The following is a 288,358-nucleotide window of genomic DNA, read 5'->3' on the forward strand; positions in this document are numbered from 1 at the left end:
TTCTGGGAAGTGTCGATTTGATACCAAAAATTGCTATTATCAGTACTTTCTCCTTGCCTGATGTCATGATGGGTACTTGTGGAGGGTTTTCGTTTCAGCCAGCAGTACTATGTGTGTGTGTGGAAAGGGGGGGGGGGTTATTAAGTTAATAAAGGACACAGAAAATGCAGAAATATCATTCAAACGAATACTTTTTCCCCCAATATTTTGCACACGCCCCTTGTTCTTACTCGTAGCTGAAGCCGAGAGAAAATTCTAATTACTTCCCGCTACTTTGACTTCGGGTCGTTAATCAGATGAAAGAATGTGAAATTTGTTCTTTTTATTACGTGAATATTACTTTATCAAGTCTTGAGCAAAATAATATCTGCTGTCTACATTTTCACTGCAAACAAATTTTATAATGCAGTTCTACCAAATTTCAGAGAGCGCTGAGCACCCCTGGCCCTTGCCTGACTACGGCCCTGTTTCACTTTCTAAGCAGGCACGTTCTATGTTTTCTGAGGCGACCTTTCATCCCTCTGACGTCAAACTTTACAGCTCTATCCATTTCCAAAAAGGGACTTTATAAACAGACCTCTCAAGGCAGGCGGTGAGCAGGTCAACGGGCCTTGATTCGGCATGTTCGCCCGCAGATGAATAGAAATAAAGATCTGGAGATATTTTATTTTTATTTCCTCACAAACCCTTCCAGAGAAGGGGCGTTTGCAGATTTTGCCAGATTCTACAACTATGCCTAAGTCCCAACAAGTGTCAAGTTCAGCCACAGGCTGAACTTCGCCCATGAATAAAGAAATTCTAAATTCTAAATCATTCTCTACCTTCCTTGTCATTCTTGTTTGAGACAGTAGTGCGCGCGGATATTTAGAATCGCGAATGTGAGAAATGAAATGTTTTGGGAACAAGACAGATTTCGTAAATTTTAATCAGGATTCGAAAAGGCTATAAAAAAGGAAAGAATGGGGGACGCATTTTTAAAAAGTCAGAAGGGTGACTTCGAAAAAATGTTACTACCTCTAAATACCGTTTGCTTCAAATTCCGCCACGATGGATAAACGGAAATAATGGCAAAATTCTGGGGTTTAGTGTTAGCGTTGTTTTTGATGATTAGTCGCAGCCCAGAGTGCCAGTGGAAGTGGTGATCTTAAATTTAACTCTTCTGTGAGCCAGGTGGCAATGTAGGAACAAATTGCGAGGAAGAGTGTATTTCATCTTCTGCACCAGATGATAGATTAGTTCTGCTTCTGCTTCTAGACTCAGGTGAGTGACCGTCGGTTTTAAATAATAAATTTGCAGCACATGGCTGCAAACACAAAGGATATTTATTCTAGGGGTTATAGCGCAGTAACGAGGTCTCAATCAGCAAAAGTAATTAAGAAAAGTTGTTTGCCTTGATGACACCTTCCTCTACAGGGTGTCAAATTTTAGATTTCATTGGTGGTAAAAGGGGATACGAGGAACACGCATGTGGGTATAACAATAGATAATAATTACATAATACTAATAATCATTTGCTTTAGCGTAGAATTTTACGAAAAACGGATGATGTCGATATTTTCACTTTTCATAATACAGGGGTCTAGAGGATATAGTTCGCACAGTGCCTCGCGTTCCCTAACGGCGGCCCTGCTTGTATTGGAAAAAACATATTGAAATGAATCCCGATGACTTTGAGAAATCTCATGAACTCATGTCTTCACAACCAGTCTTGTGCTACGATCAAAACAGCATGTGTAGTGCTCCTAGGTGTCCACTGATGTCGAGAGAACTCGAGGAGTGAGCACATATGTTCTGGATATTCCCTTTTGCTCTTGAAGAAGCTTGTAGAATTCGGTGGTTGCATCCGAACTTACACCAACCACTGTGGTTGAGTGGTTAGCATAGCATGCTACGAAGCCATGGATCCCAAGTTTGTATCTCGGTCTGGGCATGGGTGTTCATTGTGAGTGTCCCTTCATCAATTTCATCATATCATCACTCATCCTCATCTTTGCAATTAGCCAAAAGTGAAGTAAAATAAACCAAATCCATCAATAAAGCAAGAATCCAGACTTCTGCACTGACAAAGTTCATAGAGTTAGATCACAGGCAGACATTATTTACTGGCGTGCATAAAATGTATGAACAGCTAAGATCACATAAGATGTTCTCTCTGGTTGTCCCTGTTGCTGGTCTCAAACAGCTTGTGGAGTAACCAGTCGCAATGAAATGTTTGCTGATCTTATGATTTTTTTTAGAATGAGAAGACTCTTAATGTGTTTCAGGATGACCCGGGATTTGTAAGTTTGCATCAGAATCAGTTTCCCTGGTCCCTAGCAAACAGTCATTTCATGAAGAACAGAATTATGACATCAATACTGTCCCTGTATTGGGAAGATCACATTAATCTGTTTTGCGATGATCTTGAGGAAGCTTGTAGGCTGGAGCATTCCCTTCCAATGCTTTCTATCTGTCTTGATACAAGTAGTGGATTGATTGGAAAAGGGTGTTCATCTCTGACATTCTTAGAGCTCTATAACAGTGAAGATTGAATACAGAAATTCTTAGTTGACAGTGAGAAAGATGAATTTCAATTTCGATGCATACTTATTGAGGGAATCTGTAAGTGAGTGTGTGTGTGTGTGCATTCGTTTGTTCTCTAATTCCACATGCACCGCACATTATAACACTCCTTTTACCCCAAGAACATTGAAAAGGAAGTGGAATGAGAGATATGACCACCTATGGAATATGATTATTCACGTTTTCATTTCCTTACAGAAAGCAGACCCAAGGGCCAAAGCCCAGCAAATACTGTATTTTACCTACCCATACCTACTCGGTAATTCAAACAGGTTTTCCTGCTGCTGATCCAACTCCAAGTTGACCATCTTTACTTGGTTTACCTTGTTCCAGCATTGGCATGCTTTTGAAAAATTCCTCACCATGTTGAGAGGTGCAGCTGGTGTTGTCAATTATTGTTCTCTTACATGCCCCATAAATCACGAAATGCTCAAAAGAGCTCTTTTCGAAAAATCGCTATGATATTTCAAAATCTGAAAAATTACGTTTGCTTGGATTTCCTTCCAGAACATTCACTTGAATCTTCATATGGCTTGCTTCCGAAGTTGTCTAGATATTATAAATGGTTTAATAGGTTTACATAGACTATATAGGCAACAGTGGAAGCAAACCACATGAACATTCACGTGAATGCTCTAAAAGGAATTCCAAATACATGTAATTTTTCAGATTTTGAAATATCATCGTGGTGTTTCGAAAGGAGTGCAAAATTCAAAAACAGCTGCTCTGGCATCAGCCAAAGATCCAGCCGAGCCTTAAGCAAGCTATATAGCCAGGAACATGGAAAAATTCCACTCAAACAAATTCAAGAAATGCAGTGGAACCCCAATTTTAGATTTCTGGATTTTACTCGTTCCTGCATTATGCATTCAATCTTGGTGGTTCCAACATAGCCAAATGTTAAGAATTTTCTCTTGATTTTACGTTTTCCCACATTTTAAGCTTTTTCAACTTGGTGCCCTGAAAAACGTAAAATCGAGGTTCCACTGTAAATGTTTATAATTTACGAAAATGCAAATCCCTTTCTTCACTCTATGCATATGAACCATTGTCAACAAACATTAAAAAGTTAAAATCCAATATGTATTACCCTGTTCCATCTATCTATGGAGCATGCAAACAAAAACAAGTCTCTGCACAAGCAGTGATGTGAGATGGCTCCACCAACGAACACATGAGAGGGAACAGGATTGCGTGGAGGGGAGAAAGCATCTGCTGTTACCAGTCTTTGCAGCAGCATGTACTGCTTTACTCTGCCCCCCTCAATTTCCTCTCCTTCTCTGATGCTATATATGGCCTTGCTCCAGAGATACAAAGGGCAGGGTATAGGCTTTGTGGTATGAAAATTTGTGAATGGAAAGGCTAGTTTGCAGAGCATGAAGACTGGGAGGGATTGCTCAACATTGCATAGTATCGACTAGCCATGTAAATGTCCCTACTCAGTTTTGGAGTGAGAAGGAAGTTGAAATATCACATCAGACTGTCCAATTATTATTATTATTATTATTATTATTATATTTATTATTTATTTATTTATTATTTATAATTATTATTATTCCGAAACTCCTTCAGCACATGCCATAAGCATAGACACATTTTATCAAAATGTTTCTGACAAACAGCAAATAGCCTGGGGTTGTTTAAAGATATATATTTTGATATTGGGATTTTATTAGACATCAGCCAAGTTCTTGTTTTTTAAGAATCTTGTTGGATTATAGGCAGCTCACAACAAGTTGAGCTATGTGCATGGACGTCCGCAGGATTTTTTACAAGGAGGGGCAAGGAAGGTATTTTTTCAAGGGGGCCAAACAAGGCACATTTTCCCCAAAAATAGTGTTGTTCCCTAAAAGAACATTGCTTAAATTTTAATTTATGGTGTTCATGCAAAAATTAACACATATTGTGTTTAAAAAAAATGAAATTATATGTGTGAAATACATAATTTTTGGCTTACTTTCATATTCCAAGGTGGGGGGCCACACCCTCCCCCCCCCCCTTCTGGATGCCTATGGCTATGGGAGAAAGTATTGGAATTGACCACAGCATGAATGACAACCATCATGAGGATCTTCATCCTAAAGCAATGTTTGCAACCACATTAATTTCATACTATTTCCAATAAATGTTGCCATAATGCCTAGCCCCACATTCAGATAACCAAGTGCATACATGTATGTAAGCAGTATGTTGTTTTGATTTACCAAAAAGTGTATCAGTATCCATCCTACCAGAGAATGTACGCTTGAAGAACCCAAATATAGATTTTTGGATGGCAAGCATGTGATTAACTTTTCTAGATAATATCATGGGTATATCAGGTCACTTACTCTGAGAATAATGAATGTCAATGTGCCCAAATGTGCAGGTTAAAGAGATTGTTTATTAACAATTATAATAGCACTGAGACTATTTGCACCCTTCTCTTAATGCAAAACACAAGCTCTTTAGCAAAAACACAGTAACTTAAAAAAAAGAACAGTGCAATAAATGAACTACTTATCAATAAAAAACACAGCCAAAGAAAACTAGAATTAGTACCCTACTGATAAAAACTTTACATCCATATAAAATCACACCCAAGAATTAAAATCAGTATCACATTCATTGCTCAGGCACTAAGCACACAGGTGGACAAGAGAAAGGACAACGTACACTACCCCATGGAAAGTTATACTGGCTGTGGGTGCAGGTATCAGAGCCTCAAGAATGCACTTACTGGGAGTACTACATGAAGAGAGGTTGACTTCTGGGTGTGTCATCCATTACACCTTGGGATCAAAAATATAAAACCATACAATACAAGAACTCAAAATGATAAACAAGACCCTAACTTGAGCAATGAATGACTATGATATGAAGGATAAGATACAGACGTGCATGAGGATGATTGCCATTCGCACTACTAAGCTAGTAAATATATCACTTTTGAAAGAATCTCTTACAATGTTTTGGTAACAAAAATCATGGCTGCACTCTTGGTACAACCAATATAAAAAAATGGAACTTATGAATATTTCTCCATCTTAAAATGTTTTGTTAATTTCAATCACAGCTTCACTTTGTAGAACTCACAAATGTCACACATGGCATATTCACTTATAATACAATAAATCTTCATCTACTTCCCAGTGTGTCCCAATAGTTCCGTAGCTACTTTTCTTTGTGTCTATTGCAAAAAACACCTGAAATAATTATAAAAATATTTTAAAAACTTCATCATAGAAATACATTAAGGGCAGATTTTTCAATGCATGATGAAAGTTTAAGTTAGCACATAACTGTAAGTTTGTGAAAATTACGCTTTTTTAATGTACAATTAGTTGTCCTACACCATGGTCGTGTGGCTTAAGGCATGCTTTTGCGCTCCATTTGCAGGATGTACATATGCACGTCTCCTGAGGAGGAGGAGGAAGGTAGGGGGGGATAACAACTTCTTCAAAGATTTCGGACTGTGAATGGGACCAGTGGTCCCCCCCCCCCCCATTGTGAAAAAATTGGGGAGCTACAAAGGAGTAGCATCATAGAGGTAAGATAATCACCACCAAACTTGTAATTACAAGCTAACTGCACATTAATAATATACAGGTTGTTTCAAAATGTTCTGAATTATAAAAACATGGTCCATGAGCAATACAACATAATCACAGTTCGAATATGCCGTGAAATACATTCAAACACACCCTTAAGTTTCTTTTTTTGGAATGTTGCCAGTAGTTCTAAATTCTGCTGGCAAACTGACCAGTTGTAAAATTGCTGCCAGTGGTGAGGAGGAAGCATATTGCAAGAGTAGGTCGGTCGTGAGCAACATTAGTTTTGTGCACAATTTCACAAAAATCCACCAGCAAATAACTCTATTAGATCCACCGCATTAGCGCTGCAGTGCAAATTATGGATGAGAACATTCTGAAACATGGTGAAACGTGTCTGGATGGAGTTAGATTATGGCATTGGCATGTGCAAAGTGCAGAGTAATGAAGGGTGTTCACAGTGAGCATTTATGACTTAACTTCGTGATAACCATTGGCACTTAAACTTGGACAGTTATATTACATATGAAGGGCTCGGGAGTAAAACATGGTAAGTGACATTTTGGTTACTTTTTAGTAACAAGGTAAAATGTGCTATCCTTCAATTTTCGAGTGAAATTGCCATGTCATACAATTTGCATTGGACTCAGTGAAGCCTTCTGAAATTGGTAAACACAACATGAAAACAATTTATCTACAGTATAGCTTCTAATAGCCTTTCTTTAATGAACTCAGAAATGACCACAATGTCACTTACTATGTTTTACACTTGAGCCCTTCATATGTGTGAAGTTGTATCTCATTTTGACAATTTATGAATAAATTATAATGGATTGAAATCGTTTACATCATTTTGAAACACTGTGTATAGAGTATAAAATAACCTGTGGCCCAACAGCCGTGAGGGCCAGAGCCTACCTATGGACTGCCAGCCTCATTCCCACCTGCCAAGTTACGAGGTGATGTGTGGTTATCACGACAAATCCCCAGTCACTGTTGTAAGTTTCTGTGATCATGTTACGCTATTCATTTGTACTTCACCCATGATAGTGGGTGGCCACTGGCCCTGTACATAGGTTGAAATCTCAGGAGAAAAGTTGTTACACTTCCCACAGGAGACTCAAACCAGCTGGAGCCCAAAGCATGATGCCTTAGATCGCATAGCCATGGTGTGGGACATAAAGAAGTAAACAACAAGAAGAACATTCATGCTTATCAGTGATCAAACCATTATAGTAATTTTTAAGAACTCGAAATACAGATGAAATTACATGCTTGGCCACTTTAGAGCTCAATGCAAGAAACTTTTATTGATACTTACATTCATATAGTATGTTGTTAACACTGAATTTTCATGTAAATTGTAAAACCAATCATGGTAACACTGATGATTTAGCTGTTAATAAAAGTAAGTAGTTCAAAGAAAATTTTGTTATGAGAATTCATGAGTTAACAAAGGAACTACTAATTTCAAGTAGATCCCAATATTCCTACCATTTACTAAAACATGAAAGCTTAGAGACACGCATATTTCTTTTTTGAGCAAAACTCAAAATGTGAAGTAACACATTGTAATGTTCATTTTTCATGTTTTGAAAGGTGTGAGGTACATTTTTCCTTGCAAGTTTTGTCATAAAATGATGCAAAATGAACTGCAAAGTGTGGGAAAAATCATAAAATTTAGCGTTTTTTTTTTTTTTTTACTGATATAACACTTTCTGAACTCTAAAATTATTTTGTTAGTTATGCAAAATTCTGCTATAAAAATTTGAGAGGCAAAAATGGACTCTTTTACACAGGCATAAACTTAATATGCTGATAACTATATAAATATTTTATTACAAAGAACATGTTTATTTTGTGTAATAAGTATAGTTGTTATTCAAATTTAGGATTATATTCACCATTTTAAGACTCAAATATCATTTTATATACAACTTTTGATACTAAATGTGCCCAGTTTTTTATCAACATTTTGATCCTCCATTCACCATAAATATTTGACCCTAATGATAGCACTTAAAAAAGTAAAATCAAATCAATTAATACACTCCAAAAAATGCATATGTTAACAGTAGTACTTCAAATCCACTCAATGTGCTTAAGGCAAATTAAGTTGGTAAACTAACAATATTCATGCAGGTATGTAATCATATGCACAGATTTTATCAACAATTATGGTTTCACTTTTTTGGAAAGTTTAAACACTCCACTTGGGCATATGTCAAAGGTACAAAGGCTTTTGAAATGTTCTGACATTTTTTTCCATTGGCACCTTATTTAGCATACAACAGAAGAAAGAAGCAATATTTGAAATTGTTGTTTGCCTTGTCACATCACAAAATACAATTTATGAGAAAATTATGAAAATGATGATAACTACTCAAATGAATTTCCAATTTGCCTATGTAGGAGCCTATGTTAAATCAGAGCACAAATATTAACTCTTTCACTGCGGTCGTCGCATTTATGCACAGCACGCCAGGTGCCTTGCTCCACACAAGTTGCATTATTGCGAGTTCATACTTCTACTTGCTGCGGGTGTCGCATTTCTGCAGTACGTCGCTTTTAGTAGCCTTCTGACATCTGTTGATAGTATTTGGAACTATTTGAACTTGTAGTTTTGTTTTTATCCATATGATGTTGCTGATTACACCTCCGTTTAGAATTATTTGACATACAAGCGTTGAGTGCTCTGACATGTCAGTTTCAAATGCATGTTCGAATGTAAACAACATGACTTTGTCAAGTCGTCAACACTTGTCTGATAATGATGTAACTCAACTGTTATTTGCCGACTCAGAATCAGAAGGTGAATTAAGTTGTGACGATAATAGCGACAGTTTTTATGAGACTTCAAGTGGTGACAGTGATTGTGTAGTGTCTGATGAAGAATTTGTACCGCCGTCCGTAACATCATGTAGCAGATGTTTTTGTTCTTTTTCAAAATTTCAAAAAATTTCAAAATATCATACCACCAGGGACTACAGAAGGGTTTTCAAGTAAAAGGAATTACTTTTGTAAGTTCTCTCTCATATATAATGCAATGTAATTGTGAAAACTATTTGTTTATAAAAAAATTATATTTTCAAATTTAATTATGCAGCCAAGGGATATTGTGTGCCAGATAATTCCGCAGTGAAAGAGTTAATAGTGTAAATCTGCCCAGTGATAAAATGGGGACTAACTGCACACTTACCTCCCCACATGTAAGGTGAATCCCAACACTGTTGTCAAAGTCAGATTTTGTGGCACCTAATTTTAAACTAAGTGCAAATCCCAGAGTTATTTTACCTGCATTTGGAGAAATTAGATGGAAACCAATGACCTTTTCCTGAAAGAAATATAAATATTATAACATACCATCAACAAATATACACTCAAGTTAAAGGTTTTGAAGGAGATGCTATTCAGGTGTGTGAACATTTGAAAATTACATGAGATGAAATAAATTCAAACTTGAGACCCCTTGAATTGCAAAGTTATGTTCTCAACAACCAATAATTTTACCAATCTGATATGTCCTTTCCAGAGCTAAAATTGCCATCAACAATATACTCACACATATAAAGGAGGTGAATGAGGATCATTCAGGTCAGTGGTCAAAGTGAAGGGAGATGCAGGAAGATGCAGGGAGATGATATCCCAACCAGCTAGAAAAGTTTCACAAAACATCCCAGTTATCTCAGTGTCATCATGTTTATCCAGAGGAGCATCCCCCTCCCCTCCCAGCTAAACCCAAGGCTCGACCAAACATCCAAACAGCTAACTTGAGGCACTGGTGAAAACTTGGATATTTTATATTTAATTGGTGCACCTAATAGGGTTGAAGAGTTTAAGAATGTGCTGATCAGATTGATTGATTGATTGATTGATTTGCTTTATTTCACTTTGCTTTTTGTGCCACTTTTGGCTAATTTGTGAAGATGAAGATGAGTTATGATGTGATGAAATTGATGAATGGACACTCACAAACATCCATGCCCAGGCTGGGATTTGAACCTACGACCCCTGGCATCGTAGCACGATGTGGCTTCAATAACCACACAGCCTCTACCCAAAACTCCGACTTCACTGTCGCCACCCACACCAACAGCCACAATACCACCTTCAACAACTGTTTTAATGTAGCCATAATACGTCTATTACCCCAGCACACTGACACCTCCACCCACAGGTGATGGGAAAGGGCCTACATATCAAGCATTCATGCCAACATACCCCCCGGACTCAACCAAGCCACCCAATAAGCATTTCTCCATTCCCTACCTATCTGCACCCACCCACCATCCATCCCGCAATAAACACTGGTGAAAGGATCTGCTCGCAAAACCCGTGTTCTATCACTTGTTTCTGGCACCACTGTGCGGATGCTGGCATCAGTATTCTGTGCCTCTACACTTTTGTTTACTTCCATTCTTTCTACCTACATGTGACAATGAGGCTATGGCCTCGAAATATCAGACTTTTCTTCAATTGTGGTAAGTGTTTACTGTCTCCTATGCAATTTTTTTTATCCACTCTTCTGGCACTCTTTCTCATTCTGTCCCTTAAATATCTTAGCCCTTTCAACTTTTTTCAAGGTTTTCAACATGAGTTATGTTTTTCCACCAATGCCACCCTGCAAAGTATAGTGGCTGTGTACACGGATGGCTCGGAACTCTTCAGTTATGTTTGGCCTGATTCCTTTCCCTTTTTTTATATGGAATTTTTAGCAGCCCTGGTATGTTTATTTGTTCTTCATGAATATAAAGTGTTACTTTACTGTGACAACATGGCGGTTGTCCATTGTTTATCTCTCTGTGTTTTTCACATTCCTGATATCTTGTTTCTTGCTCATGTAGTGTATAAGCATTGTGTCTTTGATTGTAAATGTGTATACCCTGAAATAAATAAAGCTGATGCGGCCAGTCGCCACCATCTGATTCGAGAACCACAGCCACACAACAAAAAAATGTACTGAATAGATTGTTAAATTAAAGCAAATATTGGGCAGTTAACAATAATTCAGATACTTACGTTCTGAGACTTCACGCACACTAGTTTGGCAAGACACTCGATCTTTTCCCTGGATGGCAGTGCAGTTTCCAAAGGCATGAAACACTTCCGGTACACTTCAATGTCATCTTGACCATATTTAACTTTAGCGTCTTCTTCTGACAAACCAACGCAGCCATATTCTAGTGGAGTGAACATCACACTCGGAATGTTTATATAGTTCATGACATGTTCACTGTTTGCAAAGAGCCTCTGAAATAATGGCATAGATTACAAATACTTGTGCATTCTTGTAGATTCAATACAAATATTAAACATATATAAAAATATATCAAATCAAAAAACTTCTATAACAGTGCATGGTGAGATTGTTGCAAATGCAATAACACATAAATAACTAACAACTATAAACAACATATATTGCTGGTAATCTGTTACAATATTCTCAATTAAGTAAACAAAAGCTGCATTTGCACAAGGTATAGAAGAAAAGGAATATAATAGTAACCTTAATTACAACTGCATTTAAAAAGCTCCTCCCTGATTTAGGACCTCCCTGATGGCATAGTGGTAATGTCATTGCCTTGAAAACAAGGGCCACAGGTTTGTTACCTAGTGAAGGCACAATGTGGTTTGGATCCCACTTTAAACAATAGACCCAGTCACAATTAGCCTATCTGTGCATAAAAGTGAATTTAAAACTGAATCAAACAAGTAAATATTAAACATGCTCAGCTTTAAACAAATTGAATTTTAAATACATTGTGAATTTTCAGACAAGAATCACATGAACATTACATTAAAAAAGTATATCTTAAGAAAACAGAACTTACATTTCGTTTAATGAAATGCATGTAACTTTAGTATTTATTTGTTGTATCATGAACTACAAAAGCTACAAGTACTATGCTGATCACTTTATGTTTGCTCTTGAGAATACAGAATTCTACAAGAAATGTATTGGTAATTAAACACATACTTTTCAATAACAACACATGAATACAAAATCAGCTCAACAATAAGTATTGATAAAGTAGTAATATTTCAACCCAATTAACATTAACAAATGTTAACAATGATCCATACTAAATCAGAAATGGAATGAAAGTTTCTATTTTATATACATATAAGAGCTGATGCTTTCTAAATTTTCCAACAGTAATTAATGTACCCACTCATGCACACACAAAAATATTCAAGATATTTGGTTAAGTATATTTCCTGACATTTCAAGTTTTTCAAGCAATTGAAAAATACATTTCCAGACCATTCGGTGGTATTTTAACATGATATCAACTATATTCGTGTTTTAAGTGTTAAACTGCACATGATGTTCAACTATATTTTCCCTTACTCATTTAGGTTTTTGGATATGTTATCAAAATTCCCTGACTTTTCCAATACCTTTACATTCAAATACATTTCCCTGATTTTTCCATGTATTCCAGATCGGTGGAAACCCTGTGATGTTACTCATGTGACACTACTTTTACCGTTATATATCTAACAGAATGAGCACACATTTAAGAGGGGGAAAGTGGGTAAATATATCACAAACAGTTATGGAATAGCTCAAAATGTATTAGCAGTTACGAGTTTACTCATACTTCTTACTATACTTCATATAGTAGCAGGCCTTACATACAGCATGCACATACACTACTCAGTTAAAAAACGGCAACCCTACATGAGGATCATATAACCAAAAAACAGTATGTTGCCATGTATTTTCTATGGGCAAAAATAGGAAAGGATATTAAAAAAAATGTTCTGTTGAAAAATGAGAAGTTGCATTGCCTAACACATTGTACATACATCTAGGTAAAAAAATTATCCTAAGGTCACTAAAAAGTCATAGATGAAGACTAAGCTAGTCATATCTTGTTACAGACTGTGACAAACAACTGTGAGGAGGATGGAGAAGATGATTCAAACTAACAACATTATGTTGTTCTCATGGTTGAACTTGGTTGATCTCTGATCATGTGAATTACCAGTGAGTGTTCACAGAACTGATTCGGACCTGATATGAGTGCTAGTTGATTTTTTGAGCCAACTTTATGTATATATAAGCTAATCAGTACTGGACATACAATTTAAAGTGGGATCTGAAACACTGTGTGCCTCCACTGGATATCGAATCTGGAACCCTTTGATTACAAGGTGAGAATGTTATCACTAAGCCATCAAGGTGGCCCAGAACTGAAATGAGCTGAATGAGAAAGACATTACAACAAAAATGTCTATGCTGCAGGATTCAAGTTACAGACACAATAAAGTGTACCAATGTTGATGGAAATTGTGTGAGGAAATAAATGTTTTCAGGTTCCTACCTCACATAGTATGCTTTCAGTAATCATTTGTAACATATTTATTGACTTTTCAACACACTACCTTTTTCCACTCTAATATAATTAGCTATACATACCCTGGCTAGTAGCTTTCCTGCTTGGATTGCACTGGGAGTTAATTCCGGTTTACCATCACTCACATCACCAAGAGCAAAAATATTATTGACAGAAGTCTGGTCCTCTTCATTACAGACTATTTTCATGTTCCTGTAAAAGCAAAAGGAAAATATGTCAACCATTAATGTCTAGATTAGCATAATCTAAGTAAGAACACAGTATCAGATGCTTACAAGAAAACTAAATTTGAGTACAGTAATTGTTCACAATAATTTTCTGTGATTTACATCAAGCTACACACATATGATGTAACATATGAAAGATAAATTTCCAGTGCTAGAGAAATTTCCAGGGCTTATGTTTAAATTAACTCTTAAACACTGAGGCTTATTTTATGCAACAAAACCTGAACACCAAACCGAGCATGTGTTCAGGATGAAATTTAAATTTGCACAAGGTTTTAAATAAAAAAATATATCTTGGTAACTACGAATGCAAGAATTACAAATTATAGCTAATTTTTTAGTAAGGTAGGTGAGCCAAAGGTGGCTATAGTTAAGCTTCTAGGGCAATTCCAACTCTCCAATGAGAGATAAATTTATGAAATTTTAAGAAATAACTCTTATAACTAATTAACAACATGTATCATATAAATATTTTGTAAAATTGCTTGTAGCTTTTTTTTAAAAAAATAATAATTACAAAACCATTACATCTGTTCCCAAGGTGGCCCACTGCTTATAGTTTCATAGAAAATGTTGCTTGTGCTCAAGATTAGGTAATCTTTAATAATAAAATGTATTTTAATGTGAAAAAAGGTGTAAATTCCAGAGGCAAGTGTAACCTGTTCCCAAGGTGGCCTGCCATGGCCCACCTTAGGAACTTGCCTCTGGACTACATTTTTCAACAAAAATAGGTATCATTCCTTTGACACAAAAATCATTTTTACTATGTAACTATGTGATCAAAAATGATTAAACGAGCTTTCAAAATATGTATAAAATATTAGCATTCGTTAATTTCAAGGACATACACACACATGCTTGATCCCTAACATAATAACTTACATAAAATGGATGTTGGCATCCCGAGACAGTTTGTTTTCTGCATAGTGCACCAGAGGGGACTGGGTACATTGATGTAATGTCATTTGTTAACTTCGTTAAATACTAATATGATTTTCGTGAAGTGGGCCACCTTGGGAATTATGGCCACCTTTGGCTCACTTACCTTACAATCTATGCTACATGCCTATGTCAGAAAAACTCAATTTTCATTTACAAAATAGAAGAAAAAGAAGAAGAAAGTAGAAAAATTACGAAATTTTAATATTGTTGGGTATCCATGTAGGCAATGCCAGGACATGAGGGTTCAAAATCATATCTGTGCACTTGTTGCTGATATTTTCAGAGAAAAACATATTTACTAAAGCATGCTTTCTTTTGGTGGTAAAATTTAAAATTCTGCAAGATTTTCAATAAACGTATATCTTGGTAACCACAAATGGTACAGTCACAAATTATAGCTTATTTTGCTCAGTACAGTCTAGGATAGAAGCCCATGTAAAAAAAATATTAATTTACCAAACAGAAGAAGAAGAAGAAAGAAAAATCTTATTTTTTAAAGAAATTTGAACTCCATTTGCACTTATGGTGCTCATTATGTCAAGTCGACAAATGGGCAAGATTGGGAACACAACACCCCTCAACACCCCTCAATTCTTTTACAGCATGCTGCAATGGGAAGGGAGTAGCTTAACCTTTACCCAAACTAAATTACCCATCTACGCTTGTCCCTAGGCTAGCCCTACAACTGTTGTTCCACACAGGTAAAACAGCAGCAGCTAAAATTCAGGTGAAGCCAGGCTGGCTCAGTAGCTCAGTGGTAGAGAAATAGCTGGTATGCCAGAGACCTGGATTTCAGTTCCCAATATACCTCACCAATCTGACAGTGGATTTCAGCTGCTGACACATTGTGCATTCAAATATTGAATCGCAGACTGCACTTCACATGTGGAAGGCATTTCGATTAGAACATAATCACAACCCACAATGAAGCATCTGCACTACTAACTATCTCCAACTGATGTCTGTGCTGTCAACCAACTCAGTATACATGTGCATCCTTGCAATCAGAGCTTTGCTACTGCACAAACTGCAAATGGAACTTACTTTTCAGACATACTATATATTTTAATATTAAAGTCATATGACTCCAAATTTTATTACTTTAGTGTGAACACTGGTTTGCATTATCTGGAAAGGTGAATAGGTTCCATGCAAATATTCTTTCATTCCCTCCATTACCTGAAACCTATGTCAATTCAGGGTGGACTGGGGGAGGGAAAAATCGCAACTATGGAGAATTAGCATTCATAACAAAGTCAAATAAATGGTTTGAAAAGACAATGAGCAAATTTTCATGTTAATTGTTATCAAATTTCACTGATGTTTACTTCTTCACAAATTGCATCATCAGGAATTTTCTCAATGATTGTCATCCTCAGTATAAGTATACAGGGGGATTATAACACACCTGCAAGGCTCTCTACATTTGGAGTTCCTCTTATATTGATGTTCTAACAGTTTTATTATTATACCACTCCTAATCTTACTTACTTATGAATCAAAATTATAGTAACAACAAAAACAACAGAGAAAAATGTAGTTAAGACAAGTAATGAATCACTATTAATTTTACTTTCTACAAGGCCAAGTCAACTGAACATAAGCCCCTGGATCAAATGGTTTTGTCCAGTCACATAGAATTAGGTGGGCATTCTGTAGTGGTTCCTGTGCTTCCATTCTGGGCATGGTCACATGGCAAGGCATAGTGGGTTTGGAGTTGTTAAAGCCTGGTCCAACATGCAGTGGAGGCTTCAAAATAGGAACAGTGAATATGACAATGAAAACTAGAGAAATTCTGATGGGGAACCATACAGCACCCACCATACATCCCCGATCTTTAACCATGCCATTTTAATGTGTTTGGTGTACTGAAGAAGAAGCTGAAAGGTCACCAATTTGTTTTGGATGAGGACGTCCAGGAGGCTGTCACAGACATTCTCACCCAGCTACCAAGGGAGTTCTATGAGTCCAGCATTACCACGTTCATTCAACAATGGAATGAGTATCTCAATGCTGGAGGTGCATATGTCTAAATATTGTATGTATGTTTCTGCATGTGTATGGTTTTCTTTGTGCTTCTTTGGCTTGGCTCACATTCATTTGATTCACCCTTATCTAATTTCCTGGTGGAATTGTTGTGTGAATTATAAAATTTTGTGCTCTAAAAATTTTGACTGCTTCCTCAGAAAACCTGACTTCTTTAGTTCATAAATCATAACTTCATAATGAGGAAGTGCATATTACTCACTATCAAATATAAAATTATAAATACGTTAGATAGTATAAAAAATTCACAACTTACATGAGTGAGTATAAATTTATCCAAACAACGTTTCCGTGGTCAATACTTCCTCCTTCTTCAGGTCCACATTAGTGGATAAATTTATACTCACTCACGTAAGTTGTGAATTTTTAATACTATCTATCATATTTATATTTTTATACCATAACTTACTTTGGATTCAGTCTCACTCCAATCTTTTTTAGTCCCATTTCTGTTGTGCATGGAGTTTTATTAACAGCAACAATTACTGTGTTGTAAAACCCAACAACTTGTTCAAAGAGTTTTGTTGAAGTTACCTAAAGAGAAAGAAAAGGAACTTAGGTTTCCATCAAAAGTCTATCAATCAATCAATCGATTCTCTACGTATTCTCAACAAAAGGCAACAGCTATAAGGTTCTACCTCTGCACACTGGACCCAAATTCCACAAGATTCAAAATACACCTGTAATCAGGAAAATTTTTGAACCGTGCATGTTGTAAACCAGGAATTCAGTCCAAGACCTCATTGTGATGTGACAGAAGATGATCCTAGGCAAGCATTAATTTTATTTAAAAAATGAAAAAAATAAAAATAAAATAAAATAAAGGGTATCACAAAAAATTAGGAAATTCTAAAATAGGGATACAGCAGTGGCATATGCTGATTTTAACTAATTGGTAATCTCTGACACTTGATTCATCTATCCACTCCTGAAGTTTCCCTGCAAATTTACCTCAGAATTCGCATCAAATTTATGAATATTGTGTGGAAAATTTTATCTTATTTTTGCGACCACTATCAATTAATTCTTGTGATTACAGTTAATCTACATGTAGAATTTCAAATAAAAAACAAGAAAGTATAACAAAGCTATAAAAAAGAGAACCAATAAAATATAATATGAAAGGCATGTATTAGTGAAATAAAATCTCTCGGTATTAATCAAGTTACATAAGTACCCAGAGTCTCGAGCATTCCCAATTTTTATTTTTATAAGTTCAAGACCTGTGGATCAAGAGATGGCCTACATGCATTAGCGGTTTGGAATTTCTCCAGAAAAAGATCTCATTCAAAATAGTTTCACACACAAATCTTCTATTATATCCATTGTCTTTAATTTAAGTAAACACAGCACTAGCTACTAAACCACTAACACCTTAACAAATATTAAATTTTTGAATCGCCAAGTACAGCATGCATTCAATTTCTCCGGCCTGGCTCAGAATGAAATGGCAACAAATGCTAACAAATTCCCTCTCCCAGCTTGAAATTCTTTGCAATAGCCAAGGCTCTATAAGTTAGAATCATTATGTTTGTTCTTTATATATTTTCCTTTATTCATCGTTCATCTTCATCATTACTATTAATCTACAGGGAGGGTGGGAAGCAACGTAAATAAACTAATATATACAAAATTTATATCTGATAGCTTTCCCCTTCAAAAATTCAATTCCGTGAAAGCAGTACTCTCACTGCTTTTGAAGACTACAGAGAGAAAATAATCATGCATTTTTAAATACAAAAATGAAAAAAAGTCAGCATATAAACTAGGGCTAAGCCGATACCAATACCAGGGGTATATTTTTGGACTTATACTAGCCGATACCATTGTTTTTGAGTCGCTAGAGACATGGCCTAAATCAATTGTCTTTTTACATTTCAAAGTTTCATTCACTTTTTCCAACTTACCTTTAGTTAACAAAAAAAAAAAAAATTGAAACAGTTCTGCATTTGTTAAATTAACCTGTACTCAAGTTTCCAGGAGCAGCAAGTGTGTGACACAGATAAGACTCGCGGCCAAGTAGCTTGCAAATCAAGAGTTACGTAAAATTATCCCCATAAGAGTTCGCTGCTTCTGTTTAGTTCTCTTCAAAGTCTACCAGGCTTTGTTCGTACAGATGTTGTCTCATGTAACAATAACCCCAATAAGGTCCTGAAAGCCAACGATGCACATGTTGGTAATCCTTCCACTTTCTTTGGTGTTTGTGGACATCCCTCTCTTTAGTGACTTCCCGCAGTCAAAAAAGTCATCACCCATGAAAGTGGTGGACGTGTCTCAGACATAGTATAGTACATAGCATTTTCCCGGAAATTCAAATACCTGGGCTAATTTCTCTTTTCTTTTCCAACTTTAGACTTTTGTTTGTCTGGACTAGGTTTCAGCAGGCATGTTTCGGCACAAGGAAAGCAGCAGGGGAATAATTTTCATTGAACGACATATGACAGCAGTTAGTTTCTGGAAAGTGTAGAGATGGGTTTGGATTTCCTCCCATGCCAAGCGATAGAACTATGCATTTAATTTTTGTTAGAAATCATTTGCCAAAAGTATATCAAAAGCAAAGTCACTTCGGAATATCACTGTACTGAATTCAATTGCCTGATATAGAAGCAAGAAACTGGTAAGTTTTTATTCTCCACTTACATTTTGTTTACTAATTATTATTCTCTTTGTTAAAGGCCAAAAAAGAGATGAGATTGGTTTCACATTTCAGCTTAACTGTTAGTTTTAGTCACCGTGTCCAGTGCTGATAAATCGCCAATTATTCTCATGTTCACGGGTGATTTAATGTTAGTTTGAGAAGAGTGATCCCTTTAGTTTTAGAGGAGGTTGAAGAGGCATGATCTCATTTTTCAACATTGGGGGAGAGGAGGATGACGACCACATGATTGTCTTGCTCTTAGTTTCACTTAATATTTCTCTAATATTTGAAACATCTGATCGATTGTCACTTTAAAAAAAAATGTAAAGTTGAGATGCATCGTTGCAACAGAGCATCATTTGGTTGGTTAATTTATTCATCCCCCTCATCAGAAAGGCATATGTATAAAATGTAATAATAATAATTACACAGATGCACACATATAATTTATTTATATATTTTATTATATATATAATACAAGTATCGGTGAGAGTATCGGTATTGGTTGACAGTGGTATCAGTTCTGCCCTAATATAAATAGTGTAATTACTTCATTGATCGATTGGCTGAATTAGGTTATTTTACTTCGCCTTTCTTCCGTTTTTAGCTAATCGTGATGATGGAGATGAGGGGTGATGTGATGAAATTGATGAAGGGACACTCACGAACACCCATGCCTGTATTCTAACCCAGGACTTCTGGTGTCGAAGGAAGTTGTGCTAAGCACACCACCACAGAAGTTGGCTTTAATTACTTGAGATCGTCATCTTCAATGCTTAACATTTTTCCCTTTGAGAAATTTCGGTTCAAACAGCAGAAATCAGGAAGACAGAAACAAATGTGAAATGAAAATCATCATAGAATTGGTTTACTCATTTTGTTCAGATTTCCCTGTTTCTCGCACACTTTCAGGTGTATTTTCCTTACTTCCCCTTCCAGAAACTTCACCATGCCTGAGAAGCAGTGTTTCCTCCCCCTCTCCCCACCCTCCCATCAAGTTAAAGGGTGCCAGTGGAATCTCATGCTGCCAAGATTCCTCCAGCTGGAGAAAGCTTCTCAGACATTCAGCAGCAAACGGTTGGGATCATTTGCATGCTGGAAGCGAAGAAATGTGTGAATTGAACATTGATTCCAAAGAATATCATGAAGAAATAAAAAAAAAACTTTTTTTTAAAATTATAGCTGGATCATCTACGATTACCTAGATAACCCAGAGTATACAGTACTCAGATACAGAGAAGAAAACAAATAGTTGCAAGAGATTTAATCATGAAAATGAATATTGCACAGGATGACATTACATACTGTTGAACCCTACCAATGGGTAGGGTTATGTCTTAAAGATGATGTCTAGTAAATAAAGGCCATTCCCAAGCAAACATTCCTGTAGTCATTGAAGGACATCCTGTGTAGCTCAATATAGCATGTCCACAGAAATCTGAGTGACTTCCTCATGTAACCATTCTTTTATGTTCTTTAGTTGTAGCAGGTCGAGTACGGTATACTTTGCTTTTAACATTGTCACAAGAAAAAATCACAGTTGGTCAAGTCAGTGGATCTTGGGGACATGGCATGTCACTGGATAGGGAAATTACTCAGTGGACAGACACCTGTTGTAGAGCTGCCATGGAGATATGTGCAGTATTGAACGTTGCCCATCTTTTTGAAACTAGACATTGTCATGGATATGCGGAAAGTGATTCAGTTCCTGTGCAACAAATGTGTCCAGCATAATAGCATAGTGATCAGCAGTTATGATCAGCATGTGTAGCTTGGTAAACCCAATAACGAAAATTTTGCTTATTGCCAAAGCCCTTGACATGTCAATGGAACATTGTTTTCACTGGGCTTTGTCTGGCATCCACAGCCTGTTCATGAGATCGTCATCCTCATTCACCTTGGCCATCAGTCATGCAGACATTGTCTACACTGTGCATGATCATTGTGTTTCAGCTGCTGGACTTTCTGAAACTTTTATGAAAGGAATTTTAAATCCTGCATCAATATTCATTGCATACTGATGGATACAGTCGTAGAGATGCAAACTGGCATCGAACAAAATGCTATGGGTTTCTTCAGATGGCCTCGATATTCTCTTGTATGCAGGCACTACAATGTTGTCCTGAAAATGTTTTCTTCATAGTCAAACCAGTATCCTCCAAATTACATACCCATGCGGTTATTACATGGGCCAATGGAATGTATTCATGCAGTGCTAGATTAAAATGCTATTGAAATTTGCGACAAATAGCCACCACACAATCATTGTTCTTATCTACAAAGAACATGATACACGCCACTCCATTGCATGACAACTAACTGATAACCTGTCTCTCACAAGGTTTTGTATGTAGGTGCAGTGCCATCTACCTCACGGTGTTGCCAGTTCATGGTTTAAAATTTCCCTGTCTGTTAAGGTTACATTTAATATTTCATTAACCCTTAACCCTATCAGACACTGTTGCTTATATATTTTGTCACATACTCCAAACGATATTTCCTGCAAACATGATATTTTTCTTTTACTTTGTTTGTTTCTCTCATGTTTTTTTCATTTAACAATATTTGACTTTGTTTGATAAACAAGGTCAGGCATAAAAAACTATTTTCCATTTCACTTACGTAAACAGGCAAGCAGTGTCGGTCGGACACAGTGTACATGATATGTAAAGAAGTCTACTTGAATACGTATTAACAAATGTTTAATAAAAAATAAAGTATTTAACAAGACATCACATAAAAATATTATTAACGCTAATATAGAAAAAATGAAAAAATATATGAGCAAATAAAACTGTTTCCTCACGCTACCTTCCAGCCTAACATGTTTCATATACTATGCTGCAAAAAATACAATAACATGCAACTACGATGATGATGATGATGAATACAAGAATTATGGACATAACAATGATGATTAGGTTACATATCATGTCACTCGCTTGTTTCCACAGTGATGAAACATAAAAATCTCGCATTAGAAGGGCAAAATCCATTTAAAACAATGCAGTGTCTGACAGACACTGCTTGCCCGGACACGTTACAAAAATAGCTTGCCCAGATAAGGGTTAATCACTTTTAAAAATGGAAAACATCAAAGTTGAAATTACAACAGCAAAATACCCAGAGCACAGTTAAAGACAGTAATTTAAGGGGAAAATCATTTTGCAAAATCACTGATTGGCATATTACATAATCAATAGCAAACTAACCTTAAATAAGCCTGGCTCCCCATCCAGAATTTTATCAATTAACACTGGACAATGTTCACGGAAAAATCTTACACCACGCCGTTCCAAATGTTTTGCTATTTTGTTTGTCATTTCTTCGTCAAATCCTCGCAGCAGGATGGATCTAGTCTGGAGAAGGAAGAATTTAACTTTAGAATGAAATTTTACATTAAATCATTTAACTATTTCAAAATGTTTCAAATATACTTTTATTCTGCAGCAAGGGAGAAAGGAATGAGGATGGTGTGTTCTGCTGCAGCTTCTGAAAGAGCATAAGCTGCATATTTTCATTATTTGGAGATCAACAAGTGACACGTGCAGCTTGTCATATCACTTGTTGGCTGACACTTAGGTCTAAAAGCTCCCTTACTGGTTATGAAACTTTGCTTGATTGTAGAAGTATGGTTTTACAAGCATGTGATAATTTGGAAGTGAGTAAGGAATTAAAAATTTATTTATTTCCTTTTCCCAAAAATTCCAACAAAGTAATATTTTCCAGGAAATTCAAGTACCCCATCACTGCAAGAGATTTTTGGAAATCCTTTTTCAACAGCTGGCTATCCTGCTTTTTTAGTATTACATACATAATACAATTCAATTTTTCCCCACGATGTACATCTTAGAATTTCCCTATTCTCTTTAGTTTATTGTGTGGGAAGGGGGAGGGGCACAGAAGATTCATGATGTATTTCTGAAATGTATTTTTATGTATCTCTTTTTATTCAAACTGTGCTTCCATTAGAATCAGATCCCCTCTCTTAAAAATTCTACTGCAAACTAATCATTATATGATTTTATTTTATATCACTGCACAGAAGAGGCTTACAAGCATATAAATGTTCCAGTGGCTAGAAGTCAAAAATTATTTTGCTTCTTGTTCTTCTAAAACCATATTTTTACAAGAGAAAAGTTACATAATAAAAACAAAAAAAGCACATACAATCATGGACACTTCTGGGTTGTAACAGCCTAATAGACTTTCATGGATCATTTCAATACAAAAACGTTCATGACTGTACAGGAAAGAAACTTAGGCTTTTGCCTCTTGCACACACATATGCACAATATCTCTCTCTCTCTCTCTCTCTCTCTCTCTCTCTCTCTCAGCAGAACACTGACTATGAGTGTACATGTTTCAGATACATATACTTAACTGTAAAATTTAAAATATAGGATAATTTTAAAACATATTGCTTTATTTTGAGCCAAGAAGGTTAAGTGTTTAATCCAAATGAAATTAGCAAAATTACTATTTCACTGTAAAAACAAAGTAAAGTGCTCCCCTGTGTTTTGCACAATGCCATGAAGGCATATAGGGGGGTGTCGATTCTTGATCACGCCTGAAGGTGGGAGTGATGTGATCAGCACCATGCCCCTGACTGCCTTTACCCCCCCCCAGACCCCCATCCAGTTACCCACTTTATACTTTATACGACGCTGGGTGGGTGCCAGAACCACTTGAACAGGTGGAGGAAATCCAGTTCTCCCCTGCTGGGGATTGAACCCAGGTCTCTTGCATGGTAGTCAGATGCCCTAACGACTGAGCTACCATGGCTATTCACTATTTCACTGTATTTGGATTTATATCTAATCTTAACTTCTTCACAACTTATATTCTCACCATTAGTGTTACTTTGATCCCAAGGCCAAGGAGAAAACCTGCACATTCCAGTGCACTTGGTGATTCCCCAATAACCAAAGTCTTCTTAGGGGAATGTGAAAGAGAAACTAGGTCATCAGACGATATACAATATTCAATGCCTGGAAATTGTGGATAGTCTTCATGACCACCAACATCAATGATGATTTTATCAGATGTAACATGTTCTACAATTCCATTCTCAACTCTCACCTGAAATAGAGCAAAACCAGAGTTAGTTAAATAATCTATATTAAAAACATATTACAACGAATTGTGCTGAGACCCATTAACTCTTTAAAATAGTGGGTTTGGAGGGTAAAAATCATGGAACACTGAGCAACTGGAGTGCACATTATATGTTTTTTTTTTTTTTACTATCAACTTTCTTGACTTCAATTACTATATTATCTAATTCACTACTAATATTGTTCCATTCTATATGATTTTATTCCTATTGTATTTTATTGTACTTTCTTGATTAATTTCTTTGTAATCTTGAATTTTATTTTAATTTTTATTTGAATCTGTTCTATTGTATGAGATTTCATTCCATTTGTATTTTATTGTACTTCCTTGTGCAATTTCTTTGTAATCTTGAATTTTATTTAATTTTTATTTTAATCTGTACTTTTTGGAGTTAGTTGGTAGACCAGCAACAGCTGACTGAACCTCACCCAGCAATAAAGTCAATTCAATTCAATTCAATTCAATACTCGAATACTTTTTCTGAGTACATGGAAAGCAAAAATGTTGAAGAAATTGTTTTAAACATTTCATTATGATGAGAATAGAAAGTGGATATAAGTAAAGAAATCTAAATACAGAACAAAATATGTCGGTTGCTGTTAAAGGTAACATTCTGGAACCTACACAATGATACTGTGGCAAGAACAATGAAAAAAAATATATAGAATATTCTCTCCAACAATTCCTACAAGATTAAATTGTACCATTTAGCTAGCTCATGCAATAAATTTGTATCTGATTCATTTGTTTGCAAAATGTGTAACTGCCAAACTAATACTTGCAACAAAAGAAGCTTGAAAAAATTTGAACATGCATAAAAACTACACTTACTTTTACTGTGTGATTGTCTACAAACTCAACAAATGAGTTGTGATAAACAATTCCCTTTTCCCTCAGTATGCATCTATATCCCCAATTAAGAGACCTTATGTACTCTTGGATTTTCTTCACCATTTCAACCCATTCATGCCAAACTGGAAAAACAATGAAACAGAAGACCATACTTTATACCAAGCATCATTACACAATTGTATATTAAGACTCAAACACTTGATTCTTATGCTAAAAACAATGTTTAACCGATATCAACCTATTTACTTCAAAGGCCTGCTGCTTCATTATATACATTATGTATCCAGAAAAAAATCCAGCCACTGTTAATATAATGAGAATGGTTTGTAAAAATGAGTGGCTGACTGTTGTATACCAGTAATCAGCAAAACTGACAAATTGTATTATTGCTATTGATATGCATTACTCATGCACAGCCTCAATATTAGCCTGGCAGCCTAGGAAAGTGAACTTTAATGTACATGAATATACAATTGAATTCACTGGACAAGTAAGCTGAACACTAAATATCATTGAGTGAGCATGTGTACTGTGTGACCATCACGTTCACAATAACTGAGTGGGTAGAAGAGTGAATCTCCATCACTTGCATTAAGCTTGAGCATTCATCAATGGAAAGTACAGTATTTGGATGATTCTGAAGGACAATGCAATGAATGCAGTGCAAATAAAAGTGTGGTGCAAAAGCATCAAAGATGGCAGGGAACACTTTGAAAGTGATCTATGTTAAGCATCGGCGACTAATGGCGTGAGAACTAGATGATGATCTGTGGATTCCAAAAACCACTGTGTCGGAGGTTTTGAAGCAGGATCTTTGCAAGAAACACATCATGGCAAAATTCGTTCAGCAGGTTCTGGTACCAGAGCACAAGGAACACTATGCTGCAGTTGCTAATTAATTGCTTCAAACTGCTTCCAATGAAAAACATTTCCTCAAAAACGTAATAACCAGAGATGAATCGTGAGTCAACGGCAATGAACTGGAAATGAAGGCTCAGTCATCCCAATGGAAATCACCTGGTTCTCCACACCCGAAGAAGTCATGGCAGAGTTGCAGCAAAGTCAATACATTCTTTACTGCATTATTTGATTGGAAAGGTGTTGTCTACTCTGAGCACACTCCTCCAGAACAAACAATTAGTAAGGAGAACTACTTCAATGTTCTTTACTGGTTGAGAGATACAATATCATGAAAACGGCCACTGCCCTGATTTATCACCGTGTGACTTCTAGCTTTCTGCAACTAAAATAACCTTGATTTCAGACCATCTATGATATTTAGGAAAATAGGATGAGGCAGCTTATGTCTATTCCAGAGAACTTGGCAGAGTGTTTTGAGCAGTGGAAGGAAGAGATGCGGGGAAAAGTGTGTGAGGTCCAAAAGTGCATTCTTAGAAGGGGACTGGGTGTCATTTTTCTACATATGATATTTCTTATCTTCTTCAATAAATATTTTCTTTTCATGGTTGAATACTTCCCACACAGATCATGTATATGATCAACGTGGTACACAGGCCCTTCTGGGTTGTAACGATACCATTGAGAATCAATAGTGTAATTACAAGCCAGAAGTACCTGTGACTGTACAACTTTGCCCTTTTTTTGGAGTTAGTCCCATATTTTCTCAGGAAGATTGGATCAATAGGGAAGGTATAATCCCCACCAACACTTCTGGTGTAACAGGATTGATTGATTTGGTTTACTTTACTTTGTTTTTCTGCCACTTTGGGCTAATCACAAAGATGAGGATGAGTGATGATTAGGGTGACCATAATATTTTGACCCCAAAACGGGACATCCCAAGAATGTCAGTTACTTCCACGTTTGGCTAATTTGCAAAGATGGGGATGAGTGATGAAATTAATGAATGGACACTCACAAACATCCATGCCCAAGCCGGGATTCAACCCCGGGACCAACAACATTATTATTATTATTAATAGTAGTAGTAGTGGTAGTTTTAATATCAAAGATGTTATTAGCCTTGTAAATTATGCAAAAAGGGAGCAGAAGTTGGTGCTAAAGCATTTGTGTTTGAACAAAGGATTTGAATTATTTTTTCAATACCTTCAATTTGACATTAATAATTGAAATTAAGCACAAAAACTATTTTTGAAAGACAGAAAATACTTGATACATATGCATTCCAAATATAATTTTCTTTTACATTAACATGTATAACTTTCAGGCACGATATATGTTTCACTTATATGCAACATGGAGCAATGTAGACACTAAATTGTGTATGTATTGAAAGTTTCTTTAATGCATATTATATACAACATATATTATTTAAATACATTACACAACCAATTCATCCATCTCACAATAAACCAAAAGCAAAAATTACATAAATTGTCTCTCAAATGTGCATGCTCACTTTCCTCAAAACAATTGTTTATGCATTTAAAACAAAATAAGTGAAGACAAGTCTTATTTCTCTGTCTGGTAATTTACAATGTATTACGAGAAGAAAGCTAAATTGTGAGTGAAGCAAGCAAGAAAATTTTTGGATCCAATTTTTCGCAGGCTGAAATCAATATTGATTTAATAGGGTGCAAATAATTTCAAAGGACGCTAATGGATATTCTCTCTTAAAACTTTTGTGCCTCCCCGATGGTGTAATGGTAACATCATCCCCTTGTGATCAAGGGGTCCCGGATTCAATACCCAGTGGAGGCACATGGCACAGTGGTTCGGATCTGACTTTAAACTGTAGGTCCAGTCCCAATTAGTCTTTCTGTGCGTAAAGTCAATGTTTGCCCCCGTTTGCCCCCCTAGAACTCATTTCTGTTCAAGGTTGAGGGGCCATGCCCCCCCTGTCGTTATGTCACTGATTCCAGATGTTTTCCCACTCTGTTGTCCAGACACTAGTTTAAAAATTCCATCAACATTATTTTTTAGCATGAAGTGTTATGTCTCTCAAATTTAGATTTGATTTTCAAGCTAATTCCTAGATTTTTATAAAATGGGGCAAATAGTGTTTTTTAATAATATCGACAGGATGACCGGAACACAACTCTGAAAGAGAACTGTCTCAGTCAGAATGGGACGTATGGTCACCCTAGTGATGATAGGATGGAATTGAAAAAGGGACACTCACAAATAACACCCATGCTCAGGCTGGGATTCAAACCTGGGACCTCTGATGTCATAGCATGCATGCTGTGGAGTAACAGAGTTTTGGGCATTATTGTCAGAATAGTTATATCACTCAGTTTAACAGACATAGAAACATGGAAATTTTATCAGATTTTTCAAAGTTTAACGGCTAAAAAGAAAAATCAACAAGGATTATGTATTTGTATAATTTACACCATTCTTCTGCTCTTCTGCAACACTCCTTTTTTAGCTGTGCAGCATGTGGTGTGTGATACGGAGTGTCCCACATAAAAGCACTATGCCTCTATTAAATGATACATACGATGCATGCCAGTTTCATGTGGGACACACTGTATATTTATTTTCATTACAAAACTCACTCTCTGAAAGATTATTTACACTAGTCCCATTTCTTGTGCCAACTGGAATTCTACACTAGTATGCCTTTCCAATTGTCTTGATGCTGGGTCAACATCCAAATTTCAGAATCCGTCTAAGTATTCGAATCCAAGACCACTCACATAAAAGGCAAGCACTAAACGTTAGATTATAAGGGATCTCTGTTGGATCTCAATCAATTATATCACACTCCTCATGCTACACTTTAGGCTTAAGACTAATAGTACAGTTTGAAAATTAACTGCACCAGGTAAAATAGCACTGGCAACAAAAATATGATTGATATTAAATATAAAATTGTTTACTGCATCTGACATCCTTGGAATGTCACACGTGAGTGAGTCTTTCTCTGTAATTGTTCCACAGATTTTGTAGACTAGCCTGAAACTACTATGATGAACATACATTATGCTGATACATGTTTCATTATTGATTGATTGATTGATTTAGTTTATTTTACATCACATTTATGAAAATTTTGGCTAATCGTGAAGATGAGAATGATTCATGATATGATGAAATTGATGAAGGAATATACAAAGAACACCCATTCTCATGCTGGGATTTGAACCTGGGACTCTGGCGTTGTAGCACAGTGTGCTAACAATTTTGCCATGGAGGCTGGTGCTTGTTTCATTGTATGAAATCTCACTGCACCTAGCTTTTCACATTCATAACTCACAGGAATTCATGTTTATTTCCCAGAAGTCAAGAAATTCCCAGTCAGAAGATATCCTCCATTTACCTTGAAATTTGGGTACCAAGCATCACTTTCAAATGCAGTCAGTATATATTATGCATCTTCAGCAATGCAACGTAAGCACTATCTGAATGTACACAATGCATTGCCATGCTTTGATTACATTCAATAAAAATTCTTCACAGATGGAGAAAATGTAATGCAACAAACCTTCAATAGGCGATATATGCCAACCATAGTGGCTGGCATCACACACTGAAATTCCCAAGAGCAAAGCTCTCTGCATCAGTATTTTTGCAGTGGTCCCCATGTCAACAAAAGCTCCTTTGAGGCTGTGGGAAGATTCTATTTTACAAATCCCAACGTTCTTATTTTGGGAATTGGCCTCCTAAAATAGAAAGAATGCTATGTAAACCCTTACAAAAATGCATGCAGAAATATACATTTCAGAGTAGAATCCAAACCAATGTACAATGTGCCACAACTGAGTATCGAACACACGACCCCTTCATTACAAGGTGTCAATATTACCACTGCGCCATTGGGGAGACTCAAATAATCATGACAACAAATTATTAACATGAATGTGTGCATGCGTGTGATTCAAACAATATATAAAGGTCAAATTTCATAGGTTGCTAATATATTATGCATGATACCTGTAGCCAGGGTTGTTAAAAGGTTCAGGAATTTTAAGTAAATTCAATTCTGGCAAGCGTAAATGGGTTCTGGACCATAAAGAACCTTTTTATCTGTAAAGTATTTCAATTCGGTCCAGGAACCTTTTTTCTGAATGAATTTAAATATGGTCCAGGAACCTTTTTTTCAAACCAATTTAAATTCGGTCCAGGAAGCTTTATTCCAGAATCAATTTAAATCTTTTTTTTTTTTCCGAATCAGTTTAAATAGGGCCCAAGTTCCATATTGAAATGAAACAATATGCAATTTGTATCGAATACGGACCTGGCGATAAACAATTATCCACTTATGAGTATGAAAGACTAATCCAAGTGCTGGCTGTCTCGAGAATCTAAGGTACAAGGTAGAAATGGGCGAAACTCAAATGCTGCAGTCACATTGCCTCTTTCCATGTAGCCCCATTCTCTCACATGTATTCCTTCACTTGGTTGTAGCAGCACTGCCTGTCCCTGTTGTGATAGCTGCTGGGAACACAGCAGCCTCATGTTAGCTCATCGACGGCTCCTGTTGGCTGCGGTTCCTGGATCAGATGCCAGAGCAACACGTGACAGATTTGTTTGAACTCAATGTGATGCCACACTAATATAGTCCATTGCGTTATGTACAGTAACTCTTCGACAAGGGAGTTTTTGAATCTGGCCCATGAGAGAACAACAGCATTTTGATTTATTCCCTGTGCTACATTTTCTACAACCGCAGTGTGACATTATAATGTAAAACGTACTCGTGGACATTGTTAGAAGGCAACTTTTGATCAGTCAACCCCGGTCCAGGAATTGTAAATAAATTCAATCCCAGATTGGAAGAGAGAATCAGCAAATGTAAATAAGTTCTAGACAGTGTATAACCTTTTCATATTTACATCATTTCAATTCGGTCCAGGAACCTTTATCCGGATCAATTTAAATACGGTCCAGAAACTTTTTTTTCCAGATGAATTTCAATTCGGTCCAGGAACCTTTTTTCTGGAAGAATTTCAATTCGGTCCAGGAACCTTTTCTCCCCACATCAATTTAAAAATGGTCCAAAAACCTTTTACAGGAACAATTAAAATATGATTCAGGAACCTTTTTTCAATGTAACAATATGCAACTTGGACCGAATTTAAATTGTGAGAGAAAAAATGTTCTGGTCCTGCAGCAGAACCCAATAGAACCCATTAGATTTTATGGGTTCCTGGACCTTGAACAACCCTGCCTGTAGCATTTAATGCTAAGTGCATGTAATATGAATTATTATTATTAAATATAAATGCATGAGTTACATCAATTATTTTAAACATTGTGCACTTTGTTTCAATTTCTTTACACTACTAACCAAATTTTAACTACCACTAACTTTCATACAACAACAAGCTTCTTTTAACATTTAGCAGATGGGAATTTCTCGTGTGTGTTAACTTCTCTGGATGGGAACTTTTCATGCATAAACTTTACAAACATGCCGCAAGGTACAAAAAAAATCTTAGCAAGAGAACTGATTGTCGCAGGAGAGGTAAAATCATTATCTTTTTTTTTCAATACAACAAGACTCTTGGCAGAGGTGACATGTTGTACCTCACAATAATGAAAGTTAATGGATGAACAAAATCAAAATTTTACACAAAAATTTGTATTTGGAACTCACCTGTGGCCACCACAGTAGACCAAAATGAATTAAAAAGTGTAATATGTAACAGTGGTACTTTATCCTAACCATGCAAAGTTGCATTGAAAATAGGCTGATATTTCTTGGGGGGAGGGGGAAATAAAAATGTATAAAAAGAGCAGTGTTGCAAGCTTAAAGAATAATTGCTTCTGACATCAGCCCCATGGATGCCGAATAAACTGAATTTGCAGGAAATCACAACAAAAATCCATGTCCCCCTTTTCTAAAAAATAAATGAAAAATATGCAATTTTTTAAAAATCATAATTTTCAGATAATTTTGGAAATTAGACATCTCCCACTGGATTCCTAATTAACACACATTGTGAACAAGGTTTGTTCTCTTTGTTATCATTATTGCATGCCAAAGTAAAACATATCAGCAAAAAGTGGTGTTTAAAGGATAACATACCATTCATATCTTATCCCATAATGTTCTGAAGAAAAAATCAACATTTTCAAATTACATTTGTTAAAATAATAAACAATAAACATATTGCTTTGTCATTCCAGTATGTCATACCTTCATTTGTATACCAGGTGTGCCGGTTAATAATTCTTAATTGATCCGAAAGAAAACAAGTGTATCTGGGGAGAAAGGTAACAAATGCTTTATTCAAAGTATGTGCAATCACTATTTATACATTGTGCCCATCTGTCCATCAAATTGTTCACATTTTGAGGTGATTCAGTCAGCAAGCCATTGTTCGACATCTTCGTAATTGTTGAAGTGTTGCTGGGAAAGTGAGTGAGACATCGATGAAAACAAGTTGTAGTCCAAAGGGGCTAAGTCTGGTGCGTATGGCAGGTGTGGCAAAAATTCCCAGCCAAGTGCAGAAATGGTGTCTCTGACGCCTTTGGCTGTGTGTGATGAGGCGTTGTCGTGCTACAAAATCACTTTTCCATGTCTTGTCACCCAATCTGGGCACTTTTTGATCAATGCATGGTTCAAATTGATGAGTTGCTGATGGTAGCAAATGACATTCTCTGTTTCACCTGGTTTCAGAAGCTCATGCTACACCAAACCCTTCTGATCCCACCAAATGCACAGCATTGTCTTCCTTCCGAAGTGATTCGGTTTTGCAGTCGATGTTGAAGGTTGTCCTGGGTCAACCCATGACTTTTTGCACTTTGGGTTCTCGAAATAGATCTATTTTTCGTCCCTAGTCACTATCCGATGCAAGAAAGACTTTCTTTCATGCCGAAAAAGCAACACTTCACACACTGTTTTTTGCTTTTCCATTTGTCTGTCATTCAGATGATGTGGGGCCCATTTTCCTGCCTTCTGATTCTTTCCCATGGCATGAAGACGATCAGATATGGTTTGGCAACCAACATTTAACTTCTCTGCCAGTTGTTGTTGCATTTGCATATCGTCTTCATCCAACAGTGCTTGCAATTTGGCATCTTGGAATTTTTTTGGCTGGGCCGGGACGTAACAGTTGAAACTGTACACCAACCCTTGCTTCCAGCACCATCCAGCGACGAAATTTAGAATTATTAACCGACACACCTGGTATAAATTAACATATAAGAACTGAATTAGCATCTGCAGAAATGATGTGTTAATGGTTGCCATATGGAGGTACTTTCATTTGAAACCAGCCAACCGTAAGCATATAATTTAGGTGGTTTCACTCAAAGCTAGCCATCTGCTAAAGATTAAGCACTCAAAAACACAAATAATATGCTACATATTTCCTCTCAATACCACATATGAACTTACAAGTGAAGCTGCAATGCCACCAGGACCTCCTCCAATTACAATCAAATCGTACATGTACGTTGGCTCTGGTGGGGCTTTACCTTTGACTGAGGGTTGCAAAGTTTGTGCACCTTTCTTTCCTTGTCCATTGCCTGTTTAAATAAAGAAGAGTTTTTAACATTTCCAAGCAAACAAGCATGTACACAAATAAAGCAATATTTAGGGAAATGCTAACCCTGGCAGAAAAAAATGTACATCTCTTTGAGAAATTATTTGATCTCACTGTCTCCAGACTATATTTTTCATAGATTTATACAATATTAATTTATTTGAAATTAAATTCAGTCAATACTACTGAATGCTAGTGTCACTATATGTAATAAAATTCTTCACAATTGTCAGTTTTATCACAGTCATTACTAATTTGTAAAAATGAAATTTGAGCAACATATCTTATTGTGGTATGTTATATCTAACATTTCAAACATATAAACATAGGTCTTCTTCAGCAAGCAGCAGATCATTCTTCATATAAAATCATGTGGTATTAAATGTTAAAATGTTCAAGTTGAAAAGGTAAGAATGATAAAAGTTGAATTTCATTTGGAGTGAACAGAATAAAGTGTGGTAGACAGTGATGTGCACTGTGGAGTAGCGAGTCTAGCAGTGATAGATCAATGATCTCATGCATCTAATTATTTTCAAATCACAATATTCATTGTCTTCTTGAAGCTACCATTCATATGAATCACTTTTCTTCACATGTTTCTCACCCCCTTGGTACGATCATCAGGACAGATGGAAGGAGCTGCTCTAGCAGGCTATTCGACCACCAGATCAGTTTCAGGTAGAGGCCGCCATGGAAAGGAAACAGGAATACTTCTGTGTTTACTCTCCCACCCCCCTTGCCTCGAACCCTCTGACTTGTGCAATGGCGAAAAGCCCATGATTTCAGGTGCTCCAGTATGTCACCTATATAGAGTGATAGAGGATTGGTTTTCCCCAATTCCCCTTTCTTTTAACCAGAGAACCTCGGCAGAGCAATGTCATTATCTCTGGCCCAAAAAATAAGTGCAGCTGATTCATCAGTTCCTCTTCCTCAGCTGCATACATCATCTCCTCCCTTCTTGCATTGTTTGTTTTTGTCATGCTTAAATGTTACTTTACTTTATGATCTGGCCTACACAGGAGTTGTAGTATACAGAAAATAGTGACAGGGAAAAATAGTTTGTAAAGCAATGACATGGTATGCTACAGAACCAGGTTCAAGTCCTGGTCGAGCCTGCATTTTTAACAGAGATTTAATATAACTGTCCTGAAGAAAATTCCTGGTGTTTCAGTTTGAAAACATGATTTCTTCTTACACTTTTAACCTACATGGGTTCAATCCATATCTTTTAATTAAGTTCTGAAGAAGGCGATAACATGGACAGTTGTGAAGAACTTTATTTCTAATTGAAATGTGAAACATTATCAAAATCTCTATACGTAACCAGAAAAAAAAGAACTTGTGGAAAGAGTAGTAGGAAGCAAAGCCATAAGCAATTTACACAAAATAAATTTCAAGCTGATTATAAAATTGAGTGATAAGACACACTCTCTCTCTCTCTCTCTCTCTCTCTCTCTCTCTCTCTCTCTCTCACACACACACACACACACACACACATCAACTACCATACAACACAAACAAATTGTAAAGGGTTCATTAGTAACAATTTGAAAGAAGTATATTCAAACCATATTTGCAATTACATTTACTTCAATTTTGACAATGTGACACGTGTTTATTATGTTAATTACACTAATATCATCTAGGAAAGACATGAAAATGGAGTAGAAATTATAAAGAATATAGTGCATGCTTTGAAACACAATAGTATTAATAGTTTGTGAATTGTTGGCGTACTCTTATGTAAAACTGTAATGCTAATATAGTATAACTGCGGATTGCAAGAAGAAAATTAAATAAGTTCATGTTCATTGCCCATTTTCATGTATTTCTTTTTAATTTAGGGTGCCTTTTAAGTGCCTATTTTAGAGCCTTTTCTTATTTTATAGTGCATTTTAAGTGCCTATTTCAATTATTTTTGTTGTCATTGCATAAATGAATGGGTCTTTTGGCAGGCTCCAGAATTCTTCAGTCTGCAATACTGAGTAGTTTTGGATTTGATGCAAGGCTACCAGAAGTCCCAATTTAGTTGGGACAATGCATTCATTTTAATCCCTGCCCAGATTTTACTTGAAGCAGCCGTCATGCTAAAATGAATGGTTTCTATTTTTTTGTTATTTCACATTTAGACATGTTCTCTATATAAATTAAATGATGTGTATTAGCAATTATTATTATTATTACTCATCCTCATCCTTGCGATTAAACTTGGCAGAAAAGTGACATAAAATATCCTAATTCAATCAACCTCACAGCACTTCAGATCTTCTCTTTGTTCCACATTTTTTATTTTGATAATGAATATATACTGCTATATCTCTATTCTTCACCTTATTTTTACCTATTCATAAAATAATAACAATACAGTATTAATTAATTTAATAGACCTATAAATTATATTAATACATTAATTTAAACATATATTATTATTATTTAAATTTTCTTATTATTATTATTTTCTCTGATACTCTTGTTCGAACCCCAATAAATACGTATATTTATATATACATACACCTGGTCCCTCACTCAAAAAATCCTGGGTATGGGCCTGATTTGCCCATAATAACAAAGATTATACAACTATCTACTTACTTTCATGGTTCAGATTCCTACCAAAGCATCGAACATCTGGCTCAGTAAACAAAGTCTTTCCCTAAAAGAGAGACAATACAGGGTGTTCAAACAGTCATGAAACTGAGATTTTGAATTCATATAACTTTTGTACAAAAATTGATAGAGACATAAACCTTACAGTGGGTATTAACTTTGTGTACATGGATGTTTTTTGGACATTAAACAAGAAAATTATTTTCTACATGAGCATTCAGTGTGGGGGAATAATTACTAAGATGTAAAAAAAAATGTACAAAGTAAAAACAAACATGAATAAAGGACAGTTGTGGAGTAGCTTGCAATATTTTTTTATGTGTAATCAATGATCTCGGAGGGTATTTATCATATTGATGAAAGAACGATAAATTATTACATGGTTCATGAATTACAGGATAATTTAAGGGGTTAATTATGACATATTCATAAAAAATGTGTATTTCCTCAAAATTACGAGGTGTACTGCCAACATTGATTGTGTTAGAGGATAGTACAAGGTGTGCCAGACATGCTATGATATTCAATAGATGCCCAGATGAAATAAAAGTTTAAAATTTATTACATATAAGGATATTTTCCAACAACTATCCAAGCGCTTCAAACAACAAAGTTGAGACACTGAGAGGGTTAATCACTCCTTCCTTTCTTGTCAATATCGCACTATTCTTTACTTTCACATACATACTCAATTAATCAATCAATCTTTCTGTATATTTCTCTCCGATGGCATAATGCTGATGCCTCATAATGGACAGATCCTGGATTCTATCCCCATTGGAAGTACAATGTACACTGGTTTGAACTCCACTTTAAACTTTAGGTCTAGTCCAAATTAACCTACCTGAGCATAAAAGTGAGCTTAAAATATGATATGATGAAACTGATAAAGAAATTCTCACAATGAACACCCATGACAAGTTCGGGATTCAAACCCAACACGTCTGGTGTCTGCACTACAACCCTTTGAATGTGGGGTTAGGTGAAGGAAGGGGTCTACATAACATCTGATAAAACAGGATCTCCAGGATGTGCTATGTCACATCACAGCTGCCATATGATTTGCTGTGTCAGATATAGAGTGAAATGGACTTGGGATAGATGTGTGCCATCTGACACATTGAACATTTGTAAGATGTGAAATCATAATTCGGTAAATGCGTCTTTCATTTTAATATTTGATTGCATGTGTATATCTCACTCTAAAAAAAACAACCATTTATATAATATTTCACGGACTTTGTGAATATATCACTGCAAATAGCCCTCCAGTGACACGGCAGGAAAGAATTAATAGGGAGGAAGAGTAAGGGGATTATTTTCTGAGTGAGCGGTCATATTTAGTATCACTCAAGGTCCGTTAACTTGTTTGCCACCTGCTTTGGAAGGTCCGTTCATAACACCTCTTTTGAGCAAGCCGAGGTGGTTGTAAAACTGTGAAGTCATAGGGATGATAGCTTGCTGGGGAAAGTTTGGTATCTGCTAGTTTTAGCAAGGGAAATGTGTTTCTGTGTTCTTTCCTTGCTCTTGTATTCATGTATTTCCAGTTATTCTTTTATGCAATTCATATCGTAGTGTCTGAGTGACAATAAATAATGTCTCACTGTGCTGAAAGCACATGAATATCTCAAGAAAATGAAAAATTCAGATATTGTTTACCGTATATTTACATTCGGTGAGAAGTTCCGAAAGAGCAAATGCTATTGAAAAGACAAATTTCAGGTTGGTATTTTTCTTCTTATACCAGAATGCTACGAATGTTATTTAAAACCCGAAATAGTAGGAATTACACTACAATGATAATCACAGTTACACTAGCTTAGTGATGATAACAGTGATCTTGCAAGACATGTGAAGTTGGGATTGGATTGGAAAGATTTTATAAAATGTATCATTAACATATTTTCTGTTCAATGGTGTTATTGTCTATTTGATGCCTACTTCATTAAGTTAGTACCGATTTTCTGAAGCCAGGTGCAGATCCATGGGGATGGTGACAAAACTGTGCCTTCCCAACTGCTAGCACTAGTCCTTACTTTATGACATTATTATGCCTAATAGGGGCCTCCTTGATGGTGCAGTGGTAGCATCGTCACCTTGTAATCAAGGGGTCCTGGGTTTGATACCCACTGGAGGCACATAGTGGTTCGGATCCCATTTTAAACTGTAGTTTCAGTCCCCATTAGCCTTACTGTGCATAAAGTGGACTTAAAACACCAAATCAATCAACAAATATATTGAGCCCAATATTTTTTTAAAGACTAAAATATTCTGTCTGATAAACCAGTTTAACATGCTAGATAATATTTCTTAAAGCTTGTTTTAAGCCAAATTTGTGCTCATAGTAGGCTAATTTGAACTGGACCTACAGTTTAAATTTGGATCTGAACTAGTGTCTAATATGCCTCAAAAGTGGATCAAATTTGAGACCCCTTGAGATAATATATTTTTGTTTTCTTTGTTTAATCACTTAGTAATTCTCATCATTCATTATATTATATATAATATAAATATTTTTAATCAATCAGTTTAGCATGGTAATGGAAGAAGTTATGAAAATGACATAGAATTGCCAGTACCCGGGCCATATTTTTGCAAAACAATACAGTATGGAAGTTAGATTGGTTCCTCTATACAGTACTACATAATCTATATATATAAAAATGTATGTATGTATCTGTGTGTGTGTGGTAAGACCCCCTGGCACCCCTAGGGGTGGGGTGGGAAGGGGTGACATGTAAAAATAATCGAGAACCACCGATATTAAATTCAGCACAAACAGACATCCATGACTCTATGCAATACGCACAACGATAATATTTCTCAGGTTGCCTAACATTCAGGCTATGTTGCGAATGGAATCCATAGTTTTCGTGACACTCCCAATGGGGTTCAACTCCAAGTTCATCACCTATCGACATGGGAGGGGAGGGGGTGAGAGGGAGTGAAAAATAAAATGCCACAAATGACCTACATTAGTGTCAAATCCATGTTTTTCGGAGTTGCTAAGCTAATTGGTGACATTCACGATCACATTTAAAATTAGTTACATTTTACATTATAGTTAGAATTCATTATTTTCCTGTCTAATAAAAGATTGGGATAAATAAATACCCGGGCAATGCAAGGTAATCACCTAGTGTTTACATAAAACAGTCCAAATGTAAATTAGAATAACTGTGAGGGGGGTACTAGAGTTAAATGAGGACTAAAAGTGGTAAACATTGTAAGTGCCAAAAGCAAAAGTGTTGTTAAATCGCATCGTTCAGCACATCAGCCCGTAAGAATGTGTACAGTCAGAGAAAGTAGTTCTTGGGCCACGAGACCTACGATATCGTAACATCTTATAGCCAGCCTGTTGTCTATGCAACCCAAGTAACAAAATTGTCGCTTAGGTTTGCCTGGCGGACCTGGATTCTTGGGAACGATTGAGTATTGGCAGCAGCGCGAGTCATACCCCCAGGACCAGCCATAACAAACAACAGCTGGGTGCTGTGAGACCACCAGAAAAAGTTTCAGGAATTGGTTTCTTAACAACAGCTACTTGTAAGGAAATGTTCTCTTTACTGATATTAGAGTCATTGTCAAGAAAGTTCACTGAAATGGTGGTTTTCATGGAATCATCATCACGCAACACACATGCTGTCAACCCAGAAGTCTTTGAAAAAGATTGGAGTTAAAAACAACTACTTAACAAATGATAAGACGAATCGATATTCATTAGTCCCAACTTAGAATTTTGTGTAAGGAATGGATCATCATGTCCTATCATCCATTTCATAGCTTCATTAATCATCCTTATCGCCTATGTTGACGCAAGTGGTAGAAAAGCTATATAAAATTAGCAAAATTAAGAAATTAATAAATTACATTTTCAGCGATTTCACGCAGCGACTCAGTTGCATGTAGACAAAGTTTCATTAATCAGGAACCAAGGGCCCACTCGTTCTGCTTCATTGTCATTTTCCCTCCACTTTGCCTGTCGCGATTAACCTGATGTTGATTAAAGCAACATTAATTAAAACAACCAGCCAACGAAACAATCCACAAAGTGCACCAAAGCGGCGCATATTATGAATAGGTAAACTATGTGATATTATGCTAATTTAGAATTTAATAATAAAAATGGGAATTTTGGAGGGTTCAGTTAAGTGGCTGCACATCCATTATGTAATCGTGATATCATCAAATTGTACTAAGTGTGTCTACACCTACGTAAAGTGTCAGTCCCCTGATGGAATATGTAGCGCAAAGCCAGGGCTTTAAGATCAAATTTGTTTTGTTAATGTTTTTATTAGTAATTACCTCAGTTTTCTTCCTCTGAAGTTAAATTATTCATGACGATGATTTATGATTACATTAAAGACATGAATGAACATACACAATGAACCCATTTTGGTCGAAACTCGAACTCGGAACCTTGTTCGGCAAGAAATACAGATATCCGTAAGGCATGAGTGTTTCATTGGAGATGTTCCTCTACTTCCGTCATTTTATCACTAATATATTTTTTTATAATATAATAAATCACAACTACCTAAAAATAAATATTATTTTACATTTTCACATAAAGGTAAAAAAGGTAAAGTGCTCCCCTGTGCTTAGCACCACGCCATGAAGGCGTATAGGGGGTGTGGGGGCAATGCCCCACACTTTCTTCATCTGGTCATGACTGGGGGTGATGTGATCAGCATCATGCCCCTGACTGCCTTAACCCCGCAGGGTTTCCCCCGGGTACCCACGTCATTCTATGCTGGGTGGGCACCGGGGCCACTTCCAACGATAGAAAAGTTCCTGGATTTGACATGCATTTTGACATTTTCACAGGCACATGTTTTTCTTATGGTTAGAGTGTGAACTGGCACCTGTTTATTTAGATTGTTCTTTATGTTGTGTGTGTGTAGTTAAAGATAGGAAAATGGTTGTGGAACGATTAGGGCTATAAGAATTCCATATGTGACAGAGTGGTTAGCACAGTGTGCTATGATGTCTGATGTCCTGGGTTTGAATCCCATCGTGCATATGGGTGTTCTTTATGAGTGCCCCTTCATCAATTTCATCATATCACTTATCCTCGTCATCGTGATTAGCAAAAGGTGAAAGAAAAATGATGCTAAATAAGAAAATAAAAAGAGGTTATAAAAATCATTCTTATTTCCGGATGTGTCCTAGATTTTATAGTTGTGTCTGGCCTCTGGAAGGAATTTGAAAGAAATCACAAATGTCTTATACATATTTTGGGTATCACGCAACTTCAAATTAGATGGAGAAACAGAAAATCTGAGGGGAGTCTGAGATAACGTGGTTCCTTGGAGAAGTATGCTTAAATCAAAGAGTGTGCATGGTTGCTACTGGATGTTTGGAAAAACAATTACAATCCCAGCTCAGAAATTACTTAACGATTTTCTAGATCCTGAAAAGTCCGGATATATGTATAAAAATGCTTACTTGTGAAGTTTTATCGATACTATAAGTGTCGGTAATTTGTTCAGAGTAACAAGTTTCATTCCAGAAATTACATAAGAGAAATAAGGCACACAATTCTGTTTTTCCCAGTGTCTAGTAGTTTTTTACATTTCAATAAACAAGAACTTCCAGACTTTGTTTACGAAATTGTAAACTTTTTTCTTCCCGAATTCATGGATTGTTTTCTCTTCCTGGCCCCATCTCGTCGAAAAACGTTCTGTCTTGTCTACACAAGTTGAAATCACATATGGCCGTGCTATTAATTAGCAGCTGAAAAATTTTGAACTCAACCGTTCACTTCAACATTAATTTTTGAGCTGAAGATGTCATATTCTCGTTATATGCTAAGATGTCCTAGTAACCTATTATATTTACTGCAAATGCGTTAATGCCCAACATTTTGAGACAATTAGTCCTACTTTCTGCTGAAGAGTGATATGATAGCCCTATGTGTGATGAGAACTGTTTTTACTCAATTTCTGATATATTTATTCCAGCATTTCCTTCAACTTCTATTACCTTGTTATTGCCTCCAATGCTTACACAACTTTACCTTCGTGCTCGACCTTTGGGCTCAGAAATGTTTACAACACCCCCATCTCCCGCGTGTAAATAGTAGGCAACAACACTATGGAAGACCATAATGTATACAACTTGTTTACAACATATTTTATGAAAATATTAGAATGTTAGATTGATATAACTGTGGATTGGAACGAATGAAATAAAATACCGGTTTTATACACACACTGGAACGAGTGCAGGCCTGCAGTGAGACTCTGGCAGTGAAGGTCACTGATCGAAGCAGTTGGTGCTTGCTTGCTACAAGCAGGCACCTTATCTTTGATCAAGGAAACACTGAAATCTTTGTTACATTTTGTTTCGCCAGACTAATGGTGAACATTTACAGGAACATAAGGAGTAGTATCGTATTCTATTAGAATTAGATTTCGTGACGTTTAAAAGATATCATAACAATATGAAAATCTCTTTTGTGACCTACACTGAACTTATGTTAAAGTTTCATTGACATGTGAAAGTGGAAATTTAGAGATCCTTCTTCCTTACGATTTCTAAACAACCGAAGAGTGTGGTGAAAGTGAAACTACTTATTGTTCGCAACGATGATATGTATTATACAAATGGTCTCTAATCAAAAACCCTATTACATCACAGGAAGTGATTTTTAAGCCAATTCTACCACGTATCCAATGTAACCAATATTCAGATTGATTCCAAACTTCTCTTTTGGTTATTTTGTGTCACATTTTTACCTCTTGTGATAATCGCGATGATGAAGATGGGTAATGATACGAACGCAATGCTACATCTAAGCCTGAACAGGTTTTGAACCTGCATCCTCTGGCTTTGTAGAGAGTTACGGTGATTTTGATTTTTACAATGCTGGGTGGGCACAGGAGCAGCTTGAACAGGTCGGTGATCTAACCCAGATCTCTCGTATGGTAATAAAACACCCTAACGACTGAGCTACTGCGGCACATATAGTATAGTAGCCTATGTAATTAAGGCAAAAGATTGTTTTAGCATTTCGTTCAACGTTTTTAGGCAAATCATTTTTGGAGATATAACATGTAGCTCTCGTCGGTTCTGCAACCTGGCTTGAGAAAAGGCAATTTTCTGACGAATAACATTCCACCTGAAAAGTCACGTAACTTTCCTACATTTCCTGTGCCTGTTGGCTTTTGCATGAAAGAAGAGTTGCTCTTGAGACAGACAGAATCACCCGATCACCTAATGGTGCAATGTGTGTTGCCTACCCTTAAGGCATTATTTACTGCCATTAAAGTCTTATGGGGAAGAACTTTTTTCCATCACTGTACACTAGTGACCTCTTTACATTCCCTTTGAACTACTTAGAGGGCTACCAGCCACATTTCATGTTTAGCACATTATAAAGCATGGCACATTTCACAGTTTAACGTGGAAAACGGTGTTTGAATTATTGTGGCACTTACAGCATTTACCAATTTTAGTCTTCAATTTGCCCCTCTAAACTGTAATTTCTGGATCCACCACTGTCTGAAGCACAAAAAGCTACAATCTTTTACTGCTCCATACTGTTGTGATTTGGAAAGTTCAGAGTCAGAGTTAAAGTTGATGCCAAAAGTAATGGCACACCATAAGGCAGAAAGAAAACTCAAAATTAGGACCCTTCAGCAGCTGCTTGAAATGGTTGAAACATTGTGTTACTGAAATATGCATACTCGCACCTGCACTTGATTGCAGCAAACCAAGTGTTACCTTTGAAATCACATTGGAAATGAGGTTGAGTGCTCCATCTGTTCCGTCCCTTGAGAAAAATATTGCAAAAATCTTTGGATTTAAACAGGGCTGTATACAATTTCTTCTAAGATCAGCTGTAATTTTCTGCTGCACTCTCTAAATTATGTAATATTATAAAGTTAATGTCAATTGCATGATTGGGAGTCATTCCACCCCCAATCACCTAAATACGTAGTAATACTAGAAGTGCCATATTCACATTCTGTCATGTGGTCACTTTCATGTTCACTTTCATCACTAACACATGTCTGTCTCTCCTCCCCTTCATTAACCCATGCGGGTTCAATACCCGGTGGAGGCACATAGCGGTTTGGATCCCAATTTAAACTGTAGGCCCAGTCCCGATTAGGCTTACTGTGCATAAAGTGGACTTAAAACACCAAATCAATCAAACTCAACCCACTTCCGAATAACATCTGAATCTGCTGGGTGCTCTGTCTTTCTTGCTTTGATATTTTTAAATATATGTAAACCAGTTACTAAGTTTTTCCACGAGACTTACTGTTAAAGGTTCTATTCATTTCAGTGGCCCCTGCTACTATCCACTTGGGAACTTTCTTCACTGTTGGGCTGGTTTCGGGCTCCTGTCGTTTTTTTGTGTGCAACTAGTATGAGCGCTGGTGTACCCAGTTTATCTGATATGTTTTCTGCGAGTGCTTGGTTTCAGTTGCTGCAGTAGCAGGAGCCAAATGGGATGTACCTGGCCACTGTCAATGTTTAGTTAATTTAGTTAGTTAAGTTCATAATTACATGTCTCTCTTTGATTTTGGTGTCAATTAGCGAGTGTGGTGTATGCCTGACAAATTTAATTTGACCGAGTGTTTGTTGCACAGGTGTGTCAACAGACCTTTTCTTTTTCAAAATACACAGCATAAGAAATATGCAATTTAAGAGATTCTGTCAATTGGCTTATATTATACTGCAACTTTTGTTACTTGTAATTTTCTTGAGAATAAATATACAGGATGCTGCCACACAACATTGTAAACTTTCACACAGTGTAGACAACAAGGTGAACAACTCTTTTTGGTGACGCTTGGCACATTGAGGACTCATTTCAGTGCTAAAAGTCATCAAAAAATGGCTCTTCTCATTTTGAATGTATGGAACCCATGATAGCTTCTTGGTTGCCACTGACATTTACTTTTATAGTTAGATAAGATTCTAAAAAGCATGGTATGGAAACAGTATCATGTAAGCATAGATATTGTCAGTGTGAAGTCACTTATCCTAACATTTTCCTTCAGAAAATGCATTTATCACTACACACACATAAATACACACATATATACATATATTCCTATTTGACATGTTTTCATAAAAGAAAGAATTTGTAGGATTTGTAAGGGACATTTACACCAAAGAACATGCATAATCCATCCGAATAGTAGTACCAATTCACTATCCAACACAATAATAAATGTCGACCGACAACGGTAAATCCTTGTCATGTGGTTGCATACATACAGGATAGCAAATTTCATTTTTCAAAGATTCGTAGAATTAAAAATGAGCAAAATGAGAAGTCAAAAATTGTTTGTTAAAGCCTGTTTTAAGTCCACTTTATATGCAGATAGGCTAACCTTAGCACCATAGCTGACCTTACAGTTTCAAGTGGTATCTGAACCATTGTGCAATGATAATCCATGGGATTGAACCTGGGACTATTAAATTACAAGGCGAGAGCTATCAGGGAGGCCCAAAATAAGCAAAACAAAATGTGTACGTCTTCATGTCCTTCTAAGCATTCACGTGGATCTTCGTGTGGTTTGCTTTCGCTGTTGTCAATAGTTTAATAGACCTATGTAGAAATGAAACTATTGATAACATCTAGACAACTGGGAAATCAAACCACATAAAGAATGCTCTAGAAGAAATTCTAAGCATACGAAATTTTTCAGATTTAGGAATATACTAGTGGTTTTTCAAAAGACAAGGAAAATTCTAAAAGCGTTGCCCTGGCACTGGCCAAAGGTCCAGCGTTAATGCACAGTTGGTTGCTGCGGATCTGTTGTCAGAGTAGGGATGCCTTTGACAGCAATGGGTTGCTTCTTTCACATGGTAATTACTGTAGCCAACTTGATTTTGTAAAACCACACCTGGTCCCTCCTCATCCGACTTGTAACTTAAAATTGTGAAATACTCCATATAATTGTACATGGTTAGGTTTGGGACTGATATTTATTTTTAACATGCTAGTTTGCTATTTGCGTGTGCATAAAAATTGTTTTTACTAATAAAAGTGGTGAAAGTACTCAGAAATAGCAGGTTTTTACTTACGCTGAACATACTTTGTGATCAAATATCTGTTACTAGTTTTCCGCATACTGGAACCAAATTTATATTACATAACACATTGAAATATGTCGATTAAATATTCAACATAATTCTCAAGGAGGAAGGGTACAGTGGGTTAAAGGCCCCTAGCTCTTTTGCATTAATGTGGTTTGGCAACACTGCATAACCTGTCTTGTGAGAGTTTGTTTTGTGTGGAAGTTGTATTCTAAATTGATTCTTAAGTCTTCTTATGTGGAAGATGTATTCTAAATTGATTCTTAAGTCTCTTTATGTTCTGAAATGTCCTGCTCAGATCGGCTTATGTGAATACCTCACAAAGTAAATACGATACGAAGGTGTCTCATGAGCCAACAAGAAACTATCCATGTTATTGACAAAGATATGTGTACAGGAAAGTGTGGCAGATCAAGTTTTAAGTATAAATGGGGAATAAAAAATATTTGGCTGGACATAGCAAACTTCATGTGTTCACAGGACAAATGTTAGCTGCCTGTAAAGCACATCTCTGGCATACGTTTTTGCATATATTCATCCAGAATTCATCCACATGTACATGCACTGTACCCTTCTCTCTCTATCCAGACCTTGTACAGCCCTAATTTGTGATTTCTAACACTGAATTCCACAGTTCAAAACAGTGGGCCAATTTCAGGCATTTGCAGGTGCCTGTCCAACACTTGACTGTAACGTGAACTTTATTTCACTAGGGTAGCCATGAAATGTCCTATTTAGATCTGGAGCAAGAAACTACTGATTAGAAAAGGGGGTAGGGTCAGAAAAAGAAGTACCATATTTACACGTGTATAGTGCACAACATAGTGTTTGATGGGTAAATGTGACAAAAAATTATATCTCTTATATAATGCGCAATACAATCCAGGTTCAAGAAATGGCTTTCTTAGTTGTAGGTCGTAAAGCTTTTGCTATGCTGATCAAGAGTGAGTGACATCACACTTATTTAATGAGTCACCTGTTGCTATGTGGAGCAAGAGGAAAATATCCTGTGTGAACAATAAGTCTCCAACTGATGCCACCTCCCCCTCTCCCTCCATTGTGTTTAGCATCCCAAAGTTTTCACTCTTTAACCACCTTATTTATTCTGTAATGGTACAATTACATTATAGTAGTAAGCAGCACAAGATTTCTTCCATTAAGGAATTTACACACTCCATGTATGTCATATTATTTGGCCAGTAATACATTTTAATTTTTATTATAATTTTCCTTGTTTTATTTCATCCGAAGTACCATAAAAATCAGAACGTTCCTTCATTTTGTGATGAACTTATTTCAATCGCATTTCACATTAGTGCCATTATCTTAAATGGAATACTGTTTCCATATTCAGAAACGGAAGGATCTAAGCTTTACAACAATATATATAACATGACAGGGTTCCTTAAACATGAAAAATCAATGCAAGTGTCCCAAAATCATGGAACGACCCTGAACAGTTTCATGTTGGCTGTCTGAATTATTCTGTGCATAATGCGCACCAGTTTTGGGGGCAAAAAAATTTGGAAAAAAGTGTGCATTATAGATGAGTAAATACGGTAATAAGAATCTTGTTGGACTAGAGACCGCACACATGTTGAGCTCTCTGAGAAAGTATTAGATTAACCACAGCATCAATATGACAACAATCATGTGGATCGCCATCCTTCAAAAGCAATGTTTGTAACCACAATAATTTCATACTATTTTGTAATAAATTTTACCATAATGCCTAGCCCCACATTCAAATAATGAAGCACACTTAATATATGTAAGCAGTGTTCTAGTTTCAAGGCTCGAGGGTAAAATATTGTGCGAGATATTTTTGTCATTGCCTTTATGACGGTCCTAAGAATGTAAGTTACCCCAAGCATCATATTTGTTAAGGCACGGAATCTCATCATTGTACTTACATTCTGGTTTTGGAAGTCAAGTAGAAAAATTGCTGACATTCTGTATTGGCCTTAAGAAATACACATGCTTGCCAAATAACCGTCAAGTAACGCAAAGTGCTGCATTGACCTCTGACTAAAATGAAATATTTAACATAGTACTTTTTCTTGGTGCAACTAGACAAAAGAATTTCTTGTTGACTGAATCACTACATTTGGATATAATAAACAATATGAAATGTAATATTTTATTAATGACTAAACCTCAAATCAAGAACTTGATTGACGCACTAATATTTACGTCCTAATATTTGTATCCGAAAACTTAGTTATAACTCAAATACATAATGGTCATATGTAAATTGAAGATTAAAGTTTACCATTTAATTACTTAAATTTTCACTATATACACTGCTCTCCATAAATTAAGCAACAAAAGGTGATCATCCAATAGAAACAAACACAAGGCCGGAGGGTGTACATATTTTATTTGTAACGAAAGTGACCGTTGTCTGACACTAATAAGGGATATGATCCCTAACGCATTCGTTGCTTTCTTTCAGCATGCCCACCTCTCTTCTTCTCTTTTCTCCAACTGTTTTCTCTTTTACCTCACATTTTCTTGTTGCTTAATTTCTGGAGGGCAGCGTATATTAGGATCCTTAACCCTTAATATTTAGCTCTCGCCAGTAACTTTAAAAAAGTTATGTTTTCAGTAAATAAAATATTACATGCTCTTTACAGGGTAGCAGTAAGTATATTCTTGTATATTGATGAAAATTAAATCTTCTTTTGCTTTGCATTAATGTCTTTAGTTCAAATGAGATATTCGGAAGAATTGATTTCAAAAGTATTACTATTATCTGTAGCTTGATGTTCTTTTATATCTTGAAATTCCTTGAAGTTCTATCCATGGTACTAATGAGACCATGTAAGTAATGATTTCCTACTATCTTCATAACAAAATAAAAGTGTGCTTACCTCGCAGACAGTACATCAATGCTTACCACATCCAATTCGTGAACACTCATTTTCCAAAGAGAACTTCTCACCCTTCAATAAATTAGATCAACGTTCCCTGAAGAAATCACAATTCCAGCACACTTATGGTAAAAATGGTCGCTTCAAATGTGGAAACACTATCAAAGTAATGTTCGAATCACCTGTCACTTATGACAATTAATTATGCGAGACACTAACTCTTTTACGCGAGGTTAATCCTGTCCCTATCTAGACCTTCCCCCCAAAAGCAAGGCCTCTTGTCTCCACTGCCTCTTGCTCAAAACTGCTCGCCACAAGCTCCAGAATCCTTTCTGAATCTTTTTTATTCTTTTTTTTTTCGTAACACAAAACACTTCGATTATTAAAAAACCAAGTTTACTATTCCCTTTCAATATAATACTCTGCAACAAGTTGAAAAAGAAACATTGCACTGCGATACAATCTTTGTGCAAAACATATGCCACCATTGTTAGAACTCTTAAATTGTTTAGGATGGGGACAATACATTTTTCAGAACTTCAATATGAAAACACTGAACGAGTGTTTCCGAATATGAGCTATACTGGTACACAAATACTTGAACACATACTCTTGCACTGAGAAACCGAGTACAGCCAAAACTACTGCTTTCTCAATAACAATAATAATCCTTATATATGATATCGCCTGAATTTTGCATTCGGTGAAACCTTTATTATGTAGAAAAGTAATTTGAAGGTACACTGTGGATGAATTGTTTTAGTGTTGTGTTTACCAATTTCTGAAGCCTTCTATGAATCAAAGGCAAATTCCATAATATGGCAATTACACACAAAAATTTAAGCATGGCTCCTTTTACTTTGAAGAGCCACTGTAGCTCAGTGGGTTGAACATCTGGCCACAGCACAGATGACACCGGTTCGAATCCTGGGGCAGGTGATCTGGAGCAGGAAATTTTCCAGTTATTTCCCTCTTTCTGCATGGCTGAGGGCCACCCAGCCTTGTAGAATGGAGTACCTGGGGGTAAAGGCATGATGCTGATCACATCATCCCAACTATGGCAGAGATCAAGAATATGTGGAGCTCTTACCTCCACATCACCCCATATGCCTTCATGACATGTGCACACATGCACAGGGGTACCTTTACCCATTTGAAACTCCTTTTTACTTTTTAATTCAATAATGACAAAAATGTCACCAGAGCCCTTTAATTTACAGAAAAGTATCCACTATTTATCATGCCATTCAGAGTTTATTTAATGTTGAATGGGCCCAAATATAAATTTTTGGATGACAAGCATAATAGAGGGGGATTAACTTTTTTCCAGCATTGATATGGGCATATATCTACAGTATATATAAAAAAAGCTTCATCTAACAACCATAAATGATAATACCTCCTGCCTTTGTTTCATAAAATTAAACAATCAACCTCCTAGTGTCTTAAACTAACAATAAATGTTAATGTAAGTAGTGGTTGAGCAGGTTTGTTTATTAAAGAATTATGGCACTGAGGCTACTTGCACCCTTCTCTTAATCCTAGCTTACCCGAGGGGGGCTGTCAGGCCCACCACATTTAGTACTTTGATTTTTCACTGAAAATTTATATTAAAAAATTGAAAATAATTTACACTGTTCCGTAGGTTTTTCACAATATTTTTGTATTCCTTTTGTTAAAAAAAATATATAATGTACATAAGGAGGCAAAATTCATATGCAGACCTATCTAGCACCTCCACTGGACAAGATATTCAAGACACTAATGCCAGAGTGACAGTGTACAATTGGTTGGTAATGATAAGTTTTGTAATTATTATAATTAATATATAGCTGCACCTATATGAACAAAAATGCATAGATGAAAAAATAATATGGTATTGAGACTTTTAGTGAATGATAAAATGTGTGTGTGACTCTTGCAATAATTGTCTTATTTATATTAGTGATGGCAATTTATGTAATTATTATAATTAATAAATAACTGCACTTGTGTAAACAACAAACAATAACAAAATTGTTTCTTGAATTTTAGTGAGAAAAAAAAATGTGGGCATGTGAGGCCCCACACTCAGGTAAGTAAGTTTCTTATACAGCACAGGTAAACCAGGGTTAATATGGGGCCATAAGTTCTTTAAACAAAAATAAAGTAATTTCAAAGACAGTGAAATAAAAAATATTTTGGAGATGAATGCCTTATTAAGAACAAAATACAGTAGAAAACAAAAATTAGTATTCTATTAATAAAAACTAAAATCCAAGCACATTTGAGAATTAAAATCAGTATGCCACTGATAGAAACCGAAGTTATAAATGAAACTCGCAATGTTCTCACAGTGGTCTCCACATCATGGGAGGAAGGAAAGCGCCAGCTATTTAAATATGCAGCAATCAGGCAGATATGACTGTCAATCACAGAAAACTCTTTGTTACAAGTTTTGAGAAATTCACTTTCTTGTCTGGTACTTTTTTCAAATAGCAGTGCCTATTCTGACAATACTGAAATAAATTCATACCTGATGCGAAACTGTCACTCTTCACCATAATCTTCACACTTGATCTCAAAACTCAGAAGTTGGGTCAGACCTATAGCACTTTTTACAAGAAAATACATTTAACTCAGGGATACGGAACGGAAAAAATGCCACTTATGCAGATTAGGCTTATAGGGTTCAATGACCAACATAAATTCAATACTGTATTTACCGATGTATAATGTGAATACGTGTATAATGTGAATACGTGTATAATGCACACCCTGGTTTTTAAAGTGCATGCTCAGATTCCAAAAGAACAGTGCCGCTTTTCTTGATGCCTCAAAATACTGATACAAAGTGAAGAATCATTGGAAATAGCCATTTTAATTTTACAGAGTTTTGTTTTTCTTATTATTATCATTAAAGAAATCCAACTTGGTAATTTGTATTTGAACCTGTTGACATACACACATGGTGACAGTGAACACATACATAGTTTCATGTTGCCTGTCCAAATTATTCCATCATAATATGCATCACAGTTTTTGGGGTACATATTTTGGGAAAAAGTATGCATTATACATGAGTAAATACAGTGTTTTATACTTTTACAGAAATAATGTACACACTATAATTTTATATATGTATTTATTGAATAAAAATGGAACTAACAACTCAATTTCTCTCTCCATGAAATCCTGCCACAATCAAAAACCATGGTTGCAGTACTGCTACAACCCCACACATGGCAATATTTTTCATGTGCAATAGTTTGGATAATTCAGAGTGAACCTTAACTTTGAACTTTTAAAACCTTCAATATTAACTTTGAAAATCAAGTATTTTATAGTTCTTTTTAATAGAAAAAAAATTAAAAACAGAATTATTGTATAGAAATGGAACTTTTTAACAACTTAAAAAATTACAACTAGAGATCTTTATTTATTATCTATATTTTATCTTTATTTTGGAAATCGTGAGTACATGCTCATGTAATTATAACACTAACAATTTTTCTCATCATGAAATCTTGCTGTAATCAAAAACAATGGTTGCACTACCGCTACAACCAACACATGGCTTTAGACAATTTGGTGTGAACCAAATATTTTATATGATGCTTAACGAAAGAAAAGTTATATTGAGAGCTTATATTAAAAATTGGTTATTAAGCACAAAATGAAATGCAAGATCTCACATTAACTAAACTAAAGCCTCAAACGTAACCTTCAAATATAACGTGAAAATTTAGACCTTCAAATATTATATTAAAATTTAGGCCTTCAAATATTATATTAAAATTTAGGCCTTCAAATATTATATTAAAATTTTAACCTTCAAATGCAGCATCAACATTAAGAGCCGCAAATATAACAAGAAAATTAAATGTTCAAAATACTAGTGTTGACAATGACAATGTTAGGTTAATTCATCCGGCATTGCTCTCCCAAATTTTGGGTTTGAAACAAGCCATCATACATGCCTAGATGGAACTGCACAAAAACCATTAACTGCCATCAGCACTGCTGTCAATATAAATAAGCTCCATGTCTTACCAGGCTGAAATTTGAGATTTTTAAAAAAATATCTATTTCTGCAAATAATTAGGGAAGAGACGATGAATCAACCCAGCAGACAATTAAGCTATTTACAAATTAACAGCAGACCTTAACCTCAGCATGATTCCAGGGCTGCAGAAGCACCTGATGACTTTGTAACATCCATTATGGTAAAAGCCTGAAACAATAAAAATGTTTTAAAAACTTCATCACAGCAAAACATTAACTTGTAAGTAAATACACATTTAAATGAGGGCCATTCCATGTCAAATCAATCGAGGAAGGGCCCCTTTTCAACCTCACATATTTTGATTCATTTGAAATTTGGCATTCTGAAAGGGCCACCTGAGGTAGAAAACTATGTGAATTTGGAGATCCATATTTTTTGTATTTCCGAAATTACAGGGGTGCAAAATGTGTGATCTTGACCATTTTTTTCAACATCTTGTTAATTTTAAATTGCAATATTTCAGCAATCAAAACACTTGTAGAACTGATTCAGACGTCATTGGAAGACTCATGAAAGGATCTTTCACACAACATGCGTATGTCAGGGTAAAATACAATTGAAAGTGGTGTGAAGAAAATTTTGGAAGCCATTTCCTTAAAAATGGGTCTTTTAATTAAAAAAAAGTGTAATACATACACTATTACTAAATAACTAAAAAAAAATGTAAATGGGATCCAGAGTTATGTTAGGGTAGAGAATGGTAGGTTAGGTAAATTGATAACACACTTTGATAGACAAATTCCCATAATTCAAAAGTAAAGGTCTAAACAATATAAACAATATTGCTTGAATTAATGTACATGAAGCTGATGTTTAAGTTTCCAGTTATTAGTAATCAAGGATGATTCAAAAGTGTGGTCCCATACACATAGCAAAAAATATAAAGAGGGGCAAGTTCTTGAAAATACAACAATTTACAATAGTGGTAGTAAAACCATGGTGTTTTTCTATCTAAAGTGCTTGAATTTTCAAATGAATCAAGGTTGACTACCTTGTTGATTTGACATCGAATGACCCATGAATTACCAAAATTCCATTTAGGATTTCCTTTAGCAAGTTGCTACATTCAATATATCCAACATGACAACTTGCTTTCAGCAATAGGTTTGACGGATATATCCTTCTTCCATCTTCTCTGGTTCATATCTTCTGTGTATGACGAGCTAAAAACCTGCTTCACTCATTTCCATGAGATGCCACTCTTCAGAATCTTCATTTAACTTGGGACAATCACCACAAGATTAAGAGTTCTTCTTGATTGAATTAGATTGAGTTTGTCACTTTCGGCAAATAGTGACGACGAGGATGAGAAATATGAAATTGGTAGGAATCGAAACCACTCGCTTCTTGCATATTGAAGTGTTACGTTTTTCTACGATGGCTCAAAGTAGCAAAAGGAGTCGGTATCGGCCAATATAGGCATATCAGTGTATTCGTTTATCAGTATCATTACAGATTATTTTACTAATCCGATACTACTATAAATATCTTATAATTTAGTGCAAAATTCTGCCATTTTGTTATAATTTTTATGGATAATCTCAAAGTCTTACTTTACAAAAAAAATAAATGTCTAAATATACAACTTCTTTTGCACTGCAGCATCCTCAAAACAGACATTTATTAAGCAAGTCAATGAACTATTCAGGTTCTACATGTAACATTTGGGATTGTATATCAGATCGGTCGAATATCGGTAAATTTTATATTGGTATTGGCCAAAAATTGCATATTAACCCATCCCTAAATTTTTCTTACCTTAATATTTGGCCATTCACCACAGTTCTCTCGCATTTTTAAATTTGTTCATATTTTCCAGCCTTTCAACACAAAATAAATAACTGTTGGAATTGTATATTGGGTGGGCCATAAGTCAGTTGTCACTAGCAATCGTTAGACTTTGTTTTGCATAGTGTAGTGGAAGTCAGTTGTGAACTTGACTAGTGCGTATTACCCATAAGTCAGTCGACACTAGCAGTTATTGGAGTCCCGTGTGAGGTTCTCTGTGACATTGATTGTTTGTTGTGTGGTGTTTATTGTTATTGCACCAAATGCATTTTTGACAACTGACTTATGGCCCACCTGGTATATGTAAAGGCACATATTTATGGTGAATAAAACAAGATTTTGGTACAAAAACTGGGCACATTGCAGTATCAAAAGCGGTATAAAAAATTTGTTGTTAAAATGGTGAATAAAACCATAAATTTCATTTAAAAACTACATTTATTGCACAGAAGAAACATTTCCCTCATAATGGAATATTTATGTATTTATCCGAGTAATTAGTTTATTCCTGTGTAAAATAGTCCATTTTTGCTTCTCGAATATTCACAGCACAATTAATAAATTTTCCATGATTTAAAACTCGCATGATAACTTCAAAAGTGTTGTGTCGGTTAATAAACTCTAAATTTTGTGTTAAAGGGTTTATTTTGCATTTTGCAATTCAATTCACATCATTTCATTACAGAACATGGCAGGAAAATGCACATCAAACCTTTCAAACTGTGCAATTTCACATTTCGGGTTTTCATCAAAAACTAAATATGTATACCTCTATACATTAGGAATATATACTGAAATACCAGGTGTGTATATTCTAGGCAATGAGTATGTTCTTTTTTAATTTTTCCAAGGAATTCTGGCAAGGATAAGGTTCTCTCAGAGTGGTCTTTTGTGGTATTCACGTACCTAATTTTCATAATGCCAATTCTGTAACCAACTTTTGGTTAGTGGCAACACTACTGCCTTAGTATTGCTATCTTTAATAAACACTCAAAATGCTGAGCAAGGCAGAATTTATTGTACAATAACACACTATAAACGTAACATTTTTACCCTCTTATAGGGTCTTCTTCAGACAAATATTTACACTAAAATGCTTTTAATGCTTTTAGTGTGAATCTTTGTCCGAAGAAGACCCTATTAGAGGGTGAAAACTTTACATTTATAGTGTGTTATTTTACAATAAATTCTGCCTTGGTAAGCATTTTGAGTTTTATTAAAAATGGAAACAAGGCTTAATAGTGTTGCTATTTTTATTTTGTGAATTATCCAAGTACTTGTAACATGACTTTCTACAATGGTTATTTAGCATACAACAGAAGAAAGCAGCAATATTCAAAATTGTTACGTGCCTTGCACAATATAAAGTTTGAGTAAATTATGAAAGGGCTGACAACAACTTGAATTTTTATTTTCAGAACCAGGAGCTTAGGTTCAATCTGAGGACAAATATTAATAGCGTAAATCTGCCCAGTAGTATAATGGGGAGTAACTGCACACTTACCTCCGCACATGTAGGATGAATGCCAACAGTATTGTCGAAGTCAGCTTTTGTGGCTCCTAATTTGACACCAAGTGCAAATCCCTGAGTAATTTCACCTGCATTGGGGCCAAGTACATGGAAACCAACAACCTTTTCCTGAAAGAAAGAAATATTCTATTGTACCATCCACAAATATACACTCAAAAGGTTTTGAAGCAGATGCTATTCAGGTGTGTGAACAAGAGCTGGGAAATTAAGTGACACACATTGCCTCCACCTCGTCTGTCACTTTGATCTGAAAGCTCCCTAAAGAAAAACATTCATTACGCATGCTCGAACAGACTAAGTTGACTCCATTCACAGTCTGAGCAGCAGGTAATATGGAGATTTCACACCAAAGCGACATGGGTTCCTTCAGTCTAAAGCAAAACATTCACTGGCCATGCACAAATAACAGACCGAGGTGACACAATGCACCATATTTAGAAAATAGAAAAGTCCAAGCAACATACAAGCGACACATGCAACTTCGGTTCGAAGGTTGCATTGATTACTGAGGTTCACAGTGACACATCTGTCTCCTCGTTTGTCGCTTCAGACTGAAATCTACCTATCATGCACTTTTTGTGTTGTTTTTTAAAGTTGGAGAATGACAATTCAGTTGGGTACATGGTTTTCCCTTCTGTACACAAAGATGAAAGGTAGGGTTAACGTGATTAGCTCAGCTTGCTTTTCCTTAGAATTGTTAACTGCATGGAATTATACAAGAAATAAATGAGAAGTTATGCAATTAGAGCTTATGTGTAACATAGTAGTTGGTGGTCTCCACTGTGGTGCAAGCAGTTTAAGGTTAGATTCCTGGGGGGGTGGGGGGGGGGCATTCAAAATCTCAGCATTGACCTAGCATTGTGAGGACAATTGGATGTTACTTGAAATAACATCAGACTCGGACCTCAAAAACCAGAAAACTGCATTGATATGACTCAATGTTCTGGCCAAAAGAAAACTTGCTTGGCAGGTCTTGGTGCTCCATTGGCTTTTTGCAACAAAATATTGGTGTATCCAGATTTCAACTGTAATTGCTCTTAATTGGTTAAAAATTGATTAATTTGACTTAACCACACTTGTGAGTTTTGCTGTGGATATATATATCTTTGATCGCATCCTTCACATTCACCTGACAGTGGCAACAATTGCAATTCGTAAGAAAGGTGTTTGCACAGACTTCCAATAGAAAGGTAAAGCACATCACCCTAAATGTCCAAGGAAAAATTGCATAGACATGTCAGCTGCCACGACAGTGCCAGGAAAGTGTATTGTTTACAACTGTCCAATTGCAATGTAGCTGACTTAAGAAGACAAGACAGAGCCACAGGGTTCCTTTAGATTTTGGGTGTGCGATTCATTCTCCAAGGTCTTCTTATCTTGCTGTGCAGGAACAGACTAATCTCAAAATCATTGTTTAATGTAACTGACAGCTGTGAAGAAATTACAAGGATAAAATAAATGCTGCTAGACAGGCATGGCAATGAGCTAAGTTTCCGCAACAAGACTATGAACATGAGAAATCACACTTATGTGCATGAGAAATCACAATTTGAGGTGTCTTCCTGATGTGATCGAAGATTGAATGTCTTTCAACAGCAAATGGTAGATACCTTTAGGCAAATGTTTTATCACAAATTGGTAGTGCAAACATGCAGCCTCGACTGCCAGTTTTTGCATGATTCCTACTTAATTTGATGATATTTTGCATCAATTCACCAAAAGGCACTTACTTCGTGGAAAAGCACACATTTTGCATTACGTTATGAATAAAACTCATGTATATTTCATCATTGGGGATGTAATTATTTGCAGAACATTAAAAATTGCACCGTTTCTTCACAATTTCATGCACCACAATCTTTAATCATTAATATAGTAAGAAGGCAGATAGGCATCAGACAATTTGCAAGCAGAACTAAAGGTGGCATTCCTCAGGGTCACCGAATACCTATGCATTCCAGCATTTCAGTAAACTACACAACAGAATAAAATTTCACTTGTGACTACTCATCATCTAACCAACACTCATACGTGTCACTGTTGTAAACTTCTTCACTAGTCCATATTTCAACACCAATTACAGTGTTATGGAGTACACAAGCAAGTAATTGGTTACATGTGTCTGGTGTAATCAGGTCCATGGCCACGGATACAACCCTATAGTTAAGCAAACTTTACCTTCTGTAAATAAGAATGAAACCACACAATGTCTATAGTAAAATGTAGAGGGTATAGCTTTAAGTTTTTATGAATCTGAGAATCAAAATACATTATTTATTCTAAGTATTCTTTGGTGTATACATGAAGTTCGGGTGATCATCTTCTCATTGTGTAAGTCTGATGGAAGAGGTATCTGTTGAGCTGAGAAGTAGCCATAGTGGAGAATTAGCAGAGCTGCGAGTCCATGCAACAGCAATAATCTCTCAAAGATATCAAATGCAACTTGAGTCCACATGCAATTGCATTGATATTTACTGCTTGTCCATTAAATTAAACTAGTTGTGCATTTACAGTTTTTGAATTTTCACTTTCTACTAAGTATTGCCACTGTGCTATTTTGTTTAAATTGAAACTTGTGAAAACAAAGGTATAGCTGATGTCACTATAACTTATACATGCTAGATATATCCACACAGTAATGCACTATAAATTCTATTTTATCAAAAATTTCAAATTGAATGCACTCTACACAATTAAACATCAAATTAACAATATTTTCCCCCATATGTTAGTGGCCCACATATTCAGTTCTCTTGTGTGTAAATTCAAACATTGGCTACAACTAAGATATCCCGTATGTTGACATTTTCAAGAGAAGAATATTTAGACATCATTTGCTTTCTTTGTGTGTTTCAATTTCTTGTTATTTTGCATTCCTTATCTATCTATACCTTGGGTTACTTGTGATGAGGATGAATTGTGATATGACAGGAAAAACAATACTACAGCCATGTCAAAACCAGGATTCAAATCTGAGACTTCTTTCTAGTCCCATATTGGCAACACTATTCATTATTTCAAGTATGTATATTTTGCAAATACAATGTCCATATTTAAACAAAAGATAACCTATACAATATATTTTCCTCATTGGACTTATTTTGTTTACTACACTTAAAAGAACAAAAAAAAAATTGAATACATTGTTAAATTAATGCAAATTCTGGGCAGTTAACAATAAATCAGATACTTACGTTCTGAGACTTCAAGCACACTAGTTTAGCGAAGCACTTATTTTTCTCCCTGGCAGGTAGTTCAAATTCCAGTGGCATAAAATACTTATGGTATACTTCAACATTATCTTCCCCATATCTTTCTATTGCAGTATCTTCCGATAAACCAACACAGCCATACTCTAGTGGAGTGAATATCGTAGTGGGAACATTTTCATAGTCCATGAGAAGCTCACTGTTTCCATAAAGCCTCTGAAATAATGGCATGTAAAATAAATAAGCATGTGCAATCTTGTAGATTCAGTACAATAACTAGAATATGTGGCCACTGTAGGACCAAGAAAAAATTCAAGGTTATAAACAGATGTTTTCTCTATGTGAACCATATGTATTACTACCTCACCACACACACAAATATATTAACAATACAAAGGGTCTGTGTGATTTCAATGTATCCAAAAATTGTAATTAAACGGTATATGTAGGGGCATGCATATTTTGTTCACAAATGTGAAATAACACATTGTAGTATTAATTTTTCATGTTTTTGAAAGGTTTCAGATGCATTTTGCTACCATGTTTTGTTACGAAATGATGCGAAATGAACTGCAAAATGTGAAATAAACTCTTAAACATTAAAATTTAGGTTTATTTACCGATGCGATACCTTCTGAGGTCTGAATTATCCTGAGAGTTATGCAAATCATGGAAAATTGATAAATTCCACTAAATATTTTAGAAGCAAACATTTACTCTCTTATACAGAAATAAACTTAATACTCTGATAACTATATAAATGTGCTATTAGAAGTGAAATATTAATTTTGTGTAACAAACAGTTTTGAAATTAATTTAGGGTTTTATTCACCATTTTAACACTGATATGCCATTTTATATATCGCTTTTAATCCTGAAATACTCCAGTTTTTGTACTGATAGCTTGATCTTTTATTTACAGTAAATATGTGGCTTTAGGTATATATATTTAAAATATTTAATTTAAGGTGCAGAGTTTACATATGCCATTTCATATACTGAGACTCAAATTACATCTACAAACACAAGTCACAAATGTTACGGGCTATACTAATTACAAAAAAATGTTAATTGTATTAAGAATTCCAAACTCAAAATTAACTAATCAATTTCAAGATATCTTGCAATAATATTCAGTCTGCAGATAGATTGTTCTGCAAAGTACAATAACAAAGTAAATAGTTGAGAGAATTCGGTTTAATTTTCCACACAGCTTTATATTCCTTCCTCGATAAATATGAAAGCTAAACTGTGAAAAACATGCCTCAGGGCATTTATAAATATATACAAATTCAATGAGACTTGGATTAATAAAAGCTGCAATTTTTCATGTCTACAGAGAAAATTCCTGGAGCCTATAATTCATGTGGAATTCCTGGAATTCCCAGCGAGTAGCCACCCTGGTATTACACATGTAAGCAACTAAAATATGAACATGTATTGCTGGTAATCCATTACAATATTGTCAATTATGTGAACAAAAACAATATTTGTACACTGTTTACAAGAAAAGGAATATTATAGCAGCCTTAATTACAATGGCAGTTAAACATGTATGTGTGTCAATGATAATTGAAATTGTGTGAGGGAATACATGTTCCCAGGTTCCTACCTCACATAGTATGCTTTCAGTAATAATTTGTAACCTATTTACTGACATTCCCCTTATACATTTCAACACACTACCTTTTTCTACTCTAATATAATTAGTTATACATACCCTGGCTAGTAGCTTTCCTGCTTGGATTGCACTGGGAGTTAATTCCGGTTTACCATCACTCACATCGCCAAGAGCAAAAATATTATTGACAGAAGTTTGATCCTTTTCATCACAGACTATTTTCATATTACTGTAAAAGCAAAAGGCATGTGTGTCAGCCATTAATGTCCAGATAACAATCTAAATAAGAACACAGCATCAGAGTCTTACAAGAAAACTATGTTTGGGTACAGTAATTTTTCATAATAATTTTGTGCAATTTACATCAACTTATGTGCATGTGATGTAGCATTTTTTTTCATAAAAGAAATCTCCAGGAATTATGTTAACATTAAGCTATGTTAACCAAATCAAAAAAGAACCACAGTGAGTCAGTAAGGCATCTGATTGCTAAGTGGAAGATCAAGCTTGATTTCTGGGGTGGGTAGGAATCTTTTCAGCAATTTACCTGCATGTAGCAGCCCTGGAGTTCATCCAGCCTCTAATAAATACACCTGTGGGGTAAGGGGAGCCAGATCATGGTGCTTATAACATCACCTCCACAAATGACCAAGAGTAGGATTGTGAGAAAACCTCTCCCCTCCCCCCCTTTCAAATGCCTTCATGGCATGTTGTAATAATGGAGAGAAGGTACCCAATCTAAATGACCCATCTATGCTTTCAGATCCTCAAGATTGGTCTAGGGAAAGACACAGCTGAACTAGCTACATGAAACTGCTTATGGTGTGCAAGCAATACATGCCAACCACATGACAAATTTTCCAAGAGTCCAGTCCACGTTTAGCTTCTAGATCCCAAAAAGTTATTTTAGTTTAACTTACATTTTTGTGTCTGTTTGCTCTGGCAACTGGGAGCACCAGGTCAATTGTGTCCAATTCTCCAACTTAATTTTTACCTCACGAGTGTGTGCTAAACACTGCATAGGCTCTGAACAGGAAACTTATTTAGTTTCAAAATTTCTTAACCATTTTACTAATTTGTTTAGGACTTATGGCTATACACTGTTCAAACAAGTTCAATGCACTACTTTTTTTAAAAAAACAGAGATACAAAGACAATGTCATTGTGTCATACAAGAACATGTTCCAGGTATTTAAATAAGTTATGTCACTTCAGTGGTTAACCATCCATGACACTTTCAAACAAATGAATTCTCAATAATCACACATTAGAAGTCTTTCTTTCATGTGTATTAAGTTCTCACAAATTACAGTTATCATATCAAGTAGTTCGCCCATGGGAACAGTAAACATGGGTCAAAAAGTTTGTACAAGTCTGTTAAAGAAAAGACATGAAAAATTATCAAGCAACATTTATTTATAATTGACTAAAACTATTCAACTACATACACTTCACTGTGTTAAAAAACTATTCTGCTTTGTTCCCTTCAGAGTAGCCCTTTCCACTGTTCATGCACTACTCTCCACTTTTCTCCTTTTCCCTCCCAAAATGCAATGCCAGGATGTGATATACCAGGTTGAGTCAAAAGTTCATTTGTTTTTTCACGTCGGAAACAGTGAAGCTGGAGAAAAAACCTGGAAAGCCAAGCGAGCACCTTGGGCCATGGAAAGAAGCAATGCTACTTGTTCAAAGGGGGATGGTTTGAAAGAAAGGTCATGTGCATATGGTGGAATATTGATGGTCCAGTGTTCTGGGAACTCTTACCAGACTGTCGTGCTGTCAATGGGAACCTTTATCCTGTACAACTGCAGCAGGTCCATGATGCTATGCTCCAGAAATACTCAACATTGATGTCAGAATTGATAACACCCCATGTCACCTGTCACAAATTGTTACCCAGAAACTGCAGGACTTGGAGGTAATTGAAGTGTTGCCTCATCCCCCTGTACATCCCTGATCTCGCACCATCCGAATACCATTTGTTTCACTCTTGCACATTTCCTGCAAGGATGACAGTTCAACACATTGGATGCTGTGGAAATGCATGCAAGAGTTGTTGGCTCGAAACCAGCCAAATGATATGGTCGTGGGATCATGGCTCTCACGGAACGTTGGTAGAAGACCATACAACAGAATGGCCTATACTTTGCCTAATAAGTCCAATGGCATGCCTTGTCTCCAGTTTCATTGTCCATGTGCAAAAACGAATGAACTTTTTGACTCACCCTGGTATACATGTAAAATTTTCTTTAAACTTTTGGAACAAACTGACTCCAGTAATGTTTTAGACATGTTTTGAGTGCAAAATGAGCCTTGAGGCATCCTGGTAGTAAAGTTTAATTTGAGTCTGGGTACATTTATGGGGTGGAGGAGATATCCCGCTGAAAAAAGCATGGTTTCTACATAAGATTAATTTTCCTGCAAAAGTATCAGCAACAAGTGCAAAATTCTTGCCATGAGAATGGAACACGTATCAGGCAATATGTAGGTACCATTTTGAACCCCCACGTCCCAACATTGCCCACATGGGGGTCTGACAAATTTCAAATTTAGAAAATAAATAAATAAATAAATAAAATAAGATTTTAAAAATGTTGTCTTCTTCTTCTACTTGATAAATGAAAATTGAGTATCTTCAACCATAGGCTTGTAGACTAACTTGCACAGAAAAAAATTATCTAAAATTTGTAACTCTAGCATTCGAAGTTACAGAGATCGAAATCTCTATATATAAAAAAATGTGCGTGTATATGTGTGTGTGTGTTTGTTCAGCAATAACTCGAATGCCTGGAGCAATTTCAACCAAACTTGGTACACGTATAACTTGCAATCTGGAAATAAATACTGTGGGGTAAGACACACCTGGCACCACTAGAGGCGGGGTGGGAAGGGGTGACATGTAAAAATAATCGAGAACCACCAACATTAAATTCTGCACAAACAGACATCCGTGACTCTATGCAATAAGCACACCGATAGTGATTCTCAGGTTGTCTAACATTCAGGCTGTGTTGCGAATGGAATCCAGAGTTTTCGTGACACTCCCAATGCAGCTCAACTCCAAGTTCATCTGCTATTGGCATGGGGGGGTGAAAAATAAAATGCCACAAATGACCTAGATTAGTGTCGAATCCATAGTTTTCGGAGTCGCTAAGCTAATTGGTGACATTCACGATCACATTTAAAATTAGTTACATTTTACACTATAGTTAGAATTCATTAGTTTCCTCTCTAATACAAGATTTGGATAAATAAATACCCAGGCAATGCGGGTAATCAGCTAGTTGTTATATAAAATCTTACCTAATTTTAAAGTTTGTGCTGAAAACATGCATAACATTGTAACCTACATTGGGTAAAGTCAACTGCGGCATTTAAGATTTTAAAGGTGGATTGAGGAGAAAAAAATAACTGTAGAGAATTATCAGGCATTCCTAACGAGCAAGTGGTTAAAAAGAAAAACAGTATTTTGTTTAATTACATAAGATTTCATTGATATTTACTTATTCACAAATCACATCATCATGAATTCTCTCAATATGATTGCCATCCACAGTACAGTGTGTCCGTAAAGTCATGGTGCACTTTTGACCGGTCACAGGAAAGCAACAAAACAAGATAGAAATGTGAAATCTTCACCAAATAAAAGGAAAACTCTCCAAGTTTCCGTACTATGATGCGCAAGTGTATGCGCACACAGGTGATGACGCAACACCACGAACTGCGCAGCAGCGGATCAGCCCTCGCCCACACCAGTCTAGATGTGGACTGTACAGAGGCGCTTCGTTGTACACGCGACGATATTCACGTTGCACTTTGCTCACGGATTCGAACTTCGCAAGCCACAGAACACACTGGACTTTCCTCTGTACTGTCCACATCTCGACTGGTGTGGGCGAGGGCTGATCCGCCGCTGTGCAGTTCGTGGTGTTGCGTCATCACCTGTGTGCGCACACGCTTGCGCATCATAGTACGGAAACTTGGAGAGTTTTCCTTTTATTTGGTGAAGATTTCACATTTCTATCTTGTTTTGTTGCTTTCCTGTGACCGGTAAAAAGTGCACCATGACTTTACGGACACACTGTATAAGTATATAGGGGGATTATAACAGACCTGCAAGGTTCATATTTATTCTGTTTTATTATTATACCACACCTAGCACAGTGCATGACAAGATAAATCCCACAGAACTTGTTTCAACATACAAACTTTGTAATTGTTTAACTTTAAAACATTTCATGAAGCTTCAACATCCAACAGGAGCTGCAGTGGTCTAGTGAGTAGGGCTTTGATTGCCATGCAGTAGACCTATGTTTCATTCCATGAATGAGTGATATTAGAGAGGAATTTTCCATTGATGTTCTGGCAGCTCTGGGGTTTATCCAGCCACATCAGCAGATACTGGGGGGTTAAGGTGGGTTGCAATATCACCTCTATTATGACAAGAGATGAAATATGTGTGGAGCCCCAGCTCTACACACTCCAAGCATCTTCATGGTACAGTGCAATGCACAGGGGAGAGGGTAACTATTTTCAGGTTCTACTATTTTTGATATCCTACTACTTCCAAGTGTCAAAATAATAGTAACAATAATAGAGAAGAAAATTGTGGTTAAGAGAAGTAATGAATCACTATTAATTTTACCTTTTATTATTACATCTAATTTACTGATGGTATTGTTGTGAATTATAATAATTGTTTTTCTCAAATTTCTGACAGGTTCCTCAGCAAACCTAACTTATTTAGTTCATAAATCATAACTTACTTTGGATTCAGTGTCACTCCAATGTTTTTTAGTCCCATTTCTGTTGTGCATGGCGTTCGACCAACAGCAAATATAACTGTGTTGTAATCTCCAACAACCTTCTCATCTCCATTGCGTGCTTTTCCAGTAACCTATACAGAAATAAAAGAAGCTAAGTTTCCATCAAAAGTAAATGTAATCAATCAAATTTCTATGTATTCTCAACAAAAGACACCAGAAACAAGGTTTTACCTCTGCACACTGGTCACAAATGCCTCAAGATCTGATACACATACAAATTGGTTCACTGGTGCACTTTTTAACTGTCAAGGTTACAAACCAGGAATTCAGTCCAGGACATCTTCATGATGACGACAAGAGATGGTCCTGAACAAGCATTAATTCCACTTAAAAATAAAAAAATAAAAATAAAATGAAAACACTTGATAAATAACCACTTTCAGAAACCTCAACAATTGAAATTAAAAAAGTAAAATGCCCAGTTAAAGACAGTAACTTAAAGGGAAAATCACACTGCAGTATCAGTGACAGGCATATTATATAATCCATAGCAAACTAACCCTTAATAGGCCTGGTTTCCCATCCACAATCTTGTCAATTCTCACGGGAACATGTTCACGAATAAATTTAACACCATTATCCTCCATGTTCTTCCCGATTTTGTTCGCCATTTCCTGGTCGAAACCTCGCAGCAAGATGGATCTAACCTGGAGAAGGAAGAATTTAAAGTTTAGATAGAAAAATTTGCATTAGATCATTAAAGTATATAAACATGTTTCAAATATATGTTTATTCTGAAGAACTTTTTCTTTCAACACAATCAGTACTTCAACGAACAAAATTGTCAAAGCAAGAATAAGTGAATCGATGAATATTTCAAGAAAAACTTGATATGTAATGCTGCAATCTAATGATTTTGTATCTATTTTGAATTAAAATTTCAACAGTATCCTTCAAATATTTAGCATGTGTAACCTCAATGCTGTTCCGTAGCTGAAAATGACATATTTTCCCATTCTACAAGCAAGAATTCAACAACAGACTGAAGTGACATGATAAACACCACTAATGAAACAGCCTAGTTCGAGCAACAAATGACACGTTCAGTTTGTAACCCATTGCTTTGGTTTGAAAGCTCTCTTACTGGTTATTTTGCTCCATTACAGATATGTGGTTTTACTTGGCATGTGATAATTTTTGAAAGAAATGTATTTTAATTTCTTTGTTATTTATTTTCTTTTCCAAAAAATTCCAACAAAGTAATCATTTCCTCACAGAATGGTCTCTTGTAGTCATCTTCCTGGAAATTCAAGTACTCAAACACTGCAATAGATATTTTGGGAATCCACTGTCAGTGGTTACCCTGCATTCTTGATTTCCTCCAATACACTACTAAACAAATTTGAACACAATATTGCATGATTGTAGATTCATAACACTGTTACATCTTAGAATTTTTCTATTCCCCTTCATAACCATCATGGGATATGGTCAAATTTAAATGGTATTTCATAGCAAAAAAATTGGCATTTAAATGGTATGCGGATGGGTTAAATAAAAGTTCTAAGTGAAGTGGAAAGAGGTGTCATGAAGATAAGTTTGTGTGTTAATACAGTGTAATTACTTAAACATGTTTTCCATTTACTGATAGCTTAATTATTACTGTGAGAGGAATTGTTTCTGGCTTTCACTATAGGACCACACACAAAAGGTCTACTGCATGTTAATTATTTTTGTTTATACTGTTGTACAGTACTTTGTTTCACTGATTTTAATTAATAATGTATGGTTTTGTTAATTCGAATTTTGAAAAATTCAAACTTTCTCATGTCTCTTTAGAGATAAAATTAAGAATAGTCCACTGTATATGGTAACTGGAATCCCCCTTCAGAATGGAAGTATTGGAGGTAGTAATTCTAAGTTTGAAAGAGTGAATAGCTTTGTCTACATGGATTCTTTGCTAACAAACACATACAATACCACTTCTGAAATTACACAACACATAGCAGCAGCAGCAAATAACTCTTGTTTTGGACCGAAGGAGCATTTTAGATCTCATGCTCTTACTCTTATTACAAAAATAACATTATATAAGGCATTAGCTCACTCTGTCTTGCCATATGCTGTGGAGACGTGGACTATGTCAAAAACAGATGAAAACATGCTCAATGTCTTTCAGAGAAAAGTTTGGCATAGGATATTTGACCCTGTACAGGATGGGGAGCAATAGAGAGCAAGGTTTTAACTTACAGTACTCAAAAAAATTGTTTCATATTTTGAAAGCATGATACATACAGCTTGCATTGCTGATGACTAGGGTGCGGATTTTTGCCCATTTTATTATTTTGTAGTAAAACATAGGCTCTAATGTTAAAAGTTAGTTTCATGGTGTTTCTAGTCTAAAAACTCATTTTTATAGTGCCTATAAATGCCTATTTTGAGGGTTAGCATCTATTTTGCTTAAGCATGTCTAAAAATGACTATTCTGCATTTTTTGCTTACTACAGCTTTTTTTATGCACCTTTGGCTTTCCCTACGCCTTTGTTGATGTTGAACTGACTGAAATCTAGTATTCCCCAGATTTGAGTGTCACAAGGGATTGGAAATACCAAATGTCCCTTGATCAGGGTAATCACACTGTACAACCTGTTGGCGACTCATACTTGGACAAAATGATGCCAAACCACCCCTTCTTATTTTCCAGTTGAAAGTTTGTAGTAGGTGTCAATCAGTACTTATTTACTTTATTGTGTGGGTGTGAAAGGAAGTAGATAGTTATCTGTGGAGATATCGTATTTATGTGTTTAAAAATGTCAAAGCACAAGACAGCCAGATGTGTATTAATTAAAAAATGAAAGAACACCCATGCCCAGGCTGAGATTCAAACCAGAGACCCCTGGCATCATAGCCATGCTGTAACCACTCCCCTCCAGACAGAAAAGTAATTTTCTGTTAAGCTTGTGTTAAATTACTTTACAAATAAATATTTCCTTCTGACATGTACATATAGACATATCATTTTTAACAAAGCTATTATCTAGAACTAACAGCTGCTGATGTGATTTACGGCTCCTCTGAAAATGTTTTCTACCTCTCGCATTATTTGTAAACAAGAATAAATGGTGAGCAATGCACACTGACGAGCCATCATCTTACATTACCCGAGTTGTGAATAGAACAATGCTAAGTCATGTGAAAACTTAGTGTATTGACCTTGTGCTGCATACAGAGATATACGCTAAATGAAACGATGCTATTTATTCTAAAATTTAATGCCACACAGATTAATAGCTCGCATACTTGTGCAAAAGAAATGCAATAGCTTTAAAGTAACCAGGTTGTGTTATCCTAGCCTTCCTGCAAATGAGAATTTGATTCAAACTATTGTCAATTGTGCACAATCAGCAGAAGTTCATTTTTTCAGAGAAATTTTAACTGGAATATCTATTAATTTTTTTTTGTGTTAAAAGGGTGCAAATTGGTTTTTCATCACTTGTAAAAAATTGAGCATGAAACTGGAACATTTGTTCAAATTGGCACATTACATGAATAGGAGCCTAGTCCTCAGGATTAGGGATGGGACATTAATCTGTACTCCTATCGGCATCAGCCAATATAGGCATATCAGTATATCGGTAAAATTACGGATTATTTTACCGATCAATTTATCTACAAATATCTTATAATTTAGTGCAAAATTCTGCCATTTTGTAACATTTTTATGGATAATCTCCATGCCCTACTTTTTAAAAAAGTGAATGTCTATATATGCAACTTCTTTCGCACTGCAGTCACCTGGAAACAAACATTTATTAATGAGGTTCCTGAACCATTCAGGTTCTTCAAGGACCATTTTGAATTTTATATATCGGATCAATATCAGTAAATTTTATATCTATACTTTATCGTTATCAGCCTAAATTTCATATTGGCGAATCCCAACTCAGGATACACTGAACAACCATGTTGAGTTGAAAGGTGCACACGTGCTCATGAAGATCAGGAATGACATCTTTAGCAATGGCCATTGGGAATGCCGGCACTCATTATGCACCTAGGTTTTTGTTTACTTTGCAACAGTGCTACAGTATATTTACCCCTCTTGTTTCATGTAAACACTTGACCTTTGCTTTCGCATAAAGGTATTTGCTTTCTGCCTCACTTCCTGGCATATCCCATTTCATTCAATACCTATATTACATTCCATTCTGTAAATATCAAATTATGCAACAATTGTTATGAGCGCTGTAGAATTGTACAGCCTCTATAAAGACATATTGTAAAATATATAAAAATATTAAGGCTAAAATGGGCAGTACATGATAGGGGGATTGCAGATGAGATTCTCAAAAATGTATATACTCACCATTACAGTGCAATCAAATCCGAGACCATGCAGGAAACCAGCACACTCCAGTGCTATGTATGAGGCACCAATTAGAAGGGTCTTCTGAGGAGAGTATGGCAGGGAGAACAGGTCATCAGACGATATACAGTGTTCAATACCTGGAATTGGTAGGTAGCGTGGACGACCACCAACAGCAATTATGAATTTATCTGCAGTAATGTGTTCAATTTTGCCTTTTTTGTCAGTGAGCTGAAATAGAGCAAAGCCAGAGTTAATTAAATAATATATATTGAAAAACATGTTACAACAAACTGTGTAGAAATCCTAACTCATCAAAATCATGAGACCAGAGGTTAAAAATCATGGAACACTGACCAGTTGACTGCACATTATACAGGGTGGCTCAATAAGTCAGTACAAGGCCACTGCGGCATGGAATTTGAAATTGGCGATGACCAATCGTTATCTGGCCAAGGGGGAACCACATTGACGCCACCCACATGGTCGGCGGCCATCTTGATGTCCGCCATCTTGAATTTAACTTCAGAATTTTAAATGGGAAGGGGGTCGTGCGACATATCAAAATGGGCTAGAATTTCACGAGAAATGCAATGGTGAAGGTTTTTTCAACGTATCTTTAACCAGTAAAACGTTATGACTGAATTCTTGTACGAATTTCCTCCTTTTCGAGGTGTTAGAAAAATGCCTTAAAATTTGTTTAGCGCTTCGGTAATGCATCGAGATCAAAGTGACGTCTATGGAGAGACATTCGCATGTCATTGCACATTATTTTAATCTGATACATCCATGAAGAGCTGTGCATTATGAATGGTTGTCGCGAACAATTTACAGTGTGACACTTCCATTGAATTAAAAGTCCTTCACAGTGACAAGGCTAATGTTTATGTTCATAAGGAAGTTCATAAACAGAATATTCGATGATTTTTATCTGATAACTAACTTTGGACAAAAACTGGTTCATAACGTTCCCATAAGTGTTCTGGTGTTCTTCCCTATTGAAAAAACTCTGTAAAAAGTACCTTCTTCCATAAGCAAGGATGAAAAAACCTGTTTATTTAACAAATCCAAGTAGCCCTAAGCATTTAAGGTTCCGTTGATGGAAAATTGACTAACCGATCTTGTTCCACACAGCACGCCACACCATTAACTTACCAACACTAACCATTCAGCTTTGATCTGTCGAAAATGGGTTATCAGATAAAAATCATCGAATATTCTGTTTATGAACTTCCTTATGAACATAAACATTAGCCTTGTCACTGTGGAGGACTTTTAATTCAATGGAAGCATCACACTGTAAATTGTTCGCGACAACCATTCATAATGCACAGCTCTTCATGGATGTATCAGATTAAAATAATGTGCAATGGCATGCGAACGTCTCTCCATAGACGTCACTTTGATCTCGATGCATTACCGAAGCGCTAAACAAATTTCAAGGCATTTTTCTAACACCTCGAAAAGGAGGAAATTGGTACAAGAATTCAGTCATAACTTTTTACTGGTTAAAGATACGTTGAAAAAACCTTCACCATTGCATTTCTCGTGAAATTCTAGCCCATTTTGATATGTCACACGACCTCCTTCCTATTTAAAATTCTGAAGTTGAATTCAAGATGGCGGACATCAAGATGGCCACCGACCATGTGGGTGGCGTCAATGTGGTTCCCCCTTGGCCAGATAACGATTGGTCATCGCCAATTTCAAATTCCATGCCGCAGTGGCCTTGTACTGAGGGTGTTAAGTGACTTATTGAGCCACCCTGTACATTGCTCTAATACATTCTTCTGAGTACATGGGAAGCAATCATTCTGAAGAAATTGTTTTAAACATTTTATTATGGTGACAATAGAAAGTCGATACAAGTCAAGAAATCTAAATATAGAACAAGATATGTCAGTCACTGTTAATGGTAACGTTCTGGTATCTACACAAAGATAATGATAAAATCTATGGAAGAAACAAATTTAAAACATTCAAACAATTCTAACTACATTATATTGTACCATTTAACTAGCTCATGCAGTAAATTTGTGTCTGCTTCATTTGCTTTGCAAAAGGCATAACTGCCAAACTAATCCTGGCAACAAAAGATACATGAAAAAATATGAATGTGCATAAAAATTGCACTTACCTTTACTGTGTGATTGTCTACAAACTCAACAAACGAATTATGATAAACAATTCCCTTTTCCCTCAATATGGATCTATATCCCCAATTAAGAGACTTTATGTATTCCTGGATCTTCTCCACAACTTGACCCCAATCATGAGGAACTGGAAAATGAATGAAGCAGAAAACCATACTTTATGCCAGGCATCATTACAGTTCCAAATAAAGACACGAACCCTTGATTCTTATGCTATAAATAATGTTTAACTGATTTCAACCTATTTATTTCAAAGAACTTCTGTGATACATGGGCCCTTCTGTGTTGTAACAATACCATTGAGAATCAATAGTGTAGATACAAGTCAGAAGTGTTCGTGAATGTACAACTTCCATCCGACACACCTCAGACAATTAATGCAGTAAGGCCTCTGAAATTGATACGTTAAAATCAATTCAAACAAGCAACACAGGTACAGTGTTCTTAGTGTAATTTTTAACAGTTATAACATAATAATCTTTATTATTAGTTCCAATTTGCAAATAATTATTGTATAATAAAATTAAACAAGGGATATTTCTATTGCTCTGGCAGTGGGTGTCTGCAAACGTGATCTGTTTGCCACCACCAAAATGGGAAGAAATGCATGCCCAACACCTGTCTTAAAACTGTTTGGCCCACCCTTCTGTCCCACCGTCAGTACTCAGTGTGGTAATCTTGAGCACAGGCATATTCAGTGACCAGAAGGTCATCCAGAAACAGTATACACATATAGGATGAGACAAACAGGCTAATATTGTTGAAACATAATATGCTCTAATTTTCAATGTAAATGCTAGAAGATGTACAGAGCAAGAAAAAAGTATTGTGTTTTCAACACTTTATGTTCCCACCTAAGATAATGCACAGGGACTATCTTGGAAATTTAAATGGGAAGTGGGTTGAGTGGCATCTCATCATCAACAGCCTTATTAATTTCAAATAACTTTTGTAAGAAACATGTTACGGTTTGAGCCACCATTTTTGAATGAGCTCCCAAAAACTGTTCTTCAGTTTTATTGAGCCTGTATATTTTTAACATGCCAGTATTATACAGGGTGCACATCAGTGAATTAGGCAAATTTGCAACACTGTTTTAGATGGATGTACTTGGGTGGTGAGGAGATAACTACAACCAAATTGCAGCTCACTTTAAAGCAGTTAGTTGCAATGGTGTCATGGACTTGCTCTTGCTGAAATTTAATTTTACAAAAACCACAAGTGTCATGTGATTGCAAGTATGAATTTAGTTTGACAAAGAGTTTTGGAATCATTGCAAGAATGATGTTACATTGCCCATGCTTTCAAGACATGTACTCTGGACTGTGAGGCTAATGGATCTCCATTAGAGAGAAATGTGGCAGTGTGGAAACAATACATACACCAGAGAATGTATTGAAAGTGAGGGGCAATTAAAGGGAGCCACAGCAATCTGCATGCTGCTGTATCACTTATGATTTATGGCAGCAGTGTTCAGGGAATGTTACACCAAGTTTTGCACTTGCATCTCTATAGATTCTAGAAACTCGTGGTCTACATGGGTAAAACATGAAAACTGACTTGAGTTTTGCCAGACGTTAAAGTTCAGAAGATGGGAACTATTTACATATGGAAGACTCTTGTGATGGGGGTTTTCCAAGCAGGTGCATTCCAAATGCATAAATTCTGGAATTTTGGTGACAAAAGAAATGGCAATACATAGAGCCATGCATATTTAGTTTCTGATGAAAACCCGAAATGTGAAATAACACATTGAAATGTTAATTTTCCATGTATCTGAAAGGTGTGAGGTGCATTTTCCTGCCCGGTTTTGTCACAAAAATAAGTGAAATAAACTGCTATGCGAAATAGATTCTTAAACACTAAATTCAGTGTTTATTTACAGACATTACACTTTCTGAACTTTGAATTATCCTGAGTGTTAAGCAATTCATGCAAAATTGATTAATTCTGCTGTAAATATTTGAGAAAAAAAAACTGACCACTTTATACAGGAATGAACTGAATACTCTGATAACTACATAAATGTGCTATTAGAAGGGATATGTTTATTTTGTGTAATAAGTGCAGTTTTTAAATCAAATTTAGGATTATTCTCACAAATTTAAAACCAAAATATCATTTCATATACTGCTTTGATCTGAAATTTACAGAAATGCAGAAATTTAATTTTCTTTACCACTTTTGAACCCGAAACTGACTGTTTTTGTACCGAAATTTTGCTTTTATTTACCAAAAATATGTGCCTCTAACATTGAACCATCTCACACTTCACTTTGTTCACCAGGGACATTTAGACTAAAAACAACATGACTGTTTTCCCTTACTGCTCTATTTACCTGACTTGACCCTTGGACTGATCTACTTGAAAGGTTGCCACTGACAACAGAGATGATCCAAGCAGAAATGCAGACAGTGCTGTACACCCTCGCAGAACACAACTTCCAAGATGAATTTTAAAAATCGCAGAATCATTGGGACCAGTCTATACATGCAGAAAGTTGATGGTGGCCAATAGGCCTTCGGCGAGTTTTTGACCAGGTGGTACCTTTAGTCTCAAAGATTTTGGATAACACCTTGTGTAGCCACAACAGCAAATCAAATTGCTCAAACCTAACAGCTCATATATCAATACAAATATGATTATCTGAAAGATTACATATACTAGTCATATTGCTTGTGACAACTGGAATTCTACACTAATGTGCATCTCCAATTGCCCTCATGATCAAAATTTTAGACTTGTATAAGTAATTGAATCCAAGAACACTTATCGGTCAAAGACAAGCACTAAATGTTAGATTATATAGGATCCCTGTTGGATCCCAACCAATTATATCACACTTCTCATACTGTACTTTAGGCATTGGACAAATAGTACAGTTGAAAATTATCTGCACAGGGTAAAATAGCACTGGCAACAATAATATGTTAGATCTTGAATATAAAATTGTTTATGTATGATATTACATCCTTGTGTACTGCATCTGACATCCTTGGAATGTCACATGCAAGCGAGTTTCTCTACAGATTTTAAATACTAATCTGAATCTACTATGATGAACATACATTATGCTGCCACATGTTTTGTTGTAGCTGTTAAGAATGAAGTCTGAGTGCACCTAGCTTTTCACATTCATAGCTCACAGAGAATCCATGTTTAATTCCCACAAATGAAGAAAATCCCAGTCAGAACATATCCTCTATCACTTTGAAATTTGGGTATGAAGCATGACTTCCATGCATCTCCAGCAATACAACATAAGCACATGCAGATATTCATTAGTTGTGAGAAACAAGTATTTCATCAGGCTTTTACATCTGAATGTACAAAATGCATTGCCACGCTTTGTTTACATTCAATAAAAATTCTTCAAAAATAGAGATTATGTAATGCAACAAACCTTTATCTGGCATCTGCCACCCGTAGTGACTAGCATCTTTCAAATCTTGTCCGAGAAGTGCAGCCTTGTGCAGGAGTTTCTTAGGAATGCACCCCACATTAACGCAAGTCCCACCAAGGCCCCAGGAGGTTCCACATGGAGAAGGCTTTACAAAGTCACAAAGTGCCACCTTCTTGTATCTCTCTTTTACAGATTCCTGAAATACAAAGAATGCTACATTAAGCTGTAAAACTTACCCCTGCAGATAATACTTTTCAATTAATTAAACTTTTGTGAACTTCAAACATGAAAGTTCATTAACACATGCTACAACTACATTTATAATACTTTGGAGAGTATTCAATGATTGCAATGAGGAGCCAAGCATATCTACAATGACAACATGCAGTTTCAAAGCATATTACACTGGCAGACTATCGAAATATGATGATCAGTTTGCATCACATGAACATAAGCAATCCATCTGATATACAAGTAAACTATAATTTACATTATTTTTAATAGTTTGCACATTTTAATAATACTACATTGAATGATTTAAGAATGGAATAAATTAATGGGCTGAGGGGTTGAGGCTGGACATTACTACACTTTGTGCCAGTCTCCTACAGTGGAAACTTCACTGTTGGCCAATTGCCAAGATGCAGGGCCACCTAATAGAGCACTCTCAATGGTGGCAACATGGTTTCTCTTAAGGTAGGTGCAGTTTGAAATAGTCACCACAGATCGGAAACAACCTCTGTATTACATTTTTTCAGGCAGCATTTGCTACTTGCAACTCATGGAAGTTATCCTGATGTCTGTTGTGAAGTTACCAAAGTAAAGAAACAATGATCTTCATTTGTCAATCGTTACTACACAGTGAAAATTGAATTATATGTTATTTTACAGGACAGAAGGGAAAAAACGTATAACTGAGAAAACGAATCATTGAAAGACAATTCAAATGCTAAAATTAGGTACACATGCAAAGAGAAAGAGTACCACTGTACTTATGAGTGTATAATGTGCAGCCTCATTTTGATGGGAAAAAAACAAAACATATATATGGAATATACAGCACAATTAAGGTTCAAGAAAAGTCTCTCTATCGAAATATGATGATCAGTTTGCATCACATGAACATAAGCAATCCATCTGATATACAAGTAAACTATAATTTACATTATTTTTAATAGTTTGCACATTTTAATAATACTACATTGAATGATTTAAGAATGGAATAAATTAATTGGCTGATAATGCCAAATTACTTGGTGTTTGTGGAAGTGTGTGGATAAATCACTGAGAGAGATATTTCCAAAATAAAATATTTTATTAAATTTACAGAGGTTGTTTCCGATCTATGGTGATGAAGTTGCACACCAAGCAGGAAGAGAACGAAGCTGCCAGTCATGTGGCCACGTTGGACCATTGACTGTGCATGACAGGTGTGGTCATTGCACATCTGGAAGAATATTGCTGAAAATCATTGCATATTGGGAGGGTTACATAACCATTTTTCAACGTAAACTACAGTTATAGTGCCTTTATAAAACTGTGCAAGGAGAGTGCAAAAAATGGCATATCACAGGTTTTGAAAGGGGCATGTAAGGCATGGGATGGGATGATTCCTGTGGGGCAGAAACAGGCCAACCCCCAGCCTGCCACTAGCTGCACACCACCTACAATTCACGATGTCAGGGTGCTGGTCACCAGGGAGAATCCAGCCACACAGAGAAGTATCGCAAACTGGCTACAAATATCACTGAAGACAGTGCACACCATACTTCACTGCAATTTGGGTTTGGAAAAGCAACGCAAGGGGCATATTCATAAGCTCTTGCCAAAACACATCCAGGAACGTTGCACCAACTGTCCAAAGCTATATGAGCTGAAAAGTAGAAGTTCGTTGTTACATTGGACGAGGGATATGTTTATCTTGATGACTGTCACAAACCATTTGCAATTTTTTATTGATAAGACAGGTGCAAGGGACTTTCAAAGATGGTTCACTGAATGTAAGGAAAGTTTTGGCAAAGGTTTCATGATCATGGCTGGATACTCGTACAATGGCAAGCTGACCAGCCATCATGTTGCCAAAAATACGAAGGTTGATTCCAATTATTATCAGGCTAACGTTCTGAAACCCGTTTATTGCCATTACATTCCCCATCTCTACGGGAGGGACCAGAATCATGTGTGGATGCATCAAGCCAAGTTGTCAAGTCATACATCTCGCTCAACCCACCTCTTCTTCCAACAAATGGCAGAAGAAACTGGAATTCATGCCATTCCTTTCACAGACATTCAAGTGAAGTCACATGATGCTTCACAGATGGACTTTTGCACCTTCAGCCTACTGAAACGAGCCTTGTCTCCCAGGAAACCCGGCACCATCGAAGGGCTACAGAAAGCCTATTCGGAAGAGGGGTTGAGGCTGGACATTACTACACTTTGTGCCAGTCTCCTACAGTGGAAACTTCACTGTTGGCCAATTGCCAAGATGCAGGGCCACCTAATAGAGCACTCTCAATGGTGGCAACATGGTTTCTCTTAAGGTAGGTGCAGTTTGAAATAGTCACCACAGATCGGAAACAACCTCTGTATTACATTTTTTCAGGCAGCATTTGCTACTTGCAACTCATGGAAGTTATCCTGATGTCTGTTGTGAAGTTACCAAAGTAAAGAAACAATGATCTTCATTTGTCAATCGTTACTACACAGTGAAAATTGAATTATATGTTATTTTACAGGACAGAAGGGAAAAAACGTATAACTGAGAAAACGAATCATTGAAAGACAATTCAAATGCTAAAATTAGGTACACATGGAAAGAGAAAGAGTACTACTGTACTTATGAGTGTATAATGCGCAGCCTCATTTTCATGGGAAAAAAACAAAAAAAATATATGGAATATACAGCACAATTAAGGTTCAAGAAAAGGCTCTCTTAGTTGTAGGTCAAAGTTTACTATGTCCATCAAGAATGAAACACATGCCTAATACCACCACTACAATGGCGCCTCTTTGCTTGGAAGTGCAAAATGCTCCAATAGAAGGGAGAACAACATGAGAAGCAGTAATTTTACTTGTATATGTTATTTTTTAAAAAATTATTAATGCTAAAGAAATCCAACCTGAATGCCTAACCTATCATACACGTGCAAGAATAAAAATGAAGGTAGAAAAACTTGAGAGTAAATGTTTTACATTGTGGAAGCCATTTTTAATGAAGATGTTTATGTTGTTTCCCTGCAAACATTAAAAAACCTGTGGATGTTATTTGTAGTTACACCTGTTGGTAATACATGTTACATGCAGTGAGCAGGAATCACTAGCATCTGTTCATCATTGCTATCATCCGCACATGACAACTTTCTAACGTGGAGAAGTCTTTTGAGGTTCTAGCACAAAAAATACCAATGATTTTGCTCCCATGTTACAGGAGTTGCACACTTGATCACGACAAGAATGGTGCAGCTTTTCTCAGTCATGAAAAACATACCAATAGAAAGCAAAAAAATACCACAGAAGCAATTTTAAATGACATTGTATACAATATTTTCCTGCAAACGTTGACAAACTTGTGTGCGTACACACGTGTGATTTAATGTTATCTGTCAGAATTATTCCACGTATAATATTCTCTACAGATTTGTGGGTAAAAAATTTTGGGAAAAGTGCAAAAGTAGCCAGAGAACTAAGAACAATAAAAGAATGCTAAGCAACAGTTCAACAAGTTCCAAAGAGGATGGTGGCAGTGGCTACTGAAAATAATAAAACTATGAAAAAACAGTTTTGCAGTAAAAGTGAGTATTAGTTACTCTCTATTTATTCGTTCTTGTCGCAAGCCATCACAACGTGACTCAAGTCAAATGTTTCGTTCAGTGTGCAGCTGCCCATAAGAGCCCCATGTTCCTAGTCTGTTTGCAACAAAAACGACTCGTCACATTGCGTCATGTCGGATTGGGTGTGCGGCTGGCCTAACTTGGTAGAGAAAGCACTCAAAACACAAGCATTATGCTATATACTTCCTCTGATAATATACATGAACTTACCTTAGCAGCTGCAATGCCGCCAGAACCACCACCTATCACAATCAAATCATACAAATACTTCGGCTCTGGCACGGCTTCACCTCTGATGAAGAGTAGCAAAGTTCCCTTCTCATGTGCATTCACACAATCATCACAGCCACCTACATGTCGTCCACGTATGAATACGTTAGGCACAGTTTTCTGGTTAGTTTTCTTTATCAGAGCTTCTTTGATCTGCTGACCATTGGCTATTAATACAATAAAGAATTTTCACATTTCTAAGTAAACAACACTGTACAAATGTAAAGCACAATTTAGAAAAAAATAACTCTACACAACAAAGTTATAAAGCATTGGATCTCACTGTCTCCATACTACAATTTTCAAAGATTTCTACAATATTAATTTACTACACATTGCATTCAGTCAAATATTACACATTTACAATTAAATGCTAGTGATACCACATGTGAACAATTCTTTACAATTGTCAGTTTTACCACTTTCATCACAAATATGCAAAAATGAAATTTAAACACACCATACTCTGATGTGTGATATATTAAAAAAAATGTTTCAACCAAATAAACATTGGCCTTCAGGAAGCAGCAGATGATTATTCATGCAAAACCACATGGTAGTTAAAGGTTAAAATGTTGAAGTTGAAAAGGTAAAAAAGATAAAACTAGAACTTGATGTGCCAGCATCATTTGGAGTGAACCAAAGTAAAGCATCATAATATACCATGCAGCAAAGAATATTACCAAATTCCAATTCATGTCTTTATTGAAAGACAATCTTGCATGAATATTAGCCACAATTTTTGCCATTACAAGGGTTATCTGCCAGTAAAGGGAATAAACTGAAGGGATTTCAGGATCTTTTTTGAACATTTCCATAACAAGTTTGTCTTGACTGTGCCAATGTGTGGATGATACAAATATAAATGTCTGTCTCCATGATGGAAGAAAAACCATTAGAAATAAATTTTGCTTAAGGCCAATGCTTCATTCAAATATAAGTTTGCTCGTATAATACATTTGTTGACAATAGGGTAAATGTTCTCTACAATCAAAGTTGAAGATTCTTTTTCCTTACTTCAGGACAGTCTCTGTGGAGCATTAGATAATGTTAAGATACAAAGTTGACTATGGTGGCTGTCGAGTCAGCATATGGCCAAAGTGGATTTTTTTTTTTTAGTTGGGTCCAATAAACAGAGTTTCTGATAAAGCTTATAGTTTTCTATAGCTAGGAGAAGTAAAAATCATGCTCCTTTGACACACTAGCCCCATCTAGTTCACTGCACTTTCTGAAACTGATTTTTTCTTATATTTTTTAAGCTCTACAAGTACAATTTATATTTTTCAGATACATTGTTCTGAAGATGTGGTAATGTGGACAATTGTGAAGAACTTTATGTCTGATAGAAAGGTGAAACAATATCACAATCTCTATACCTGACCAGAAAAAATGAACACTGAAAAAGTATTAGGAAACAAAGATGTAAACAAGATCTTATCTTGCAACAATCTACCAGTGTCATATAGATTGTTCTGCAATAGACACTAACAAAGTAAACAGATTGAGAGAAATCTGTTTTATTTTCCACTTATATTTATTTTACTTCTTCGATAAAAGTAAAATCAGGGTGGCTACCCTGATAAAAATCAAGTATAATTCCTGGTTTTCAAGGCAAATTTTCCAAACATTCAAGGATACAAGCAGATATTTTCTCTATTTCAACCTTACTTATTACCGCCTCTCAACACTCACACACAAAAACATACAAATATAGTACGATATAAAGGGTCTGTGTGATTCCAATGTATTCAAAAATTCTTATGAAATTCAATTAAACTGTGTATTTATAACATTTAATTTGAGGTCCGTAGTTTACATTTGCCATTTCACATACTCAGTCTCGAAATACATCCACAAATGTTACGGCACATATTCTAATCCTATGAAAAATTGTTAATTGTGTAAGAATTTCAAACTCAAATCTACCTAATAATCTTAAAGATATCTTGCAATAATCTTCCATCTGTCAGATTGCTCTACAAAGGACACTAACAAAGTAAGTGGAACCAGAAAATTCTGTTTTATTTTTTACACAGCATTCTTTTCCTTCATAGACAAAAATAAAAGTTAAATCGTGAAAAACCCACCTCAGGGCATTTATAAATATGTATAAATTCAATAGGATTTGGATTAATAAAAGTTGCAATTTTTCATGTCTACATAGAAAAATTCAAGCATAATTCCCAATAATAAAGATGTTAACATTGTTATTTAACATTATGTGATTTGCCCATAATGGCACAGATTATACAAGATTCTACTTACATGCATGGTCCAGTTCCAATGCAAAGTATTCAACTCCTAGCTCTGAGAACAACGCCTTTACCTAAAATAAGAGATAATTATAAGTACATACAACATGGAAATACAAAAGTTCAACCCAATATCACATTCAAGATGCTTGCATGCCAATTACACTAAACTCAACACTTATCTGCATACAGAAATATAATTTTTTAACAAGTAGTTTCCAGAAAAAAAATAGTAACAAATATGATATTTGCATTCTATTCTTTCCATGACTGAGCCGATACCGAAGGCGATACCAGTGGTATCAGTATTGGAAAGTAATGGTTGGAATTTATTTACAGATACCCGCCCATACTTTTCTGGCATTTTGGTCTTCCCAAAAATGTCACGTGACATTTTCGCTGTATATTTTTCCTCAAAATTACTACAAATTCAAAAGTTTCTAATTATTTTTCACTATTGTGTAAAAACACTGAATTTTGTGATAACATGTAATTTAATTAACTGATGTAATAATAATAATAAACCTTGAAGGGCCTTGGCCTATCTCCTGACCGCCAATCTCCCTCCCACAATCCTACCTAGAGGTGTGGAGTTCTTCAACCAGTAATGGGGTGATGTGGGGTCAGCACATCGAACTCTCAGCCATTATAGGAGATTTCTGAGACCGGGTTACCATACTCGTAACTCCCAAATTTTCTCACGATGACAGGTTGTCACTGGTCCTATACACAGGCTGAAAACCCAGAGACTGAACCCAGGAAGACTCAAACCCATGCTGTCCCGCACTCTGTCCAAAGCACAGAGCCTTAGACCGCACGGCCACAGAGGACAATTAACTGATGTAGTTCTTGAATATTTTGAAGTAAGAATCTTGGTATAGATGCATATAATTTGTGTAGAACATTACATTAACATTAATCAATATTTTGAACTTGTAATTATTACAATTTTCAAGCATCAGTATCACTGGGAATCTGTGAGAGTATTGATATCGGCTCAGCCCTAATACTTTTACCTCCCCTTCTCACAAAGATAGGAAACCAGGAAAAATTTACACATCTTATTGTATAATATTTTTCTTCAACCCTTAAGCATCGAGACATGATGTGTGTCACATTTAGGTGAGGTCAATAGCAGCAAGATGTGACATGTATGTTACATTTGTTTTCTTGACTTTTGGAACATACTGTGATTTGGATAATGTTCATCGATACATGCTTCCAACTAAAAACAATGATGGGTTTTATATTATAATAATTCTTTTCACCCAAAGAAATTCTTGCCACAAGAATGGAACATCAGGCAATATGAAAGTACTGTTTTGAACGTTTACGTCCTAGCGTTGCCTGCATCGGTGGTCCAAAGAAGTTCAAATTTCATTAAAAAAAGTAATTTTTTTACATGCAGAATTTTAAATTTCCTGCCAAAAAAGAAGCACAGCTTCAAGATTATTTTGTCATATAGTATAAGCAGCAAGTGAGCAATTCTTTCCAAGAGAATGGAATACACATTAGGCAATATGCAGGCTCAGTCTTGAACCAAGCTTGCCCATTCTACTTGATAAAATATTTTTTTTCAACCTTAGGCTTGTAGCCTTGATTTTTCTGTACTATACTGCAAAAAACCAGCTAAAATTTGCAACCCTAGCATTCATAGTTACCGAGATACAAATTTTTATTTAAAACCTTGAGAAATTTTAAACTTCCTGCCGAAAACATACTTTGCATAGAGCTCTATATGGGAAAATCAGCCTCTGCGAATAACTGTTAACCTCATCTCTGACTGCATGTCCTTCAATTACATGCCATTACAGGGAACATATTGTGAAAAAAATAACTACATGAAAAGGCAACACAATGAAACATGCAAAACTTTACAAAATTAGAGCAAGATATGGTCTGTAAAGACATGCAAATCCCTTTACTGTGCTCAGGATTGAGACAGACTAATCAGTAGTCTATTTGCATTACTGACAGGTATTTTGCTGTAAAGCTCTAGCAGCATCAGAATGAGTGGTCAACTCGCAACACTGTCCCACATATTCAAGATTTGTACATCCACCTGAGGAAGGGGCAGTTCTTAATATTATTACAAAATTACCATTCATTATCATCACAATTAACCTAGAGAGAGAGAGAAACTAGCTGCAGTTCCCGTTGATAATTTCTTGGGGGGGGGGGGGGGGTGTTACCTTTCAGTTCTTCCACAGTGTGTGGATTTGACTTGCATACAGAGCATGGATTGTTTGATGACATGGAACATTTACACCCAGGAATCTTGTTTGAACTTCAAGTGCTGATTAAGTTAACACATATGAATCATTAATAGATACACGCTGTGCAGTAGAAAACATACAGTGGCCGGGTGTGATACAGATCACATTATCCATATAGCTGAGATCAACCATATGTGGAGCTCTACCTCCACATCACCCTGTATGCCTTCATATGTGTGCACCTTCACCTTACATTCCTATATTGGGCACAAGTCTACAACATTCTTCTACTTACATGTCATACTGTATTGACTAACCTTTGCACAAAAGGGGCAATCACTTCTGCTGAACACCATAACATTGTGTTTGTTGATAAGTTGATCTACATCCAACTCAACTGGCGCCATCCTTGAACCTGAAATGAAGATAACCCAAATAAGGACCCAATTTTTATGTAGATAAAACATGCAAAATATGTGCATAAATATGTAGGAAAAAATAGCTGAAATAAGTAAAAATATACAGAAATGCACTGAAATATGTAAAAATATGTAACTATGCTACATAAATTTCTCAATAACATTATAAAAAGGTAACTTGAAATAAAGAAATTGTAATGTGCTAAATTACATTGAAAAATTCATAAACTCAAAACATGATCGACGGAAGTTTTAACGTGAATGACAGTGTGCCAAGATACACTCTGTAAAAAAAAAATAGCATCACTGTATTCTTATTACGGATGTTGACAATTTTGAGTTTCACATGAGGCATCTTTCCTGCACAACTTGAAATCAATTGATTGAAGCATTGGTCTGGTATCACTGCGTAGTGTAGTGTTATTCTTTTGTTGATTTAGTGTTTGGAGTGTCTGCTAGAGGGTGTTGCAATCAGTTACTTCTGCAAGGCTTTGTAATCAATTGTCAGGAATCTGTAAAAAGATTGTTAGTAGTGCAACTTGTGACGTGTTTTATGTTGCAAACTACATGTTCATTATTGACAGTTTGTATACGTTATCATATTTGTGATGTGTTCTGGTGGTGTGTAGTGTATTTGAGCATGTTTTCTCGAAAAAAAAATGGGCAGAAAGTGTGACATTTCACCACGTAAGCAAGCAATGGTTCTTGCTTTGCATATGGATGGTCATTCTCAGAGAGAAATTGGTCGACAACTTCAAATGCATCAATCCACAGTTAGCCGCTGCCTGCAAAAGCAACAAGAACATGGAAAATCATCACTGAGAAGTCAGTGTGGCAGAAAGAAGAAGACATCACCTCAACTGGATCGTATGATAAAGGACATGGCACTGAAGAACAGAGGAATGAGTTCACGCCAAATTGCACATAAACTTCAAAATGAGGTGGACGTTAATCTTACTCATGCTACTGTAGTATCCCGACTAAAGAAACAGGGTGTTTCTAAACACGTCCCACGTAAAAAACCCAGACTAACTGATGCACGTGCAAAAGCTAGACGTGAGTTTGTCACACGTTATGGCGCATGGAATGATACAGATTGGGAACATGTGATATTTTCTGATGAAAAACGATTTAAATTGCTGGGGAATGACAGCTCATATAACTGTGGATGCGGAAGGGAGAAGAACTTGCAAAATCTTGTATTTTAGAAACTCAAAAGTTCTGTGGCAGTGTTATGATTTGGGCATGATTCTCTGCAAAAGGGATTGGCAGGATGCATATTTGCACAGGGACCCTTAAGGCTGATCAATATCTGGAAATCCTGAATCGGAAAGTTCTGCAAACTGCAGGATATCATTTTTCTGGACAGAATTTGGACTGCTTTATTTTTCAAGACGATAATGCAACCTGTCACCGTGCTCAGGTGGTGAATAACTGGTTTCATCATATGAATATTGAAATACTTTGGTGGCCGCCCAACTCTCCAGACATGAATCCTATAGAAAACCTGTGGGCTATGATGTGCAAAAAACTTGGTAATCAGACGTACAGGTCAAAAGAGGAACTTGTGGCAGCCATTGTACATGTTTGGAATGAAATTGAGGTCGAATATTGTCAAAATCTCATTCATAGCATGCCTCGAAGGTTGGAAGCACTTAGGAAGGCCAGGGGTGGCCACACTAAGTACTAGTCAATGTATTTACTTACTATCATTACAAATTGACATATCATGATGCATTTAAATCCTTTGTTTAATCTTTATACTTGTAAAAATTGTCTTTGTGCGAAAATGTTCCACAAGCTATATTTGCAATAATTTTGTTATTAGTTCTGTAAAGTGCATTATGTACGTAACTATGACTTAAATAATAAAAATATATTGTACAGATATAGTGTTTTATATATTTGTTAGGAGAACAAATCGACAAGTTGAATTAAATCAATAAAACAACTGATAATTCACGAGCGAAAGCTGACGACCAAAAGTAATGAAGTGATGCTAATTTTTTTTTACAGAGTGTATTTTTCACTGCAAGAAATGAATACATTTCTACAATGTAGAAGAATATTCACATTGAATGTACAAAATGGTTTGTCAGGCAAAAAATAAAATGTACATTTAATGTAACAATACATTATTTTCTTCAGTTCATGCTCCTCAATGTGATGCATAGTAAAGCATTAAATGCATTTTGAGATTTTTTTTATTTTTGTTGTTTGGTATTTGGAAAAATCAAGTTTGAATGTTTGTCCCACAATTATAGCTGCTTCCTCAATGAAAAACCAGAAAGATAGCCCAAATATGGCATTTAATGGGAAAAAAATTATGTTAACGGAAAATATGTAATTACCTCAAAATATGTAATGTGTATGTTCCGATTTATTTTTCCTATTTTACATCACTTTTCTGCTTGTTTAGACAAATCAGGACTAGTATAATAACAAAATACTGATACACCTTTAACACATTTAACAATTTCTTATGCATGCTGATTGATATTAATTTATTTCTAACTTTCATTCAAGAAAATGTTTACTGGCATTTGCATTTCCTTGGATCTGGTATAAATAGGAGTAGAGAATTTGATACACAGAGATGTTAGCAATTTTAACTGCACGGATAAAATATGGAAAAAAAAACTTGCAATTTATCCTCAAAGACTTGCAAGAAACAGAGATTATGATCACATTGTGAGGCAACCACCAGTTTAGTATTTCTTTTTCAATAATTATATACATATTATTTTTTTTTGTATGTGTTTCGTGTGTAGTTTGCGCTCTTCTCTGGAGTGTAAGTGATCCAGTCAAGGAGGACTCTGGCGAGAAGGTGCGGGTAGAAATTTTGTATTTTAATTATATATTTTTTCTTGGGTTTATATTAAATATTAATCTATTCCTATTCTCCTGGGATATTTGGGTTATATTTAGGGATTAGTTGAGGTCCAGTACTACCAGTGTACCCTCATATACGGTCCATAACAGATTACGGGCAGCTAGATGTGGAATTTTAACATGTAGTGTAACAAAATACGCAAGAGGGCAGCACCTCGTGTGACTGACCAAAAAGGACTCTTGTTGGACACCCCCTCTGCCGGTCAGTCCAAGAACCACCCCAGGAGGGAGAAGGGGGAAGTTTTTTTTTATGTTGTTTTTTTTCTCTCTTCGAGGAGAGAGGCCACAAAAAGACAACAAAGATATAATATGGCGGAGTAGAAGGACATAGTAAAACAGCCTGTAGAGAGTGTGCGAGTGTGCATTGTGCAAATAGTGCGGATAAGGATTTGTTGACATGTGTAATATCGAAGCAAGGATCTTAGGAAAGGATTGGACACAGTGAAAGAATGAAGCCGCAGAAAGAAAGTGTGTAAAGAAGAGGACTGGACTAGCTTAGAAGGAGTATGCAGGTGAGAGTGCAGTGAATAAGGGCCCCAACGAAAGGCGCCGGGACTTAGTTAGTGTGTGTGCATGGGGTAAACAAAACAAATAGTAGAGGCCTCTAATAACTAAGACGGAACTGTAAATACAACAAGAAGCAAAAGTATATACTTATAATGTTCACAATCATTTAATCATATTCTTTCAACAACGCAGAAATAATAAATTCAATATTTGTATAAATATTATTGTACTAATTGTTTTTTTTTTTAACATCTTATTGTGCTCACGGCGTCGAGGTGGGGAAAGGGTTAACACCTACGTAAACTTTCATAAAGAGTCTCATGCCATCCCTTTCGCCTCTCCCCGTTGTGCGTCACATGGCGCCCAATAGCGTGGCGCGAATCCACGTAAGCTGTAGAAAAAGTGAAAAGAAGGAAACAATAGATCAGTAACACAGTTTTAAATCTGAAAGGATGAAAATCAAAATGCCAGTTCCGTTGTATCTGCCATGGATCGTATACTGTAGTGTAGAATAGAAAGTAAATTTTATAGATAATTTTAAATCTTTATTTCAGGACTTAAGCAATTTTATATTTTTGTGGGGTATTTCTAAATTTGTGTTGTTGTTAGTGTTTTATTTAAAGTGAGAAAAGGAATAGATTCATGACTAGCATTATGGGGAGGCGTACGCGAGATAATGTCACGTCTAGTTTTATTCCTTCTCCAAAGGGTCCTCCTAAGGACGCCACTGTGGAGGGAACGCTGGGTCCAGAGAGGAGTGCTAACTGCACAGGGGCGGTTCATAAATCTATCGGTGGTAATTGCTTGGGGGGAGGTCAGATAACTAATGAAGAAATTTTTGCCTTACTCCAAAATGTCCAAGGTACCCTGGAGGAAATGAAAAAAGATCAGCAGGAAACACGGAAGAGGTTAGAAAAAAATCATGAAGAGCTCCAGAAAAATCATAATTTAAAAGATGATGTAAAACGCTTGGAAAAAGGTCACCAAGAACTAAAAGGGGAAGTGAAGAAAAATGTTAAAGATTTGTCCCAATCCAATAGGGTTGTTGAGGAAAGGATGGGTCAGCTTGAGAGCGAATTCATTGAGATTAATCAGATCACTGGCTCCAGAATAGATTGCGTAAGCGATAGGGCAAATAAATTAGAGGAAAGGGTCACCACTCTCCACAATAATATAACGGAGGATATACGCATCCACACAGGAGGTGACTGCGAGAAAACTGCAGAAAATGTAATACAAGCAGCGATGGCAGAATTCAACAACGCACTGCAGCAACAGTATGACGCATTCCATCAAGAGGTTGCTTTGTTGAGAGAAGAAGTGTCGGGCCTTAAAAGGGACATCGCATCTGTAAGAAAGGATACAGAATCGGCTATCTCCGCGGTCACTCGGCAGTTAGATACTTTCATAGATAAAGGTGAGAGGCCAAGCTCAGTTACGCCCTCTAACAATGGCAATAATGCATACTTACATAGAGATTTGAAATTGCCCACCTATCACGGAACAGAGGATGAATTAAAAACGCACAATTACATGCAAGAAATGAGGACATATTTAGCGTTGTCTCAGGTACCATATGAGCAACAAGCCCAGGTCGCGGGGCTGTCGTTGAGAAACGCGGCTGCTAATTGGTTTACTATCCACAAAGGCAATATTACGGATTACAAGGGGTTTGAAAGTTGTTTTTTCTCAAGAGTACCTGAGTGAAGAGAGACTCCTGAGACTGCGTGCTGAGCTCTTTACTTCTCGATACAATCCAGCCGACGGGAAATCTTTATGTGAATATGTTATGACCCTTGTCCAGAAGAACGCAATATTACCTTCGCCGCTCGATGACAGGATGTTAGCTAAAATGGCTATAAAGCAATTGCCTGCGTACGCTCAGAGGTGCCTCATTGGGTCGCCGGTCGACACCTCTAAGCAGCTAATTAACCTTCTTAAGGAAATCCAAGAAACGTCGCATGCTGCAACTTTTCAACCAAACAATAGAGCGAGGATGAGACAGGTAAATTCGGTGCGTGGCGGAGAAACTGATAGAGACAGACGGAACAATTATGTCAGCCCAAGTCCCAGTTATTCTCGCGACAATGAGAGGAATGTCAACAGGTTCGAGAGGCAACCGCCTCAGGGCCCCAGACCCTTCACGCAGCAAGGCCGAGGAGGGGGGAGCTACGGCAGACGTAATGGTGGCAACCACGGGTCTAGGGGGGAGGAAGAGGCGAGTCGCGGACAACAGAGCTCGCGGTTCTTTTCTGCCAACAGTGTATCAGTGGCAAGGCAAAATGAGGAAGACTGTCCCTCCAATAATGAAGCATGACAAAAGGGAAATATCCGAAATGCGGAAAGACACTTAGGAAACCGGACTGCGATAAATGAATCTTTTGATTTATCTGGGGAAGAAAATACAAATTGTGAGGATGAAATGGAAGAATATGAAACTAAAGTAATGCAAGTTCATACAAGAGATGCAGTAAATATTAACCACAATAACAATGGAAATGGAGACGTTGTTTGTTCGATATTTGACCAGCTCATTCAGAATGAAAATGAAGTTTCGAAAAGCGAGGTGCTAAGAATGCCTATTATTTCAGTTGGTATAGGTGGAAGCCATTATCAAGCATTGGCCGACTCAGGGGCTATGGTCACTTGTTTATCAGAAGAAGTGTGGTTGGAAATAGTAAAATGGAAGCCTGATATCCCTCAGTTAAGCGTAGGGAGCATCAAAGTAATATCAGCCTTCGGCAACAAAGCATCAAAGGTGGTGACGCAAGCATACGTTCCGCTGTCATTTGGGGAAGTGACCACTAATGTCGTGTGTCTCGTAATTCGAAATCTAGTGAAACCAATTCTATTAGGATCAGATTTCTTGAAGGCATGTCGAGCTGTCATTGATTATGATCGAAGCATTGTAGCGATGACAATAGAGCAACAATGTGTTGAAATTAAATTCTTGTCGCAGGAAGAGATGCAAATAGCCGACGGGGTGCCGACCCTTTTTCTATCTTATGAATGCAAGGAGCCTATATGTTGTGACGAGGCTGAGATAAAATCGTTAAGGGGTTATGTAAATGATAGTTTGAAGAAAAACATGAACTGTAAGGAAGCTAAACCTCAAGTGACTAAGGCTGACGTGTATGTGTGCACAATGGAAAATAATAGCACAAAAGCATCTCCGTATGAAATATTTTTCAACCGGAAACCTGATCAGGATCTCATGAAGCTGTTTCGCTTGCCTCAGCTGAACGCTTCCCCTCCATATGAGTATAAACTTCTCAAAGTTAAAGGGAACATACAACTAGAAGCAGAGAGAAGAAAGAGAATATATGACAAACATCATACAATATCCTACAAACCTGGTGATCTAGTTCTCCGCAAGACCAACGTGTCCTCGGAGGTTGCAAAAGGGGTCTTTAAGAAGTTCGCCCAGCTGTACGAAGGGCCCTTTTCGGTCAGAAATGTTGTAAGAGTTAATTCCTATCAGCTGTGGGACATAAAAAACGACAAAGACGGCGGGGTTTATAACAGCAGCCATTTAAAGCCCTACGTCACGGCCCAGGAAACAGCCGGAGAAAGCCAAGGAGGGTCGAAGTGAGAAGAGCTGGTCATACAAGGGACCGTATTGTGCCGCTGGCATTGGAAAAAGAAAAAGAAAAAAAAAGGAGAAACAAAATAAAGTTCACAATTTTAAAGAATATTAGTGTTATAATCTTGTTCATGTGTGTAATATAATGTTGTAATATCAATTTACATCTATATTTCTAATTAGTTATTATGGCGTAGTCTTATAGGTAGCAGGGGCTATGTCCCCCTAAAAAAAATAATAATAACATTAGCATTTATTAAATTACAAGGAGTACGAAATCATACTGTAGAGGGCTTGCCCTACTGTATGATTACGTAGGGGGGATGTGAGGCAACCACCAGTTTAGTATTTCTTTTTCAATAATTATATACATATTATTTTTTTTTGTATGTGTTTCGTGTGTAGTTTGCGCTCTTCTCTGGAGTGTAAGTGATCCAGTCAAGGAGGACTCTGGCGAGAAGGTGCGGGTAGAAATTTTGTATTTTAATTATATATTTTTTCTTGGGTTTATATTAAATATTAATCTATTCCTATTCTCCTGGGATATTTGGGTTATAGTTAGGGATTAGTTGAGGTCCAGTACTACCAGTGTACCCTCATATACGGTCCATAACAGATTACGGGCAGCTAGATGTGGAATTTTAACATGTAGTGTAACAAAATACGCAAGAGGGCAGCACCTCGTGTGACTGACCAAAAAGGACTCTTGTTGGACACCCCCTCTGCCGGTCAGTCCAAGAACCACCCCAGGAGGGAGAAGGGGGAAGTTTTTTTTTATGTTGTTTTTTTTCTCTCTTCGAGGAGAGAGGCCACAAAAAGACAACAAAGATATAATATGGCGGAGTAGAAGGACATAGTAAAACAGCCTGTAGAGAGTGTGCGAGTGTGCATTGTGCAAATAGTGCGGATAAGGATTTGTTGACATGTGTAATATCGAAGCAAGGATCTTAGGAAAGGATTGGACACAGTGAAAGAATGAAGCCGCAGAAAGAAAGTGTGTAAAGAAGAGGACTGGACTAGCTTAGAAGGAGTATGCAGGTGAGAGTGCAGTGAATAAGGGCCCCAACGAAAGGCGCCGGGACTTAGTTAGTGTGTGTGCATGGGGTAAACAAAACAAATAGTAGAGGCCTCTAATAACTAAGACGGAACTGTAAATACAACAAGAAGCAAAAGTATATACTTATAATGTTCACAATCATTTAATCATATTCTTTCAACAACGCAGAAATAATAAATTCAATATTTGTATAAATATTATTGTACTAATTGTTTTTTTTTTTAACATCTTATTGTGCTCACGGCGTCGAGGTGGGGAAAGGGTTAACACCTACGTAAACTTTCATAAAGAGTCTCATGCCATCCCTTTCGCCTCTCCCCGTTGTGCGTCACACACATGGTAAGTATTATAGTAAATATACCAGATGCATAAGCTTAAATCTGCTGTTTGTTCATAGATGGTGTTAGTGAGCATATGAAGCTACCATGGGCACGCCATACCTGGTGTTTGTATGAGTTGGACATCTGCCAACACGAATCAGTGCACATCGTCAGCACGTGCAGACAACAACAGACAGTGATCCTGTGGTAAGCATGTCTAGTTTTGTGCCAGAAAAAGGGCATATGCGGTAAGCTCTGCTTTTCTGCTTCCATTTGAAGAAATTGGCTGCCGAATTGCATTGAATGCTTGTGGAGGCCTATGGTGACAGTGCTGTATCGGATTGGTTTTGTCGGTTCAAAGACTGCAATTTTGACCTGAGCGACAATAAGCGTGAAAATCGGCCCAGGAAGGTTGAGGACCATCAATTGCAGGCTCTTTTGGAAGAGGACGATAACCAAACGCAAAAGATGCTTGCCGAGCAATTGGGTGTTACTCAAGCAGTCATTTCCATGCGTCTACGTGCCATGGGAAAGGTTCAAAAGATCTGAAAATGGGTGCCGCATGAATTGACCGATCGGCAGCTGGAGAGATGCCAAAACACATGCGAAATCTTGCTTGCCAGACAAAAAAGAAATTCTTTCCTGCATCGGATTGTGACTGGCGATGAAAAGTGGATACATTTCGAGAATCCTATATGCAAGATATCATGGGTTGATCCTGGCCAACCATCAACATCTTCCTCAAGACCAAATCGCTTCGGCCGGAAGATGATGCTGTGTGTTTGGTGGGATCAACAGGGTATCGTCTACTTTGAGCTGTTGAAACCTGGTGAAACTGTCACTGCCCACCGCTACCACCAACAACTGATCAAATTGCATCGTGCTCTGTGTGACAAAAGGCCGGATTATCAACAAAGACATGACAAGCTGATTTTCCTCCATGACAACGCCCCATCGAACACATCAAGACTGGTCCAAAACTACTTGGAGACACGCAACTAGGAGGTGCTACAACATCCAGCCTATTCACCAGACTACCATCTGTCTTCGTCGATGGGCCACACCCTCGCTGAGCAGCACTTCGATTCATATGCAGACGTCCAAAAATTGCTCGAGTTGTTTGCCTCGAAAGAGAAGGACTTTCATAAATCATAAATTTTCTCTTGTGCACCTGGCATTTGTATTAATTAGAATGGACCACATGCATAGGTGTCAGTTCTTCAGCTCAGCAAATAGACAAATCGTACAACCATATCAAAGAGGTATGTACACATAATGGTGTATCTACATAAAGAAAATGGTGTCTGAGAGTACAGATGACTCCTCAACTGCCTTAAGGAGATCATGAAATTACAGATTGTTCATTCTACGGACCTCTTGAAGTAATTATTAGAACCTTGTGGGCAAAACGGCAGGTGCTTTTAAGTGCATTAGCTTTCAAATTTCTGTTAGCAAATCTTTGAGTAAATAAGCATGTTTAAAACTAGATTGTTACATATTTGGGTGTCATTTTACATTATATGCACTGAATCTATGCATGTGCAATAGTGCCAAACTAAGTAAATTAAAAATATTTGAAAATTTATATTACTGGATATTATAGATTCACAGAATAAAGGATAATGAAAAGTTAATGCCATCAGGATTTATTAAAAAATGTATCTTCACTTTTGCTCAACAAGTTTTAAAGATTAAATTATTCAATAACAACAATTTCAAAAATCTAATGATACAACACACTCCAATGTTTGAAAGAGTAAGGACAATTATATGTTAAAGAATTCATAGTCTCTCAACTGTTAACCTTAAAGCAATAGCAATTTTGCAATTATCAGAACAAATACTTCATGTTACTATATCAAAAATATCCATTTAATGTACACCTTCTTCTGTCATGTTCACTAGAATTAATAAAACTGGCCACCCACAACTTGAGATGTTTCAAGGAATGATAAAACGTTGTGAAATACTGATATACGCATGTATGACACCTGTAAACCTGTTCTTGTCAGTGCAGTAATTTTTGTTGGCCACAAAAATTACAGGGTGCCAAAAACTAGAATAGCAGATAAAAAAGCATATGTTCAAGAGCATAAAAATTATGCTTGCACTTTATGTATGGTAATACATGTGAAATAACACCAAATATTTTAGAAACACCAATAATAAAACAGATAATTTTGCCAAGAAATATCAGTGTAGATTAATTCACACAAATAAAAATATACAGTGCCTTTCACAGCCGAGGTGGCCATGGAGAGGCAGCTTTTATGCCAGAAAGTAAGAGCACATCTGTTGACATTTAGACCTGTAGCTGTAGGCTGACCTTGGCACTGGACACATCAGTGCTTCAGTATCCAGATAGCTGATGTCTAGTTTGCATGTGTTTGTGAAGTGTTAAGGTGCTAACAAGTGTTTTAGGTTGTGCAAGTTTATGTATTACTGGTGCTTCTCTGCAATCTAATAATGCCACGCTACACATACAATTTAAAACAATGAATTTGTATGTATGATTCTTACATCATTACGAATTCTTGTAGGAAAATTAGAACGCATTTTACAGCAGACATCCCAGATGTTACCGTTTCACAAAGAGGCAGTGTTCAGCTAAGTGTGAAGAAATTTAGGGAATCAGTGTTTTCTTGACAAGAAACAAAGGGTAAAATGGAGTGTGCTTACTAAGGAGAAACCAGACTATGTTGGACAATGGTTGGAACATATACTCCTCAAACATCTGTCTTGCGCCTTGCCCAAAAAACAAACATTTTCATGATGTCTGTGTGGCGAGCTACCAAACTTTTAAACCTGAAGCCATACATTAAGAATTGATAGAAAATATCAGGAGAGGAACTGAAGCAATTTCAGCAGAGGAATTGATGTGTTAGTGAAAATTTCCTTATAAATATGCCGTAAATGTGTGGAAGCAGAACAGCATTTCCAACACCTCTTGTAACAAAGTACGTGCTAATTTCAAATGTAACTTTCAATGTAATTCTATGAGCTTATTCCATGACATAGCTAGCTGTTAAAGTTACGCAGATGTTGCATCCAGTTTGCCAGCAGACGCAACCTTACTTGCCAGCGCACTAGCTGCCGTTCTGCAGCCAAGAAAGGCACTGTAATACCAATACTCAAAGACCTGCAAGTTGTGTCCAAAGAGGTACATTTTCTTAAAATGTATTATTTTCCTTGCGAAATATGGCATATATTAACATTTTAGTACATAAAAAAATGAATAAAAAATCATGCAGATACTCCTATATAATTCATATTAGCACAAAAATAAGACCGAATTATTAATTTTTGAACTAATTTTTACCAATCCATTTCTTGGTGAAACTTGGTTTCCAGTATTTTGGTAATTTCCAGCGTTCTTGATGGAAATGCACTGTGCGAAACACATTTTGCGTCAAACGCAGCATTCCTCTATTCATATGGTTCATCACATAAAACTAAAAGAGGAAAAGGAAACAGTTTTACCACACTGATAAAGGTATCTATTTCAATGAGCAGCTCTCCCCTCATATTTAGCTAATATTTTTACATTGACAGGTTACAGAGCAGTACTGTAGGCTTTATTGTGAATGAAAATTATTATGTGTAAACAACACTATGCACAACAAACTGATATTATTTTCCTCACAATAATACTCCCAACAAGTCAACGTTCTCCAAGGTGGAGCCACCCAATTAAACTAAAAAAAAAGAAGTAAAACTGTGTACCAAAATAAAAAAACTAAAAAAAAGTATGAAAGAATTTCCCCAAATTTCATTGAATATCTTGCTCTACAGTTGTATGATCAGTATTACGAAATTACTACATAATCCCAATTAGTCCTTCATAAGTGGGTACTCTATTTCCTTTTCTACATTGAAAACTATTCTGTGCCCAATGGTACAGTACACATACCAACAATATTGTTGCAAGTGAATGCATTTATGTATGCATGCACTTGCAGCAATTACTCAGGAAAGTGGTCATGATAACTAGTTCTACCATATGAACATGTTACATTCAGGATCAATTTTATGCAGCAAATGCAGAGGTGGCCGGTGGCAACTATGATGGGTAGTGCCAACATGATCAAGAAATCAAAGAGCGAAAAAAAAAAAAAAAAAAAATTACACAATCCCCCCCATCCCCTCCTTGTGGTTGCCACACTGGGCAAGATGTTTAACTTTTCATTTATCCTCGATTGGAAATGTGGAAAATGGTGTATGTAATAAGTCACTAATCAGATTCATCTTCAAACATTATCCTATCTTTTATACACTATACGATGCTTCCCTAAGAACACAACAATTACAGATGACAAGCCAAACACAGAATTAATGCTTAGCTTTGTTTTTAATTCCTTCACACCAACAACCAGTGTTACAAACACCTTAAAAATGATTAATACTAAAACTAGAGTAGCATCTGCTAAATCAAATGTGGATCTAAAAATTGCAAAATGTAATTTAAGAAATTGGTTCCTATCTCCAAGTAAAATTCATACATGTATAATTATAAATTTTCTGCATATTTTTTTATAAATATAAAAGTAAAATATCCTATGGTGATGCGAGTTTCCTATGACATTTCGACAATTTCTTTTACAACAAATGTCCAAGATATTTTCGACGTCCGGTTGGAATACCTTTGCATGTGTGTGCATCGGGGAGGAAAAGGTGAGAGGAAGGAATATATCATACCTTAAAGAACAAATCGATAACAAAAAAGTCTTGGCCCTTTAGACGCATCTATCTTATATCTAAATGTTCATTTAACCTTGGAAGGATTATACGTTCCTTTATCCAAAAGTAGGCAGAAAAGCAGATAGTATCTTTCTCATGAATTACTTCCCTAATGGGTCTTACAGATCAGTCATATTTAGTGACTTATCTCTAAAGGTGGCAACTATGTCAATGCATCTAACAAAATGCAAAATGAATTCTAGATATTAACCCGACAGGATGCAAGTTTCTTTGCTAGAACATATAGATGCATGATGGATAAATCTTACAAGTAAAATTGCTTCGTAAATCCAAATTATAATTTTTTATAGCATGCAATAATAATACCATCATTGATTCAAGTAATGTAACTGATTTTGAAGCACACAATATATATATATATATATATATATATACACACACACACACACACACACACACACACACACACACATACGGGAGTAGAAAATCACAAGGTGACATGTCCCCATGATACTTGAAAATGTTCAGCCGGTGCCTGAATATTCAAATTCAGTTCTAAAAAAATATATATCTAATTTATACGTATCAAGTTCGCTTATGGAAATTTCCATTATCTTTTTTTATAAATAATGAGAACACTATGGGTTTAAGGTATGTGTGTTTTCAGTATCATGTGTATCAATAAATCAGACAAATGAGCATGCCATTATAAATTAATGCAGTCTTGATAGCCGAAATTTAAAATGTGTGATATGGTAGAGTCAGTCATATATTATAATGAATACTTTAGTTATTCATTCCATTAGAAGTATATTTTTATTTAAATTTATTAATTAATGACTTTTATTAACATGCAATACATCTCATACCACTTTTGTATTAATCAATGTTGCAAGAACAAATTTCAAAATGTGTAGCTTTATGCTTGTATTTGCCAATAAAAAAAAGGTTGGCTCCTGAATTATTTAACCTTTTGAATCCCAAGGCCATTTTCACATGTAACCCCATTGGTCCCAAGCTGATTTTGAGCAAAATGCAGTTTCAATTAAATGAGTGTAGATCTGAGGCTAATTGCCCTAGAGAGAGGAGTGATATACCGTTGTACGCGGAATGAACCAGAGATTCAGACTATATGAAATTTAAGCAAATTCGGCGTATATGTGTTGGTGGGGAGGGGGCTAACTCTCAAAATTCCAAAATTTCGGGGGAAAAAATGGGGTCCCCCTCCCCCCCAAGAAAAATATACATGACAGTGTCGACATGCACATGGAAATGATCGCTGACATGTAAGGAACACATAAATATTTGCATTATCATCATATGACCAATGTAACGTGAGTTGTACCCCCAAAAGGAATGGTCCGCACGCCACTGATTCAAGCTTCAAAATGCAGTAGTACCTTGAAATGGCTTTAGCTCAGAGACTATTTGCCCTGGAGATATGAACAATATACCGTTGTACGCAGAATGAATCACAGATTCAGACAATATATAATTTATGCACATTCGGCGTACATATGGAGTGGGAAAGGGGGAAAATGCCCTGAAAAATAAATTTCTTGAAAGAAAATAAGGGGTTTCTCCCCTGGCCTCAAGCCAAACTGAATGCACTATACAATTCCCAATTCATAGCAAAACATTAAGTGGTGGTTGTATGTGATTGCCATGATGTGCAACATGCTCAACTGATAAAACTGCCTAATAATTTATCAACAAAGCAAATCAAATCACACCAACTCTTTTCTTTTTGATCAAGTATAGTATTTCACAGCATAATCATCACAATATTGGTTTATCACCTGACATGCCGATGCAAAGATTACATGCAAGATTATATATAAACTTGTGGACTGAAGAAAACAAAGTGCAATGCTTACACAAGGCAATAATTATACAGTGAAATACGGTTGTTACAGAACAAATACTTTTGAAACAGACTATGTTGATAAACAGTAACATAAGAAAAATAGTGTTGAAGTACTACAGATGACAAAAAATATGGTTAGACTGGTATACAAGTAAAAGGTGCAACTATAGAACATAAAAAGTGCACAATTTCTTAGTATACACAACTAAAATAATGCTCTAACATACCAGCACCCATCAGCATTCGTGATGCAGGATGACAACCCATTCCAATAGTTCATATCAAATAATGAAACAAAACTGCATGAATAGCAAGAAACATGAAATTAATGGAATGCATGAACAAAACCATGAATAAATTATATACCACAAAAAAGCAGTGTGGCTGCATTTTTTTATTATTCTTATATTTTTTTTTACATCTCCCAATCACTAATATCCATGCACATCATCTTGGGAAAAGTAAAGCAGAAAATGAAGGATATAGGTCCATAACTGTGTAGATATCAGCTTTTGGAAAAAAATAATCCTAAATAGGACAGCAATGAAATAAATCCATTAAACGCACAAAGATTAGTCAGTAGGGCTTCTGACTACCAAGCCGGAGACTCAAGTTTGATTCCCGGAGCGCGTGATCTAAGGTTGGAATTGTTCCAGCCTTGTCCCTGCATAAAGCAACTCTGGGGCTCACCAAGTCTTAAATCGATGGGAACCCAGAGTAAAGGCAACCAGAACATGGTGTTGATTACATCACCTCCAACATGACCGAGATCGATAATGTGTGGGGCCCTACCCCCACATCCTTCATGACACGGTGTTATATGCACATGGAACTTTACATAATAAAAAGCATGTTAGTTATTAATAAACTATAACATATTGTTAATGCTAAGTATGTTCTAAGAGGCAGAAGACACTTTATGCTAGTGCTTTACTGTGTACTACTGCATACTTCAAACAAAAAAACTGTGTGGCAATTTCATGAAAATGTGTGCATAAAAATAGCTTTCATTCAATTATCCTTAAATTCAATTTGTATTTCATTAAATCAACTGGTACAAGTTACAGGAGAGACTACATATAAATAAGTCAAACTGTAGTAACAAGAATATACACTTGTCATCATTAGCCAAAACTGGTAGAAAAGCAACATAAATTTATGTAATTCAATCAATTAATACACAAGAGTATACAATAATGCCATATCATCATTTTTATGCCATAAAATGGTATCATTACAGTAAAATTTATGGCTGCCACCCTGGTCTGAAAATGAATGTTGCAAATAGACTATTCACTGTAGTAGCAAATACCATGTGGATGGTTACATGCATATTGCAGGTGCACCTGCCCCTAGAAATTAGACTTTTTCTCATGAACTACATGGGAAATAATGGGACTAAGTGAGCCTCTGTCAATGGTGCTTCACTGCATGTGAAGACAGAGTACTGGACAGGGATGGAAATTTCCTTTAACACATTCTCTGCCAGGGTGGTTTTACCATTTTTTCTTCCCCGTGCCAAAATGATTATTGTACTTTATTTTCCAAATTTCACTTCTTTCCTATAAAAAATAGAAGCAAAACACTTTTATGTGCACTCGACTCCACACATCTTGTCGGTCAAGCCCTATGTGCATTATTGTTATACTCGTGACCAACGGTGCACTAGGGATAAAGTCACAAGACATGTTTCGGTCATAATGACCAACATGACGTGATTGGTGTGTGTCAGTTTCAGTCTTGTGACCAATGTGGCAGAGAACGTGTTAATTATGGTAAGATTTAGAATTTCAGTTCCATTGCCCTAAATGCTGTTTCACGAAATTAAAATAAAATCTGTAAATAGACTAATATGTGAAGTATGACCTCATAGGATGCTTCACCACTACTCACACTCGTGTACAATTTACTTCCAAATATGGTAGGAAAAAACAGGAGTTCGACACCTTATCAGTGATCACAATAAAATTAAATAAATTCAGGAATAGCTCAACACCCAAACTTCAGATTTTGTCCATCAAAAAAGTCATGGTTCAGACCATGGAATGATTTCACAAGTTGCACAGAAGGATAAGTGTGTTTAGAATACTGGATATAATTCTCAAAGCAATTCAGAAGTTCAGAGAAACTAATTTGTGAGATTTACCTTGCAGAAAGCATTTTTATGAGGAACTATGCTAAATACGTTGATCAAGCTCATGAATCACCACTGCTTGGTGCATTCTTCTTGCATTAAAAGTGCATGTGCAATCATATGTTGCAATCAAACCTAAAATCCTTAGGTGTTGGCATAGTTCATAATAATCACAAAATGATTGTTGACTAGGAACTGAAGGAACCGGCAGAACTATTAAACATCTTGTAAAGCCATTTTGGCAAATGTTCCAGCTGAAGCTGGATGAAATGATGAACCTCACTTCCATTCATCAGGCTGGGTCAAAATGCAATTTATTTTTAATATTCCACAGAAAATCTTCGACAACTCCATGAACATTATCTCCACAGTGGTTTTTACTGAAACAAATAGCTGCCAAGACTCATGTTTGCAGAGTAATGATTTTCTTTATATATATATATATCAATTTGTATAAAGCTTCTCTGCCACTCTTGGCCAACTGCAAAGACTAAGATAAGTGATATAGTGAAATTGATGAGAGAACACCCACAAAGTAATCCATGCCCAGGCTGGAATGTGAACCTGGGACCCCTGGCATTGTAGGACACTGTGATAACGAATTTGGCATGGAGGCCAGCTATTGATGCCTTGCATTCAAAGGGTCTGAGTGGAGGTCAAATCTCAATTAAACTATCTATGCACAAACTTAAAAACTCAAATCAGGACTTCGGTCAATATAGAGGGGGAAAAAAATTAGTAATGCTCTGGTAGCTTGCATACATTACAACATCTGCATCAATAAAATTCTATGCATGACTACAAACACATATTCAATAACTTTCCACAACACTTACAGGGTTTTTGGTACAGAATATTTTCTATATTCTGGTGAAATAAGTTTATGTGAGTACGTTAGGCAGGTCACATTTGATGATCTTACCATTAAAATTCCTGGTTATGGAAACTTAAAATACCAACTGGAGGTTTGATGTGCTTACTACACATCACCCCATAATTGAATGGATGATCTTCCACCTACGTTGGGAGTGAGGCTGGCAGTCTGTGGGTATGCACTGGAACTCATGGAGTTTGGTTTGAGTTGCTGTTTTAAGTCCACTTTATGCACAGTAAGGCTAATCGGGACTGGACCTACAGTTTAAAGTGGGATCCGAACCACTTATGCCTCCACCGGGTATCGAACCCGGGACCCCTTGATTACAAGGCAATGACGCTACCACTGCGCCAAGGGGGAGACCCGGAACTCACGGAGTGTTATGCAACAGGTTACCAGTATAATTATGGGTGTCCCATGTGGTGCCAGAAACCAAGCAACAGTCCATGCACTGGCGACATAGCGGTTCGCCCGTCAAGATCAAATTCAAACAAACATTGTCTGCATGAAAAGTGTTGCGCACAGTCTTCTGGGACCGACAGGGTGTCGTCCTCATCCAGTTCTTACCCCAGAGGCACACCATCACTGCCAAATGGTATTGTGACACTTTGCAGCAACTGCAGAGGGCGATCCAGAACAAGAAACGTGGAATGCTGAGCGCAGGAATAATATTATTGCATGATAATGCATGCACCCATACCCAATGCTCATGCAGGCTAATCTGCAGCAATATGGTTGGGATATCTTTGACCAGCCCCGACCCCACTCCCAGCGACTCCCACCTGAAACGATTTCTGGCCGGACAACGATTCGACAATGCAGCTGAGTTGCAGACGGGTGTGACATCCTGGTTCCAACCCTTGGCTGCAGAATTCTTTGACAGGGGCATACAAAAGCTGGTGCAGTGTTATGACAAGTGTCTCAACAAGGACAGTGCATATGTTAAAAAGTAGGCAATGTATGACTAACTCCACAGTAATAAAATCATTGTCTTCTGATGTTCATCTATCATTTTACAGTTCATCGGAACTTACTTTCTGCATGTGCCTTGTACAACATTTTCCACGCAAAAAAAATGCATCAAATGGCTGAGAATTACAATCCGTTGCTTCCACATATTTACACAACATTTTGAACCATCTCCAATATTTACTCCTGTATAACCAACAAAATCATTACATAATCTAAAAAATGATGGTAATATAGTCAGGGGTCAAGTAAAAAAACAATGAACTCCTTGGAAACTGCTCTGTCCCTGTAACAAAGTAATAGCCTAACCATAATAAATTACAAAAGGCACAAAACATTGTTGCATGCATGTACGTTTTGGGTAAAAGAATAGTCTCCTTCATATGTGCACAAGGTATAATTTTTTTCATTTCCAACTGAAGAAAAATTATTACTCAGCACTTATGCAATCAAATTATGCATGTCAAGCTCAAAATGCAATAGAATTTTGGTAATTCCATAAAATTTTTGAGTGTACCCCACTTCATAAGCCAAAAACACACTTGCATCAAAAATTCTGTGAGCAAGCGTTGAGTATGAAATTTTGGAACAACATAAAATAACAGTCCTAATGATTTTGACAATGGTACTGGTGGTTTTCTATGCAAGTTTCAAAGTGAGTTTCATGCTCGAGAGCAGATATTACATGAACAGCGTTGGAAGCATTTAGGGACATTATCTTAATGGTAAGATGCAGAAACCTGAGGCATATAACGCAAGAAGTAGAACATTTAGAGATGGAATACCCTCTTGCCACTCACACCAAGTGCCATGTGAAGTAGCACCAGCAGCAATCCACTAATGAAATAACAGTAAATGAATGGCTGCTATGGACGAATATGCATGTAGCAGTATAATGAAGGGAAAAATTGGCCCAAGTTCAGATTGCTTAAATTCCAACTTCTTCATTGTACCAAGGCATTTCTTTTTCATGGTTCAATTTCTAATTCTGCCTGTTAATACATACTTCAGAGTTTCAGCGATTATTTAATGCATGTTTGCTTGAGATTATTTTCTTGTCTCCACACTTTTGTTTACTCCTATATGATTCTTCTCTTGCAACCAGCCTTTCATTTACAATTGTCTTGGTTACTGCTTCTGTCATCTAGACCACATGTGTGGTATGAAGGGATCTCATGGTTACATTAGGAGAGTTAGGGCTTTTCTAGCATTATAAAAATTTATCTAAAGGCTTTCAACATCTCATCACGTTGGTGATGGTCTCAAGCATGACACCCTTTCAAGCATCATGTCAGCAGGATTCCGAGAATGTCTTATTGATGGGAAGTAGGAATATTTGAATAAGGTAGCTTTTACACCACTTCAAAACTGCAAATAAATTTACTTTTCAGAATTCCAAACAGTGGTAAGGACTTTCATCAAGGTTCAAATTTATTGTAACAAAAATTTTTACAATACTTCGTGTTTCTCCGATGAAATATTCAAAAAAACATTAAACAATCTGAACTGTTATTAAAAATCATTCTCCAGAAAGCATGCAGAAAGTTATTACTAAGTATGCATTAACAAGCAAATAGAAATCGAACCATACAAAAAAATGTGCGCACCACGAAATAAGTTGTTTTTTTACTCTACCTTGCTCACAAGAGGTTAGCGATAGCTGTAGCTACTTGGAGATCTTGACATGCCTAACCTACCCATGTATACACATAATAGAAGAAATAAACATGTGAATATGGTAGGTTTAGTGCTGTTAGCGAGCTTGCTCAACAGACAAATATGAAGTGCCATAACATCACTACTGGCAGTATATTTCCAAAGTTATTAAAATTATAACTAGCCATCTAGTGCTCCATATCGGCCCTAAATGTTTCGAAGCTGACAGCACTAGTCAGTTAACGAATGGTAGCATCACGCAAAATATATATGACAGCACAAGTTCCATTTGTTTAATTGTGACTTCATCATGTCACACATGCATTTTTTACATGAAGTGATTGCTATTTACATCTGTAAAGACATATTTTGGAAGTTTAGTGATTACTTACTGCATGTCTGATTGAGAATGGTTACAACTCTGGTATACTCTCATACAATAGGTTTATTGGCACCAGACACTCGTTCACTGTCACTGAGTTACAGACAGCTGCTGCTGCCATCTTAGGTCACATGCATGAGGTACACATTTTTAAAAATTTTCTGAATCTGTCCATTTACAGTGCTGTGAGTTATTGTTTGGTTTCCAATTGCCAAAAACGTCCCTAAATATTTCTGTAGTTATGTTAGTCCGTTCAGGTTAAGGGTCTCAACCATGCCACATTTTTGACCCTCATGTGGAGAGTGGGTAAATGTAATGTTCGCACATGGTACCATATACATCTATTCGCAGAAAAATATGACTTTTTAGAAGTACAAACAGTGCTAATTGGGGGCCATTTACCCACTGTACCCCCAAATTTTTACACAATGTAAAATTAGTTCCAGCATGCGGAAAACACAAATAATGGAGATATTTGATCAGAAAGTATGACCGTGTAAGCAAAAACCTGCCTGCATTCACAGCATTATATTATAAAAAATATATCATACACACTCAAACAGTGAAAGAATATGCTGATAACAATTACTGGCACCAAACATAGCAATTCTAACCTAACTACATAAAATTATAGTTGCTATTGTGGAATGTTGATTTGGGTGCAAGATTCACTTGCACGAAGCCTTCGGGCTATTCTTCACAATAAAGTAACACGCTAAGGTAACAGACGTACTTTACTTCACAATAACACATTTCCGTGAGCTAAAAATCAACTGAAAATGTTCATAAACAACAAAATCATAATATAGCATGCAAAATATTTCACTTTCTCTAAGGACCAGTTGCACCATCGCCACTCAATCCGGCACTTTACAAAGTGCTGGAAAAAGACAGGCAGGAGATTTAGGCGGAGGTGGGTTGCCCGAAGCATTTTTATCCTCCGCCTTGTAAGGTGGAACATTCTACTGCTTGCCGTACGACCTGGCAACAGATACTGGAGAAAGTTGAATTTTCAATTGTGTTTTGCTTGTTTATTATGTGGTAATGTCTGCTTGTCAATTCCGAATGCATGCTCTTTCAACTGAAATATGTTTTAAAAAACAAAACATTTATTGCAATAAAATGAAACAGCTGACCGAAGTAGGTAATGCATGTGCGTACTCACATTTAATATCAAATATATGTTATATGTTACAATATAACCCGTAATCTTTTGAAGTTTGAAATAGTGGGGAGTTATTCTTACAAAACTTTCAAATTATTTTCCACGTACTCCAATTAACATAATGCAAAAAAGAATATTCCTCGTCTTATCTTTCAGTAAGACATACAGTAACTTTTTTTTTTCATATTAAACAGTGACCAAAATTTTACGAAGTCGTAACAAATGGAAGTTACATATTTTAAATTTTTAGTGCAAGGGTGACATATCTGAGTTCATGTAAATATATGGGATGAGAAGAGCAATCTTCTATTCTGCTCTTACTAATTTATCAACCCGTAACTCCATCTTTAGCGAATAACTAGTATCAGTATTATCAACGTTGACCACCTTATGAGTTTCCTCTTATTATAATGCAGTTTTTGTGCAAAATTAATATTGAAAGTTTGTTGAGTAATAACTATGCAAAATGAAAATTATTCAAAACACAAAAAAAAGAAGTTAATCAATGGTTCTACTATGTACAAGGTACCGTTTTGGGAATAACTATCATATTAGCACAAAAGGAATAATGAAATAGTAATGTAAAGTACCGTAGTATTGTATGTACGCATGTTTTATTCTTATTAAGAAAAAAGAAGAAACTTCAGGCTGTATATACTTTCAGATAGTTAGTTTTATGCAACGTTATATATTAGTGCAGTGCAAGAACGTATATATTTGTTTACAAAAAACACTAATATCCACCTGGAAAATATACCTTGTACGTACAAGCTGTGCTCCTTCATAGACGAGCAGCTAGGGACAGAATTAGCACCTTGGGAAATACATGCCTACATACACCAAACATGGCCTACCTAACCTATCCGCGAATGCATATAATAGCTTAAAAAAACAAATTATAACTTGCCAAACATATTTCTATGCTTATTTATGCTATTATATGCCTACGTGGTTAGGCTAGGCAGGCCAGGTTTGGTATTGTTAGCATGTATTTCCCAAGGTGCTAATGCTGTCCTTAGCCGCTAGTCTTTTTAGGCCAGTTATATTGTAAAATCAAATACAAGATCACGTGTATTGCATATGAATGTTTTTTTTTTTTAAAAAAAAAAACTTGAGTTCACGTTTTATGCATCTTCAGGCATGCAGATTGTGCAAGGTTTATTACAATGATGATATGAAACATAACACCATTTGGAAATTGTTCCTTGTATATACATATCAATGCCGTAAAGATACTGCTGTACCTCTCATTTTTTTTTGCCTGTCCTAAAGTTAAACTACAAAATATCGCACAATGTAATTAAATAGTAAAAAATAGAAAGAAAAAAATGATATTTACGTCTCATGCACTCCCATGTATATTAGGGTAGGTTAGGTACAAAAACAGTAGGAAATTGTTCCTTCTACATGCGTGTCAACATGCTTGTTAACAGTACAATTCTAAGATACAAAATCACACATGTACATATATATGTTTCTTTAAAGATTGGTATCACATCCAATGTAGGTTGCTTGAAAGGTTGACATTGTACATGTGTGTGTGTGTGTGTACAAAACATCAGAATTCGGAAATTTTTGCTTGTGCATATGTATGAACTGGACAGTAATATTATATGTGCAGCCTTTGCCAGTTATTATTCAGAAACAACACGTTACTAGTTGATTTGCAATGTTACATTCACACCAATGGTGACAGAAGTGACTAGAATAATATTACATGCATTTTAATTTTAAAGATTACCTACAAATTACTAGGTTTGCGAAAAAACAACTGATGCATGGTGTACATTTTGTGCATTGTGTTGTTTGTTTAAAGAAATCTGTTACAGGAAAGCAAACACACATTCATTTATTTGGAATGAAATTTGAATACAATTTTGCAAGCATCAAACGCATTACTTTAACCTTCAAGTGTGGAACAGTAGTTTTTATTTATACATCTGTACCCGCATGCACTGAAATCCTACTTACGAAATTACAGTGAAACTGCTAATGCTAATATCAATATATAACATTTTCGGAACACACACGAAAATGACCACCTAATATTTATTTTTGCACATATATTTATAAACATTGCTTTACTTATTGCCATGCCTGTGATAATTATCAAACTGCATTGTTTCCTGTTAGTTGGTAATGCAAAACATGCAGCAAATTTTTGCAATTTACAACAGCTGATCAAGACTTTGCCATTCCATCAACTGTAAAAGTGCAAACAGATTATACTAGGTACTACACGTATGTGTTGGCTGCACAGTGTACTGCTTTGCCATGTTTATCCGGCACTTAACGTGACAGGTGGAGCCCCGATCACCACTTACGTTACACGGGACTTTAAGTGCTAGGTAACGTTAGGCGGACATTGAACAACCCCAAAATGGTGTTAAGTGAGGGATGAGACGTTAAGCGAAGATGATGCAACCCACCCTAAGGGGTACAGCTAATTGCTTTCAGGAAGATTCACACTTACATTCACAATCGTTATTACTATTCCCTCATATTTTTTCTCTCCCCTATGAAAGAAAAATGTCTTGTCGATGACATGCACAGATGTTTGCTTAAAGTGGTTTTTAAATCTTTTTTTTTCCAAATATATTGCACTTTTCGGAACTCCAAACAGAAGTATTACTGATAAATATGTAGTATTGGCCGAACGGATTTCTTCATTTTTACAGAACAAACTACTTACTTTAATCAATTTCTCTAATTTTGTGGAAGTTTGTGAAGGTGTTTTCTTTGATCATTTAAGCTTTCTGACCTGGAATTCCTTTTTCTTTCTTGAGAAATATTTCCAACACGCACAGGCAATTGCTGCCATTTCCTTGCTATTTGCCTGCGTTCAATGATGTAACCATGTGTCAGTGTTTCCAAACACGCTTTCTGTTTCCTGAAATCATGAACCATATGTTCGAAACATAGTGGCTCTTTATGTCTTAAACCCCTTTTAATTATTTTTTATAACTGTGTTTGCCTAACCTAACCTTATCATGCATGGTTTGTGGAGGTAATCATGCAAGAATCCTGGAAACATGTAAAAAAAATCGTAATAGTACGTAATTTTGTCTGCTTATGTCGTAAACCCTTTTTAATTTCTTTTTAACTGTGTTTGCCTAACCTAACCGTGGAGGTAATCATGCAAGAATCATGGAAACATGTAAAAAAATCATAACAGTACGTAATTTTCGGTCATTAGGTTTGAAACACTGCTAGCACACTGCAAATTAACAAAACACAAGCACGAGGCACGATGATCCTTGACGAGTGCACGCCATATTGTCTATTACACAAGCAAAACAAGGAAGACAAATGGTAACACTTTACTATACCGGAGACGGATTTCTTCAAATTTACAGGAGAAAGTACTTACACAAATCATTTTCTCTAGCGTTGTTGATGTTCGGGAATGTAGGTTTGATCCATTTTAATGCAAATGCATGTGGTTTTCTACGAAAATCTATTTCCGACGCACTATTCCTGCTGCCGCCATTTGCTTTCTGCACGAGAGTACAATGCGCGCTATTGCTGCTGCTACAACATAATGTGTCGAGGATGTGTCGTGAAGTTGTTGCCGGGTGTGAAACATGCCGTGGAATTTGTAATTCCGATGTTGTCCGTATATGCTAAATTGAACGAAAGGAGTACTAATGGAACCTAACCTAACCTAGTAGTCATACCTCGTCCCCATGATGGTTCGTGGAGATATCGTATATAAGAAATATACATTATTTTCGTTAGAATTCCATTTTTTCACCTAAAGAAATGTTCTGCAACGCAGAATAGTACGTTATCAATGTAAAAAATTGTGAAATAAATCATTGATAGGTGTCTCCGGTATAGTAAAGTAGTACCAGACAAATAATGACTCGTAATATGAAAAGTTGACACTATTTTATGGGAAAGGGCATAACTTCACCTTAAAGAATCTTCCGCAGTGCAAAATAGGTAAGTATCAATGCTAAAATTAATGAAATAAACGAGTGAGAGGTGTTCAGACAATACTACATAATTAATGAGAAACTTTTCTGTTAACTGTGTTTGCCTAACCTAAACTTATTGTGCATGGTTCGTGGAGGTAATCATGCAAGAATCATGGAAACATGTAAAAATCCTAATAGTACGTAATTTTGGCTGTCAATGCCATAACCTTTTTTTTTTAACTTTGTTTGCCTAACCTAACCTTATTGTGCATGGTTCGTGGAGGTAATCATGCAAGAATCCTGGAAACATGCAAAAAAAAATCATAATAGCACGTAATTTTGGCTGTTTATGTCGTAAACCAATTTTATGTTTTAACTGTGTTTGCCTAACCTAACCTTATTGAGCATGATTTGTGGAGGTAATCATGCAAGAATCTTGGAAACATGTAAAAAATCATAATAGTACGTAATTTTGCACAACACGCGATGATCCTTGACGAGGGCACGCAATATTGTCTGTTACACAGCGAAACAAGAAGACAAATGAAAAGTTGACACTATTTTATGGAAAAAGGCATAACTTGAATTTTATCTTCCACAATTCCCCAATATTTGTCTTTCTCCCATGAAACTTTGAGAAAAAAAAATTACACATTCAGAACAATTACCTAAGAGGCCACTATGTATGAAAAGTTTCTAATGCAAGCAGCCAATCTTGGTTTATGTTCATCTCGGACAATGCATACTAGTGGATTTTGCACACAAGGCTCAAAGAGGGTTTGCAGCTTATGACCAGATATTGAATCATTTCATTACCAGAAGGCTAAATCTTACCTGCCTAGCCTAAAAACAGCATTTAGGAATGTAGTAATCCTATACACGTTTTGTCACCTGACATATTGGCAGTAGTAGTCCCACTGAAGATATATTAAACTAATGGCTGCCAGCAAATATGAACTTAGGACTATACGAAAGAATATACCATTCTCCAGAAAATATGCAGTTAAGTAATAACCAAGCAGATGAACTATGTTCACAAACATAAATGGAAATCAAACCATGAAACAAATGCGCACGTACTGTGATTAGTTCATAATTAAACAATCGGAACTTTGGCCAAGACTATAAATACCACATTAATTAATGTTTCGAAAGTTTCATCTCTATAGATTCAACTGTCATAGTGACAGTGCAACATTTTGCACCACTGTGTACATGTTAGTGTTTCTCAGGGTAGCATCCTTCAATCACCCCTTTCGGTGAAATCTTTTCACCTTCACGTCGCAATGAGAAGTCAGTGCCTCAACGAAGCAGTATAGGAAATATATTACACATAACAATTCATAAATCGCTCCATAATACAACAAAAACAGTCTGAAGAAATTATGCACCTTGCATTCGCAGTATGACATTCGTATTCCAAGTTTGCCTACTTCATAAAGTTACAAACTAATGATTCTTTTCCTCGCAAAATGATTATTTGTGCAGTAAAAATGTTATGATAGGTTACATTATGTTTCTATAATTTGTATATTCACTTTCATATTAATGTACTTCATAAAATGTTAAGTTTAATAGTAGTCGAATATCAATTTTATTAATACCGACGCCATTTGCCAAGTTGAAAGTCATTTGTATGAATACATATTTATTGCCAACGCTTCAAATTTGTAGTAACTATGAATACATACGTACCTCTTTCGTAACTTTCAGTAAATGTCCTTTACACCTTTTGATGGACCTGGTGCCTAATATTTTTCGAAACTTAACATCTTAGCCATAACAACTTTCAAAAGCAAATTGCACGTTTTATCACAGACGACGCTATGCTTCGTAGAACTGACCAATCAGCAACATGAATCGGATGGCGTCATATTGTAGTGCATTATGGGATCTATCACTTGAAACAAGTGAAGTTCGGATAGCGGACAACAAGGTATGTTGCCTTCTTAATTTAATTAATACGTATTAATATTTAGATTCAGGAGAATGTAATTTTCCGAAACTTATCACTTCCTACATAATCTTCAAGTTCTACATATGTTTGATCGACATGAGAAAAACTTACCGTCTTTGAAAATAACGTTTGAATAGCCTCCCATTGCGCTCCAACGTAAAGCTTAGGGGAACCAAATGACGAACGAAATATTTTAGGAGCTAAGCTGGGTGGCGGTGCTACCGAAGGGTTTGGCAACAACAGCCCCGTTTTCCACAGTATCGGAAAATTTCCCGTGCCGAACGTGGGGATATAAAATTCTACCTCCCACTTTGCAAGTTTTCGTTATGTCAGAGATGGGAGTTTGATAAAGTTGGTGCATTCTAACTCGTTGCTATGAATTCTTGACGTTCATTTGTTTAGTTTAAGTTTACACCGCCATCTTACGGTAGAGAAGCTGTAAGTTTGTAAAGCGGGAAACATTGTTCCTATTTATCGTAATGAATACAGTTTATACATTTTTAATTTGCTTCTTTTGTAGGAAATGATTATTGTAAATGCTTCAATCACTAAAATATAAAATTTCGCTCCAAAAATGTAAATCACATATGACGACAGGTATATCTCGCGAGGAAAATTAGAGAATAGTGTTATTGCACTTAATTAAGTACCAAGTAATGTATTTAATCGTATTATGTACTTTCCATTCATCCCTATAACCTTAAACAAAGAATCCGTTAGTCACATAATTTTCAGATAAAATATTATGGTGGTGTTGGTCAGCGTACAAGACCAGAAAACATTGACAGTGTTTATCCCTCATACAACAGGCATGCCTTCCAAGTTCGTGATTCCTTAAAGTTCAGTAAAACAATGTTTGGTTACTCTTGTTTAAACTGATATATTTGCCGTTAATTAAAAATCGGGTATTAGAGACCAGTCCTCGGACAAGTGGGTGTATTTGTGAAATGATCATACGCTATTATTTCGTACTGTAGCAACTTGTCCATTTTCACACTGAATTGTTGTATTCAAACATTTTATGGGTAGAAAGAAGTCATATTTACCAGTAAATAACATAATTCGTATTTGGTTCAAGTATGGAAACACTAAATAGTCATGTCTCAATCTAGGTATAGGTTGTAATTTACAATATTTTTTTCTGAAAAAAAAAATTAAAATATTTTGCTGTTTTGTATGTGGAACAGTCATGATGCCGGTGATAATTCTGCAAAATTAATTTTTGGAGCCACTAAGGTCTCACTGCAGAACGTGGGCTGCTTTTACATAGACGAACAAAATTTATATCCCCTGAAAGTACGTACATTCTACTTCCATTTTCTGGTGTTATTTTTCCGATTACTCTTATATTTTTGTGGGAAAAAATGTTTTTCCTGCTACTAAAAGCAATGTATTTTTCGGCTCATTTCTCCATCCATTCATTATTTGAAACGAGGAATTCCTACAAGGTTAGGTTAGGCCTGTTAGGTTAGGTTTCATTAGCATAAATACAATGACAAATTATTATTTAGGCTAAGAGAACTAAACCTAGGGTAAGAGTCTAGTTTACGTCCTGTTCATAAGGAATACGTGTCATATATCATTGGAAAGGTTATTGTATAAGGAATTCAACAAAGTAAATCCCAAGGCGAGGAAAAATTTCCTCGAGGAGAAAATCGAGAAAGACCGATGTTGTCCGGATGTGTGTGATTGAACGTACTGAGGACATTTTTCGATGATGAAGCACATATATAGGGGTGAAATGAGTGCTAATGGAACCTAACCTAACCTCGTAGGCATACCTCCTTCCCATGAATGGTTAGTGACAGAAATTGTAAAAAGAAAAACTTACTTACCCTATGGATGCCGGAGCGCTGGCTGTCTGCTAGTACGGTTTTGTAAACGGGCAAGAAGGAGTGCGCAAGATGGACGTAAATGGGCAAGAAGGACGTAAACTAGACCTAGCTACCTAACAACGTAGGCATTTTTTGCTTTCACTAGATGTGTGCCCCGATTTCAAGAGCACCCACCCTGAACTCTTTATTTCTCCTAACCTGAACTCTTATTTCTCGTTTTTTCGAAAATTACACATTTCCGCACCTTGAAAATAACTTTTCTCGATTAATAACTTTAAACTATTACCATAAAATTAGGAATCACATTCCTCCTAAGCAGCCCATATTCTTCAGTCTTACTGCCACTAAAATTACTGTTGTATTTCCATGTGTTTGTGCATATTTCTTTCATTACAAGAAGCCAATGTTAGAATTTTTTCAGCTATGAAAATGAGCATTTTATGGCATTCTGTCGGTACCCTTGACCCTCTCTACACAATCGAGAAAGTGAAAGATTTTGCATGGGTTGTGAAGATTATGTTGTTTATGAATGTTTTGCATTGTTTTTTAGCTCACAGATATGTGTTATTGTGAAATAATGTACGTCTGTTACCTTAACATGAAGCAGAATGCTTCACACAACTGAGTGTATTACCCAAAATATCATTCCACAACAGCAGCTGTAATTTTAAGTTGATAGATTTGAAGTTGATAGCAATTTCCAACATGTTCTTTAACTATTTTAGTGTGCATACAAGCAGTTTTTACCAATAAAACTTTGAGATCAAATATCTCCGTTATTTGTGTTTTCCGTGCACTGGAACTACGTACTATTCTGCATTGCGGATGCTAACGAAAATAATGTCTATTTCTTACATTTACGAGTACACATATTGTGGCGATAGCGTACTGGTTCATCGCGTGTTGTGCGACTGTTTTGTCGATTTATGCAGTGTTGCAACCTTGTTCACTGAAAAATACCTACTTTCATGCCCAGATTTGAAATTATGCTAATACCTCGCAAACCATTGACGAGCCCCACAAACCATTTCCCGTAAAGTTAGGTTAGGCAGCCATAGTTTAAAAAAAATTAAAAAATAAAAATACTCGATACGTCATGTTATAGTGAAAACACAGTGAGGTTTGAAATGCTTACTGCGGGTTACATCATGTAACACACGGAACATTGTGCTCACATGCAGAAAGCAAATGGTGGCAGCAGCAATAACGTGTCGGAGATTTATTTTCGCAGATAAACACATGATTTCGTATTAAAATGGATCAAAACTACATTCCCGAACTTCAACAATGCTAGAGAAAATGATTTGCGTAAGTACTTTCTTATGTAAAAATTAAGAAAGCCATTTCCGCTATACGAAAGTGTTACTCTCCTTTTTAATTACGTAAATCATCAATTTCTCTTGATTAAAAGAATTCAATGTAATTCTCGATGAGATGCATTGGGCTAACAGCACCATTTTAACATCTACCACCCGAGTTACATTTATATCAAAAATATTATTTTAGTAGTACATATATAATTAGAACAATTTGTATAATTGTTATCCAGAACCAAACTAGGATCCCTTGTATTAAAATAGAAGAAAAATTTTGTGAATGATTTACACAAAATCTGCTTGAGTTGTATGGGGCCCTTACCAAACATATCCTCATGGGAATGTATTGAGTTATTTTTCATTAGATTTTGATGTTTTATGTGGCACAGTTTGTTTGTAGACGAGAACCATAAATGGCTGAGATATTTGATCCCAAACTGTGATGCACGTAAGTAGAGTACTTCCTATTCCAGGCTACTTTCTTAATTTTTTGTTTGCAAAGGCATGTTGTATGCACACTAAAAAAAATCATATGCTCACGTTACATAAGTCTGTAAATTTCTCGTAAGGGACAGACGGATTTCATCAAATTTACAGGACAAATTAATTACCGAATGCAGTTTCTGTATACTTCTGGAAGTTCGGGGAAGTGTTTTCTTGCATCGTTCATTAAATTTTGCCGGTAAATAATCTATTTTTCGATATAAATGTGTGACCGATGCACGGAAGTTCTTGCATCCATTTACATCCAGGTGGACGTAGCCTGTGTGTAATGACGTAATCCCGGTCAGTGTTTTCAAACATGTGTGTTTTTTTACTGAAGAAGGTACGTTTCTGCAAATGGTTTGTGGGGCTATGCGAGAATGGTGTGTGGGGCTACACATATTTTTTTTTAACCAATTTTTAACTATTGTAACCTATACGTGACCCTATCTAACCTAACCTTACCGGAAATGGTTTGTGGAGCTATGTAGGTGTTTTTGGGTGCATTGAGGTGGAAACACTGCATGCCGAGTACAGTAGTGAAACTGTGACCACCATTTTATGTGTTACCGAAGGCAAAAAGAAAGGAAGAAAACTTACTCTATATGTCGCAAATAAGCGAAATGCCACCTTCAGCAATGTTTCTCAATGCAGAATACGAAGGGTACGAATATTGAAATTAAATGAACTAGCAAATTTCAGCTGTCTGTCCCTTACGAGAAATTTACCCATAATGCATCACTCCTAAAATAAAACTGGTTCTGTCACAAAGAAACAATAGTCAAGAAATGTACATATCTTGGAAATATGCATTTTGTGCTGTGATTGCAAGGTGAAAAGTGGCACACTTATAACATACTACAAACGCAGGCCAAGTTGTATCCCAGAGCACTTTACCTTCACAGTTTTCACCAAAATATTGTTATGTGCACACACATAAAGCCAAAAAAAGTTCATGGCCATTCTAAAAGCATTCAAGTAACATTCCTAAACTTACAATAACATAAAATCTATCAATGTCACAATCATACTCGTGAATTAAATTCATGTACATAAATAATAACACCTCACCACAGCAAGGTCACTCATGCCAGAGCAAGTCTACCACCTCTTACCATCAGATACTTGTGATAATTCTCTTTATAATATAATCTGACACATCAAGGGCTCAAATTCTGATTCTGTTTAATACCAAACTAATCATGGTTGCGTAGATACCAATTTTCATTTCGTCTCCCTCTCTCTTAGCATCACGTGTTCTACCATGCTCGCCAACTTTCGCTATTGTTGCTGTATTGTCATTCCATTCCTGGACACACTCGCGCAAACATCATTGAAAACAATTGAAAAGCGCTCCAGCTCGCAGTTCACACCGTTCGGCAGGGACGGTAATGTGGCAATATAGCACGGTGTAGTGGTTGCTTCTTTTATGCAGTGCATGTTCATTGGCTAGCTAGTAACTAGTGTTGCCAACTGTAATAATGAAGCACTATTTCTGTCATGGAATGACTGTGAGTTTGGTTGGATTGGAAGCACCATATTTTTATTTTATAGTATTTGACCGGTTTGACGTTGTGTCTGGGTGCTTCTGAACTGTAGAAAATTTACTGAACCCATAGCTGTGTCCAATGTTATCTACTGATTATAATCAGTTCTAGGATTTATAGGTAAATACATACTTTTAGTTTGACGAAAATATCACTGAAATTTTGTGATATCTTTCCGAATAGTAATGTTTGTAGTGATTTAAGGTACATTTTATTGTCAATATTTTTCCATATTTCTAACTTTAATAAATACTTACTTTTACATATTTAAGGAAAATATACTTAATTTTACATATGAAGGGCCAGGGGGAAAAACGATGAATGTCGATTTTTCGCCCATTTTGAGATCGCAACGCCATCTGATAGTTCAGAAGCTGTACTATAAGAATGAGAACGGCCTTGGTTGGGAAACGCTGAAAAACGTGCCTGAAAAACGCATTATTATTTTGGCATATATTAACGTTCTTATGGAAAGAAATACTTTGTTTTTCATTTCCTGGCAAATTGTCTCGAATGAACATTCATCGTTTTTCCCCCTGGCCCTTCATATTTCAACAGGTTTAATTCACAAATTGTTCATATTTCATAATATTGAAATTGTTCAAAATAAATATGTGGCTCCAACAGCATTTCAAGTTTTGGCTCCGGCACGTGTTCTTGTAGAAATGGCATAGAGGAGGCTGTCATTTTTGCTGCTTAATGCGATACATATTGTTATCTGTGTTAAAATTGCCATGCATTGATGGTTGACCAAGTTCATAGCAGGGCCGGCGGAAGGGGAGGGCGAACTGTGCCACCCCCCTCCCCCAGAGCGGCAAATTTTCAGGGTGGCAAAATTTGAAGAGAAGAAAAAAAATAAGCCTATTGAAAACTAGTCGAGCGAGATATTCCTTTGCGCTTAATACTATTGAAATAGCATAAGAAGTCTCATTATTTATTTTATATTTTGATGTTTTACTTAGGAATATATTCATTTTCAATTTCCTGTTCCTGTGTAACGATTGTGGGGGTCGAAATGGAGCTGCCACCGCACCGGCCCTGGTTCATAGGAAAAGAAAAAGCTGCGCAGCTTATCATCTAGTGGCAGTATATGTTGTTATTGTTTTGGAAGCCGGCATCGTTTGTAAATGTACAACAAAGGCAACCAACTGTCGCCTATCTCAGAGAGGAAATAATAATGCTGGTTGAGGCGGAGTGTTGTGGTCCAATTGTTGCAGTTTAACACATTGGCATGTTATTATCTGCCGTTGCAGTTCCGTACCAGTGTATACGGGTTTTGGGAGTGAACAGTTAGAATGCCACCAGTGCAATAATGCAATGGAAAATAATATTTTTTTTATTTTGTTTGAAGTCACTCAAATAAGGAATCGTATGAAGAAGTCTTCTTTGCAGCATTTTTGGTAATTTTACGTATGTGTTAGTTCATATTTTGCAAATTTTTTGTCCATATGTATGTAGCTACATACAAAGCCACTTGTTAGTACATATTAATCCTAGTCCTGGTATAATGCATGTTGTTTAAAACTCAACGTTAGATAGACCTGAATTCTCTAATTTTCTTGTTGTACGTAACAGCTGTGCATCGGCGCACTGCAGCGATTTTTCTATCTTCTCCATTAGCAACACTGCTTCTTGAGTTGTGTTGCACATTGCACGGCAGAAATATCTGTGCTGGACTCTACACACATTTTTTACATGGTTTGATTTCTATTCATGTCTGTTAAAACACACTTCAAAGTCGTCATGATTATTAATTGCATGTTTTCTGGAGAAGTTTCCCTTCCATACACTCCTATGTGATTCTTTGTTTGCTAGCACCCATTCCTTTACTGTTGTTTTGGATGGACTACTGCTGCCATCTATTAACATGCATGGTGTGCAAAGGGGTATTACATTGGTAGGTTAAGCAGGTCAAGTGTTAATTGCATATCCGTGCATGCTTTTGTTGTTAGATATTGTAGGTCAGGTTTAGTTATCTTAACATTAAATTAGTGCTCATGAATCATTCCAACACCTGATCACATAATATCCAGTTTCAAGAAGGATATCCTCTTTTAAGCCTCACACAACTCTCTCAGGACTGCTTATCCTATTCTACCATAAACTAGGAACGGTTGTTCTCAGCAATGCGTAGGTGCTTGTGTAAGCTATTTACCAAATAATAATTTCTCCAGTAAATATACATAGTGAAGCTTTTACCTGAGCTAATTAGTTTCTTCATGCTTTGATCTTCCTTCCACAATCATTTCCAGTATTCAGTTCCTAATACTTCTGCAAAAATTGTGAAAATTCTATAAACATTCAAAACCATTATCACATAATCTAACAACGTGCATTGTTTTGTAAGCTATGATGAACAAAATCAATGAAATTTTGGGGGGCCCTTTTCTTCCTGTACACGCTTAGGAATTACGTCAAATTCTTTTATAATTTATGGATTTTGTTGTTTTATGTATTACAAGCGTGTTTTAGCATGCAGAACCACAAATGGCCAAGATGTTTTATGCCAAGTATGATCCACGTGAGAGTAAAAACATCACAACTTCAGTGCTCAAAGTGATGGAGTATGGTATCCCCCAGCTAGCAAAACATCCCCTGAGCTGTTTCATTGTCACCATGGGAGCATCCCCAGCCCAAGTTCATTTTGTTTTATTTCAATTTCATCATGCTATGAATTTTTATGTGGTTCAATTTCGATTTATGTCTGTTAACACATACTGCAGAGTTTTAGCAATTACTTAAAATTTTGTTCAATATAGGTTTTGTGGTTATGTTAGGCAGGTCAGGTTTGGTTCTCTTAGCATTAACATAAAGTCAGTAAAGGGTCATTCCATGTCAAATAACCAATTTTAAAAAAATTGGTTGCATGACCATTTTAGAAAAATTTAATCTTTAGTACATATGTTTGTACATGTTTCTAGATATCAAAACCTATGTTTTAAAAAAAATATTTTCTTTAGTTCTCCTGGTGCAGCCATTTTTCCAAAATGGTGCATGGCTTTTTTTTGCTCATGTAGCACTTTTCAGAAACCTTAATATCTCAAAACCCATTAGAGCTGGAGACCTGAAACAAAATTCATTTTGTAGCTAATGAAGTACACTTTCTAGATTTCCAACATAAATAACTTTTTTTTTTAATGCAAACAGTGCTGATTACTTTAAGGAAAGATCAAATTTTGTGTGACAATGATTGCACAAATTCTACGATAAGTAGTATTTCTGCTAGGAGGATTTGAAGAAAATCATAAAACAATTTGAACTATTACCGCATCCACCAGCTAACATTCTTCAGTTCAAGCGCTGCTTATCTCGGAGTATTTCTGCAACTTTTTGTTCATAAAGGACGGTTGTAACGGGTGTCTCACTAGCTTTCAAACCCGAAAAAAAGTTATAATTTCCAAACAAGCATACATAGGAAAATGAAATTCACAATACATGTACTTTGTTTCATGCTGAACACGATACAGGGTTGAACATAAACGCACGTGTCAAAACAAAGACAGTAGGTGGCACCAGGGGAAGTGGTGCGTGTGGGTTAGTGTGATGCGCCAGTCCCTGCATCGCGAGAATGGATCGGTACCCAGAACATGGGTTCATTGTAAAGAAATATTGGATATCGGGATCGTATCAGACCGTACAACGTGAATTTGGATGCCGTAAAGGACCATTGAAGGTGGGAGTTTGGTGTGCAATTTCCCGACAGCGTATCATTGGACCCATCTTCTTTGAAGATACGTTATACACACAAGTTTACTTACACATCTTCAGTGCATTTGTGAATCAGCTGGATGATGAATAACTGCGTCGCAGTTATTTCCAACAAGACAGAGCGACATGCCATACTTCCAACGTGTCCATGGCAGAACTTGAGTCCTTTTTTGATGACTGAATCATCTCCAAATGATTGTGGCCTCCAAGATCCCCAGACTTGCCATCTCCGGATTTATTTTTATGGGGTTTCCTTAAAGGTTGTCTCTACAGAAACAAACCACAATCACTGCAAGAGTGAATTTCATTTTCCAATGTATTTTTGTTTGGAAATTATAATGTTTTTTTGGGTTTCGAAAGCTAGTGGAACACACTGTATAAGCATTAAAATAGTGAAAAACATGTACAGAATACCATTTTATTGGAAATGTTATTTGTCTCGGTTGAATAATTATCGGCTTTTAAAAATTTTGAAGTGATGCATTGTTTACATCTCACCTGACCACCATAACATCTGCACTTGTGACGTAGAGGCTCACTTCTGATTGGTTATGCTACGGAAATAGGACAGATCCTATCCTTGAGAATGCCATAAAATTTTGCTTAAGGTTTACATGGTAGCATTTTGGTCATGGTTTAACTGTTAAGAAAAAAGCTAAGGAAAATACTTTCGTCTTAAGCCGGCCTAATACATGACCATCTCTACCATATTGCTGCAGATTTTAAAATTCGACTAGCAAAATTCCAAATTTTATAATTGCTTGTTTGTTATTCTGATTTAATGATACACACGTAATACAGAAAAAACACAAACATTTAAAAATGCATACTGTACTCATTATTTAACAAAACGTAATTGAAATTTCCATAGCCGAACTCAAAATATATTTTTTTTAGAACTGGATATGAAAATTCAGTCACGAAGTGAACATTTATAGGCAACCTTTATTTTTCTACCCCTCGTCAGGAATACAATGTTTTAAAACCACCACTCCAAGTAACAATTCACACTACACTATTTCCCACATATAGCTTGCATCTCTGGAGTTGGTAAATGTGTAGAAAAACAGTACCACATAATTCCACTAATTACTTCACCATAACATCTCTGCAAGCTAAAAACAACAAAAAAATGTTCATAAATAACATTCATAATCTTCATCAACGATGCAAAAATTTTCCATTTTCTTGTGGGTGAATTACACTTGATTTTAAGCATAAATACATATTTTATGATTTGTATAGTTCTATTTATGTGTCGTAGGATTGCTTGTTTATTAACTTTATTGTTAATTCTGATGAAACATAAGAAGAAATAACGTTGATCTCTTTTTAATTTTATTTCAGAAAATTATTGGTTTTTGACCCTAGTGGTTTACACCAGTCCTGATTGCAGTGGATGGAAATCACATAATTGTATTTTCTTCATATGCCAAGTTGAAATCGAGACATTTGTGAATTCCATGTGAACAAATCAGTTTCAATCTCCAGCCTGCTGGTGTTGCTTTCTCTGATACAGGAGTTTTTAGGTCAGTGTGAGTGAGGCTTATCACCTGGGAATGTATTTACATGTAGGTGTTTTAATGAATGTATGGTCTAAGGTAGATACTCTGCATATGTGCTGTAATTTTTTAGTTTAATCTGTGAATCGTTCATGTTTCCTCAAACTGAAGGTGTTCAGGAACTTTTGTTTATTTTTCTCTCATATGGGTTGGAGTTTATTGACCTATACCGGCCGATACTTTCTCGGCATTCTGGTCTTGCACAGATCTGCAGAAATGCCATTCGACCCTTCATGGAGTCTAATTATCCTTAAAATTATGCAAATTTCCAAGTTTCATTTTGTTTTGCACCAGTTTTGTGTGGGAAACCAAATTTTGTGGTAAGATAACATTTAATTTAATATTCTGATGTAATTCTTGAATATCTTACCACATTAACTGCCACATGAGTTGTATTTAACTCACTTGATTTTTACACCCGGAGCCTCATGAAGCGTATTTAACTCGCACGTGAAGAGTTGCTCCATGGACAAAATTTTGTAGATGGTTTGTGAAAATCTTATTTAGTGGTGCTGTTATTGTTACAATTAATACAAACAATTTAAAAGCGTGGACCAAATGAATAGATGTACATTAGCTTCTTTTATATTTATTTTTACCTTTAAATTTCACTTAAATATAACAAGTACACAAAAGAACATTTCCGCTCATGAGCTCGGAGGCACATAGTGGTTCGGATTACACTTTAAACTGTAGGTCCAGTCCCAATTAGCCTTACTGTGCATAAAGTGGACTTAAAACACCAAATCAATCAATGAAATCAATCAATCGTTCATGAGCTGTTTTTAAGTTTTCCTATTTGTGCATTTGGCCTTGAATTATTGCTGGCCAGCTCCTCGAATGATATCGGTACTGTAGTATACATCAGAATCATGTTACAAATAACAAAGGACTCAATGCTCAGAAAAAAACAACAATGCTGTGAACCATATATAAGTCACGTGGTGTGTTGCGTTATAATTCATTCTAGCACCACGTGAGTTGCATATGACTCGTGCACATAAAATAATTAAAAATAACCATTTTCATCTAATCATCAAGAAACATATTGCTTTCAATGTTTTTATTATATCCTCGCAATAAAACATCATGGCCCCATTTGTTTTTGTTTTTATATTATCACAGTCAACATGTGAAAGTAAAAATCTTAGTAAGTTGATGCATGTAATTAGATTGGAATAATTGCACACTAATGTTAATCAATATTTTGAAAAACTTTTAATATTACGATTTTCAGGCATTGGTATCTGTGGAAATTGTTGAGAATATCGTAATTGGTTCAAAGTGGTATCAGCTCAGCCCTAGTTATTTGTTTATTCCTCTCCCAGTCACTGCAGACTAAAATGTTTTTCCTTTGCTTCTGCCTGAATGATTCCATGGTGCCTTAATTATAACTTCCCTCCATTGCCTTCCATGAAAAATAACACCTGCTCACAATTCCTTCAGGCAGCTGTGGCTCGGGACTTTTAAACGTTGCATGCTACAGGTTCTTGCATTTACAATGGACCCTCCCCCCCCCCCCACACACACATATACACATTCACTTGAAACCGCTCCTGGCATATGCAGGATCTTTCTTCGCAGGCATCTGGAATTGTCAAAGTCGATATCACACAGCTTCTTTGTAGTTTCTTTGTTTTCTTTCTCCGATATCAGGGTTTTTCTGCAACTGATGTCCATTCTGCCACTCAATGGCTTCTGGTTAATTAATATTATGTAACTAGGAGAATCCACCTCACAGTAGAATCATTGCTAAATTTTTGGGGCAAAAGAGTGTCTGAAGTACTTTTAACATATATTGTTATTTATCCAACACACTCAAGAAATTAAGTACATTATTATTTACGAAATTCTGTCAATCAGAATTTGTTTTACTGCAACTTCTCTTCTTTTCTACTTGTGTACAACAGACAACTTTCACAGTGTGCAGAAGACATCAAGGCCAAAAAATTCGATGCTACGAGCCGTTGATAATGGCATTTTCTATCTCACATGTATGCATCCCTATTTAATAGCTTCTTGGTTGCCACTGGCATTTATTTTTACTGTCGAATAAGATTCTAAAAGCGAAAACACACAATAGAAACAATATTACGCCAGCAGACACAATGCCAGGGTGAACTCACTTAGCTGTTCCCTTCAGATAATTTATTTACAGTGTTCACACTGACTCCAAAGTCCTGGAAAACAAGGCTAGGACAAGTCATTGGAAACAAATTGTTCTTTTAAAAACACTTTCAAAACCTGGAAAAGTCAGGGGAATTGAATGATTTTTGCTTGGCCGAATTTGTAACCAAAGACATGTTTCGTTTTATCTTCCCAACGATCTTCCTTTTTGGGTAATATTGCTTATAAAAAGGTTCTTTCATTTTGTTTTTAATATTTTTTCAAAAATGTTCAACAAACGTGATTCATTTGATTAACTTAAAATTGAAGTGTAACTCTTATTTTTTAGCGTGTTTAATAATTACACAGTTATGTAAAATACCTGAAAAAGTCAGGGACTTTTGCAAAGTGGGTGTGAACCCTCATCTATCAACCCCACACACATATGTTGCTATTCGTAGGCTATTTGAATTGTTTGCATTATGCACACATGTAGTCTACCTCTATCATACATTTTTTTTTCGCTCTGACAGAAACAAATGTCAGTGTCAACTGCAAATATTTGTCACGTGGTTGCATACATATAGGTTAGAAAATGCTGTTCTTCAACATTTCATAACAAAATGAGCAAATTTCTCTACCCACCCTCTCCTATACACCCCACACATATATGTATGTACACACACACACACATATATATATATAGGATAAAAGCAAGGAGTGCCCAAAGGGCTAAGTAAAAATCAAAGAAGGTAAAAGGAAACACTCACCGGACAGTAGAAACATTCAAAATTTTCGCTAACTTCGTAGCATCATCGGTGTGAGGAGAAAGAGATGGAACCGTAAGTTGGGGCCCTGCAGAGTTTCCAGGTCCCCATCGAAGAAGAAGCGGTACTGTTTCATCACCAGACTCATCCAAAACTGTGAGTGGGACACATGGAGAACCATCCTTATCAGCTTTTCTCGACCAACTTAATCACTTCAGTTCCATAAAATTCACCTGGATGCACTCTTCCAACCAGATCACCTTCCTGGATTTGGACGTGCACATTGAGGGAAGACACCTGACTACCTCTATCCACGTGAAACCCATCAACCACATGCAATACCTATATTTCTCCAGCTCCCACTTGTTCCACACCAAAACAAGCCATTCCATTCGCTCTGGCCCTCAGGGGACAGCACCTGAACACTTCACCCACCTCCCGCCAGAATTATAACCTCCACCTACGCCAAGCCCTGGTCAACTGTGGTTATCCCTCCTTTCTGGTCACCAAACACATATCGCGAACTGCCTCACACACCACTACCACCAAGAAACCTGCTGCCACCAACCCACCTGCACTCATCACCCAATATAATCCCCACCTCAACAAAATCAGGCACACACTACACTCTCTTCTCCCCATTCTCCACAGTGATCCTGAATCCAAAAACTTATTTCCCGACAAACCCAGAGTGGTTTTTGAATGCCCCCCCCAACCTCCAAAACATCCTGGTCAACAACACTCCTTCACCACACAACCAACACCCCCCTGCCCATAAATGCAACCGCTCTACGTGCAAAACCTGCCCCATCCTCATTACCTCTCACACTCCAGGTGCACACGGCCACTGGCAAATTTACCCTCCATCCCAAAGTTACATGCCATGCCTCAAGCCTGATCTACATCCTCACCTGCAACATCTGTGGTGATGTTTACCTGGGGGAAACATCAATGGCCCTCAACCTCCGCATCAATAACCACTGCTCCTCCACCCACAACCTGGGCTTCACTGTCGCCGTCCACACCAACCAACACAACATCCGTTTGAACGACTGCTTCCGGGTAGCGATCATCCATCTCCTACCCCAACCAGCCAACACCTCTGTTCGCAAAAGATGGGAGAGGGCCTATATATCGGCCATGAGTGCAACCACTCCACCTGGCCTGAAAAAGGACACCCAGTAACATCCCCACCTCATCCCATCCCTCCCAACTGACCCCATCCCACCCACTCACAGTTTTCGACGAGCCTGGTGACAAAACAGTGTTTTTTTTCGTTCTACACACCACTTCTTCTTCGATGGGGACCTGGCAACTCTGCAGATCCCCAACTTGCGGTTCCATCTCTTTCTTCTCACACCGAAGATGCTACGACAAAGTTAGCGAAAATTCTGAATTTTTCCACTGTCCAATGAGTGTTTCCTTTCTCCTTCTTTGATTTCTATTTAGCCCTTTTGGCCCTCCTTGCTTTTATCCATATATATAATATGAGAGAAAATTTATTTAAAATTCTCCTTTGAGTCTGCCGCCCCTGAAGAAAATCCTAGGTACGGGCCTGGCTGGTGCTAATATATATTACACGTTACAAATACAGTAAACTCTCGATTCTACGACCCTCTCGAAGTAACGACCCTTTTCCCGGGAACCATGAAAAATTTAGAAAAATTTGGAAAAAAGTTGAGAAATTGAAGGAAATCGGCCGAAAAATGCGTTGTTTTTTTCCACTCATTCCCTTCACGAGCGCTCTACAGCTCACAATTGGGTCTGAACTAAAAATAGACACCACCACACCATGCTTGAGTGATTTCCAATAGCACTTGACCTCTGCCCTCCCCTCCCTCAAGTGCACCAATGTTACCCCGCACCCGACAGCTGCTACCCAACCCACCAGGCTTGTTTTGCCACGCTTGCTCTTGGATACGCGAGAAGAGAAGATCGAATGTGCTTGGATGTTATTTTAAATCGATCTTGACTTGTTTCCTTGTCCTAAGACCTGCTGAAAACTTGCGGGGGAATGGGGGGGGGGGGCAGCCCGAAATGATTGCTGGACTTGTAGTCCTTGCCAATGTGTATGGCAGGTCAAGCTCTTTCATCGATAAATACACCACATTGAGAGATAAGATCGCATGAATGTTCCAAAATACAGACGCGTGGTGCATGGAAGTCTGGCCCATCTGTCCAGCTCTGACCTACAGTTCAGCAGGTTCCCGTGAGTGAGCAACTCTTGACCTTGTAGCAGACAACTTCCGGTAATTGCTTTCATTCAAAATGTGTTCTTTATTCCCTGTAACACTTCATAAAAAAGCGAAACTGTTAGAGATAATCAAAACCACATAGGCCAACTAAAGATCGTCAACTCGTTTAATGTGTTGTCATCCAGGTTTCCACAAAAGTTTACTTCGATCTTAAGTGCATCATAACTCCTGTTTCCCACTTCATACGTTTTCCTAATTGTGTCGATGTCGTAATATCTGCCAAAAAAGTGTTCCATTGGCTGACTGACTTCTCCCTCTTTTCCTGTCAGCAAACGTGGGGGGAGGGGCGATGCCGATTGTTTCAGCCACGATTTTCTTGCTTGTGTGTGCACACGGGCTGATTACAGGTGAGGGTGGAAGTGGACCCACCCCTCTTCCTTTCACATCTAAAATGGAGCAACCAGTTAACCAGTTCTGACCCTCCCCCTGCTCATTCTCCGCCACTGGTGTGGACAGCAATGTTGATAATTCCAGAATTCAGGTCCTATTTTTTTTTTTTTATGCTGTTGTCTACATAGGAAATATTGCCCATATTATTGTCTGTTGCATGGTAAAACGTAAAGCAAGGGTCATTTCTTTCTTCTTTACACTGCTGTTAAAAGTTCCGTCTTCGACAGTTGTGTTATCTTTAAAATGCTGGGATTTTTCTCTTCCGCCACCTGTTGCTCGAACTTCCAGCCGGTCTCCTTGTTTTTATGCTGCAGTTGGTGCCAGTGTCCTGTCTAGCGTCTGCAAATCTCTTGCTTGCCGATAACAGCAATGACTCTTCAAGCGCGAAGGAAAATGTTATTCTTTTGAATCTCGCAAAGCTGTTTTGATTTGACGATAACAAAATTCGATCCCCAGAAAGGAAAACAACTTCATATCCTGCGCCTTCTGAGAAGCAAAACTGTAAATTTAATTCACATCTGCTTTTCTTCAGAACCATTCATGTGGGTAAAAAAAAATAGTACTCAATGTAGAAATGGTCGCTGAGATGATTAAACAGACATTATTCAAGGGGAAAACTTTTGGAGGAGTGGGTGTTTGACATTGAGAATACTCCTAAATCCATCATTAAATCATCGATTAACGTGAGAGTAAATAACGATCTACCATTTTGATGTGTGAAAATGTGCAGTTTCATAAAGCTTGTTTTCAGTTCATTTTATGCTGATGGGCTAATCGGGACTAAATATACAGTTTTAAGTGAAATTCAATTCCAAACCCAAATGATTATAGACTGTGACCCTGTCTGTTTAATGATGTGTCCTAGAATACGCATTGGGTAAAAACAGATCGCAAATTGCACGTTTCCTTTTTCACGCTGGATTACAATACAAGTCAAGGAAGGAGTTAGGGTTAACCCTTGAATGGGTTACGGTTGTGAATGAAGTTGGTTGAAGCAAAGAGAACGTGACCTTTTTTTACGATGTATTTTACATAGAACAGAAGGAAATTTACAGCCCTCCCCCTCTCTCTCTCTCTCTTTTCCTAGACATGTTGTGTTGTTTCTTCCGAGAGATCTAATCTTACCAGTTAATCCTGTAACAGACAATGCTCAAGTAGACCAGTATAAAATCCAACATTCATTCTGCCTGATTATCTCCTGAGTTTTGCTGGCCCCAGTCTGACTGGTATCAAGATTCTTTGAGTTTTGTTTGCAATAAGAGAGAGATTGTTTTCCTTTCAATAGGTCTCAGTGCAAATGAGTTTCTCATGAACTAAAATTGTAAGAATTTCCTGGAAGAGCAACGACTGTGCACAATTGAAAGAAAGTAACATTATTTTAAATCCTTTTTTGTGAAAACGTTTTCATGTTCTATTTTCCTTCTCACAACATGCATCCTGTACATAACAGGTTGTATAACTACCAGGATAAATGGTGTTACCATCTCCTAGGCATCTTTGTGTCCGTTTGAGCTCCGTTTAAGCTGAAAATTGGTGCAAATTCCAATAACGACCCCTTTGAAATAACAACCCTTTTCCCAGGAACTGTGAAAGGTCGTTGTATCGAGAGTTGACTGTATTACACAAATGTACACTAATAATCTACAGAAAGCATGGGAATAGTTTTTATAAGATGTTATTTTGACAGGAGAAGGTTGATGCAAACTTTCTTCTTATACTGAAATGACAACACTTAACCATACTGTGGACGTGCATAGCATGCTAGCAGACGATCTTCCCAAGCTGAGAATCTACCTCCCCCGTAAGAACCGAGGTGCATGACCGGGGTGTATTCATGCATGCTGTGAGGTGGCGAAAACTTGCTATGAAGCCAATAGCACGGTATTCGTTGTTGCTTAACAGTGTGCGGAAAATACAGAACGCTGCAAATTTTTAAGCCTCTTAACATGAGAAGTTTCATTTTAACTCATTGTTTTATTGAAGTTCTGAAATCTGTGAAGTTTGTCCTTTTCTCTCTTTTTATTTTAGCAAATTGAATAGCATGCTATAGCACAGTAGCATGTATTAAGCAGCCACCACTGCTTCTAGAGCATTCATGTGAATCTTCCTGTGGTTTGCTTTCATCTCTAAATATTTGCAATAGTACACAACTCAAAAACAGCATGATACACTGAAACTGGTCCCAAGATTTCAGCTCCATCCTTGAGTCTTTATCTGTGACTGCAGTTTGTGGTGGCAGATAATACTTAACATTGTGGGAATCAGCATGCTACAAGTTAGTGGAAATAGCAATGGCAGCAGAGAATAAGATAAATGCATGTGCAGAAACTATTGAGAAATAATAAAATAAATACAAGTTTTACCTTACAGTTATTACAGGGGATGGACAAAAATATGGAAACACCTGGTGTAAAACAGGTAGCCATTTCAAACATGATTTGCATCTGAATGGTAGGTGACGCTGTGGTCACTGGCACTTCCTGCAAGGTATACACCCTGGCCATCCTGACAGATGGGCCACTTACAATTCAGCGACAGGTCCGTGCAGGTTATAGTGAATCATGTCTGAGCTGACAGAGTTTCAAAGAGGGCAAATTGTGGGTGCACGTATGGTGGGAGCTTCCGTTACGAAAGTAGCGGAAATGTTTGGTGTATCAAGATGCACAGTCTAAAAGCTCATGACTGCCTACGAGACTTCCGGAAAAACCACATCAGCAAAGCACCAGCGTGGACGCAAGTTTGTGTGGCGTGACAGAGACAGATGCACATTGAGTAGGATTGTGACCAAGCAGAAGATCACCACGGCTCCAAAAGTCACTGCTGAGCTGAATACAGTGCTTACAAACCCTGTTAGCATCTAAACAGTCAGAAGAGAACTTCACAAGCAGGGTATTCATGGCAGATCTGCAATTCCCAAACCACTCGTGACTGTTGACCATGCTGCTAGACGGACATAGTGGTGCAACACCCATAAAAACTGGACAATGGAGCAGTGGAAGACTGTAATCTGGTCGGATGATTCATCCTTTACATTGTTTCCAACTGCTGGCCGAGTGTACGTGTGGAGAACGCCAGCATAAGCATACGATACAGACTGTCTGTTACCGAGAGTGAAGCATGGCGGTGGTTCAGTGATGATTTGGGCAGCCATCTCCTGGTATTCTGCCGGACCCATCATCACCCTGCATGGACATGTCACTGCCAGGGACTACGTAACCATTTTGAGTGACCAGCTGCATCCCATGGTGCAAACTTTGTTCCCAGATGGTGATGCCGTGTTTCAAGATGACAGAGCCCCTGTTCATACAGCTCACATCGTCCAGGACTGGTTTGATGAGCACGAAGATGAAGTGTCACATCTGCCATGGCCTCCACAATCGCCAGACCTCAATATTATTGAGCCCGTGGTCGGTTTTGGAGACAAGGTGCGAGCCCACTACCCACCACCATCGTCTCTACAACAACTTGCAGCTGCTTTAGAGGAAGAATGGTACAACATCCCTTTGACAACCATACGCGACCTGTGTTTGTCCATTCCACGTCGACTGCAGGCTGTTCTGCATGCCAAAGGTGGGCCTACTTGATATTAATAAAGATAATGTGCATTTCTGCTGGTGTTTCCATATTTTTGTCCATCCCCTGTATATTTTGTTATCATAATTATTATTTTTAAAAGGGAGTATTGTTTATCTTACATATTTTTGGGCAGTGATAATACATACGTTAATCTTCATAAAGCCATTAGTTTTTGTGTTCAATAAATAAATGTGTGAAATCTGACCTGAAAATATTGTTTTCTTTTCAAATGTTAAATTCTTTCCAGGCTGTAATTCAGTTGGTTAGTAATTAGTCAGTATCTGATCAGTTTAATATGGTCAGTTATGTCAATAATTTGAACACTTTGACTATTTTCCACCCCTGGTGGTGTGATTTGTGTAAATTTGAAATGTTCATGATTTTGGTATAGTTGCACAAGGGAATAAAGTAGAATGCACAGAGTAATGGCATTTAGATTCAAATTAGTGCTAATGTTTATATTATAGAAACAAATTTTCTTAAATTATTCTTGTACATGTTGAATGATGAGGACTGGTTTATTGTTAGAATATTTTACCTTTTTGTGGTAATTCAAAAGAGATGCAAATAAAATCTGAATGCATAGCATAACTATTTCAAAACTGTTGATTTATATGTGTATATTTTTTCTAGATGTGTCTCATCAACGGAAGAATTTTTATTCAATGCAAACCCACAATATGGATGAATTTTCTGATTATGTTACTGGATTGCAAATAGTTGTGAGTGCACTAGAGGACTCTTATGGGACCCAAAATGAACAGAGTAATTCATCTGTAGTGGTTGAAGAAATGGGTAATGATGACAGTGACAATGTTATAAATAATGGTAATGGAATTGAACATGAAAATGCAATCATTTTAAAAAACGAAGATGGAACGGAAACGGCATACATTTCATCCAATCATAATGGCTCCGTCTATGTTACAAATGTCATGAATCTAAAGACATGTGAGAATTCTGGTGATTTAGTCAGCATTGAAGAAATAAATGATGAGCAGCACATCACTGAACAGTTCAATGGTTGTAGTACACATGAGGTAAGCAATTGGACTTGTGTTTACTAATCAAGGTTTGAAATTGTGTTTTGATATTTGGACACAATGTAGCAACAAAGTACAAGTGTGTACAGGGTGTCCTAAAACAACTTCAACAATTGTTGGGTGCTGCTAGATATGAACATTATATCAAAAGTGCTTAGTTTCTGCACTATAAGTGCTGAAAAACTAAAAACACGGCAAACGATCATTCTGACATAACTTCGAGTGACGCATGGCAGAGTTTCCACTTGCATCCCTTGTTGAAAGAGACTACTTTTTACAGCATCTTGGGAGTCTTACCTGAACAATATAGTCAAGAATAATGATGCTTGCGATGCTACAAGAAGTATTTACAAACTGACCAAGACAAATGTTTTCTAATAAATACAGATTGAAATTCAAGACTGTCCCGGAGCCTCCTCGATGGTCCAGTGGTAGCTTCGTTGCCTTGTAATCAAGGTGTCCCAGGTTCGATACCCGGTGGAGGCACATAGTGGTTCAGATCCCACTTTAAACGATATATCCAGTCCCGATTAGCCTTAGTGTGCATAAAGTGAACTTAAAACACAAACTCAATCACTCAAGACTGACCATTCGAAAATGACAAAATGAAATGCACAATGACAAAACACAAGACAACTCAAACCTCTACAGAGTAATATTCTCAAGCAGCCTCGGTGACCAAGTACATTTAGTGATTGACTCATGATTAGAGGCATGCAAATTTCGTTTTTGACAAAAACACGAAATTTGAAATAACATGCTGTAATGTTCATTTTTCGTGTTTCTGAAAGGTCTGAGGTGCATTTTTCTGCCCTGTTTTGTCACGAAATAATGCGAAATGAATTGCAAAATGTGATATTGACTCTTAAACACGAAATTTACCATTTATATACCGACGTGACACTTTCTGAAGTCTGAAGTATCCTGCGAGTTATGCAATTCACGGAAAATTGATTAATTCTGCTGTAAATATTTGAGAAGCAAAAATGGACCCCTTTACACAGGAATAAACTTAATACTCTGGTAAGTACATAAATGTGCTATTAGAAGGGATAAGTTTATTTTGTGTAATAAGTGCAGTTTTTAAATCAAATGTAGGATTATATTCACAATTTTAAAACCAAAATGTCATCTTTTGATGTGATTATTCACCACTATAACACCGACATTTTATTTTATTTACCGCTTTTGAACCCGAAATCGACTCTATTTTTGTACCGAAATTTTGCTTTTTTATTTACCAAAAATATGTGCCTCTACTCATGATCTATCTACCAAAGGTTCCAGAATGGATAAATGTGTTACTGCATCACGTGTGTATTCCGAGTGCCATATAACAGCTTAAGTACAATATAAGTATGGATTATTTTTGCTGCAGTTCTTAACAAGAAATTGATTCCTGTATTTGTTTTAATGTCTGAATTAATTAAGGTTTAAGCCACATTTTTTACTTCATTGCAAGAGCCCTTAACCATTATTTTCTTTTCAGAAGGGGTTCCCTTCATTATGTGCTGCACTCGATTTGCAATTTTGCTAAAATACCTAGGTATAATTTTCAAATTAATAAATTGTTAATATGTAACAGTCTGTATGTTTGAAACGAAGTGCCAAACATATTATGTTTGTATTTGAGCATTCGTTGATTTCATTTCAACATCTGTCTTACATGTCTGTCACGATTATTGACATTGCATGACACTTAAAATGTGATGGTGGCATTTTAGAATGAACAGTCTTGAATTTAAGTCCTCATTTATTGGAAATTCTTGGTCTTGGTCAGTTTGTAAATATTTCTTACTACACTTTTAAGTATTATTATTCTTTTGTATACTGCGCAGATAAGGTTGGGAGTTGTTTTCAAGTCGTCTCTCTTAAGAAGGGACACTAGTGATAACCCTGTCATGCATCCTTGGAAGTTACGTCAGAGCGATCATTTGCTGTGTTGGGTTGCATACATATAGGTTAGATTTTCAGTGCTTTCAATGTAATGTTTATGACGAAAAGTTACTTGTTTTTATGATATCTACCAGCACCCAACTCTTGTTGAAATTGTTTTAGTACAACCTGTATATATAATGTATGTGGGTGTGCATGATTTTCTAGGATCACATACACTGTAACATTACAGTCAACGTAGTGAAGGAATAAAGGTATACTTTTTAACTCCAAATAGTTCAAGAGTTCAAGGGTGTGTACCAATGAGTTACAATACAGCATGCCCCATAATGATTATCTGGGTTTCATAGTCATTTAATTTTCCTTCTATGTGGGGTACAAGAACAATGCTCATATGGGAGTAAACAACAACTCAACAAGTTTACATAGTGTACCTTGTAAATGTTCAATGTGAGCACCTTTTATGAGACAGCACACATCCATATGGTAGTCCATTGCTTCTCGACGCTTTTGTTACACACACTTGGATGTCCAGAACTCCTTCCTTTGCAGACAAATCCACTTGTTTGAAACTTATGAAACCATCAATGAATATTGTTATCAGACGAAGGATCACTTCAAGATCACCTCAAGAAGCTTGCTTAACTGAATCAGCAGAACCACAACTTGCAAATTCAATGACACAAAAGGACCTCTGCATGGGAGTCACCATCTTGTAATACACCTACGGTGCTGTGACTGATGGGAAACAAGTGATAAGCACTCAGGATAGCAAACTCCCACAGCCATTCTTATCATACATGTATGATATAAACATTCAGCTTTGTCTGTTGCAATATACCAACTACTTGAAACCCCGATAATAATTTTGAAACATGGTGTATGTGAATAAAGTCATGAAAGGGCTCTCTCGACTGAGTTGCTTAATATCCATTCTAATTGCAGTGTGAAGATTAGGCGAAAGAAAATATTGTTGTAGAGATGAACTGATGAACTTGTGTACTGTGTCAACTGTGTTATGATGTTCATTTCTCATTTGAAATATTATTTTACCCACCTCTCCTGTTTCGTTGCTATCTTGATAAGGGCATTGAAAATTAATGATGTAATGGTCAGGCATAGTTTTAAATCTAACAATAATCTGTGGCTCTACAGCCCTGGAAGAGCCTTGGCCTATCTCCCTACTGCCAGTCTCCCTTCCTCAATCCTACCTAGAGGTGTGGAGATCTTCAACAAGTAATGGGGTGATGTGGGGTCAGCAAGTCGATCCCTCAGACGTTATAGAAGAGTTCCGAAACCAGGTTACACTACTCACTCTTAGCTCCCCAATTTTCTCACAATGGTGGATTGCCACCGGTCCTATACACAGGCCAAAAACCCAGATACTGAACCCAGGTGCACTAAAACCCATGCCATCCCACAGTCTTGAGTCCAAAGCACAGCACCTTAGACTGTACAGCTAAAGAGGAGGGGTTTTAAATGTAGCCTTTATATAAATCTCCAAAAGATCAGTGGGAAAAATAGAAAGGCATTAAGTGAAAACATGGTGATATATTGTAAAATTATTAATAAAAAGAAAGATGTCTTATACCCCATTTATGGTCACATCCTTTACAAAACTCCCTTGCACGCTTTTGCCTGTACTTAAGAAACTTAAACACAAAACCCCTTGAGTACTGGTGGTACTGTAGAACCTATGTTGTTGTATACATGTATTTCATTCTGAAAAGTTTAAGTTTAGCTTAATGTTGAGTTTGACTTTTTTGTCTAGTTACGTTGTCATCTTGTAAGTGGATAAAAAGCATGTGAGTGCTAGTTTTAATTTTGATGTATTAAAGAATGTCAAGTTAAGCAATCCATCATTTGCAGGAAAATGAAGAGGTGATTGTCGGTGTACCACTACTTGAACTTGATGGTTCTGAAAGTCAAGTGACCTCGTACAACCAACCAGTGACAGTACCTCTCAAGGTTGACTCTTTGCAGGTACGTGTAATTGGTTTTTAGTATACTGTATTAGAGACATCAAAATGTATCATTTAGGCAGCTTGGTGGTCGAGCATGATAAGTGGTCAACTTTTAATCTTGCCACCAAAGTTCCCAGGTTTCATAAGTTTATCTCACATTCTACATGTTTTTAAGGAATGAATTTTTACTTATACTGGAGCAGAGACTGTCAGTAGCATTGTTTGGAGTTTTATTTCAATACTTGAGGTTCTCATTTAGTAAAACAACATGCATGAACATGGTGGTGGACAATTCATTTGGTAATACATATGCATCCAACTGTATGTGGACAAAGCTTACATGGGAGTAAACAACAACTCAACAAGTACCTTTTGTGACACAGTACACATCCATCTGGTAGTCCAATTCTTTCCAAACACCATTCAGCATGTCTGGATTAATAGATTGAACAGCTGCAACAATCCTGTTTCTCAAGTCTGGTAGGTAATGGTAATATGTACACTCATCTTTTACATAGTCCCACAAGAAGAAGCCAGAAGGTGTGAGGTCAGACCGAAACCCCACAACTCAACATATTCAATGACACAAAAGGACTTCTGCAAGGGAGTCACCATCTTGTAATTCACCTACACAGCTGTGACTGATGGGAAACAAAGGATAAGTGCTTGGGCTAGCAAACTTCTACAGCCTTTCTTATCATATGTGTACAACACAAACATTTATCTTACCATTTCGCGGTAATTTATTCCACTTATGTATAATTTGTTCTGATATTTTTAATTTGCTCTTAGCCCGAGCCATGGAATTTTTTTTAGCAAATGTTCACCATACGTATTATGGTGTACAAAATTGATGCCTGCAACTTAGCCATTTCTTACTTAAAGTGTTTGTAAGTTCAAGGGTCACATTCATTAACCATGGTGGGTTGGGGAGGGGTCATCAGTAACCTTCTATGATTACAGATAATCATGAATATGCTTGAAATGAAAAGTGGGTCAGGGTTTCCACACACCTGATAAATCTGGAAGTCGGGGATTTTAAGGAAATTAAAATTATCTGGGAAATCTCAGAAAATCATCTAATTGTTCAATGAGTCTCAATGAAGTACATCTAAAGGACTAGAATAGCCCTTCCATCTGCCTTTTGATAATAACAATTACAATAGACACCAATACAGTGAACCCCCGATTTTACGTTTTTCAGGGGCCTGTAAATAAAAAATGTAAAAAGCGGGAAAGCATAAGGGAGGGTGAAACTCAAGTGTCAGTAAGAAATAACTACACAATTGACATTTTAGGAGGTATATTGTATCAAAAATTATTTAACAACAGGAAAGAAGTATGATAATGAATTTCTATGGACAAAATTAAGATGTGCTGTGAAAGTCAATGATGGTTTAACGGGACCCACTTTCGAGGGTAGGGATGGTGGATGACTGCTTCTAACTGCCACCTATTAGGTCCAGTTTATCCATCTGATCATGAGAGATCTCTGTTTACTCTGTAAACTGGTAATTAGTTGCTATTTTTAGAAGTCCCGGGTAATTGGAGGGGGTGATTATTTATAGCTGGATGCTGAGCATCTTTATATGCTGTAATCAAAATGTCCTGAAGACTAGCAGAATGATTCAGATTCCACTTTGAGCTGCATATGTGTCCAGTCCCAATCAGCCCAACAGCATGAAGTGAAAAAAACAAGCTTTGTCAAATTTATGCATGTTTAGACGTCACAATAAATTATAAGTGACACACACATAATTTTCTAAAGGGGGAATGGGGTTACGTATACTTTTATAATAGTCGGCCCTCACTTTGCCATCTTTTTCTGCTTTTGACGCTATTTTTTTTTTTAGAAATACTGGCCAGAGGGAGGGGGGCTTATGACTCCCATCACACCCCCCCCCCTTGTGCACGCCACTGATTGTTATTTACATCCATGTTAATTGACGATTTATTATTGGATTTAGAAGTCTTGCAGAGGGCAAACACCCCTTCCAAATAACGTGTTTCCTTTTTTTCTTTTTTTTTTTTTTTGTCTTCTCGTCAACGTTTAATATTGCGTGATTTATTTTCAGCACGTGAATGGTTCCGAAGAAATGCGGCGATTATATTATTTTTAGCATCATGTGCATTTCCTTCCTGCACTGCTCTGTGTGTTCAAGGTGTTTATCAGAAGGCAGAACATGAAGAAAAAAACTCTTTTTTTCTAACTCCTCGCTTTGTGTCTGGTACTCGTGTTTCCTAACCATCAAAACAAAACAACCTTCCGAGAGGAGATCAAAACAATCCCGTTTTTCTTCCCTTCAGTGTGGATGATGAGTCATAGCTCTAGAGCCATGAGACGAAACATTTGGCGCTGGTCGCCAGCTGCCCCTTGCTCGCAGACACCCCTCCCACCGGTTTGTAATAAAAGGAAGGGGAAGAGGGAGACGAACAGATTGTGGAATGGCACTGAACAAGTCTTATCAGAAGTGTGCTTATTCCCAGCCAAGTTGCAGGAAGATAGAAGGGGAGGGGAAAAGGATCACTGCTTGAAGCTCTCCCATGTTGACATGTCAATGCTTCAGACACATGAGCAAGATTTCTGCCACGGTGCATTAACCTTTTGGTGCCCAAGCATCTCGAACGAGATACCCAAAAGTAACCCTCAGGACACCAAGCGTCTCGATAGAGACGCTGTGTCAAGGTCGTAGTTTTTACGTTATAACTTTTCTATTTTTTTATATTGTTCCTAACACATGTATTTAACAGAAATGGTTTTTTGCATTTTTTTTTGTCTTCATGAAAATGGAGGGGGAAAGGCGGGAAAAGGGACTTTTCTTTTGCGTCTCTTTTCAAGGTCAATTTTTTGCCGACAAAGGAAGACCGGCTTTGTTGTTCTAAAGCAATGCTTTTCACTCCCTCTTGCTAAGTGCATTCGAAGGAAACTTGTTTATCAGTATCCGATGTCAAAATGAAAGTTTTCCGTGAGGGCGCAAGCAGGGGGGAGAGGGGGAAGACTGGTTGTTGAATCTGCATTGTGAGGATGGAATTTCGAAGCGCGCTGAAGGAATCCTTTGTTTTTTTTAGCACAAGTGGCAACAGGGGTTACCCAGCATTGTCTAAAAATAGAATTTCAAGCAGCTGCAAGAATTGGCGCTCATTTGTCACTACGTTCTAGCTTTTCGTCCGTGAATGTTGTGCATAGGTATCGTTTTGTGCCCAAGTGCGAGGACATTTTTTGGGTGAAGTGACAATTTTTTAAAATAATTTTTGGGAGTTTTCTCCCTTCCCCCTCCATATATACACCAAATTTGCATAAATTTTGCATTTTGTGCATTTTGACATTTTTTTTCGGGCGGGGGGAAACACCATTATTTTTAAGAAAAGTATTTTTGAGGGGATTTCCCCCCTTTCCCCCTTCATATGTACGCCGAATGTGCATAAATTATATATCGTCTGAATCTGTGATTCATTCTGCATACAACGGTATATCTTTAATATCTCTAGGGCATTTAGTTTCTGAGCTATAGTCATTTCAAGGTACCGCTGCATTTTGAAGCTTGAATCAGTGGCCATTCCTTTCGAGGGTACAACTCAAGTTACATTGGTCATACGACAATGATGCAAATATTTTTCTGTTTCTTACATGCCAGCGATAATTTCTATGTGCATTTTGAACTTTTCATATCCTTTTTTTCGGAGGGCGGGGGGGGGGGGGGGGGTGAAACCCCATTTCTTTTAAAAAAAGTATTTTCAGGGGATTTCCCCCCCTTTCCCCTCCATATATACGCCGAATGTGCATAAATTATATATCGTCTAAATCTGTGATTCATTCTGCGTACAACGGTATATCTTTCATATCTCTAGGGCATTTAGTTTCTGAGCTATAGTCATTTCAAGGTACCGCTTCATTTTGAAGCTTGAATCAGTGGCGTGCCAACCATTCCTTTTGGGGGTACAACTCAAGTTACATTGGTCATATGATAATGCAAATATTTTTGTGTTCCTTACATATCAGCGATCATTTCCATGTGCATGTTGACACTGTCATGTACTTTTTTCTTGGGGGAGGGGGGGGAACCAAATTTTTTTTTCCGAAATTTTGAAATTTTGAGAGTTAGCCCCCTCCCTCCCACCACATATACGCCGAATTTTCAAAAATTTCATATAGTCTGAATCTCTGGTTCATTCCGCGTACAACGGTATATCACTCATCTCTCTAGGGCAATTAGCCTCCAATCTACACTCATTTAATTGAAACTCTGCATTTTACTCAAAATCGGCTCGGGCAATAGAGGCTTACTTGTGAAAAAGGTCTTGGGCGGCAAAAGGTTAAAGAATGAGAAAGGAGCTGAATCCTTCAATATAGATCTGCACAGTGCCGGAGTAATGAGCTCATGTGGGGGGAAGTTGGGCATCTTCTTTTTCACTTGCAGTACGCTATGTTTGTTGAATGCGCATATTCAGGTTGAAGAGCAACTGCATAATTTTAGATGCCAGAGGAAAGTCCTTTTACCTTAATGTTAATTGGTTAAGATGTCTCGTGTAAGGGTGCTCACTTCCACATGAGCAAGAAAATTGGTACAGAAATACTTGGCACTTTTCAGTAATTACAAGACTTGTGATTAGGGATGGACTATATTGGAATATCGTCACAGACGATACGATCCTATATTTTTTCCATATCGTGATTAGAGTTGGAAGTGGTCGGAAAAAAACCGGCTTTTTTGGTTGGGCTTTTTTCACAAAAGTGTCTCAAATCAATGGAAATACAGGAGTTGGCAGTATTTTTCCTGTTCCATGGTTTTCGTTTATCTCCCTACTGTAAAATACACACTCATTTCTAAATATAAAATACAATTTACAATATAAAATTCCTAGCTAGATATAAACAGTGTTTTCAAGAAAGCTGGCTTTTTTGAATGGGCGGTTCTTTCCGAGTGTTATCTTCATATTTCGGTAGGCTTATTAAATATATCTATGTAGTATAAGCGTATTTACATAACTAGAGTAGTTTTCAATTCAATTCAATGGTCTTTATTTCAATGTTTGAATTTGTTATACGAACACATACATGAAGCAAAAAGATGCTATACCTTTTGAAAATCTAGTATCAAATCTCTTTACATTAAATTTGTGTTCAGTAAAATATATTTGTATTATGGCTTTAGTACGTCATGTATAATTTGGTTAAATGGCTGCTAAATCTGGGCACGTAGCAACTATACCCCGCGACAAGTTAAGTTTGCAGCAGTTTTTATGTATTAAACCGCGCGAGAACGGCGCTCAGCATCTCCCGTGCGAGTCTTGCCTCGACCGCCAAGCTGTTCATATCACAGACATTGAGAAAATCGGCAGTATTGCAGCGGAACTGTATTCTGCGCGCACGTTTGGGTCTACATGGGTGAAAAGTTGCTGCAAACTTAACTTGTCGCGGGGCTTAGTGATGTATTTTGGCTGTTTGTTGCACTGGTTCTCAACCTTTGTTATATGAACACACATGAAGCAAAAAGATGCTATACCTTTTAAAAAACTAGTATCAAATCTCTTTACATTAAATTTGTGTTCAGTAAAATATATTTGTGTTCTGGCTTTAGTACGTCATGTATAATTTGCTTAAATGGCTGCTAAACCTGGGCACGTAGCAACTACTGATGTGTTTTGGCTGTTTGTTGCACTGGTTCTCAACCTTTGTGAGACCAAAGCCCAGTAAATTTATTTCTTAGAAGTCAATGTCCTGATCCCAACAATTTCACTCATAAATACATCTCTGATCTTTAAAGTTTATATGGAAATGAATATGCACGCTTAATTAATATTAGTGTATCAACTATGGTATAACCATAGTTCAATTATGTATGGACTTGCTGTCAATTATCAAATTAGATTTAAATTGGTCATCAACCCCTAGGTGCAACGGACCTTTTGCAAATCAGCGGTTGAAAAATACTGGCACTAAAACTAAAGCAGACGTAAGTAAAACTGGTCACAAATGGCAAAGAAGAATCTATTTAAGAAATCTGGACTGGACCTACAGTTTGAAATGAAATCTGAAGCATTCTGTCTCCACTGACGGTTGAACCTCAGACCCCTTCTTATTACAATGCAACAGTATATTACTTTATGCCACTCCAGAGGCTCATTCATGATTATGAAAAGAACCTTCTATCAAAACGCCAGATTTTTTTCCAACAGTACTGGCAATTTGTTTTATGTAATTTACAGTCTAAATTAAATCTTAATCTCTGATGAAGTACCTAAGAATCTTGTTAAGTATAGAGAACATTCAGACCGAAGCAACACATTACAGTGGAGGTGTAACATTGAAGTGACAAGTGACATGGGCCCCTTCAGTGTATAAGCAAGCATTCACCACACATGCAGAAACAAGACCAAGACGATATGATGTGTTGCACTGGAACTTTCAGACAAGTCACAGATGACAAGCGGCAGGATGCACACCATTAAGAAAACAGTATAGTTCGAGCAACATGCAAGTGACATGTTTAGCTTGTTGTCACACTTCGGTTCAAAAGGTGTAATGGATTACTGAGGGTCTGCTTCCAAGTGACACATGTCACTTGTTGCTTCGATCTGAAATTTCCCTGAGAAAACTGGACCAAGTGGCAAGAGACACTTGCAACTTATGTTGCGTCGGTTCGAAAGATTGCATTTACTTCTAAGGGTTGGTTTTCAAGAGCCACATAGCCACGTGTACTTTCCGTCTGAAAGCTCCGTTAATCAGGATATATACACACATTCACATAATAATAAAAAATGAGGGTCATCTGTCAAATCTGTGGTTAGTTCTACCTGGGTGACCTCTACCCCCTGAACTTCCGCATCAATAACCACAGAGCTTCCACCCGAAACTCCGACTTCACCATCTCCACCCACACCAACAGCCATACCACCCACCACCTTCAACAACTGTTTCCATGTAGCCATAATACACCTATTACCCCAGCACACTGACACCTCCACCAGCAGGCGATGGGAAAGGACCTACATTTCAGGAATGCACACCACCATACCCCCCCCCCCCCCCCGGACTCAACCTAGCCACCTAATAAATATTCTCCCATTCCCCCCAGCCACAACCCACCCACCATCCATCCCGCAGTAAACACTGGTGAAAGGATCATTTTGCAAAACCCGTGTTCTATCACTTGTTTCTGGCACCACTGTGCTGACGGACACTGGCGTCAGTATTCTGTGCCTCTATGCTTTTGTACTCCATACTTTCTACCTACTGTGAAAATGAGGTCATGACCTCGAAATATCAAACTTTTCTTCAATTGTGGTAAGTGTTTACTGTTTCCTATGCCATTTTTGTTTATCCGCCCTTCTGACACACTTTCTCATTCTAACCCTTATATACATTCACGTAATACGTATACTGCATATGTGTTGTTAACAATAAAGATTTTTATTTGTCCTGAAACAGAATATTTTGATATTAACATTTGTTTCATATTTTTTGACATCCAACATTTAAATTGAGATATAAACGTGTAAAAGATTGTTTTAAGTCCATTTCATGGTCAGATGTGTTCATCAGGACTACATATTCAGTTTTAACCCTAACTTACCCATGTGGTACGAGAAACTTACATACCGGGGGCGACTCACAGGCCCACACTTTTTTTTATCACTAAAATACAAGAAACCATTTTATTATTGAATCACTGCTTCTATTGCTGATTACATAAGCAGTTATGTATTAACTATAATAATTGCAAAAATTACTACCATTAATAAAAAATAATAACCAATTATTACGTGTGTCTCACATAGGCTATATTTTATCATTCACTAAAACTTACAAAATCCATAATAATTTTTATTAATGCTTTTTAGTTTGCAGAAGTGTATTTGTTTATTAAATACAGGGTGGTGCAGAGAAACGACAAAATTTGAATGTGGAATTGGCAACACTGTAGTGCCGGCATTTGTTCATAACTGATGCAACATCATTGAGTAGGCTTTGCCATTTAGTAATGATGCAGCATTGGAATGGTTTGGAGCGTGCTTTTGCTGTGAAAGCTTTTTATAACCTGTTTCTGCCCAAATTATTTTTTTTCTGAGTACTCAACTCACTTAACATTATTAAAACAACATGTTTTTAGAAGCTTATTATTGACTTACTAAGGAAATGTAATTTAATAGCAAACAGAAATGCACTTACTTGTCACAGAGTGACATTGCACCTTCTGCACTCCTGGAAAACTCCATACACAATACACCCCATGAGACAGCAGGAGGAGAGTGGCTGGCCTCATCCTATGCAGTGATACCAACCGACACTACATAAAATGCTGTACCACTCATACCGATAATTATTTCTGTTTCAGAGCTGCCCGAATGTTACATCGACAAATGTCGACAATGGGCAGAAACGGGATAAGAATTGTGATAGTGTGACTGCAGCACAAAGGGTATTCCGACAGCATTACCAGCTAGGACATTATGCTTGTATCCCATTGGCTCATGCGATTACAACATGGGTGCATAATTTCAAAGAAACCGGTTCAGCGTTGTAGAAGCAGCCCCCAGGTAGAGTTCGAACAGTACTTATACCAGAGAATATTGAAGCAGTTCGAGTTGCCATTCAGAGCAGTCGAAGAAGCGTACAAAGAATATTGCACAAAATGAAGTTCCACCCCTATAAATTACAGATTGTGCAGCAATTACATCCTGAATACCCTGTGTTGCATAAGGAGTTTTGCAAATTGGTGTTTGCTAAGGTTAACGAGGATGCCAATTTCCTTAACAATTTGTGCATGTCTGATGAAGCCACCTTAGCGGCTATGTTAACAAACAAAATTTCCATTACTGGTCACAGGAAAATCCTTGTCAGCTTGACGAGCATCCATTACGTATCACCAAGGTTACAGTATGGTGTGCAGTGTCAAGTCATGGTGTTTTCAACCCTTATTTTTTTTAAAGTGAGGAAGGCATTGCAACAACAGTGACATCAGATCGATATGTTGCTATGCTTGAAACATTCTTTGCACCGAAGTTGCACGATGCACATCTTGACACCGACAACATGTGGTTTCAGCAGGATGGAGCCACGTCACATACTGCTCAGCAGTCGATGGAGTCGATTCGCAAATTGTTTGGAAGGCGGACCATTTCACGTAACGGTGACATTTCATAGCCTCCGAGATCTCCTGATCTCAGTGTTTGCAATTTCTTTCTGTGGGGACATCTTGAAAGTAAAGTGTACAGCACACGTCTTGCAACCATTGCTGAACTGAAACAGAAGATTGCAGCAGATATCACTGATATTCCTCGAGACTTGATACAGTGGGAATTCCAGAGTTTCCACAGCAGACTTTCAGAATGTGTACGCCGAGATGGAACACATCTTTCTGATGTAATCTTTAAGAAGTAAAGTGACATGTAAAATGACATATAAATGTCATACTCAATAACATACTATGTACGTACATATCCATCATTAAATGTATTTTTTCCTGTGATTATTCGTGAATTTTACGTCAATTGAAATTTTGCCATTTTTTTGTGCCACCCTTTATAATAATTAGTCATTACCAACAAATTATACACTGTGACTGGCATGAGTGTCTCGAACGAGACACATTCAAAGATGGTGCCTGATATGCCCACCAAGTGCATTTTGCCTCCTAATTACATTACATTTGTGTTTTTATGAACAAAAGTAATAAAGAAATATTGGGAACATCCTAGGAAACAATGTAATTTATTATTTTCAAACAGTTGAAAAATCTAAAGAATTGAGGTGGTGCCCCCCCCCCCCCTCCTTCCAACTCCCTGGTTCGCTAGGGTTAAAATTGTATCTTAACCAGTATGCAATATGTGTCCACTGGGATTGGCCAGTAATCTGTCTTTTGGCTGCTAGATGTAAATTTTTTTTTTTTTGCTAGTTGTAAAATATGTCACTACAAACCTGTAAACTCATAACAGTAACTTCAAGTGAATTAGGTTAGCTGTAATTGGTAAAAAGTAAAAAAATACAAAAAAAAATCCATTTTTTTCTCAAAAAAGCCGACTTTTTATTGGAAAAAAACGTCCATTCACAAATGCCAACTTTTTTGCAACTCTAATTGTGATATTGGCGATATATTGTCTTCACGATATATATTGCGAAGTATCGTGATTATATATCGATGACATGATATATATCACTAAAATATCGTGACGATATGTCGCCAACACAATATATATTGCCAAATATGATGATATATCATCATGATATATCGCAGACATGATATATATTGCTAAACTATCATGATGATGTATCACCAACACAATATATATTGCAAAAATATCGTGATGATATATCGTCTAGTTGATATTGCCTGGATCGAGATATATCATCTGAATGATATATCGCCCAACACTACTAGTGATGATACCATAGGGGGCATGAGAAAGCAAACACACAAACCCCCCTCCCCCCTGCAAATGAGAAAAATGTGAAGGTAAAGTTTCCCATGTACTTTGCACCATATATATACATATACATATACAGGGTGTCGCAAAACTCTTTCAACAACGCTTGGGTGCTGGTAGATATCATTAAAACAAGTAACTTTTCCCTATAAAGTTTACCTCGAAAGCGCTTAGTTTCTGCGCTATAAGCACTTAAAATCTATCCTGTACGTATGCAACCCAACACAGCAAACGCTTGGTCTGACATAACTACCAGGGGCACGTGGCTAGGTTGCCACTAGCGTTCCTCGTTAAGGTTGACGACTTTTACAGCGTTTAGCGCAGAAACTAAGCACTTTCGAGGTAAACTTTATAGGGAAAAGTTACTTGTTTTAATGATATCTACCAGCACCCAAGCGTTGTTGAAAGAGTTTTGCGACACCCTGTATATATATATATATATATATATATATATATATAGGATAAAAGGAAGGAGGGCCACAAGGGCTAAATAAAAAGTGAAAGAGGAGAGAGGAACACTCACCGGACAAAGAAAAAATTCAAATTTTCGTGATGGTATGTCACATCTTCAGGAGTAGAGAGACGTTGTAGAACTTAGTGGAGAACTTGACTAAGTTCTACAATGTCTCTCTACTTTTGAAGATGTGACATACCATCACGAAAATTTGATTTTTTTCTTTGTCCGGTGAGTGTTTCCTCTCTCCTCTTTCACTTTATATATATATATACACACACACACACACACACACACACACACATGCACGCTGTGGGAGATGGTGTGATCACATATTCTTTAATTTTTTTGCCAATTTGAAGGTGATGTGCTCTTTTGGTCCAAATACACATGTTAATGACATTTAGATGTGCACTAAATTTGGCTGCTCTCAGAAAATATTGCCGCACCCCTTGTTTATTCACACATTTTTCCTGGCCCCATCACTTTACAACATATGAGTCATGGAATATGCATAGAGAAAACATTCTCTGCCTCATGTAGAAGAATGATTTATCCCAACCTCGCCCCCTCCCCATACAATTGATTTGACACAAATATTTTTCCGTTAGTGAGTAAAATATCACCCTATCAGCCCATAGAATAAAATGATCACTTTAGCTTGTGCATTTTCAGCTTCATTCTGATAACCAAATGATATAGCATTCGTGAAGAAACTTCAAGATTAAAAATAATTGAACTACATCCAATCATATTAATATTTCCTTTTTCAATGTACAGTTCAGGTTCATGTTAGCACTTAACTAGAAAATTTCGGTTTTTCAATGTACAGTTAACTTGTAACTGGAACTCTTGTGGAGATTATCTGTACTGCTACTTCTTCTTGCAGTTACCAGCCTAACTGGAAGTTGCGAAGCAACATGGCGCCTCATGCACCTATCGAAGTTCCACACTTGCAACTTCACTGTCAGATTAAACAAGATATGATTCATAAAAATGTTAAATAGGTACAGAAGAAGACTTATTTTGTTTGGCAGAGCTTACCAATGTCCATGCAAATGTGGAAATTAAGCAGCATTGTTGCTAGAATTTGCTTGGCAAGGTCGTGGTGGAGAATTTGTGACCAGGATATCCGGTCTACCAGGTAAAGCAATCTCCAAGCGGTAATTTGGTGCCGTGGTTTGCGGCACCACCTTCCAGAGTGTGTTGTGTTTTGTAATACGAGTTAGAGTCCTGGTCACGGATCATTTTTTTACTTGTCAGGGCGAGCAAAGACACTTCGGGCCGGTTTTTCGATGTCCGGTCAACTTTTTGGTCAGCCAACCACCAGTTGGAGTTCACCTCCAGTCTTAACAAACACTGGGTTTTTCAATGTAAAATAACCAAAGGTTCATTGACCTTAAGTTCGGCACGTAACAATTGTGAGTTTGCAATGCTGAGTGAGAAATTCGATCCCACTGCCATCTAGGTATGTAAATTCAAATCAAATTTTGCCTGGTGTGAAAAGGTAGAACTACAATAAGGCACATGCTGTTGTTGAAATTCATTGTTTACATTGAAAATGCAGTACCTAACGTGCTACGTATTTCATTCCTACAAATAAATACACATGAGGAGAAAACACTTACTGCACATTTCGCTTTTTTCTTGAAACAGATCGACTTCACATTATGACAAAAATTTTATTCCCAGTTTGTACACATACCGTACCTGGGAGAACATCGCATCACAGAGAAGTTAAATATTTCATTGAACATTCAAACTTAGCAGCAAACTTTTACACAGTTTTTTTATGATGTTTTATTTTAAGATTGCGCAAAATAAAATGTAGAATCAATGTCTAAATCGTGATAAATGAAATATAAAAAAAACGGTCTGCAGCAGGACTCAAACTCGCAACATAAAATGCAACTGCCACTACCAGCTACTGCCTTTATCCCCTATGTTACTTGCTTGGCCCCCCCCCCCCCCCCACACACACACTTTAGCTCCGCACTCGAGGTTCAGTGCACTTTGTACTCGGCCTCCCCAATGGCACAGTGGTAGCATCCTCGTCTTGTAATCTAGGGGCACCGGGTTCGATACCCGGTGGATGTACATAGTGGTTCGGATCCCACTTTAAACTGTAGGTCCAGCCCCGATTAGCCTTACTGTCCATAAAGTGGACTTAAAACACCAAATCAATCAATCAACGAGAGACAATGGATAACCTCTGCAAAACCTTATTGCTATAGGGGATAAATTACCTTGTCCAGCATCTGTGAAATTAAAAACTAAAATTTTGGATATTTCCTAAAAATTTAATGAACGTAAAATTTGAAGTATGTACATGTCGTATCTGAATGTTCATTTCTCTAATTACCGGGCCAAAACTCTAATTTTCATGTTGGAATCTCTATTGTTTGTAACTGGATTCTTTACATTTCCTGAATTGCATCGGGAGTATGCTTGTCACAAGGTAGACTCGCGTTACTCCAAGAAACGTCTTAACAGACATGAGGTTGCCCGACGTGTACATTTCTCAACCTCCACAGTGACAAGGCACTAGGCTGCCCGGCGCACCGTAATTACTTCAAATTAACATCCAGTACAAACTACCCTTTTTACCTGTAAACTGGACACCAAGTCACTAGCTTGCCTGGCAATCCAATCTCTTACAGCATCCGTTTCAGGAGACCTGTCCTCCCGTCCTAGCTGACTGAAGCAAAAACAGCCTCTCCCTTCCAAGTCTCAGTTCCAACAGCCAACCTCCCCCACTCTCATCTGGGAGTTTATATATGTTTGGTTGGTGTCAGTTGCCAACCACCCTTCTTTCACAATTTTTAATCTTTAACAGCTAAACTGCCCGCCTTTTCCTCGAACGTTCGAGACACGAAGAACAACAGAGAGCTACATGGTGTTTATACATTGAATATATAAGAACCTAAAAATGCATAATAAATTGAGATACACTTAACATATATATATATACATACACGTTATTACCTAATTGATTAATATATTAATAAATATTTCAATAAGGAAAAAAACACTGTTGCCCTGACACGGGGGCAGGGTGAACTACACCAACTTGCCACTTTGAAACTTCTTTACAATAGGATAGATGTCTTCGGTGCGTGTACATAAATCAAAGTCTGGCAACAATTTCATTTGTTCTACCTGTTACTACGCACTTCATTTGAATTCTGCCAAGCAGGATAAGTTTATTTTTGCACCAATGTAACTTTTTATTTAATTATTTCTCGCTCAATGTGCCTGAGAAATCATCTGGTGAAGATCGATCTTCCGATGAGGTAGCCATTTTTGTTCATAACTACCAGTCATCTCACTGACCTCCGGATGAAGCACGGATCAAGTTCACAGCCACTTAATCTCCAGTTGAGGAGTTAACCGCTGATGAAAAACCCAAAATTGCTGTAACCTCTAGTTATTTGCCCAACCCGAAGTTTGATCACACATTGAAAAACCAGCCCTCAGTCACACACATTGTGTCCAAACTCTAGGGAAGGCAGCATTTAGAGAGAATCGGTTTGGCAACAGTGCGCTTGTTGTCTGAACCTGCAGCCTACAGGGAATGCAGGAAGTGCCGTTTTCCCTTCCTGTCCCTCAAGGGAGGTATGACAAATGCAAGTTGTACCCAGCCCCACCTTCCACTGACCGTGCCTCTTCGCTCCCTCCTCTCACATGAAAGCCTAACATCTGGAAGTTCCAGGTCGCATGGTGAATGTAAAAGCTGCAAAAGAAAGAAAAAGGAGGGAGATGTCACATAGTCAACATAACAGGTTTCTGCCAAATTTTAAGACATTGTCACGGCTCAGAAAACATATGAGAGTTAGAGCAAATGTAAAATGAAGGTGAACGTGCTATTATTTAACATGGCCTGACTGGATGAACGTATTAAGCGGGAAAACGTATAATGCTGGAACTTAAAATCGGGGTTTCACTGTAGTTATAACTTCAATAACTTGCTTTACACAAGCTGCTTTCAAGATATAGGTTTTAGATATATTTTAATTTTGCATTACAGATTAGTTAGTATTGTGTCCATTTGTAAACTTGTTTCTCAAAGGTGCGAAAATATTTTGGTCAAAGTTCTGACTGTTTAATTCAGAATTAATCATGGTACACAGGCATATTTTACATGGTTTGGTTTCTATTATGTCTGTTAACACATACTTCAGAGTTTAGTGATTACTTACTGAACCTTGTCTTGACAATGGTTTTTCTCTTCCGTATGCTCATTGCTCATCCCTTATGACTTTTTTGTTCCCGAGCAGCCATTCATTCACTCTAGTGGTTGTGACAACCAGACACCAAGAGCGGCTGCTCAATGCAAAATGCAGACCCTCGCATAAGCTACTTTTCAAGTCATAATTTCTCTGGTAAATACTCATTAGTGAACCTTTTAACTGTGCTAATTAGCTTGTGCAACCTTGGAACTTACGCCCACAACCATTTCCAGTATTCTAAAGTACTTTCAAATGCTCCCATAAACTTGCAAAAAATCATTAAACATTCGGAACCTTTACCATTATTTATTCTACAATATGGGCGGAAACGAAGTACACCGAAATTTGCCAACATTGTACACAGTCTGTAACAGCGGAGACACAGCGAAGCAAAGAAGTATGCCAAAATACATACTGTTTTCTTTATTTGTTAGTTATTAATGTAACTTATAATGTGTACGTGTATCAACACAGATGTACAGACCAGAAGGCTAAGTTAATGTACATGTTCCAAATGTCCACCATTGCCACCAAACTTTTCTTGTAGCAACGTTGCAAATTTCTAAACATTGATGCAGTTGTGTTCCGTGTAACTGAATGCAATACGTGCTTTATGTTCATTTTCATCTGATAAATATCACATGGCACTGGATCACGGTAGACAAGCTCCTTCAGCATCCCCCACAAATATACATCATCTGGGGTGAGATCAGGTGAGTTGGTAGGGAACGTTTAATCCGTTTGCTGTGAGATGATGCGCTGCTGAAAGTGACGCTGCAGAAGCTGTAGGGATTCCCAGGCAGTGTGTGGTGTCTCTCCGTCCTACCGAAACCATTGTGTGTTAGAACACAGATTTCGAGCTCGACAAAAACTCTTTAGATCATGCACAAACCTTGAGGCAACCAGGTCTCTGTACCTGTCTTGATTGATGTAAGTTGATTTCCATGGTCATCCTCAATAAAGTAGGGACCAATTATGTCATGACTGAAGTTGGCACACCACACAGTAACCATTTGTGGGTGCGTAGGTAATCCTCTCACATCAGTAGGTCATTCAAATCCCAGAAATTGTGTCGTTTGTTTATTCACGTAACCATGTGAGGTAATGTGGCATTCATCTGAAAACCAGATATTGGCAAGGAAATTTTCATCTTCGTACACATTAGCCAATGTACGGGCACAGAATAGATGTCGTGCATTCTTGTCCACATCTCGTTACAGATGACACACCTGCATACGATATTAAAAAGTTCCCAGTTCATGGACAAGTATCTGCACGGATGTTCTGTTCATATACAGTTCTTTCACAATACATCGCTGACCTTTCCTCAGAGATCGCAGAATTAATTATATCCAGCACTAACCCTGCATGCTTGTTGTCTGTGGCTAATTGTTTTCTGCCAGATCACGTTCGACGCTGATACAGCACCGATCCCGTTTGACAAAATTTTGCCACTAGCAACAAAATGGTGTGCTTTGTTGGAGGAGGTTTCTAGAACACTTGCTCAAATAAGGTCAGCACCTGTTTCACATTAGGCCCATCACTGCGGCCACTTCCGTACAAGCGGAAATAATGCTCAACTGCAAAGGCCTTCTCTCAAATACTCAAGGTCATTGCGACCCGCCATGCAACAGACTTCAACTGAGGCTTTCCTTTCCTGCATCTCCGCTGTTACCGACTGTGTACAATGTTGCCAACTTTAAGTATACTTTTCCAGCCATACTATATATATGATATATTTGAAATGTTATCTTGCATGCTGTAATACAGTTTGAAAAGGTGTTGAACTCCCACAAATATTTGCAACCTTAGTCCTTAACTATATTCACACAAGGATTCCATTTTATTCTTGAATTTGTTTTGTTATTAGTATCAGAAAGTGAACTGATATGAAAATTTTTCACATCACCAAAAATCAACCGGTTCTTTCACCTCTTCAATTAGTGTGTGTGTGTGGGGGGGGGGGAGGGTGTATGGAGCTGGAGCTGAGTGAAGAAGCTTAATATTCCTCTTTGAACAATAAACGTTAAACTCTGAAGATGCAAATGGTTGACCATTGTCAGTTACATAGGTTTTCGGATATCCAAAGCATGAAGAAAATTCATCTAAATGACCAATCATGGTGTCAAAATGCATATTCTTCACTCTCCACACAGATATCCAATGAGAATAAGCATCAACCAAGAACAGGAAATTCATATCTGAGAAATGGAAGAAATTAAGATGGACACGCTCAAAAGGCTGCGATGCAATAGGTCGTATTTTGAATCCGGTACCTGGTACTTTTGGCCTGTTATTGTAATGCAAACATATGTCACACAAACACGTAAGCCTTTCAATATCTTCATTCATCATGTTCCAGAAGAACTATTTCCTTCATTTTGCATTTTTTACATGGTGGAATTTGTGCAACAGAGAACACTCTGGATGCAAGATTCAGGTACGAGCAGTCTTTCGCCCATGAAAATACATCCCTTCTGTATGTGGACATCATATCGCCTGTAGAATATTTTTCTGAGAGGATGCCCTTTTGTTCTCCCCATGAATTGTGACCATGTTACTTGAACATATTTGAATACTTTTGAAAGCTCAGGATTACATCGTGATTCCAGCGCAATGCATGTCAACACCGAAGATTCAATTAGATTAAGGACAACCGGCTCAGCTGTCAACTGACATGCAAAATCATCATGATTATCATATACTGGATCATCTGCAACACAAATTCTAGACAGCGCATCAGCCAACTCCACATGAGGCATGTATACAGGTTTGAAGTCATATTCTTCCAATACTAACTTCCATCTGTTGATTCTGCTGATGGCTAGAGCAGGCAGGTTACTTCTAGGATCCAGCAGGTGAGATAAAGGTTTCGAGTCAGTGAATGCAACAAAATGTCATCCAATGAGGTACTTGTGAAAGTATTTTACTCCACGGACTAATGCAAGTGATTCCCTTTCCAATTTAGTATAGTTCCCTTCCTCAGCGGATAAAGTACCGGCCATACACATGATAGGCTTAAGGACTCTGTTTATCTTGTGCATTATGACTGCTCCTGTAGCAGTTGGAGATGCATCTGACATCAGGTATAAGTCTTTGTTAGGATTATATACCGTGTGTACTAAATCCTTAGACAGCAGATCCTTGACATCCTAGAATTCCTTCTGATGAACATCTGTCCATGACCAGCGCACCCCATTCTTCAACAAATCATATAAACTGGCAACACAGTCAGCTAGGTTTGGCAGGTACAAAGCGTAATACGTGACCATACCAAGAAATTACTTCAATTTGCCGAAATTAGTGGGTGGCTTACACTGAATTATTTTATCAATGTTTTCTTTCAGAGGACGAATTCCCTCCTGTGAAAGAGAATGTCCCAGATACTTCACATTTTGCATGAAGAACACAGACTTTTGTTCATTTATGCAGACACCATAATCAGAGGAAAGACTCAGCACATTTCGTGCGTTACCATAGCACTCGTCAAGAGTAACTCCTCCTACTAAAATGTTGTCTTGGAAAATGGAAACCTTGTCTACACCCATCAATATCTGCTCCATCGTGGCTTGGAAAATGGCACTGGCAGAGTTTACTCCGAAGGGAAGCTTCAACTGTCTGAATAGCCCAAATTCAGTGTTGAAGACAAGGACCTTCTGAGCCTGTAGAGATAGACCCTTTGAAGGTCAAATGAAACGAACCAACTGTGACCAACCATCTTGTTGAAGAGGTCCTCTATTTTAGGTAATGGATGTCCATCTTCCTAAGTTGCGGATTTACAGTGTTCTTGTAGGACACACATAGCCTTAATTCACCGTTTTTCTTACAAACAACAACAAGAGGAGAAGCCCACGATGATACAACAAGAGGGGAAGCCCACGATGATGATTTAATCAGTTCAATGACTCCGTCACTAACCAACTTCTGCAATTCATCTTTGACTGGTTCCTTTAGCGAGTACGGGACGTCATAATATCTCTTGAACACTGGTGTAGCATCGTCTTTCAATGGCAAGTCTATCTCCGAAGCGCTTGATTGACTTGGACATGTCACCATCAAAAGGTATAGCAAAATGTTTCCTTAGATTGTCAACCAGTTCCTTTATTGCTGATAATTCAACGGTAGTTGCAATCATTTGAGGAACATGTGAAACAAAAATGTTTCACCATTCAGGCTTGAAAATATCAATCCAAGACAAACCCATAATAGCACGATTCAATTTTGTCTTTACAACAATCAGATTTAAGTTATGTTTCATTCCTTGAAATACAACTTCAACGTTCACTTTTCCTAAAACACCAAGATTAGTGCCATTTGCTGCTTTCAAGATGATAGGAAAATTGTGTATAGTGCAACCTCGCAATGAAGACTCAAATTGTCTACTGTCAATTAAAGTAGAAACAGAACCTGTATCCACTAGGAATGGAATCTTAGAATTGTTGACTTCTAAGTCGATTAATAACGATCCCTCTGTATGCCAAACAGACTCACTTTCTTTAGTAACGAAAGTAGTGAAAATTTCAGGACACCGAGCATTACAATGGATACCAGCGGTGCTGCAATCAACAAGTTTCCTCTCACATTTTTCTTCTTTCATATCTATAAATTTGTGATCTGTAGGAATGCATGGCACATTAAAATCTGAATATTCAGTGCATGATTCTCGGAACATATGTTTGAAATTGCTGTGATTGTTAGTCACAATCGTAGGTTTTCAATGAGCTGGAACATTGAGAGATCTTTCATTAACACATTGGTGCTAGAAACCAATTTGTTTTTGCTAGAATTGTTATATTCTCTCTTTTTGCAAGGTGTTAAAAATGATTTTTCTTTTTGCAACATCTGCAAGTAGCCCCGAAAGCTGGGCATTTCCCGTTAGGATGAAAAGAATTACAATTATCATACAGTTTACCAGAATCATTGTTTGATTTGTTACCAATATTCCTTGTATCAGTTCTATTTTGTCTGATGTTCATTCGAAGATTGCCCTTGCACCTGTTTTGGATTTGCGAAGTGAATTCAGTCTGAGTTTCAGAATGTTCCACAGCATTCTTTGATTGACTTTGGTTAACAATTCCTTTGTTTAATTCTAGCTCGTTGAGATACATGTATCTATTGCCTTATTCAAGGTCAATTCAGAAACTGACAATAGTCTATTTCTAACATGCACACTTCTCGTACCAAGAATAAATACGTTGCGGCACATGTAATCAATGAGATCACCAAAATCACATTTTGAGGCTTGCTCTTTGATTTGCACAATGAAATCAGGAATGCTTTGATTACATTTCTGTTTAATGAGGAAAAACTTATGCCTTTCAAGTACGAGATTCTTTTTGGGTTCATACTGGCAGATCAATGTTTGCTTAATCTGAGCGAGACTGAGCTCCGATATTGATTTAGGTTATATAAGATTATACAAATCAGCATACGTTCTGTGACCTATTTCTGCTAATAGAACATGTTTAGCCTTATCGTCTAGAATGTCTGAAGCTTTGCAGAAATGTTCAAATCTATCAAAGTATTGTTTAATACTTTCCTGCTCCCTGCAGAATTCAGAAAATTGTGACAACTTTTGCATTGTGTACAGATATTCTTACCTCCAACAGACAGCTTGATGAACAATCACAAGAAATATGTAGAATTTCGAGAAATAAGTATAAAATGAAGTTCCACCAACATCCTTGTCGCCATTGTTGAGTTTGGGTTCTTTCTGTTCTTTGGTAATCCAGGAAATGGATTAAAGAATACTACTGGAGTATGGACACAAACAAAAGTGTATAATTCACGAACACAATAATAGAATTAGTACAACAACTTACATAATGGTATAAATGCTAGATGTCTCGTCACGAAGGACGGTATAGATTTTTTGGTGCATACATGACAGAAACTGACGACAAAAAAAACACTTAATAACCAGGTCTGGCATGCATAGATGATGCAGATCAGGTCTGGTGTAAATCAGCATATATGTTCAGTCGGTACACGACAGGTTTTAAGTCCACTTTATGCACAGCAAGGCTAATCGGAACTGGGCCTAAAGTTTTAAAGTTGGATCCGAACCACTGTGCCATGTGCCTCCACCGGGTATGGAACCCTGGACCCTTGATCCCAAGGTGACAATGTTACCACTACACCATCGGAGAGGCACAAAAGTTGTAAAAGAGAGATTGCGTTGGCATCCCTTGAAATTATTTGCACCCTATTAAATCAATATTGATTTCATCCTGCAAAAAAATAGATCCAAAAATGTTCTTACTCGCTTCGCTCGCATTCTTTCATTGTTCTTCGTAATGCTGTAAATTATCAGACAGAGAAATAAGACTTGTCTTAATTGATTTTGTTTTAAATTCACGAACAATTGTTTTGATGAAAGGGAACGTGCACATTTGAGAGAGAATTTATGTATTTTTTGCTGTTGGTTTATTGTGAGATGGATGAATTGGTTGTGTAATGTATTTAAATAATATGTATTAATGAAACTTTGAATACATACACAATTTAGTGTCCACGTAGGTCCATGTTGCATATATGTGAAACGTATATCATGCATGAAAATTATACATGTTAATGTAAAAAATAATTATATTTGGAATGCATTTATCAAGCATTTACTGTCTCCAAAATAGTTTGTGTGATTCTTTTCATTAATGTGAAATTGAACGTGTTGAAAAAATAATTCAAATCGTTTGTTTGAACACAAATGCTTTAGCACCAACTTCTACCCCCTTTCTGCATAATTTACGAGGATAATAACATCTTTGTACTACTACTAATAATAAAAATAATAACAGTGTTGGTCCTGGGTTCAAATCCCAGCTTGGGCATGGATGTTTGTGAAGTCCATTCATCAATTTCATCATATCACTCATCCCCATCTTCGCAAATTAGTCAAAACCAGCACAAGAAGTGAAGTGAAATAAAACAAATCAATAATAATAATAATAATAATATAATAACATTATTATAAACACTATTATTAGTATTAGTGGTATTAGTATGTTTATCCTGGTACTTCCCCCTCCCCACCGCCACCAGACAGAAATTCGTGGTTGCGACTCTGATTGTAAATAGAAACTCGGCACCTTAAATTAAATATTTTAATTATATTACGTATACCGTTTAATTAAATTAGAATTTTTAGATGTTGGAATCACATAGGCCCTTTATATTATTAATATATTTGTGTTTGGATGTTGAGAGGCGGTAATATGTAAGGTTGAAATAGAGAAAACATCTGCTTGAATGTTTGGAAAGTTTGCCTTGAAAACCGGAAATTATACTTGAATTTTATCATGGTCCTAGAGTAGCCACTATAGTAACACTGATAGTTACAACTTCAGTATTTTGCTTTACACAAGCTGTTTTGAAGATATAGGCTTTAGTTCTATGTTTATTTTGCCTTACAGTGTAATTACTATTGTGTCCATTTGTAAACTTCTGTTTCTCAAAAGTGTGAAAATATTTGGGCCCAAGTTCCGATTGTTTAATTCAAAATTAATCATGGTACACAGACATTTTTTGCATCGTTCAGTTTCTATTTATGTCTGTTAACACATACTTCAGAGTTTTGCTGATAACTTACTGCTTCTTCTCTTGACAATGATTTTTCCCTTCCATACACACGTACATGATTATTTTGTTCGTTAGCAGCCATTCATTCACTCTCATCTTGGATATGGGCTGCTGGTGTTATCCACTTCATATGCATGGGGTGCGAAGAAATATTACATCGCTAAATGGTTTTGCTATTAGGTTAGGCATGTTAGATTTAGGTCTCTTGGCATTTTTAAACCATCCCTAAATGCTTCCAACACCTGATCACATAACAAATCTGGTCCCAAGCACAAAACCCGCTTCGAGTCTTGTATGAAATCCACTAAAACTCCACGTCTGAGACAACCGGACACCAAGAGTGGCTGCTTGATGCAAAGTGCGGACGTTCACGTAAGCTACTTTTCAAATCATAATGTCTCCTGTAAATACTACTTACTGAAACTTTTAACTCCACTAATTAGTCTTGTCCAACCTTGAATTTTACTCACACAGCCGTTGCCAGTATTCTAAAGTACTTGCAAATACTCCTATAAAACTTGCAAAAATTCATTAAACATTTAGAACTGTTACCCCCAAAAATATCTGCAACCTTAGTTCTTAATTATGTTCACACAGGGATGCCATTTTATTTATGAATCAATTTTGTTGTTAGTATCAGAAAGTGAACTGATATGACATTTTTTAATATAACCAAAAATCAACTTGTTCTTTCATCTCCTCGATTAGTGTATGTGACAAAGTGATTCAAATGGGTTTTGTCTTTAATAAAGAACTGTATGTTTAGACATTTACTTTACAAAACCATGACAAAAGAATTGTGTGATAAGTATGATAACAAAATGTCAGAACATTACACGAAATAACGGACTACTTGTAAATATAACAGATTGGCAAAATTTCCACTGCTATTACTTACGACGGGACGAACCGTTCCTCAGCACGAGCGTACCCTTGATCTAAACAGGGATCCGGAAATTTCTTGTCGTTGAAGGTGCTCAGTCCTTGAGCTGCACAGCTATTGTTATGCTACAGGTTCAATGGACTTCCTGTTTTATGTGGACTGAAATATTAATCTGTAAAATGTTTGCCAGTAATCAATCCTTACCCTGCCTTATGCTCTCCTAGAGGGAATAAAAGTGGGTTAGGTGATTTTTCGAATCCAGGATCAAATGCTACATGAGAAAGATGAACCCAAACACCAAGTCGCCTTTGTTTTGGCCCTCGATTTGCACCAGGTAGATTAGTTTACGATTTTACTGGTGGTATCAAAAGGGACCAAGGTGCCTATAAACGTCCGATAGCCCAGAGGGGCAGGATAGATTACCAGACACAAAGAAAATAGCCAGGTCTTACCTTTGCACAGAAACACTTTTATTACTACACACATATGTATATCCATCAAGGTTGGTAACCAGTTCATACAGCTTACCCTGACACTATACGGCATACGCTTTTAGAAGGAACATGAGTTCAGCCAATATGCACCCAGTGCTATTGCGCTGTTGCCAAACTAACTGCTAGTGGGAGGGAAACACAGATAATTCGCTGTGTCCAATATTCAGCTCTTTTATATACAGGGTGATTTCGAACTCCCATTACAAACTTAGGGGGGTGAATCTAGAAGGAAAAACAAGCCGAAAGTGCCATGTGGCAAAATTACGAAAACGGCACCGTGTGGCTGCCAGAGCCGTGAGAAAATCGGTTCACACCTCTTTCAAAGAGCAATAACGTCTGAACCACGAAATATACGAAGATCGGCTCTGGCAGAAGTGGAGGAAGTCGTATCCAAACAATATCAGGGCGTTGAAATTGCGGCGCTTTTCGTAATGCGCAAGGGGAATCCCCAAAGGAAATGGGGAATCCCCACTGCATGTGAGCGGAAACTCGCGCAAAATGGAGAAAGACGACGAGGGAACATGCTGTCACAGGACGGTCGAAAAGTGACACATAGAGGGAGTCCCCAGAGGAGCGCATGAAGTGCGACAAATGGAACATGCTTGGACAGTGACTGTCGCGCATCCCAGATGGTACGCAAAACGGAGTGATGGATGTACACGTGCATGCTACGTGCAATTACAATTGCGATATGAACCACTACGTGCCCCCTCCCACCGGGAATTCGTTGAACCCGGGACCTCGGGAGTACAAGGTCAGCCGGAAGTCGGCTCTCTGAGGAGCAGCACCAAATATCCACGTGCCCCACGAATGCAGGGACACCTCCCTAAAAGGCACAACCACAAAAAAAAAAAAAAAAAAAAAAAAAAAAAAAGGAAAGAAATTGGCATGTACGTATGAAGGGTTTCACATTGGAATGTACAGTATCACTTTGGCGGAAGGAAAACAGAGAGTAGCACAAACAGATAAAAATCAGTAACACAGATATTGACCCTTTGTCCTGAAAAATAGGCAACTTGTGCTAAATCTTGAATCATTGCTGCTTGATGTTTCTGTTCATTACCGATGGTATGAAGGAATGACGATGAACTCAGAATGCAGCACGTAAGCACTGTGAAGGACAGTATGAAAACATCCTTTGGCATGTGCAGAACGGAAACTCACAACAGGGGCTCAATATGACGACCACCAACATCGATGCACACATTGTACCTTCGAAGAATGTTCTCATACAGACGATTGAAGACCAGTGGATTCTCTCGAATGAAGTCCGCTGCTGCCACAATCCTAGCAACCAGGTCATGCTCAGACTCGATGGGGGTTTCATAAATGAGACTCTTCATGCGCCCCCATAGAAAAAAGTCCAGGGGTGTTAAGTCGGGAGATCGTGGGGGCCACGGCACAGGCCCGGCACGTCCTATCCATTGCCTGTCATATCTGTGGGTCAGATGGTCCCGTACGTCCCGTGCAAAGTGGGGTGGCGCCCCATCATGCTGGAACCACATGTTTTGCCTAATGGCCAATGGCACATTTTCCAACGTCTCGTTCAATGTCTCTTGGAGAAAAATCAGGTAAGTACGACCTGTGAGATTGGTGGGAAGTACGTATGGGCCAATTAAACGACCGGCCAGTATTCCTGCCCAGACGTTGATGCCCATTCGCTGCTGGAACCCACGAGCTTTCGTTGCGAATGGGTTCTCTTCATCCCACACATGGCTGTTGCGGGAATTAAAAACACCCTCTCTGGTGAATTTTGCCTCATCCGTGAAGAGCACCAACTGTGGAAACTGAGGCATATTCACGCAACAACGCACAAACCATGTGCAGAAGCGAACACGTGGTTCAAAATCTGTGGGACCCATGGCGTGCACCTTCTGGGGGTGATATGGGTGCAGTTGTTGATCGTGAAGGACATTCCACACTACAGACTGAGATACACCAACATCCCGCGCTACGATTCAGGTACTCGTACCAGGGTCTTCGTGCACAGCATGAAGAATTGCCTCCTCCACCGCAGGCGTGCACCTCGTCCTTGGGGCACCTGTGTCCACTCTACTCACAACAAATGTTCCAGATTCACGAAGACGACGGTTCACTTTTTCGAATATGGTGTGTGATGGCGTCACACGTTCCGGGAAACGTTCCTGGTACATCGCACGGGCAGCCCTTCCATTGCATCTCGCTTCCCCGTAAATGAGCATCATGTCTGCATACTCCTCGAAACTGTATTGCACCATCGTGGGAGTTTTCACGTCCACACACACCCACAACGTCGTAATGTTCCCAGAAGATACGTCGTGTGTACGTACTCAACCAATGTGTCACGTCCAGCGCTCTCTCCATACAGTCTTGCAATACCCAGAGGGCGCAAGGGTCAACTTCGACCAGGGATAGCGAGTGACTCCTAGTATGACGTCAGCGTACACCTTCATGCATCACAGAGGCTACGAACGGGATGGAACGTCAGTAAGTATGGGTTGGTCGCTCCCGTTCCATGTCCTTCACGTGAGAATGTTAATGACTAACGTCGGACTCGCATGGGATACCTCTACACGCTCTGCAGTAATGTAGTACAGAGCAATACGAACGTGTCCCAGCATTCGTGGGGCACGTGGATACGTATTTGGTGCTGCTCCTCAGAGAGCCGACTTCCGGCTGACCTTGTACTCCCGAGGTCCCGGGTTCAACAAATTCCCGGTGGGAGGGGGCACATAGTGGTTCATATCGCAATTGTAATTGCACGTAGCATGCACGTGTACATCCATCACTCCGTTTTGCGTACCATCTGGGATGCGCGACAGTCACTGTCCAAGCATGTTCCATTTGTCGCACTTCATGTGCTCCTCTGGGGACTCTCTCCATGTGTCACTTTTCGACCGTCCTGTGACAGCATGTTCCCTCGTCGTCTTTCTCCATTTTGCGCGAGTTTCCGCTCACATGCAGTGGGGATTCCCCATTTCCTTTGGGGATTCCCCTTGCGCATTACGAAAAGCGCCGCAATTTCAACGCCCTGATATTGTTTGGATACGACTTCCTCCACTTCCGCCAGAGCCGATCTTCGTATATTTCGTGGTTCAGACGTTATTGCTCTTTGAAAGAGGTGTTGTTGGAGTTGCGTTGATTCTTGTAAGAAAACACAATATCAAATGCACACGCTGATTCTTTTGAGACATCTATTTTCTACCTGTAATGCACTAACTACCATGAAATATCACTGAAAGGCAATTCTAATCACTTTAGACGACGTATGTGCTTAGTAATGTCCAGCTGTGGTTATCGCGATTCGCGCCATGTTGCTTCTCTCTCACTAACCGTTTTTCTTTACTTGGCGCCCACGCAAACAGCTGACACACGGACCACACACGCCATCTCTTGAGAACAAAAGCAATCCAACCCACATCATCAAAACCAAATAATGAAAACAAGAACACATTCCTATACATATTCCCCCCTCTTGATTGGATAAATTCCAATCAACAGATTTGCTAATTCAATTGTCATTAGGTAAGGGAATCAATTTGTTCACTGGTCTTTTAGTAAAACCAGTTGTTGTTCTAATTTTTGCCACACGCACTACACCGTCTTTACCAGGAAACGTCTCTTCCACTACTGCTATTTTCCATGTAAGTGGAGGTGCGTTGTCTTCTTTGACCAGAACCACCATGCCTGGTTGAAGATTTTCTGTTGAAGCCGTCCATTTACGACGCTGTTGTAGTTCGTGGAGATAATCCTTCGACCATCTTTTCCAAAAATGTTGTTGTAATTGCTGAATGTGTTGCCATCTAGAAAGACTGTTTTGGGGCAAGTTAGTTAAATCAGGCTCAGGTATGGACATGAGAGGTGACCCTATAAGAAAGTGACCAGGTGTTAAGTAAAAGGTGTCACTGGGATTATCAGATATTGAGGTCAGGGGTCGGGAATTGAGGCATGCTTCAATTTGCGTTAACAATGTTGCAAGCTCTTCGTATGTCAAAGTAGCATTTCCCACTATCCTCTTAAAGTGATATTTCATAGACTTTACAGCGGCTTCGCACAATCCTGCAAAGTGGGGCACGTTAGCTGGAATGAAGTGCCAGTTGATTCCATCTTTTATTGCAAAATCTTCAAGTCCACCTTTTAGCTGTTCTGCTTTGAAGAGTTGACTGAGTTCTCTCAGTTCTCTATTAGCTCCAACAAAATTAGTCCCGTTGTCACTGTATATGTTTTGACATTTTCCTCTTCTAGAAACAAATCTGCGTAGAGCAGCGATAAATGCGTCTGACGTTAAGGAAATAACTGCTTCAATATGCACCGCTTTAGTAGCTATGCACACAAATATAGCTACATATCCCTTGGTAGTGATTCTGCTTCTTCTGTTTGTTCTTATGATGCAAGGACCAGCATAATCTACTGCTGTATTTAAAAATGGACGTGATGGTGTGACTCTTGGGCTTGGTAATTGTCCCATGAGTTGATGTGACGCCTTGGCTTGCAACTTAAAATATATTAAGCATTTATGCAAGACAGATCTTACTGTTTGTCTGATATGTGGAATCCAGTATTCCTGTCTTAAAGAGCTTATCAACAATTGAGGCCCTGCATGTAATAAACGACGATGTTCTGATTCAATTATGAGTTGCTTCAGATGATGTTTGGTAGGCAAAATTAATTGATATTTGCTCTCATATGGCAATTCTGAATTTTCGAGTCTTCTGCCAACTCGTAACAGCTGTCTGTCATCAATAAATGGATGAAGATCCTTGATAGGACTATTTTTTGATACTTGTTGTCCTTCTTCTAAGTCATGAATTTCTTGTGGAAATGAAATGCGTTGCACAATTAAGATACATTTCATCAGTACTGTACGTAATTCAACATAAGAAAAGTTTCCTGTTCTCTTCGAAACAGGATTCTTAACATTGTAAATGAATCTGTAGCATGTTGCTACTACACGAAGCAATCTCTGTAATGTGGAAAATCTCAGCATGAAATCTGCTTCTGTTCCATGTATCTTGCTAAACATTGATGTAACTATCTTCCTTTGTTCTGTTATGCATTCTTCAAGTTCGCTATTTTCCATAACATGTAATGGCCAAGTATCTTCTTTTAACCACGTAGGTCCATTCCACCAAATTTCCGAATCTTTGAGGGCTCTTGGTTCTACTCCCCTTGTTATCAAATCTGCTGGATTACACTTAGATGTGACATGATGCCATTGTTTAATAACAGAAAGTTCCTGGATCTGTGCAACACGGTTACCTACGAAGGTTTTCCATCTAGTGGGGGACGCTGCTAGCCACCCAAGTACGATTTTTGAATCTGTCCAAAAATATGTACTGTCAATTGGAATTCTCAAAATTGGTGTTGTTTTCTTAACTAGTTTAGCTAATAGAAGAGCACCGCACAATTCTAGTCATGGCAAAGTAACTTTTTTTATTGGCGCTACTCTTGACTTTGCGCACAGTAATTTAACATTGATTCTTCCTAACTCATCTCTTGATCTAATATAAATGCAACAACCATAAGCTCCTTCTGCTGCGTCGCAGAGTCCATGTATCTGAATGTCATTTGTCTTTTCTGTTGTCAGTACAAATCTCTCTATTTGGATGTGAACTATATCTGGTAGTTGTTGATACAAATTCGTCCATTGGTTTCTTAAATCTGAATCTAATTGTTCATCCCACTCCAATTTACAACTCCAAAGTTTCTGCAAAAACATCTTGTATAAAATGACAGTTTATAAAATGACAGTTGGACTGAGAAGTCCCAGTGGATCAAATATGGAGCTAACAATTGACACAACTTGTCGTTTGGTTATGTTCATTAATGGTGAACAAAAGTCTCCATCTTTCGCTACTTTGCACGAAATTAAAAATTTGTCTGTTGATGGTTGCCAGATGAGGCCTAATGTGTTTATTTCTGCTTCATTATTGAACTGAAATGGTAAATGAACTTCTCTGTGTTCTTCTGGTACTGCTTGCACCAATTCCTCACAATTGGAGCACCATTTGCGTAAAATGAATCCACCTCGTTTCAAGAGTTCATTCAGTTCAGACTGTAAGTTGAGCATAGTTTCAATGTTATCACCTCCTGATGCTACATTGTCACAATAAAAATCCCTTAATAATATGCTGGATGCATTGGGAAAGTTTTTGTTTTCCTGTCTTGCAAGCATTTGTAATGCTGCAACAGCTTGGTACGGCGATGAGGTTAAGCCATAAGTTACAGTTAATAATTCATAAGTTTGTATTTCTTCGTTTGGTGATTTTCTCCACAATATTCTTTGATATTTAGTGTCATAAGGATGGACTCTAATGTTGCGAAACATCTGGGCTATATCTGCTGTAAAAACTATCTTGTGCGTTCTGAACCTCAGTACAATAGAGTATAGATCTTCTTGGACTGTAGTCCCTGTCATTAGAACATCGTTAAGGGATAGTCCACTGTCTGTTTTCGATGATCCATCAAATACAACTCTCACAGGTGTTGTAGTACTTTCTCTAATAATAGCATGATGCGGTAGGTAATATGACTCCTTGTTCTCTTCATCAGTAGTTTTAATTTGCTTCATGTGGCCTAATGATTCATAATTGTCCATGAATTCACAATAGTTCTGCCTGAGTGTTGGCTGTTTTGTTAATCTTCTTTCCAACTGATGAAATCTTTTGTCTGCTTGTTGAAACGAATTCCCTAATTCAGTATGATTTGGTTTGAATGGTAGCCTAACCATAAATCTACCATCCTTCTGCCTGATGGTTGTTTCTTGAAAATGCCTTTCACAATCCATTTCTTCTTTGCTCTTGGTCTTTGTGAATATTTCCTCTAACTTAAAAAACCTCTGTAATTGTAATTGAAGGCTATCTTCAGTACGTACAAAACATGAAGTAACTGTTGTAGGTGCTTCACATTGTTGAGGCATAGCTCCTGCTAAAATGCGTATCAATCTCTTCTAAATTGAGATTTATAGCTAGCCTGAATTCATAACCCCTGTCGCCAGCCGTTGCTCTCTCAGGCATTCAAAGAATGTCACATCAGTAATTTACAAATCCTTCCTGGTCTATTGGAGTTAAGGTGCTGATCAGCTGGTATTTCAGGGCAACGACCAGGGAAGGAGGAAAGAGAACAAAACAGAGAGCAACGTGTGGTGTGGGGTCTTTTGCCTGGAATCGCCGAACAAGAAGGAACTGAGGAGATTGAGCGATCGAACACGTTTCGATATGAACAGCTATCAGCGGGGAATTGTATCATCAGAGACAGACAGGTATTGTTACTTCCAACCATGTTGATCTAGACTTGAAGGTATAAATCCGAAAGCTTGTGTTTTGCCATTTCCAAGTGTGTAGTTAGTACCTCTCGCCCATTACCATTAGGCTTACCTTGAAGGGCGAGTGCTCAAAAGAGGAGGATGAATGATTAAGCGAGCTACATTACCCCCCTCAATGGTGAAGGTTCTTGGTTCGATCCCACGTACTCAGAGTACGTTACGAATGTATCCTATCTCTGTATCTTGAAGTACAGGATAATTTCCTATTCTTGTTCTTCTATCTGAACGTAGTAGCAAGAAAAATAGTTCAGATCCAATCAACAAATCTATGTTGCCTGGCTGATGAAATGAAGGATCAGCAAACTGAATATCCTTTGGAAGATTCCAAGTACTGCAATCGATTACCTGTGTAGGCAAGTCGCCTGTGATTTTTGGTAACACAAGACACTTCACTGTTGTTGTATAATTAGATGTTCTAGACTGGATTACAACATCTACACAATGTTTAGTTTCAAGACACGAATTGTTTATTCCCTGAACTGGAACAACATAGTTTTCTTTCGTCAGTCGTAGTTTTTGCACTAATGATGTGGTTACAAAATTAGACTGACTCCCACTGTCTAAGAGAACTCTGCAATAATGAAATTGTCCATTGTTGCCCTTTACCTTCACTAAGGCAGTTGACAATAAAACTTGTGAAGTGTGTCTTTCTTTGACTGTACAATATGAAGATTGAGGTGCTTCATCTCTTGCCACATTGTTGCTTTCTTGAGGAGACACCCTGGAATTCAATAGTTGTCTATTGCTTGTATTGTTACTGACACTCGCCGATCTTGGTCTTTCAGGTGTATCCCTGTGCAAGAGAGTATTATGTTTCAAATTACAAATTTTACAATTTCCAGATTTACAAAATTTCACTGAATGTTTTGAAGATAAACAATTAAAACAAAGACCTTTCTTCTTCACAAATTCTTGTTTCTGTTTATAACTTGCCTGTAAGAAAGTCTCACATTGGTACAAAGTATGATTTGCGGAACAGTGCATGCACTGAATGTTAGTGGATGTTGCTAAATACGTGTTGCTTTGTTTCATGAATTTACCTTGTTTATCATGTGATTGAAACTGCTTAGCATTGGTGTCACTATGTGTCGGTTTCATGTTTTCTAAAGCTTGACACCTGCGCTCTACAAATGCAAATAATTCTGACAAGGTAGGAAAGTAATCATGCTCTTGTGATAATTCAAATTCCTTACGAGTATTGTGATCCAAATGAGATACAAAATGTTGTGATAAAATGACTTCATCCAAAGGCACCTCAAGTTTAAGAGCCTTTAAAGCATTCAGATTTGAGGTTGCTGTATTTACAAACTGTCTCAATTCATTTGCATCTTCTTTACGCACCGACTTTATGTGTAATAGTTCACTAACGTAATGTGATGCAATAAGCCTGCTATTATCATATCTTTCAGTGAGCAAGTTCCATGCTACTGTATAATTTGTCTCACTGACTTGCAAGTTTGAAATGAGCTTACTGGCTTGTCCCTTTAAAGAGGACCGCAAATAATGAAATTTTTGTATTGCTGGTAATGTATTGTTATCATGGACCAACACTTTAAAATTGTCCTTGAATGGAAACCAGTTTTCATAATTTCCATCAAAAGAGGGTATGGAAATCTTTGGAAGTCTAAGTTGAGACTGAACTGACGTAACAGAACTAGTACTAACACTGGGCTGATTCATTTGATCATGCCGCATCACTATTGTCTCCATTTGAGACCTAATGCTGTAGTACTTTTCTTCAAATTCTATTCTGTGAACTTCCTCTTCGGTTGCTTCCGATTGAAGTTCCAAACTGGTTTGAACGTCATTGAATTTGTCCCACATCTCTGTCAAGTGACTTAATCTCAATTTAATTTCCTGAACACTCTGTATATTAATGTCAAATGCATCGACGAATGCTTTCATACGGGTCAATTGCCCTTTGTAGCTTCCTCGCACAACTTTTAAACGTTTAATCTCTGCCTCTGTCATGGTGAAAGGATAACTGATAAGGTTTCACAATAATGCAATTAATGAACGTAATGTAATGTAAAGAAAGGAAAAGGAAATGGTACTAAAATGAGCCTGATTACCTGCAAACTTCAGCGCTGCCGATGTTGGACACACAATCGTCTCGCCGGTTGGAAACACTGCTTTACTGCTCGCACGAAGAATCAGCTGATTTCCTTCCCCGCCTTCTGAATATGCTTGCTACGCAATAAATTTAGTATCGAGATTCCGGAATGTCCCTTCTGCCACCCGCACGAAACGTTCAGTTCTTGAGACACGAATCCACACAACTGGACCACGCTATGTCAATGCAAAACTAGAACACACCGTTCACCACAAAGTTTACAGTTCACAGTCAGGTAGAGGTAAGACATCCAAGGCTTGGAGGACCATAAAAATGTTGGAGTTTGTAACCTGCTGGTTGTGTGCATGAAGAAATAGAACAAATTAATCTCAAGGGAAGCGTGAAAAAGGTCCGGGATCTATTTATGCACAAGCTTAAAGTAAAGCTACAACCAACAGATACAAATTCGAAATTATTGAAGGTTACGGCCAGCCTTTAGGGCTACCCCCTCAGTCTCAAAAGAGAGCCAATGCCTATTATCGTGCGAACTCAAATATAACGCGAGGATTAATTGTTCCCCATTTACCAATCAAGAGAGGAATTGTAGGCAAACACAAATGATCACAAAATATCGTGGAAAATTACACTGCTGCAATTCAGAAATATTATCACATTAACACATAATAACTACATGTAACAAACTACATCGTCTACTATATGTTTCAACACTAGTTCTTTTTTTTTTTGGTATCAATAATAGATTCGTTACTTTAGTGTTTTACTTTACGCAAAGTTTATAAACAAAAGGAGAGGCACAGAATTGTATGAAAGTTTCGAAAAATACTTTTGAGTAACAAATTTATTTATATCCAATCATGAACAAGAAACAGTAAATTTCTCCAATAACAACAATATAAAAAGGATAGTTTTATGACGTACAATTCTAATTTTACGTATCCTTTTTTGAACTTCCTTCGAACTACAACGTTAACAATTTCTGACTGTCATTCTTTGTCTTGTCATTAGACGTGGCAGTGATTATATACATGCGTTTTACGCAGAAATTACAAAGTTCCAGCGAATGCTAATACGCCCACCAGTTCCAATTGAACCTCATTACTTAATGCTGGTTATAATTCTGAACATATCAAAGAATTTTGAACATTACAATTTATCGATACGTTAACCTCTTATATTACGTATCATTCCTATTTCTTTTGGCAATAAACAATCTTATAATTTCTATGACATTTGATGCTCCCAGTAAATTACTTATTTATTGGTGCCAGTCCCCGTGTGCGTCTTATTTTTACATTTTTTAGAAAAAATCGCAATTATAAATAGCAAATAGCTCGCGTACGCCAGGGTCTACTCTTGCAATTATGGCGAAGAATGCCGCAAGTTCTTTTGCGTTACTATTAACGTGCAATCCAAAAGATAATTTGACACTAGGGTTGTGACGAAGTGATGAAATAAAGATTTTTGAAGCGAACTAGCCCTTTTTTGCCGATTCGTCGTTTAGTCCTAATACACTCTTTCTTTATATTTTCGATCCGGTTAAATTAAACATATTCCAACCCATCACAGCGCGCGAACTTGTATTCTTTTGCAATCAAAAGGAGGGAGAAAACAACACAGTACATACCTCCATTAGATTTCGCATAGAGTACCAAACAGCAATCTCTCACAACCAGGTACGGCAGACACTACAAGTCGTGGCTTCCTTCACGTCTCTTCTTCAAGATATTGGAGTCACACGTAGGAACATCTATGGGTTCGTATTCAATCACCAACATGGATACTAATTCGTGTTACTGGTGAAAACACCCAAATCAAACTGGGCAGTGAGCACCTTGGTACATTCGTCAAACGCACCCTTCCATAAAACTGCTTCGCGATATCAAGTCCAATGCTTGTGGAGAGAGAAAACTAATTCTTTGTGCGCGCAAAAAAGAGAAGAATTCAAAATTGGGTTAAGTCTCGCCAGCGAGGCAACGTGCACACTTAACCATGCGGCGCACGTAAAATTCTCTCCACACTCGTGACGCAAAGTCACGTCGTTCTTATCGCGATAATTACAGGATCGGAACTGCTGCTGCTTTCTGCTCGGGAAGCGAGCACGGAACAAGGGGTCGGTGGAGACCTCTAGCGTAATAAATTATAATCCAGGGAAACAAACAAGATGCAAAGCGTACGAAGGAAATGAGAAATTGTGACGTTTTTCTACGCGAAAATACAAATGCGTAGAAAAAAACGTCACAAACTCCCCCTTGTGGCAAAAGAAAAAAAAAAGGGCACCAATTATAGTACAATTAAGAATCCAAAATTTAGAAAAAAAGGGCACATAACTTACACTCACATGCAAATACCACCTTCTGAGAGCATCAAGGATACCTCTAAAATAATAATAGATGGTCTATAAAAAGACCCATTTGAGAAAACACTAAGATAGAATTTACCACATGTATCATATATGACAATGGACAACTCAGTAACAATAAATATATATATATATATAGTGGCATATATAACCATAATTTAAAGACTAGAATAGGATCTTTACCCTGACTATACACTTATATAAATAATTTACACAGGGTAAATAATGCAATAACAATATAACAAGCATTAATCATGTAAAAATGAGGCATGAAAATGATGAATTGATTGCAATCAAAAGACTTTTTGAAGAATATGAAACGAAAATTAATTTAACCCTCTTATAATGGTTAGAATACTATAGCCAAAAAGGGAGAAAGAGGGGAAACATTTACCTGAATTTGAAGCACACAATTTCACCATACACTAAGCATAGAATACGTGATATAAATAACAATGGTATACAAAAAAAGGTCCATATGTAATATAGTGCGGCGAGAAAAAAAAATTTTTTGTTTGTTGACTAACAATATAGAAGGCGTCGCAACTATTCCATGTGTAGTCCGAGATAGCAATATATGATGCACACAAAAAGGGAATTTCCAGGATGGCACACTCGACACATAAGTTTCCTCGATAAAACATGCAAAATAAAGAAAAAAAAGAGAGAATTAGAAAAGAAGAAGAAATGGAAGAGAAAAAAAAGGATAGGAAAGAGGGGAGGAAAACCTATTGGAGGGGAATAGAATAAATAATTAGGAGCATCAATTACAAAGGTAACTTCCATCACAAATTACATATCAAAAATACAGGCAAAAATATACTATAACACATGCTAGTGAATGAAATGAAGCATCAACTTTTGTATGTAATAAAAAGGCAAAATTCAAATGATATATGATACCAACACATAACACTAAACCCACAATACATAATTCAATGAATAAAAATGTGAATACACCATTAAATGTTAGCGAATAAATACTCCTAATTGTTGCTAGATTTGCAATAATACAATACACAATAAAGGGAGAAAAAAATCAATCCTGTGTCAAGTATACACAATACTCAGTATTATCTGCGGCGAGCAGATTCATAAGATGTATGTTGGGCAGAAGGAGGGCGCCGGCGACAATGTGAATCAGAATGTCCAGCTCGATGACAAAAATTACAATAAAAGGACTGAAATGGACGTGAAGAACGTCGTGAACTCTGATCTCGGGTGGTAGCTGTATGTAGTGGCAAATCCACATGCCGGTCAATCCGACCTGATTGACGTTGGGAGTATGCGTTTTGCATCTCTAAGGGTGTAATAGAGTGGGCAAGAGTTACCAATTCGGGCATAGACTGAGGGCGGGATTGAAATAACAAAGAATTTGTGGATGTATTGTTTAGGTGTTGTAAAATAAACGTGACCAAAATATTTGTATCCCAGCCCAATGCCAAGGCCTCCGCCGAATCATGCACGTCCGACACGTAAAGGTGCAGAGTCTCTCCCTCGCGTTGGGGACGAGTGACGTAGTCATTAACTAAGGTGTTATATAGTGACATAGGGACCGAATGGCGCCATATGTAAGATTTCATGTGTGACCAAGACATTGAAGATGCAAGAGCTGTAGCCCAAAGAGTCTGTAAGACCCCTTCGGTACGGCGAATAACATTGTGAAGTAACCAAAGTAAAGGGTATTGATGGGAGGTTACAAGGCGTTGGAGAGCCAACATAAAGGTAAATAAAACAATATGATTACGACCGTCACACATGGGTAGGGCGTTCACACGGGTGTCTAAGTTCTTCAGCATAATTTTATGAAGAATATGCGTATCTCCGTTTGGATGGGAAGATGATGCCAAACTGGGTGAGGAAGGGGCCATTACGGTCGGAGCAGTCGTAACAGGCAAGGGAGAAGAAGGCATGGTGGGGACATTTGAGGTTAAAGCCCCTGTAGCCTGCGCCAACGGTACCTGAGCGGTAACCTGAGGAGCATGTACAAAATGCGGACCCGTGAGAGAGGGAGGTGGTGGTAAAACAAAGGGGGAGGGTTGTTCTTGTTGGAATGTTACTAAATCATTAAAGTCGTTTAACTCTGGTGGCGGCATAATGACAAAAAAAAAAAATATCTAGACGTACAAAAAAAAGAAAGGGGGGGATGTATGGCTGACAAAAAAATTGTTAAGAACCCAAAAAAAAAGGGGGGTGAACAAAAGTTATGGAACAGAATGATCGTAATATCTATAGTATCAAAAGGTAAGCAAGGGAAAAAAATTTTGTAATATTTGAGGTGTATAGATTAATAAAACCTGCTCTGATACCAGGAAATTTGTAACCTGCTGGTTGTGTGCATGAAGAAATAGAACAAATTAATCTCAAGGGAAGCGTGAAAAAGGTCCGGGATCTATTTATGCACAAGCTTAAAGTAAAGCTACAACCAACAGATACAAATTCGAAATTATTGAAGGTTACGGCCAGCCTTTAGGGCTACCCCCTCAGTCTCAAAAGAGAGCCAATGCCTATTATCGTGCGAACTCAAATATAACGCGAGGATTAATTGTTCCCCATTTACCAATCAAGAGAGGAATTGTAGGCAAACATAAATGATCACAAAATATCGTGGAAAATTACACTGCTGCAATTCAGAAATATTATCACATTAACACATAATAACTACATGTAACAAACTACATCGTCTACTATATGTTTCAACACTAGTTCTTTTTTTTTTGGTATCAATAATAGATTCGTTACTTTAGTGTTTTACTTTACGCAAAGTTTATAAACAAAAGGAGAGGCACAGAATTGTATGAAAGTTTCGAAAAATACTTTTGAGTAACAAATTTATTTATATCCAATCATGAACAAGAAACAGTAAATTTCTCCAATAACAACAATATAAAAAGGATAGTTTTATGACGTACAATTCTAATTTTACGTATCCTTTTTTGAACTTCCTTCGAACTACAACGTTAACAATTTCTGACTGTCATTCTTTGTCTTGTCATTAGACGTGGCAGTGATTATATACATGCGTTTTACGCAGAAATTACAAAGTTCCAGCGAATGCTAATACGCCCACCAGTTCCAATTGAACCTCATTACTTAATGCTGGTTATAATTCTGAACATATCAAAGAATTTTGAACATTACAATTTATCGATACGTTAACCTCTTATATTACATATCATTCCTATTTCTTTTGGCAATAAACAATCTTATAATTTCTATGACATTTGATGCTCCCAGTAAATTACTTATTTATTGGTGCCAGTCCCCGTGTGCGTCTTATTTTTACATTTTTTAGAAAAAATCGCAATTATAAATAGCAAATAGCTCGCGTACGCCAGGGTCTACTCTTGCAATTATGGCGAAGAATGCCGCAAGTTCTTTTGCGTTACTATTAACGTGCAATCCAAAAGATAATTTGACACTAGGGTTGTGACGAAGTGATGAAATAAAGATTTTTGAAGCGAACTAGCCCTTTTTTGCCGATTCGTCGTTTAGTCCTAATACACTCTTTCTTTATATTTTCGATCCGGTTAAATTAAACATATTCCAACCCATCACAGCGCGCGAACTTGTATTCTTTTGCAATCAAAAGGAGGGAGAAAACAACACAGTACATACCTCCATTAGATTTCGCATAGAGTACCAAACACAGGGTGGCGACAGACCTGGAAAACCTGGAAAACCGGGAAAAGTCAGGGAATTTGAGGTGTCAAAAAAAGTCAGGGAAATGTCAGGGAATTTCGTCTTCATTGACTTCGAACACTCTTTTGACGAAATTTTTTATAACTTGGGCACTATGGGAGCAATCTACTTCGGATAACTTTAGTTTTGCAGCTAAAACATCAGCGCATGCAACGGTGTACAATTAGAACACCTGACCGAGGAAGGGGGGATTGGGGGCATGTCCCCCGAATTTCAATGGAGAAAACAAAAATCTGGAGTTTGCCCCCTCTTCTCCCGTTATTTTGGGGAGAAGGCACGAACTTTAGTATTCGTTTCAAAGAATGGACATTTCTCAAGAGAATGAAACATGTTTTATGTTCTTGGGTGCCATACAAGTTGAATAATAAGCCAAAATGTGAATTTGTTTTTTTTTACGAAAAATAGGTAATTTGCATTTTTGGAGGAAAATTGTTATAACTCTGGCACTAAGGGAGCAATCTACTTCGGATATGTTTTGTTTTGCAGATAAAATATCATAGCATGCAACCGTGTACAATTCAGAACGCCGAACCGAGGAAGGGAGGTTTAGGCGGGAGGGGGTGCAACCCCAGAATTTCAATGGAAAAAACAAAAATCTGGAGTTTGCTACTTTCTTTTCAAATATGGACATTTCTCAACAGATTGAAACATGTTTCAAGTTCTTGGGTGCCATACAAGTTGAAAAATAAGCCAAAATGTGAAACTGGTTTTTACGAAAAATAGGTAATTTGCATTTTTGGAGGACAATTGTTATAATTTGGGCACTATGGGAGCAATCTACTTCGGATAAGTTTTGTTTTGCAGTTAAAACATCAGAGCATGCAACCGTGTACAATTGAGAACGCCGGACCGAGGAAGGGGGCTTGGGGGGCGCGAACATCGAATTTCAATGAAAGAAAACCATAAAAATCTGTTGTTTGCCCCCTCTTCTCCTGCTATTTTGGGGAGAAGTCGCAAACCTTAGTATTATTTTCAAAGAATGGACGTTTCCAAAGAGAATGAAACATGTTTCATGTTCTTGGGTGCCACACAAGTTGAATAATAAGCCAAAATGTGAAACACTCTTTTTTACTAAAAATAGGTAATTTGCATATTGCTCAGAAAATTGTTATAACTCGGGCACTATGGGAGCAATCTACTTCGGACAAGTTTTGTTTGCAGCTAAAACATCAGAGCATGCAACCGTGTACAATTCAGAACGCCGAACCGAGGAAAGGGGGTTTGGGGGAGCGACTACCGAATTTCAATGAAAAAAAAACATAAAAATCTGGAGTTTGCCCCCTCTTCTCCCGTGATTTGGGAAGAAGGCGCGACCTTTAGTATTCTTTTCAAAGAATGGACATTTCTCAAGAGAATGAAACATGTTTCATGTTCTTTGTGCCATACAAGTTGAATAATGTGCCAAAATGTGATTTTTTAAATTATTTATTTATTTATTTATTTATTTTTTTGCGAAAAATAGGTAATTTGCATGTTTGGAGGGAAATTGTTATAACTCGGCTACTATGGGAGAAATCTACTTCGGATAAGTTTTGGTTTGCAGCTAGAACATCATAACATGCAACTGTGTACAATTCAGAACGCCGAACCGAGGAATGGGGGTTTGGGGGTGCGACCACCGAATTTCAATGAAAAAAAAACAACAACATAAAAATCTGGAATTTACCTCCTCTTCTGCCGCTATTTTGGGGAGAAGGCGCAAACCTTAGTATTCTCTTCAAAGAATGGACGTTTCAAAAGAGATTGAAACATGTTTCATGTTCCTGGGTGCCATACAAGTTGAATAATGAGCCAAAAAGTGAAACTCTGGTCGGAAATGTGGCATGGATATGTTGGTGAGAGGGGGGAGGTTGGTGATCAATATCAATCCCAGGCTTGCTCCAGACCTGTGTCAGAGTTTCCACCCAAACATAAGAGTATGAAGGTCCAAAAAGCACATTCATTTCGTAATCAGCACCATGATATCATATGGTATCATCGGGCCAGTACGACCTTACTCTGATGATACCATATGGTATCATCGGGGGAGTAAAGTTTAAGCCTCTAAATATTACGTGGAAAATGCATTTAATTATCATTTTTTCTTGTCCGTATGGGAGTAGTAAGGGGACTTGTCAACAGATGGAGGGGATAAGAGCGGGTGGCGCCGTCCGATAGTTGTCGGACGTCATAGTTTGGCATTTTGTTGGCCAAACTGAAGGAAGATGGAAACAAATATGTTCCATTGATACATACGATTTTTGTCGAATATCGCCACCCGACAGAGTATCTCACTACAACATGCGACAGAAATTGCATGGACTGCAACATCGAACAAAAATCGCATGCATAAACAAGAAGAACTTTAGACTGCAAATATGGTGCTGGAATTTTATTACTCTACTGGCTCACTTCACCTTATTGAATATATCAGTCCTTACGAAGGCTTTCTTTTATCATCCTGACGTATTACTGGTTTCGCACAAGTTAACATACGTTTACAATGACATTGCAATATTCTTAGATATCAAGAAGAATCCAACCAAACGGGATATATATTGAATACTATCACGAAAAAGTGAAACGTAAATCTGCATTGGTGAAGGTTATAAAAATTGGCAAGTGCATGCTCCCAACCTCAAATTTACTGCAACACTAGTATTTCAATGAAATTAACGCCACTCTCTGTCCTGTCTGTTTAATCTCGTGAGAGATGGTCTTAAATCTCTCACTGAGTGAAGTTAATGTCCAATAAATACGTACTAATAATAAATACGTAAATATTTTAATATCATATTTACTCGAATCATTGTCATAACAGCAAATCACTTCCTTCAAGAATTGACTTTTCTCTGCCAGCCCTGCTAAATTTTCACTTTCCATCTACTGATTTATACGAGGGGTGGCCAGAAAGTAATTTCCAATTAGTAGGTACATTGATTTTTCGCAAACGCCAAAACCTTGAAAAATGGTAATTGCTGCGAAATTATGTTTAGGAATGTGCAGTGATGTCTGGACACATTTTTCGCCCGTTCGAAATATCTAAATAATGCGAATTTGGCAAAAAATGCGAATTGTTGGCGTTTTTAGAAATGTCCTAAAACAACGAAAAATTCCATGAAATCCAACATCCTTGTCTTTTCTAGGCCATGTTTGTGTACATAGAACATGCAAGTTTTCCAACATTTTACTCAAGAGTAAACTATAGAGTTATACGTACGTGGAATAATTCCGACAGCCACATTAAATCATTTATTTCCCACGATTTTTTCAACTTCTATCAAAACCATTTGCATCACAGAGCAAAGTGGCAGGGTTCTAACAGGAGATCGAGTGCGTATCTACCGTCACATGGGAGCCACATCTTCGTATTTGTCGCACGAGATATGTTTTGAATTACTTAGCTAAGTGCGCACCATCGGCATTTGTCGAGCGAGTAATAATGGAACTCAGTCGTTAGGGCGTCTGACTACTATGCGAGAGACCCGGGTTCGATCCCCTGCGGGAGAGAACCGGGATGTTTTCCACCTATTCAAACTGCTCCGGCGCCCACCCAGCATCATATGAAGCTGGTACCTTGAGGAAACTTTGAGGGATAAAGGTAGCCAGGAGTGTGGTGCTGATCACATCACCCCCACCTTCAGCCGTGATCAAGAAAGTGTGGGGGCCTAACTCCACACCAAAATTCCATTATCTAAAATCCTTACCTTAAAATTAATAAAGGGGTATGGAAAATAACTTTCCCAAAATAACTTTCAAGATATCAAACTCTCGCGAAGAGGCATAAGCCATGTGGCTTACAATTTGAAACAGTAGTTTAAAAACACCATGAATGTATAATTTCAGATATTTGCGAGAAAATGCGCTAAAATGAAAATGTGAATTTTGGGAAAAATAACTCAGTATAGTAAAAAATAAAAAGTAAGAAAATACACAAATTTGAAAAAATAAAATAACAAAATATCAAGGTCCCTTCCGATTAGGCATAAATAAAACAAGAATATCAGTTGTAATTTATTGCATTAGTAACAGTGAGTCCTAATCTAATTTTCGGCATAATCACCACCGTTGTTCTGGCATGTGTCTTAGCATGACACTAAATTTTGTATGCCCATGGTATATGTGTCAGACAGCAAAGACTGGAACTATCTCTACCGCAATGTAGCTGTTAAATCCTTGGCCTGCCAGAAACCTCTTCAGTTAAACAAAGAGATGAAAGTCGGTACATTCAAGGCCAGGGCTGTACAGGGAGTGGTCTGAGATCTCTCACCTGAAGTGATGCAAAGGGCCCGTGTGTACTCAGCTGTATGAGGTTGTGCACATTCGATTGGCCTTCCGTGAATTGTCTGCACCATCGTCTAACCATACTATCACTCACAACGTCCGGTCTGCACACCTGACACGATTGCTGGTGGCTCTGTGCCAAATTCTGAGCGTGCAATGTAGACTACATCGCAGTCGGTGGGAGACTGTATGAGAGCTGCAATCTTCAACCTAGAACTGTCCTAAACCGGCTGCATTGTGACTGTACCATATTACAGATAAATGGCACTTCTTCCTGCCCGCATGTGCGTGTCGGTCTCCGGCCAGTAGTGCTGCTGCGTACAAGCTTTTTTCAGGATGCTCCTCGTATATGAATTTTCAGAAGCTTTTATTATTAGAGTGTTCCTGTTTTAATGTGTTGGTTAGCTAAATCAGGTACCTATACAATGCAATTCTATAAATTCCTTGCGTTAAATTTCTAATACTTACATACCCTTTTCGTCAGCATTAATGATATAACTGCATGTTGTCAGTTTCACAGCACTTCACTTGGATATACTGTACTGAAGCAGAAATCCCATCGATAATGTAAGGACATATGACACTTTCTTTTGTTCGATTCAGTTGTTTCACTTATATGCAAGAGTTAAGTTGTTTGCTTTACAGAGAAGAAAGAAGTAGCTTTATGCATTGAAAAATGAGTCCGCACTCATGGTTGTTGCAAGCAGAGGGTTCCAAACCTAGTGGAAATATCAACATATAATACCGAGAATGTATAAGGAGACTGATAAATTACAAATTGTATTTCTTAATCAATCACTCTTCACTCTTCTCATTTAGTTGTAACTTTAAAAATAATCAAGTATTTTATTTTAAACTTACTGCGTATGACAAAATTCCATAATCCTTCCTTAGCTTGTGAATTGTAATAATTTTCTAAATTCACTATTTTGCAGTTTGAATTCAAATCATAGAGATTAGAGAAATTAAGTCAATTTAATAGAAGATAATATTGGTACTTAGCAAATCGATACGTGGATCTGTATGAGTTTATTATTTCCATTTGCAAGAACATTGATTTAGTTTAGTTTGTAATTGTCAGGGAAAAATGTAAATTTTGTCCTGGAAAACCTGGAAAAGTCAGGGAATTTCATTTCTGCTTGTTTGTAGCCACCCTGCAAACAGCAATCTCTCACAACCAGGTACAGCAGACACTACAAGTCGTGGCTTCCTTCACGTCTCTTCTTCAAGATATTGGAGTCACACGTAGGAACATCTATGGGTTCGTATTCAATCACCAACATGGATACTAATTCGTGTTACTGGTGAAAACACCCAAATCAAACTGGGCAGTGAGCACCTTGGTACATTCGTCAAACGCACCCTTCCATAAAACTGCTTCGCGATATCAAGTCCAATGCTTGTGGAGAGAGAAAACTAATTCTTTGTGCGCGCAAAAAAGAGAAGAATTCAAAATTGGGTTAAGTCTCGCCAGCGAGGCAACGTGCACACTTAACCATGCGGCGCACGTAAAATTCTCTCCACACTCGTGACGCAAAGTCACGTCGTTCTTATCGCGATAATTACAGGATCGGAACTGCTGCTGCTTTCTGCTCGGGAAGCGAGCACGGAACAAGGGGTCGGTGGAGACCTCTAGCGTAATAAATTATAATCCAGGGAAACAAACAAGACGCAAAGCGTACGAAGGAAATGAGAAATTGTGACGTTTTTCTACGCGAAAATACAAATGCGTAGAAAAAAACGTCACAAGTTGCGTTGATTCTTGTAAGAAAACACAATAACAAATGCACACGCTGATTCTTTTGAGACATATATTTTCTACCTGTAATGCACTAACTACCATGAAATATCACTGAAAGGCAATTCTAATCACTTTAGACGACGTATGTACTTAGTAATGTCCAGCTGTGGTTATCTCGATTCGCGCCATGTTGCTTCTCTCTCACTAACCGTTTTTCTTTACTTGGCGCCCACGCAAACAGCTGACACACGGACCACACACGCCATCTCTTGAGAACAAAAGCAATCCAACCCACATCATCAAAACCAAATAATGAAAACAAGAACACATTCCTATACAGGTGTGAACCGATTTTCTCACGGCTCTGGCAGCCACACGGTGCCGTTTTCGTAATTTTGCCACATGGCACTTTCGGCTTGTTTTTCCTTCTAGATTCACCCCCCTAAGTTTGTAATGGGAGTTCGAAATCACCCTGTATAATGCATGTACATTATATTTGAGTACAGTGAAATAACTTAGTGAATATTTCTACACAGGATTATAATATCATATCACTGCCGCATATAAGAGAAACTCATACCTGAAAGAAGTTTGAAGTTGTTTGTTTTTTTCTCTCTCCACCAGCCCCACACACTCAAACAGCACATGAACTATTTCCTGTTTATGAGCTTGAGTGCCGAAGCTTCAAAGATAAGTGTCTCAGTATTATTCACTCATGCAAGTCTGATTTGGTCCCCTCCCATGGATATAACCACACAAGACAGCTAATTTTCTCTATTCTCCTATGCACGTGGGTACTCGGGATCCTTCAGCACTGGGGAATCGCATACTCCTCTCTTGTAACTACATCAAAACTGGGCTCGGAGACAACGCTCCCAGGATAATAAAGGAAAGGGACCTCTGCCATGATGTCAGAGCCTTGGAGGCCTCTGATTGGCAGAGTTATGTCACCACTGCACTCGCCTTCAAGCTGCTGGTCTGCCTAGGCTTGCTGGCCAACCAGCAAGCTTGGCATGGTGTGCAGTGGGTGCCCGGATGTGACAAATGACAATCGGGACTTTGTGAAAATTTCAAAAAATCTTTGAAAAATGAATGTTTTTAAGAGCCATTATTTTGAAATTTGAACAAAGTGAGATAGTTGTATTTTTTTTATTGGCTTCATTTTTTTATATGTTGAAGTAGGTTATGAGAAATGAATATTATGCAATTTTCAGACATTGAAAAATTTTTCCCTACCGTCCATTTTTCATGAATAGTGAAACATAGGTAAGTTCAGAGTGCTGTATCTTTGGAAATCAACAACATCCCAAACTTTTGTTTTGATATACTGTTAATATAAGACTGTTTGCGTATGTACATTCAATTGTTTTAATGGGACATTGTTGTTTTCCATTGTTATGTGGCAACAAAGAAGGTCCAAAATGCAGTTTTTACCTGTTTTCGGCCCTTAATATCTTTGTTAAGCAACAGTACCCCAAAGATTTGTTAACTGGGCATTGAAGCTCACTATTAGAACAAGCTACCTGGTATAGCACATTACTTGGATATTGATGCTGTTAGCTGATATAACCCTTTGAATACTCAAAAATTGTGAAATCTGCAACTTTAGCATTAGACTTATCTCAAAACAGCATCAAGCAAAAAATAAAATAAGTATGCCAACTTGTAGCTGAACGTATGTACTAACACATGTAAATGAGAAATCTTTGGGGCCTCATCCCATTTTCGAGACAAAAAAAGTTTTAAAATGTTAAGAATGTGAATGTAAATAAATTATCACACTTAATCCCCTATCAAAAAGTGGAACAGCCCTTTCTCCTACTTTTCTATGTTCCAAATGGAACAGCCCATGTCTTGACAAGTTGTGGGACAGTTTTCGTTTATCTTTCTTTGATGGATAGCATAATGGTAACGTCGCAGCTTGTAATCAAGGGGTTCTGGGTTTGATGCAAGGTTGAGGTACAGGTTGTTCGGATCCCACTTTAAACTGCAGGTCCCCAGTCCCAATTAGCCTTCATGTGAATAAAGTGGGCTTAAAAACAAAGCTCTACTAAGCTCTATATACAGTGGTGTACCAAGGAAAGATTCTGTATTGTTCTACCAAGTAAGACATAACTTTCTTGGGGACAGGCATTATCATCCATAAGGAGGAAATCAGGACCAACCACTGTAGCATAGAGTCACACAATGGGGTCTAGCACTTCATCTTGATACCGCGCAGGCGTCACAAAACTGCATTTAAAGATGTGCAGCTCAGTGCGATATCCCATTGAACTTCCAGCCCACACCATGATGCTGCCACCCCTGAATGCATGATGTTCGATTATGTTCTTGGCCTGATTGCATCTGCCTTGTTCTCTCCTGACCCTTACACGCTTATCATCTGATTCCAGGGCAAATCTGGACTCGTTCATGAACAGGATGTTGCACCAGTCCGAGACAGTCCAATTGACATGTTGACAACACCACTGTAATCTTGCCCCTCTGGCTTGGAGGGTTAGTGCAACACAAACACGTGGTACTCGGGTGTACAATCCCTTCATGTGGAGCCTTCGGCACACAGTACTGGCAGATATTGTCTTACCAAGTGCCGCTGCAACCATGGATGTAACAATTATGGAGGTTGCTTGTCGATTCTGCTTGGCTAGCTACTATAGCAATGTATCGATCATCAGGGAGGCAGTAACCTCCGGACAACTGTTTGACTTGTTTGGAATTGCTTCCATAATTGCTTCCAAACACTTTTGAAAATTTGCATTGCGTGCTTAACTTTTGGAAGGCAGTGTATAAAACTATATATGTACAATGTACATATAGTATCTCCGTCAATGTGGCTGACCTCCATGACGGAGTCATTAGTACAGCACTGCTACGACAACAGGGGAGCCGGGTTTGAATCCCGGCCTGTGCATTGATGTTTTTTGTAAGTGTTCCTTCATCAATTTCATCATATCCCCAATCATCCTACTTATTGTGATTAACCAAAAGTGGAAAGAAACCTACGCTAAATAACAAAAATTAAATTTTCCATCGTGGTAAAAGAAGCTTCTGAAGCAATCCATTTTAATAATGAATACACTTCTGTCCACCTTGTGCTTTGGCATTTTTAAGCACAAGAACACATTAACTTCACAGATAACTATCTACTTCTTTTCATGCACACAATAAAGGAAATGTGAACTGATTGACTTCTAGAACTTTCAGGTGGAAGAAAAGAAGGGGTGGGTTGGTGTAGTTTTGTCCAGGCATGCGTCATCAACAAGTTGTTCAGTTTGCTTATCCTGATTAAGTGATATTTGATATTTCCAAAGATGAGACATCCTTGAGACACTCAAATCTGACGAATACCAGATTTCAGTAAGTTCAACATCAACAAAGGCTTACCTTCTCCAATTTAAAAGAAAGTCAAAGATGCATAAAATATTGCAGAATAGGCATTTTTTGGCATGATTTAGCAAAATAGGCACCAACCTTCTAAACGAACTTTAAACATTACAGCCTATATTTTACTACAAATGAATAAAAAAATAGGCAAAAATCCTCACCCTAATCATCATCCTTCGCCACTCCTGTCTTTCAACATTGTTCCAATCTTCTCCTCTTCTCCTAACATTCTCCACTATCTGCTCTTTCCACTGGCATGTTGGTCTCCCTTTTGGCCTTACCCACACTCCTTGTGCATTGTAATAGGGTGGCAACTCACCGGGAATTCCGGAATTCTGCGTGAATTATTGGCTCCGAGAATTATGTGTGAATTCTGCTTGAATTTTTCTCCATAGACGTGAAAAATTGCAACTTTTATTGATCCAAATCCAATTGAATTTATACATATTGATAAATACCCTGAGGCGAGATTTTCACAGTTGAGTTTTTATTTTTATCGAGGAAAGAAAATAATGTTGTGTGAAAAATAAAACAGAATTCTCTCGATCTGTTAACTTTGTTACTGTCCTTTGTAGAGTGATCTGACAGACGGAAGATATGCAAGATAAGATTTCTTGAAGATTAGAATTTTTGGATACATTGGAATCACTCAGACACTTCATATTGTTAATATATTTGTGTGTGCATATCAGTGGCGCAACCACAATGGGCAGGAGCATTGCCCCCCTCCCCCCAACCTTGAATGGAAATCTATTCTAAGGAGGGCAAAGAGGCAAATATTAATGGCCAAGGGCACCTGCATTTCAAATTTTATGCATATAAAAATACATTTCATAAAATTTTCTCGCTCGCAATACCTGCTTTTCTTAGTCTCATCAAGTCCAGAGCCATAGCTAGGGAGTGACGGGAGTCGGTCCTGGCAACCGAACAATCTAAATGATAAAAGTTGTAAAAGAGAGAATGCCATGGTGCCTCGTGAAATTATTTGCACCCTATTAAATCAATACTGTTTTCAGTTTCCACAAAAATCAATTTAAAATTTTCTTGTTCGCTTCACTCACAGTGTGATTGTTTTCTGCAATACATTGTAAATTACCAGAAAGAGAAATAAGACTTCCCTTAATGGATTTTATCTTAAATGCATGAACAATTGTTGAGAGGAGAAGGAGCGTGCACATTTGAGAGACAATTTATATAATTTTTGCTGTTGGTTTGTTATGAGGTGGATGAATTGATTATGTAAAGAATATAAATAATAGACCTCATGTATTAAACTTGGAATACTTACACAATTTAGTGTTTTACATCACTCCATTTTGAATATATGTAAACATATGTCATACATGAAAGTTATGCATGTTATATGTACAAAATGAATAATATTCGGAATGCATTTATCATGCATTTTCTGCCATTCAAAAATACAGTTTGTGTATTTGTTTTCCATTATTAATAAAACGTTTAAAATCGTTTGTTCCAACCAGTGGCGGCTCGTGGTGAACCAAAGTAGAGGGGCGACAGTTCACAAATTTGCTCTACTAAACCTGCCGCAAAATTAGTTTGGTATTGACGCTTGGGAAGCACGTGGAGAAAATGGGTCTACGTTACTGCGGGAAGGTGGGTTGCTGGCATGCAAGCCAATCAAAATCGTCCCAGTGCTTCACTCAAGTCCTGGTTACCTAGCTACAGAAAACGTTTATCTCGGTGTTGCCACTTATCGTGTGATTCTTCCTGCGATCAGTTTTCATGTTGTTGGGAGAGCACGTTTTGTTTGTTTGTTGCGTTGCCTTGCTGTAATATTTTAACTGGTCCATTTGTTTAGTGTTTATTGAATTTAGAGTATTCTTTTTTGTATATAGCATGTTGTTTTAGTGTGTTATTTTTTTGTACATAATTTTCTGTGTTCTGCTTGAGTATGTCATGTGCTTGCGTGAAGAATGTCAAGCACAGGAGGCAATACTCGAGGAATTCCTCTCAAAGGCCAAACGCGGGAAAACGTTTGTTCTGTGCGCAAATATTTTGAGCAAGAGAGAAACAATGGGAGTCCAATCATTTCTGTAAATAAAGTTCTGGACAGGACTGCTGCTGCTGTCGGCGTGTCTAAGAACACTATTGTTACCATAGGGAAAGAAGTATATAATGTGATAGAAATAAATCAATGCGAGTCTTCAAAATTGGAAACCCCAGGGAAGAAGAGGAATATCAGTAAATGCGTGACAAATTTAGATACCTTTCAGCAAGATGCTATTCTTCGCCATATTTACTCTTATTATAGGAGGAAAGTTCATCCCACTGTAGGGAAACTGCGCGTTTCGTTGAAAGATTCGGGACTTTTTCAAGGTGGGAAAACATCTTTAAGGACAGTCATAAAATCTCGGGGATTCTCATACAAAAAAAATAATGGACGCAAAATAAAGTATGGAGGTATATGGGGATGTGGAGGTAGGGCTCCACACATTCTCAACCTCGACCTAGGCCATATTATGGAGGTGATGCGGTGATGTGGTTCACCAACTGTCTTTACCCCAGGTTTGCCCCAGGTACTCATTTGGGCTGAGTCGACTCCGGAGGCGTTAGGGATATTTGATTAATTGATTGATTGATTGATTAATTAATTTGTTGTTTTAAGTCCAGTTTATGCAAGGGAAGGCTAATCGGGACTGGACCTACAGTTAAAGTGGGATCCGAACCACTGTGCCATGTGCCTCCACCAGGTAACGAACCACGGACCCCTTGATTACAAAGGCGATGACGTTACCACTACGCCATCGTGGATGCCTGCTAAGGATATTTGAAAGAGTTCCCCAAACCACCTCGGGTCTCCAGCGTAAAAGTCAGACGCCTCACCAACTGGACTTTGTGCAATTCAGTTCCGGTATAACTGAAAGATGGGCAGACTTTAACGGCGACTTCGGAAAGAAATGATTATTGAAATTGTATATATTCAATATTTTCAGAATGGATTGAAAAGGTAACCTGTAAACAATGCTCGTTTTGTTAATTCGTTCATGTTGTAAGGGAGATGGAAATGAAGAGAGAAAACAATAACACTGTCATCATTGTTATTCAGTTTTCCTCAAAAAACAATAACACATTTCATCATTGTTGTTCCTTTTCATAACACGTTTTCCTCGACACAGCGTCAGACAGCTGCACTGCGTACCATACCGCATGATATGGCAACACCGTAACGCATGTTCATTCAGCTCTCAATACTAAACTAATTTTGCGGCAGGTATAGTAATGTGAGTTTAAATGGTGAAATTCGTACATAACAGCCAACGTGATAAGAAATTGATATATTCGACTTTACCGAATATCATGTTTTGCACGTTTGTACATATTATGATAAATTTATAATTATTTAACAGTAATGCCAAGATTACGAAATGTGGAAGAAGAAATAGAATTCTATCAGATTTAGTTGTAGCATTTTTTAACTTAACAGAGGGGAAATTCAGAAGAGGCAATATTAATTTTTACACAGCTTGATAAGCACAATGATGAATATTTACGTGCATTGAACGCGAAAATTACTAGTAAAATAGTTACACAGAAAAAGATTCCTGTCCAACATGACAAATTGATATGTGAAATAGGGCAGCAATGTAAATATCTCACTGGAACGGTGATATCTGCATTACCAGAAGCTCTACAGTAAAAACTTCAGACTTACCAGAAATCTTCATGAGGCATGATTCAAATTCGGCCTAGGTTTTTATGTTTATTTCTTTCATCCAGACTTCTGGTAGAAAAACTTCGCACCAACAAGTTCTCGACACTGCTCATCGCGACAAACGCACAACTACAGCACATTCTGCCGAAAAAGCTTCACTTCTCCATGATGAATGAAGAAACAACAAGTGTCAATACTATCATCTTCCTATCCGGTCGTTTTATTGCCTCTTGGTTGCCAGACAATTTTGCCAAATTTTCAGAAATTCGTAGTTCACAGGTTCTTGTACCAGCTCTTGGTGAGTTTAGATGATGAGCTTTTAATTTATTTAACAGCCGGCTTGAAAAGAAATTGTGAAGCTTTGTCACACTATCAAGATCTTTTTTAAAACGTGCTAATCAAAACATGTAATTAAATCTAATTTGCCAGTAACAAGAAGCTGTAGCCGACTCCTGTGGCTAGCATACTGCATTACAAAGCCAGGGGTCCTGGGTTCGAATTCCGGCATGGGCATAGGTGTTCTTTGTGAGTGCCCCTTCATCAATTTCATTATATCATCACTCATCCTCATCGTTGGATTACCAAAATGTAGCAGAAAGTGACAGTAAATAAAAATCAAGCAAGAGTCTGTACTTTTTCAGTTACCAATATTTTCTTTCCTCATTGGAAATTGCATAATTTATTGCTCACTTGTCATAAGTGAATAAGATTATGGAATACAGAATGATTTTTTTCAACTGTTGGTAATTTTCTATCTTCTGTTAACTTCATTATTGCTTCTGGCAACTCTTCATTGTTTACCGTTCTCCGGAGAGAGGGCCAGTTTCGCCTACGGGGTGGGTTTTGAATGACAGTCTGTCCTCCCATTCACAGATCCCACGCATGTTATTCCGCCAGTTCCCTCGCCTCTTACCCCTCACAGCCATGCCTGAGAATGCTCTATGTCTTGTAAAGTTGGAGGACGGTGCACAGCCAGATTTCTCTCCAAGTTGCATATTCCCCCGCACGGTGGCGTGCAAACTTCGCAATTGTCGCGGAAGAATGAATACAGAACTGACTAACCAACGATCTGTAAGCAACGGAATATTTGCAATTCAGACAATGTAAAAGCCAATATATAAATGTTTATGTAATGTATGTTCACTTGTGATTACACACGACAGTGCGGCATCCGTATCGTCCTTATGAGCGGCCGCCCCTGGTTCCAACACAAATGCTTTAACATCAACTTCTACCCCCATTTTGTGTAATTTATGAGGATGATAACTTCTTTGACACTAACATAACTACTAATACTAATAATAATGTCATCATTATTATTGGTACGTTTATCCTGGTACTTGCCACTCCCCCTCCCCTGACAAAAGTTCATGGTTGCGCCTCTGGTGCATATGTGTGACTGTTGAGAGGCGGTAATACCCACCGTTGAAATAGAGAAAACATCTGCTTGTGGCCTTGAATTTTTTGAAAATTTGCCTTGAAAACCAGGAATTGTACTTGAATTTTATCATGGTCCTAGAGTGGCCACCCTGTGTAAGCTCTTACTGGCAGTCTTTCTGCACCCAACCTCTTCATGTGTCCAAACCATCTCATCTGTGCCTGATCTATTCTGCCCTGAAACTCACCACCCCCACTGTCTGTCAGATCTTCTCATTCCTTATTCTATCCCTTCTAGTCTTCCCCAATATACTCCTTAAAAATTTCATCTCCACCTTTATTCTTGGTACATTTCTTGCTCTGTTTCGTGTTGTTATTAGCACCTCACTCTATTCTGCACTGAATTTCATTCCTGCTCTTCTAATTTTCTCATTCCAAATGTCCAGTTATCTTTGTACTTCTTCTTCCCTGTTTCTCCATATTACTAAGACATCATGATATTATATCTGACACAAATCTCATGCATAGCACTCTTGTAGAGCCGATTTTTGTTGGACGTCTTCGGACTGCGACATCTGGCAAAAAATAAATAAAAACCTTGACTATGTTACATATTTACAGTTTTGAATAAGAGAAATAAAGCCTTATTTTTTAAATACCTTAAGAGCTACTGTTAAGGAATATTTTAATTCAATCAATCAACCTTATCAGGGCCACCCCTATGGTGCAGTGGTAGCGTCATCGCCTTGTAATCAAGGGGTCCCGGGTTTGATACCCGGTGGAGGCACAAGTGGTTTGGATCCCACTTTAAACTGTAAGTCCAGTCCCGTTTAGCCTTACTGTGCATAAAGTGGACTTAAAACACCAAATCAATCAATCAATCAACCTTACTCCCTCCTACATAACAACTCACCCCTACATAACAACTCACTCCCTCCCCCAAATGGAAAATTCTGCGTAAACCCCTGCCATCCTCTACTGGAATAAATAAGAAAGTAAGCTTTCTTTTATTAAACTTTCTTGCATAAAAAAATAGAGTATTGGAATTTTACTGATTCCAATGTGCCACTTTGGCCAATATTCATAAGAAAATTGACTTTGTCACATGAAAAGCTTTGGCTGTAGTTGTTGTCCTCGGTAGAGATTGTCTATGAAGAATTGTAGTAGTTCTGAAATTCTGATTCGATTTCTAGACAGTAGGATCTTTTACTGTAGGATATTTCAAGTAAACTTGGAGTATCTGTACATAGACAGTATTGTTGTTGGAATTAATAAAAAAAGGTGTTATTTCTGTTTGTTTCAGTTGCCAATCCAGAATGCAGCTGTTAGTGGCATCCATTCCATTCCAGTAGAAGGCCAGGATGAATTGCAGAGTGCGTGTGTTTCCTCAACCCAGCAAATAGAAGTAGAAAATCAACCTCGGGTAAGGTTGATTACCTATTCAATACTGTGTTAGGAAACTACTATGAAGCAAACATTATTTATTTGAAAAGTTTGTCTGAATATATACTACTTGGTTCTCATCTCAAGCAATAACTTCAATATATAACTTAATTTTAAAAAACTCAATATGCTGACCAAGGCAGTATAAAACATAAACTAAACTTAATGTTTCAACCTTCTAGCAAGGTCTTCTTCAGACTCTGCACCAAGTACAAAGACCTTGCTAGAAGGTTGAAACGTTACGTTTAGTGTATGTTTTATAATAAAATAAATTACTGCCTTGGTCAGCATATTGAGTTTTTCATATCATGGAAACAAGGCTTAATGGTGTCTTAATTTTAAATATTAATTAATTGCTTCAACTTCCTACAGATAGTCTCAATTGTATGTGTGCAGGATTTTCATAAAAGTCTCTCTCCAAATTGGCATTGTTTTATTACAAGTTATTTCATTATTATGCCTGAGCTAACACCCTTAGTACCAGTAATGATATTATGGATTCAACACAGATACTTTACATAGTGGTTAATGTTATTCTAATATAATCAAGGTGTCTTGGGTTCAATTCCTATTGGATTACATTTTAGTTTGTTTTGATCTTATATTACAGTTGATCCAGTCCACCGTATGTGCAAAGTGAACAAAGTACAAGTTGTTCTCATTCTACATTTTTTTAGCAACAATATCCACACATTTCAATAGCCTACACTTTTAAAATTCAAACATAATAAATTAATAAAAAATATGTAACTGGAATATCATCTGTAATTTTTGTAGAAATGATGTGTTAATTATTGTCATGTGATACAAGTACATGTATTAGTTGTCCACAAAGTTTTTACAGGCAGTGGTACATATGTATATCGACTGTTTGCTGAAGGTTAAACAGTTTCATAAATAGGTATAGAATCTTGCAAGAATGTTAAAAAAAAAAGGAGGAATCTTTACAGGGGATTGGTGAGAAGGGTCACTGGTACTGACATTTGATGTGCTTTGCAATATACATACATCAAGAACAAATACAGTGAATCAGCTGTAATTAGTGTTGAATCATACTTGACAAGAAAAGTGGATTTTCTAGGTGATCTGTTTGAATCAACTCACTACTCGCTTTTCCACATAGTTTTGGGGCTGCCGTTTATTTCACCATCTTTCTGACACCTTTGCGAGGCATGTACTGGCTTGTTGGCGGCGACATGCTTCTTTTTTCTCCCGCTTGTGTGTTTGGCAGCTCTAGTTGACATGAGTCATTATCCTCTTGTACCGTTGGTTCTGGCATGGTAGTTCCTTCTTTGGTCATGCCTTGGGATTCTGGAGCTGTGTGGGCACGTTCTCGATCGTGGGCATGTATGGGGCTGACATTCTGATCAGGCACCCAACAGTCAACCTCACTTCCATGTAGTACACCCCAGTAACTGTTTTTTGCAGGTCAACGAGGCTGTGGCATCTGGACCTATGGCCAGTATAATCCTCTGTAGGGCTGTGTGTGTTTTGTCCTTATTAATTTTTTAAGGGGCAGGTCCTGTGTAATGTGATGGGTGCAAAATAGCCTAAGTGCTGATGCACCCACAATTTTCAGTTCAATCAATCAATCAATATTCTCGATCCTGTCATATAATCAGTCTGGTGTTGATTTTGACTCATGGATCCAGGTGATTTTGCAGGCATTTAAGTTTTGTTTTTTGAACCTGGCAGGTGGGAGGGATGGATTGGTAGGGGTGTTTGGGATCACATTTTTCTAATGGCAGAGAGCCAAGTTATATTAAGCTTTCAAGGATTGGTGTTGAGGTCAGCGAGAGTAATCACTATTGTGTAGGTCTCTTTTGTCAGTCTCTCCATGGCAGATCTATGTTTCACAACTATCTTGGCTTGACCTATGTTGTGGCCCTCATCAGTGAGGTGGCATGTGAAGCCTGTCCTCCACCTTCTGAGTCACTGGCTGAAAATTCTGCTCTTTGAGCTTATCTTGAAGCCTGAACTTGGTCATACGTGCATATTTGCTTCCGCAGATGCAGGTGATCGCGTATGTGCCACTTTTTACACTTTGTTGGTGTAATAATGCTTGAAACTGGTTAGGTGTGGCATTGTTCAGGGAGGGGGTTGGCCAGCTATTTTGTAGTGTAGACTTTTTGTTTGTTGTCTGAACTAGGGTGTCAAAGTAGACTGATCCACTTCACTTTTCATTCAGCATCGGTTAATTTATCTTTTGGTTCAGTCCACATACTCACCAAATGGATAGCTTTAGATATAACATTATCTAGTTTATTTTGACATAGCCAGCCAGCTATGGTCCTTCCAGCTTCAGCACTCAACCAGTTCCCATGTTATCGCAAGAATTTACAATTTCTGCCTCTACCCACCTAATGGCACTGATGCCAGCTGGGGCGCCAAAACCGGAGGGCCAGAAGGGCCTGGACCCCCAAAGTTTGTTTGGACCCCACTTAGGAGGGGCGCAATGTGTAACTTGCTTCATTGTTTTCAAAAAAAAATATTGAATGTGTGATGAAAATTTCATAACTTCATTGAGGAATTTATGTGAGAATATTTTAGGTCCTTATTTCCTGAGAGATTTGTATTGCAAATTATTTCTTTTATTTACAATTATAAAATTTTTGCACACAAAGGGATCGTAAATTGCACAGGATTCTCCTCTGAAATGAACATTATCAACTCAATGTGGAAGATATTACCACAAACAAATTTGTTTGTGATATTACCTAGAGGCAACGGATTCGAATCCTATCCTGGGCATGGGTGTTCTTTGTGAGTGTCCCGTCATCAATTTCATAATTTAAGCACTCAATCTCATCGTCACAATTAGTCAAAAGTGACAGAAAGCGATGCTAAATAACGAAAATCAAATGAAACTCCAATAAAGGATGGGTGGGAATAAGTGTTGTAAACAGAACATGATAATCAGATTCTCAATAAAAAGTTACATGTTGTACAATTGTATAATCAAAACATGGTGATTTTTGTCAGCTAATGTTTGATGTACCCTCGTGTGTTTTTAGAGCTAGCTAATTGTAATTACAAGTTTTGAAATGTTTTTCTCAAGTGTGTCTTCTTAGATTTGCATTACCAGGGGAAATAATTCCACTCCCCCCCCCCTCTTCCACAAACTGAAAGTCTGTTACCAAAGGTGTTTCTAAAGCAGGTTAACTTTATGACTGAGATAGATACCTGGATTTAAGTATTTAGTTCCTTTAAACATTTCTGTCATTGAGGAAACAAAGAATTCCAATAAAATTGGAATGAAGAATCTGCAGATAAGTTCACTTATGTCTTCAGAACAATCATTATTCATGGAACAGAAAAACATATTGCACTTTCTCAAAGTCAGTAATAGACTCTGTATGTTCTTGCAGGTTTCGCTTTAACACTCTGGGTAAGAGGGGCACAGAATTTTCTGAAAAGTCCATGAAACACCAATAAAACTGGATGATGGATAGTGCATCATTTGTTGTTTTTTTTTTGTCACTTATAAATTAGGTCCATAAGTGTCGAACTACAGGATGAGGTAGATATTTATGCATTACATTTGTAGCAATCCCTGATTTTTATAATTTTCTTCATTACAAATCCAGCAATAAGCAATGGAAAATAGCTATACTGATTTCTGCTGAGGAGCTCAAAAGAAAGCTGACAATAATAATAATAATATAACAGTGTGATTGATTTATGCTCTGTATATCAAAACGTAAATACATAACTTATGTAGGTACAAAGTGGTATGACACATTGGCATATCCACTTGGTGGCAAGGAGGGGCATTACTTCTGGAAAACAAGTCATGAAAAATGTCATTTGGTTCATTGTCTTTTTTTACATAAAAAGAAAAAGTAAATATTGAAGTATATATTCATTGCCCACCCTTGGAAAGCATTGTTTGTCCTCTCCCCCTGAAAAAATTTTTTGTTTGAAAGTACCTTAGAGTATGCAGTTAGGTCTCCACACTTTCTTGATCTCCGATATAGTAGAAGATATTATGATCAACACCATAATCCAGCTGCATTTACTCACCGAGTGATGTGAATCCAGACCCTCTTGTGCAAGAACACTGATGGAAAACCTTTTCCTGAGATAACCATCCAGGGAATTGAACCGGGTCCTCCACCTAGTAGGCTGAAGCCCTAACGACTGGACCACCATAGTTCCTTGCTCCTTAATTCATGTGTTCAAAATTCAAAACAGGCAAAATAATTATCTTACTTTTGAAAGGAAAAGAAATAAGCTGCAGTAGTTCAGTCATTAGAGCGTCTGACTACCATACGAGAGACCCAGGTTCGATTTTGGTACATTTTGTATTTGGTACAGAGTCTGAAGAAGACCTTGCTAGAAGGTTGAAACGTAATGTTTAGTTTATGTTTTAAAATAAAATAAATTCTGGCCTGGTCAGCATATTGAGTTTTTGTAAGGTTCATTATGGCTTGTCTTAAGTTGATTTTTGTACAATGCGTAAAGTTTGTGATCACACGTGGTGGTGGTGGTGGTGGTGGTGGTGGTGGTCGTCGTCGTCGTCGTCGTCGTCGTCGTCGTCGTCGTCGTCGTCGTCGTCGTCGTCGTCGTCGTCGTCGTCGTCGTCGTCGTCGTCGTCGTCGTCGTCGTCGTCGTCGTCGTCGTCGTCGTCGTCGTCGTCGTCGTCGTCGTCGTCGTCGTCGTCGTCGTCGTCGTCGTCGTCGTCGTCGTCGTCGTCGTCGTCGTCGTCGTCGTCGTCGTCGTCGTCGTCGTCGTCGTCGTCGTCGTCGTCGTCGTCGTCGTCGTCGTCGTCGTCGTCGTCGTCGTCGTCGTCGTCGTCGTCGTCGTCGTCGTCGTCGTCGTCGTCGTCGTCGTCGTCGTCGTCGTCGTCGTCGTCGTCGTCGTCGTCGTCGTCGTCGTCGTCGTCGTCGTCGTCGTCGTCGTCGTCGTCGTCGTCGTCGTCGTCGTCGTCGTCGTCGTCGTCGTCGTCGTCGTCGTCGTCGTCGTCGTCGTCGTCGTCGTCGTCGTCGTCGTCGTCGTCGTCGTCGTCGTCGTCGTCGTCGTCGTCGTCGTCGTCGTCGTCGTCGTCGTCGTCGTCGTCGTCGTCGTCGTCGTCGTCGTCGTCGTCGTCGTCGTCGTCGTCGTCGTCGTCGTCGTCGTCGTCGTCGTCGTCGTCGTCGTCGTCGTCGTCGTCGTCGTCGTCGTCGTCGTCGTCGTCGTCGTCGTCGTCGTCGTCGTCGTCGTCGTTGTTGTTGTTGTTGTTGTTGTTGTTTTGTTTTGTTTTGTTTCTTATTCCATGTTAACTGAGAATGAATCGGTCTTAGGTGCACATGTACAGTTTTGCATAAGGTACATATTTATTTCAATGCAGCAGAAAATTGAAAAATGCCTCTGATGTATTCTGGAGTATGTAATTCTTCTCATGTGGCAAATGAAATGCAAGCAGCTCTTCATGTCAGTTGTGAAGAAGCTAGATAATGGCTATTAAAAGAAAATATTCAGACTCCTTTGTATTTCTTATGGAGAATGAAAATACTCCCTCCTTCAAAGTCACGTTTTGTCATTTATGCTCTAATACATATAGTTTCAGCCCTGCATGTTACAATGCAATCCTCAGAATCTGGTACTGGGGTTGTTCAGTAGTCCAGAACAAACCTAGTTTACAAAGTTATATGATACTTGTTTTGTGGTCGTTTTCTTGGGTATGTAGTGTGTGTTTCCGTACATATATTTCATAAAATGGACTTGAAACACCAACTCAACCAACCGAGATAGTGTTAGGGGTTGAGTGGGTAAATGTGATGTTCTGTGGATGTGTTCTCATGTTGTATTTTTGTTTGGTGAGTATGTGTGTGTGTGTGTAGTTTTGTTTATGTGTGAGTGTGTGAAGGGAGAGTGAAAGTTATTTCATTACAGGTAATGAAGACAGGGAGAAGTTAATCAAATAACGGGTTAAGAATTTTGAATTGTGGCTTAAGTATGAAGTGTGACAATAGTGTCAGATATAAGGGGGATATGTGTTGTGTGAGTGTCTTGATGTAGAGGGAAGGGTATGTTAAGAGAGCATCAAAATCGACTATTCTGGAAACTCCAGGAGAGTTTTATCCTAGGATTTGTCAGGATAGCAAAGTTATTAGAGAAGGAGCAAATAAGAAACATTATATAAAATCTTTCACTCAACAATTGTAGCTGCATTTTCCACTTAAGGGCATGAGGAAATATTTCCACATCCAGCCAGACACCAGGACCTGAAACTGCTCATCCCCCACCAACCTTTGCCCACTGCGAGCTAGGGAAAGATGGATGGTTGTAAAAGGGGGAGAACACTTAGCATTACACTTATGGGAATATTATTTTACTTGTTCTCTTGGGAATTTCTGGGCATACCAGGTGGAAGCACATAGTGGTTTGGATCCCACTATAAACTGTATGTCCAGTCCCAATTAGCCTTACTGTGCATAAAGTGGACTTGAAACACCAAATCAATCAATTTTGGGAATATCTAACTTCCAACACATCAGCAGAAACAGGACAGATTGAAGATTTTGTTTGTGTTAGGAAAGTATTTCCATTTGATTAGCCATAACTTGAAGTTGTAAGTCCATAAGGAATACATGGGAGTCTATAAATAATTATTCATCATGTTTTTTACAGATTGTATGTAGCTTAATAATCAACTTTAAAAAACACTTCCACTTGCAACATGGGGAGAAATTCATACTTTTTTTTTTAATGGAAGTACCCATTACAATGAAATTGGTGCAAAACTGTCACTCTTTGTCTTAATGTATATTTGCTATTTTAGTACCTGTCTTCAATACATTTCTTGAAATTGAAATTTCTCTGTACAATCTGAAAAATATATTTCAAAATCTTGAAGTATCATATAGAAAGTTGCTTAGATCTTAATTAACATTTACTTTTAAGGTTTAAAAAATATTTTTATTTGTTTTGTATTTTTATTCAGCCAATGATGATTGCAGCGTCAGACACTGATGGGAATTGTTACTACGTACAGCGTGTTGAAGTAGTTGATTCTACACCTATCTGGAGAAGAAAGGAAACAAAGAGTAAAGTGAACGTTAATTCAGGAGGTCAGTAAATTATTGTTAATGTAATCAGAACCTACTTGCAAAAATAGACGTATTTAAAAATTATATATATATATATATATATATATATATATATATATATATATATATATATATATTAGTACTGTTTCTGGGAATGAATATTATAATAATATCATGCAATAATCTGACAAATTAATATGATAAGGTTGTAACATAAATATATGTTTCAGTTACAATATTTATAATTCTTTAAACAAATATGAAATGGAAAATTTATTATCATATTAAATTTTTGAAACGTAAAATTTTGCCTTGTTAATTGGCACATGCAGAGGAAATGTGTTACATAGAAATTTAAGTGAGAAATGCAGGCTCAACCAGGATTCGAACCCAGGTCTCTGGCACACCATGCCATTGCTTTATCAACTGATCTAACCATGTTATCACCTGATTTTTAACTTCCGCTATTTTTCATGTATGAAATTGGCTGTCAATGATACAGCAATGGGATATGTTACCTTTGAAACACTGATGCCTTTAACAGTGCCTAGTATCTCACAGCATGAGCTGCATATTGCCTTATAATTTGACACACACGGGAAGTGTATTGTGTAGAAATTTAAGGAAAAATGCACACTGGGTGACTGTCATGAGTGATTTTTTTCCGTAAATTATTCACATTCTTTGTAAATATTTAGTGTATTTGTTTTTAGCCATCAGTTTTTGGAAAATTCACATTGATAAACTAGTATTGTACTTGAATTTTATCTAGGTCTTAGATTAGCCACCCTGAATAATTGAAAGAATCTTGGCTTGATCCTAAGGGTATAATTTTTTATTCATTCAAACTGCAGTGTGCTTGTCTTAGTTGATTTATCAACTATGAATATCACTTGAGCTCTCTTGCCTTTTCTGTATGTGGTAATACAGAATACATTGTGTCTTTTGTGTTCTAAATATTTTATGCTTGTCAATGTGTGCTGTAATCTGCTTATATTTTAAGTTTATATTCTGAAAACTGTTTTGACAGAATTGTAGTTGGAAAGACAGAATCTTTCTTTCTTATTATTATTTTACCTTATAGCTTACTAGAGCACTTCAGTGAACTGGTTTTGCTAGAGTGCTTAATAGTTCGCATGGATGATGCTAGATAGTGTACAGAATTGAAAGTTTCTTTGCTCAAGTGAATAATGCTCGAACAGGCAATATGAGTGGTATACACTCAAAGCCCAGTAAGTAGTACATGTATAACCATAAATTTTATGTTGAAGTGGGCTCTCAAACATGGACTGTGAAGTTGAAAGATGCAGTAAAATTGAAACTTAAGTGAACAGTAATCACTTCTATTTTTAAGTGTAGTTTAGTCTATCTTTCCAATACACTGTGATAAATGAAAATGAAATAGATGATTGTGGGGGTAAAACTGCCTTGGCTTACATTTTATACGAGGATTAAGTCATAAGTCATGGCAACTATTTTTTTTTTCTCGCAAACAGGGGACAACATGAAATATCTAAGATATACGTTTGAAAGTGTGTGGAATGTACCTTTGAATGAAGCCACCAGATGAAGTCTGAATGCAGGAGAGACTCGTAGGGAAGAGGCAGAACACAGAACATTGGACAACAGTGTTTTATTGTGGCATGAACAACAAGTACACAAGACACTGTTTAACAACCTTCAAAGTATTCACCCAGGTTATCCACTGTTCGTTGCCAGCGATGGGGCAGGCACTGAATACCATTCGCTGCATGTGCAGCACTAACGTGTGCCACCTCTTGCCAAAATACTGTTATGGTCTCTTCTTTGTTGGCAAACCATTTCCCACGCAATGGCTTTCAGTTTGGGGATGAGATCATAGTTACATGACTTAGATCAGGAGAATAAAGTGGGTATGGAAGAACCTCCCATCCCCACCACTGTAAGCAATGCCTAACAATGTCCGCCATGTGAGCTGTCACGTTATCGTGAGGATAATGGCATTGTCCAAAAGTTCTGGACGTTTGGTCCGTACTGCATGGCTCAATTGTGACACAAAAAATTAAGTGTTATATGCTGCATTCACAGTGTGCCCCTCACACACTGGATAGCACACAAGAACACCTTGACAGTTGTTTGCCAGAATGACCATAACTTTTGTGGGCGACTGATTTTGTCAAACCTTATGTTTCCGTGGTGACCCAGGATGATGCCATTCACTTGACTCACTTGAGTTCAGGTTCATACAAACGTGCCCATGTTTCATCGATTGCTATAATGTGATTCAACATCGCATGTCCTTCATTCTGAAACCTCGCCAGATTGATGTGACATGTTTCTTAGCAAGTCCACTTCTGTACCTCCGTTAAGTGATGTGGCACCCACTTTGCACAAAGTTTCCGCATCTGTAGGTCCTTGTGTAAAATGCAACTCACTGTTGACGCCGGTATTCCTATATGCAGTTGTATTTCCAACACAGTCCAGCGTCTGTCCTCATGTAAACACTGATCAATCACCATCACCTGTACATCTTTGTCCTTGGACACAGGATGCCCACTGCGAGGCAGATCAGCAGTTGACACTCTGCCCCATTTGAAGGCCTCCGCCCACTTTGCCACTCTTTGATAGGGCATGGCATGTACACCCAGTGCTTCTCGTAGCTCTGTGTGGCATTCCTGTGCATTTGTGCCATGGAGAACTGCTATTTTAATGTACAAACATTGCTCCTGCTTCATGACCTCCATTTTTGAATGTTGTCACTCACCAACTGAACTTGGGTGCATGCTTACTACCCCACTGTTGTTCACATACACCATCTGGTCTTTCGAAAGTACATTCCATACACTTTCGAACGTATGTCTTAGATTTTTTGTGTTGTCCCCTGTTTGCGAGAAAATAAGAGTTGCCATGACTTATGACTTAACCCACGTATATGTGTGTGTGTGTGTGTGTGTGTGTGTGTACATTTATTTTTACGTTCAAATAATGCTTGATTGTATGCTATTACTACTGAATTGCTTAGTCTGTCAACATTGCATTGTACGTTTTGGTCTGTAGATGTTGCATACTCTCACATATATGTTGTATTTGGGTCTTAGATGGTAATGTACATACGTATTTTTTAATTGAAACTGCATAGAGTAGTTTCGTTCCACGTATGGGTTTTAGGTTGAGAATATTGATATTACAAGGGTCATTAATATGGGACAACATCACGTGTGGTGATAACACCTCCAATCATTCCACTTCGAGCGCAGTATGCTCGAGTATAACTCATTTGAGGGTGAGAGACTTGAACGAGCAGGAGGGAATAAAAGTGGTCTTGTGTAGGACTCTGTAGCCTACAAAGTTCAGTTTGGAGGTGGAAGAAACTTGTTTGCCATCTCTTTAAGACCAGAAACCATTTAACACTCCATGGCATGATTGGTTGTAAAAATCATGTGTAATGTCATATTCTATGCTTTTGTAGGTTCCAAGGGTTCGATAAGAGGGCTCAGAAATCGTGTGATAGTTGATCATATAAAAACCATTCCAGTACCTGAATATAAAGCACAGCTGAATGACACGTCTGACATTATAAACAAAATGGACCTGGCACCTTCAAGTAAGAAGATGATTAAGTACCTGACGACCAGAGGCGTGGCAAAACTATTTGCATACCCAGGTAAATTGTTTTTTTAAATTTATTGTTACAGCTAATTTATTTTACCATTTATTCAATTATATTTACAAGAATTCAACCTTGTGCAAATTACACATGTAGTATAAAACATTTTAACTGATTCCATACACAGAAGCGATTTGCAAACTTTTTCTATACAACTTACTTGTAAAAGTTCCATTAATTATCGTGGCCCCTGCCACCATCCACATGGGAACGTGCAGTTCCACTGCTAATTGGGTTTCCAATTCGCGCTATTTTCCTGCATGCCACTAGGGGCGTTGGTGTAGTTTGTTAATCTGCTGAATTTTTTGCTGACACTAGGTTTTAGGTGCTGCAGTACTGGGAGCCAAATGCAATGCTCCTGTCCACTGTCGATGTTTAACTCGAGCAAGAGGTGCATAAATGTGTACACCTTCTGGATCTTGGTGTCAATTAATATGTGTGATGTATGCCTGGCTGAAACTTTTTTGATGGTGTGACTGTTGAATTTGAAGTGGTTGGCTGGATTTTCTTGGCATATCTCTAATGCTGTTGTATACGTTCACTGATGGATCTGTGTAATGGACCTTGCACTTGCAGTCGGCATTATGTTCCCAGGTTGTCTAGGGGTGAGAGGAAATATTGCTTGTGTTTGTGTGCTATTTTAATGTTGAACTGTCTGAGGGTAGGTGGTTGAAAATGGTGAGGTGATAGGTAGTTGTTGGTAGTTATTCACTCTAATAAGCTCACGGTTCATGGTGAAATCTATCACAAATAAACAATCCGCTGGGAAAATGAACCATAAGCTTATTAGAGTGAATTACTTCTTTCCGTTTAACTGCCAAATGGATTGGTTGTTGGTTTAGGATGGATTGAATATCGGATCTGCATCTCAGTTTTACTGCACCATGTTGAAAGTAGCCATTTTTCATGCCTATGTCTGTGATTGTGGTGACTTCTTCCCTTAGATCTTTCTCACTGGTGCAACGGCAGAGCATCCATCACCTTTCCAACATTGTAAGCCTATCATCAGTGATTTACCAAACACCCCCTACAATTTTTCACAAAGGCCTAATTTGTGGTTATTTTGGCTCTTAAATTTAGCACTTTACTCCCCTTAAATTTGAACTTCCACCACCCTCAAATGGAAATTTTTGGATAAGCCTCTGCCTACATTTTACACAAAACTGGTGCAAAATAAAAATAAACTGAATATTGCAAAATTTCCACGAAAGTGTTGTGCAGCATTTTTGTGGAGTCTATAAAAACCCAAAATGCTGGGAAAGCATCGGCAGGTATCGGTACATAAATTCCAAATGATACTTTGTGATACCGATACCACTGGTGTCGGCTGATACCAATACATCAGCATCGGTATCAGCTCAAACCTAATCTTGACATAATTTTATTTTTACTTCTATGTCACTAATAGGCATGATTAAAAGAAAGGAGAGCATGTGGACCGAGGAACACTTTTTTTTGCTACCACACACTGGTCTATCTTCTTCTAATGTTTTTTTGAACCTTCCCTATTTAGCTCCCGAGGAACAATAACAGTAGGAAATTGATAGAAGGTTGAGGGGCACAAATTAAACAAATGAGCCGCTGTTCATAGTGGTTGATTTTTGTCAAACTTTTCAAGTACAATGTTGAATCCATTCCATTGGTTGAACAATTTGAATTTTCATTATGGGAGAAATTCCACATTTTTACTTTACCATAGTAAATAATTAATAATGCAAGTTTAAAACTGCAAAACATTACTATGTCATGGGTCTAGGGTTTGAATGCTGGCCCACCACTTTAGACAGCAGGTCCCATTCCCATTAGGGTATCTGTGTATAAATTGAACTCAAAATTTTTCTTAAAAATTTACATGTGCTCGGAACAACCCTTGAAAGGCAAAAAAAAAAAAAAAAAAAAAATGGTGTGGAAGTTGTGATTTGTTTTTACATCATTTGCGCTAATGCATACCCCCGAACTCTATTTCTGCAGTTATTATTTTTGAGATCTTTTTCTCGTTAGTCCTACCACTATAGGTGAGTGAAGCAGTCCAAATACAGTCGGCTCTTGATTATATGACCCCGGATATAACGACCCTTTTCCTGGGAGCCGTGAAAAATTTGGAAAAAAGTTGCAAAATTGAAGGAAATTGGCCGAAAAATACGTATTTTGCGCTCGTTTTATTTGCACTCATTCCCTTCACAAACGCTAATCCACTGCAGCTGGCGCCAGTGTTTTGTCTAGCATCTGCAAAGCTGTCACTTGCCGATAACAGCAGTGGGAAGGCAAAGTCATTATTTTGAATCTCGCAAAGTTGTTTGGATTTGAAGATAACGAAATTCGATCTCCAGAAAGGAAAACAAGAGTTAGAACAACTTAATGTTCTGTGCCTTCTGATAAACAAAACTGTAAATATTATTTTGCATCTGACACAAGAAAAAACTTCCTGAACACTCAGAGCAGTGTTGGAAGGAAATGCACACAATATAATTGCCACTTTTCTTCAGAACCAGTCATGGGGTGGGGCTCAATGTGCAAGCTGAGACCGATTAAGAAAGAAAGCAAAAAAAAATTCAAGGGGGAAACCTTTTAGGGGAGCCTGTGTTTGACATCGAGAATACTGCTAAATCCAACATTAAATCATCGATTAACGTGAGAGTAAATAACGATCTCCCATTTTGATATCTGAAAATGCGCAGGTTTCATAAAGCTTGTTTTGAGTTCATTTTATCCTTTTGGGCTAATCAGGACTAAATATACAATTTCACTTTAGTGAAATTCAATTCCAAACCCAAATGATTATCGAGTGTGATGCTGTTCAATGTGTCCTAGAATATGCATTGGGTGCAAACATATCGCAAGTTGCACGTTTCCTTTTTCATGCTGGATTACAATGCAATTCGAGGGAGAGTTTGGACTGCTCCTTGGAATGAGGGAGGGGGTTGAATTAGAAGTTGGTTGAAGCAATGAAAACGTGACTTTTTTACGATGTATTTTACACAGCCGAACCAGAACAAAATTTACAGCCCCACCTTTTTTTTTTTTTGTCTGGTGTTTCGTCTCCCGAGATATCTTATCGTACCAGTTAATCTTGTAACAGACAATGCTCTAGTAGACCCGTATTAAATCCTTCATTCATTCTGCCCAATTATCTTCCGACTTTTGCTGGAGCCAGTGTGACAGGTGTGAAGATTATTCGAGTTTTGCTTGCAATAAGCGAGAGAATGTTTTCCTTTCCGTAGGTCTCAATTCAAACGGGTTTCCCATGAGCTAGAATTGTAAGAATTTCATGTAAGAGCAACGACTGCACAATTAAAAGAAAATAACATTATTTTAAATTCTTTTTTGTGAAAACGTTTTCATGTTCTATATTACTTCTCACAATGTGTGGCCTGTGCATAACAGGTTGTATAACTACCAGGATAAATGGTTACAGTCTCCTAGGAATCTTTGTGTCCAAGTGAGCTCCATTTAAGCTGAAAATTGGTACAAATGCCAATAACGACACCTTCGAATTAACGACCCTTTTCCGAGGAACTGTGAAAGGTCGTTGTATTGAGAGTTGACTGTACTAATGTGCAAATACGTAACATAAATCTGCTGCTTATTTATGCAAGTATGTTACGCCAGATTGCCGAGACATACACTGCGACATTCATCCGTACACCCTTCCCTCGGAGCCCAGTTCTTGCAAGCACAAGCTCAGGTAGCCCTGTTCTACCTGCTTTCTAAAAAGGGGTTCCCCAGGGACCGACCTTTCAGTGGTGGTACCTCACGGATTATCGTTGTTCACAATAGCTGGGTCTTGTCCAAGGGAAGAGCAGGGCAATTATCCCCGCTGGTTCCTTCCAGTCCCAACCTGCTCTTTCATCCGCCGTCGCCTTTACACACGCGCGTACGCAGAAAAGTTAAGGCCTCCTAAACTTTTGGACCATATGAACCAGGGGTGCATACGAAAATTAAGGTTCGTACCATCCGCAGGTCCCCAATTACTATCGGATTTATACGTTGTGTGCAAAATTTAATGACCTCGACATGTTTTTACATTAATGTATGCAGCCTTAAGTCCAGAGAGAGCTTTCTGATCCCCTAACCCCCTTCCCCATTTGGTGCACCTATGCCAGTCACGCTTGGTCTTTCCCACTGTTGTACCCATTACTGATTTTTATTATGTGTTTATTTCATTTCGCAGTAATGCCTCGTGGGAGTTATTCTTTTTTGTTTCTAAATTTTTGGTGACATCTGTTTGGAAAAAAGTTTGACGTAGTTTGTTTTAAGTCTAATCTCATCTGGACATACAGTTTAGAGTAGAATCCGAACAACAAATATTAGCTCCCATCGCAAATCGAACCAGGGCCCCTTTGATTATATTTCCATTCCACGTTTATTTAATATCAGTTGCTTCTTTCAGTCTACTTCCGATACTTGTATGTTTAATTTTGTATTAGTTCTTTTCCTTTCTTTTTCATGTGCATTATTCGAACTTAATTTTCTTTGCTGTCATTCCTTTCCGCAGGGTTGCTACACATCTGGAAAACTTGGAAAACAGGTAAATTGTCTTGTCAGGAAAATATCAGGGAATTTTGCAGATCGTCTGGAATTTACGTGCATATTGGAGTCTGCAAGAGAAAAAGTTGCCAAATGAACAAGCAATTCACTTCCACTTCTGGATTCGGTTCTTGTGATTCCACTCCCCAAAAAGAATCAGTTCAAAAACTTGTTGCTTTTATTCTTATGATCCTCGGTCTTGTGCAAAATTATGGTTCCTTTGAATTTTGGTAATGAATTTTCGCAAATTTTTCTTTTCATGATTTTCCCTTTGCACTCATTATAGATTTTGATTTCGTGCTCCACCATTTCTTGGTAATTTATTCCTCTTGTGAATAATTCATTGGACTGTTTTCAAATTGCCCTTAAGCCTGAGTCATGGAAATTTGCTTAGCAAATGTTCACCGTAAATATTATGGTATGGTGGTGTAATATCAATGCCTGCAACTTAGCTTTATCTAATGGTAAGGGTTTCAAAAGTGCAAGAGTCACATTTATTAACCATGGGGGAATGGGAGGGAGGAGTACCCATAACCTTCTGGATGCCCATGATTACAGATAATCGTGAATATGCTGAAAATGAGAAGTAAGGTGCACCATTCGACCGAATGCTTCCATCACCACATGCGAGCAAGGTGATGAGCAACACTGCCACAATGCCCGACCCTGTGGCCGAGTGGTTAGCACATCGTGCTGCGATGCCAAGGGTCCCGGGTTTGAATCCCGGTCGGGCTTGGTTATTTGTGAATGTCCATTCATCAATTTCATCATTTCATCACTCATCCCCATCTTCGCAAATTACCCAAGAGGCACAAAACACGAAGTAAAATAAACTCAATCAATCAATCAAACACTGCCACAATGAGTCGCTGTAAATTATTTCATCGTCTGCGTGGGTTGAAACCAGTTCTTAGTGCTCCTATAATTTACAATTTACTGATACACAGGAACACAAATTTATGAGGAGGGAGGTAAAACAAAATGTTAGATCGGTGGTATATACCAGTGTAGAACATCAATCAATCGAACATAAGTACTGTATTGAATACTCTCACAACTGTTCTTTGTGGTGTACGGATAAATGATAAGCGAATAATTTTACACCACCCTTGCTACCTACGAAAACTCCAAACTCAAACTGACTCAGACGATAATGATGGGCCGTTGTGAATAATGAGACTAATTTAACACTCATTGTTTTCCCAAGACACAACAACTCATGTGTGTTAACATGGTGGCAATGAAAGAACTGAAGGAAAATGAAAGGTTGTGTGTGTGTTGACGTGATTGTTTCCCAATCTTTCATCTATAAACGATACTTCTGGCTGTATGCAGCATTTATTATGGTACTTGGACAGTCAGATTCAAAATATTTTGCCCTATCTTATGATTGACCTTAAAGTGGCGAGTTTTATGAAAACTTCTTGCATGCAAGAAAAATACAGAACACTGTGTTTATCTTGCATGCCACAGTTTCCTAACTGTACAACGTTCCTAACTGCCATTGGCTGATTGCCACAGACAGACTCCATGTGTTCTCGTCCGATATCGCTTCTAAAACCATACACCATATAGTTCTTTGGCATCTGTGCTATTGTGGAAGACATAAGTAAGTTTGTGGTTGTATGCTTAAATTTTGTTTGAGTCATTTCACTGTTCGTTGGATGAAACTGCTATAATGAGACACATGGAAGCTCCCGACTTACGCCTTTCTGGGATGCCATAGGCAATGCAGTGGAGAAATGGGAGGAGGAGTTTACAGTCTTGCTGATTGAAGATTGCACTGTTTTCATCTGATTGCTTACCTATCCACTTGTACTTGTCTATGGTTTTGTAGGCGTTACTTTTTAGATTTTCGTTCATTTTGCAGGAAAAATCACCTTTGTACATGATGATGTACTGGATCATTTTATCCTATTTTATGCATCTAAATTTGTTTTTATGCAGCCATTATTTGTAATTAGTGAGTATTGACCTGATTTTTTTGTGCATCTGGCTTGATTTAGAGGTTTTGTTGCCAGCCACATTTTATAACCTGCTGTGAAACTACAAGTTCCATTGTGGATGGTGGCAGGAAAATAATAGAACCTTTACAAAACTTCAAATGTTGCAATCGAGGACAATTAGACTCCACAAAAGTGTGTGCTAGCAGAGTATAGGACAGTATCTATATTTTCAATTCACATATGAACTGTGGCCCTGACAAGACAATAAATATTGCAATTTGAGAAAAAAATTGTGAGATGCGAGATTGATTGATCTATCACTGCTAGACTCCCTACTCCTCAGTGCAAGTCACAGTCAGCACATCACACTCACAAGAGAGGTTGTCTAAGTGTCCCCCTCCGATTTCCATGAAACTTGGCAGGTGTATAGAGGGGCCCAAAGGCAGAAATACATGTTTTTTTTTTTTTTTGTTTCGGCTAAAAACCTGTTCTAGGGGGCAACCCCCGCTCCTCAAATGTCAAGATGAGGACAAATTGAAGTGGGGATCTGACCCCTGTGTTCCCCTCCGATTTCCATGAAACTTGGCAGGTGAATAGAGGGGTCCAAAGGAAGAAATACACATTTTTTGTTTCAGCAAAAAAAATGTTTTAGGGGGCAAAACCCCATCAAAATGTCAAAATGAGGACAAATTGAAGTGAAGATCTGAGCCCTGTGTCCCCCTCCAATTTCCATGAAACTTGGCAGGTGTATAAAGGGGCCCAAAGGAAGAAATACAGGTTTTTTTTGTTTCGGCTAAAAAACTGTTTTAGGGGGCAAAACCCCTCAAATGTCAAGATGAGAACAAATTGAAGTGAGTATCTGACCACTGTGTCCCCCTCCAATTTCCATGAAACTTGGCAGGTGTATAAAGGGACCCAAAGGAAGAAATAACGTGTTTTATTGTTTCGGCTAAAAAACTGTTTAGGGGCAAAACCCTCTCAAATGTCAAAATGAGGATAAATTGATGTGGGGATCTGACCCCTGTGTCCCCCTCTGAATTCCATGAAATTTGGCAGGTGTATAGAGGGGCCTTATGCCCCCTGTTTCTTCCTATGCCATATTTATGTGGTTTCGGGGTCAGATCCCCACTTCAATTTCTCCTCATCTTGACATTTGAGGGGTGTAGGGGGGTTGCTTCCTAAAACCGTTTTTTAGCTGAAACACAAAAACATGTACTTCTTCCTTTGGCCATTCCATACACCTGTCAAATTTCATGGAGATTGGAGTGGGACACAGGGGTCAGATCCCCGCGTCAATCTGTCTTCATCTTGACATTTGAGTTTGTTTGTTTTTTCCTTTCCTTTCCTTTCCTTTCCTTTCCTTTCCTTATAGCTGAAACACAAAAACACGTATTTCTTCTCTTGGTCCCCTCCATACACCTGCCAAGTTTCATGGAAATTGGAGTGGGACACTTAGATAACGTCCCTTGTCAGCCTCTTTTGTAATTTTAGCTTCCACCATGAACAAATATTTTCATAAATTCCCACCACCATGCATGGGATAAAAATTAAATAAGTCAATCTAATTTGAGACTATAGAAGAAGCATTGGTGAAAAGGTGAGCGCAAAGGTGAGGCTTTCTTATGCCGAATCGGAACACTGGATGAGACATGGTCCAGATCTTACGAGCCAACACTGAAATGCCAATCCAACGAATTGCATCATTATGGGTCGCCGCAAAAGTCGAAAGTGCGTCAGAGCCCCAGTGTGGTGAAAGTTATGGTGATTTTCGTGTACGACTGTGATGGTGTTATCCTAACGCATTACGTTCCTCCACGGCAGACTGTCAATGCCCAGTATTACTGTTCATTTTTGGAGCATCAACTGCGACCAGCTTTGCGAAAGAAGCGGCGACACTTTCTGCGCAACCCACCCATCATTTTGCACGACAATGCACGGGCGCATACAGCGCAAGCTGTGGCTGCTCTGTTCGGTCGATGGGACTGGGAAGTACTGTACCATCCACCCTACTCCCCGGACTTAAGTCCTTGTGACTTTGATTTGATTCCGAAGATGAAGGAACCACTTCGTGGCATTCGCTTCAGAACTGTTCCAGAGATTCAACAGGCACCATTCGCACCATCAACAGAACAGGCTCTGCTAACGGTATACTACGCCTTCCACATCGCTGGCAACGGGTTCTACACAACGCTGGTGACTACTTTGAAGGACAGTAACAGGTACAAACATGTAACTCTTGTGTATCGGTTGTAAATAAATAGTTGCCACTATTTAAGTTCCAACCCTTTTGTGTGTGTGTGTGTGTGTGTGCGCGCGTGTGCGTGTGTGTGTGCGTGTGCATGCGTGCGTGCGTGCGTGTGTGTGTGTTAGTTATTATTATTCATGTATTTTATGCTTTTAATTGGAGTGGAAAATTGTCTACTAATATTAATCTATATTTTGATTATCTTTTTAATTGCTACAACTTTTAAGCATCTGTATCTGCTCAGCCCTAGTTTAATGTATAAAAACTTGATCCCATGTTCATAGTAACTTCCGGAAATGGCTGACCATGTTTAAACCTTTTTATCATGTCTTGTATTTATCTCCCATCACTTAGGAAGGATCAAAGTTGATCTGAGCCCCCGTGCTGGAGTAGTTAGCACATCGCTCTACTACACCAGGGGTCCTGGGTTCGAATCCCAGCCTGGGCATGGATCAATCAATTGTTCATCAATTTCATCATGCCATTAATCATCCCCATCTTCGCAAATTAGCCAAAAGTGACACAAAAAGCAAAGTAAAATAAAGTAAATCAATCAACCAATCAGTTGATCTGAAAATTGCAAATACCTACAAAACAAAGGTATGTGTTGTGATTTTGTCTCGGTTGTTTTTAATATTTTGAGGACACGTAGCATGAAATATCACCTTTTTTATTCTTTCTTTCTAGGTCGAACTATTCCTTCAAAGTATTTATTTAAATATTATTCTAGACACCTAACCAGTGAGAAACAGGACAGTGAACCCATTGAAGACATGGAATTACTTCCAGTGGGTTACCAGCCTGCAGGTAGGGAAACATAAACTAGACTGTGGGAAATTCTGAGAAATGTCTGTAAAACATTTTTGAAGCTTTTTTTTTTTTTTAATTTGGAAAAGCCAGCAAACAACTTTTACTAAATGAATTTTATGTGCTGCTTCTGAATATATTTAGTGGGTCACACTCAGATTTTCACATTAAATGCTCCAAATCACTAAAAACAAAATAGCGACTATGCAAAATGGAATATAACCTTTGAAGTGAGAAGAATAATGTAACACTCTTGGTGGTGAACCCTAAGTGGTTTGATGTGAAGTTAGATTTCCAGTTCACATTTCTACAAAATGCTAAAGAAACAAAATGGCAGACATACAAAATGTGAAATAGCTACAAGACATAATACCCCCAATACCGTCCCAGAGAATTTGTGAGATTGTGGAGCTATTTATTCCACTAATAATGCCGTTGTTTTTAGAGAATGGGTTATTGAATGATCCACCACCTCCCCTAAGGAATTGACAGAATTGTGCTAATTTTAACCCTTAATGTTTAAAAAATATAATCCAAGTTTGTTGCATGGGGGGGGGGGTCTTATGTTTTTCATATTAATTATATTGAATGTGACAATCAGAAACTCATCAAATCTCATTAGGTGTGCTGATCGTAACCTTTGATCTACCTTGCAGAGAACACGATCCTAGTTGTTGGCTACCTGGCAAGTTGTACATTATGTAGACAGGAGTGGGGATATCTCATGCCACTTAATTCAATTATGATAAAGAAAAATGACCCTCCTCTCCAAAGCATAAATTGAATTGCATTCCCTGTGCTCATTTTAACCTTTACTAAAGGAACATAATCCAAGTGGTTTGCCACCTAGAAAGTTGATTTTACTAATAATCCAAATTTCTTCTTTTGGATCTCTTTTCTCTTTTATATACAGTATATACAGTGTGTCCGAGAAAAAATATACCAATAAAGAATTTAAATAACTCAACAACCGTTAATGACAGAAATGTCAAATAATATTTATTTGGAACAGAAAATCATAGATTTTTTTTAACCAAAGAACAAGAAAAAAAATTCACCTTAGTAGATCTCAATGTGTGCTCTTTTGGTGGCGTGACAAACATCAAGGCGGTACTCAACCTCCATCCAAGTGTTCTTCAACATTTGATGAGTGACGGAGCCACATGCATCGATAATTCTTTCACGGAGATCATTGAGGTCTTGCACAGGTGTTTGGTAAACCATAGTCTTCACATAACCCCAAAGGAAAAAGTCCAAAGGAGTCAAGTGTGATGACCGTGGTGGCCATTTAATGGGTCCACCCCTCCCAATCCAATTACCAGCGAAATTGTTATTAAGGAAGTTAGTAACACAACGGGCATAATGTGGGGGGGCCCCATCCTGCTGAAACATGTACCCATGAGGTATACTAGGTACAGCATACTGTTGCAACATTTGCAGGTAACTTGCACCTGTAACTGTAGCTTCCTCAAAGAAAAAGGGCCCAATTACGGAATCTCGTGTCAAACCACACCACACATTCAACTTGGGGCTGTCGCGTTCATGTTCAACAACTGCATGGGGATTCTGCTCACCCCATATTCTACAGTTATGCCTATGCACTTTTCCAGAAATGTGGAAGGTAGCTTCATCTGAAAATGTTACACGTGTCAGGAATTCATTGTCATCATCAATGCGTGATAGCACTTCACTAGCTTAATCAAACCTAGTGGGTTTATCACTGCCCTTTAGTTTCTGAACGAGCTGTAACTTGTAGGCTCTAAGCCTTAACCTTTTATGTACGATATCATGCACAGTAGAACGTGGAATTTGAAGTTGAGAACTAGCACGTCTCACAGATTTACGCGGGCTTCTCTGGAAAGCTTCCTGAACTGCAACCACTTTATCCTTGCTCACACGCTTCCAACCACTACCTTTCTTCCTCAACAAAGACCCTGTTTCTAGCAATTGTTTATGCCATTTAACAATGTAATGGCGTTCTGGTGCTTCCTGTCAATATTGTTGCCGGAATCTTCTTTGTACCGTTGCAGGAGACTTCAATTCTGCAAACCAAAAGCAGCACTCAACTTTCTGACGAACAGTAAACGGCACCATTGTACAGACTACTCACGAAGAAAGCCACGCATGCGCTTAATTATGTTACGATGGTGGTAAAAAAAATTCCTTTCTTCCCTCTTCCAAATAAACGTTATTTGACATTTCTATCGTTAACGATTGTTGAGTTATTTAAATTCTTTATTGGTATATTTTTTCTCGGACACACTGTATATAATAAAGAAAAATATGCTTACGACAGTGGGATTTTTCCTGTTCAAAAAGTTTCATAGATAAAACTTCCACAATCTCAAAGGATGTTATGTTTTTACTTTTTGTCATGAAATGATAACAATGTTCCTTGAGGAATGTCATATTACAAATTCAAACTTCTTTTCTCCTCAAGCTCAAATGGTGATGATGATGGATGTATGATGAATGTGCATTGCTCATGATCCAAAAGGGGAGGGAGTTGTCAGTTTAATGCTTGTCTTGTGAAAATTATGCAGAAGCACAGAAAGGGAATAATGTAATTGGTAAAATGAGCCTGGTGATGGGCCAACCTGCTGTAGATGAAAAACCACACCCCAAATTTCCATTTTCAAAAACTGAGAGAGAAGAGAAAAACTATGTGAAAGAAGGAAAATCAATCCCGGATATTTGAGAATTTTAACGTTTAATGGACCTCTGGAATGTAACTTTTCAGGAGTGTGCTTTTCAAACTTGCCACAATGCACAAATAAATAATATAGCAAGTGATCTAATTGTTGTTGAGAGATTTCATTTTATAAAAAAGGCATGTGCGACTTACTCACATTGTTACAATACAATATAAGTACTTTAAAAAAATTATATTATAAAAATGATTACTTACAGTTCGTGAGTATATGTTTTATAGAAAACACAACATTTCGAGATGCAACTGGTGTCTTCCTCAGGTGCACTTCTTGGCAATTGGAATTACTTCATGCTTACATCAATTTACACTAAAGAACAAGGAATATGGTGATAGTTAAAGATCATGGTTAAAAAAGGTATTTGTTAAAACTGCCCTTTGTGTGTATAAAAACTCACGTTCTCACATTGCCAAGCATGAACCTGAAACCTAAAAATGAGAGATTAAATAGTTTTTTTTTGGGGGGGGGGTGACCAGACTCTTAGTGCAGGTGAAATTTAATCATTTTACATCCCAATAATGAAAGTTAGAATGGAATAAGAAATTTGAAATTTTACACAAAAATTTGTATTTGGCACCTTCTATGGTCACCACAATAAACCAAACTGAATGAACAAATGTAGTATTTAGCAGTGGTATATTCCTACAACTGTGCAAGGTCATGTTGAGAATACGTGGATACTTCTTGGAGAAAAAAGAGATTGAAAAAGTATGAGGAAAACAATGTAGCCATCTTGCGAAGCACATTTCCAGAAAACCATTCTTGCATGAACCCTATGGAAACTGGATGCACTAAATTTACAGGAAAGCATGACAAAAGACTGCTCTTTGAGTGCCCCTCAATTTTGAAGAAAGGAAAAGAACTAAAGTTATGTAAGTAATTTTAAGAAAAACATAATGGACATATCCACTCTAACCTAAAATATGATTTTAACTGTATCACTGCATGCCATTCATTTTATATTAATGTTGTGCAAGATAGTTTGTGTTAATTCGACGTAGTTTGCAGAAAATTGACCTTAGAAGTTGTACCAGATTGATGATATAAGTCACAAAAACCGAAATGGCCTCTGATTGGATATTGACGTTATGACGTTCTCGTTCGGCAGTGAAAGCGGTTATCTGGTACGCACTCTGCAAGAAGACGCTGTTCCTTATTCTTCTAACACTGAACAGAACACTAAAGATTCTCTCTGATTTTCATAATTAAAGTTTCTGTTATGACAGACGAAAGATATACGAAAACCAATTCCAGTAATCTAGCATGTGTACATGGATTCACTGTAGCTTCATAACTGCCTTGGAAGAAGTGAGAACAAACTTGCTTCTGGAAGGTCGATATTTATCACTGGCACATAGGTGTTCAGAGCTGAAACCGAAGCATATTATTGAACCATGCCTTTCTGCCTATTCTTTCATCCCAACATGCTGATGGAGCACCCTCACCTTTTGCCTCAACTATCTGATTTTGTAAATGAGCCATGGTGGTCTAATTGGTAGTGTATCTGACTGCCGTGCTGCCATGCAGGAGACCCAGGTTCAATTCCCAGGGTGGGTGATCTAAGGTCGGCTGGCTCACCCAGCCTCAAATCAATGGGAACCAGGGGTAAAGGTGGCTGGAGTGTGGTGCTGATCACATCACCTCCAAAATTTGCCAAGATTGAGAATGTGTGGGGACCTACCCCCACATCTCCTAAATGTGCCTTCATGTCATGGTGCTATATGCCTTCACCTTATCTGATTCTGTAGTGGAATGTTAGTGGGTGAACTTGTCTACTTGTTTGTTTTCAGTGTGTGGAAAATAAGGGCCATATGTCCATTGCCAAGGATGGTACAAATCAAAATTACCATCCCATAAATCTTATCTGCTGTAACATAAATGCATGAATGAATATTACAGTATTTATAGCCATTTTAAGGAGACACTTGTCTCAATTTCAGCGTGATTTTTTGTCCAAGAGCTATTACAAGACAAATCTTGGAGAAAAACTCCATTATGTAAGTACAATGTTAGATAAGATAGGCAAGTAGATATAATATCCATGGACTTGGAAAAGTGTTTAACACAGTAAATTATGATGAACTACTGAGAAACTAGGGGTCACACATCCAATAGAATTTTTAGTGCATTTTCAAGTACCTCAAGGACCCAATATAGGCACTCTCATATATTTGTTATTAGTTATGATTCACCTGGACACTTGATTAATTCTAATACACTATTGTGTGCAGACAACCTGAAATTATGGAAAATAATTATCTTTTACTAAATGTAGGAAAAATACTATTTTGTTGCTTATTGTAAACAAAAGATGCTTACGGAATTCCAATATAAAAGAAATAACATAGTTGTAAGAAAATTGAAAACTGCAAAGAAATAGGAATATTGTTATTTTGTTTCAGTTGACCCAAGTAAAATAAAACGCATTACACGGAAAAGAAGGTATCCAGAAGCTGAGGAGTACAAGAGACGAATGAGGCAGGAGCAGATGAAAAAAACCTTTGAGAATCTAGTTGCTGAGAGTCAGAAAAGCATGGAAGCTGTCATTCTAGAAAATACAGGTACTTATTGTTTCCTTATGTTTGTCTGCAGTTTTAGTAAAATTTTCTGTTATGTACACACAAAATATTTAAATATATATATATATTGGTAATTCGACCTATTCCTGGAAAGGGGTAATACTAGAGCACATTTGCAATAAATTTGACCCTATGCACCGGGGATCGGAAATCAATGGGTTTCAAGTTATTGCAGTTTGAAGATTTTCGTGAAATATTCTGACTTGCGACCAAAAAACTAATAATTGTGAAAAAACTACTACACCCTGGACACTTAATTGACATGTTGCTAACAGCTGATGAATGAGTGACTACTGGGGAAAAAATTCATGCCCATAATTCCCATACCCACAGAAAGAAACTGTCATTGGTGCAAACGTCATGAAGAAATTTGGAAATTATCATTTAAATCGAAGAGGATTACTCAAAAAATTGGTAACACACTTAGCGTAAAAATTACGGAAAAAACTTCCTTGTTTCATAAGCTCTCCAAACATATACAAACGTTGTCAACTGGCACACGGGTTGGGGGAAAAATCTGAATAAAAAGCGGAGAAGGCACGTTGTAGACCTCTTTGTAAAATGAAAAGAAGTTGTCGGTTGTGAGAAATAAAGGAACGAAAATGAGTGAAATAATAATGTCATTTACCATTCTCATGATTCCAGGTTGTCAGAATTAACTGTTACAAAAACTACAAATCCTGTTCAAATTGCTCTCTCTCAACTCTTCTTGGGAATCCACTGGTGTACTGTAGACTAACTCTTACATGTGACCCCAAATGCAAAAGTCGCATGGCGTAAAAAATCCAGACTCCCCGCCGGCCAGGGTTTTGGGCAGCCTCGACAAATCCATTGCATGGGATAATTGTCAACCAGCCACTGGCGCACACCCCGAAAATAGTGGGCTGGGCAGCCATCATGTTGGTAAATCATACCCCATCTTGTGGCGAGCGGCACATCCTCCAGCAGCGTCATCAATTCTTCTCTTAAGAAGTTTTCGTAGGTAATGCCATTTAGGTTTTGTGGCAGAAAGAATGGCCTGATCACATGATTGTGGATGATTCCCATCCACACATTTAGTGAGAATTTTCTCTGGTGAGCCTTTTCTTTAGATTTTCTTTGGTTATGACCCTTAGTGGCCCAAAACTGCACATTATGAAAATTTGTAATACCATCGCGGTCGAATTTGGATTCGTCCGTCCACAGAATTCTTGTCAGGTGATGGGGGTCTTCAGTGTCGGTATGTAGTAAAAATCGAGAAAAATCCATCCTTCTGACAGGATATCCCTCTTCAATAGCATGCGACTTTTACATTTGGGGTCACATTTAAGAGTTAGTCTACATTACACCTGTGGATTCCCAAGAGAGAATTGAGACATAAGAGACAGAGTGTCAATGCGAGCGACTGTGTCTGAAGTACTCCGGGCTGCGTGCTTGCATATGTAACTGGGGGAAGCAATTTGAACAGGATTTGTAGTTTTTGTAACAGTTAATTCTGACAACCTGGAATCATGAGAATGGTAAATAACATTATCATTTCACTCATTTCCTTTATTTCTCGCAACCGACAACTTCTTTTCACTTTACAAAGAGGTCTACAATGCGCCTTCTCCGCTTTTTATTCAGATTTTTCCCCCAACTCGTGTGCCAGTTGACAACATTTGTATATTTTTGGAGAGCTTATGAAACGAGGAAGTTTTTTCCGTAATTTTTACGCTAAGTGTGTTACCAATTTTTTGAGTAATCCTCTTCGATTTAAACGATAATTTCCAAATTCCTTCATGACGTTTGCACCAATGACTGTTTCTTTCTGTGGGTATGGGAATTATGGGCATGAATTTTTTCCCCAGTAGTCACTCATTCGTCAGCTGTTAGCAACGTGTCAATTAAGTGTCCAGGGTGTAGTAGTTTTTTCACAATTATTAGTTTTTTGGTGGCAAGTCGGAATATTTCACGAAAATCTACAAACTGCAATAACTCGAAACCCATTGATTTCCAACCCCCGGTGCATAGGGTCAAATTTATTGCAAATGTGCTCTAGTATTACCCCTTTCCAGGAATAGGTCGAATTACCAATCACCCTGTATATATACATTATATATATTTTTTTTGTAAATGAGGATCATTATAAACCATGTATGTATGTTTATTTAATTTTAGATTAAAAATTATTTTAGTTTGTAAAGATATTTTTCCTAATTTTGATTTATATTAACACTGTAGATCAACTGCTTGTCTTATTTCTAATGAAATAAAACAACATTAATATCATGATTGTTTTTGTCTTAATTAGTGTGATTTCTCTTTTGTTTTGTATTTTTGTGAGTGTCTTCTGTTTAGAACCAATGTTAAATATTGCTAGGCTCTTCGTCAGTAGATTCCTGGACTGTTGGATCCTATTAAATCAAAACTAACCTTCTACACCTAATTACTTCCCATATATTGTCTAGTGACTAATCATTTTGTACGTGATCAGTGTAGCGCAAATTAGTGGTGCTGTGAACATTTTTATAGTTATCAAGCTCTTCTCTATCTGGCCGTAAGTGTATTTAATGCGGTATTTTTACATGGAGATGTACAGTCATGGAAAAAAATACTTCCCCCACAGAGCCTTAATAACAGTAAGTCTTATGGGTGAAGTATTTCTTTCCACGACTGTACTACCAGACCAGATTCTTTGCATAGGCAAGAGTATGCAAGAACACTTGACACCAAGTTGTCTTCTGGTGAGTGATTTTATGTGTGTTAGTGTATCATATCCTGTTACAACTACAATAAGCTTAACATTGTTACTGTTAAATACAGAGGAACTAGTCCTCACTTTGTTGTCAACTGTCTGTCTGTATCGTCTGCTATTGCCCGGTGTTAACTGTTGTAGTAGGGGAATCTAAGTGTGGTGTGCCTGTCTGCTATCAATGTTTAGCTCATGCGGGAAGTGCATGATGGAAGCGTTTCTTTGATTTTGGTGTCTTATGAGTGTGTGGCCTGTGTGCTTAACATGTACCTTTTGGTAATGTACTCTGATAAGCTTACTTTTCATTTTTCCACATACATTTTTCTCGCGATCGATTTTGCCACCCGTCTGGTGGCTTCATCAGGCATGTACTGTCTTGCTGCGGGTGGCGTGATTCCTTCTTTTTCTGCTTGTGTTCATGGTGGCACTAGTTCACGCAGTCATTTAACGCTCGCAGCAAAACAGTACATGCCTGACGAAGCCACCAGATGGGTGGTGAAATCGATTGCGAGAAAAATTTACGTGGAAAAATTAAAAGTAAGCTTATCAGAGTAAATTACCTATCTCCGCATAACCACCCAACAGATAACTTTAGGTACAATGTACCTTTTTGATTTTATGGCTATTGTATTTGATGTGCTTAGCAAGACTAGTGGTGCATTTCGCTTTTTTTTTTTTTTTTTTTTTTTTTTTTTTGCATCACTTAAATGTTGTTGGATTCTTTCATTGATAGATCTGATGGGCCTTGCACTCGCACTCCGCATCATATAGACCTGGGTTATCAAGTGGGGAGAGGAAGTACCGTTTGTGTTTGTTCAGTGTTTCAGCTATTTTGGCAGTAGGTTTGTGTACTACTTTGATGCCGTAGGGGAGAAGGGCTTTGGATATATGGTTGGATGTGGTGGGATGGTAGGGGAAGACAAACAATTTACACTTGCCGTTGGAAGTTGATTGTGGCTGGGTAGGGTGCCTGACCTGCATTTCTGCTTTACTGCACCAAGTGTAAAGCTGAGATTCTGTGTAACCATGTTTTAGGGCTATTTCAGTAACGGTGGCTATCACTTCCCATAGATCTTCTTCTCTGCAACAGTAGGAGAAGGCTCTTCGATAAAAGTTTAGCCACACATTAGCTTTTTTTGGGTGGATGGTTGGACAGAGCATGGTTGCCCATTCATTTCTGGAGTATCCCTTTTTTCAGCCAGGTGCATGACTATGTTGGCTAAAGGAGCTGATAGAGAATTGTCCATGGCAAGGCACTCGGACTGTTTGTAGAATTTATTCTCAAATTGAAAATCATTATGTTTTAAGCAAACTTCCAACAGCTTGGTTGTCTCATTTACCTTTGGTGCAGGGATTTTGTTTGTTGTCAGCCACCTTTTGACTGAACGTAGAGCTAGGTCTATGGGGATTGAGTCGCACATGTCCATTATGTGAAGAGTTTGAGCTCTTCCCTTGGCATGGGTACTTCTTTGTGAGTGTACCTTAACCCTTACGAGGCAGAGCCTCCAGATGACAAAAGTAACTGAAGGACGTTTGATGAATATTTCGGCAAACACATATCTTTGTAATAAATGTTCAATAAACAGGAAACCGAATAAAAAAAAAAACACGGAATCTTTCTGGCTTTAATCTCCGAGCATCCACCTCACATCTGCCATCATCGCCGGGTAGACTCTGATGTCATTGTCGTGTTGCCAGGCAGATTGTTAATAGACACAACAAAAGCCCACGTGTTTTTCAATGCTTTATAAGTTAAAGAGCTCCGTCTTTCAAGTTCTAAACAAGCATCATTTCTATGCAGTAAATTTGGCTCTGGAAGGAAGAAAGGGATTAGAGGTTTGTTTGTTCTTTGTTTTCCACTTAGCAACAGGCGGGGAAGTGGGAGGGGGAGGAAGCCTTCTGTATATCGTTATTCGAGAGTGCTTTTCGCAGCATCTGTGCCGCACAGGTGGCTATGGTCTTCAGGGAAGAGATGTGGGTGAAATGTAATACGCACTTTCAGGCAAGGAGTTTGGCTGCACAAATCATTCTCTTGTTATCGGGCTATGAACGTGAGTGCTTTTGAAACCTTGTCATGAGAAGAAAGAGTCTTTTGTGATGGCATCTCTTCGGCCAGGAGAAATACGTGACTTGTTGGAGGAGATGTTTGACACGGGGGATGAAACAGAAGTTGAAGATATACAGAGTGGTTCAGAAGATGATATACAGGATGTGCGAGAAAATGATCGAGAAGAACCAGAAGAGGAAGGGAGGGAAGATGAAGATGAACCATGGGTTATATCATAGTTCTATATTTATTACAGATAATTATATTTCTCTGTTCATCCTAAAGGAGTTATTGTTTTTTGCACACAGTTGTAATTAATCTATTCTAGTTGTATCCATTCTTGATAATTAATTTTATTACTTCCTTTTCTGTAGTTCTATTTTAAAACCTAGTATGTTTCTTAGATGATCTAAGTGTCATTGTATGCAGAAATTAAATTAAAAGTAACCTTATATGTGTCATTTGCACATGAACATGGGCAACATTATTGCCATAGAGCAGACACAGTTGAAATTGCACTTAATGCACATTTTGGTTTATCTGTATTGTAGCTGTTTTGTGTGTTTTGGCAGCAGAATATACCTCCAGCAATTTTTGTGTTACATTTGTAATGTAGGTTAAATTTCTTTTTGATCTGTATGTGTAACTGCTTGTACACTTTACAATCCATCTGGCTTACCTTTTGAAGTGTGATGCATTTACATGTGCAGTGTTAAACCCATATCTTCACTTTTCTATTTACTAGGGTGACCATACGTCCCGTTTCAGAGGTGTTCCTGGTCATCCTGTCGATTTAAAAGCACTATTTGTCCCATTTTATGAAAGTCTAGGAGTTAGTCTAAATCTGAGAAATGCTAAAGAAAATGTTGATGGAATTTGGTCTGCATTTTAAGCACTGCATAACAATCAAAATGCTCTATTATCATTGAGAACATTCAAGCAGACAGCAGTTTACTGTTTAATTGAGCTCAAATCTCACGTTGTGTGTCAGATGTGGGGGGGTTATGAAGGGTCGGTAAAGAATAAAGTTGTTCTGATGAATACTTCTGGCATTCCTCAACTTCAGCATAGAAATATCATCAAAGGTTGATCAGAAAGGAGCAGAGATTATAACAATATTGTTTCAAAATGGGAGATCATATTTCATTTATTATTTACTATGTATCATTTATGTGATTTGTACTTTAATAAATAATAATACCTTAATAATAACAATTATTTTATAATTAAGCCTAACCGATTTTTCAGGAAAAGCAAGGGGGGGGGGGTAAACTTATCTCGTTTTGATGTCAAAATTTAATGGTCACCCTACTATTTGCACTCCCATGGTAGAGTGATTAGTACAACATGCTAAGATGCCAGGGTTCCTAGGTTTGAATTCTGGTCTCGGAATGGGTGTTCTTTGTGAGTGTTCCTTCATCAATTTCATCATATCATCACTCATCCTCATCTTCATGATTAGCCAAGAGTGGCAGAGAAGCAACATAAAAGTATACCAAATCAAATCACTTTTTTTAAAAAAAGTTTCAACCATTAAGTTTGGATAATTTCTCATAGAAAAGAAAACTAGCAACCTTGTTTGCTGAACATTTTTTGTCTTTAAGTGAAAATACCTTTTGTGGTATTCAGAGAAAAAGCTCTCAGTCATCTTAAATGGACCACCCTGTATAGCAACTGCTAAAATATCTATTGACAGTAAGCATTTATTTATGATTTTGTGTATTGTTCAAATCAGACACAAAAGATGTGATTGTATTTGTAGCAACAGTTTTCTCAGTTACTAATTATGGGTTATTATTTCCAGTGGTCAAAAGTAGCATGCTACTTGTAGCATCGCTACTGTAGCTAACTGCAAAATTTGTAGCTGTAGCTGTAGCAAAGCTACAAAATTCCTGTAGTTGTACCGAAATTCGCTACAGCTACATTTCTTCTCAGCATTTTGAGGTAAATTTTGAATGTGGCAACAGCGTCAAAAACAATCAACAATCAAGCTTACTTTTGCAGGAGGCTCATAAAGAAAGTCCATTAGATGGAAATACGGATAATCTAGATTATAAATATCTTGATATCGCAGATTATAGATACCTGCTTAATTTATTTCATTAGTATCTGAACAATTCTAATATCCAGATAACTAACTGACATGTATGAATATATTCCTGCTAACAGCTATGTATTTTTTAGCTGTGTCGCTATTTTGGAGAGAAACATGCCTTGTTTGCACCACCTCTGGAGCAAATCCTGTGGATATCCATGGTGTAAGAGACAGTAAAATATCGATAATTACTGTGTAAATCACAACTTGCAGTGAAAAAACGAGCAACAAAGAAATCGTGCCAGCAATCAATGGCTCAGTACATTAACAGCATTTATCATTGTCAGTGTATAGGATATCACCAGCAAGAAATTATTGTTACAAGAATGATAGAGTTTCTGGAATTACAATTATTTTCGTCATAATATTTGTTCACAAATATCATATCATATTGCAAAACAAAGACGTACGAGTTATTGACTTTCCTGCAGAAACTACAATTTTCTTTTGTTAAAATACAGTTTTTCCTACTTTTGCATTCCTTTTCTGTAGCTTTTGCTAATCATGGCAATGGGGATGAATGGTTTATTTAGTTATTCACTTATCTATGGTCGTTTTCTGCCTCTTTAGGCTAATTGTGAGAATGAGGAAGAATGATGAATGATGAGCAGCATGGGGGAATGGAGGAGCATCCCATCCTCCCAACTAGGGGTCTTTCCTAGATTTTGTTTTGAGTCCACTTTATGCACAGATAAGCTGATCGAGACTGATATGAACCACTATGTGCCTCCTCTGGGTATCAAACCTGGGGACCTTTGAATATAAGGTGACAATTACAATTTCTACTGTGTCTTCAGGGAAGTGTTTCCAACAGGAAAATTTACGTAAAGCATTACTCCACCTGTTTCTCATTCATACAATTAGAAGCATCCTCCAACTATCCCCAAGGTTTTAGCAAATATCCTCCCTCCCCCAAATATCACATTTTTATCTTATTCCCATTTCGCACAACATGTTATATTTAATTTAGATACATGTGATAAATTCCAATTATTCATTCACAGAAATATTTTTGATATGACAATGAGATCAACACAGACACGTGTAAGACCTCATTTCATTAATATTCCATGTGAGTAGCAGGAATATTTAATTAGAAAAGTGATGATTATAGAGCATGGTTTATTTTCCAATATGTATTTTTCATTCAAAATATTGCCTTCATATAAGCCTATTAAAGATTACTTATTTATTCTCAAGAAAAATATGTTGATATATAAACATATATAATCCTAGCAATTTTTTATTTGTGTATAAATGTAATCATTAATTTGGGTTACACAATAATTGCAATACTCATATATAAAATTTGAATTGATATGCCACTTACATAGGTACATTATTCTCAAACACTTTAGTAAAAATAAGTAACTGAAGTAACATTGCTTTAAAAATTATTGAATGACTGGAATCATGATATTAAATAACAGAATCTATTTTCCAGTACGTACAGTGGGATCCATGAGTATTACCATGCATTTTGTCCATCACCATGTCCGTGCACTTTATTTCACCCAATAAGAGCTTCAAGAATTAAAAGAAAAGTCAAAACAAGCTGTTGTCAACTTCTGCACCAGCATACATAAAAAAACATCACTTAAAAACATACAGGATGTAAGTGAATAATTAATTAAATGGTCATGGACAATTTGGACGGTAATACTCATGGATCCTGCTGTACTAGGGTCTTCTTTTGAATATCCATATGGTGGTTTTAAGTTTTTTATGCAGAAGTAGTGCAAAAGTAGCAAACAGGAGTAGCGTAGTGAGCTACATTTAGTAGCTGTAGTGAAGCTACTTTTAAAATGTAGTGTTCTGATCACTGATTATTTTCATCTAGCTAGCTGAATACAGGCTCAGTTTTGCATATATCTTTTATGTTAGACAAAAATGCTACTTATTAATTGTAATTTCCAACATAATTAAGTTATGGGCATCTTTACATACATAACATATGTTTGTTTTTAGTTAAAGCAACCATGGTCTGTAAACTTGCTAATTCGTAATTGTTATTTGCAGCATCTCTAGAGGGCGTAGATCATGGAAATCTTCAAATACTAGTAGAAGCAGCTGAGAATGATTCTCTGGATAAGAGTGTGGAAAGTAAAGGTATGCATTCAATATCTTCTTCAATATGAACAATGTAGTAAAAAATATTAGGTTTGAAAATTAAGATTCTGGGATTGGGATTGTGATGTCACTTCACTAACCAAGGTAGCTACTAACCTAACATCTGACCAATAAGTGCAAGTACCTCCTTGTGATATAAAAATCCTGTGAAACCTTAAAAAAATATATAAAGACCTAAAAAAAGGAGGTTAAAAACGAAAATCCAAGGTCTACTTATAACTTTCAAACTAATGAATGTAATTCAGTGAAATTTGATGTGGACATACCTTGCTGTAAAAGAAGCTTGATGATCTTATAGCAAATGTTGAAAGTGGTTGCCATCAGCATTGAGGTGTACCTAGAGGCATACTAGACATGTTCCTCCATGTTGCGGAAGGTATTCGTAATCGGCCTTCAATTTGCACAGACCAAGGCTTCACATGAGTTGCAGTAGAGTGTAGCACCACCACATTTTCATCCTTCCATAACCATGCTTCTCTGTGTCAAATTTCACTGAATTGTGTTCATTAGTTTGAAAGTTATAAAGGAAAATCCAGGCTGAGAGCAAGTGAAACACCAGGTATCAATCCTTGTTTGCCACATATTCTGCAATAGACCTTTCTTCTTACCTTACATGAAGCATTCATTCTGATCACTGTGTTAGCGTCCATTTCCTGTTACTCATCCATTTTCAACATACTGGTATCTAAGTCAAGAAACTGATTGAGATGCTTTCAAGCATGCAATGGAACTTGATCTGAACCTAGCATGTACATTGTAACTTTTTGATGAACACTTTGTGTCTCGTATTCTTGATGATGTGCATGTTTCAATGCCATATCCTACTTAGGGCCTCCATGATGGTGCAGTGGTAATGTCGCCACCTTGTAATCAAGGGTTCCCAGGTTTGATACCCAGTTGAGGCACATTGCACATTGGTTTGGATCCAACTTTAAACTGTGTCCAGTCCCAATTAGCCTATCTGTGCATAAAGTGGACTTAAAACAACAATTCAGTTCAACCATATCCTACTTGGTCACAGTAAAAAAATATATAATAACCAAGGGCTCGACAACCCTTGAAGGGCCTTGGCCTATCTCCCAACTACGAGTCACCCTCCCACAATCCTACATAGTGATGTGGAGATCTTCAACCAGTAATGGAGTCACGTGTGGTCAGCACATCAAACCCTCAGCCATTCTTGGAGATTTCCAAGACCGGGTTATGCTACTCACTCAAAGCTCCCCAATTTCCTCATGATGGTGGGTTGCCACCGATCCATCCAAATAAATTTGCAACTCATGTAGTCAGGAGAAATTTATTGGTGGTGTATTAAATTATTGGAAATTAAATTCTTGAAAAACACGCTGAAATTCCTTCAGTTTATACCCTTTACTGAAAAACAACTTTGATTGTCTGCCAATTGATTTTAGTTATTTAGGCCATCTGCCAGTAAGGGATATGTAACTTAGTTAACCTAGAAATTATAATGTGTGTTCCAATAATGCTGTAACAGTAGTAAATTTCTCCTATCTCTGCATTTGCTAAAGAGTGGGTGAAGTTATTTATCTATTTATTTATTTTGCAGTTGTTCATGTGTATTCCAATGGACAGCAAATTAAAGATGAAGACCATCCTTCCCAAATCATAGTCATTCAAAGTGGAGATGATTCTTCTGAGGTAAGAATTGTCATCTTTGTTGGCATTGGAGAAGCAATTTTGCAATCTTACATCTGCAACATCTGGTAGGGAAAGTTTAGGGAGCTTTCAGGCTGAAGTGACGTGGGTTGCACACTAAAGTAAAATGACGCATGCCATGGCCTATACCAGTCTGTAAAAAAGCATTCACTGTGCATGTGGCATCAAGATACACCCTCTTGAGAAAATGGTCCAGTCTGAGGGACACACAAGTATCAAGCAAGGCGTGCAAGTTGTCGTGTTGCTTTGGTATGAAAGGTTGCATTTATTTCTGTAGGTTAATTTCCAAGGGACAAGCGTCACTTGTTGAATGTCCCTTCAAGATAGTGGATCAGAAGTGACAAAGAAGCAAAAGGTATCATCCCAACATATGGTCGTATAAATGAAATATAATAGTACACAGCCTCAGGGGAATTGACAGACTCCCAGAAAGAAGAAAAAGTACTATCGTGAAATGTATAATAACTGTGATTTCACCAGACAAGTTCAGTTAGCAGTCCAGTGGCTATTGTATTTTATTTTAGCCTGTTACTATGCACAATCAGTTGACCTCTGCCAAGTCAAACAAGTTTACTTTTACATCAGTGTAACTTTTTATTAAATTATTGTTAGTTCTATCTGACTGAGAAATTGTGTGGTGGATTTAGATCTTCCGATGAAGCAGCGTGTTGTTTGCAAATACCAAATAAAGCGGAGATCAAGTTCCCTGCCACTCAACCTCCAGTTGAGGAGCTAACAGCACATGGGAAAGCTCAAAATTGCGGTTAACCTCTAGGTACTTGCCAACCCAGACTTTAATCACACATTAAAAAAACAGCCCTAAGATAACGCAGAGATGCTCTGAGCTAGGCCTTGAATAGAAAATATCCAGCTTGCAATGTGAGGAGAAGGCCAAGGGGGTGTCAAAGGAATGCCAATAAATGTAGCTATTGAGAAAAAATAGTGCTAATAACATGGCATGAGATATGGATTACCAAGCGAGAATTTATATTTTTTTCAATGGAAGTAAAAGAATAAGCTACATGAATAGGCATAAATACCAAGAGTAGAATGGATGCAAAGTGCCAACAGAAAAATGAATGCTTGCATGAAACAACCAAGAAATAATAAGATCACATGAAGTGCGTGCAATTTTTCGTAACCCTGACAATGCACCTGTGTTTAAATCATTTCAGATCACTTTTCTACCTCTATAGCTTAATTGTGGCAACAACAATTATTGTGGCTGATGAACCATTCGGAAGTATTGTGATATGAAACCCAGAACTAGTAGGTTCACAGTGTGTTATTTTCTGAGGTCCAAAGAGGTTCTATTGTAAAAAATTCAAATTGTTGTGAGTGACTTTGATTAAATTGGGTGAGAATTTCTTGTATGGTCCCATGAATAAATTAAATGCATTTGCTTTGTGACTTCTTATCATATACTGGGAGGGGGTGGGATACATACACTGTAGTTTACATATGGAAGAGAGAAAAAAGTCTAAACATGTGGTAGACATTGCAGGCAAAATAGATAAAAATCTATCCTTATGCTCCAGATTTATGTGTGTGCATATGAATAGGGTGGGGGTGGTTAATTAATGAATCAGAAAATACTTTGTGACAACAGCACCTCTCTCCATATGATATAAAAGAGTAAAAAGTGCTCCCCTGTACTTTGCACCATGCCATGAAGGTGTATAGGGGTTGATCATGACCTAAGGTGGGGGTTTGTGATCAGCACCCCCCACCTTAACTCCCCCCCTCAGAGTTTCCTCCAGGTACCCACTTTATAGAATGCTGGGTGGGTGCCAGAGTCACTTGAACAGGTAAAAAAACCCCGGTTCTTCCCTGCTGGGGATCGAACCCGGGTCTCTTGCATGGTAGATGCCCTAATGACTGAGGTACCATGTCATAACAGATGATATTGATGGCATAACTTGTTCAAATGAGTGGAGCAAAAAATGTTTGATTTCACTTGACATGACACTTGGTTAGCTCATTTTGTTGAAACCAACACAAACTTCAGTAGTGAGACAGATTCCAACATAATTAATGTCTATGTAAATGAGTCAGTGCTGTCAAAGGAATTTGGATCCACAGTGACCAAATGGGATATTTCACCAGTGGCGACTCATGGCTTTTTTGAAGTGTAGGAAGAAGTTATGGTAAACTGAGGAAGGTTTGAAAAATGCATTCAATTACAGTCGGACAAATCGCTTCTACTATCCATTGCATTTAGAATGTTACCTGCAGGCCCGCAAAAAAAAAATTAAAAAAAATACATGACTATATTTCAGATTTTGCAAGAATTTCGATTTTGTCCCCTCTCCCTGTCGTGTGGATTGAGGATAATAAAATGTGCTGCTTAAACTCTGAAATTATGATAAATGCTTCTAAATTGTGCTAGGATTTATTATTAATTACTTTTTTGTGATAACTACAGTTTTAAGTTCAATTATGCATATATTTTTTGAGTTTTGAACTTGCAATACTTATTATTCACTACACAAAATTGTGTAGAATGGCTCAACAAACAAGATGGGTTGAGCATAGAACTTGAAACAGTTTGAGAAAATGGTTTGTTTACCGCCAACCTTCTATAGATTTACTGCCGTAAAATCTCCTCAGGAACAAAATCGACAGGATAAAGAAAAGATAGATGATGATGGATCGTCGCATGGTTGTAAAAAAAGTGTGTTACTGTGTATGCATACTCCCTTTTATTTGAAACAAGTCCGCTGGTGAAGTATAAATAAGATTTGAACATAATTTTATTTCCTGAAAACCTATTCCTTTGAATTTGATTTCCCTCTCCAAGGGATTTGCATTTGCAGATTATACTAGATTTGACCATTATGCAAAAAGCAGGATGCTAGGGGCCAACAAAGATCAAACTGTGCTACATTTAGTACCATTTTGATGGGGTTGGCACCACTGATGTAGGAACCCCTCGTTGATTCCTCACTGGATGCTTTGAAACCACAACCTTCCCCTTGCCCCTTTTGCACTCCTCACCCATCTGCTTGTAGTGATACCTCAGTCGGGGCAGCAAAGCGTGTGTGTCCATCGTATTTTGCCTATAACTGGAAGGAGCGCCACCAGTCAACTCTTGACAGTAGCTAACCTAGTCAATTGTAGGTACATTGATCTCATAATTTTATAACGCACATTATTATTAAACTCCTAAAAAGTAGAGAAATGGAAGCAAGTATAAATGAACTGCAGGAAGTTCCTCACTTCCTACATGGAGGAATCGCCCCTGTATTTCACACACTAACTTTCTTGAATGAAGAGTGTAGTGTCTTCTTTCTGTATGCATGGGGATTAAATGGGAAACAAATTCTGTTTATATACCCTCTTACATGAAATCTGCCATGTCATTGAGGAGCATAGTATCACCATCTTTAACAAATGCTTAAAACTATATGTTGTTACAGTTGCTTTTCATGCCTCTTTTCAGTTCATGCACCAAATAAACAGGTACAGATCTAACCATTTCACAGCTTCATGTGCACTACGTATCCACATAACAAATGTGAATTTGAAACATGGAAAGTAACAAAAACTACACCTAAGATATCAGTATTGGTAAAAATCTGGTTTGGGGAGTGATGTGATGAGATTGAGAATCATATACTTATTTGAATAAATGCCATAGCTCCATCCTATTGAAGCCAACTTAAATGTTCTTCATCACAACTATGAGTTTAATGAATACTTGATGAAATTATGAGAGAGAGTGACAAATAATTCTTTAGTGTGAACTCAAATCCAGGACCCCTAGCATCACAATACCAATAAATTTGGTGTGAACTGTCAACATTGAAGTGTGGAATAGCAATAGGTTTTCAAAGCATTATACTGATGAAAAAGTTTCACCTTGCTAGAAATATTTCAATGTAAAAAAAAAATGCAATATTTAAATAATTTTGGATTGAATTTTTATTTTGTTCCTTTTTGCATGGAATTTTTGACTTCCAAGTGTTATGCATTAGTACCCAAATGGCACCCAACTATTGAAGTATAGTTTCAAACCCTAGTGTGATATGTGTAACCTGCAGCCATGATAATCCTCTGTAGGAATTGTGTCATCCATATGTGTTTGTGATTGTCCCTTCTTCCATCTCATCATATCACCCATTCATCCCCATCAAAATTAGCCGAAACTGGCAGAAAAATTACCAAATAACCTCATTCAATCAATTCAATATGAAATAGTAGAAAGTATGATTCTCCCAACAAATCAAAATAACAACTTTTGTAATCATGCATGCACCAAAAAGCAGACATTTTCCTCTCATAGTTACCGGCTAGTAAGTCTTAAAGTAGTTCCAATTCCCTATGCACTTATGTTCATTTACTTTATTCCTTTATGGCATGATCTCCTGTGATTATTCAATTCATTCATCATTTATTTTTAGGACTCATCTTCCATGCAACAAAGTATAGAGGTTCTATTGGCAGCTGCCGAGAGTGGAGAAGAAGTAGTTGGAGAATCAGATGTTCAGCAGGTTGTGATATGCAGTAACAACATGTACGATCCAAACTACCAGGACCCACTTATGATTTCAGGAGATCAACAAATCATCATAGTTCAGGATAGTTTGGAAGAGTTGGGGACTGCACAAACAGAAACAGTTGTTACATCATGAGTAAGTACGTTGTGTATATAATTATTAATTGGATTACATTACATTGTGGTTTCTATCAACTTGTCTTATGAAGGCCGTTCCCAATACCACTGTGTCATTTGTGACTAAGCATTCAAGCCTGTATGCCAGGTATGGACAACTCGGGTCCACCTGTGCAGATTTGCTAGCACTTTGGTTACACACTCCACTTCAAGGCCTTCTGTGCTGCTCACTATCTCCCACCATTGGGAGAAATTTAGAAATAGCATAGTGGTTTTTCTGAAGGAAAAACACCTTAACCCTAGAAAGGTAACGCGTCATCTGGCATGTGGTGCCGTTTTCTTGTTTCACCACCCCCTTCCACTAAAATATTCCGCTCCCCTTCCTGTCTACCTTCATTTGGATCGGAGAGACTGACAGGGAAGTATCAATGTCCTTTTACAAATGTTCCTTCAGTGTATTTTTAATGGTTTTTAATTTTGCGTCATCTGGTGGACGAAACTTTAGTGTCTACGTACACCAAAACTTCCACAACAACTTCATAAGATTTTTAGGGCTGAGCCGATACCGATATCTTAACCGATTCCAATCGATACCGATACTTGTATAATTCCACTAAAATAACAAAGGCTAGTTACTGGGTCACAAAACTCATCACATCACATTAGTATTAATGATATCAAATACTGCAAATTATTCTCATTTAACATTATATCACTTAAAATGTCCTGTGACATTTTATGGAACTTCTTTCTACCCCCAGAGGATGCAAGAGAAGAAGGAGTTTTTGAAATTTTGCAAGCATTGTTAATATGTTGCAGATACTCCAAAAAAATCGGTGTATTATTATAAGTGTCCCTACCAGAGAAAATTATACTGTGTAAAATAAAATGTATGTAGTGCGTATAGCGTACAACTTGCACAAGGAATGCAAAATAGATACAAATGTAAACAACATTCTTATCGTTTGGATTAAACTGGGGAGGGAGGAAAAAGACATAAAAATATACACAAATACAGATATATATTTAAAGCTCATTTCGCAGCTCTGTATATGACCTGCTGTCTCATTATTCTCTGTCATTTGCAATGAAAACAAGTCTCTGCAGTGTCGGCATCGGGCAACAGTCCCACGGAAGGGTAAGAGCACAAGAAGAAAATCCACAACCCTCCCTCCCACAGCGGCATTCATTCCTTTCCCAGGAACTCCGGAATGAGCCTAGCATTATAATAATGCTGGTTTTGAAAACGTCACGTTCTTAACCCACGAGTTTACAAGCAAGAATTGGCAATGAATGGTTTCTTTTATTTCCACATAGCATTGACCACCAGGCAGTTACATGCCTTCAATGTCACTTTTGGGTGCAGCCACAGCCATCTTTAATAGAGGCCGGAGCCTTCATTGTCATCCCTGTAAACTGTGACATCAGCCGGCCGATGTTTCTAGGAAGAAACAACAGAGAATGAACGTCCAAAAGTAAAGAAAGGAATAATTTTATGTAGCCTATTCATCCCGTATAAACTTCATTCACTCAAATTGTATTTGCTACTGTATTGAACATTATTTTTCCTAAGTAAAGCAATATGTTATCAAGTTGTCAAAAATATACATTACATGTTTTGAGCACCATATCAGCATTTCATGGAGCATTCCGTACGTTTTACATGTGGTGAATCATGAAATATAATAAATATCCCATATTGGTGTCATTAATATTCTTAATTATCATGTACAAAATTAATTAGCGACGTCAAAGAGCTATAACCATGACATAGAGGCTCAAAACATGTTTACGCTAAAAGCAAATTCCACGCTGACGCTGAGAAAAATTGTGTGCATGAGGCACCACATGCTAAGCTTTTACTTGTATTGTGTAAGTACAAGGATTAAGTTACAACACTCAAACAAGAATTCAGGAAACAATACAAACTCGAACAAACAAACCTCTAAGAGCATAAAATTGCCTAACCTAACAAAAACTGTAAAACACAAAATCACTAATTCCTTCACTGTAACATATCTCCGCAAGAGAAAAACAACGGAAATGTAACATCTTCTAATTTCTAAACCATGCAAAATTATCCACTTTCTTGCAGGGACTAGATAGTCACCAACAGTCAGCATTATTTTAGTCTTGTACATATGCACATCATAATTATAATGTACTCTCTGTTGAACAAAATCTTGGCAATTATGTCATAGACTGCTAAAATGAAGATGTTGTACAGAAATATGTAGGCTACATAAGATTTATTTAAACTCTGAATGTAACACTCATTAATGCTGATTTATCACATCCACAACTATGATGTACGTCTTACTTTTAGAACTTTAAGTCCAGTGTGTTAGGTCTTCCATCATTTAAATATTTAGTTGTGAGATTCGAATGCCATTCCGAAATGCTAGCAAATAAAACAAGGGCAAGCATTATTATTGGAAAGTTCCATACTTGATACTCGTATGAAATGCAAAGTTGGCATTGTATTTTCTGCTTATTTCAAGTTATCTATCAGCAAATTTATATTTCAATTGTTAATGTGTGTTTTCCACTTACATTGTAATGTCAATCTTCTGTCCAGATTTGGAAGAAAACATTTTACACAGATTCCCGTGTTTCTTTAAGAGTCAACATCAATTTTGCTATTCGTGCCCATGCTATGTAGCTGGATGTTTAGGCCGGCGAGACAGTGTTGCCACATTTCAGTATTCTGGCCTTTATAAAGCAGGCCATGGCGCAGTGCTTTCGCTTTAGCCCTGCCTTTGATCTTGTAATCTGCTTCCCAGGAAGGTGCATCATTTTTGGAAATGTACCTGGAATTCTTGTGCGGGACCCCAACCTGTCACAAGGAAGGGTGAACGAACTTTTGAAAAGGACAAATCTTGACAAATGAGTTGTTTCTCTTGGCCGCTCTAGCCACTCAAAATCTTTGGTATCATTGCCAGTCCCCGTGGTAGAGGGGTTATTACATCGCGCTATGTGCCAGGGGTCCCGAGTTTGAATCCCAGCCTGGGCATGGATGATTGTGAGTGTACATTCATCAATTTCATCATATCATCACTCATTTCCATCTTCGCAAATTAGCCAAAAGTTGCACAAAAAGCGAAGTAAAATAAAGCAAATCAATCAATCAACCTTTGGTATTGGATGGTATCGGTAAAAGAAATTGAACCAATACTTACCGACAACCCCTGGCGTTGGTATCAGCTCAGCCCTAAAGATTTTGCAGATGCTCAACAACAACAATGAAGGAAGATTTGTGCATCCTGACCCTCAAGCAAGAAAAGGATGACCAGATTCTTCTGCTCTCATTGCTCCAAAGGTATGCATGGTGAACACCAATCAAAGTGTTGTAAGACTTATAAAAAATGTAATTTTGCATTTCTGTCTTGCTATTCATGTATTTTGGAAGTGAATACTAACTTCGTAGTAAATACAATAGTTTTTGCAAAATTTAGGCTGTGTTTTAATTCTGAAGAAATCAGTAGTCCAGCAGACAAATGGTTAGCTTTAATGTTTGGCACAGAACACGTTAGCTTTCTAGGGTTAACACAGATTTTGGCATTTAAGACTGAGATGGTAGTGTCTCACTTCTTTGTTTCCAGTCAGCGTCAGTTCAGATTTCCATCATCTGGCAGTGGTGGAAGATGTTAATTGTCCAGTTGTGTGTGTTGTGCTGCTTGGTGCTGCAATGTAGTTCATGCTTATTGAGTGTGATGTATGGGTTTAATGCCAATTTCTGCTGGATGATGGCATTGGTTTCTTTGATGAATTTCTGTTGGGTGGATGACATGGTCTGGCTTGTGGTACTATGTGAGGCCAGACTTTGGAGATCTTTTCTTGGCATGATTTAGGTGCTCATCTATTCATTCTTGTGCAGTGTCCCTTGCATGTGTAATTGAGTAGGCATTGGCATGTTACCTTGTACATACCAGGGGATGTGAGTTCAGGTAGGTAGTATAGCTTGAAGCTTTTTACTGCCCCTCCAGTTTGGGTGATACTGGTTTGTGTGTCACTTTGGTGAAATGTTTTAGGGCCTTGGATAGTCTGCCTGATGCTATGGGGTGATATGGAAATGCAGTCCACTCCACTTGGGTTTGGAATCTTGATTTTGGTCGGTCCTCTCTGTGGCACAGTTGTTGGAACTAGGCTTCTGCTTTTGTGTACCACATTGATAGCTGCCCTGGTGTTGGTGCAACTGTTGCTTTGGTCTATTTCTGTGATACATGCTAATTGACCTTAGAGGTCTACTTCTGTGGAACTGTGTGTGAATACTCTTCTGTAAAACCCCATGGTGGAGTGGTTAGCACATTGTGGTACAATGCCAGGGGTCCCGGATTCAAATCCCAGCCTGGGCATGGATGCCAATGAGTTCCAATTTATCAATTTCATAATTATCACTCATCCCCATCTTCACAAATTAGCCAAAAGTGGCACAAAAAGTGAAGTAAAATAAAGCAAATCAATCGATCAATGTTCTGTAAAAGTTGAGCCACACTCCAGCTTTCTCCAAGGGGTATGTACTGGGTGCCTGAGTCTGATCTTGGTGGCTTGGAATATTTGTGAATATATGGTAAAATTGAATAGTCCAAATCAACACATGTAATTTTTTCATGACAATTTAATAAACATTTTTCCAATCTGAAAAAGAAATGTTAACACATTGGTTGTTATTGATTTGTACATTTTACAGGCTAGAGGCCCCAAACTATTGCCTATAAAAAATTATGTTATATACACTTACCTTCGATGATCCAAAACAGAACCTGCTCATAATGGATGCTGAAAAAGCACACTTGAATGCGTTTCTCCAAATTCTGGAATACTTTTTCATTTGTTGATGTTAACAGCTTGAATCTTTTGGCTTAGAGTGTCTTTGAGATATTCCAATGTGCAGGGTTCATTTTTGTACTCTTTGCCCTTCAATAGGTTCCAAAGAAAGAAGTCTACAGGTGTTAGATTGGCAGATCTGGGTGTACATTGTGTATTGTTTCTTCAGACATTTTGCAGCCTCCTGCACCTTGTATGAGAAGGCTTCCCATTGTCTCCAACTTTTAACCAATTTCTTGTTGCAACACTTCGATGGTGCATGTCTTTACCAAATTCAGTTTGAAATGCCATCTGGTATGCTTTAAATGTACCTGTTTGCCAAAATTTATGAATGTTGAACATGCACTGTTCAGCTGTATACATTACTACTCATGCAATATTCGACCCACAACTGCCGAGATGCAGGGATGCGGAACAAATGAAAATGTCATTGGTCGAATTCATTATATTAAGGGGGAAGGGATCATGCTGTTTTGCATTGTTGCTCATATGTGTATATAAATTTTTATTCCGTTATCTCAATAACTTAATTTTTTATAGGTATTAGTTTGGGGCCTTTAGCAAGAGAATCACCTTGTAGTTGAAATATTGCACTTGAGAAAATTTACTACAGTGCTGCTCTCATTGTTTTCATTATCTGTCACACCGATGTGACCATTACGCAATGAAAGGTTATAAAGTAATTTTTGGACCAAAAAAACAAGGTGCAATAATTATGAGGTCATATTTGGTGTTTCTGGAATGCCACTTTTATGATACTGCACAGTGCTGCTAGCTAATTTTCCTTTTACAAAATCAGTCATGTCAGCCTTTCAAAATCATTTGAAACATGTGTGAAAATTTTTCATTTTGATACAAAACTTCACAAAAATTTTGTTGCTCGAATATTGCTAATTTTAACTGCAACATAAATAACCAGATGCAGTAACGCTAGACTAGTTGTCCATGTTGCCACTAGGGTTAATGACCATTACATTTGTTGTAAAATTCAGAACATTCAAAATATTTTTTTAGCATCTCACTAGTAGGTCGTAACATTCTAAATCAATTGTCATGATCTTAATTTTGTCTTTAATTATATTTTTTTAAATTATAGGATGACAGAAGTTTGACAGTGGCACTGTCTGCTTATGGAAGATGGGAATTTGGGAGTACAATGAAGATGAGGACAAGGACAACTGTGATTGTTTCAAGGCTGAAGGGCTCATATGGATTTTCCCCTTGCTGTAAAGCAATGAATGTTAACAGTGGTATTTTCTTCAAAGAAAGAAATGTGGACATTATGTGTAAATAATTTTTAAATAATGTTGTAGGCTTGGGAATTGAAGTACCAAGTACAAAACTGATGACATATGGTAATTCCTGGAATTGCTAAACACCATGTTATGTTTGTTTATATTCAATTTGTCTTCAGGGAGAACAATGTTTTTTTACAGCAACTTTTTCTTGCAGTATCTTAACTTATGCAAGTTTCAGCACCTGGTAAGGCTGAAATGATCATATTTTATTATTCACACAGTTATTCTCTCCTCTTACTGATTATCTGCTTTTTTCTAATGAGGTTTTTTTTTTTTTCAGAGAGGAGGAACATAGTGAACACACTCTTACACACACACACACGAAGATATACATTAATATTTATTCAAGTGTACATTATGCATGGTTTTACATGCATTTGATAAAAGGAAATTTTTATACTGTTGCTTCTAAATGAATTTAGTAAATATATTTTGTATAAACAGGAATATTCATAAATGATGATTATATTATGAATTATATTTGTTGTAAAATTCAGAACATTCAAAATAATTTTAAGCAAAAACATAACATGAAATATTGAAGTAACTTCAATTAATAATTTTATGTTAACATGAGTACTTTAAAATTACCTAAACTAGAATGCACTGACAGGAATTGTGGAATTTTATTCCTGAAGTTAAATGAAATATTAGCACTCAGTTGTGATCATTACATTATGAATTATATTTTTTTGTAAAATTCAGAACATTCAAAATAATTTCTTAATGCAAAAACACAACATGAAATATAAAAGTGACTTCAAATAATGATTTTATGTTAACATGAGTACTTTAAAATTACCTAAACTAGAATGCACTGACAGGAATTGTGGAATTTTATTCCTGAAGTTAAATGAAATATTAGCACTCACTTGTCAGTTAATTTTGCACTCTAGTTAGGTGATTTTGAAGTGTGTTCATGACATAATATGTGAAATCTTTTTTATTTATATTTTATGTTAATAATTATAATGAAATTGAAATGTTGTTAAACTCTGTAAGTTGGCAATACAAATTGATGTGAAAGCATTGAAACATATGTATTCACTGTAATTTATAGATGCATTATATTTTTTCTTTACATTTTTTATTTTTAAAATTTATTTATATTTTGGCAAAGAAAAATGAATATTTCTGTTAAATATTTACTTCTATCATATGAAAGTGCAGTGCAATATGACTTTTTATTTAAAGAAAATTTAATAATTCAAAATTGTACATGTATGCAAACAATTTGTAGATTAAATATTAAACTTAAAATATGGAAATTTATTTATTAAATGAATTTTTCTCTCATATTCACCTGTTCTGATGAAAATTTTGTGTGAACCTAAATAGTCATTGTGATGAAATAATGTGGACACAATTTCTTTTGTAGATTACTACTACATAATTACTATAGGCAGTTAATTATTTTCAAATTTATTATTGTTGTTGCATTCAATCTTTTTCTTCTGAACTGGATGGTATGGACAGAGGAGAAGGACAACGAGATTTTTTTAATTTGAGGGAGATTGAAAGAGAGAAACCTCTCTCTCTCTCTCTCTCGCATGGAAAGAAAGAGAAAAGGAAAGTGGTCTCTTTCATACCTTACTCTTATGTTGATTTAGTTTGTTGCATATTTATTTAGTTTTCTCTTCTTTTACTGATAGAAATTTGAAATATGTGGTAACTAATATAAATAATATTGTAACGTAATTAAGGTGAGGTGTGACGATTTCGCACCAGATATGCTTTTATATAAATATCGTCAGAATGGCACTGCTACTAAAGAAAAACCACACATAATTTGAAAATATGAATATCTCCCCATATTCCAAGTGGAATCTGTTTTTAAAGTTGATTATTAAGCTAGATACAGTGTTTGAAAAATATGATTAATAACAGTGCTCGAAAAATTTACCTTAAAGCTAGGCGCCAGCTCTGAAAATCAGGTGCCAGGAAATCACCTACTAGCAATTGTGAATACTACAGTATGTTTCAAAAGTCACGCAATCCAAACTTTGAAAATCTTCCGTATTTATGCATGCATGTATAATATGCACCCTCGTTTTTGATTTGGAAAAGCAACAAAAAAATATATCTCGTATATAATGCACAGTACAATTCAGGTCCCAGAAATGGCTTTCTTAGTGTCGGACTAACATTTACATATTTCATTTAACGTTAATCAGTAGATCATAAAAATGAGCTTCTCCTTGCTTTCATAGCTGCTGCATTCACCACGTGACCTTGAACTTCCAGATGTTAGGCTTTTCATAGGAGAGGAGGGAGCAAAGTTATCAACCACCCGTTCAAGGTCGCAGTGCGTGATGCTTACAATAGATGGATGACATCAACGCAGCATGAACTTGAATCAAGCGGGAGGGTGAAACGTGCGTCGCTGCCGATTGATTGTGAATGGGTTCGTGAGGCATGGAACTCCATCTCCTTTGAAATGATGATCAAAAGTTTTAAGGTAACGGGAATATCGAACAAGATGGATGGAAGTGAGGACATTTCAGATTTTCAGACAGCTTGTATTAGTAACTGGGAGTGAATGACGAAATTAAGTGTAAACGTTATTTATTTATTTACGTGAGTCAAGCTGCAATAGTGCAGTAAATATACAGTAGTTATTTCTATTTGGTAAGTGTTGACATAATTATTGTACCTTCATATTTGTTACAGTCAACTCTCGATACAACGACCTTTCACAGTTCACAGGAAAAAGGTAGTTATTTCGAAGGGGTTGTTATTGGAATTTGCACCAATAACGTTTATCGGGAGATAATCGGGCAGAATGAATGTTGGATTTAATACGGGTCTACTAGAGCATTGTCTGTTACAAGATGAACTGGTAAGATAAGATCTCTCGAAAGATCTCGCCTTTCTAGGCACAAAAAAAAGAAAAAAAGTGCAGCTGTAAATTCCGTTCTGGTTCGGCTGTGTAAAATACATCGTAAAAAAGTCACGTTTTCCTTCCTTCGACTAACTTCTAATTCACCCCCTCCCCCATTCCAGGGAGCAGTCCTTACTCTTCTCGACTTGCATTGTAAGCCAGCCTGAAAAAGGAAACTCAGAACTTGTGATCTGTTTGCACCCAATGCATGTTCTAAGACACATTGAACAGTGTCGCACTCGATAATCATTTTGGTTTGGAATTAGATTTCACTAAAGTGAAACTGTATATTTAGTCCCGATTAGCTCAAAAGCATAAAATGAACTCAAAACAAGCTTTATGAAACCTGCGCATTTTCAGATATCAAAATGGGAGATCTTTATTTACTCTCTCGTTAATGGACGATAATCAGTGTCAGCTTATACATTGAGCATTTTTTTTAAAATCGTTCTCAGCTTACACATTGAGCCCCCCCCCTTCCCCCATGAATGGTTCTGACGATAAGCGGGGATTATATTGTGTGCATTTCCTTGCTCCTTGTGTCAGATGCAAAATAAAATTTAGTTTTGTTTATCAGAAGGTGCAGAACATGAAGTTATTTTAACTCTTCTTTTTCTTTCTGAAGATCAAATTTCCTTATCATCAAATCAAAACAGCTTTGCAAGATACAAAACAATGACTTGCCTTCGCCCTGGATGAGTCATTGCTGTTATCCACAAGCAACAACTTCGCAGACGCTAGACAAAACACTGGTGCCAGTTGCAGCATAAAAACAAGGCGACCGGCTGGAAGTTCGAGCAACAGGTGGTCAGGGAAAATCATCCTTATTTCAAAGATAAGGCAACTGTCGAAGGCGGAACTTTTATTGGCTGTGTGAAGAAGAAAGAATAAACCCTTTCTTTACGTTTTACCTTGCAACAGACAATAATATGGCAATATTTCAATACAATAGCATTAAAAAAAAAAATAGGACCTGAATTCTGCAATTATTACATTGCCGTGCAGACCAGTGGCGGAGAATGAGTTGGGTAGGGGGGCACTTTTTTTTTTACTTGTCCTATGGTTTTTGTTCGTTTCAAGAATGCATCCAGAACTGGTTGCCCATTTTAGAAGTCAAAGGAAAGAAAGAGCGGTCCACTTCCACCCTCGCCTGTAATCAGCCTGTGTGCACACACGAGCAAGAAAACAATCGGCATTGCCCCCCTTAAACGTTTGCTGAGAAGAAAAGAGGGAGAAGTCACTTGGCCAACCGAACACTTTTGGCAAATATTAGGACATTGGCACAGTCATGAAAATGTATAAAGTGGTAAACGGGAGTTATGATGCACGTAAGATCGAAGTGAACTTTTGAAGAAACCTGGATAAAAATGCATTAAGAGTGTTGACAATCTTTAGTTGGCCTATGTGGCTTTGATTATATCTTAACAGTTTCGCTTCTTTATGAAGTGTTACAGGGAATGGTACAAAGTCGATTTAAAATAACATCCAAGCATATTCGATCTCTTCTCATGTAATTTTATTCAAGAGCAAACGAAATTACAATGGCAAAACAAGCCTGGCATGTTGGGTAGCACCCGTCGGCTGTGGGTAACATTGGTGTGCTTGGGGGAGGGGAGGGCATTGGTCAAATTCTATTGGATATCACTGAAGCGTGGTCTTGTGTTTATTTTAAGATCAGACCCACTTGCGAGCGGTTGAGTGCTTCTGAATGGAATGAGTGCGAATAAAATGAGTGCAAAAAAACGTATTTTTCGCCCGATCATGACCATTTTTAAGGCAAAACAATTTTTGTGGAAGTTATTTCTCCCGCGAAAAATACCGCTTGATACGTCTCCCGTGTGACGGGAGACACGTGCTTGAATGCCGCCAGAACGGGTGCTGCTTTTTCTCGATGTCGCAAAACTTTCCATGAAAAACTCATGGAAAACAGCCATTTCGCTTTTAAAAGTTATTTTTTAAAATTATTATTGCTAAAGAAAGACAATCTGTAGATATATACATGTTATACGCAGTGACATAGTGAAAAAAATTGTGTGATTTCATTTTGGCTGTCCAAATTATTCCATGCATAATACGCACCACAGTTTTGAAGGGCAAAAATTTTGGAAAAAAGTGCGCATTATACACGCGTAAATACGGTATATCAGAAATCGTTAAGAGATATTTTCACCGGGTTTTCTGCACTAAACTAATCCTGTACGCTATCACTGGGTTCATAAATTTATGTTAGCATTTATCTACATAAAAGCAATTACATTATTTTAAAAAAAAACATTGTTAATTTGTTGAAAACATCTGAGAACTGATTTTCAACAATAAATACCAACTCTTGAAAAATTTGAGGAGATCATTTGTTGGTGTTTGACCGGTTGTAAAACAGTTGCTTTGTGAGGTACAGCAGAAGCAGAGCATTTTTATATGAAAACCTCTTTTACATGAGTGTAAGAATGAGTAGTAAAATACTCTTCAGCAATGCACACGCACTGCTCCAATGAATATGCCATGCTGAATCAATTAATAACACAGGCACAGTAGCGTCGAAAGTGAATGAAGAGAATTCAATGTAACCAGGGGCAGCCTAAGATTCTCTCAAGAGTCCAATTTCGGCACAAAATCTTGATTTAACGATTTTTCACGTGCTGCATGCGACTTTTGGCAATATTTCGACCTGCTGGTTTTGCCATATACGGAGATATGTTCAAGAAAATGACACTTTTCACTCAACCCATAAAATCGCCAGTCAAAAATTCATCAAATGTTGCACATGATCAATATTGGTCGCAAATGACAGATTGACATGGCATCAGTTATCAAATGTCTAATTATGACCCTTCGATAATTTCTTACATATTTTTCTTACTCAGAAGTTCATTTCTGGAAAAAATTGAATGCTGCTTTCCATCAGTTATTAATTTATATAATTTTCTGTACGGAGTGAAGTGATAATTTTAAGCATTGAAAAATATCTCAATAGATGAGGCTTTATAATGCAGAAAACCCGGTGTAAATATCTCTTATGGTTTTCATGATATACATTTCCAAAGTTTGGGTTGTGTGACTTTTGAAACACACTGTATACAATGCTGAGCATCACGGTATTCAAAACATCACTAAATTTTTTGAGAAAGCAGGAAATAGAAGACAAAGGGTAAGAAATTGTTACTGACTATAGAATGTTCACAGCGTTGATAAAAAAAATAATTTGCTAACTGCAATTTGAACTTAGAATCATCAAAATTTCGTACATATTACAGCAAAAGATCACAGTTGCCAGGCTGAAATTTTTGGTCGCCATGGTGACCTGGCGACTGGGATTTTTCGAGCCCTGATTAATAAGTAGTTACAGAATTTCATGTATTCCTTATGGACAGACAACTTCAAATTCAAGTTACGGCTAAGCAAATGGAAGTTTTGACTCTTTCTAGTGCAAATATCATCTTCAATGGATCCTCTACCCGATCATATGCTTTTTTTTCCACCATCGGAAGTTTGATATCCCCAAGGAAACTAATAATATAATTCTCCCATAAGCGTAATGCATTTCTCCTTACCTCCTACACCCATCCTGGCAGTGTTGCCAAACCTGGTGCACATAAAAGAGCGAAATTTCACCTTAAATTGAGCTAACGTTGACTTTCAAGGAGCTAGAATTACGAAGGCTGGATAAAGTGTCTTCCATGGTAGGTTTAGTTGTCTATTAGTTTGACGGCATCACCCATCTCAATAATCCACCGATGGTTGTATGAATCGAAAATAAGGCATTGCCGGATAACAATATTGTAATCGTCATCTCGCCAGGGTGCTATATAAAAGTAGCTGGGGAGGTAAGAGGAGATGGGATGACACAGCCAATATAATAATATCACGTCACGTGCAATATGTATGTGCATGGCAAAAGTTGTTCTATGTGGGCCGGGACTAGTGATGGCATCATAGTGGGAAAGGGGGTGGGTGCCACAGTTCACAGCCAAACGAGTGCATGAAAGAGCCAGATCTGGCCCAAAAGAACTAAGCTGGCAACAGTGCTTCCCAGCTGCCTCAGGGAGAAGGACCTCAGGGAAATTGTCACTCTTCCCCTTAACAAAGAAGTGTAAGTACCATTCACAAAATTTTTGTTTATGCTTTAACCTGATGAATGACGATAAGAAGAAGAAGAATGTAAGAAACTTACGGGGTTTAGCTTGTTGTTTTGAGGAACTTTCAACTATTTTCATATGTCTGTTATAACTTAAATTAAAAAAAAGAAAACACAGAAGAACAATGTGGTTGGTCCTTATGCATCTTTTCTTAGATAAGTAATGATATGTAAATTATATCAGTTTTTTTAAAAAGTGTTCATAACCAGAAAACAAATGAAAGCTTCCAGTCCAGTTTCCCAGAACTTCCTCAATCTATAACTCTTGTTAAACTCAATTCTTGAGTATATGATCTTGCCACTTAATGGTGGGATTGAAACTTTGAGGGCTGCACACCCCCAATTTGACATTAGCTTACTTACTTATTCTGGTCCTCTTCTATCTATTGGTGTTGAGATTTTACAGAGAGCTTGCTATCTGTCATGATTTTCTGCCAACTTCCTTCCTTCACTCATTTAAATGTTCCTCCTGCTCAGGATTCCCTTCACACCCTTGTTCCATGTTCTCCATGGTCTTCCTTTTGGCCCTTCTTACCTAATCCTCCAATTCTTGCCTCCCATACTTTTTTAGGTATTCTACATTGCTTTTCATGGTCAAGTTGATCGTTGTGCGGTGGCTAGCATGCTGGTCAATGAGAGTGCATCTGCCAGCATCTAGACCCACAGCTTTACCCTGGGAGAAGATAGAAGTTTTGCAGCAGAATTCCCAATGTTTCTGTTCCAGACAGGAACAGTGTTTGAAAAGTTGTGAACATATTTTGGGTAAGCAGGGTCTGTTCTTAACAAGAAGCAAAGGATAAAATGACATGTGCTTAGTAGACGATGTTGGCATGGCGAGCTACCAAACTTTTAAACCTAAAGCCATACATTAGGAAAATTGATAGAAACTATCAAGAGAGAAATTGAAGCAATTTCAAAAGAGGAACTGATACGTGTTAGAGAAAATTTCTTTAAAAGATGCCGTAAGTGTGTGGATGCAGGAGGACAACATTTCCAACACCTCTTGTAAAAATGTACAGGTTCATTTTAATTGTAATTGTCAATGTAATTGTATGAGCTTACTTCATTACAAGCAAGCGGTTCCAGTTATGGGGATGTTGCATCCAGTTTGCCGGGAGATGCTCTCTCACTGCCCAGCATGCTAGCCGTTGCTCCACAGGCAACTTGACTGTGAAAAGCACTGTATGTTCTGGCATTCTACTTAGGTGTACAAACCATCTTGAATTGTACCTGTTCAACATCATGTATTGGTTTTGTATTTCAAAACTTTGATTTTGTCTCTTCTTTCCTTTCCATCTATTTAGCTCAAATATTTCACTTCTACAGTTTGTAAGTTTTGTTTTTGTTTTTCATTAATTATTCAGGATTCACTTCCATTTATCAATGTTGGTATCTGAGCTGACTTGTAAATTATCATTTTTGTTCTCTAGTTTATTTCCTTCTTCCGTGTGGGCCTCCCCGATGGTGCAGAGGTAGCGTCGCTGCCTTGTAATCAAGGGGTTTCAGGTTCAATACCCGGTGGAGACACAAGTGGTTTAGATTTCACTTTAAACTGTAAGTCCAGTCCCGATTAGCCTTACTGTGCATAAAGTGGACTTAAACGCCAACTCAAACCTCCTTCTCTGTAAATTCCTTACTTATTGCATAATATAATTTGTTTGCTTTCTTCATTCTGGTGTTTCATTCCTTATCTATTTCTCCTATTGTAACACCTAGATACTTGAAACTTACTTGTTTTAACTCTTCTTCAAGGCTTACTGAGAGGGGTTTTTATTTTCTTCCTATCCTTGGTACAGTTGTTTTTTTTTTTCGGTTTTTTTCACAGATTTTTTTGACAGTGTACCATTTACTGTTTCTAAATTTCTTTGTAGATTTGCTTGTGAATTTGTAAACAATACAATATTTTCTGCAAATAAGAGTTCAGACACAGATGCTGTTTTCAGTTTCCTACTTTAATTTCCTCATCTTTTGATTTTATTTCTTTCAGAATGTCATCCTTTAACATTATAAACATGGTGATAAAATATCACCTTGTCTTACTCTCTTTGTGGTTATAAATTCATCTGATCTATTATTTATTGGCCATTCTAACATAGAATCTGTTTGTTTTGTAAAGACTTTGCATTGCTTCTATTAATTTTGTGTTTATATGGTTTTTCTTTAGTGTTTTGGGGCCTCCCCGATGGCACAGTGGTAGCATCGTTGCCTTGTAATCAAGGGGTCCTGGGTTCGATACCTGGTGGAGGCACATAGTGGTTCGGATCTCACTTTAAACTGTAGGTCCAGTCCTGATTAGCCTTACTGTGCATAAAGTGGACTTAAAACACCAAATCAATCCAATCCTTTAGTGTTTTCCATAATCCTTGCCATGGCACCCTATCAAAGGCCTTTTCCAAATGTATGATATTTGTTAGCTTATGGAAGATACCCCTACAACTTTCTCTATGATTTGTGTTAATGCAAATGCATGATCTTGGACAAGCCAACCTCCACAGCAGAATGGTTAGCATAGCGTGCTATGATGCCAGAAGTCCTAATTTTTAATCCTGGCCTGGGCATGGGTGTTCTTTGTGAGTGTCCCTTCATCATATCATCTTTCATCCACATCTTCGCAATTAGTCAAAAGTGGCAGAAAAAGTGAAGTAATATAAACTAAATCAATCAATCGATGATCTTGGACACATTTACTTAGTCTAAATCTATCCTTTCTCTAATTGGTCCTCTATTTCTTGGCTTAATCTATCTTCCTAAATTCTTGAATATACTTTACTAGGTACACTGAGTAGCAAGAAATTATATGAGTGTCAGTATTGATACTTCCCAGCCTTTCATCATCTTTTTCTTCCATGTTTTATTTACTAATCTGAGCAACACATCTTCTCTTTTCTTTTCCATATAATTGATCATTTCTAGTGCAGTGACATGCCTTCGTACCACCAATGCTGCTGCCAAACCTGGATGAGAGGGGAGGAGGGGTTGGGGTAAGAGACGTTACCTCACTACATAAAACATAAGAGCAGAACAGGTAAACGCAGAGGCAGACCCTTCACTGGGATAGAGTACTGTAGGCCAATCCCCTGTACATTTTTAGCCACAATGATTACAAGAGAGCAAGTGGATGCTTCCAATTAGCATGGAGCAGGCACGTGCCCAGGATTTTCGTAAGGGTGGTTATGAATCCAACACATTTTCCAGTTCCACAGGTCAAATTTCTTGTAATAAATTTGATAATTAACATACTTTGGTTTTACCCCAACGAACGCAATCAATGTATTTGCTATGGATGCTTCATGTTTTTATTTTTTAAGTCACATTTGTGATAAGAAGAAAAGCATCGTATAAAAGCTTCTGCTTGAATATTTTCAATTATTAATATTTTATATTTAATTGCTCAAATATAATTTTTAAACAAAAAATATGTACACTCAACATTGTAACAACATTAAAGAGATTAAGACTACTTGATGTACCACAGTTCAACAATTTAAATTCTGAAATTTAGGCATCGAGGTTTCTGTGCGAGTTCTGACAATATGTCGTCACAAGTAACTTTTATATCCCGGTGAATGTTCAGAGCAGCTAACCCATTTAATCTTTCTTCGCAAATGGTATTTTGAAGATAGGTCTTCAACTGCCTCAAAGTTGAGAATGATTTCTCATTTGATGTTGTTGTTACCGGGATTGTACATAATATGCGCAAACGTGTGTTTACCCAGGGAAATATTACTTCACTGCACACATCAATTGCTTCAAGATCATTTACTGGATGTGTTTGCATTGCTGCAAGATGACAATACCACAGTTTCATTTCAGTGGGAGCGTCGTCGCCTTGTAATCAAGGTGTCCCGGGTTTGATACCCGGTGGAGGCTCATAGTGGTTCGGATCTCACTTTAAACTTTAGGTCCAGTCCCGATTAGCCTTACTGTGCATAAAGTGGACTTAAAACATCAATTCAATCAACATTGTTACTTGTTGTGGAGATGATTTTGCTAAATATTGTGTACATTTTTGGCATTGTATTATTTTATTATTGGTAAAAACATTTGTTTGACAGTCGACAAACAAATACAAACCCCTTCAGTAATTAACAATTTCTACTACAGTGTCATTAATGTGTCATATTAATATTCATATTAGGTCTATGGAGAGGGATTTTGTATGTTGTTAACGTTATGGAACTGCAAAACCAACTGTTGAAGGGGCCACCCCCCCCCCCCCCTCCGAAGCCCAGCACCGCACCACAGGATCTGTCACTGAGCCCGACAAAATCTTGCCAGACAGTGCTCAAAATGGAAATTCCTAGCCGAAAAGGGAGGGGATGTTTGATCGATTTTGGAGATACGAGCGGGTACATCCTTGTATGGATCAACATGGAGACAATGCAGTAGGTGGAGGATGCTCAATATGCAAATTATTCTAATTGGGGGTATGCTTTGTGAAATGTGAAACTTTCTTAACTGGAGGCAGCCACTACTTCGACCACTGATGCCAGAAAAGGTGCTTTCAGAAAATGAATTTCTTTCGGGGACCTCGGAAAATACGTGAACCACAGGCTTACCCGTAACTTTAACTAGTGACACTAGTGCCACTGCTCCGACGCCAGGGTTTTAAATGCCTTGGTGGATCTATAGGATAGGACGATAGGTAATATCGTTTTCCGAGGGTTCGTGAACAAAACAAAAAGTAAATTGTTTTAAAGTCCATTTTATATTCCGATACATTAAACAGGACTGGACTTAAAGTTTAAATCGGGATACGTACCACTGTGTAATGCACCTTCACAGGGGATCAAACCCAGGACCTCTTTGATTACACTACCATTGGTGAGGCCCCTGAAATCATTGAGGAAACTTGTTCATCTTCATGTTCTGTCACCCTGGGTAAGTTTATTGGTGATATAGGGTGACATCCTACACACGTCTTCCAGACATACACAACCCCCTCCCCTGCACACACACATTTGTATGCTTACAGCACATGCTGTGCCCTCCCAGAAAAATAATTTTAAATCCGCCTATGGATATATCTGCTATCAAATAATGAATGTCACTTACCTCGACAGTTCCTTGACATAATTTTGCAAAAAGGTTTTCAATATCTTCTGTTATGCCTTCTTGTTGAATATCAGAGTCTGAAAGTTCGCACGTTTCACTCTCGCAATTCGGATGGAATTCCTCTGAACTTAAATCGACCTTTTCTGAGGTTCTATTTGTGGAAGGTGAAGCTTCAACTTCCATTTTTTGTTTCTTTTGGAAATAATCTAATAATGTATCTCTCCTCTTTTCTCTATCCATCTTTAGTTCCACGTCAAAAATCTATTACACACGCAGAAACATAACACACAACACGACCACTTCGACTTGCTACCTTGCAGACTGCAAATCGCTACAACCCCAGTGAACACCAGGACTTGGGACAAAGATACCGGGCGAGTGTATGTGGTTCCGGGAAGTGGAATGTCTGAACCATGCATCCAACTTGGTCCAGCTCAAATTACGTCACCAGTATTGACAGAAACTAGTAGTGTCAGTAGTGTTGGCAACTGCTATATTATTTACGCAGAAATTCAAGTGAGATCTTTCACAAATTTTACAAGAAAATTCAATAAACTGAAGGCTGTAAATTGGTTGAGAAAGAAATATCTAATTTGTAAAGAGCACAAGAGTAAATCGTTTAATATTTTGGCATATTAATTGTTTTTATTTTGTTTATGAAACTGACTGGGCCATTTGGGCTATATAATGCATCCCTCACCCCCTCCCTTCCTCCCGGCATGCTATTGTACAAAACATCGCTTGCCTCCTTCGTAAAACCATGCTTCACTACTGCCTGCAACAATTATTATTATTATTATAATTATTGATAATTTGAAATAAATATGCATCCAGGTGCGAGATAAGATTTTGACTTACTTTGCCTACTAATTGTAGTGATTCAAATCTCACAGAACTTTGCTCTGCTGGCATAAATGGTATAAGAAGGGAAAAGAAAGAACGGGAAGTTAGCAGCACTGTTGTAACAGGAAAGGGAGGGTCATCGTGGGTCAAAGAAAGGGGAGGAGGGATTCCTTCAGTTCGCATTCCAAGGGTTACGGCTCTTTTCTTGACCATACTGAGAAGGAAATTCTCCTTCCTTTTCGGTGTTTGCTGTCTTTGCACTGCCCTGCTATCTCCTTGACACAAACCATATTCTGAACCAGGGACGTATATTGTAGGAGGCTATGTGCAAAGCCCATGCTCGGAAACCTAAATAAATAAAAATCAATCAGTAAATGTGCATAAAATTCTTCATTTCAATAAGAAGATCGTGTTGCTTCAGGAGTTGGTATGCTTTCCTGCTTTGTGTGATGAATTTACCAGCCAATGGAGTGCATACAAAGGGGTGTAGGCATTGAATGTAGCCAGGCTCCACAAAATCCTGACCAGAGTTGCGAAGCCACCGATCCCAGCATGATTTTTTTCCAGGAATGGGGAATTTTGGAGCTAAATTATTACAGGAAAGGGAAGAATGGTGGCATATGACAGGCAATTTTCCTCTCTCTCTCTCTCTCTCTCTCTCTCTCTCTCTCTCTCTCTCTCTCTCTCTCTCTCTCTCTGTCTCTGTCTGTCTGTACCTATGGCCTTACCATTGGTACTTTCACTAACACAGAGTTAGCCTAACTATCTACCCTCGACTTAATGATATTGCTGCCAGTAACGCAACCTTCTATCAAAACTAGTAGGGAGCATTTTATTTGCATTTGCTTATGCAGCAGCATCTTTACTTCAGCCCACTAGTCACTATGATGAGACTCTGACATGTCTTATGTAAGCAAATCTTTGCTAATGGGTAGAGTTGCAAAAAAGCTGGCTTTTTTGAATGGACGTTTTTTTCCGATAAAAAGCCAGCTTTTTTGGAAAAATACTGGAAATTTTGGCATTTTTTGTTTTTTACCAAGTACAGCTAACCTATTTCACTTGAAGTTACTGTTATGAGTTTACAGGTTTGTAGTGACATATTTTACAACTAGCTGCAATAAATTTACATTATGTAGCAGCCAAGAGACAGATATTGGCCAATGCCAGTGGGCATATACTGCATAATGGTTCAGGTACAATTTTAACCCTAGCTTACTGGGGGGGGATTGCAGGCCCACCACCTCTATTTTTTTAGATTTTTCAACTGTTTGAACATAAAATTACATTGTTTCCTGGGGTGTTACCAATATTTCTTTATTACTTTTGTTCATAAAAACAAATGTAATGTAATTAGAAGGCAAAATGCATTTGGTGCGCATATCAGGTGACATCTTTGAATGCGTCTCATTCGAGACACTCGTGACAGTGAACAATTGGATGGTAATTATTATATTTAATAAACAACCACACTTCTTATTGTGTAACTGATGGTGGAATGTTTAAAATTTATACTTTTTAATGTACAAATATTTATTAATTCAGAAAGATGTATCAGATTCTTTGAGATAATTTTAATTTGTCAAAGCTTACTTATGTATAAACTGCACATTTTATTGTAACCCGCAGTTGTTGGATTGTAACAACTTTCCTAAGCACAACGCATAGTATGCAGAAGAGTAACATAGTATTTGTTAGGATACATGAATGGCATCAAAAGGGGGATGTGCATGTTACGACACACGAATCAACTTGTGAGAATGTTTGATTCAAGCGTCAACTTCATGTTACAATTACTTGAGAACAAAGTGATGTATTACAATGTAACAAACGCCATTCTTAATGAATTTTTCCATACTTTCAAATGAGCTAAAAATAAAATGGGGTTTCCATTTTAAAAAAACACTAAGTTTGTGTTGAAAATCGTACTTCCTTACGTAGTTGAACGTATTGTGTCCGAGTCCCTCTCATACCTTTATATCTGCACATTTTTTCAATATTTATTGTTGTACACGAAATATTTACGGTGGTAATTTTGGGTGACACGCTGTATATGTATATGTATTTTTTTGGGTGGGTTTGATGGTAAAGAAGTTTCATACTCTGCTTCCTCCTCCCCAACCCCAAAGTGATTAACCTAGCTACGTCTCTGATGTAACAAGTTATTTAAATGCTAAAAACCTCCTTTCTTCCTTCTTTTTGTTTCCTATTGTCACAATATTAATGAATTTTAATGGTCCATGATCTTTGTCACTTCTGCCCAGTGGCGTGCCCAGGATTTTCGAAAGGGAGGGGTTATGTATACATTTTTTGGTAGTCAATCATCATTTTGCCATCTTTTCCTGCATTTGACGTTCTCTTTTTAAGGAATACTCGGCCAAGGGGGGGCGGTTATAACCCCCACCAACCCTCCTCCCTTTGGCACGCCACTGCCTGCCCCTTGAGCGGTCCATCTGGACTTGCGGCTCCTAGGCTAGGATAGCCTAGTGGAGAATCCCCCTCCCCGCCCTGTGAATGCACACCGGATCCGACACGACAAGACATTATTGTCACAAACCTTCTCAGAAAAGGTTTTATTACAGGCAGGCACGTATTCGAAGGGAGCTCGAGCCCCCCCCCCCCGAAAGTTTTCGGTTTACACTAGATAAAATTAGATTTTTTGTTTCTTGTGGTGTCAAATAAAATAATGTGACGATGTGGCTCAGTCGGTAATGCGTCTGACTACCATGCTAAATGTCCCGGGTTCGATCCCCCGCCGGTTCAAATCCGGGAACTTTTCTAACGGTGGAAGCGGCCCCGGCGCCTACCCAGTGTCGAATAACATGGGTACTTGGGGGAAACCTTGGGGGGTAAAGGCGGCCAGGGGCGTGATGCTGATCACATCATCCCCACTTACGACCGGATCAAGGAAGTGTGGGGCATTACCCCAACACCCCCTATACGCCTTCATGGCGTTGTGCTAAGCACAGGGGAGCACTTTTTACTTTTTTTAAAATAAATATCGAGGCAAGACGGAGAATATTCTATAACCCTGTTATTGGTAACAGCTCGTATCCAAGGTGGGAAACAGGAGGCTCAAGCCCCCCTTAAGAAAATTGTCAGTGTAGGCTAGTTAAAATTATGTTTCTGGCTTCTTGAATAATATGATGATAACACAGTGCAACAAATTTGAACTTTGTATCTTGCCGCGAGATGAAAGAAGGTGTTCTTTACTAAATCAAGTACGCTGATTACGAAAATGAAATCAGAAATGTTCCATTTTTTCTGGAAAAGATATGTTACATGTACCACTTAGCCTATATTTCATATAGTAAGTATTATATTGTAATTCACGAAAAACAAAGTAGCAACTTTCGCGACACTTGTAAACGACTCCATTACAGTACAGGAGGAACCTGTAGCTGGATAAAATACAGATCATGGAACAAAATTAATTGTTTAGAAAAGGTACGAGAAATCTGCAAAAAGCTTGAAATGTATTTATAAGTTAGAAACATGTCCTGGAAACTTTCCTTATTTAATTTTTGCAGTACTAATCGCAGGAAATTTGGACATTAAAAATTTAATACCCTGCCATCTTTGTCCATTGCTTTCACAAAATTCTTCATGAAGGCCAATTTCAGATGGAGCGGTGGTAACAGCACACTGTCATTGTGAACAATGGGTTCATGCCAATTCTGCCTGTGACAATGGCTGTGATGTAGATGGCGTGTAATCAAGATCTTCATGATCTATTGGTTGGTCACTACCATCGTCTGTTTCATCTTCCAGTGTCCATTCCGTTGGTCGTTTTGGAACTGGGAGAGAATCGAAATGCGGAACTGGGCGTACTGCAGATTCCAAATTTAGATATGAAACTGTGTGTTTTGATTTACTTGAGATTCCAGTTAGTTTCATTAAACAAAAGTAATCTGTTATGTGGTCTCTAGGTTCCCTCCACAACTGTGGTACGGAAAATGGCATAGATGGGTGGGTTCCATGCAACCAGCCTCTCAAATAGCAAGAGTAACGTGAGCAACAGTTCTGTGGTGCCCAACACTTACCCTCACCTACCTTTGATTCAAAATACAACTCGTACGCCTTTTTGACAAGCGGCGAAATGGGATGTCTTTGGGACTTCGTCGTAAACTCACCACACACATAACAGAAAAAGTTTGGTAAATTAATACACTTCCTAGCCATCGCTGAACACAAGAAACACGCGAACACACACAAACAGTATTCTTCACGTTAGGGGTTTTGCATGACACATACTGCAGGAACAGACACTGCGTGATCCCACTAGCAACTGACTGATGCAAATAACTGCAACTCCATTATACCTTATAACACCATTAAGCCTTGTTTCCATGATTATGAAAAACTAAATATGCTGACCAAGGCAGTAATTTATTTTATTAAAAACATAAACTAAACGTAACGTAACTGGAATGGGGGATTGAAGTTAAACAAAGAATGGAAGAAGATGTTAGAAAGAGTGGAAAGGACAAGAGAGAAAGAGGAGAGGAGAAGGAAGAAAAATGAAGGGAAAAGAGCGTGAGATTAAACGTCCAACCACATTCTATATGGAAGTAATTGTGTTTAGCCTTTTAGGTGAAAGTAAAGTTGGAAAGTAAAAGTCACCTGCTAGAAAGTTCCAAACAACTTTCTAAATAGTCTGGAGGGAGTAATGTTTGTGTATATATAATGCCCTGTTTTTGTATCTTGTTACTTTTGTACTTGATACAGAGTCTGAAGAAGACCTTGCTAGAAGGTTGAAACGTTACGTTTAGTTTATGTTTTTAATAAAATAAATTACTGCCTTGGTCAGCATATTTAGTTTTTCTTACTATACCTCAATCAAGTGGCTATCTACCCCTTCTCTCTCCACCCCCTCCCCTATGCACTGTCGAGCCCTAGTAACAGGCTGTGCTGATAAGTGCCGCGACAACAATAACATGCAGTCGTGCACTGATAAAATTGAGTTTTCAGAGAAAAGTTCAGGTGATAGCGAAAAACTGTTTTCACTATCGTCATCAGGACACGGAACTCCATAGGAATCACATGTTTTTGTTCTGCGGCAATTTTCATTGTCGCACAGTGTAATTTGAGATAGTTAATTATCTAGGCAAGACGGATAATGTTCTATAAGCCTGTTATTGTTTATAGCGCGTATCCGAGGTAGGGATCAGGTGGCTCGAGGGCTCCCGCTCCCCAAGGAAATTTTTCAGTTTACACTGATAAAATTAGGTTTTTGACTTCTTGAATAATGTGACGATAATTTAAGGAGAGAAATAATTATAGAGACAAGACGGAGAATGTTCTATAACCCTATTATTGTTAATGGCACGTATCCAAGGTGGGGATCAGGGGTTCGAGCCCCCCCCCCTTTAGGAAATTGTTTTGTTTACACTAGATAAAATTACGTTGGTTTTTGGCTTCTTGAATAATGTGATAATAATTTGAGATAAATAATTATCGAGGCAAGACGGAGAATGTTCTAAAACCCTGTTATTGTTTATAGCGCATATCCAAGGTGGGGATCGTAACTCGTGCCCCCCCCCCACCAGAATTTTTTGAAGTTTACACTAGATAAAATTATTTTTTTGTCTTCTTGAATAATGTGACGATAATTTTAGGAGAGAAATACTTATCAAGGCAAGACGGAGAATGTTCTATAACCCTGTTGTTGATAATATTGCACGTAAATTTTTTTACGCTTTCAGTGTTGTCGTAGCGGACTTGAACACTATGTAGAGACTTGTAAGCATTTGGAATCTGCACAACAAAGGTAGCGCCACAGGTAGGGCGATTCGGATTCATTGTAATTTTTTATTTTCTGGAAAGCGCGAGAGGGAACGTTCTTGAATAAGAGATGGAGTCGAACTACTGGCAAGATTTACGAATCGTTTTATCTGCGGAACGTTCTAGAATATAATGAGGATATTAATACGCGGCTTCAATTTCCCGGTTGTCTTTACAACAGAATAGGTGGAGACTTCACAGATAAGTGTGACAATCCATACAGTCGATTAGTGATCAGTCAGTGTCCATTGGTTGCTTTATACGATCTAGTGATTCGAAAATAAAATGGACTAAATACCGTAAAGCGTAAAGTAACGAAATTTGCTACTAGTTCCAGTTCGGTCCCAAAGCTAAAGACAGCGGAACTTCAAGTAGTGCTACGAGCAGTTCGGGTCGAAAGATAGAGAGATCGAAGGTCTCTCTCTCTAAAGTGAATATTTCGGCAGTATCTGGCTTGGCATTGGAGCGATTTATTAAAAAAGAAATAAGCTGCACAGATGAACTGAAAATCAAAGTTTTGAGTGATGATTTGGTTGTGCCAGGACCAAATTTTGTGTATGCAATCCGAGAATTTCATGACATAAAAAATACTTTTGTTTAAGGCTACTGGATTCGACACACACTCAACAGACAATTTTGAACACTTGCGAGTGCTTAGGCCTGAATATGAACAATTTGTTGGGTTTCGGCTTTTATAAGAGCTGTAAACATGGGAGGACAAGACACATTAGTGGTGTTCAGGCTCGAATGAAAGAGAAATATTCGTGAACTGTCTGCGTCCAGTTCCCAGCACACAGTTTGAATCTCGGTTGTCGAGTGGATTGTGCATTCTGTACATGTGTAACACCTTCGTAAAAACTCTTCTGGTACATAGATGTTTTGATGCCTGATGAGAAGAAATGGACAAACACGCATACTGAGGTGGTTCCGGCACACAATGTTAATGCATGGAAACAGAGGAGTTGAGTGGTAAAATATGTCCCGATTTCACGTTCTGATTAAAATGACAGCCGTAAACAGTGGCGACGATTTAGGAGATAGTTGCTCCCCATTCTTTTGTCTCCACACTATCACACTATGGCCTCTTAATGCTTGTCCCCCGTCCCACATTTTGGAACCCAATTCCCACCATTGGCCTTAAACATACAATTGTGATACCCCTTTAAAAAATGGTGTTCAGCCCCTACACAAAGGAATTCCTGGATACGTGCCTGACTACAGGCTCTTATTGATTGATTGATTGAGTTTGTGTTTTAAGTCCACTTTGTGCACAGTAAGGCTAATTGGGACTGGACCTACAGTTTAAAGTGGGATCTGAACCACCATGTGCCTCCACAGAGTATCGAACCCGAACCCCTTGAATACAAGGCGACGACGCTACCACTACGCTATCGGGGAGGTACAGGTTCTTATGGGCATCCTCACACCGGATGACACATTTCAGTCGAGCCATCTTTCTGCGGATGCTACAAAAGAACAGAAACTCCTGGAATTTTAGTCCTGCGTGCAGACGGCTTATATCAAGACCCTATGCGCATGCGCGAATTCATCACAGGTTCCATATTTTGGTAGCACCAGCGCCGTGATAGTGAAACCAGCTGCCAATAATCTGCAGATACAAAATAATGAACCAGCAATCTGTCTCGTTTCGAAACGTAGCAATATTTTAATATATTTGATTGCGGGCTATTTATTCGAAAGCATACATTGTAACTAGCGTAGTATTTAGAAGGGAGTGGATGTATGTCTTGCATACATTTGACGTCGCTTTTCTGCCACTTTTGGTAAATCGCAAGTATGAGGATGAATTAGTTTAAATAAATTAAAGGAACACTACACTCAGGGACGGCTCAAGTTAAAATTTTCACCTGGGCAAGGTGGAGTTAAAGAAGAAAGAACACCTTTATTGTAGGTAATGACATCAAGATCCCTTAGCTTAAATTACTACATGATTTTGCAATATTTTTATTAGGTTATGCAGCAGTAAGTTCGATTAATTCTTGTCTAGAAAAGTACAACTCTTTTTGGATAGGTCGGTGGGGAAGGAGCAGTTTCGGGTCCTCGCGTCTAACTAGACGTGGAAACTGTTCCTGACCCCCTGACTACACTCACAAAGGAACGCCCTGCTTCGCAGCCAGCGCAAAGACAAGACACATTTTCCGCCTGTGCTCATACATAATAAGTAGGCTCAGATACACACACACACACACTTGGAATGCCACGCTGACTGTAGCCTATAGAATGTAACAACAGCACTTCATAATTTATAATCGACACATTAATTGGATGCATCCGCATCTTCGCGATTAGCGTAAGCGGCAGAAAGGTGACGTAAAATAACCAAATAAATCAATCGACTCTGAAATTTACCAGGTACGAGTTCCGCCTGGATATGACCGTGTGAGTACTCTTCGTGAATATCCATCAATTTAAACTAATCACATTCGACCTCATGGTCATAATTAGCCAAAAGTGGAAGAAAAGCGACGTAGGATAACAAGAATTCATACACCCACGGACTTCATATTTAGTAGTCTGGCGTGTTCAGTTTTAATTCATACGCATGGTCTCTGCTACGTGTGTAAAGATACATCTTTTGACTATCGAATGATACCAGTTTTACCTTTTTATCTTAAACCCGAAATAATTAACGCCAGGAAAACTGCAACCTGTAAAACGTCCAGAGTCACCCCACTTACTGGGGTGAGGGGGGAATTCTGGAGACTGTTCTAAATACACCCCTGAAATAATAATCCAGTTCAAGAACGAGAGTCAAATATTCTTAACACATTAATTACTCTGCCCAAAAGAAAGAAATTCGGTGGACGCAACCTACGTCCAGAAACTCACCTATGGGTACCCCCGAGCACAATTTGTTTTAAAGTCCACTAAAGTTTAAACTATACTCCATGACACAACAACCCTTAGAAGTTCAAGTGTTTTTAAGTTGTCCTTCGTTTGGTGGCACGTGCGTCACGTGGTCAGTCCATCGATTCCCATTGGCGCTCTATACCTGTCTCTCTAGATAGAGTTCGCAACTATTTCCTTCTAATCTATATGCCTATGTAGGGCTCCCATCTGTGACAGAACCTGAGATATCTCGCGTGAAAGGAAAGAGTGATTACCGTTGAGCTAAGCGCCAGCCCCTGGACCAGTGATTTAACCATACGCCCCTAAAACCCACCCAAAGTTTCCTCAACACCCCCGTAAAATATTTCACAAAGACCTAAATTATGGTTACTTAGGTCTAAGTGCTGAATAAACACCTGCCCTGATCCATTTTAATCTCAAGAAACGACGAGTAAATACAGCACTGAAACAGTAAGTGTTGGAGGGGGGTCATTAAGTTACGTACATTTTAGTAATATACAAATACTACATTTTTTCTACATCTTTTAAAATACCACTTGATGTGTTAATTGAATACTACTGAAATTGTCCCTTACTACATACTCCATACTACTTTTGATAATACAGAAAGGTATTTATATCATGCAAGAAAAAATGGACAATATTCAATCACAGTACCTACAGTACATTCCACCTCCGGCTGAAGCAATGAAACACCCCTTCATTCCTAAAACTTGGGAGCTGTTAAACTTTGACGCAGATGCGGACGGAATTTTCATGATGACGTCAAAGTCTGTCTAAAAAGGAGGTTGCAACAGAGGCAGCGAAGGTACAGATAAATAAGTTCCCCTATGAAGGAACTATCTAAAGTCTACAGAAGATAATCTTCTAAATACTTGCCGCTCCTGTTCATGCTCTGTGAATTTATCCTTCACCAGAGTTGTGAGCAAATAATATCTGCTGTCTACATTTTCACTCTTCACTGCAAATAAATTGTACAAAATGGTTTTACCTAATGTCAAAGGGGTTGACGGCAATGCCAGGGGGGCTCAGCCCCCCCCTGGCCCCTGCCTGGCTACGGACCTGATTCCGGGTTTGAATCCCAGCCTGGACATGGGTGTTCTTTGCGAGTGTCTCTTCATCAATGTCATCATATCATCATTCATCCTCATCGTCGCGATTAGACCAAAGCGGAAGAAAAAGAACATAAAATAACCTAATTCAGTCAACCGTGGTTTTCCAGACGGAACGACACGAGAGGTCCGGGTTCGATTCCCAGAGTGAATGGTTCCAGGAAAGATGTCATTCTGAATAAATTCGATAAGTTACTTCTTTGATGCATGTATGTTGTCAACGACAGTGAGAGAACCGGGGGGGGAAGGGGGTAGGTACTAGCGTTGTGAATGCTTATATGCACGTTACAGTGCTCTCAATGATATTTCCATAAAGGGTCCCACCCATATATTTTACTTGTGGTTGATAACAAAAAGCCTAACTGCGCCACATGCTTTTTAAGGAAGCGCTTTTACTACTTAATGCATGAACTATATACAATACTGAACCTTATAGCCTATTTGTATATGTGATTAGGCTTTCAAATGTTGCCGGGTGTTGTGGCGGAGTGGTTAGCGTAACGCACTTTGACTCAAGTGGCTCCATGTTCGAATCCTGATCAAGAAATGGGCATGGTCATGGCCATTGTGTTGGTCCGTTCATCCATTATGTCCGTTCACGTTCATCATGCTTCCTCATCGTCGCGATTAACCCTATAGGTCGAGGAAGGACGTAAAAAATAGAAATAGTTAGTCTACTTTCTTTAAAATTCACATTTACTCCAAGATAATAATTACTGAATAATAATAACAATGACGATGATGATTATTATAATTTCAAACCGGTCGAGTCACATAGTGGTTCTGATTTCACTTGAAACTATAGGTCCGGTCCCGATTAGCCTATCTCTGCATAAAGTGGACTTAAAACAAAAACACAAACAAACAAACAACAATAATTTGTCTTTGGTTTATCCAGTTACACAATGAAATCAGTGGCGAAGCCTCATAAGAGGCCCGGATGCCGGGCCTACCCTAATATATTTGGCTATTACGGATTATTTTATTACTTATAATTTCATTAAACGACGCCTTAATACAAGAAAACTGAAATTCTGGGCCTTACGATAATTTCTACAAATTTCCATCCCTGCCAGAGGCTCTATCGTCGCATGTCGAGCCACTTCTCCGAGGCCCTCAGCTGGTCCCATTACATTCTATGTGGTTCATGCGGGAAAGCATAATTTCAGGGGCGCGTTCACCCGAAATGGACGCAGTCTCTCCGGCCTCACGCAGTGATGCCAACCCTAGCATAATAGTGCTAAACGTAGTACAATTTGAACTTTGTTGGCAACTAGCACCCTGTGTTTGGGATAATGGTAAATTATAGCATCATCTATAAACATGCGCCCCTGGGAGACAGATAAATTGAATTCAGAGGAATGTATTTTGAAAAATAAATTTGAAAAAAATCGCAGATCTTATTTGCTTCAAACAAGAGGTAGCATGCCGATCCAGCCACATCTCGTCCACCGTCTTCTTTTCATATTTTCCTTATCTTTCCTTACTTAGCTCACGAGGAACATTTTATTGAAGGATATTGCTAGAAAGTTGGGGTCACAGATAAAACAAGCCGCCGCCTTTTGTAGTCGTCGAATTTTCTCAAACTTTTTCAAGCGTAATATTGAACTTATTATATTGGTTAAACCATTGTAATTAATTTAATGGGAGAAGTTACCAATAATTAATCAGCACACTTTTCCTGATTGGGAGGTTGGCAACGCTGGACACACGGTACAAACTGGGCTTCACATTTGTTTCTTGTCCAGCGCGGGGTGTCCAATGAGGAGAAGGGGAAGGTGAGGGTAGAAAGGCAAAGACAACTTGTTCCGAGGGCGAAAAAATGATTCTATCACAGTGTTCTGCGTTTTCGTTAGTTTTTCGATTTACTCTTGTTGCGTTGTTGTTTTATTGTTATATTTTATCTTGTTTTTCTCTTTTCGTTCGTTTTTTTTATTGTTCTTTGATTGATTTCCTTAATTTACTTCACTTTTTGTGCCGCCACTTTTGGCTAATTTGCGAAGATGGGGAAGAGTGTTGATATGATGAAATTAACGAACGGACACTCAGAAACATCCATGCCCAAGCCGAGATTCGAACCCAGGACCACTGGCGTTGTAGCGCGATCTGCTAACCACTTCGCCACAGGCGCCGGCTTTCATTGTTGTGAGCGTGAAGTGAGCAAGGTGGATAATGACTAGTATTACTCTAGAATGCTACAAAAACAAGCCTATTACCGGGCATAGAAAGAAAGAAGGGGGTGGGGGGGGTCGGAATATTGAGGACTGCCACTCGAATGACATTTAAAGCATCAATTTACAATAAAATTGAGAAATACGATTTACGAGTTAGCACACATCAAGAGTTACTATTCAGGTTCGTAGATAGATGCAAGAATATGTTGTTACATTTTCAAAAATAACTTTAAAGGTTATATATTTTTGGTAATCCTGCACAATTGGGTTGTATTAATACGCATGCGCGAGATCCATGCATTTCGCGAGGCGGAAGATGTACAACGTTGCCAGATCTCTTTGCAGCGTTTTCGCTGCCATTAAGGGTGTGTAGGGGGCAGCACGTATATTAATGAGCAATTGCACATTCCAATATCTACCGGTATCGTGGGTATTTCTTGTTGCAGATTTTTGCGAGGTGGAAGATCTCCAACGTTGCCAGTTCTCTTCTTTTTGGCATCTTCGCTGTCATTAGGGGTGTGAGGGGAAGATTTTTTTGGGTCGGGACGGGAATTTTTTAAATCCCGATATTCCCTGCATTCGGGATGTGCAAAATTAGCCATTTCCGGACTAGTCGGGAAGTGATAGAAATTTCCCGAACAATTTCCGATAATTTTCACACACTTAATTTTAAAACGACCATTTGGCATTTCTCGACTGCTTATAATAACGAAAAGTCGGGAAATATTTTCCCGAATTCGGGATCGGAACGGGAAATTTTTTCCCCGATATCCGGGTCCCAACTTTTCAGGATCCCGCACACAGTATTTACATCATTTGAGGAATGTGCGGGATTCCGAAAAGTCGGGACTGGGATCGCGAATAAAATATCTCTACAATGTCACTATTCGAATTACGTTAATTCTTTCCAGATATCTCAGGGGAGGCAAGTGCCCTCCCCCACCCCTGCGGTCACCCATGCATAATGTGGACTTTAATCAATCAACCATGCATGCTAACGGGTAGATATTAGAATGTGCAATTGCTAATTAATGATGCATTAGCTTGGTGAATGCGAAACGAAAATATGCTGGCAGCACCCCTGTTCAATCCCTACGCTTTTGATGACCAATTGTTCTCCCATTTAAATACATAGGGAATTTGATGCAGAGCGTGATTCTATTACATTCATCTTAACTTTAGAAATTATGTCAGATCATGATAGACGATTAATCAGTGCTGTGACACTAAGAATTTTAATGAGACAATTGTCAACAGAACAGACATCAGAACTCAAAAAAAGCATTAAATTTTTCACAATTTAAGGCCGTACTAAAGGCAATTTTGTGGTAATTTTTCGCTAACAGATGGCAACACCGTTTGCCATGGCTACCGAGAGCCATGTTGCCAGATCTCCGCGTAAATATAACCAAGGTAGATACATACAGGTTGGTCGATTAGGGTACTCGATGTGAGATGACGCCATATTGGTTAGAGGTGAGTTAGTGGATTAAAAAATAGTAGTAAATCAGGGAAATTGATAATCATGATATTTTAGTTATATGTTCTTCTTACAGAAATATGCAATATCATTAGTGGAAGGTAGTAATAGTCGAAATATTAAAATAAAATCCGTTGTTTTATATTAAGTATTTGTTTTAATATTTAGAACGCAGAGAAGAAAATGCAATAATAAGTGTAGTTAAATATTAATATAAAATCCGTTGTTTTATGTTCAGTATTTATTTTAATATTCAGAACGCAGAGAAGAAAATATAATAATAAGTGTAGTTAATTCAAACACGAAACGGACCAAGTAAGGACAGTAATTGAAATAACTGAAAACATTTTGTGAACGCGTTTGAAGAGAATGCTGCGTTGACTCAGGCACGTATCCAAGGGGGCGTTCAGGCGGCTAGAGCCCCCCCCCGAAAGTTTTCGGTTTACACTAGATAAAATGAGGCTTTTTGGTTTCTTGTGTGTGTGACGAAAATTTAAGGAGAGAAATAATTATCGAGGCAAGGTAAATTTTTCTACAACCCTGTAATTGATAATAGCACGTGTCCAAGGTGGGGATAAGGTGGGTCGACCCCCTCCCCAAGAAATGTTTCAGTTTACACTAGATAAAATTAGGTTTTTGGTTTCTTTAAAATGCGACAATTTAAGGAGAGAAATAATTATCGGGGCAAGATAGAGAATGTTCCATAGCCATTTTATTGATAATAGCACGTATCCAAGGTGGAGATCAGGGGGTCGAGCCCCCGCAGGAAATCTATCAGTTTACACTGGATAAATTAGTTTTTTTGGCTTCTTGAATAATGTGACGATAATTTAAGGAGAGTAATTATCGAGGCAAGACGGAGAATGTTCTATAACCCTTTCATTGACAATATTGCACGCAAACGTTTCTTGCGCTTTCATTGTTGCCGTCGCAGCGAGAGCGATCATTGTGTAAAGATTTGTCATCATTTGGAAGCTGCACAACAAAGCGTGCCACGAGTAGGACTATTCTTTGTATTACTTATTCTTTGGAAAGCGGGAAAGGAAACGTTCTTAAGTAAGAGGTGGAGTCGAACTACTGGTAATATTAATGAAACGTTTTATCTGCGGAACATTCTAGAATATAATGAAGACATAAATACCTGGCTTCAATTTCTCGGTTGATCAGTACAACAGAATCTGTTAGTAATTCGAAAATGAAGAGAACTAGTGACACAATTTCCCGTAAACTACCGAAGTCTACTTCTAGTTCGTGTCCAAAGTTGAAGATATGGACGTCTGTGTAGTGTTACCCACGGGACGAGACGGGACAGGCTTTTAAAAATTCGAGACGAGACGAGATGGATCATGTGTCCCGAGAACAAACGAATATTTTCGAGACGAGACAGCATTTCACAGCATTTCCACGAGACGAGACAGGCCAAAGTCTCGTCTCGTGGGCAACACTACGTCTGTGGAACTCTAGGAGACTCAGTGTAGTGCTAGTTCGGGGCATGAGCCGAAGAATTGAATTGAATTGATGTTTTAAGTCCACTTTATGCACAGTAAGGCTAATTGGGACTGGACCTACAGTTTAAAGTGGGATCCGAACCACTACGTGCTTCCACCGGGTATCGAACCCGGGACCATGAGCCGAAGATATCGAAGGTCTAAAGTGAATATTTCAGGAGTACCGGATATTGGGGCGGTTTATTAAGACATAAATAAGTTGCACAAATCAACTGTAATTTTATTTGTGCCCCAAAAGGACTTTTATTTAAGCCAACTGGGTTCGACACACACTCAAACACTTAACCACTACAAAGGGACAGCCGAAAATTATATGAATGTCGAGAAGAGAAAGCAGGAAGATGTTGCATATGTAGATATTTTAGCGGAATTTTCAGGCTCTGTCAGGACCCGAACCAGGGTCTCTGGCATTGGCGTAGCTACGAGGTGTGCCGGGTGTGCTTAGGCACACCCTAAAGGGCTGCTTTATCAAAGAGAATTAAAGACAGATATTTCAATAAGAGAGAAAATAAGCGGCAGTTTGTAAGAAGTTGAAAATGTCATTACTTGGTACAAACGTGTGCATTATCGCTGATGAAACTAGTGTCTATAGATTTTCGATTTTTTTATGTCATTGGAGAAAGAAGATATTTACTGCATTCTACTCTGTACTGCAGCGCCATTATTCTATACCTGTCACAAGCTGCACGTGTGAGAGAGAGCTTTCTCCAAGCTTACCCAAGTTAAAACTAAATTAAGAGCAACTCAGAAGCAGGATAGATTGGAAGCCCTGTTCTTGCTATTTGTGGAACAGGAAAAAGCTGTCTTTTATATTGATGTAAATGATGTTATTGAGGAGTTTGAGAACATTGTACCTTTTGACAGACGTCTCTTGTTATAGATGACGTGTATTTTAATGTATTTGTTTGTAACATTTATGAACATTTTGTGTGTGTGTAATTTCTATGCAATTTGATTTTTCTATTACATATATTCAGAAATTTTCAACACTGTCATTTAGTGAATTTATATTCCTTTACAAACATCAGTGCAGTTAAAGAGCAAATGATTGTGTTGCAAAATATGTTATTAGAAAGGTACAAGAACTCATTTTTTTTTCTTTGTGCACACCCAAATATAAAGTTCTAGCTACGCCTATGGTCTCTGGCATGTCGTGCCGTTGCGCTCTACAGGCATACCTAGGATTTTCGAAAAGGGGGGGGGTACGTATACTTTTTTCGGTAGTCAGTCCTCATTTTGCCATATTTGTCTGCCTTTGACGTTCATTTTTTTTTAGAAATACTGGGCCAAAGGAGGGTTATGACCCCCGTCACGCCACTGGAGATAAATGAGTGAGCATTTTATCATATTGAAGTCGAAACATTAGATGTGTTGGGAACGGAAGGGTTTTCACTGTGCATTAGCCTAATTGTTTCTCGATGCAGCTGTGTTCGAGAAGACTTCCTTTGTTTCGTGCCGATATATTATGACAAGACTGTGGAAGCTGTGTGACGGACAATTTTGAACACTTGCAAGTGCTTAGGCCTGAATATGAACAATTTGGTGGGTTTCAGCTGTTATAAGAGCTGCATACATGGGAAGACAAGACACATTAGTGGTGTTCAGGCTCGAATCAGGGAGAACTATTCGAGAACTGTGTGCGTCCAGTTCGCAGCCCACAGTTTGAATCTCACATCGTCAAGTGGATTGTGTAACAGCTTCGTGAAGAGACTTGCTTTCGTTCGCTTGCTCCAGCGAAGTTCTTTTCTTGTGTATGTTGCGACCGTTCAAAATATTCTTGGGTAGAACGCAACGCAACGCACCGTGCTTTCATTGTTAAAATGCCATTTGCAATTCCGCACCCTGTATTAGTAAAATGAAATTAAAGATAAAACAAGTTTTCAATTTTTTTAATTATAAACATTGTTGGAAAATGCTTAAAAGTATTAATGTTAATTTTTCCACAAGGCCGTAAATTTCAGTTTCTTAATGTATTATTCTTGCAGAATTCCAATTGATACAAAAAAGTGTTCCATTTTCTCAGGATGATGATAAGACCAAATAATCTTTGCTTATTGTCAATTTTGAATATTCGTCTGATGAAGACCCTGTTAGAGGGTGGAAACGTTGCATTTTTATGTATATTTTTTATACTATAAAAGCTTTCCTTCAACATTTTAATGACATGGAAACAAGGCTTAACAGTGTTACAATGGAAATTAAAGCTCAAATCACTATACTTTAAGCAAATTATTTTTTTGAAAACCTTGAATTGATGATTTAAGTTCTTTTTATGCACAGATAGGCTAATCAGGACTGGACCTACAGTTTAAAGTGGGATCCGATGTTTCCTTCTTCCAACATTTACTGGGATTCGTTATTCTCTAGTAACTTGGTTTAACTTTCACAATTTCGAAGCACTCGCATTGATCATATCGTTAGAAAGCACGGAGTGAAATCTCGGCAACAGTGTTGGCTAAAATCTGCACCACGGACTAAATTGCGACGAAACGCCACTTCAAAAATTTTGATGATAAGCACTACTCTCTGAAGGTACGAAATGTTTGCATTTTTTCACATAGAATTTCAGATGCTTGGGGGAAGAAAATGTGATCTTTGTTTCACCACGAAATCTTCCATACTAGTCATACAATAAAAAAATGCACCGGTATTGACAAAACTACCACTTCAGCGCCATCTGTACGCAGAAGTTTGAACATGACGGAGACTTTTCTGTTATTTTCTTATATACCTTCAATTTTTACAAAAATATAAGGCTCACATTTTTTAGTGAATAAAACAATCTTTTATATCGGAAAATTTCTTCCTTACCGAATCTATATTAGTTGTACGATTATATTTTGAAATTTGGGCCTATGCTTTAACATGGCTTTAGAACCCCCTTAAGTGCTTTATTCTTGTGAATCTGGTAAATAATAATACATAATACTTCCACGCGACTGTATTCTTATTTTTATAGTTGTTATTTCGTAACTAACTTTTTTTAACGTGATATCATACTTTTCCCTCATGACTAGTAAATATGGTTTTCTATTTTATACATGCACATTTATAGAGAAAAGTTATTGCCAAGAATATTGTATATTCTGTTTCGTGTCTCGCAATCTCTACCGCTTTCTTATTTACAGGAACTATAATTTTAAAATTGTTGAAACCAAAGAAATATAGGACGAAAATAGGAGGGGAAAGAATTAATATTATAATATCGGATAGGGTACAGTGTCATAGTGTATAATAATAAAAAATATCATGCGCTTACGCACTTAATACATTTTCGTTTCAATTTTGAGAAGTATATATCAGATTCCTACTTCCGCTGTTGAATTAGTATTCGCAACCAGAAAAAGAAAACATTAGGCGTAGTGTAAAAAGTCTAACTTTTTTTATTTTCGACCAATGGCTGCTAGGCAAGGCCCAATTACATCAAAGACCTATGCATATTCTGCAGAGAGAGAGAGAGAGAGGGGTAGGTGGTGGAGGAGGGTTATACCATAGAAAATGGTTATACCAGGCTTGATGACATTGGGAAAGACGCGCGGCTTCTTGAGCCCATTGTGCATTGGGAACTCCAACATGGGTGTCCCATCTGGTGCGGTTTTTGTCAAAGGGGAGGTAACTGAAAACTGGTTACAACTAAATACCAATGTTGCCACCCACACATAGGAACAAGTTTTCCGTTTTATGGTAGTGTTTATTGCAACTCGGATAAAAAGGGAGTCCACATAACGAATGCAGCTAAAGGTTATGGTTACAAAAGCTCTTAGTAAAATGTCGATTGATTGATTTGGTTTATTTTACTTCGCATTTCTGCCACTTTTGGCTAATCGCGAAGACGAGGATGAATGATGATATGATGAAATTGATAAAGAGATAACCGTGCCCAGGCCGAGATTCGATCCCGAGACGGCCGGACCCTGGGGTCGAGTTTTTAGCACATCGCGCTGCGACGCCAAGGGTCCCGGGTTCGAATCCCGCTCGGGCTTGGTTGTTTGTGAATGTCCATTCATCAATTTCATCATTTCATCACTCATCCCCATCGAATTTGCCAAGAAGCACAAAACGCGAAGTAAAATAAACTAAATCAATCAATCAATCAATCTGTGCTAACTACTCAGCCACGGAGGTCGGATTAGTAAACTGCTGTTGCAGACTTATACCTATGCTTGTACGTCGCAGTCTCTTAACTTAGAAATAATAGTTCATGTTTTTATTTAAGCCATTTCTGAGCGTAACTGCTACTACAATTGTTCTTATGTACCTTTATACTCAATCAATACTGTGGCGGTAGAAATTCTCTTTCCCGATTTTATACCAGATAATCCTCGAATGCAAAAGGCGATTTAATTAACATTTACATAGTCTGGAGTGACTGGGAAAAAAGTTGAAGAAAAAACCTGCGACTTGTCTGATACTGGTTTCCGGGTTCGAATCCCGGACTGGCATGGGTGCTCTTTGTGAGTGTCCCTTCATCAATTTCACATCTTTATGATTAGACAAATGTGGCAGATGCGAAGTATAATAAACCAAATCAATCAATCAATCTGTGTAATACTGGTTGGTTACCTTCCTTGATTGAAAGTAAAATTTTAATTCAAGGATATTTCGGGGGTTCAGGCATGATAGCCCTTCTCCATTACCATCAATGCGAGTATACTTTGAATGTGTTGTTAAAAAAAAACTGTGGGCGTTCTTACATCCTCTAACTTTGTCTAATTTTAAATAAAAGCAAGCTAAGGTGTTATCAGGTAGAGTAATTCAAAAATATATCCCCGAATGCGTAATGGCTGAAGCTCTAGTCTTAGTTAACACAAAAATCACGAAATGTTTCCATAAACTTTTAAACGCCAAGTACATAAATCCACAGTCACAACCATTTATTTTAGAATATTTCTGAGAGATGAACAGAAAATAGAGGTCGGATTTTTTCCAGTACTGTCACTTGCACCCCCTCTGTTTTGGCACTCGATCATCGCCACTGGTTGGGGGAAACTACCTTTACCTTAGGTGAATTAATGGGGTGGGGTTATCGTACCACTTGAAGTACAAATTCATAATAAAATTTGTAGTAACATAACAGTATTATTTTTTGACATCTAAAATTAATAATTAACGTTCAATAATGATAGTGGGAAGCTTTTCCCTCTCAACCCCCCCCCCCCACCAGAACGTTGATAATACGCTATTATTAGTTATTCTGATTTTTAAGCAGATCTCCTGATTTTTCAGGGGACGATCTCCCGATTTTTGAAAATATGACCTGGCAACGCTGAGAACAACAAGCAAGCGACAAGCGAGACGTGCACCTTCGGTTTGAAGAGTTTGCTGTGAGCAAGATTTCTGCACACCAAAGTTACAGGCGACAAGCGACACGAGTCGTTTGGAAGCGAATTTTCAGTAGTCAATGAAACCTTTCGAACAGAAGACACACGAAAAGCTGCACGTGTCTCTTGTAGCCTCGGTCCGTTGTTCACGGATGCGGGGTGAATGTTTTCCTTCCGACTGAAGAAGATTGTGTCGCTTGTCGCTTAGGTGTGAATTATACGTGTCACTTGTCGCTTCGGTGTGAATTTCCACAAGATAGCTTTCAGGTTGAAGCGACAGGCGACAAGCGACACAGGGTTTTCACACCAAAGCAACAAGCGACAAGCTCCTTTAGGGAGATTTCAGACCGGAGCGATAAGCGACACGCGACACATGTTGCTTTGGAACGAGACAATCAACAGCAACGTTTCACAGCGTAGGAGCATGGCAGGCAGCACAAATCTGCATTCGATTGGTGAAATCCTGAAACGACACGTGTTACGGGTCGCGTGTCGCTTCGATGTGAAATCTCCCTTAGTCTATAAGCAAGCTTTCGCTGTGAATTCACTACCAACAGACAGAGGCGACACAATGCAAGCTATTAAAAAACTGCCCAGTCCGAACGCCACGCAAGCGACAAAGCAACGCTTGCCGGTCTAGTCGCTTCCGTTCGGAAGGTTGCATTTATTACTGTGGGTTCATTTCCAAGCGACACTTGTTGCTGTCGCATGTCGCTTATTACTCCTATGACTTCAGGCAAATTTTATGTTCGTTACGTCAAAGCAGAGTATCTAATTGCACTAGATTTTTAGAGCCGCGGTGGTGTAGTTGTTAGGGCGTCTGACTGCCGGCGGGAGACCCGGGTTCGAACCCCGGAGTGGGTGAATAAAGGTCGGAATTATTCCGCATTGTCCCCGCATAAAGTAGCTCCGGGGCTCAACAGCCTCATATCAATGGGTGCATGTGGGCAATCCTGGAGGGCAAAAGCGGCCGGAGTGTGATGGTGATCACTTCGCCTCCAAAATGACCTTTCCCCCACATCCCGTAAATATGCCTTCATGGCACTGTGTTATATGCACTTGGAACTTTACCTTTACCTAGGTTTTCAGTGCGAAATCTTTGAAGTTTGCAACCAGCACTCGAGGCTGCTGTGGATTTTGAGAAGAGGGTCACAAATGAAAGAAGGGTCTGTTTGGGCGAGAAATTTTATGACGATTGTCGCCAGTATGGCTGGAACAGGGCCGTAGGAAACAATGGCAGTGACTACCTCCGGATCGTTTTGCGCAAGGATGAATGGAAGAGAGCTCTTGGGAGTAGGAAGATACAGAGACACGAGACTAAAGTCTGGGCAAATTCGTTCCGGACAACGTGCGACGAATTAGGATTTTTCGAGGGGGAATTTTACAGATCTCTATTCCTGTAATAGAAGCTGTTTTGGGTTTCCAAGGAAAATGCTTTATTCCGAATAAATAAATATTTGCAATTGATTAGTTGTTTTGTTTATATTTTTTCGAGACTTTTCAGGAGACGTCTCGTCCCGTCTAGTATCTCGTCTCGAAAACGAGACGAGACAGGTGGTCAGTCTCGTCCCGTCTCGAATTTTAAAAAGCCGTCCCGTCTCGTGGGCAACACTACAGAAATAAATGCATTTTTTTAAAAACCGAAGCGACACGACAAACTACACGTGTCGCTTGTCGCTCGCGTGTCACTTGGATACAGTCGCTTTTCCAACATCATGCGTAGTGTCGCTTCGTTGTGTTGTTTGCTCAACTGCGGTAAATATTTTGCTTTGGGAAGAATTTACACCGAAGCGACAGGCGGCACGTGTCGCTTGGGTACGAACCAATCAACAGCAACGTTTCACACTGTAAAGGCGTGACAGGTCGCACAAAGCCTGTCTTCGATTGGTGAAATCCTTAAGCTACACATGCCGCGTGTCGCTTCGGTGTAAAATCTCCCTAAAAGCAAGTATTCACCGCGCATGCGCTACAAACAGACCCAGGTGAGACGATATATGTTATTGGGAAAACGGACCAGTCTGAGTGACACATGGAAGCTTGCCGTGTCGTTTCCGATCGAAAAGTTGCATTGATTTCTGAGGGTTTGCTTCCAAGCGGCATGTGTTTGTCGCTTCGGTATGAATAGATACAATTTCATATCGAAACAACAAGTGATAAGTACCGCTTTGAGGATTTCACCAATGCAAGCTTCTGCGGCGTATCTTGCCGCTGAGGCAGGCTGGTGTAAACGTTGCCAGGATCGTCCCCACGTCGCGTCTACATTCGATCTTAAAACACCATTATTGGAGGCGACAAGCGTCACAGGCCACTTCGGTCTGAATAAAAAAAATGACCATGCATGTGCCACAAACAGACCAAGGCGACCCGATGGACTGTTATTAAGAAAATGGCCCAGTTCGAGCGACACGTGCAGTTTGGCGTGTCACTTCAGTCCGGAAGGTCTCATTTATCTATGATATTTGGTTTCCAAGCGACACGTGTCTCTTTTTTCATGTCTGAAGTCTCTTTGTTGGTTACGAATTTACAATCCACATAGTTCGGAACATGTATAAACATTCGCAATAGTTATCTTTAGGAAACTTGCGAACGATTTTTGCTATTCCAATATGTGGTAATTTTTTAATTTATAATTTTATACATACCGTTAATAATAATATTACTAAAAACATCACAACAGAAATGCGTGTATAATAAAGTTAAAATTTGTTTTGTAAGCATGTTTATCTGGGAAACGTAATCTTCTTGGACCTCTAAATTCCTTTTAAAAAAAAAGTTCTTGCAACGTCTGTTGTTGCATCCGAAAGCTCCGCAGAGAGGCATAGCTTCTTATTTATTGTTTACTCTCAGTATCATTGAAATGTGCAGATATTAAGCCGCGTCCACATAGGCGTAACAGAATACCGTTCCGTAACCGCATAACGCATCAAGGTTGATACGGGGCAAGGCAATGCACGCGCCGATGTTATGGCATGAATGTTTTTCAATCCGCACCGGAGTCCGCAGTGGCGCAGGAACGTTTTTCATTTGGGGGGTACAAAATTCAGCCTCCCACACACATATATATATATATATATATATATATATATATATATATATATAATCATAATTAGGATAATTATATTTAATTAAATTAATATATTAATTAATTAAATATGTACATTAATTAATATTGTATTGTTATTATTACATGAATAGGTAAAATATAGTAAAAGAATAGAAATATAACAGCAAGTATTCATTATCTAGCGTACGTGTAGTTAAGATCGCCAAGATTTGCACAAAATTCCCTGGCAAGGAATTTAATGTCAGATAGAAAAGGAATTGAATATTTATTGAATAACAAAAAAGGAGTTTGATCCAATCAACGAAAAGTAAAGTTCCTGATTAATATTTTATGGATATTATCATTAGTAGTGTGCATAAATCTTTGGAATCCTTGAAAGCCGTATGAGCCAAATTCCTTGCCTTCCAATAAGTTCAGCGGAGAAAACCATCGAGTATACATGGTGCAGCAGAAATAACTCCCGGATTTAATTCGTGAATAACAAAGCAACGATAGATGTTATGCAAAATTGTATTTCACAGTTGGAAAGAACAAGGATTACCATTTTGTTTCCCATATGTACCGAGACAACTCCACGAACGCCCCTACTTTTTTGAGGAAGACGGCACGCAGTTAATGTAACGTCTGACCGTTATGTATGGATGTTACGCAACTTCCTGCAGCCGAAATCGAACGAACGTGGCAAATTGGCTGTGTGGTTCCAACAGGATGGTGCCTCAGCACGCGTATCGATGAACGTGCTAGGTGAAATGTTTCCAGGGCGTCTGATCTCACTTCGAAGTGACCTTCCATGGCCAACTCGTTCCCCCGAGCTCGCACCCTGCGACTTCTTTCTGTGGGAGTACCTGAACGCTAAAGTTTACCAAGGAAGGCCGAGGACAGCCAATGATCTGAAAGATAGTACCAGACAGGAAAGAGCGGCAATACCGACCAGACATGACTAGGAGGGTAATGCAGAACTTCAGGGCGAGACTTCAGAAATGCGTACACTGTGCAGATCGGCATTTGGACGATATCATTTTAAAACAAAGTCAACTATGTCACACAAAATGATGACTTGTGACAATTTTGACAAAAAAATAATTGGAACATTTTGTTCTTTGCAAATGTGTAATAAAATGGTAAACATTGTTCTTTCCAACTGTGCAATAAAGTTTTGCATAACATCTATCGTTGCTTTGTTATTCACAAATGAAATCCGGGAGATATTTCTGCCGCACCCTAACTTGTAATTGTTACGCTGTTCAAGCATGGTATTGGCATTGATGGAAATTGAGTATAACAAATGCTAAACAATTATATTTTGATAAATTACTTTTACTACTTGGTAAGTCTTTCGGGGGGAAGGGGTCCGGACCCCCTCGACCCCCACAAAAACGTCTTTGATACCTAGGTATAATGTGAAGCCATGAGAAATATTCTCTTTTAGAACGGCACACACGAATGTCCTGTTATTTAATGCAAAATATTTTACATTGTTTTTGTTAGAATTTAAGTTTTCAAAAAAACATACAAAAAAAACTGATTTTAAAATCAGATAACAATTCTGAAACATATAAGGCTAAGCTCTGGATCTCATTCTGAGCTTATTTGGATTTCACGGAACGGAAAATCAGGAGTGAGGGGGATCTTGAGCCACTCCAACCAGGAATAATCATCTCCCACCTACTGGATATAGAAACTACATTATATAGAGTTCCACTTTCGATCCGTTCATTCTAATTTTAAAAGTCCCATAGCTACGCATAAAAATATCTTTAAACAATTTATGGCAGATGTGTACTACATCCAATGCCTTTTAGAAGCCATGTATTTGGTATTTTCTCAGACTTCTATAGGGCGTTGTATTAAAAAAGAAAAAAATGAGTTCAGATGGTTCCCAATCAACTCGTAAGAAGTCTAACTTTGAAATATTTGTGAAAAATTTGACAAATCATTTGTTTGTAATATAATTAGCTGTACCTAATGACGCTCTTCAAGTACTGAAAGTAATATGTATCATTCGGTACATTTACAAAACCGAAATCTTTCAGCTCTCAGAAGTAGTAAGGAAAACCATACGCTCAAAAGTTTATTCTTTCTTTTCAATTTTTGGTGGACAATGTGAAGAGCCGGCCAAGGTTTATTTTCGTATGTAGTGGTATTAAATGCAGATACATGCGTGTGTTTTAGGATGACATGTCAATTTCTCGTTTATGTGAAAAGGTAAACTTTAATGTAAGCAGAAGCATGTGCGCGTCACAGTTAAAGATTTTCGCATCTACAAAGAAAATCCAAAACACATTCCCACCTCGCCGGACTCCGTGGCGGAGGGGTTATCATAGCGCGCTATGATGCCTGAGTCCCAGGTTCGAATCCTGGCCTGCCCATGGGTGTTATTTTTGAGTGTCCATCAATTTCATCATATCATTATCACTCATCCTCATCTTTGCGATTAGCCAAAAGTGGCAGAAATGCGAAGTAAAATAAACCAAATCAATCAATCAAATATTCCCATCGTACTCCCAGAGACCTTGTAAATCCAATCCAAAATCTACCAATAGAACCTGCAGTGAGTCTCATTTATCTCGTACATTTATCTGACTAATGTAATTTTCTTACAATTTGACTTTAGAGTTTAACATAAAATGGCGTTGTGTTTGTGTTGCATTCGATATCACAATTAGTTTTTAAGCAATTAATGTCCAATTATAAGTATACCTAATACATAGGTAAAAAATAGTCCCCCCTCTGATAAAATCGCAAATTGCACCCTGTTTAAATGTCTAGGAAAGATTTAATTTCACCTAGGAATGATATCGCGATGCGATGAGTCGAGAATTGTCACAGCCTCATCTCGTCTCCTGTGTGGTGAGGTCCTTCTCCTTCTTGTTTGTGCTTATTTTTCTTTCGGTTTCCACTCTGAAGTTATGAAAACTTATTCCAAATTCACCTCATTCTCAGATAGGCTAATCGGCACTCTATTTTTAAAAATATATAGGTTTAAGTATAGTTTTCCCAACACCCTCTTACAAATTTATGAAAAATATGGGTGAGGTACAGGAGTGCATTGTAATCCCCCCACCCCCCCAAGTTGGTCTGTCGTGTCTCGTCTCGTTCGTGTAAGTGTTCCGTTTCGGAAAATTCCATTATAAATATTCAAAAGAAAATGGGGTTAGTCATATACTCTTCTGATGAAGATTTGTATCTTATCTTCGAATCGAAGCGACCACTGCTTTAGAAATGTGTACCCCCCCTTACGCAAAGCAGCAATCGTCTGCAGCGTAATTGCCTGAGAGTGAATCTGATTCCATCGTTCCACACACATTTTAAACAATTTTCATCTCCTTAAAGAGGTTTCGAAGAACATAGGTCAATGAACTAACTACTAGCAAGCACAATGTAGTATAATAAGTTTACAATTAAATGTTTTGAATTTCTGTAGTAAGGACTATAATGCTTAAAATTTATAAACAATAATACATTTTTTTATTGGGCGAATTGATAATTGGTAATTTTAACAGTAGCACCTTCCGTCTGCTATCAAATTACCAAAGGGGGTACAGGGGGTATAACTCGATTTACGGATTTAGGGGGGTACAGTACCCCCCTTCAAAAATTTGCGGGGGTACAATGTACCCCTGTACCCCCCCGTTCCTGCGCCACTGGGAGTCCGTAACTGCAACATTCTCGAGTTTCACCAGCTGAGTGTGTACGAACATGGAAGTCGCTGCAGCGTACATTTACATGCATTACGCATTGAAAAGGAAAGGAAAACAGATATGTTGGTGGGGGACACAATTATACAAACGTAGAACTAAATATGGAGGTTCAAGGTTTTTGCCCCCCCCCCCCAATCAGGGGTCAGCGCACGCCTATGTTCGGCATCCTCGGCCGACTCCCGCAGCCCCCTAGCTATGTATCTGAACTTGACGAGACTGAGAAAAGCAGGTATTGCGAGCGAAGCGAGCAAGAAAATTTTACGAAATGTATTCTTATTTGCATAAAATTTGAAATCGAAGGGGACAATTGTTCCTCTGTGCCTCCCCCTGTAGGTGCCTTTGACCATCAATAATTGCCCCCTTCCTATTTGCCCTTATAAGGGCGCACATAATATCACGGGGCGCCAAGGCATTGTCTCTTTAAAAACATTTTTTTCATTAGATCATTTGGAGTTCATGGCCGCCGCCCTCTAGCTACGGATCTGAACTTGACGAAACTGAGAAACGACATTGGGAGCTATGCGAGCAAGAAAAATGTTACGAAATTTATCTTTACTTGCATAAAATTTGAAAACGAGGGGGGGGGGTAATTGCTCACCTGTGCCCCCTGCAGGTGTCTTTGACCGTCAATGTTTGCCCCCTAGAATTGACTTCCGTCGAAGGTTGGGGGAGGAGCAATGCCCCCTGTGGTCGCGCCACTGTTCTTGGGTGTCTCTCTTCGACTGTCACGGAATGAGTGTTACACGTCTCTGTTCTATGCACGTCCAGACTTGCTGCAACTTAAACGAGCTCAGTGGCGCAGGAACGATGGGGGGGGGGGTTACATTGTATCCCCCTAAATTTTTCAAGGGGGGTACTGTACCCCCTAAATCCGTAAATCTAATTGTACCCACTGTACCCCCTTAGATAATTTGACAGACGCAAGGTGCTACTGTCAAAATAACCTATTTTCAATTAGCTCAATAAAAGAAGTTTAAATTGTTTATAACTTATAACCATTATCTTCCTTACCACAGAAATTCAAACCACTGTAAACTTATTTTACTACATTGTGCTTGCTATGATTTAGTTCATTGACCTGTGTTCTTGGAAACTTCTTTAAGGAGATGAAAATTGTTTAAAATGTGTGTGGAACAGTGGAATCAGGTAAAGTTTAGCCTACTCTCAGAAAATCACTCTGCAGGCGAATGCTCTTTTGCTTAAGGGGAGTACACTTTTCTCAAGAAACGGTCGCGTCTATTCGAAGATAAGATATAAATCTTAGTCAGAACTCAGAAGAATATATGACTGACCTCCTTTTCTTTTGAATTTTTCAAATGGAATTTTCCGAAATGAAATACACAAACGAGACTAGAGACGACTGACCAACTTGGGGGGGGGGGGGGGGGGTACAATCTACTCCTGTACCTCACTCATAATTTTCATAACTTTGTAAGAGGGTATTTGGAAAACTATACTTAAACCTATATACCTCGTATTAAGAGATTTGTTGAAAATACAGATGTTACTAAGACAAGAAAAATCTGTTTTTTTCTCAAATTTCAAGACGAGAATGAAATAAATCTCTGCAAAATCAAAGCAATACGGTACTTGATGTAAGAGACGATCTCGTTGGAAACTCTGGTTATCATGTTTGAAGAAATTGCTTAAAATAAATTTAAAATGGTATATCTTTTTCAGACATACCAAGTGTATATCAATATATTTTTGAAATTAGCTGTGTATTTTATTTATTGTAATTGCAAAGTAAATCCAGTAGTGACAATTGTAAGCCTGTGCTGCCCGTTTTAATCTATTCAGGATAAAATTCCATGTTTCGATGGTTCGCAGTGTCGAAACAAGATGTAAAGCAGAAAAACGTTATGAACTAAAGTTTTTGCTTTAATGAGATATTGTACGTTGTGGGAGTGGTGACACAATGTACATGTTGGTTATACTAAACATTTCGTGGGACAGGACGAGACACCTCGCCTTGTAATTAAGGGGTCCCACACGCACACACACAGTGCTTTGGATTCCACTTTAAACTGTAGATCCAGTCCCGATTAGCCTATCTGAGCATGAAGTGAATCTAGAAAAAGTTTTAATAACTTCTGATCTGAAACCGAGACAAGAATAAGCACAAACAAGAACGACCTCGCCACACAGGAGACGAAATGAGGCTGTGACAATTCTCGACTCGTCTCATCGCGATATCATTCCCATGTACATTGAAATGCTTCCTACACATTAAAACGGTGCGATTTGTGATTTTATCAGATGGAGGAGGACTTATTTTTACCTATGTATTAGGTATACTGAGAATTAGACACTAATTGCTTAAAATCTAATTTGATATACAATGAAACACAAACACAACGCCATTTTAAGTTAAACCCTAAAGTCAAACTGTAAGAAAATCAGATGAATGTACGAGAGAAATTGAATCACTGCAGGTTCTATGGTTTGACAGTTGGACTGTCAAAGGCACTGTGATGCTTAGACTTGATCCAACTTCTTGCAAATTTTTCTGCATGAAAACAATGCACTGGGGGTCTATTTATTGAAAGGAAAAGTAGATTTGAAACTTCTAAATGATTTCTCTAATCAGTTAAGTTAGGTTTATTGCATTGAACCCGCTTTCACATTCAGTTGATTTTGGATTCGATTCACAAGGTCTTTGAGTGAGATGGGAATATTTGATTGATTGATTTGGTTTATTTTACTTCGCATTTCTGCTACTTTTGGCTAATTACGAAGATGAGGATGAGTGATGATTATGATGAAATTGATGATGAGACACTCACAAATAACACCCATGTCCAGGCCGGGATTCAAACCCGGAACCTCTGTCATTGTAGCGCGCACTGCTAACCACTCCGCCACGGAGGACGAAGAATTGGCATGTCACCCTAAAACATACGCATGTACGTACATTCTACATTTAATACCACTACATATGAAAAGAAACCTTGGCTGGCTCTTCATATTGTCCACCAAAGATTGAAATGAAATAAACTTTCGAGCGAATGGTTTTCCTTGCTTGCTCTGAGACCTGAAGGATTTCGGTTTTGTATGTGTAATAATAGTACTTTCAGTGCTTGAACAGCCTCATTAGGTACAGCTAATTATATTACAAATAAATGCTTTGCCATGAATTTTTTAATGATATTTTTATATGTAGACATGGGACATTAAAATGATCTGAACTGAAGTGGAACTTTATAAGTATGATATATTCAATAATATGGTTTCTATATCCAGTAAGTGGGAGATGATTATTCCTGATTGGAATGGCTCAAGATAGGGGTGGGGGCGGAAATCTTCCTCACACCCTTTAAATCGCAACCTGCATTAAAATGAATAGACGTATCTTTATTTTCACATTTCGAACTCCTGATTTTCCGTTCCATTAAATTCAAAATGAGCCCAGAACAAGGTTCAGAGCTTTATATGTTTCGGAATTATTATCTGATCTTAAATTATCATAAATTCTAAGAAAAACAAAGAAATAAAAATTATTTGTTCAAATTTAGCATTAAATAACAGGAAATTCGTGCGTGCTGTTCTAAAATGGAATATTCCCCATGCCTTAACATTATACAGGAATGGAAACCTGTGAAGTAATATATATATATATATATATATATATATATATATATATATATATATATATATATATAGGGGAGTAGGGGAGGCTGAATTTTGTACCCCCCCAAATGAAAAACGTTCCTGCGCCACTGATACGAGCTGAACCCTTTGTTGCGACGTGGAAAAACCGACAAGTCATGGAATGGAGCGAACCCCGACTCTTAACATAATTGTTTCGGGCTCAGGTTGCGCGTGCAAGATTCGCAATACCGTCCAAATCCCTACTTCCACCAATGCTTCAGCTGTGTAACTGTGACACATCCCAAGATGACGAAATTTACCTCACCCCCTTCCCCTCGAGCAGAAAACATGCTTAGGCTCTCTCTATTCCTTCTATACTCTTAAGTTTGCAGGGCTGGAAATCGCACGTCGACGTTCTGTTTCACGTTCTGGACTAAGCGGTTCTTTCTAGTTTGCTAGTTTGCTAGTCATTGATTGTTGTTGCCGTTTCGGTTCGTTACTTAACATTTCGAGCAGTGTACGTTTGGCGCGATATTTAGTGTAAATTAAGTAAATTTTATAAGTTTCATTCAGTTCAGTTTGTGTGTATTAAAATGCCTGGCAGAAGAGGCGTTCCTGCACCGACTTCCATAGTAAATCCTTTAGAGATATTGGGGAATGACGTGATCAGGAACGAAATGGTTACCTGGGATGATCTGGCTTTCCGAACATCTTTGGAAACCATCATCTGGCTGACAAAAAGACGTCTGTTGCACAATTCGTATTTGTGCCAGAACTGCCAAATACAGATGTCATTTATTCAGTGAGCTGAGCGAGCTGATGGTTATCGCTGGATGTGTAAGCAGTGTCGCAGTGCTGCTAGTATCAGGAATGACTCTTTTTTTAGTCGAAGTAACCTGACACTAAAGCAGATCATTAAAATAATGTACGGATGGTCCAGAGACTACCCCCAGCGTGACATTGCGTATGAGGCTCGGCTTGGAGTTCATTCCGAACACACTATTGTGGACTGGTGTTCTTTTTACCGAGATATTTGCGAACAATATTTGACAGACAATCCCACAGTGATTGGTGGGCTGAATGAAGATGGTGAGTCAAAAGTGGTGGAGATCGACGAAAGCAAGTTCTTTCACAGAAAGTACCATAGAGGTCAATGGCGAGAGGGGCACTGGGTCTTCGGAGGTGTTGAAAGAGGTACCGGAAAATGTTTTATGGTTGAGGTTCCGGACAGGACAGCAGAAACCTTATCCAACATAATTGAAAGGTGAGTAGGGTTCAACTTTTGAAATAATGCCTTTGTCTGAAGTTTCTAATAACCTACATGGTGTGTTTTCCTTATGCATGTGCATCTAATTGGAGGATATATTTTTGCTTAGGACACAATTTTTTTATTACAAAATTCCAGTAATATTGTACAATAGGGGCGTAAGAATGCGCATGTGGGAGATACACGCGTTTCGCGAGGCGGAAGACCTACAACGTTGACAGTTCTCTTTTTTAGAGTCTATTATCTAAATACGTTTGCAGGGCTCATGACCTAATGTAACCTAACCTAACTTCCGCCTCGCAACACGCGTGTATCTTGCGCATGTGCATTCTTACGGCCCTATTGTACAGTGGCTCTCAAAAGTTTTAGGACAACGACATTTTATAATAGGCAACCCAACTTACAAAGGCGTTGGTGGGTTGCGTGTAGAGTTAGGCTTAATTTCAGGGTTGCCACATGAAGAAAAGATATGTATGAAATACGCAAAAGGAATAAAACCAAGTATTATGTGCATAAAAAATATTTAAAATATCAGTATTATATTGCAAGTGACAAAATACTTTCTGAAATAACGAGAATCGATGAGTCTACACGAATGGAAATAAGAGGAGACAGGAAGCGAAAGGAGAAGAGGAAAATTAGAGGAGGGAAGTAATGAGAGCATAGGGGAGTGGAGAAGAGTGGGATGGAGAAAAAAGACGAGAAGAGGAGGGGAGACGATATGAGATAGAAACAGGGGTGAGAAGAAGGAGAGAAGAACATAAGAGATCAAAATTTTCAAATAACTCTGTACTTCTAGAATTACTTTATTGTATTTGAAAGTTAACTGTGAATTTCTTTCTTTGTAATAGTATTAATGTGCCTGTGGATATTTTATTTATAATTTTATAACGGCGCTACGCGAGGTTAGGCCTACGTGAATATCTACGAAATACTTCGTTTAAACTTGCAATTTATTAAATCGCCATTTTCATGTCTTCATATGAATTTCAAACCACTAGATTTTTGGCAAGGGAATTGTGTCATCCTGTTTCCAGTCAAGTGTTCCTGTAGCAAACATTTAAAACTCTATATGGAATTTTCAGTACAAGATAAGTTTCTTTATTTGATACATGTATGCGAATTACACTACGTCTCGGTTATCTATGTAGCAGGCAATTGAAAACAAGTGACTGCGCAAGTACTGACGCGAGACGGCCCCACCAATGAACACGTGAGAAGATCGGGATTGCGTGGAAGGAGCAAAGAGACTGCAGTTTCCAGCAGTACTAGAAAATCTTTCTTTCGGAAATACTTTTGTCATTTGCGATATAATGCTGATATATTTTATAGTTTTATACAATAATACTTGGTTTTATTCCTTTCACGTTTTTTCATAAATATCTATTGTGCATGTGGCAACCCTGAAATTGAGCCTAGCTCTACAGCTCTACAGGCAACCCACCAACACCTTGTGAAAGTTGGGTTGTCTATTATACAATGTCGTTGTCCTAAAACTTTTGAGAGCCACTGTACATGATTACAGAAAAGGGTAAAATTCATAATTGAGTTTTATTTTATTCATTATTTTCAAATATTTAACACTACGACGGGAGGAGTCACTTTTCTCCTTTAATAACTCTCTCGTTTTTCTGATAATTTTCTTGAAATTTTGTGACTTTTCGTAATTTTTTGCTCTTGTATCTAGAAAGTACAATTTATTTCAGTGAAATTTCACGTTATACCCCTAGAACAGCGGGAGGGGTCAATTTGACCCCTATAAAGTTTAATTTATGCATACTGAAATATCGGCGTTACGTAGGTTGCGTTTATAGCATGTTCCCACTTGTCGCAGTTCACAAGTCGTCATGTAGGTAGAGTTCTTGGACAAGGAAGGACGTCCTGAACTGAACATGTCTCATCAAGTCAAGGTCCGTGGAATCTGTTTTCCCCCCTGCCTGAGAAGGTCCCGCCATAACTGGGCTTTCTGACAACCCCCGCGGGCGAGAATTCTGTGACGTCATCGTGGTAGCACCTTCCTTCCTTCGCCAGTCTTTTTACATGGAAGCGCATTGGAGGCACGAATGTTTTCGATTAGTATTTGTACGCAATTGTTGTCGCAACAATGCAACGTCGCATTTAGAGGGAGGGTTCGGGAGGTCAAGCTCCCCCGGAAAAGTTGCCAAGTACCTACTAAATAAGCAAAATACTTGATTACAATATGATCACAGACAATTGTCTGTGGTATGATCAGTGAGCCGGAACGCTCCTTAACTCTGTTCGTTGTCGAAACTCACTCAGCTCCTGCTGCGACATAATACACGAAAGTCCATCCTTTATTACACCTTGTTAATAATAGGTAAAGAGGAAAGAGATATATTACTTGAACAAAACTTTTCTTTTGTCCGTGTGTGGCCCGAAAAAAGAAATAAAAATAAAGAAATTCGATCAGTGCTGTTGGGGACAATTACAAGTACATATTGATAGTACATACTGGCAGCACAACATGGAATCGGACGCCAAAACCTTGTTAGCCTCAGGCGCGTCGCGTGATAATGTTCGCATGAGCACGTGAACACTCATGTATATGTTTTAAATTACGTACATATTAAATGCACACACACACAAGTAGTGGTGGTGGGGGAGTTCACAAACCGAAAATGGGGCTCGGTGGGGCTCGCCTTAATGGATTTCTCTCGTAAGGCATGAGCCCCATTTTCTGGCAGTGTTGCCAGCTGCTTACTCGAAAAAATCACCAAGGTTTTTTTTGGGTCTAACCTAGCCTAAAGCAAGGAGCTGGCAACCTTGCTTGAGGCTCGCCTTAATGGTTTGCTCTTGTAAGGCATAAGCCCTATTTTCCCGCAGTGTTGCCAATATTTTACTCGAAAAAATCACCAAGGTTTTTTTTTTGGGTCTAACCTAGCCTAAAGCAAGGAGCTGGCAACCTTGCTTGAGGCTTGCCTTACAGTGCATAAAGCAAGAAGCTGGCAACCTTGCTTGAGGCTTGCCTTACAGTGCATAAAGCAAAGTTGCCAACCTACTGGTATTTTTGCCATAGCTTTTTACAAAAAAGAGAGAGGAGAGAGAGAGGGAAAAGTTAAACAACCGACAGCTGCCAACACCCACCTACAGCTTTTTTTTGTCTAACCTAGCCTAAAGCAAGGAGCTGGCAACCTTACTTAAGACTTGCCTTACAGTGCATAAAGCAAGGTTGCCAACCTACTGGTATTTTTGCCATAACCTTTTACAAAAAAGAGAGAGGAGAGAGAGAGGGAAGAGTTAAACAACCGACAGCTGCCAACACCCACCTACAGCTTTTTTTTGTCTAACCTAGCCTAAAGCAAGGAGCTGGCAACTTTGCTTGAGGCTTGCCTTACAGTGCATAAAGCAATTTTTGCCAACCTACACACACTAAACAAGGAAAGCCGGCAACAAACACGCACTGCCGTAAAAGAGAGAGAGATGGGTGGATGGTAATATAGTATGTGTGTGCGTGTGTGCGTATAATATGTAGCATTATTAACTAGAGTGTGTTGGCAATTTACTTACAACTAAAAAAAAATAGAGATGCCAACTTTGCTGTAAGATGAAGAGAGAGAGAGATTTATGGCTGGCAACAGTGGTGATCGATGTCCTTCCTCTTCTGTGCAATATGATATTATGATGTTACTGTAGTTTTTGACGGGGATTACGAGTTAACTAAAAAAACCTGCAACTAGAGAGAGTTGCCAACACACACACGCTATTGTAAGAGAGATGGATGACTGGGAGGGGCA

General features: G+C 37.7%; 3 protein-coding genes and 1 long non-coding RNA gene across 7 annotated transcripts; 1 reads left to right on the forward strand and 3 right to left on the reverse strand.

The window, feature by feature from the left end:
* Nucleotides 1-5,650: 5,650 nt before the first annotated feature.
* On the reverse strand, nt 5,651-11,194 carry LOC145980622 (uncharacterized). The gene is made up of 3 exons (XR_014440861.1): nt 11,112-11,194; nt 9,292-9,426; nt 5,651-5,747 (listed from the first exon to the last, which is right to left on the reverse strand). It is a non-coding gene; the product is annotated as an uncharacterized LOC145980622 (long non-coding RNA).
* A 7-nt stretch (nt 11,195-11,201) lies between these two features.
* On the reverse strand, nt 11,202-49,291 carry LOC145983765 (thioredoxin reductase 1, cytoplasmic-like; the record flags this gene model as incomplete). Its single annotated transcript, XM_083116815.1, has 10 exons — nt 49,268-49,291; nt 36,292-36,352; nt 33,552-33,682; nt 29,691-29,868; nt 25,259-25,401; nt 24,161-24,391; nt 22,522-22,668; nt 17,081-17,205; nt 13,519-13,648; nt 11,202-11,342 (listed from the first exon to the last, which is right to left on the reverse strand). Coding segments are annotated over exons 1-10 (1,311 nt in total), but the record flags the coding sequence as incomplete, so codon positions are not given.
* A 3,063-nt stretch (nt 49,292-52,354) lies between these two features.
* LOC145984201 (thioredoxin reductase 1, cytoplasmic-like) lies at nt 52,355-112,963 on the reverse strand. Of its 2 annotated transcripts, XM_083117727.1 has the most exons (14): nt 112,831-112,963; nt 96,790-96,922; nt 85,010-85,107; nt 82,490-82,550; nt 80,165-80,391; nt 76,125-76,320; nt 72,705-72,847; nt 70,568-70,798; nt 66,762-66,908; nt 66,202-66,332; nt 61,535-61,664; nt 59,800-60,030; nt 56,579-56,713; nt 52,355-53,454 (listed from the first exon to the last, which is right to left on the reverse strand). In XM_083117727.1, the coding sequence occupies exons 2-14, from the start codon at nt 96,911-96,913 to the stop codon at nt 53,392-53,394; spliced, it is 1,917 nt and encodes a 638-aa protein (XP_082973853.1). In that variant the 5' UTR covers nt 96,914-96,922; nt 112,831-112,963; the 3' UTR covers nt 52,355-53,391. The 2 variants fall into 2 exon arrangements, with proteins under 2 accessions (XP_082973853.1, XP_082973854.1); XM_083117728.1 differs by lacking the exon at nt 96,790-96,922.
* Nucleotides 112,964-113,395: 432 nt separating this feature from the next.
* On the forward strand, nt 113,396-241,040 carry LOC145980628 (uncharacterized). 3 transcript variants are annotated; one of them, XM_083113681.1, is made up of 13 exons: nt 113,396-113,443; nt 123,329-123,510; nt 133,271-133,677; nt 137,446-137,559; nt 192,786-192,905; nt 199,851-199,977; nt 203,405-203,599; nt 213,008-213,127; nt 218,241-218,399; nt 227,292-227,381; nt 228,970-229,061; nt 233,483-233,713; nt 239,618-241,040. In XM_083113681.1, exons 3-12 carry the CDS (start codon nt 133,303-133,305, stop codon nt 233,711-233,713), a joined length of 1,623 nt encoding a protein of 540 aa, XP_082969807.1. In that variant the 5' UTR covers nt 113,396-113,443; nt 123,329-123,510; nt 133,271-133,302; the 3' UTR covers nt 239,618-241,040. The 3 variants fall into 3 exon arrangements, with proteins under 3 accessions (XP_082969807.1, XP_082969795.1, XP_082969800.1); XM_083113669.1 differs by having other exon boundaries at nt 113,430-113,530; XM_083113674.1 differs by lacking the exon at nt 113,396-113,443 and adding an exon at nt 113,555-113,689.
* The last annotated feature ends 47,318 nt before the right edge of the window (nt 241,041-288,358 follow it).

The sequence above is a fragment of the Lepisma saccharinum genome, chromosome 2 (genome assembly GCF_977018435.1).
Source record: "Lepisma saccharinum chromosome 2, izLepSacc3.1, whole genome shotgun sequence".
Taxonomy (NCBI): Eukaryota; Metazoa; Arthropoda; class Insecta; order Zygentoma; family Lepismatidae; genus Lepisma; species Lepisma saccharinum.

What these genes read in the sequence shown, in the direction of transcription:
- LOC145980628 (XM_083113681.1), top strand. Translation starts at nt 133,303, where the DNA reads ATGCAAACCCACAATATGGATGAATTTTCTGATTATGTTACTGGATTG. An exon ending in TGTCATTCTAGAAAATACAG is followed by an intron (nt 218,400 to 227,291) that starts GTACTTATTGTT and finishes TGTTATTTGCAG; the next exon opens with CATCTCTAGAGGGCGTAGAT. An exon ending in TAAGAGTGTGGAAAGTAAAG is followed by an intron (nt 227,382 to 228,969) that starts GTATGCATTCAA and finishes TTTATTTTGCAG; the next exon opens with TTGTTCATGTGTATTCCAAT.
- LOC145984201 (XM_083117727.1), bottom strand. Translation starts at nt 96,913, where the DNA reads ATGAACCATATGAATAGAGGAATGCTGCGTTTGACGCAAAATGTGTTT. An exon ending in GTGGCAGATGCCAGATAAAG is followed by an intron (nt 72,848 to 76,124) that starts GTTTGTTGCATT and finishes TTCATTTTCCAG; the next exon opens with TTCCTCATGATTGGGGTCAA. An exon ending in CAGGAAAGCTACTAGCCAGG is followed by an intron (nt 60,031 to 61,534) that starts GTATGTATAACT and finishes CCATTATTTCAG; the next exon opens with AGGCTTTATGGAAACAGTGA.